A 259154-nucleotide genomic window follows, 5' to 3' on the forward strand; every position below is an offset into this window, starting at 1 on the left:
CGTTGTAAGAGAGGCTTTTATCCGTTTTTGCAAATTAACTCTTCGTATATGATACGTGAGAGGTAATATTTCATTACATTACATTACATTGCATGGCATTTAGCAGACGCTCTTATCCAGAGCGACGTACAACAAAGTGCAAATTAAACAAGTGCAAAGAGGACCTGAGAGGACAGTATAGTTCCGAGTCCTAGTGTAAACATGCAGAAAATCAGAACCCTTTAAGAGTACAATCAACAACAATCAATTTCGATTTATTTTACACAGTGGTATCTGTCGTATATCATTTTCGACTTCTCTCGTCGCCAAATGGAAGGGAGAGAACCCGTATAGCGAGATTCAACAATACGACACTTTAATAAGTATATCAGGGACGACGCACGTCCTTACAGCAGCCATACCCAGCCACAACTCCCGGCAAATCTTTATACCTTTTTACATCCTGTTTTACTTCCCGTTTTCCTGGTCTTACGTCACGAGCATTAAAGGCACAGTTTCTCATTTCTCCAGTTAATGTGCGTACGCATGGGTCAGAGTTTCCGTGGAGAACCGCACATTTTCCCGTCAAGTTCGTTTTTTATAAATGCCAAAGTTTGCTTAGAAAGTGGCGTACGCATTCTTTTGTGCCTACGCAACGTTTATAAATGAGGCCCCTGGTTTGTAGGCTGGGGCTGGTGTGCGGTGGCAATCAGCGAAGCACCGATTACGGTCTGCCGTGTGTAAAAGCGCGGCCTTGGCGTCCCTCCAACTCTTGGCACATCTCGGTTTTCCCATTCAACTAGGGGTAGTAGCCAGATGAGAGGCTAGCCGTGGCACTGAGGGCCAGGCAGAAAGCTTTCCACACTTGTGAAATGAATTGTGGGCCACAGTCGGATACAATGTCTGAGAGGATTCCATGAATGCGGAACACTTCCTTGACTAGTATGTCCGCAGTCTCTTGGGCAGTGGGTAATCCAGGTAGAGGGTTGAAGTGGGCCGCCTTACTGAATGGTGAGGAGGTGGTGTTACCTCCAGAAGGGGGAAGTCTGGTAACAAAGTCCACCCCAATGTGGCTCCAGGGTTGGCTGGGCACAGGCAGAGGTTGGAGCAGACCAGCTGGGGCTTGGTGGGAGGCCTTGCTTCTGGTGCAGGTGGTGCACGCATTGATGAAGTGCCTGGTGTCAGGGATCATGGTGCTCCACCAGAACTTCCGCTTAAGCACTGCCAATGTGCGGGTAAAGCCAGGATGGCAAACGAATGAGCCCATTGAAGAACCTGTGTCCGAGCAGTTGAGGGGTCGTAGAGGCGTGTTCCGGGATTGGACCCGGGATCGGGCTCCTCTCGTAAAGCCCTCTGGATCACCGCCTCAATCTTCCAAGTTACTGAAGCGACGGGGCAGGAACCCGGGAGGATGAGGCATGAATGTGCAGCTCGACCGCCAGGTGCTCGTAGAGAGGGAACCATAAGGCGACCAGAGCTGGCAGACCGGAGTGTTCTAGCTGGGGAGCAGGGAGTGATTAAAGATGGTATGTAAGGTGGGGCAGTCCCCTTAGCAGCCTGAAATGCCAACACTAGGGCCTTGAATCAGATGTGTGCGGCAATAGGAAGCCAGTGGAGGCCAATGAGGAGCGTGGTGACATGAGCCGACCTGGGCTGACTGGTGATCAGACAGGCTGCAGCATTCTGGACCAGCTGGAGGGGCTTGATGGCACAAGCTGGGAGACTGGCTAGGAGGGAGTTGCAGTAATCCAGGCGGGAAATGATGAGTGCCTGGACTAGGAGCTGGGTGACTTTCTCCGTTAGGAGATGACGGATACAGCGAATATTGTAGAGGAAGAACCTGCAGGTTCTGGCAGTGGAGGATACTTGTGGAGACAGGGTGAGGCAGTTATCAAGAGTCACCCCAAGGTTCTTTGCTGTATGGGAGGAGGAAACTACAAAGTCCTCAACAGTCAGTGAGAGGTTGATTGTTGGAGAGGACTTAGCAGGGATGGAGAGAAGCTCAGCTTTGGCAAGGTTAAGCTTCAGGTGGTGGGAAGTCATCCACACAGAGATATCAGCCAAGCAGGCAGAGATCTGTGTGGTGACCTGGATATCGGGGGGGGAAGGAAATAAAGAGTTGGGTGTCATCGGCGTAAGAGTGGTAAGAAAAGCCATTGGAAGAGATAACAGAACCAAGAGACATGGTGTATAGCAAGAAGAGGAGAGGACCAAGAACTGAGCCCTGTGGGACTCCAGTTTGTAGGGGGTGAGGGTCAGAGACTGAGCCCCTCCAAGTCACCTGGTAGGAGCGACCAGAGAGGTAGGAAGAAAACCTAGCAAGTGCAGATCCTATGACACCTATCCCAGACAGCGGGTTGACTGTATCGAAGGCGGCCGACAGGTCAAGGAAGATGAGGACAGAAGAGAGGGATTTGGCTTTAGAGAGGGATTTGGCTTTAGGTTCGCGTCAACTCCGGAATCCACCAACGCATTAACCTGGATCGCTCTCTCGGGAAGTATCGACATGGTAGTAAGTGTGGGGCGATGGTCGTTCCTGGCTGACTCTTCATGTCTGTCGAACAATCTCACCGCAACTGATTTCTTGGACCGGAGGGTGCACTGATCATGGGTGTGTCCCAGCCTTCCACAATAGAAGCAGGAACCGGTACTTCTCCGTCGTGCCTGTTCCTCAGGTGAGATTTTCATACCAGCACGGGAAAGGTCCATGGGTTCGACTCCTTCGGCTTGCTTCTCCTCCGGTCGGGGACTTGACCCTTGCCTGGGGTACGGCTGGCCAGGTGGGGCCTGTCTCTCAGTCTGGCGTTGTTTGGCACGGTTGTCCAAGCGAATAGCGGCACGGACGAGTGGGTCGAACTGAGTGATGGGTTCGAGACACGCCAACTCGTCCAGGAGTGCCTCACTCAGGCTGTCCAGGAACAGGTTTGCCAGAGGCGCATCATTCCAGTCAGTCACCACTGCAAGAGTGTGGAAGTCAATCGAATGGACTAGACTAACATAATACGTGACATGACAATAACGTAACTAAGACAATAACTAAACATAAAACATGACGTGACAAGCATGAAATGTGACAATATGACCTGTTTGACCAGGTTTTATTCATTCAGGTTAAGAAATGTCTGCTGATTAAACCTATTTCAATTTTAACAGTATTTAGTACAGGAAGTTTTCATATTATGCATGCAATAGGAATATGTTTTTTGTCACAATAGAACAAACCACTTGCAGGCTCTAGTGGTAGTTAAAAATGAGTGTGAGGTGAAGTTCTCAAGATATTCGATTAAGTGAACACAGGTTTACAACCATCATTTATAATTTATTTAATTTTATATCTTGTGAACCTCATGTAGGGTAAGACATATTATTATTCCACATTTGGCTCTGTGGTCCAGTCCACTAAAGAATTCTCTTGGGAAAAAGTGGTGGGGCAATCACTGAGATTTCACATCTGTTTTACCCATTAAATGTTTTCTTGTATTTTGCTCAGGTCTGAATAATATTATCAAACATTTTGGAAGAAAGATACAGAATAGCAAGCCAAAACTAGATGCTAAAATTGCAAAGATCTCCACAGCTACAGTGAACTTTCCTGGCGAGCTGACATAAGCTGGTATAAAGGTGATCCAGACTGCACTGAATATGAGCATGCTGAATGTGATGTATTTGGCTTCATTGAAGTTGTCAGGCAGCTTGCGAGCTAGAAAAGCTAAAACAAAACACAATATAGAGAGGAGTCCTATGTAACCCAGTACAGCCCAGAACCCCATTGCTGATCCTACATCACATTCTAGAATGATCTTTTCTTTGTAGTGCTTCATGTTCTTGTAGGGGAAAGGAGGGGATCTTGTTAACCAAAGCACACAAATAAGGACCTGTATGAGAGTGAAAGCAAGCACACTCAGTCTCTGCTGGAGAGGCCCAAACCACTTCATGACATTACTGCCTGGAATTGTAGCCTGGAAGGCCATTAACACCACTACTGTTTTCCCCAGAACACAAGAGATGCAGAGGACAAAGGTGATCCCAAACGCAGTGTGGCGCAGCATACAGGACCACTCAGAGGGCCGGCCAATGAAGGTAAGAGAGCAAAGGAAACACAGTTTCAATGAAAAGAGCAGCAGGAAGCTCAGCTCTGAGTTGTTGGCTTTCACAATGGGAGTGTCTTTCTTCATAAAGAACAGCACGGCCACAAATGCAGTTACACACGCTCCAAATATGGAAAATATAACAAGCACAGTCCCCATAACTTCTTGAAAAGACAGAAATTCAACACTCTTTAAAACACATTGATTCCTTTTAGCATTCGACCAATATTCTTCCAGGCACTGAATACAATCATTAGAATCTGAAAGAAAACAATGAAAACCATTAGCACCCTCTTACAGCTATGGATGTACAGTACAATGAGCAGATGCAATACAATATACACTCACCAAGCACTTTATTAGGTATTTATTACACTTATTTTTTAGACTTCTACTGCTGGAGCCTATCCACTTACAGTTATGATGCGTATGATTACTTTCTGTCGGCTTTGAACAGTCTGGCCAGTCTCCTCTGACGTCGCTGACGTTTTTTGCAACATTCTAGGCAAACTCTAGAGACTAGTGTGCGTGAAAACCCCAGGAGATCGGCAGTTCCTGAGCTACTCAAACCACCCTGTCTGCCACCAACAATCATTCCATGGTCAAAGTCACTTTGATCATATTCTGATCACATTTTTTCCACATTCTTAAGGTTGATGTGAACATTAACTTAAGCTTGTGACCTGTATCTACATGCTTGTATGCATTGCACTGCAGCCACACAAATGAATAAGTTGGTATAATAAAGCAAAAATGTTCCTAATAAAGTGCTTGGTGAGTGTTTATAAAGAGACACTTAGAAATGGTCTCTGTTAATAGATTTCATGTGACGTCATAAGACAGCTGGCAGTCAGCACCAGTGGTCGTATGCCTACTTATAACTTGATATATAATTTAGTTTAGCTTGCTAGTTGGCTCAGGATGTGCTCTCAGTTCTCCATGTGCCATTACTAAGTTGTTCGCTAGGATGGTATTTTTGCTAGTTTTGTTTGGCTATGTAAGCTGTTTGTTCTTCCTATGTACGTGTATATCATTATTTAGCATTGTGCAGTATAAAACATTTTTCCCCATATTAATCAAATAGGCCATGAATTAAACCATTAAATACATAACATTTACTATATTGGACAGCACTCACTTTAAACACCAATGCCTTCTGTTATGAATTGAGGTCTAATGTTAGCTACTAATACTAGCTGACAAAGATTTACAAAGCCATTGCCAACTAAGTCTTAGTAGCATTCTGCTAGCCAGAAATAATATTAATATTTAAGCTAGCCTATGCAGCCTGCATAGCCAGTCAAAAAGAAAGTGCTTAAATTGAATGAAAAGTCAAAAACAAAAATGTCATGCTCAAGCTAGCTTGCTCAGCATAAGCAAATTCAAACAAAAATGCTCCTTTATTTTTCTATATTATTAGCCTGTGTGGAAAAATATGTTTTGATCAGAATGACAAATTATGCATCTTATCTAATTCTCATCCCAATTATGCCACTATTTGCCATGAATAAAATTGTGAATGACATACAATAGGATTGTTATTATTGTGCGCTGGCCTGCTCTACTTTACCCTGGTTGCTTGGACTCTGATCCTTTGCCTGGTACTCTGATTAAAGCCTGCTGTTTACTACATCTCTGAGTCTGCAAGTGCTTCCACACTGAACGCTGAATTTGTGTTTATATCTTTGTGCATAAGCAATAATTAGCTAGCTCACCACCGTCTGCTAACCCCGGTAAGCAGTCATCATTTGGTGATCAATATGGCGATTTGGTCAAGTGATTGAAATCCAGGAATAGACAAGTTAGTGTTGACTTACCTGTAGCATTGCTGATTTCTCCCTCAGCACAGGGCACACAGTCATAGCAGCAGACTGGCCTTCCTCTCTGCACAGCCTTCCGGGTGCCTGGGGGACAGCTCTCACTGCACACTGACCTGGGTTTCTGTGTGCAAGATGGTTCAACTCTTAACTCTCAAAGGACAATATGATTTGTAAATACTTTAGAATTATTCACAATTCTTTTTAATATCATCAAATCAAACACCAGAAGTAGATTGTCACACAGAAGTATGATAATTCAATGCTTCAATACTTCATACATGTGATTTATTTTCTCTGTTTTATTAATCTATGTAAATGGTAAATGGCGGGCATTTATATAGCGCCTTTATCCAAAGCGCTGTACAATTGATGCTTCTCCATTCACCCATTCATACACACACTCACACACCATTGGCTGCCATGTAAGGCCCCGACCAGCTCGTCCGGAGCATTTGGGGGTTAGGTGTCTTGCTCAGGGACACCTCGACACAGCCCGGGCGGGGAATCGAACCGGCAACCCTCCGACTGCCAGACGACTGCTCTTACTGCCTGAGCCATGTCGCCCCCTATGTCACTCATACTGTCTGGTAAATGAAGAAGTGTGAAAAATGTATTTGAAAGGATCGGCTCATATTCAGTTTCTTACATAATTATGAGTCAAATTCTCTATGTTCAGCTATCACTCTCAGCTTCAACCTCTGTTTTCTCAGCACATGGCATGTTGGAAGCCAGTCCAAAAATATGCTTGAAAATGGTGCCATTTGAATGAATCCCATTTTTTGAATCGTTTCCATATTAAAAAACTGCCATGCACAGTGAATCCGCGCAATCTGAGGACCATGCCTACTGGCTAAGTAGGCACACACCTGGACAGCATTAGGATTCAGTCCAGGAGTTAACCCCTTATGATGGCTTTCATTGCTGTCACACTGCGATAACATAAATAAGAGCAGAGATTCCATCCTACGATTACAGTGGCTACGTCAACTGACATCCACACACAGGATTTGAGGATGGTATGGATCAAAAAGCTGTAGACTAATGGTGGAGTTTTTTTGCCTGGAAAAAGTCATCCAAAATATGGTTTCTTTTCTCGCTTTCCTATTGGATATTGGGGTCTCAACTTTGGCTATTCATTTGGGATGTGATATGGTTTGAGAGTGGTCACAAAAGCGATCCCATTTTATTGATTTATTTGTATTTTATTTTAACTGTTCTCTTAATTACCTGAGGCTACTTTATACACATGCAAGTAATATTTTAGGATCAAAGGTGACACTTGAAATAACGTGTTGTATTGTGGTTCAGTTGGAGTATGTATTTCAGTGCTCCAATTGGTTGTTCATTAGACGTCCATTGTCTGTGGTCGTAGCAGCTGTGTGCTTTAAGTAGTGCCCCTTTTCTTGACACAAGCTTGAAAATGTCATACCCAAAACAAAATGGTTGCTATTGTTGCACCGTGAAAAAATGGAATTAATGCACCGTCTTATATTTCAGTCACTTTTTTTCTATCACAGTCTTGTGAGGGTGAAGGCAGCAAAACCTCTCTGTCTCGGTAGGCGTGGTTTCACAAAACCCACACTGACACCAATTTCTGTTTCCGCTTCTCTGCTCTCTGTTCGCTTTGGCTCCCTCGCCCTCTGCTGTCTGGCTCTCTCGGTCACGCAATTCTTCCTTTGAAAATTCTGGTTAAAAACTGTAAGGTTGTATTTCTTCGTCAAAATTGAAATGTTCGTGGGAAACTCTGCGAAGTCAGAGCTGTACACCATATTTCCCAGGCTAGTCAAGTAATGTTACGTGATATTTGTATGCTAACATTACCATATTTTCACATTCCACATTCAACATTTACGAGTGGTCCTAACCTGTCATATGAGTCATGTAAACAAAAGTCTTGCTGTGCATGTCACCACAGGTGCCTGGCACACCAACCTCAGATAAAACTTTACATTTTTCAACTGAATCAAATCTTAACTGACGTGTATGAGTACCGGCTACAGCTGCAGACTGCAAGTGTATCCTAATGACTTTACTCTGCTCAAGTAGGTTGAACCACTGTAATTTATAGAGCTGTCAGCAACTTAAAAACATGGTAATTGGTTGGAACAAAAACCAGTAGTGCAGACCAACCCTCGAGGACTGGAGTTGTGCACCCCTGCAACATACACTACTGTGCAAGCCTTAGGCACCTGTATAACATTCTGTACAGATAAGATTCTTTCAAAAATAATTTAATGAAAGGTCCGAAATAAACATACTATCCATTTTACATTACATTTGAGTAATTTGGCAGAATAGTTAAAAACAATATCAAATCAATATTTTTTGTGACCGCCTTTCGGTGTTAAAACTGCATCACTTCTCTGAAATAGCCAATGCTGTGCTGCAGTTCTATAAGACAATCAGCAGGGAGGTTGTTCCAAGCATGTTGGAGAACTTGCCACAGTTCTTCTCCAGACTTTGGTTGGCTCATTGCTTCTGATCTCAGACAGCCTCGATCAAGTTTTTATGTAAAAAAGTAGTCAATTGCTTACAGTAATATGTTACTTTTTAAAATTAAATCCAAAAATGTCTCTGTAAAATAAAATCTTTTGGAAAATTAATACTTGGAAATCTCAAATGTGTTCTTTTATATGAACAGACACAAAAAAATAAACATATATATATATATATGTATATATATAATAAAGTCAAGGGTGCCTAAGACTTCTGCACAGTACTGTAAATGTCTGCTAATTTCTAGAAATTTATGGAAACTTCTCAGAGGAGTATATTTAGCTACCAGCTAAGTTATAGCTAGGTTCTGCTGACCAACTGCTGAAAATTAGTCTCACAAACTACATGATATAATAATATATTTTATTACTGTGAAAAGCACCTTGCCACAAATATCGCATTTAACTTAACCTTCGAGTGTGTTTGCCTATCCATGATTTCAACATGTCGGCTGCATGTGTGAGTGTAGGGGTAGGCGAGACACAAAGATTCAATAAGAGATCCGGAGCTTATCGAACACAGATTTGCCTTATTGTCAATTGTCAAACCCCAGCACTAGATATCTGTGCTGTGATCATACCATCATTTTCATGTACTGCATAAAAACTTACCTCTTTTTTCCCACCTGCCCAAAGCATACTAACAGGACTCATCACAAACTGCTGACCAGATGGTAAGGAAGCGTCATAATAGCCAACCACTCGGAACTCTACTGCACCATCAGGAGAAAGCTGCCAGTTCACCACCTCATATCTGGCTATTGGGTCCCCATTATTGTCAAAGGAGACATGCTCCCCAGTTCCCAAAGTGAAATTGACCTTTTTCAGAGCCCTAAGTACCTGAAGAGAAGTAAAGATTTCAGCTAAGAGAACAGATTGGTTGGCTTTGTTCATAATGAACTATGTAAGAACGGTTTATTGAGTTACCTGCCAGGGTTGTGGTTTCACACTGTTTGTGCAGCCGTCATGGGGTGTACAGGCCAGCAGGTCATGTAGAGAATGAGCAACAGCGTACACTGCTTTATAAACATTGCTGGAGATTCTCAGTTCTGATACATCAGTGTATTGATTTTCCTGTTCACTCAAGTTCTCAGATCCAGTGCATGGGGCAGTATGAGGCTTGTTGTCTCTATTTCTGAGATAACACTGAAAAGCAGCTTCCCAAAAGTCTGTAACAACAGTATTATTTGGGTACTGGGATGGGTGAAGTTTTAATATAAATTCTTTGAAGCCATTTATTTTGCCTTTGGTGACAGCAAAGCCAAGAGATCCTCCCAGTATTCTGAAACTTGTAGATGTCAGAAAAGTGCTTGTTGTTATCCAGCCTTCACTGCCAACCATTTGAAGGCCAGTAATATTCTGAAAGGTCAGCTGCTCCAATAATTTGATCATCTCAACCTGACCAAGGAATGCTACAATTACTTTTGCAGTACCTCTTTTGATAACATCTACAACCTTCAGTAGTTTCTCTTGTTCTGTTATGTGAAATTTCTCTGAATACTCAAGGCAGATGCCTTCTTGTTGAGCAGTTTCTATAAATGTGGCCATTCCGTTGTTGCCATAGTCATCATCATTTCTCACAGCTCCTATCCAGGTCCAGCCAAAGTGCTTCACCAGCTGAGCCAGTGCTCTGCTCTGGTAATAGTCACTGGGAATGGTTCTGAAGAATGAGGGAAACTCTTCTCTGTTGCTCAGACATGCACATGTTGAAAAGTGACTGATCTGGAAACAACACAATCAAGTAAAATATATAGCAATGAATACAAATACTATGTGTGGCATAGTTATTTTAAATAGAGTGAGGCAAATATACCATGTCTTTGTGTTTGTGTGTGTGTGTGTGTGAGAGAGAGAGAGAGAGAGAGAGGCAATGGAAATATAATGGGAAAAAAATACCTAGCAAAATCATTAGGAGGATTCGGGACATTTCACTAAACCAAAAAGGAAATCTTTCAGAATGATTTTTGTTTGGCATTATCCATTTATCTGAGCAGAGGGGAAAACTGTGTTCATTATAGTGTTCAAATTTTTCATAGTCATTGATCCTTACCATTACATTTTCACAACAGAAAACCATTGCTTAGATTTCAGGAACATATTTCACGAACATATTATCATTTCACTTACCTGTTTGGGAGTATGTACAAATGAATAAAGGGAACTCTTACCACTGGAATCTGAAATAATCCAACAGCTGCTGCAATTGCAATGGCATTAGTCGATGATGATGTCCCAACAATGGCCTGCACTACTGCAGGTGTGGAACATGATGTGTCAGACAGTGTTTCCTCATAACCATTCATCAGAGCCATGGCCGCTCTGAGAGAGAATATTGGAGAGAGACAGGAATCATATATCTTATATCCAAGAGTTACCCCAGGGAGCAGGTCAGTTCTGTTATTTATTTCTTCAGTGGTGAAGATCATTGTCTGGGCCAACCGGAATTCTCTGAAATTGACTCTAGAAATGATAAATAATGTTTGTTTACATTTATGTTAGGTTTACATTACATTACAGACATTTGACAACAAAGTACATAACCATAACCAGGGACAAGTGCGCTGAAAACCCGAGAGGGAAGTACAGTTCCAAGTGCTAGAAGTGGCGATATTGATCAAATTTGAACCTTGTAGATTAATCTGATGAGAAGTCATTTTAAGGGTCATTTTAATACATGCGATACACAAACCTTGAATTAAAAAAGAATAGTGTGACTTAAAAAAAAAAGGTGGCTTTATTTTTTGTCTTTTTTATTTTTTAATATATTAATTTTTAAAAACTTGCTTTAAAAAAGGTGGCTGTATTTGATCTTATATAGGACGACATAAGCCATATTGTTGCATACTCTGAACATTGAATATGAACATAAATCATAACCATACATCTTATCTTCAAATAAAAACCATTACAAACAGATAATAAATACTTGGCCTTCATCTTACCGTACACATTTCATTGGCTCTGGTGTCCTTGTATATTGGATGCTAAGTTTCCTGGTTTCAATGTGCAGTCCAAAGAGCCCACCCATGTTGATGTCTCCATGTCGATAGAAGATGGGCTTGGCTGCCCTTCCCAGTATTCTACATGGTGGTGTCTGCGCTGCAGCCCAGAGGACTGTCAGTGCCAGCAGAATAGTCTGCAGTGCCATCCCACTGCACATCTCAGATCCAGCACTGCTGTGTACCAGGTTTAAATACAACCTTTTTAATTCTCAATCGATTTGTCATTCCCAAAGGCATGACCAAATCCCAGCATAAGCAAGGTGGTGGAAATTATCTTGGCAATGAGGCAATGGAGTATTCAGAGAGGCCACTATTTGTATTTGTATCTGTATTTGTACTCAGACCATGAAAGTGGGCATAGCTTTGCAGGGAAAAAAGGAAAAACTTGGCAGGCAATCCAGATGTTCTTTGTCATTGCTCCTTTTGTTGCATTATTAAAGCATTAAAGTCATTATAAGAAAATCACCTATTATAATAAATATGTAACATGCATGAGTAGATGATGAGTAGCTAACTATTTTACAGCACCCTGGCAAATGATATACAGAACTGTGCAAATGTTTTAGGCTGGTGTGAAATAATGCTGTAAAATAAAAATAGAAATGTTAATCATTTATTTTTTATCAATGAACAAAATGCAAAGTGAGCGAACAGAAGAGAAATCTAAATCAAATTAATATTTGGTATGACCACCCTTTGCCTTCAAACCAGCATCTTCTAGGTACACTTGAACAGGTCAGGGATTTTGTAGGCATATAGTCAGGTGTGTGATTAACCAATTATACCAAACAGGAGCTAATGATCAACCTTTTTGATGTGTAGGTTGAAACACATTCATGAACTGAAACAGAAACAGCTGTGTAGGAGGGTTAAAACTGGGTGAGGAACAGCCAAAATCTGCTTTCAAGGTGAGGTTGCTGAAGACAGTTTAATGTCAAGACTTAGCACAGCAACACGACAGAAGGTAGTTATACTGCATCAGCAAGGTCTCTCCCAGGCAAAAATTTCAAGGCAGACAGGGGTTTCCAGATGTGCTGTCCGAGCTCTGTTGAATAAATACAAAGGAACGGGCCAAGGAAACTTAGTGCAGCAGATGAAAGACACGTCATGCTTACTTCCCTTTCCAGTCGGAAGATGTCCAGCAGTGCCATCAGCTCAGAATTGGCAGAAAACAGTGGGGCCCAGGTATACCCATCTACTGTGCAGAGAAGTCTGGTCAGAAGTCTTCATGGAAGAATTGCGGCCAAAAAGCCATACCTCCGACGTGGAAACAAGGCCAAGCGACTCAACTATGCACAAAAACAGGAACTGGGGTGCAGAAAAATGGCAGCAACATCATCGAGTCTGTCTGGGATTACATGAAGAGACAGAAGCATTTGAGGCTGCCTAAATCCGCAGAAGAACTGTGACTAGTTCTCCAAGATGTTTGGAACAACCAACCTGACTAGTTCCTTCAAAAACTGTGTGCAACTATACTTAGAAGGCAACGAGTGGTCACACCAAATATTTATTTGATATATTTTTCTTCTGTTCATTCACTTCTTCTGTTCATGCATTTTATTAACTGATAAAGAAAATGAACTATTAACATTTCAATTTTTGAAAGGATTCTTATTTTATAGGATTTTTTTCACACCTGCCTAAAACCTTTGCACAGAACTGTACAATTAAAAATAATTTGACTATTCATGTTGCAAAAGTATAGCCAAGTACTGAAAATGAACATGATGGTTAACAAGCACTAACATTTCTCAGTCCATTTGATTGCATCAAAAAGATTTTAAACAAATTGAGGCTGATCTCAAGAAATGGTCCCATCTGCCAAGCTCTCTACAGGCCAGGACATTCTTCAACTTGTACATATTTCCACCACGATGATTCTGCTTCCCCCACCAGACAAATATTGGACCGAAGTTCATACTCTGTTGAATTTTAATTGAGTCATCATGAATTTAACTAGAAACCACACAATGCTAAATTTCATCTGGTGGGCTGTCCCTCCTGAATTTGAAATGATATATTGAGTCTTTTATTTTATATCCCAGTTCCAACTTGGACAGATCCTAATGCCTAGGTCTCCTAATAAAGAAAGGCTGGTAAATCCTTGGGAAGGAAGAACGCATCTTATATTTTAAAATGACAGGATGATTTCCCAGGACTGCTAACAACACTAAATCAAATTACAATTAGCTGCACTACAGTCATTCATAAACAACAAACTGACAATGCAATATTGTGAAAATGCGTAATGTAAACTCAGCATATTCCAAAGTTAGCTCACCCTGTTCAGAGCAGTGAAACTTTCAAAAAATGACTTCCAGATCAGCTTTGGTCTTATTCCTTCCATTTTCATAAAAACTTGGTGGTACATATGTGATCAATAAACCGGGCAGGAGTGTTTTAGTGTCTGAGATAGTCAATAAGCAACCATAATCATAAACAACAATGCTACCATTGTACGGATATTCACTTCTGGTGGAAGAGTCGCTTCCCTGTGTCCTATTTGGAACAAGTCGTTGTATAATCTTTTATTTTCTTAGCATTATCTTGCATATTGCTGAATAAGCTCATCACTGGAGATGCAGGGCCCTGTTCCCATATCCCAATTAATATTTGTCAGATTTATATGCATATATGACCTGTTTGACCAGGTTTTATTCATTCAGTTTAAGAAATGTATGCTGATTAAACCTATTTCAATTTTAACAGTATTTAGTACAGGAAGTTTTCATATTATGCATGCAATAGGAATATGTTTTTTGTCACAATAGAACAAACCACTTGCAGGCCCTAGTCTTAGTTAAAAATGAGTGTGAGGTGAAGTTCTCAAGATATTCCATTAAGCGAACACAGGTTTACAACGATAATTCATTATTTATTTCATTTTATATCTTGTGAACCTTATGTAAGGTAAGACATATTATTATTCCACATCTGGCTCTGTGGTCCAGTCCCCTAAAGAATTTTCTTTAAATGGTTGGGCAATCACTGAGATTTCACATCTGCTTTACCCATTAAATGTTTTCTTGTATTTTGCTCAGGTCTGAATAATATTATTGAACATTTTGGAAGAAAGATACAGAATAGCAAGCCAAAACTAGATGCTAAAATTGCAAAGATCTCCACAGCTACAGTGAACTTTCCTGGCGAGCTGACATAAGCTGGTATAAAGGTGATCCAGACTGCACTGAATATGAGCATGCTGAATGTGATGTATTTGGCTTCGTTGAAGTTGTCAGGCAATTTACGAGCTAGAAAAGCTAAAACAAAACACAATATAGAGAGGAGTCCTATATAACCCAGCACAGCCCAGAACCCCACTGCTGATCCTACATCACATTCTAGAATGATCTTTTCTTTGTAGTGCTTCATGTTCTTGTAGGGGAAAGGAGGGGATCTTGTTAACCAAAGCACACAAATAAGGACCTGTATGAAAGTGAAAGCAAGCACACTCAGTCTCTGCTGGAGAGGCCCAAACCACTTCATGACACTACTGCCTGGAATTGTAGCCTGGAAGGCCATTAACACCACTACTGTTTTCCCCAGAACACAAGAGATGCAGAGGACAAAGGTGATCCCAAACGCAGTGTGGCGCAGCATACATGACCACTCAGAGGGCTGGCCAATGAAGGTAAGAGAGCAAAGGAAACACAGTTTCAATGAAAAGAGCAGCAGGAAGCTCAGCTCTGAATTGTTGGCTTTCACAATGGGAGTGTCTTTCTTTATAAAGAACAGCACGGCCACAAATGCAGTTACACATGCTCCAAATATGGAAAATATAACAAGCACAGTCCCCATAATTTCTTGAAAAGACAGAAATTCAACACTCTTTAAAACACATTGATCCCTTTTAGTATTCGACCAATATTCTTCCAGGCACTGAATACAATCATTAGAATCTGAAAGAAAACAATGAAAACCATGAGCACCCTCTTACAGCTATGCATGTACAGTACAATGAGCAGATGCAAGACAATGTACACTCACCGAGCACTTCAAAGCTATTTGTTAGACTTATAAATGTTCCTAATAAAGTGCTCGGTGAGTGTTTATAAAGAGAAACTTAGGAATGGCCTCTGTTAATAGATATCCTGTGATGTCGTAAGGCAGCTGGCAGTCAGCACCAATAATATGTAATTCATCTTCGCTAGCTAGTTGGCTCAGGCTGCCAAGTTATGAAGTGTTCTTAGTTCTCAAACTTCTTCGCTAGGATGGTATTTTTTCTAGTTTTGTTTGGCTATGTAAGCTGTTTGCTCTTCCTACATACGAGTATATCATTCTTTAGCATTGTGCAGTATAAAAACGTTTTTTGGGATATATATCCCAAAATAATCAAATAGGCCATGAATTAAACCATTAAATACGTAATACTTACTACATTGGACAGCATTCACTTCAGACACCAATGCCTTCTGTTATGAATTGAGGTCTAATGTTAGCTACTACTATTAGCTGACAAAGATCTACAAAGCCATTGCCAACTAAGTCTTAGTAGCGTTCTACTAACTGGAAATAATATTAATATTTAAGCTAGCCTAGGCAGCCTGCATAACCAGCCAGAAAGAAAGTGCTTTAATTGAATGAAAAGTCAAAAACAAAATGAAATGTTCGAGCTAGCTTGCTCAGCATAAGCAAATTCAAACAAAAATGCTCCTTTATTTTTCTATATTATTAGGCTGTGTGGAAAAATATATTTTGATCAGAATGACAAATTATGCATCTTATCTCATTCTCATCCCACTTATGCCACTATTTGTCATGAATAAAATTTTGAACAACATACAATAGGATTGTTATTATTGTGAGTTGGCCTGCTCTACTTTACCCTGGTTACTTGGACTCTGATCCTTTGCCTGAACTCGACTACGAAACTGCTTTAACCTGTTTGCCGTCCTTTGACCTCTATCTGTGGTATCCTGATTTTACTACTACTACTGCCGTTCACTTCATTTCTGAGTCTGCAAGCGTTTCAACACTTAACATTGAATTTGTGTTTATATTTTTGTGCAGAAGTAATTGTGAGGTAGCTCACCACCGTCTGATAACCCCGGTAAGCAGTCATCATTTTGCGATCAATATGGCGATTTGGTCAATGATTGAAATCCAGGAATAGACTAGTTAGTGTTGACTTACCTGTAGCATTGCTGATTTCACCCTCAGCACAGGGCACACAGTCATAGCAGCAGACTGGCCTTCCTCTCTGCACAGCCTTCCGGGTGCCTGGGGGACAGCTCTCACTGCACACTGACCTGGGTTTCTGTGTGCAAGATGTTTCAGCTCGTAACTCTCAAAGCTCTAATGGACAATATGATTTGTAAATATTTTATCATTATTCACAATACTTTATGATATCATCAAATCAAATACCAGAAGTAGGTTGTCACACAGAAGTATGATAATTCAATACTTCCCTCATACATCAGATTTTTTTCTCTGTTTTATTAATCTATGTCACTCATACTGTGTGAAAAGTGTGAAAAATATATTTGAAAGGATCGGCTCATATTCAGTTTCTTATATTATTATGAGTCAAATTCACTATGTTCAGCTATTACTCTCAGCTTCGATCATGGCCAGCACATGGCATGTTGGAAGCCAGTCCATTTTGGGCATGGTAAGCGCAAAGTAAGGCACAAGGTTTAAAATGGCTGGACTTAGAGCTTAATTTATAGGTTTGTGTAGGGTGTAATGATAAAATAATCAAAGTGTCATCTTCCATTCCCTTTAAAGTCAACTGCATTTTTCCCTCTTAGCGGACTGCTAATATAACAGCGGACTGTGAGGAAAAAGACCTGCCTCTGCGTGAGTCGATGAAAATTGTCTGAATTGCATCATGTGTTTAAATTTTTTTAAATTTTGTTTCTTTTTCTTCATGCGACTTAATTAGAATTTTCTTCATAACTGAGCAAAAAACAATTCTAAAGTATGGGTTAAAAATATGCCTGAAAATGGTGCCATTTGAATTAATTTTTTTAATCGTTTCCATATTAAAAAACCGTCATGCACAGTGAATCCCTGTGACCTTCGTCTATTTGGAAAAATATTTTTGGCTATATTTGAGGATGGTGTGGAGCAAAAAGCTTTCGTTTTTTTGCCCGGAAATTTTGTCTGCAACTGCACACTGGCGCTAAAAATCGCAGAGTGTATATCCAGCTTTAAGTATTGCCCCTTTTCTTGACGCAAGCTTGAAAATGTCATACCCAAAATAAAATGGTTGCTATTGTTGCACCGTGAAAAAAAGGAATTAATGCAAATAACCCTCACCGTCTTTTATTTCAGTAAAAATATTTTCTAGGACGATCTTGTAAAGGTGAAGGACAAAGCCTGTAAAACTCAAATAAACGGCAGTGAAAAACAAGGGAGTTTCACCTCATACCCTTGCTCTCAAGGGAGGCGGAGTTAGCTGCACGGAATATATCAAGGACTAGTGTACTGGCTGATTACGCCACCCTCTGGGCAACCATCTGGGAACGGGAGGGACTGAACTTTTGCCACTGGAACTTTTGTTTGTGGCAGTCGGTTGACCCTATGCATACGGTCAGAAACTCATCAAGCCCTGCGGGCGCTGGCTGCAACCAGAATGTCAAACTCGAGCAGTTCCTAATGAGGCTCCCACAAGGGACTCCCGACTCCGACTGGACATCCAGCTAGTGGAGAATCACTAGCTGGATGTCCAGTAGAGGACAAAGGTCAGGAAGAATCACTGCTGATCTCTTCCCCCCTTACCTTGCCACCTTCTCCCTACTTCCACGTTTTAACCCCGCCCCATCCCCAGGCCCAATTGGGTTGGTGACATGCCAAAATGGCTGCTGTTTTATCTACCAAAGGACTGACTCGTCCCTGCCCCAAGAGGAATCCCAGATACCTCCGTCCAATTGCAGATTTCCCTGGGTTTTCAGTGAACCCGGCCCTTCGCAGCCTCTTCAGGACAGCTCACAAATGCTACATATGTCCCTGCCCATTTACCTAAAGGCCATCAGCTGTTGCCCTGAATCCCATTCGCGGCAGCAAAGGCTCTCCGTCTTGGTGGGCATGGTTTCACAATTCCCACACTGACACCAATTTCTGTTCCCACTTCCCTACTCTCTGTTCACTTTGGCTCCCTTGCCCTCAGCTGTCTGTCTCTCTCGCTCACACAATTCTTCCTCTGTAAATTCCGGTTCAAAACTGTAAGGTTGTATTTCTTTGTCAAAATCGAAATGCTCATCCTCTAACTTGGTGAAGTCAGAGCTATCCACCATATTGCTCAAGCTAGTCAAGTTAGGTTACGTCATATTTGTATGTTACGGTTACAGTATTTTTGTGGCAGTGTCATGTGATCGACTAGATGGGTGGCCACCCGTAAACCTCTCTGTGTTCAAGGGTGAAGTTTGAGCGCTCATTACCTTCTGGGAAACACAGGCCGGAGATTCAAGCTAAGTGATGTGACTGGATGTGTTTGCCCTTAGAAGTTTTGCCCCATACTTCGGAAACAGCTACACTCAAGGTGATTTTAAAAAGGCCTACATACAAACTAAGATAAAAAATTTAATTTTTCAACTGAATCAAATCTTAACTGACGTGTATGAGTACCGGCTACAGCTGCAGACTGCAAGTGTATCCTAATGATTTTACTTTGCTCAAGTACAGGCTTGAACCACTGTAATTTATAGAGCTGTCAGCAACTTAAAAGCAAGGCACTTGGTTGGAAAAAAAACCAGTAGTGCAGAACAACCCTTGAGGACTGGAGTTGTGCACCCCTGCTACATATAAATGTCTGCTAATTTCTAGACATTTATGGAAACTTCTCGGATGAGTTTATTGAGCTAGCAGCTGAGTTCTAGCCAGGTTCTGCTGACCAACTGCTGAAAATGAGTCTCACAAACTACAAGATGAAATAATATATTTTATTACTGTTAAAAGCAATATCGCATTTCGCTTTTTTGATTACGGTGAAATGCTCAAACACTTTTGAGTGTGTTTGCCTATCCATGGTTACAACATGTAGGCTGCATGTGTTGAGTGTATGGCGAGATGTAAAGGCGTAGGGTGGCCTGTACCGTTGTGGTTAAGGTACATGACTGGGACACGCAAGGTCGGTGGTTTGATCCCCGGTGTTGCCACAATAAGATCCGCACAGCCGTTGGGCCCTTGAGCAAGGCCCTTAACCCTGCATTGCTCCAGGGAATCAATTAATCAGTCTAATCAACTATCAACTATCACGGTCACTTTTGCTCTGTTTGTTTGTTTCTTCGTTCCAAAAAAATAATAATATTGGCCCTCGTCCTTATCTTTGTTGTACAGGTAGCAGTTGAAATTGTACTTCCCTATAGGGTCTTTCAGCGCACTTATCCCTGGTTATGGGTATGCACTTTGTTGTACGTCGCTCTGGATAAGAGCGTCTGCCAAATGCCAATAATGTAGTGTAATGTAATGTATACGTCGCTCTGGATTAGAGCATCTGCCAAATGCCAATAATGATAATGATTAATGATGAATAATGATTAAAGTAAAGATTGAGTAAGAGATCCGGAGTTTATAGAATCCAGATTTGTCTTATTGGCAAAACAGGCTATCAAACCAAGCCCTAGGTATCTGTGCTGTTATCAGACCATAATTTTCATGTAGTGCATAAAAACTTACCTCTTTTTGCCCACCTGCCCAAACCATACTAACAGGACTCATCACAAACTGCTGACCAGAGGGTAAAGAAGCATCATAATAGCCAACCACTCTGAACTCTACAGCACCATCAGGAGAAAGCTGCCAGTTCACCACCTCATATCTGGCTATTGGGTCCCCATTATCGTCAAAGGACACATGTTCCCCAGTTCCCAAAGTGAAATTGACCTTTTTCAGAGCCATAAGTACCTGAGGAGAAACAAAGATTTCAGACAAGAGAACATATTTGTTGGCTTTGTTCATAATGAAGGTTTTATTGACTTTGTAAGAACGGTTTATATACTTACCTGCCATGGTTCTGGTTTCACACTGTTTGTGCAGCCCTCATGGGGTGTACAGGCCAGCAGGTCATGTAGAGAATGAGCAACAGCGTACACTGCTTTATAAACATTGCTGGAGATTCTCAGCTGTGATACATCAGTGTATTGATTTTCCTGTTCACTCAAGTTCTCAGATCCAGTGCATGGGGCAGTATGACGCTTGTTGTCTCTATTTCTTAGATAACACTGAAAAGCAGCTTCCCAAAAGTCTGTAACAACAGTATTGTTTGGGTACTGGGATGGGTGAAGTTTTAATATAAATTGTTTGAAGCCATTTATTTTGCCTTTGGTGACAGCAAAGCCAAGAGATCCTCCCAGTATTCTGAAACTCGTAGGTGTCACAAAAGTGCTTGCTGTTATCCAGCCTTCACTGCCAACCATTTGAAGGCCAGTAATATTCTGAAAGGTCAGCTGCTCCAATAATTGGATCATCCCAACCTGACCAACGAATGCTACAATTACTTTTGCAGTACCTCTTTTGATAACATCTACCACCTTCAGTAGTTTCTCATGTTCTGTGATGGGAAATTTCTCTGAATACTCAATGCAGATGCCTTCTTGTTGAGCAGCTTCTATAAATGTGGCCATTCCGTAGTTGCCATAGTCTTCATCATTTCTCACAGCTCCAATCCAGGTCCAGCCAAAGTGCTTCACCAGCTGAGCCAGTGCTCTGCTCTGGTAATAGTCACTGGGAATGGTTCTAAAGAATGACGGAAACTCATTTCTGTTGCTCAGACATGCACATGTTGAAAAGTGACTGATCTGGAAACAACACAATCAAGTAAAATATACAGCAAGAAATGCAAAATACTATGTGTGGCATAGTTATTTTCTATAGAGTGAGGCAAATATATCATGTCTTTGTGTTTGTGTGTGTGTGAGAGAGAGAGAGAGAGAGAGAGAGAGAGAGAGAGACAGAGAGGCAATGGAAATATAATGGGAAAAAAACACCTTGCAAAATCATCAGGAGTATTCAGGACATTTCAGTTGTACTAAACCAAAGTGGAAATCTTTCAGAATTATTTTCGGTTGACATTATCAATTTATCTGAGCAAAGGGGAAAATATATTCATTATAGTCTCATTGTAGACATTTTTCAAATTTTCCATAGTCATTGATCCTTGCCATTACATTTTCACAACAGAAAACCATTGCTTAGATTTCAGGAACATATTTCACAAACATATTATCATTTCACTTACCTGTTTGGGAGTGTGTACAAATGAATAAAGGGAACTCTTACCACTGGAATCTGAAATAATCCAACAGTTGCTGCAATTGCAATGGCATTAGTCGACGTGGATGTCCCAACAATGGCTTGCACTACTGCAGGTGTGGAGCATGATGTGTCAGACAGTGTTTCCTCATAACCATTCATCAGAGCCATGGCCGCTCTTACAGAGAATATTGGAGAGAGACAGGAATCATATATCTTATATCCAAGAGTTACCCCAGGGAGCAGATCAGTTCTGTTATTTATTTCTTCAGTGGTGAAGATCATGGTCTGGGCCAACCGGAATTCTCTGAAATTGACTCTAGAAATGATAAATCATGTTGATTGTTTACATTACATTAGAGACATTTGACACCAAAGTACATAACCATAACCATGGACAAGTGCACTGAAAACCCGAGAGGAAAGGAAAGTTCCAAGCGCTAGAAGTGGCCACATAGATAAAATTTGAACCCTGTAGATTAATCTGATTAGAACTCATTTTAAGGGTCATTTTAATACATGAGATACACAAACCTTGAATTAAAAAAGAATAGTGTAGCTTGCTTAAAAAAACTGGCTATATTTGTTTTTAAATAGGAGGACATAACCGATATACTCTGAACAATGAACATGAACATAAATCACGAATATGCATCTTAGCTTGAAATAACAAGCATTACAAACAGATAATAAATTCTCGGCCTTCATCTTACCGTACACATTTCATTGGCTCTGGTGTCCTTGTATATTGGATGCTAAGTTTCCTGGTTTCCATGTACAGTGAGAAGAGCCCACCGATGTTGATGTCTCCATGTTGATAGAAGATGGGTTTGGCTGCCCTTCCCAGTATTCTACATGGTGGTGTCTGTGCTGCAGCCCAGAGGACTGTCAGTGCCAGCAGAATGGTCTGCAGTGCCATCCCACAGCACATCTCAGATCCAGCACTGTTGTGTACCAGGTTTAAATAGAGCCATTTTAATTCTCAATCGATTTGTCATTCCCAAAGGCATGACCGAGTCCCAGCATAAGCAAGGTGGTGGAAATTATCTTGGCAATGAGGCAATGGAGTATTCAGAGAGGCCACTATTTGTATTTGTATCTGTATTTGTACTCAGACCATGAAAGTGAGCATAACTTTGCAGGGAAAAAGGAAAAACTTGGCAGGCAATTCAGATGTCATTTGTCATTGCTCCTTTTGTTGCATTATTAAAGCATTAAAGTTATTATAAGAAAATCACCTTTTATAATAAATATGTAACATGCATGAGTAGATGATGAGTAGCTAACTATTTTACAGCACCCTGGCAAATTATATACAGTACTGTGCAAAGGTTTTATGTTGAGGTGAAAAAATGCTGTAAAATAAGAATGCTTTCAAAAATAGAAATGTTAAGTTTATTTTATCAATGAACAAAATGCAAAGTGAGTGAACAGAAGAAAAATCTAAATCAAATTAATATTTGGTATGGCCACCCTTTGTCTTCAAACCAGCATCTTCTAGGTACACTTGAACAAAGTCAGGGATTTTGTGGGCATATAGTCAGGTGTGTGATTAACCAATTATACCAAACAGGAGCTAATGATCATCATTTTAATGTGTAGGTTGAAACACATTCATTAACTGAAACAGAAACAGCTGTGTAGGAGGGTTAAAACTGGATGAGGAACAGCCAAAATCTGCTTTCAAGGTGAGGTTGCTGAAGACAGTTTAATGTCAGAAGTCATACACCATGGCAAGACTGAGCACAGCAACACGACACAAGGTAGTTATACTGCATCCTCAAGGTCTCTCCCAGGCAGAAATTTCAAGGCAGACAAGGGGTTTCCAAATGTGCTGTCCAAGCTCTGTTGAATAAGCACAAAGAAACGGGCCAAGGAAACTTAGTGCTTTGTGGGACCCAACTATGCACAAAAACAGGAACAGGGGTGCAGAAAAATGGCAGCAACATAATCAAGTCTGTCTGGGATTACCTGAAGAGACAGAAGCATTTGAGGCTGTCTAAATCTACAATAGAAGAACTGCCGCTAGTTCTCCAAGATGTTTGGAACTACCAACCTGCCGAGTTCCTTCAAAAACTGTGTGCAACTATACCTTGGAGAATTGATGTTTTGAAGGCAAAGAGTGGTCACACCAAATATTGATTTAGATTTAGATTTAGACACATTCTTCTGTTCATTCACTTCTTCTGTTTATGAATTTTGTTAATTGATAAAAATAAACGATTAACATTTCTATTTTTGAAAGCATTCTTATTTTACAGCTTTTTTTCACACATGCCTAAAACCTTTGAACAGTACTATACAATTCTAAATAATTTGACTTTTCATGTTTATTTATTTATGCATTTTCAGTATAGCCAAGTACTGAAAATGAACACAGTACAAGCGGGTTAACAATAAAGCACTAACATTTCTCACTCCATTTGATTGCATCAAAAAGATTTTAAACAAATAGGTTGATCTCAATAAATGGTCCCGTCTGCCAAGCTCGATACAGGCCAGGGACTTCATTGTTAAAAATTACATTCTTCAACATATACATATTTTCACCACGATGATTATGATATAATTTTTCTTTTCTTAACATTATCTTGCATATTGCTGAATAATGCAGGGCCCTGTTCCCATATCCCAATTAATATTTGTTTGATTCATATGCATATAAGACCTGTTTGACCAGGTTTTATTCATTCAGTTTAAGAAATGAATGCTGATTAAACCTATTTCAATTTTAACAGTATTTAGGACAGGAAGTTTTCATATTATGCATGCAATATGAATATATTTTTAGTCACAAGAACAAACCACTTGCAGGCCCTAGTAGTAGTTAAAAATGAGTGTGAGGTGAAGTTTTCAAGATATTCCATTAAGCGAACACAGGTTTACAACCATCATTTATAATTTATTTCATTATATATTGTGTGAACCTTATGTAAGGTAAGACATATTATTATTCCACATCTGGCTCTGTGGTCCAGTCCCCTAAAGAATTCTCTTGGGAAAATCACTGAGGGGCAATCACTGAGATTTCACATCTGTTTTACCCATTATATGTTTTCTTGTATTTTGTTCAGGTCTGAATAATATTATTGAACATTTTGGAAGAAAGATACAGAATAGCAAGCCAAAACTAGATGCTAAAATTGCAAAGATCTCCACAGCTACAGTGAACTTTCCTGGCGAGCTGACATAAGCTGGTATAAAGGTGATCCAGACTGCACTGAATATGAGCATGCTGAATGTGATGTATTTGGCTTCATTGAAGTTGTCAGGCAGCTTGCGAGCTAGAAAAGCTAAAACAAAACACAATATAGAGAGGAGTCCTATATAACCCAGCACAGCCCAGAACCCCACTGCTGATCCTACATCACATTCTAGAATGATCTTTTCTTTGTAGTGCTTCATGTTCTTGTAGGGGAAAGGAGGGGATATTGTTAACCAATAAGGACCTGTATGAGAGTGAAAGCAAGCACACTCAGTCTCTGCTGGAGAGGCCCAAACCACTTCATGACATTACTGCCTGGAATTGTAGCCTGGAAGGCCATCAATACCACTATTGTTTTCCCCAGAACACAAGAGATGCAGAGGACAAAGGTGATCCCAAATGCTGTGTGGCGCAGCATACATGACCACTCAGAGGGCTGGCCAATGAAGGTAAGAGAGCAAAGGAAACACAGTTTCAATGAAAAGAGCAGCAGGAAGCTCAGCTCTGAGTTGTTGGCTTTCACAATGGGAGTGTCTTTCTTTATAAAGAACAGCATGGCCACAAATGCAGTTACACACGCTCCAAATATGGAAAATATAGCAAGCACAATCCCCATAATTTCTTGAAAAGACAGAAATTCAACACTCTTTAAAACACATTGATCCCTTTTAACATTCGACCTGTATTCTTCCAGGCACTGAATACAATCATTAGAATCTGAAAGAAAACAATGAAAACCATTAGCATTCTATTAATGGATTTCATGTGACGTCATAAGACAGCTGGCAGTCAGCACCAGTATATAACCAGTATATACCACTTATACCTAGCTAGTTGGCTCAGTCTGCCTTGTTATGAAGTTTGCTCAGTTCTCAATAGTGTGCCGTTACATTTGTACATTTGTAATGTACTTGCTCGCTGTTATGGTATTTCTTCTAGTGAGCTGTTTATTCTTCCTATATACGTGTATATCATTATTTAGCTTTGTGCAGTATGAAAACAGTTTTTGATATATCCATTCTCAGATTAATCAAATTAGCCATGAATTAAACCATTAAATACATAACATTTACTACATTGGACACCAATGCCTTCTGTTATGAATTGAGGTCTAATGTTAGCTAGTACTACTAGCTGACAAAGATCGACAAAGTTATTGCCAGTCTTAGTAGCGTTCTGCTCACCGGAAATATAATATTTAAGCTAGTCTTAGCAGCCTGCATCGCCAGTCAAAAATAAAGTGTTTCAATAGAATGAAAAATCAAAAACAAACGGTCACGCTCTAGCTAGCTTGCTCAACATAAGTAAATTCCTATATTTACTTATGAACATATTCAGGATTGTTATTATTGTGAGTTGGCCTGCTCTACTTTACCCTGGCTACTTGGACTCTAAACCTTTGCCTGGACTCGACTACAAAACTGCTTTACCCTGTTTGTCCTGCTTGGACCTCTATCTGTGGTATCCTGATTTTACTACTACTCCTGCCGTTCACTACATTTCTGAGTCTGCAAGCGTTTCAACACTTAACATTGAATTTGTGTTTATATCTTTGTGCTCACCACCGTCTGATAACCCCGGTAAGCAGTCATCATTTTGCGATCAATATGGCGACTTGGTCAAGTGATTGAAATCCAGGAATAGACTAGTTAGTGTTGACTTACCTGTAGCATTGCTGATTTCTCCCTCAGCACAGGGCACACAGTCATAGCAGCAGACTGGCCTTCCTCTCTGAACAGCCTTCCGGGTGCCTGGAGGACAGCTCTCACTGCACACTGACCTGGGTTTCTGTGCAACATGGTTCAACTCTTAACTCTCAAAGCTCTAATGGACAATATGATTTTTAAATACTTCATAATTATTCACAATACTGTCAGATTGTCACACAGAAGTATGATAATTCAGTACTTCCCTCATACATCTGATTTTTTTTCTGTTTTATTAATCTTAATAATATAATTTATAATTGGTGTAACGATAAACCTGTCAAAGTGTCAGTTGACTTTAAAGGGAATCTTCCATTCAGCAGAATGGAAGATTGGAAGGGAATTTTCCATTCCCTTTTAAGTCAACTGCATTTTTGCCTCTTAGCAGACAGCTAATATAACCAAAAAAAGTTTTAATAGTTTCAAAATTAGAAAATCGTTATGCACAGTAAACCCCCGTGGCCTGTGGCAGCTGTGCTCAGTTTGTGGGAAGGAAACCGCACGATCTGAGGACCATGCCTACACAGGATTTGAGGATGGTGTGGGGCAAAGAGCTGTTGACAAAAAATTGTGGAGTTTTTTTGCCCAGAAAAGATAATCCAAAATACGTTTTCTTTTCTCGCTTTCCTATTGGATATTGTTTCTGCTGGGTGTCTCAACTTTGGCTATTTATTTGGTTTGAGAGTGGTCGCAAAAGCGATCCCATTTTATTTATTTATTTGTCTTTTATTTTCACAGTGCTCTTAATTACCCTAGGCTACTTTATATATGTGCAAGTAATATTTTAGTATCAAAGCAGACACTTGAAATAACAACGTTTTGTATAGGGCTTCAGTTAGATTACATATTGTATTTCGATGCTCCTATTGGTTGTTCATTTGATGTCCATTGTCTGTGGATGTAGCAGCTGTCACATTGAACGATATATCTGACACTGACAATCTGAAATTGGCCGTCTGTGAGTATGTCACACTGAGAGATCCAAGACGGAAGATTTTGGCTCACAACAAAAGATGTATTGTTCATGTTGATTCGGAAAATTTGCCTGCAGACCGGTGCCAAAAATCGCAGAGTTTGTACCCAGCTGTAAGTATTGCCCCTTTTCTTGACACAAGCTTGAAAATGACAATCCCAAAATAAAATGGTTGCTATTGTTGCACCGTGAAAAAAAGGAATGAATGCAAATAACCCTCACTGCCTTTTATTTCAGAAACATTTTTTCTTTCACAATCTTGTGAGGGTGAAGGACGAACCCTGTTTTTTTTTTTGTATTTGCTGGCTCTCTTTGTAAAACTCAAATAAATGGCAGTGAAAAAACAAGGGAGTTGCACCTCCTACCCTTGCTCTCGGGGGAGGCACAGTTAGCTGCACAGGCTATATCATGGACTAGTGCACTGGCTGATTACGCCACCCTCTGGGCTACCATCTAGGAACGGGAGAGACGGAAGCCAGAGGGCCACTGGAACTTTCATTTGTGGCAGTCAGTCGGCCCTTTGCCGATGGTAAGCAACTCATCGACTCTTGCTGGCGCTGGCGCTGACTGCAACCAGAATGTCGAACTCCCGGGCAGGTGGCACTGGAGCAGTTCGTAATGCTGATCACTGCTGATCTCTTCCCCCCTTACCTTGCCACCTTCTCCCTACTTCCCCGTTTTAACCCCGCCCCATCCCCAGGCCCAATTGGGTTGGTGACATGCCAAAATGGCTGCTGTTTTATCTACCAAAGGACTGACTCGTCCCTGCCCCAAGAGGAATCCCAGATACCTCCATCCAATTGCAGATTTCCCTGGGTTTGCAGTGAACCCCGCCCTTTCTCAGCCTCTTCAGGACAGCTCACAAATGCTACATATGTCCCTGCCCATTTACCTTAAGGCCATCAGTTCTTGCCCTTGATCCTATTCACGGCAGTAAAAGCTCTGTCTTGGTAGGCATGGTTTCACAATTCCCGCACTGACACCCATTTCTGTTCCCACTTCTCTGCTCTCTGTTCGCTTTGGCTCCCTCGCCCTCCGCTGTCTGGCGCTCTTGCTCACACAATTCTTCCTCTGTAAATTCCGGTACAAAACTCTAAGGTTGTATCACTTCGTCAAAATCGAAATGCGCGATCTCTACCGAAGTCAGAGCTGTCCACCATAATGCTCAGGCTAGTTAAGTTAGGTTACGTCATATTTGTATGTTAAGGTTACCGTATTTTTGTGGGAGTGTAATGCGATCGACTGGATGGGTGGCCACCTGTAAACCAGTCTCTGTTCAAAGGTGGAGTTTGAGCACCCATTACCTTCTGGGAAACACAGGCCGGAGATTCAAGCCAAGTGACGTCACTGGATGTGTTTTCCCAAAGAAGTTTTGCCCCATATTTAGGAAACGGCTACACTAAGGGTGATTTTAAAAAGGCCTACAAACAGAATGTAAGCATTTAATCCAAATAATCTCAACTAAAACAAGTGTGACAGTGCTGCTTTAATGAAAAAAGTTTTCAAACACCCATGTGAAAAATAAATAGCCCTCTTAAAGTTAATAACTGGTTGCACCACATTTAGCAGCAATAACAAACAAAACCAAGCACTTGCTATAATATGATATCAGTCTCTCCATTATTTTCTGTCATTCAGATTTGATTTTGAATCATTGGTCCTCATGCAAGAACCACTTGTATGGTCAGATTAGTTCTGAAATCGCTGAAATATATTAAAATGACTGATTTAAGAGAACCATTCACCAATTTTCTCTTTATTTAGAGTTCTTCCTTAGGTAGGAACAACATTTACGAGTGGTCCCAACCTGTCTTATTAGTCATGTAAACAAGAGCCTTGCAGCACAGCTGCCTGGCACACCGAACTCAGATAAAACTTTCAAATCTTTTAACTCAATCAAATCTTATCGGACGCGTATGAGTACCGGCTACAGCTGCAGACTGCAAGTGTATTCTAATGATTTTACTTTGCTCAAGTACAGGCTTGAACCACGGTAGTTTATAGAGCTGTCAGCAACTTAAAAACAAGGTAATTGGTTGGAACAAAAACCAGTATGCAGACCAGCCCTCAAGGAGTTAAAAACATTTTTTTTTACCCTTTTTTTTACTTTTTTGCTAGCATCAGAGTTCTAGAAAGGTTCTGCTTACCAACTGCTGAAAAACTCATAAACTACATGATGTAATAATAAATTGTATGAATGTGAAAAGCGATGAGTGAAGCACCTTTTTACACCTTGCCGCAAATATTGCATTTAACTTTTTTGATTTTGGTGAAATGCTCAAACACTATCGAATGTGTTTGCCTATCCATGATTACAAACATGTAGGCTGCAGTGTAGAGGTAGGCGAGACATAAAGATTCAATGAGAGATTCGGAGCTTATAGAACCCAGGTTTGCCTTATTGTCAAAACAGCATATCAAAGCCCAGCCCTCGGTATCTGTTTTGTTATCAGACCATAATTTTCACATAGTGCATAAAAACTTACCTCTTTTTGCCCACCTGCCCAAACCATACTAACAGGACTCATCACAAACTGCTGACCAGATGGTAAAGAAGCATCATAATAGCCAACCACTCTAAACTCTACAGCACCGTCAGGAGAAAGCTGCCAGTTCACCACCTCATATCTGGCTATTGGGTCCCCATTATCGTCAAAGGAGACATGCTCCCCAGTTCCCAAAGTGAAATTGACATTTTTCAGAGCCCTAAGTACCTGAAGAGAAACAAAGATGTCAGCCAAGAGAACATATTTGTTGGCTTTGTTCATAATGAAAGTTTTATGGACTATGTAAGAACGGTTTATTGAGTTACCTGCCAGGGTTTTGGTTTCACACTGTTTGTGCAGCCCTCATGGGGTGTACAGGCCAGCAGGTCATGAAGAGAATGAGCAACAGCGTACACTGCCTTATAAACATTGCTGGGGATTCTTAGCTCTGACACATCAGTGTAATCATTTTCCAGTTCATTCAAGCTCTCAGATCCGGTGCATGGGGCAGTATGAGGCTTGTCGTCTCTATTTCTTAGATAACACTGAAAAGCAGTTTCCCAAAAGTCTGTAACAGCAGTATTGTTTGGATAATGTGATGGGTGAAGTTTGAATATAAATTCTTTGAAGCCATTTTTTTTCCCTCTGGTGACAGCAAAGCCAAGAGATCCTCCCAGCATTCTGAAACTCGTAGGTGTCACAAAAGTGCTTGCTGTTATCCAGCCTTCACTGCCAACCATTTGAAGGCCAGTAATATTCTGAAAGGTCAGCTGCTCCAGTAATTTGCTCATTTCACCTTGACCAAGGAATGCTACAATTACCTTTGCAGTACCTCTTCTGATAACATCAACAACCTTCTGTAATTTCTCTTGTTCAGGCCTGTGAAATTTCTCAGAATACTCAATGCAGATCCCTTCCTTTTGAGCAGTTTCTATAAATGTAGCCATTCCGTTGTTGCCATAGTCACTGTCACTCCTCACGGCTCCAATCCAGGTCCAGCCAAAGTGCTTCACCAGCTGAGCCAGTGCTCTGCTCTGGTAATAGTCACTGGGAATGGTTCTGAAGAATGAGGGGAACTCTTTTCTGTTGCTCAGACATGCACATGTTGAAAAGTGACTGATCTGGAAACAGGAAAGTAAAAGATATAACTATGAATGCAAATACAGTGTCTAGCATCGTCATTTTCCATATCATAAGGCAAATATATCATTTGTGTGTGTGAGAGAGAGGGGGAATGGAAATATAATGGGAAAAAAAACGCAAGCAAAATTATCAGGAGTACATTTTAGGGACATATCAGTTGTACTACACCAAAGTGGAAATCTTTTATAATTCTGTTTTGTGGTTGGCATGATCAATTTATCTGAGCAGGGATTTATCTGAGGGGACAACTATGCAGGAATCATATATCTCATATTCAAGAGTTACCCCAGGGAGCAGGTCAGTTCTGTTGTTTATTTCTTCAATGGCGAAGATCATGGTCTGGGCCACTTGGAATCCTCTGAAATGGACTCTAGAAATGATTCATTATGTTGACTGTTTCCATTAAATTACAGGCATTTGGCAACAAAGTGCATGACCATATCCAGTGCGCCTAAAACCCAAGAGGGAAGTAGTTCCAAGTGCTAGAAGTGGTCATATAGATAAAGACTTTAACCCTGTAGATCAGTGGAGGCTGGTGACTTCCAGAATTGAGGAGGCCATTTTTTTCCGCTTGCTCACTTCACTCGCGATGGAATGTTCCCTGTTCTCTTATCTGTCTTTGTGCTGGCCAAAGGCATACTATTTGGAGTGTAAGCTACAGTCAGAAAGTTCTGGCTGATGAAATTCATTGTGCAGAGCTTAGCCTTGTGCCTTCCTGAAGAAATGACATTGCTGTAAGTCTATGAGCCTGCCTGATAATTAAGCTGAGAAATGACATTTGGATGTAATATAAATGCCAAGTGAACATGTGTAAAAGGCAGGAATTTTAATTATGTAGTTAAAAACAATTTTGTTTAGCTTACATTTTTCATTCTTCTACAGCTTCAACATGTAATCACCAATTTAATCAAGTTTAGCATATACAAAAGATAAGATAACACTTTCTTTATCATATGTAGTTTTATTCAATATATTTAATATAAAATATGTAAAAATATGGTTCCAGTTGGCTTTATCTAACGTTAACGTTATCCACTAGAGGGCAGCACTCTATTCGTATTTAGAGTGAATTTCCTCACAGAGCAACAATTCGGTAATTTGATATGGAAGATTATTAAATTGACTTGTAATAAAACGAAATGGACTACATTAAAAATAAAACTGTTCAATAAATCCCAAATGGTGTCTAACATGACCTATTGAATGTCATTCTCACTCCCTAGTATCTGGAATCTGCATATCTCCAGCCCAAGATCTCAAATTGCGCTAGAATCTCGCCGACTTCCGAGGTAGTTTTAAGCAAAAGTGTTTGGCCAAATGAGCTATAAACTCCAGGGATGATAGCCAGGGGTGTTCTCTAAATTTCCTGAAAAGCACAAGTTGATAGGACACTCGTAGCCACTATGGCGAGTGTTTGTTTGACTGAAGTGACTAGCGAATTCTCAAAATGGCTTCTGTGTTGAATAGGAAAGGAAAGGACAGTTGATTCCAAATGAACCAGTAGCATGTGATTGGACGAACAAAATGTCAATCTTTCAGCCCTGGACACAATGCATGGTGAGGCCAGGCCTCCATTGCCCACCCATTTTCAGTGATCTGGCCAATCACATATTGGCATGAAAAAAAATGCATTACATTGACTTCTATGAAAAGCGAATTTCCTAGGGGAGGCCTGGCCTCCCTTAATACAAACTGATAGGGAAATCTGGCCTGTTGCTTTACAATTGCAATATTGGGTTTTAGCCATGGGAAAATTTAGATTTATGAACAAAACTAAAATAATATGAATATAAAAAATAAAAAATATGTTTTTTGTTAAAATAAATAAATAAAATAAATATATTTATTGTTTTTTTTAAATCTCTCTCTTCTCTCAAATTATTGGGGAGGCCAGGCCTCCTCCACCTCTATGGAGGAGCCTCCACTGCTGTAGATTCATCTGATCATTTTAATCTGATCACACAAAAGTGATTTTAAGCGTCATTTTTATACGTCAGATACAGAAACCTTGAATATAAAAAGAATTGTTTAAATGTTCAAAAATGCGGCTATATATTCTCTAAATTGGACAATATAGGAGGACATAGCCCATATTTTTGAAAATACTGAACATTGAACATGAACATAAATAATAAACATGCATCTTTCCTTCAAATTACAACCATTACAAACATGTATTAAATTATCTGTCTTCAACTTACCTTACACATTTCATTGGCTCTGGTGTCCTTGTATATTGGATGGCCATTTTCCTTGTTTCAGTGTGCAGGGCGATGACTCCACCAATGTTTATGTCTCTATGTTGATAGAAGCTGGGCTTGGTTGCCCTCCCCAGTCTTCTGCATGGTGGTGTCTGTGCTGCAGCCCAGAGGACTGTCAGTGCCAGAAGAATGGTCTGCAGTGCCATCCCACTGCACATCTCAGATCCAGTACTGCAGTGTACCAGGTTTAAATATAACTTCTTTTTTTTTTTACATCGATCTGTGACTCGCAAAGGCATGACCAGGAAAATCACATTGAGGCGGAGCAAATTGTAACAAAAACAAGTGCAGCAGAAAAAGTAATTGTATTTCCAAGTGATCATTTTCAAGTCTTTTCAGCTTAGTTATCTCACATGGAGAGAAGTATATTGTTGTATTTCAACACGACTGTGGTGTGCAAAAATTTGGGCACCCCTGGTCAAAAAGCAGTTTACAATGAATATCTAAGGCTTCTTTCTGGCAACTGTGCCATCTCCGTCTTTTTTGTTTAAAGTATGTCGTATAGTTGTCCTGTGAATTGCTTGACCTGTGTCTGGTACTATTTTTTGCAGCTCTTTTGCAGTAATGTGTGAGTTCTTCTGAGCATTTCCCACCAGGTCTTCTGCCATTCTATCTGAGATTTGTCTTGGTCTTCCCTTGACTTCAACTGTTTCACTTATCATTCATTTTCTAATAATGTTTCGGACAGTGGAAATTGGTAGAGTGTATGTTTGCTTGTTTGTTAGCATGGCTGCTGTCATTAGTTCAGATATACACTATGTACTTGTGGAATTTGGCAGTGATTACTTTCAGGTTTTTTTTTACAGAGCATTAATTAATACAGAGTGAAGACACATAATTGGTACATTTTAAGTACATATAGCAACAAAATACTTAATTGATTTCTAGAAATTAGTCACACTTTAAGTCCTGTGTTCCTCTGAAAATATTCTATTTGGTTGTTGATTCAAAGAGAATATTTGATTGCATCCTCAGCAGCCTGCTCAGTGGTACATGCTATTTGAAGTAGACCAGCATAGTTACAGTACCCGTAGCAGGTATTAATGTATTGTGTGTTGGAATCCTTGTCAGTGCATAGGTCAAGATAATGTTATCGGTGCTTCTGTGAATTTCCTGTCTTTTTCAGCTTTGGCCAACCATTATGACATTATCGCTCACCTTAAACATGGTTTTTGGATTGAATTGTAATGTAATGTGCAAATGTAAAAAAGATTTGTCCTGGTTTTAATTTTCATTCCTCTGATGAAACAGTAATGATAAAATAGCATATCTGAACTGATTACATCTACCAAAATAACATTTAAATATTTAAGATATTAACCAGTGTAATGTATGACATAGAACAAAAACATGAAAGCTCATGAAACCACATCACATTTACATGAACCCTATTGACAAATCATATAGATCAGTATATTATTATATCACTGCAAAATATAGCAAAATAATAACTTTGCACGATAATGTACATTTGTGATGCCATAGCAAAATGTTGTGCCACCATATTTTATGAATGCACAATGAACAATTGAGTAGATAAAATGTTTATTCATTTGGTTGCCAATATGTCTTAATAGTCTTATGAATTTTAAACATCACTACTGATCCTTTTATAAGGCATAGTATCAAAGTGACATATTCGCCTGGTATCTTTTGTGGAAAATGATATTATCCTGCAGTTGAACTTTCCAGAGCGAAATGTGAAGTTAATGCGGAACAACAAGGGTTATTATGTCTTATATTTCGTAGTGTGCTCCAGAATGATTGGCCCCCTTGATGAATATACACAAAGTGCTGTAAACTAAAACATAACATAATGGAACAGGCCATTCAGCCCAACAATGCTCATCTTTTCCTACCAGTAAGTGTACCTACTGCTTAGTTTGCCGAAAAGTATCTGACACCGTACGAAGCCTGGTCTTGAAAACCCTCAGTGTCTCTGCCTCCACTTCTTCTTCTGGCAAGCTATTCCACACAGTGACCACTCGCTGTGTGAAAAAAACTTCCTAATATCGTTGCCTTTGTCCTCATCCTTTGCATTTTTTGCATTCATTCAGTTTGTAACAGCGCAATTTTCAATCACTATGGTGACAGAATACAGAATAAAATACAGTATTTGTAAATGGTTGGCATTTATATAGCACCTTTATCCAAAGCGCTGTACAATTGATGCTTCTCATTCACCCATTCATACACACACTCACACACCAACGGCGACTGGCTGCCATGCAAGGCGGCGACCAACTCGTCAGGGGGTTAGTGTCTTGCTCAGGGACACTTCGACACAGCCCGGGCGGGGGATCGAACCTACAACCCTCCAACTGCCAGACGACTGCTCTTACTGCCTGAGCCATTTGTGTATGTTCAACATTTTGAGTTTATCTCAGAAATCATAGTGCTTTTTTTTTTTTTTTTATTGGCAGTCACGTGTGCCAATAATTGTGGAGCCCATTGTAGAACATTGCCATGTTGTCGTATCATTGCATATTGCTGAATAAACCAAGCACTGGAGATGCAAGGCCCGGTTAACATATCACAATCAATTTGTGTTAGTTATGTAAGGTGAAAATGACTAAATCTGGTATCGTCAATCAGTGCACTGGTCAGCTTGCTGACTTCCTCGGATACAGTGGCAATATGTGGAGCATACATCGTTAGCCCCATCGTTAGGAGAAAACTTCATTGTTCCCAAAACAGCTGTCTTCCTGAACCCCCTGTAAATCACCCCCTCCTCTCACCCTCCTTTCAGGGTTGGAGCACTGAAATAGTGTATATGGCATAAAGATGTTTCATGACAATCCCAGATAAGAATATAGTAATGTTTGGTATTATTCTGATTGTTTCAGTGTTTCATAACCATCCAGGAACCTAGGGAAAACTGTGTGGAAATCTGTCCCAATCACAGTCATTTGCCTGAACCCCCCTGATCAAATCTCGCTGCCTGGGGAGGCCTGGCTCTTAATTCCAAATGGTTATAAATGCCAGATGGTTCATTGTGGACCCATTTTAATGGTCAAGATCAAAGACCTGATTTCAGGGAGGATGCAATCAGACTTCCACGCTCACTGTGCACGTAACTTCTATGTATAGGGTGTCTTTGGTTTCTTTTGAAATACTTTTATTTCTATTTCATTTGTTATTGAATGTGATTAAGTAAGTAACCTACCTGGTAAAATAAATTGTCATACTTGATTTTTGTGGTTTCCCGTACTGACACTCCCTTACTAACCCTATTAACATTCTTTCAGCAATACCAGAAGGACAAGCACGCAGATACCTTCGCTCTCGCTAAAATCTGTTGTTGGGTTAGCGTGGGGCTTATAAAAATATATGTTTTAACTGTATTAATTTTCACTACAAGAACTTTTAATATGGCTGAATATAATAAATGCAATATGAATGTTTTACTTTTTTTGGCCACAATGAACCAGTTATAGTCTGTGATGGTAGTTCACATTGAGTCAGCTATCACATGAACATAACTTCTTTCATTTATGTGTCTAGTGAAAATGATGAAAGGTAAGACATATTACATTCTTATTTCACAGATAGCTCTGTGGTCCAGTACCCATTCTCTTGGTGAGGGCAATCTGATCCTTTGTCACATTCTAGAATGATCTTTTCTTTGAAGTGCTTCATATTCTTATTGGGGAGAGGAGGGGATATTGTTAACCAAAGCACACAAATAAGGACCTGTATGAGAGTGAAAGCAAAAACACTCAGTCTCTGCTGGAGAGGCCCAAACCACTTCATGATATTACTGTGTGGAAGTGTAGCCCTGAAAGCCATTAACACCACTATTGTTTTCCCCAGAAGAGATGCAGAGGACAAAGGTGATACCAAAAGCAGTGTGGCGCAGAATACATGACCACTCAGAGGGCCGGCTGATGAAGGATAGAGAGCAAAGGAAACATAGTTTCAATGAAAAGAGCAGCAGGAAGCTCAGCTCTGACAAATGCGGTAAAACACACTCAAAAATGTTCCCCATAATTTCTTGGAAGGACAGAAATTCCACAGTTTTTAAAAAACATTGATCTCTTTTAGCATTAGACCAGTATTCTTCAGGGCAGTGAATACAGTCATTGGAATCTGCAAAAGAACAATGAATCCCATAATTAGCAAGCTCTCTGGTCTGTGGTGCATGGTGCGGCCAATGGCACAGGGCGTGGGCACACTAGGCATGGCTACTGAATGTTGGTGTTTTGCACAGCAAAAGTGCACAGCTCGAAGTGTGCAGCACAGCGCAGGGGGGCTGGAGCCTATCCCAGCATACATTGGGCAAAAGGCAGGAATACACCCTGGACAGGTCGCCAGTCCATCGCAGGGCACACACACCATTCACTCACACACTTATACCTATGGGCAATTTAGACTCTCCAATCAGCCTATCCTGCATGTCTTTGGACTGTGGCAGGAAACCCACGCAAACACAGGGAGAACATGCAAACTCCTAATGAGGAGGCCCCAGCCGACGGAGATTCAAACCCAGGACCTCCTTGCTGTGAGGCGGCAGTGCTACCCACTACACCATCCATACCGCCGGAATGGATTATGCTGAACATATTATCAATGGGTGTTTTTAAAAGTCATTCATAGCCAATCAAATTACTTTCAATCCCTTTTAGAGCCGTGGGCAGGGTGTACTGTCAATTTCATGGATATGGATATACAGTCACTGAGCACTTTATTAGGAACACCTGTATACCTACTTATTCATGCGATTATGTAATCAGCCAATCATGTGGCAGCAGGGTAATGCATTAAATCATGCAGATGACTGGTCAAGGGCTTCAGTCAATGTTCACATCCATCATCTGAATGGGGAAAAATTCCTGGGATTTTCTGGGATTTTCAAGCATAACAGTCTGTAGAATTTACTCAGAATGGTGCAAAAAAAAACAAGAGAGGCAGTCCTGTGGATGGAAAGGCTTGTTGATGAGAGAGGTCAATGGAGAATGGCCAGACTTGTTCAAGCTGACAGAAAGGCTATGGTAATTCAGATAACCACTCTGTACAATTGTGGTGAGTAGAAAAGCATCTACTCTGCTGAGGCATGAGATGGTAGGGTCAGAATTTGGTGCCATCATGAGCCAGCATGAATCCATGGTCCCAACCCACCTTCTGTTAACAGTCCAGGCTGATGGGAGTGATGTAATGGTGTAGGCAATGTTTTCTTGGCACAAATCGCTTGAATGCCACAGTGTATTTTAGTATTGTTGCAGACCATGTGCATCCCTTTATGGCCAAAATGTACCCATCTTCTCATGGCCAATGGTGCATAATCCAGCATGATAATGCACCATGTCACAAAGCAAAAGTCGTTTCAAACTGGTTTCATGAACATGAACATGCTGTTATCCAGCATTCACTGCCCACCATTTGAAGGCCAGTAATATTCTGAAAGGTCAGCTGCTCCAATAATATGATCATCTCAATCTGACCAAGGAATGCGACAATTACTTTTGCAGTACCTCTTTTGATAACATCTACAACCTTCAGTAGTTTCTTGTGTTCTGTTTTGTGAAATTTCTCTGAATACTCAATGCAGATGCCTTCTTGTTGAGCAGCTTCTATAAATGTGGCCATAGTCCATAGTCACTGTCACTCCTAACGGCTCCTATCCAGGTCCAGCCAAAGTGCTTCACCAGCTGAGCCAGTGCTCTGCTCTGGTAATAGTCACTGGGAATGGTTCTGAAGAATGAGGGAAACTCATGTCTGTTGCTCAGACATGCACATGAGAGAAGTGTTGAGAAGTGACTGATCTGGAAGCAACACAGTCAAGTAAAATATATAGCAATGAATGCAAATACTATGAATCAATGTGTAGCATAGTCATTTTCAAATAATGTCTTTGTGTTTGTGTGTGTGAGAGAGAGAGACAAAGAGGGAATGGAAAGATAATGGGACAAAAATACCTAGCAAAATCATTAGGAGGATTTGGGACATTTCAGTTGTCCTAAACCAAAAAGGAAATCTTTCATAATTATTTTCGTTTGGCATTATCCATTTATCTGAGCAGAGGGGAAAACTTTGTTCATTATAGTGTCATTGTAGACATTTTTCATATCTCCCATAGTCATTGATCCTTACCATTACATTTTCACAACAGAAAACCATTGCTTAGACTTCATGAACATATTTGATTAACATATTATCATTTCACATATTATCATCTCACCTGTTTGGGAGTATGTACAAATGAATAAAGGGAACTCTTACCACGGGAATCTGAAATAATCCAACAGCTGCTGCAATTGCAATGGACTTAGTTGAAGTGGTTGCCCCAATAATGGCCTGCACTACTTCAGGTGTGGAGCATGATGTGTCATGACAGTGTTTCCTCATAACTATTCATCAGAGCCATGGCCGCTCTTAGAGAGTATATTGGAGAAACACAGGAATCATAAGTCCAAGAGTATATCCAAGAGTTAGGGAGCAGGTAGATTATGCTAAATTAGGGGCGGCACGGATGGCGCAGTGGGTAGCACTGCCGCCTCACAGCAACAAGGTCCTAGGTTTGAATCCCCGTTGGCCGGGGCCTCTCTGTGTGGAGTTTGCATGTTCTCCCTGTGTCTGCGTCTGTTTCCTCCGGGTACTCTGGTTTCCTCCCACAGTCCAAAGACATGCAGGATAGGCTGATTAGAGAGTCTAAATTGCCCATAGGTATGGGTATGGGTATGGGTGTGTGAGTGCATGGTGTGTGTGCCCTGCGATGGACTGACGACCTGTCCAGGGTGTATTCCTGCCTTTCGCCCAATGTATGCTGGGATAGGCTCCAGCCCCCCTGCGACCCTGTTCAGGATAAGCGGGTTAGGATAATGATTCATTGAATGAATGAATGAATGAATGATAAATTATGTTGAGTGTTTACATTACATTACAGGCATTTGACAACAAAGTACAAAACCATAACCTGGGACAAGTGTGCTGAAAACCCTAGAGGGAAGTACTGTTCCAAGTGCTAGAAGTGGCCACATAGATCAAATTTGAACCCTATAGATTAATCTGATGAGAACTAATTTTAAGGGTCATTTTAATACATGAGATACACAAACCTTGAATTAAAAAAGAAAAGTGTACCTTGCTTTAAAAAAGGTGGCTATATTTGTTCTTATATAGGAAGATATAACCCATATGTTTGCATACTCTGAACATTGAACATGAACATAAATTATAAACATGCATCTTATCTTCAAATAACAACCAATGTCGTTGCTAGGAAACAGAAGCTCTCAAGGTCCGATCTCCAATCAGTTGTAAAACAATTCCAGGAAGTGAAAAGATCCCACGAAAGCAAAGTCTGCAGAAAATTTGACTTTATTGTAGCACACGTGCACAAAAGCCAGTTCAAATCCTCAGATTTCCAACCTTGAATAATAGACAAAACCTTCTTTTTATGCACAATCCTTATCTCAGTACAACCAATAGCTTTCTTAAAAACCATCATATGACCTGACTACGTTGCAGATGTTTACTTTTCAGTCCTGAAACCACTGTGGCGAGTTTTCCCCTTGATTCTCAAAACAAAGAAAGATCATTTTCCATACATTTTGTGCTATAGGCTGTGTCGTCTAATAAACTTAAGTTTTTAACATGAAAAACATATGAAACACGGTGCTATTCACTATATAGTGTTTTCCAGAACTTTCTACGACCTATAGATCAGTTTTGGTGATTTCCACCTCATATTCATCATTTCACTTAGCTTTGGATTATTACATGTGGGCCACCTATGCATTTCTAATAACAATATTCATCAGTAAAAAGTCATAAAGGAGTACACAGATGTACTGAGCATCAGTCAAATCAAAATCATAGAAATTATATGATAGACATCAACTGAAAATAAAAGTAAGTCATAGAAAGTATAGGTAAACTGAACAGCAGTGACATCATAGAAGATATTCCTTAATCATCAAAGAAATTATGGAATATATATTACTACACATCTACTCACTACTTTATTCTAAGTGACTAAACATAATTCTTTAATCTTGCAGTCTTTGCTCTCCTATCGACAGTGTACACTGTGGTTTCTTGCGTTTTCATAAGCTTGGTTATAAACAGGTTCTAGGTTCATTCAATTGAATAAAAACAGCATACATATGATATATGGATTATATGTTGTGTATACATATATATTGATACACTCTTAGCCTACATTTCCGAAAGCGTTGGAGGAACCAGCTTGTTCATTAGGGCAGAGTCTGATTTTGATTTGTACTTTTTTGGGGGGGGGGGGGGTCTCCTGCTCTGTGAATTTTCCCTACATATCCCCCCTTTCGGGGTCATGATTTATGGCCCCGAACAGCTCCAGGTTCTGCAATCTGTATGACCTTCTCGGTACCCTGGTAAATATCAGGCCATTATGCCGCCTGGGTATGTCCAGGGTTCTGGGCCTATCCGGTGAGCTGACCGCATCTGAGTCAGAATAGGTAGAGGCAGGGGAAGAGCCTGGGGAAGGACGCCGGGGCACTGTGGGTGTGTAATCATTGTCTGACTCAATTGGTTCAGGGGATTGGGGGGAGAAGAGATAGGGGTTTGAGGGAGGATGATTCAGGAGCGCTGCGAGTGAATCAGGGGATTGAGGGGAGAAAGGGTAGGGGTTTGGGGCAGGAGTCTCAGTGGAGTCCGGAGGGTTCCCTGGTGCTTCACTTTCTACCGACAGGGCAGGCAGAGGATGCACCACCTGCATAGGGACTACCGGGCTCTCTTGCCTGCCCTCTGTTGCAGCTGTAGCCTGTCTCTGCACCGGGTCAGGTGGCATCGGGATGCTCTCCATGCTTTCAGCAGGACTCAGACAAATTGGACACTCAGGGCCCAGTGCACAGGGAGGGGGCCTTGGACAGGAGTTATTCAGTTGGCCCAGTGTGTCTAAATACACTTGATATGCCAGGGGGTTACTGGACCAGAGGACTTTACTCCCCTTCCACATTACCAATATTTCTTCTCTGATTGTTGCAAAAAAGCTAGCGTGTGGGGCCAGTGCTTTCTGAATGTCAAGTTCAGCTTCGCAGATGTGCATTCTTGACATTGTGATGTCAATTTGCATTGTCGGTTCATTCTTTACTGTGTACCATGGTATAGTAAGCTTTTTCACATGAACCCAGCTTGGTTGTATATTATTGGGCCCATCATAGTATGACAGTAACCACAAGGTTGGCATCATCCATTGACCTGTTTGACCTGGGAAGGGTAAGGCAGTTGCCACCTTGGCCTTGGCTGCCGTCATTCGCAGTGATAGGCAGCGCCGGGTATGTCCCACCCCATGTATACTAAATTGGGTCCCTGCACATCCCTTGCTACCATAGCAACATCCAAATGCATTTGACTCCTCAATGTAACGCTGCTCCCAAGGCTCCTCCAACGCTTTCTGTCGCAGTGCATCACGCACAATCTTACTGGCCATGGCCATATCAAAAAGCAGCATGTATTACTCTAATTAACCCACTCCTAAAATTATCACAAACTTCTACTAAATCGGTTAACACGTTATTCGTAACAGTAAAAATCGTCGTAGTATCCAGTGGCCTCTGGGGACGTCTGCCACCCGAAGGATGCAATCGGCACACGCTGCGGGTATCCTGGTTTGCAGATCTCGTACAGGTTCAACTGGGGCACTGTTGGTGATGCCGTTCCTCCCTCTGTCAGGTGCACCGGCTTGGTGTTCTCGTACTGGTTTCGCGGGGGCACTTCTGGAGCTGTTGGCACCCTCTCTGCTCCCTCAGTCTCCCTGGCTCGTGCTCGCGGCCTCTGATACCAGGACTCTCCCGTCTGGCGCCAGGTCTCTGCAATACTGCCCCTGTATGACACCAGATGGATACCTATAGCACTGTGGAAAGAAGATCTCAAAAGGGGGAGAACACAAGATAGCACCACCAGCACCACCACCAGTGCTATCCCCACTATCAGACCTATTTTGGCCAGCCAACTTCCCCACTGTCCAATAGCCTGCTCCAGCCAGTCCCCCACAGCATGGCCATATCCAGCATTCTCATTCACCTCATGTCTCAGGGCCTTCAATCTGTCCATTGCATGTGTAAACGTCCCTTCTGGGGAGGTGTTATTGGAGATAAAAGTACAGCAGTCTTTTCCAAACATTACACAGACACCTCCCTTTTCGGCCAGCATCCAGTCCAAGACCCAGCGATTTTGACTAACCATTTTGCTAGTTGCCGCTAGCTGTTCTCCTAGGGCTGACAATGCCACGTCGGTGTGGTTCATAAACCTTTGCTGATTATAATATATGTAGTTTATCCACTCCACATTTTTGTTTACAGTTATCCATGGAATGATAGACTCAAATCCCGCTAATATCTCATTCCTGGCCTTAAATTTATTAGGGATCCCCCTTGGTTGGCCAATTACATCTATAGTTATCTCGGACTCAGTCTCATCACTTCTTCTCTGGCGGTTGGACCTTCTTGGGCTGGGTATCCAATTGCAACTGAATGAGCCAGCATTACGCGAGCACATGTTCCCATCCAACCTATTGGTAAACGACTATATATATCCTCCCCACACATCCAGAACATATCAGCCACCCTTTTATCTGCAGTAATTATATTCTGGCATTTGGGGGTCGTTATCCCTGTGGAGTTTATATTTTGTGTATAATTTATAATGGCATGTTCAGTATCTTGTAGTAACCATGGCAAATTAGTGTAATTTAACTGAGGGCGGCCCTGCTCTTTGGTGCCATTACATGTCCATCTAATCTGACAGTCACCTGGGAAAGTGCCTACCTGTACTCTACCATTGGTGACCTCATAACATTCATAGGACCCGTCTGTTAATTGTAATTTTTTCTTCTCTATACGCGAATCATAACTTTGCACTAAATTGTACTTTCTGCACGCTGTAGTTTCGTCGACCTGTTTTATACTTGATCCCAATTCTTCTATACATTGGATGGGACACTTATAATTTGACATGCTCTTATTTCTTCCCTTTTTGGCCTGTTTGTCATACATACATTTTACATAGCTGTTTGGGTTTGGGCTTAGAGTTAGTACTGGCTCTGCTTCTGCGCAAATCATGCATGATTCAGGGGTGTGTACTCTTGCAGTGTAGTTAGCCCATTTCCACCATCTATTCGACTGCGTACGTACCCACAATGGAGTGTTGGCTGTTTTAATCTTTACCTCGCGTTTAGCTCTATCAGTTATCTCAGAGGGATGATGCTTATGTTTACCAATTTCACCTTTCAGTTTATTTTGAGTACCCATTCCACTTAAAATAAAATAAGTGCCTGCTATCATTAAGGTTACTACTATCAACATTATAAAAAGGGAAATTTCAATTCCCTTCTCTTTTGGTCTTGCAAATTTTATTCCTGCTGCTATTCCTAGGGGTGCTACTACTATAATGGCGCAAACTATCAATATTATCCCCAAAATAACAGCACCATCCATGGTCTTAGACTGAGCGTTTTCCCCTTCTTCTGGGTGTGTGTTTTGGGATGCCATTATATAAATTTCAGTTTCTCTATTATGGTAATCCTTATCCTTCTCCCTTTCCTCTTCAACATGCATTACCCTAATTTCCTCCAACGTTTCCTGTATTAATTTAGTCACCGCCTCATTGTCAGCCCCCAGCCAGCTTGTTTCATTAGTCCCAGTCCAAACATGAGAAATCGACTGTTTCAATGTCGCCGTAGTCCTCACTATATCTCCTCTCAGCGTCTGGTTCCTCTGTACCACCTCCGCCCAATAAGTCATCAGCAATGTCTCCCATTTCTGCCATATCTTGTGCAGGCTCGCCAGATTCAGGCTCCCCAAACTCAAGTCCCCCAAAGTAATCAGTGTCACTCCCCCCAGGTGGTACTGGAGGACTAATATGAAAAGGAGGTACTTGACTAGGTCCCTCTCCCGGGTCATCTTCTTCCTCGAGATTATCCTCCGCTTCTTCTACTCTCCTATCTAGCGCCCTTGTGCAGTGATTCAAATGGTACCAATAAAGGCTACCTGTGACTTGGAGAGCAGTTGGGGAAGTTCGAGTCACTCGATAGGGACCTTCTCGCCGCACGTCGTTCCACTTTCGTCGAAATCGTCGGATGTACACCCAGTCCCCGGGGCGCACTGGCTGGTCCTCTGCTGCTGGTTCTGGATCTCTGGATTGTTCCTGCTCAAATATAATTTGGTGAATGGCAGAGAGTTGATGCATATACTGTCGAAGGCTCAGCTCCATTTCCTCTAACGGAGGGCCTTCTGACTGCCCACTTAATTGGGGTGATGGCATTCTCCTACCCGTGACCATCTCATGAGGGCTAAGGTGGGTAATTCTGCTTTCCTGGCTCCTGTAACACATTAACGCCAGAGGTAGGGCATCTACCCAATTCATGTTAGTATCGTGACATATTTTGCTAATCTTGGCTTTAAGAATCCCATTTACTCTCTCCACCATGCCCTGTGACTGTGGGTGGTATACGCACCCATACCTTTGCTTTATTTTTAAAGTCTGTGCAACTTGTCTCAATACATGTCCTATGAATGCAGGACCATTGTCCGAACTTATGGTCACTGGTATGCCAAACCTTGGAATAACTTCATTCACCAGAAAGTTTACCACAGTTCCTGACCCTTGGTTCTTGGTGGGAATGGCTTCCACCCAGCGGCTAAACCAATCTATGACTACCAACAGGTACCTCTTACCTCTTACCTTGTGTATCATGTCTACATAGTCCATCATTAGGTGTTTAAAGGGCCCTTCTGGTGTTGGCATGTGGCCAATTGGAGCTGTAAATGGCTTCCGTATGTTATTTTGAGCACATATTTCACACAACCTCAACTGATAATCAATTCGATTTTGCAAGTAAGGTGACCACAATCCCTGCTTTTTAATATTCCTCAATACCTGTCCCCGCGCACAATGATCATAGCCATGCGCTTCACTGATTAGTTGGGTTAGTAGTGGTACCGGAACCACAAGCAATCCCTCCACATTTCGCCATAACCCATCCGTGCCTTGCCTAGCCCCTCGCCTGGCCCAGTCTGTCTTTTCCATATGATTCGCCTCCAGTTGGGCTCCCCTTATAGAGGCTAGCGATGGTTGTGGATGCAATATCATTGTCGGTGCAACTAATGAAACTTTACTTCCTGAGGCTTGTCTTGCTACCTCATCAGCATTGTTATTACCCGTTATCACAAAATTATTTCCCTTTTTATGTGCTTGACACTTGACTATTGCCAATTGCTTTGGTTTCAACATTGCCAATATTAACTCCAAAATCTGTTCCTTATGCTGTATGTCAGTGCCATTTATTTTTTGAAAACCTTGGGCTTTCCATACTGCTCCAAAGTAATGACACACCCCATGAGCATATGCAGAATCAGTATATATGTCTGCGTCTTGCCCTGCCATTAATTCGCATGCTCGGGTTAGGGCCTTGAGCTCAGCCAGCTGTGCTGAGCAGGGTTGTTGACATTTTTCAGCTTCTAAGGTCACCCACTTGGCACCTCGCTTTTCAACCACTGCATAACCCGAATGTATTCCTCTGTGATCTAAGTAACTTGAACCGTCCACAAACACGATTCTTTTACCCTCCTGTTGCAGTGGTTCTGTTTTTAGATCTTCGCGTAATTTCATGAATTCTTTGCTCTCCGGGACACACTCATGAGGTATCCCATCACCTGGGAGTGGGACATATTCTGCTGGATTTACTGTATCACACTTGACAAACGTGATGTCTGAAAAAGCTAACAACATTTGATACTTGTGTATTCGGGCAGGTGTCAACACAAATTTCGCCTGGTCTAGCATTTCTACAACTTTGTGATACGTGTATATTCTTACCGGGTACCCCATGGTGACTGAAACTGCTTTTTGGTAGGCTTCCCAGATGCCTGCCAGATCCTGGTAACATGGAGGATAAGCAGAAGCAACACTATCCAACTTCGCGCTGTAATAGGCCACGGCTTGTTTTCTTTTACCCACATGTGTTGTTTGCATTAGTACCGCTGTCATATATCCCCTTTTTGTTGTTACATATAGGTCAAATGGGTTTTTATAATCAGGTGTCGCCAGTGCAGGTGCTTGCATTAATTCTTGCTTAATACAATTAAAGGCAGTCTCTGCCTCTGCATCCCATGTTAATCTGTTTGACAATTTTTCTTGGCCTGCCTCTTTCATTATTTTTCGCAATGTTTGCGTTTTTTCAGAGTATGCTTCCACCCACTCCATGCTAAATCCCGTCATTCCCAAAAATGTCATCATTTGCCCCACTGTCTGAGGCTGAGGAATTCGCATTATTGTTTCCAACTGTTTGTTTGACATTCCTTTACCGGCCGCCGAGATTACTCGTCCCAAATACTCCACCTCCTGGGAGCAGAACTGCAGTTTTTTCCTGGACACTTTGTGCCCCCCCTCGGCCAGTTTCTCCAGCAGCTTCATGCTGTCAGTCGCGCATTTTTCCTTTGTGTCTGCACATAACAACAAGTCATCAACATATTGCAAAACCACACTTTCAATATTCAATCCTTGCAGATCATTTTTCAACACTTGATTAAACACATGTGGTGCATGTTTGTACCCCTGTGGCATTCTGTTGTAGGTATACTGCTGATTCTCAAATGTGAAGGCAAACAGCTCTTGACTTTGTACAGCCAATGGTATGCTGAAAAAGGCAGAACACAGGTCTATCACGGTAAACCATTTTGCGGTGCGAGGAACGTTGGTTAGTAAAGTATGAGGGTTAGGTACCACTGCAGTCATATCCTGCACTACATCATTAACTGCTCTCAGGTCCTGTACCAATCTCCATTTTTCCCCATCTGCTTTTCGCATTGGCAGTATCGGTGTATTGCACGGACTGCGCGTGGTTCTGAGTACCCCGGATTCTAGCAGGCCTGCTATTGTTGTCCTCACTCCCTCCACTGCGTCCTCTTTTAGAGGATATTGTGCTGTAAAAGGACCAATACATCCTGGCTTTAAATGCACTTCGACCGGGTTTGCTGATTTTACTTTACCCACATCAGTATCATGCTGCGACCACAACTGAGCTGGCAATTGGCCCAAAAGCTCCTCTAAATCCAGATCCCCCCCTGATTCTTCCCGTGTTGTACCCTCTTCCCCCGGTACCCTCACCAATTGGGGCTTTCCCCACATTGTGGTACTCACCATAATTTTGATCATTGCACAATCTTCGGTGCACCAAATTAAGGGATTTTCTGTCGGCCTAAAGTCGAGGCATGCAGCTCTCTTAACCATGGGACCTAAGTCCTTAGCCTGGTACCCTGGGTTGACTTTCAATGCTATGTGTGGGGCTGCATTTTGCTCTTGAAACCATTTGTCAATCCATAGGGTCTCGCACACTTTTAACGCAGCTCCTTCCTGCCCTATCAAGAGTGCAGTTGTCACTAAAAATTCTCCCTTCTTTTTTTCTTCATTCCACTCCTTTTCTAGCTCTAAGCTCTGTGTGGGATCGACTCTCATTGTACAATGTAAACCCTCCTCTGGCTCCGTTGCATCTGGGATCTGGGCTTCAACGTATGGTTTCCAAGTGTTCCATATGCGGTCGTTTACCTGTGTTTCAATCTCCCCTATCTCATATACATTTGTCATGGGGTGGTTTTCCATATAGTACATTCCTGTTAAATCCATTCCCCCTCCCTCACAATTTAAGTTTAGTCCTAAAGCAAAAATTGCATCTCGTCCTAGAAGGCTTACGGGGGAATTTTTACATACCACCACCCCTAATTTAGCTTCTTTTGTACCGATTTTTATTGTTACCGGTTGTGTGGTCGGGCTTAACATTATTTTCCCTGAGAACCCTACTGTTTGAATGACTTCCCCCGACAGTGGCAGATGTGAGGCATATTCTTTCTGAATGCAAGTGCATGTTGCACCAGTATCTATCATCATGGGGACAACTTTTCCTCCGATTTGTACATTTATTATAGGCTCTTGCTCTGAACCCGTTGTTATCAGTACATGTTGTCCTACTCTGCCTGGGTTCTCTGGGCACCCCTAGTGGGAACCTCGGTAATTTACAGGCCCTCTGGCCTGATATGGGGTTTGCACCTGAGGAGGCGGAGCCAAGTTGGGATAGCCCTGCAGTTGCTGGGGCTGACTGGGATAGGGGGCTTGCACCTGAGGGGGTGGAGCCAGGTTGGGATAGCCCTGCAGTTGCTGGGGCTGACTGGGGGCCCAGTTCCCCTGATTAGCTGGGCTTGTGTTTTGTGTGTTTGGGCACTGCCTCCTTATGTGGCCCTCCTGACCACATCCATAACATACTATGGGACCTCGCCTCTGCTGGTTAGGGAAACCTGATTGGTTCCAGTTTCTATTCGACATATGGCTGTTCTGATTCTGCTGACCTCTCCACTGATTGAGCTGCCCATCATTCCCTGGCCCTCCCCTCATTTGGTTCCCACCCATTTGCGCCCCCCCCCTTGCATATTACCTTGCATGGCCACCGGATGAGGGTTGCCGGAGAAGTTGTAGACCACCGTCGACGGGGGTGCCATCGGGCTACTCCATGGTTCAGGTGTGAGGGGTGCCTCAATGTCAAAGAAACCATTGTCCATGTTCTGTATTTTCACAGAAGCCACTTTTTTTGCCTCTTTCTCTTTTTCCAGCTCTTTTGCCTCTCTGGTCTTTTTTTCTTTGGCTTTAAGTTCCTCCAGCTGCAACTGCAGCAGTTTTCTTTGGATGTCTTTAGCTTGATCCTCCAGCTTTTTCCCCTCTTTCCGCTGCCTCTCTACAGCGTGCACTACATGCTCCACAAACTCTCTGTGGGTCATGGTGTTCAGTCCCACCACCTCATCGAGGCGGCGCCCCACTTCTGAAGGCATCCCCTCCCGTATGGCTTTACGGAAGAGGGTAGTCATTATGGGGTCCAGCTGTATATTCCGTTCAGTTATCTGCCTCCACCTCCGCAACTGCAGGTGAATGTATGTTGCTGGCAGTTCATCACTTTTTAACGGTGGCCCCGTTAAGGTTGTGATGTCAGGTCGTGCAGGATACAGCGCTCGTAGTGCAGTCCAGACAGTCCCCCGCACGTTATCAAATGGCCCCCCATCCACTGCGGGGGTCTGCACTTGGTCTCTGACAAAGCCGGCCTGCTCGAATATGTCCAGCATTGTTTCCATCCCCACGACCTTCCCCAGGAGTGCCTTCAGGTCCCCCACCGCCAGGATCTGGCCCGTTGTCTCATCCTCCAGCACCCTGATCCAGTGGCTCGCTCCATTCTGCAACTCAGGGAGATTTGTTATTACATTTTGCATGTCCTGAGTGGACCAGGGAATGTATCGGGGTATATTATCTCTAACCAATAATGGCCCCACCATGGTGGGGCTTTCCTCCTCCTCACGATACCGCCTGGGCTTCTGTATTGTTCTTGTTCTACTAGTGTATCGCCCAGCTATATCCCCCTGTATGTGTGCTGATTTTACTTCCTGTTTTGACCCCCCTTCTCCGCAATCTTCCCTCCCAAGGCCTCCCTCTTCTTCCCCTAACTCACCACTACTGTACTCACTGCCACTTCCCTCTGTTTGGATAACCCGCTCATCCTCATTAAATTTCACTTGACCGCGCAATTTTCTATTTACTGCGCCTTTTGTTAGGCTTGTTTTATACTTATCCTGAGATTTTGTGTCTTTGGTATTTTTTGGCTCCGCCCACTCCAATGCCTCCCATGTTTTATATGGGAGCTTCTCCCATTCATAATTTTCCTGCCCCTGCTCAGTTGATTTACGACCTTTGCCTGCTCTCTTTTTTCCCTCAGTGCTCCTTATCTCATTTGCTGTTTTCACTATCTTACTGTGGTAGCTATCGTATTCATTTTTTTTAAATCAATTTGTTCATATTTTCCGCCTCTTCATAATCCTTTTTAAGCTCTTGTACTCTCTCTTCCACCTCCTTTTCCTTACCCTGGAGACGCTCTTTTGTTTCCCTCACCTGCTCTGCATCTTCCTCATGCTCCACCCACCCACTTATTTCAACTTGCCCTTTTACTACTGGACAAATGACCTTCTCTCCTGGCGGCGCGCCAGGCATAATTGGGCCTGCTTGGTGTACACCCCCCTCCTTCTCTCCCCCCTGCCCCTGCGGTTGCAAGGCATACGGGGGAGGGGTCATCATCTCCCCACAATCACCTGATATCCCCATGCCCTGCTCTCTAGCAAAGGATCTGAACCACCCTAAAATCACTTTTTCCTGTTCCCTTTTCAGCTGTCTTTCCTTGGTTTTATCTCCCGGTTTATAATTGGCTATTACCCCCCCATCAGAGAGCATATTTCTCTATCAACCGTACCACCCTTAGGCCATTTTGTCACCAATTTTTTTGTTCGCTTCTCCCACTTTTTGGAAATATTTTCTATCTCTTGTTTATATTTAGGATATATCCCCGCAATTATCTCAACTGCTGTTTTCTTTCCCTTATCCATTATTATATGCGGTTCTTCTAATGATCTATTTTCTTACGCGTATATTCACTTTTATGTTATTTATATATATATTTAATTTAATTTATTATGATTTATTTCGGACTGTATTTATTTACTTTATTCTATTTTTATTACTTTCTACACCTTTGTTTTATGATCGCATATGTAAAAAATTATGTTTTAAAATTTTTGTTCTCTTAGTCTTAATTTAAATTTTATTTTTATTTTTTTTATTTTTTTATTTTTTTTTATTTTTAACTCAGCTATCTGAATACACCGTTATATTTGCTCAAAGTACAGCACCAACAGTCTAGGCCTCAGCATAGCATACCAGTATTTTCTCTTACAAAATCCGCTCAAAGCACAGGCATTCTAGGCATCATACCTTTAGACGACACACTTTTTATCAGAGATTCTTGCAGGAGGCCCTTCGTGGGCTTCTTTCCTTCCAAGTCTCTGACACTCTATGACATTTACCAACTTAACACCGTTAGTAGCAACAAATACAACTTCAATCCACCGTATCGATATAATTTTTTTGACTTTATACAAGTTCTGCTTAAACAAACATTTCTCCAACACACTTTATGAATTCAACCACTGCTCACGATACGCCAATGTCAATGCACCTTCAGACTAAATACAAGTTCTGCTTCAAACATATATCCGACACAATTTTATAACACCATATCACAATGAATTCACTCACAGATCGCTGCGCGCATTTTCTGCAGAGATCGTTTGCCGTTATCTCCCCCTTCAATTTCCGGTATTAGTTGCCAGGTTAGTTATACGAGAAGATTTTTCGCTTCCAGCGCCAGGGAAAAGAGGTCAGAAGGGCATCCCCTAGTTCGGAATATGAATAGTTAAATACTCTTACCTTCTGATTGGTTGTACGGCGTTCAAGGAGCGAGTATCCTCCTCCCCAGTCCTCCAGGCACCGGAAGTTTCAGCAAATCCTCTTTCGTATCCCGGACGAGCCCCCAAATGTCGTTGCTAGGAAACAGAAGCTCTCAAGGTCCGATCTCCAATCAGTTGTAAAACAATTCCAGGAAGTGAAAAGATCCCACGAAAGCAAAGTCTGCAGAAAATTTGACTTTATTGTAGCACACGTGCACAAAAGCCAGTTCAAATCCTCAGATTTCCAACCTTGAATAATAGACAAAACCTTCTTTTTATGCACAATCCTTATCTCAGTACAACCAATAGCTTTCTTAAAAACCATCATATGACCTGACTACGTTGCAGATGTTTACTTTTCAGTCCTGAAACCACTGTGGCGAGTTTTCCCCTTGATTCTCAAAACAAAGAAAGATCATTTTCCTTACATTTTGTGCTATAGGCTGTGTCGTCTAATAAACTTAAGTTTTTAACATGAAAAACATATGAAACACGGTGCTATTCACTATATAGTGTTTTCCAGAACTTTCTACGACCTATAGATCAGTTTTGGTGATTTCCACCTCATATTCATCATTTCACTTAGCTTTGGATTATTACATGTGGGCCACCTATGCATTTCTAATAACAATATTCATCAGTAAAAAGTCATAAAGGAGTACACAGATGTACTGAGCATCAGTCAAATCAAAATCATAGAAATTATATGATAGACATCAACTGAAAATAAAAGTAAGTCATAGAAAGTATAGGTAAACTGAACAGCAGTGACATCATAGAAGATATACCTTAATCATCAAAGAAATTATGGAATATATATTACTACACATCTACTCACTACTTTATTCTAAGTGACTAAACATAATTCTTTAATCTTGCAGTCTTTGCTCTCCTATCGACAGTGTACACTGTGGTTTCTTGCGTTTTCATAAACTTGGTTATAAACAGGTTCTAGGTTCATTCAATTTAATAAAAACAGCATACATATGATATATGGATTATATGTTGTGTATACATATATATTGATACACTCTTAGCCTACATTTTCGAAAGCGTTGGAGGAACCAGCTTGTTCATTAGGGCAGAGTCTGATTTTGATTTGTACTTTTTTTTGGGGGGGGGGGTCTCCTGCTCTGTGAATTTTCCCTACACCATTACAAACAGATAATAAATTCTCGGCCTTCATGTTACCGTACACATTTCATTGGCTCAGGTATCCTTGTATATTGGATACTACATTTCCTGGTTTCAATGTACAGTGAGAAGAGCCCATCCATGTTGATAGAAGATGGGTTTGGCTGCCCTTCCCAGTATTCTACTTGGTGGGGTCTGGGCTGCAGCCCAGAGGACTGTCAGTGCCAGCTGAATGGTTCGCAGTGCCATCCCAGTGCACAGCTCAGTTCCAGCACTGCTGTGTACTAGGTTTAAATAGAGCCATTCGATTTGTCCTTCCCAAAGGCAACAAATAATATTGGCAATGAGGTAATGGAGTATTCAGAGAGGCCACTATTTGTATCTGTATTTGTACTCAGACCATGAAAGTGGGCATAGCTTTGCTGGGAAAAAGGAAAAACTTGGCAGGCAATCCAGATTTTTTTTGTCATTGCTCCTTTTGTTGCATTATTAAAGCATTAAAGTCATTCTAAGAAAATCACTTATTATAATAAATATGTAACATGCATGAGTAGATGATGAGTAGCTAACTATTTTACAGCACTCTGGCAAATGATAGACAATACTATGCAAAAGTTTTGGGCTGCTGTGAAAGAATGCTGTAAAATAAGAATGCTTTCAAAAATAGAAATGTTAATAGTTTATTTTTATCAATTAACTAAATGCAAAGTGAGTGAACAGAAGATGTTTGGAACTACCAACCTGCCTAGTTCCTTCAAAAACTGTGTGCAATTATACCTAGAAGAATTGATGCTGTTTCAAGGCAAAGAGTGGTCACACCAAATATCGATCGATCGATCCATCCATCCATTATCTTAACCTACTTATCCTGAACAGGGTCACAGGGAGGCAGGAATACACCCTGGACAGGTCGCCAGTCCATCGCAGGGCACACACACCGTTCACACCTATGGGCAATTTAGACTCTCCAATCAGCCTAACCTGCATGTCTTTGGACTGTGGGAGGAAACCGGAGTACTTGGAGGAAACCCACGCAGACACGGGGAGAATACGCAAACTCCGCACAGAGATTCGAACCCCGGACCTCCTTGCTGTGAGGCAGCAGTGCTACCCACTGCACCAACCATGCCGCCCTCCAAATATTAATTTGATATTGATTTTTCTTCTGTTCATGAATTTTGTCAATTGATAAAAATAAACTATTAAATTAAACTATTTCTATTTTTGAAAGCATTCTTATCACTTTACAGCATTTTTTTCCACAGTACTGAACAATTAAAAATAATTTGACTATTCATGTTGCAAAAGTATAGCCAAGTACTGAAAATGAACATAGAACAAGATGGTTAACAACAAAGCACTAACATTTCTCACTCCATTTGATTGCATCAAAAAGATTTTAAACAAATTGAGGCTAATCTCAAGAAATGGTCCCGTCTGCCAAGCTCTCTACAGGCCAGAGTCTTCAGAGTTAAAAATGACATTCTTCAACATATACATATTTTCACCACGATGATTATGATATAATTTTTATTTTCTTGACATTATATTGCATATTGCTGAATAATGCACGGCCCTCAGGCAGGTTTTATTCATTCAGTTTAAGAAATGTATGCTGATTAAACCTATTTCAATTTTAACAGTATTTAGTACAGGAAGTTTTCATATTATGCATGCAATAGGAATATGTTTTTTGTCACAATAGAACAAACCACTTGCAGGCTCTAGTGGTAGTTAAAAATGAGTGTGAGGTGAAGTTCTCAAGATATTTCATGAAGTGAACACAGGTTTACAACCATAATTTATAATTTATTTCATTTTATATCTTGGGAACCTTATGTAAGGTAAGACATATTATTATTCCACATCTGGCTCTGTGGTCCAGTCCCCTAAAGAATTCTCTTGGGAAAATCACTGAGATTTCACATCTGTTTTACCCATTATATGTTTTCTTGTATTTTGTTCAGGTCTGAATAATATTATTGAACATTTTGGAAGAAAGATACAGAATAGCAAGCCAAAACTAGATGCTAAAATTGCAAAGATCTCCACAGCTACAGTGAACTTTCCAGGCGAGCTGACATAAGCTGGTATAAAGGTGATCCAGACTGCACTGAATATGAGCATGCTGAATGTGATGTATTTGGCTTCATTGAAGTTGTCAGGCAATTTACGAGCTAGAAAAGCTAAAACAAAACACAATATAGAGAGGAGCCCAATATAACCCAGGACAGCCCAGAACCCCACTGCTGATCCTACATCACATTCTAGAATTATCTTTTCTTTGTAGTGCTTCATGTTCTTGTAGGGGTAGGGAGGGGATATTGTTAACCAAAGCACACAAATAAGGACCTGTATGAGAGTGAAAGCAAGCACACTCAGTCTCTGCTGGAGAGGCCCAAACCACTTCATGACATTACTGCCTGGAATTGTAGCCTGGAAGGCCATTAACACCACTATTGTTTTCCCCAGAACACAAGAGATGCAGAGGACAAAGGTGATCCCAAATGCAGTGTGGCGCAGCATACAGGACCAATCAGAGGGCTGGCCAATGAAGGTAAGAGAGCAAAGGAAACACAGTTTCAATGAAAAGAGCAGCAGGAAGCTCAGCTCTGAGTTGTTAGCTTTCACAATGGGAGTGTCTTTCTTTATAAAGAACAGCACGGCCACAAATGCCGTTACACACGCTCCAAATATGGAAAATATAACAAGCAAAATCCCCATAATTTCTTGAAAAGACAGAAATTCAACACTCTTTAAAACACATTGATCCCTTTTAGCATTCGACCAGTATTCTTCCAGGCACTGAATACAATCATTAGAATCTGAAAGAAAACAATGAAAACCATTAGCACCCTCTTACAGCTATGCATGTACAGTACAATGAGCAGATGCAAGTCAATATACACTCACCGAACACTTTATTAGGTATTTAATACACTTATTTTTGTAGACATCTACTGCTATAGCCTATCCACTTAGAGTTATGATTTGTTGTTATTCAGAGATGCTCTTCTGCTTACCACTGTTGTAATGTGTGGTTATTGCGGTTATTACAGCTTTGACCAGTCTGGCCATTCTTCTCTGATGTCGCTCATTGTCAAGGCGTTTCTGTCTGAAGAACTGCTGCTCACTGGATTTTGTTTGTTTTTTTGCAACATTCTTGGCAAACTCTAGAGACTAGTGTGCATGAAAATCCCAGGACATCCCACCAACAATCATTCCATGGTCAAAGTGACTTAGATCACATTTTTTCCCCATTCGGATGGTTGATGTGAACAGAAATGGTCTCTATTAATAGATTTCATGTGACGTCATAAGACAGACATACGACAGCACCAGTGGTCGTAGGCCTACTTATAACTTGAGATGTAATTTAGCTTAGCTAGCTAGTTGGCTGAGGCTACCTAGTCATAAAGTGTTCTCAGTTCTCAATAGTGTGCCATTACGTTTGTAATAACTTGTTCGCTAGGATGGTATTTTTGCTAGTAAGCTGTTTATTCTTCCTACATACGTGTATTTCATTATTTCGCATTGTGCAGTATTAAACCAGTTTTAGATATATCCATTCTCAGATTCATCAAATAGGCCATGAATTAAACCATACGTAACATTTACTACATTGGACAGCACTCACTTCAGACACCAATGCCTTTTGTTATGAATTGCGGTCTAATGTTTGCTACTACTACTACCTGACAAAGATCTACAAAGTCATTGCCAACTAAGTTTTAGTAGCGTTCTGCTAACCGGAAATAATATTAATAATTAAGCTTGCCTATGCAGCCTGCATAGTCAGTCAAAAAGAAAGTACTTCAATTGAATGAAAAGTCAAAAACAAAATGTTATGCTCTAGCTAGCTTGCTAAACATAAATAAATTAATACAAAAATGCTCCTATATTTTCTATATTATTAGCCCGTGTGGAAAAATATATTTTGATCAGAATGACAAATTATGCACTTTATCTAGTTCTCACCCCTCTTATGCCGCTATTTGTCATGAATAAAATTATGAACGACATACAATAGGATTATTATTATTGTGAGTTGGCCTGCTCTACTTCACCCTGGTTACTTGGACTCTGATCCTTTGCCTGGACTCAACTCCAAAACTGCTTTACCCTGTTTGTCGTGTTTTGACCTGTATCTCTGAGTCTGCGAGTGTTTCAACACTGAACGTTAAATTTGTATTTATATCTTTGTGCAGAAGTAATAGTTAGCTTGCTCACCACCATCTGCTAACCCCGGTAAGCAGTCATCATTTGGTGATCAATATGGCGATTTGGTCAAGTGATTGAAATCCAGGAATAGACTAGTTAGTGTTGACTTACCTGTAGCATTGCTGATTTCACCCTCAGCACAGGGCACACAGTCATAGCAGCAGACTGGCCTTCCTCTCTGCACAGCCTTCCGGGTGCCTGGGGGACAGCTCTCACTGCACACTGACCTGGGTTTCTGTGTGCAAGATGTTTCAGCTCTTAACTCTCAAAGCTCTAATGGACAATATGATTTGTAAATGCTTTAGAATTATTCACAATACTTTATGATATCATCAAATCAAATACCAGAAGCAGATTGTCACACATAAGTATGATAATTCAGTACTTCCCTCATACATCTGATTTTTTTCTCTGTTTTATTAATCTATGTCACTCATACTGTCTGGTAAATGAAGAAGTGTGAAAAATATATTTGAATGGATTGGCTCAAATTCAGTTTCTTATCTATTTATGAGTCAGATTCACTATGTTCAGCTATTACTTTCAGCTTCGGCGGCTACGTCAACTGACATCCACACACAGGATTTGCGGCTGGTGTGGGGCAAAAAGCTTTAGACTAATTGTGACATTTTTTTGGCTTTTTATTTGGGATGTGATATGGTTTGAGAGTGGTTGCAAAAGCGATCCCATTTTATTTATTTGTATTTTATTTTAACGCTGCTCTTAATTACCCCAGGCTACTTTATATACATGAAAGTAATATTACAGAATCGAAGGTGACACTTGAAATAACACAAAGGGAGGAAGAATCATTGCGGAACAGTTACATTCCCCTCTCATTCCCAATCCCCTCCCCCTTACCTTTCCACCTTCTCCCCACTTTCCCATTTTAACTCCGCTTCCCCAGGCCCAACTGTGTTGACGGCATGCCAAAATGGCTGCTGTTTTATCTACCAAAGGATTGACTCAAGAGGAATCACAGATACTGTACCTCCCCCCGTCCAATTGCACATTTCCTTGGGTTTACAGTGAGCCCCGCCCTTTGCAGCCTGTTCAGGAAGGCTCAGAAATGCTACATATGTCCTTGCCCATTTTAAAGGCCTAAAGGCCATCAGCCTTTGCCCTCGATCCCATTCATGGCAGCAAAGACTCTCTGTCTCGGTATGCATGGTTTCACAGTTCCTACACTGACATCAATTTCTGTTCCCACTTCTCTGCTCTCTGTTAGCTTTGGCTCCCTCATCCTACGCTCAGGCTAATCAAGTTAGGTTACCTGATATTTGTAAGCTAACGTTACCATATTTTTGTGGGAGTGTCATGTGATTGCTTGGATGGGGGAGCGCCCATAAACCTGTGTTCAAGGGTGGATTTGAGCGCCCATTACCTTCTGGGAAAAACAGGCTGGAGATTCAAACCAAGAAGTTTTGCCCCATATTTAGGAATGCCTACATACAGAGTGAAAGCATTTCATCCAAATAATGTCAACTGAAACAAGTGTGACAATGCTCATTTAATGAAAAAAGTTTTCAAACACCCATGTGAAAAAGTAATTGCCCTCTTTAAGTTAATACATATTTGCACCACATTTAGCAGCAATAACTGCAACAAAACACTTCCTATAATTTGATCAGTCTTTCCCATTGCTGTGGAGGAATTTTAGCCCACTCATCTTTGCAGAACCGCTTTGACTCAGACAAATTGGTAGGTTTTTCAGCATGGGCTGCTTATTTCTGGTCCAACCACAGCACCTCAACCTTCATGTCAGGGCCACTCCTCACCTTTAATTTTGTTTATTTTCAGCCAGTCAGATTTGGACTTGCTTATGTATTTTGAATCACTTGTATCATCAGATTAGCTCTTAAATCACTTTAATATATTAAAACAACTGATTTAAGAGAACCATTCACCAATTTCCACTTTATTTCAAATTTTCCCTTAGGTAGGAACAACATTTACGAGTGGTCCCTGTCGTATGAGTCATGTAACCACAGCTGCCTGGCACACCGAAATCTTAATCAAATCTTCACTGACATGTATGAGTATTGGCTAGAGCTGCAGACTGCAAGTGAATCCTAATGATTTTACTGCTCAAGTACAGGCTTGAACTGCAGTAGTTTATAGAGCTCTCAACAACAAGGCAATTGGTTGGAACAAAAACCAATATGCAGACCGGCCCTCAAGGACCGGAGTTGTGCATAGAAATATATACTAGAAATTAATTTAAACTTCTCATTTACCTAGCAGCAGAGTTCTTGCCAGGTTCTGCTTTCCAACTGAAAATAAGTCTCACAAACTACATGATGTAATAATATATTTTATTACTGTGAAAAACGATGAGTGAAGCACCTTTTTACACCTTGCCACAACTATTGCATTTAACTTTTTTGATTTTGTTGAAATGCTCAAACACTTTCAAGTGTGTTTGCCAATCCATGATTCCAACATGTAGGCTGCATGTGTGAGTGTAGGGGTAGGCGAGACACAAAGATTCAGTAAGAGATCCGGAGCTTATAGAATCCAGATTTGTCTTATTGGCAAAACAGGCTATCAAACCAAGCCCTAGGTATCTGTACTGTTATCAGACCATCATTTTCATGTAGTACATAAAAACTTACCTCTTTTTGCCCACCTGCCCAAAGCATACTAACAGGACTCATCACAAACTGCTGACCAGATGGTAAAGAAGCATCATAATAGCCAACCACTCTGAACTCTACAGCACCATCAGGAGAAAGCTGCCAGTTCACCACTTCATATCTGGCTACTGGGTCTCCATTACTGTCAAAGGAGACATGCTCCCCAGTTCCCAAAGTGAAATTGACCTTTTTCAGAGCCCTATGTACCTGAAGAGAAACAAAGATTTCAGACAAGAGAACATATTTGTCGGCTTTGTTCATAATGAAGGTTTTATTGACGATGTAAGAATGGTTTATTGAGTTACCTGCCAGGGTTCTGGTTTCACACTGTTTGTGCAGCCCTCATGGGGTGTACAGGCCAGCAGGTCATGTAGAGAATGAGCAACAGCGTACACTGCCTTATAAACATTGCTGGAGATTCTCAGCTCTGACACATCAGTGTAATCATTTTCCTTTTCACTCAAGTTCTCAGATCCAGTGCATGGGGAATTATGAGGCTTACTGTCTCTGTTTCTTAGATTGCACTGAAAAGCAGCTTCCCAAAAGTCTGTAACAACAGTATTATTTGGGTACTGGGATGGGTGAAGTTTTAATATAAATTCTTTGAAGCCATTTATTTTGCCTTTGGTGACAGCAAAGCCAAGAGATCCTCCCAGTATTCTGAAACTCGTAGGTGTCACAAAAGTGCTTGCTGTTATCCAGCCTTCGCTGCCAACCATTTGAAGGCCTGTAATATTATGAAAGGTCAGCTGCTCCAATAATTTGATCATTTCACCCTGAGCAAGGAATGCTACAATTACCTTTGCAGTACCTCTTCTGATAACATCAACAACCTTCTGTAATTTATCTGGTTCTGTCCTGTGAAATTTCTCAGAATACTCAATGCAGATCCCTTCCTGTTGAGCAGTTTCTATAAATGTAGCCATTCCGTTGTTGCCATAGTCACTATCACTCCTCACAGCTCCTATCCAGGTCCAGCCAAAGTGCTTCACCAGCTGAGCCAGTGCTCTGCTCTGGTAATAGTCACTGGGAATGGTTCTGAAGAATGAGGGAAACTCTTTTCTGTTGCTCAGACATGCACATGTTGAAAAGTGACTGATCTGAAAACAACACAATCAAGTAAAATATACAGCAATGAATGCAAATACTATGATTCAATGTGTAGCATAGCTTATATATAATGAGGCAAATATATCATGTCTTTGAGTTTGTGTGAGAGAGAGAGACAGAGAGGGAAATATAATGGAAAAAAAACACTTCATCATTGAATCATCAGGACTACATTTTAGGGTAATTTCAGTTATACTAAACCAAAGAGGATCTTTCATAATTCATTTTGGTTGGCATGATCAATTTATCTGTGCAAAAGGGAAAACTATGTTTATTATAGTGTCATTCTGGACTCTAAATATTTTCCATAATCATTGTTCCTTACCATTACATTTTCACAACAGAAAACCATTGCTTAGACTTCATGAACATATTTTACTAACATATTATCATTTCACTGACCTGTTTGGGAGTATGTACAATTGAATAAAGGGAACTCTTACCACTGGAATCTGAAATAATCCAACAGTTGCTGCAATTGCAATGGCATTAGTCGACATGGATGTCCCAACAATGGCCTGCACTACTGCTGGTGTGGAACATGATGTGTCAGACAGTGTTTCCTGATAACCATTCATCAGAGCCATGGCAGCTCTTAGAGAGAATATTGGAGAGACACAGGAATCATATATCTTATATCCAAGAGTTACCCCAGGGAGCAGGTCAGTTCTGTTATTTATTTCTTCAGTGGTGAAGATCATGGTCTGGGCCAACCGGAATTCTCTGAAATTGACTCTAGAAATGATAAATCATGTTGATTGTTTACATTACATTTCAGACATTTGACAACAAAGTACATAACCATAACCAGGGTCAAGAGCGCTGAAATTCCAAGAGGGAATTACAGTTCCAAGTGCTAGAAGTGGCCACATAGATAAAATTTGAACCCTGTAGATTCATCTGATGAGAAGTCATTTTAAGGGTAATTTTAATCCATGATATACACAAACCTTGAATTAAAAAAGAACAGTTCAACTTGCTTTCAAAAAGGCGGCTATATTTCTTCTCATATAGAAGGACATAACCCATATTTCTTTGCATACTCTGAACATTGAACATGAACAGAAATTATAAACATGCATCTTACCTTCAAATAAAAGCCATTACAAACATTTATTAAATGCTCAGTCTTCATCTTACCGTACACATTTCATTGGCTCTGGTGTCCTTGTATATTGGATGCTAAGTTTCCTGGTTTCAATGTGCAGTGCGAAGAGGCCACCAATGTTGATGTCTCCATATTGATAGAAGATGGGTTTGGCTGCCCTTCCCAGTATTCTACATGGTGGTGTCTGTGCTGCAGCCCAGAGGACTGTCAGTGCCAGCAGAATGGTCTGCAGTGCCATCCCACAGCACATCTCAGATCCAGCACTGCTGTGTACCAGGTTTAAATACAGCAATTTTAATTCTCAATCGATTTGTCATTCCCAAAGGCATGACCGAGTCCCAGCATAAGCAAGGTGGTGGAAATTATCTTGGCAATGAGGCAATGGAGTATTCAGAGAGGCCACTATTTGTATTTGTATCTGTATTTGTACTTAAAACATGAAAGTGGGCATAGCTTTTCAGAGAAAAAAGGAAAAGTTTGGCAGACAATCCAGACTTTCTTTGTCATTGCTCATTTTGTTGCATTATTAAAGCATTAAAGTCATTATTATGCAATCACCTATTATAATAAAAATAAGAACAGACATGATATGTAACATGCAAAAGTAAATTACGAGTAGCTAACTATTTTACAGCACCCTGGCAAATGAGTACTGAAAGTAGTACTGAAAATTAACACAGTACAAGACAATAAAGCACTAACATCTCTCACTCCATTTGATTGCATCAAAAAGATTTTAAACAAATAGAGGCTGATCTCAAGAAATGGTCCTGTCTGCCAAGCTCTCTACAGGCCAGGGTCTTCATTGTTAAAATGGACATTCTTCAACATATACATATTTTCACCACAATGACTCCCCTTCCCCCACCAGATAAATATTGGACCGAAGTTCATGTCGAATGTCGAATTTGAATTGGAAAAGCAAAAGTCATCAAAAATTTTACTAATAAGCATACAACGCTAAATGTCATCTGGAGGGCTGTCCCTACCGAATTTTACATGATATATTTTGTCTTTTGTTTTACATCCCAGTTCCAACTTGGACAGCTCCTAATGCCTAGGTCTCCTTGGCATTTCCCACCCTGATGTCTGGTAAATCCCCACAGACATCAGGATGTAATCCACTCAAATATTCCCCTGCGACAAGCTAAATTGCTTTTCGAGCCAATCACAATTTGGGGAAAAGTAGAGACATACAAAGACCATTCGCAAATGGCATTTAACCACTCCCCTTTTTCATAACTATAGAATATTAACAGATTCCCATCCTTTCGCATTTCCTCAATGGAGAACACAGGGAATTAATACCTTTGTTTCGTGAAAATCACAATACAACCTACCTGGTACAGCCTCACTTTTTCTTAGGTTTGTATCTGGCAAAGAAAACGTACAGGGTCCCCTGCGGAACAGAGCTTTCTACACATGCAATACACGCCACGCTGGATAACAAAATAAGGGGTTTAATCTCAGCCCTTTATACATTTCTCCTTCGAGCCTCTTACAAAACCCCCTTGCAATTCAATCAATTTGGGATAAGGATGTAACCATGAGATATGATGAAATTGCCTTTTGGAGAAATTTGGAGCAATCTTGCATGTGTATCTTAAATTCCTGACCTTCAGCTCATACACTACAAGTTTTTTAATAAAAACGGAAAGAAGGAAACTTGTGAATTAATAGGCTAACTAGGTAGAACGCGTCTTATTTAAAAATTAAGGGATGATTTCACAGGACTGCTAACAGCACAAAATTATTATTAGCTGCTGTACAGTCATTCATGGACAACAAACTGACAATGCAATATTGCTAAAATGCGTAATGTAAACTCAGCGTCTTCCAAATAGCAAGTCAGCTCACAATGTTCTGAACAGTGAAACTTTCAAAAAATGACTTCCAGATCAGATTTGCTCTTATTCCTTCTGTTAAAAACTTGGTACATATGTGATCAATAAACCAGGCAGGTTTATACGGCTCAGCCTGCATAACAGAGTGAATAGGTGTTCTGACCACCATGAGCTTACACGGTCTTCCGAACATGGGCGTTGTGTAGTTTGTAGTCTTTTTCTCGATAAATAACGGTGCAATTCACATGAATCAGAGTGTTGTAGTGTCTGAGATAGTCAATAAGCAACCATAATCATAAACCACATTCCTCAGGATGAAAACTGCCATTGTACAGATGTTTACTTCTGGTGGAAGCGGCCGCTTCCCTGTGTCCTGTTCGGAACAAGTCGTCGTATAATTTTCATTTTCTCAGCATTATCTTGCATATTGCTGAATAAGCTCATCACTGGAGATGCAGGGCCCTGTTCACATATCCCAATTAATATTTTGCAGATTTATAAGCATATATGACCTGTTTGACTAGGTTTTATTCATTCAGTTTAAGAAACCTATGCTGATTAAACCTATTTTAATTTTAACAGTATTTATACAGCAACTTTTCATATTATGCATGCAGTATGAATGTTTTCACAGTCAAAGAAACCACTTGCAGGCCCTAGTGGTAGTTAAGAATGAGTGCTTGGTCAAGTTCTCAAGATATTCCATTCAGTGAACACAGGTTTACAACCATAATTATTTAATTATATATCTTGTGAACCTTATGTAAGGTAAGACAAAGGGCAATCACTGAGATTTCACATCTGTTTTACCCATTATATGTTTTCTTGTATTTTGCTCAGGTCTGAATAATATTATCGAACATTTTGGAAGAAAGATACAGAATAACAAGCCAAAACTTGATGCTAAAATTGCAAAGATCTCCACAGCTACAGTGAACTTTCCAGGCGAGCTGACATAAGCTGGTATAAAAGTGATCCAGACTGCACAAAATATGAGCATGCTGAATGTGATGTATTTGGCTTCATTGAAGTTGTCAGGCAGCTTACGAGCCATAAAAGCTAAAACAAAGCACAATATAGACAGGAGCCCAATATAACCCAGTACAGCCCAGAACCCCACAGCTGATCCTACATCACATTCTAGAATGATCTTTTCTTTGTAGTGCTTCATGTTCTTGTCGGGGAATGGAGGGGATATTGTTAACCAAAGCACACAAATAAGGACCTGTATGAGAGTGAAAGCAAAAACACTCAGCCTCTGCTGGAGAGGCCCAAACCACTTCATGACATTACTGCCTGGAAGTGTAGCCCTGAAGGCCATTAACACCACTATTGTTTTCCCCAGAACACAAGAGATGCAGAGGACAAATGTGATCCCAAACGCTGTGTGGCGCAGCATACATGACCATTCAGAGGGCTGGCCAATGAAGGTAAGAGAGCAAAGGAAACACAGTTTCAATGAAAAGAGCAGCAGGAAGCTCAGCTCTGAGTTGTTGGCTTTCACAATGGGAGTGTCTTTCTTTATAAAGAATAGCCCGGCCACAAATGCAGTTACACACGCTCCAAATATGGAAAATATAACAAGCACAATCCCCATAATTTCTTGAAAAGACAGAAATTCAACAGTCTTTAAAACACATTGATCCCTGTTAGCATTAGACCAGTATTCTTCCAGGCACTGAATACAATCATTAGAATCTGAAAGAAAACAATGAAAACCATTAGGACCCTATTAAAGCTTTGCATGTACAATATAATTAGCAGATGCAATACAATAGAGGATACCGGGGGAACATCCACAAAACTTCAATGTTTTCGCCTAATTAAAAAATATATATACACATTCTTGCAAATATTATTTATCCAGAAGATTTATTCAGAAGACACATGTCTTTGCTATGACTATAGACCATTGGTAAACATTGACATATCGTGAATTAAATTGAGTATGAATTCATTACACCTGTCTTAAGTCAAAAATATGGGTCAATATGTAACAAATTGGCATTTTATTCTCTTAAAAATGTGAAAGTAGGGCGCGGCATATTCCTATAGTGCTGGATTGTCTCCCCCAAGCCCTGCGTGAGCATGCTCTGTTCTGTGCTTCTGTCACTTTGAAGAGGACTGTTTTGTCACCTGTGGGCTTTTTAGGTGATGTAGGTAATGATTTATTGAAAAAAGGAATGTTAGATTTGATAATTTTACACAGTGTAGTGACTTATTTTAATTTACTTCTCAGAAACCACAAATTAAAAGGTGACTGCACAACATGAACACACAATACAAGCTGGTTGTCAAGCAAATTACTTTACGATGACCACTCAAGAATGAACAAATGTCCAGTTATCCACAAAAAAAAAGTTTATTTCAGTTTCACTCCATTTCAGACCCGAAGTTGCCCGACAGGGTAATTTAGCTGCATTCATTTAAATACAGACTGGTAAAATTTAAGTTTTAGTGTTATTAGATCTTAGCGCTGCATTTGACACTGTAGATAATAAAATTGTGAAAATTAAACTCAGAAAGAAAATGGTGTAGCGAACAGCATCTATCGATATTGTCCAATATTTAACATACAATTTAACATTTGCAAAACTAGCTAATGCCACAGTTAGCAATAATGTGTGAATTTTGACAATGGCAAGCTAGCTAGCAAGCAAAAAAGTGACAGCAATCGAATCTAACATTTAACCCATTAAAACTATATAATGATCTAATCAGCTAGCAGTTATGTTGCTTATCGGAATGCCAGTGATGTTCGTGTTGCGAGTGTTGTGGCCCATGGGGTCGCACTGTGACTGACAAATGCTTGTTCAGTAAACATAGGAGGTCAAACTACTGTATGGCCATTTACTTTGTAGGCTATTTATCAATTTTACGCATTCCAACACTCAGTGTCATATATTCAGTCACATTTTGACCGACCAAGAGTTGACTCGTGACTAATAAAACACCGGCTATATATGTTCGGTCTCAAATCAAATCAAATCATCAAGTAAAATCACGCATTGATTCTTATTCTTCTTTGTATTTTGGGTATAACTGGGTTGGAAATGTGACTATAACTCCCTTTAGTTTGGTAGAAAAGGGCAGGAATTTTTTCATTATAGCCTATGGGGAAATTGACAGTTACAGTGGACTGGCCGGCATATTGGTTTCTGCAACTTCAGGCTGTGCCTGTCTCTCCAGGTTTCTATATCTCTATGGTCTAGCTCCTAGCTCCTTCCCTGTTCCTTTCCGCATTGGACTGACTCCCTGGTTTCAAGCCTTGCTCGCCCTGGACCTCATTCTCGGCCCAGCCCCCCTGCCTGCCTTATCCGTCTCTGTCCAAACCCCGCTCCAGCCCTTGTGGTTAATGTATTTAGCTATAAAGCTATTTTTATCAAATCTGTGGCTATGTAAGACAGCTAGTTTTCTATTCTGTCACTATTATTTCAAGTGGAAGCCGTTGAATTACAGTCATCGTTGAGTGAGAAGTACCTGGGCCCTCCGGCCTCCCTGCTGTATTGCCCTGTTCGCCGTGCTTTGACTGAGTGGTTCCGATCGTTTCCATGTGACACTGAATGTATTTATGTTTATATCTTTGTGCAGAGTTAATAGTTAGCTAGCTCACCGCCGTCTGCTGTCAACCCAGGTAAGAAGTCATCATTTGGTAATCAATATGGTGACCACAAACGTTTGGTCACGTGATTGAAATCCAGGAATAGAGTAGTTAGTGTTGAGTTACCTGTAGCATTGCTGATTTCACCCTCAGCACAGGGCACACAATCATAGCAACAGACTGGCCTTCCTCTCTGCACAGCCTTCCGGGTGCCTGGGGGACAGCTCTCACTGCACACTGACCTGGGTTTCTGTGCAACATGGTTCAAATCTTAAGTCAAAGCTCTACTAATGGACAAGGTGATTTGCAAATACTCTTTGATAATTATTCACAATAATTTTATATATCATCAAATCAAGAAGCACATTATTGACACACAGATGATAATTCAATACTTGCCACAACATAGTCTTCCCTTATACATTTAGGATTTCGTTCTGTTTCATTTATGTATGCCATTCGTATTGTCTGGTAAATGAAGCAGTGTGAAAAACATATTTTGAGGGACAGGCTCATATTCAGTTTCTTATATATTTGTGAGTTAGATTCACTACATTCAGATATTACTCTCAGCTTCGTCCTCTGTTTTCTGGCCAGCACATGGCATGTTGCAAGCCAGTTCATTTAGGGCATGGTAAGCGTAAGGTAAGGCACAAGGTTTAAAATGGCTGGACCTATGGCTTAATTAATTAATAGGTTTGTCTTGGGTGAAGTGATAAACCAACCAAAGTGTCATCTCCCTTTAAAGTCAACTTCGTTTTTGCCCCTGCTAATATCTGAATTGCATAATGTGATACACATTTGTTTTAGTTTCAGATTTTTTTTAAAGTTTATTTTTCATCATTGGAGTTCTCTTATTAACTGAACAAAAAAGTGCCATTTCAATTAATCCCATTTTAAAAATTGTTTTAAAAACAGTCATGTACAGTGTATCCCCATGACCTTTGGCTATTTGAAAAAAACATGGCAATGTATTTGTGGCAGCTGGGCTTGGTATGTGGGAATGAAGCAGGTCAATCTCAGGACCATGCCTACTGGTTAAGTAGGCACACACCTGGACGGCATTAGGAATCAGTCCATCCGTCTTTTACGATTGTTACATGCCCAAATGCCCCAATGCCCCACTGTGCGAGGTTACAGAGGCTACGTCATTGGTCATCCACATACAAATTTGAGGATGGTGTTAAGCAAAACGTTGTAGATCAATCGTGGCAGTTTTTTTCCCTGGAAAAAGTCATTCTAAACATGCTTTCTTTTCTTGCTTTCGTTTTGGATATTTGTGACATTGTTACTGATAGGTGTCATAACTTCAACTATTTATTTGGGATGTGACACAGTTTGAGAGAGGTAGCAAAAGCAATCCCATTTTGAAAGTGCACTTCATTAGCCTAGGCTACTTTATCCACATGCAAGTAATATTTCAGTATCGATGGTGACATTTGAAATAACAATGTTGTATTGTGGGTAGAATGCTACGTTACAGTACATTATGCATGATATTTTGATGCTCCTATTAGTTGTTCATTAGACATCCATTGTCTGTGGTCATAGCAGCTGTCACATTGCACAATTTATTTTGTCTGTGATTATGTCAAACTGAGAGATCTAAGACGGAAGATGTTGGCTCACAACAATAGATTTATTGTTCCTGTTGATTTAGAAATTTTGTCTGCAACTGCAGAATCATGGCAGAAATTGCAGTGTATACCCAGCTTTAAGTATCGCCCCTTTTCTTGACAATCTTGAAAATGAGATACCCAAAATAAAATGGTTCTATTGTTGAACGATTTTGACTACAAGTATAATCCTGGTCTCCTCTGAAAGTTAAACCTGTAGAATTACTCAGAATATTAGTGAAAATGTTATAGAAGATGAAGCACAGTGAAAGTATGAAAGTGTTTTTCTCGTTGAGAAGATTTTCTGTGTTTGAGTGGATACAGATTATTGTGGCTTTGGCTAGCATGCTTAGAAGTACACTGGAGCCACAACCACAACACTGAACAAATTTGATGACAATATCACCAAGAATGAGCACTGTGCATTGTTCATTCATTCATTCATTCATTATCCTAACCCGCTTATCCTGAACAGGGTAGCAGGGGGGCTGGAGCCTATCCCAGCATACATTTGGCGAATGGCAGGAATACACCCTGGAGAGGTCGCCAGTCCATCGCAGGGCACACATACCATTCACTCACACACTCATACCTATGGGCAATTTAGACTCTCCAATCAACCTAACCTGCAGGTCTTTGGAATGTGGGAGGAAACCGGAGTACCCGGAGAAAACCCACGCAGACACGGGAAGAACATGCAAACTCCGCACAGAGAGGCCCCAGCCGAAGGGGATTTGAACCCAGGACCTCCTTGCTGTGAGGCGACAGTGCTACCCACTGCACCATCCGTGCCGCCAGAGACAAATCTCATACCTGTAATTATGAAAGGAGATACAATCCAGGTGTTGTTGGACTTGCTCCTGTACCCTTGTGCACCAACGCCTGGTTCCACTAGAGGCTATAGATTGGCTCACGGAGGTGGGGATTCGGTGTGTGCATGGGGATGTACATTATCATCAAACTGCAGGAGCCTGAGGACCCTCCTATCCTCTCTCGATTGACTGACTCTCGGGATGAGAAGCTAAGTCGAGTCAACAAAATAAGAAAATTTGTGCTTCCGTGATGCTGATTAAACGGTGACACAAACATTATACTGAGTCGGAAAGACATCATTTGGCTAACAAAACAGTTTAACCAAGTTGCGTTAACAAAGCAACAGTGAACAGCGGTAGGATCAGCTCCAGTGCTGGTAAACTGATTGACCTTTCCAAATGACTTTTCAAATGTCTGCTGAAATTTGATGTGGTTGCTCCTGCATGCTTTATTTTAATGCTGCAATGTTGCAATAATTTTGTTTGACTCGATGAGCCTTAATTCCTTAAACCCAAAGGCCACAACATGCGGAACTGTAACATTACTTATGCTGCAAGAAATATAGTGTAAGGCGTTGCTATGTTTTAAACTGAAAGGTGCGTGTTGTGGCACATAAAACAACATTGGGTGTGTTTTTACCACGGATTATATTTCATATAAATAATGCAAAAATAATACATTGTTCACTTTGTCATTTTCACAATGCCATTTGGCAAAATTATTGTTCACGAGTCCTTATTGAGTTGAGTTGAGTCTGTAGTTTGTGTATGTGCGACTAAAGTGATTTGAGTCCCCATCTCTGTTTGTAGTATTAGCAAATGGAAATGTGATACTAGCTGACAGCAGTTCATGATATATCTAGCTACCTGTAGCTTTCATATCAGAGCCGGATGGTAGCTAAAGTTAGCTACTTAGCTACCATTTGGCTGTGATACCTGAATGCTAGGTATGAAAAACTCTTTGCTAGAGTTGTCATGTAGCTTTATAACATCTATGGAAATGTCTGTCAATGGTTAGAAACTAATTTAAACTTCTCAGAGGAGTTTATTTAGCTAGCCACTAAATTTGACTGTTCTGCTGACCAACTGCTGAGAATGGTGTTTCCCTGTCTCGCAAACTACATAATGTAAGTGAATATCGTTTATCGCAAGTTTTAACACCTTGCCACATATCGCATTTCACTTTTTTGATTGCATGTGTGAGTATAGGGGATTAAATAAGATTCAATAAGATTCAGCCCTATGTGTCTGTGCTGTCATCAGACCATAATTTTCATGTAGTTCATAAAAACTTACCTCTTTTTGCCCACCTGCCCAAAGCATACTAACAGGACTCATCACAAACTGCTGACCAGATGGGAAAGAAGCATCATAATAGCCAACCACTCTGAACTCTACAGCACCGTCAGGAGAAAGCTGCCAGTTCACCACCTCATATCTGGCTATTGGGTCCCCATTATTGTCAAAGGAGACATGCTCCCCAGTTCCCAAAGTGAAATTGACCTTTTTCAGAGCCCTAAGTACCTGAAGAGAAACAAAGATTTCAGCCAAGAGAACATATTTGTTGGCTTTGTTCATAATTAAAGTTTTATTGACTACGTGAAAACGGTTTATTGAGTTACCTGCCAGGGTTCTGGTTTCACACTGTTTGTGCAGCCTTGATGGGCTGTACATGCCAGCAACTCATGAAGAGAATGAGCAACAGCGTACACTGCTTTATAAACATTGCTGGAGATTCTCAGCTCTGACACATCAGTGTAATCATTTTCCAGTTCATTCAAGCTCTCAGATCCAGTGCATGGGGCATTATGAGGCTTGTCGTATCTATTTCTTAGATAACACTGAAAAGCAGCTTCCCAAAAGTCTGTAACAACAGTATTGTTTGGGTACTGGGATGGGTGAAGTTTGAATATAAATTCTTTGAAGCCATTTATTTCCCCTCTGGTGACAGCAAAGCCAAGAGATCCTCCCAGTATTCTGAAACTCGTAGGTGTCACAAGATTGCTTGCAGTTATCCAGCCTTCACTGCCAACCATTTGAAGGCCAGTAATATTCTGAAAGGTCAGCTGCTCCAATAATTTGCTCATTTCTCCTTGACCAAGGAATGCTATAATTACCTTTGCAGTACCTCTTCTGATAACATCTACAACCTTCTGTAATTTCTCTTGTTCAGTCCTGTGAAATTTCTCAGAATACTCAATGCAGATCCCTTCCTGTTGAGCAGTTTCTATAAATGTAGCCATTCCGTTGTTGCCATAGTCACTGTCACTCCTCACGGCTCCTATCCAGGTCCAGCCAAAGTGCTTCACCAGCTGAGCCAGTGCTCTGCTCTGGTAATAGTCACTGGGAATGGTTCTGAAGAATGAGGGAAACTCTTTTCTGTTGCTCAGACATGCACATGTTGAAAAGTGACTGATCTGGAAACAACAGTAAAGTAAAAGATATAAATATGAATGCAAATACTGTGATTCAGTGTCTAGCATCGTCGTTTTCCATATCATGAGGCAAATATATAATGTCTTTGCATTTGTGTGTGTGAGAGAGAGAAGGGGAATGGAAATATAATGGGGGAAAAAACGCAAGCAAAATTATCAAGAGTACATTTTAGGGACATATCAGTAGTACTACACCAAAGTGGAAATCTTTTATAATTATGTTTTGTGGTTGGCATGATCAATTTATCTGAGCAGAGGGGACAACTATGTTTATTCTAGGCTTTGGACTTATATAGATAGTCATTGACTTATTTCGTAGTCATTGGTCCTTACCATTGTGCAGCCTTGTGAATTAAATTTTCACAACAGAAAATCCATCCATCCATCCATTATCTTAACCCGCTTATCCTGAACAGGGTCGCAGGGGGGCTGGAGCCTATCCCAGCATACATTGGGCGAAAGGCAGGAATACACCCTGGACAGGTCGCCAGTCCATCACAGGGCACACACACCATTCACTCACACACTCATACCTATGGGCAATTTAGACTCTCCAATCAGCCTAACCTGCATGTCTTTAGACTGTGTGAGGAAACCGGAGTACCCAGAGGAAACCCACACAAACACGGGGAGAACATGCAAACTCCACACAGAGAGGCCCCGGCCGACGGGGATTCGAACCCAGGACCTCCTTGCTGTGAGGCAGCAGTGCTACCCACTGCACCATCCGTGCCACCACAACAGAAAATCCTTGTTTACAATTCCTGAACATATTTTATGAACATATTATCATTCCTGTTTGGGAGTATGTACAAATGAATAAAGGGAACTCTTACCACTGGAATCTGAAATAATCCAACCGTTGCTGCAATTGCAATGGCATTAGTCGACATGGATGTCCCAACAATGGCCTGCACTACTGCAGGTGTGGAGCATGATGTGTCAGACAGTGTTTCCTCATAACCGTTCATCAGAGCCATGGCCGCTCTTAGAGAGAATATTGGAGAGACACAGGAATCATAAATCTTATATCCAAGAGATACCCCAGGGAGCAGGTCAGTTCTGTTATTTATTTCTTCAGTGGTGAAGATCATGGTCTGGGCCAACCGGAATTCTCTGAAATAAACTCTTCATAAATAAAGACATTACAGAATATATTATTGCTTGACAGGCTAACCAGCAGATTAGAGTTTTAGATATTAATAGGATATTATTGTTGTATACTATGAAATATTGTTCCTCAAAGAAATGTTATTGATATTACCCTTTGTTTAATTTGAATCCCATCACAATTTTTCTTGTCAACGAACCACTAATCCGAGGAGCAGATGAATGTTAATAATGAATCTCACCGTGAACACTTCAGGCGCTCAGGTTTGGTGTAAAATTTGCTGGTTATTTCCCTGGGAATTTTGTGCAGGGAGAAGACCCCACCGATGTTTATGTCTCCATGTTGATAGAAGCTGGGCTTGGTTGCCCTCCCCAGTCTTCTGCATGGTTGTGTCTGTGCTGTAGCCCTGAGGACTGTCAGTGCCAGAAGAATGGTCTGCAGTGCCATCCCACTGCACATCTCAGATCCAGCACTGCAGTGTACCAGGTTTAAATATAACTTTTTTTTTTTTTTTTTTACATCAATCTGTGACTCGCAAAGGCATGACCAGGAAACATTGAACATGTGAAACATCACATTGAGGCGGAGCAAATTGTAACAGAAACAAGTGCAGCAGAAAAAGTATTTGTATATTTCCAAGAGACACTGTGATCATTTTCAAGTCTTTTCAGCTTAGTTATCTCACATGGAGAGAAGTATATTGTTGTATTTCAACACTACCGTGGTGTACAAAAATTTGGGCACCCCTGGTCAAAAAGCAGTTTACAATGAATATCTAAGGCTTCTTTCTGGCAACTGTGCCATCTACGTCTTTTTTGTTTAAAGTATGTTGTATAGTTGTCCTGTGAATTGCTTGACCTGTGTCTGCTACTATTTTCTGCAGCTCTTTTGTCGTAATGTGTGGGTTCTTCTGAGCATTTCTCACCAGGTCTTCGGCCATTCTATCTGAGATTTTTCTTGGTCTTCCCTTGACTTCAACTGTTTCACTTGTCTTTCATTTTCTAATAATGTTTCTGACAGTGGAAATTGGTAGTTTGTGTGTTTGCTTGTTTGATAGCATGGCTGCTATCATTAGTTCAGATATACACTATGTACTTGTGTAATTTGGCAGTGATTACCTCTTTTCGTTTTTTTTACAGAGGATTAATTAATACAGAGTGAAGACATAATTGGTACATTCTAAGTACATATAGCAACAAAATACTTAATTGATTTCTAGAAATTAGTCACACTTTAAGTCCTGTGTTCCTCTGAAAATATTCTATTTGGTTGTTGATTCAAAGAGAATATTTGATTGAATCCTCAGCAGCCTGCTCAGTGGTACATGTTATTGGAAGTAGACCAGCATAGTTACAGTACCCGTAGCAGGTATTAATGTATTGTGTGTTGGAAGCCTTGTCAGTGCATAAGTCAAGATAATATTATCGGTGCTTCTGTGAATTTCCTGTCTTTTTCGGCTTTTGCCAACAATTATGACATTATCTCTCACCTTAAACATAGTTTTTGGGTTGAATTATATTAAGCAAATGTAAAAAAGAATTGTCCGAGTATTAATTTTCATTCCTCTGACGAAACAGTAATGATAAAATAGCAAATCTGAACAGATTACATCGACCAAAATAACATTTAAATATTTATGATATTAATCAGTGTAATGTATGACATAGAACAAAAACATGAAAGCTAATGAAACCTTTTTATGACATATTCACCTGGTATCTTTTTTGGAAAATGTTATTATCCTGCAGTTGAACTTTCCAGAGCGAAATCCGAAGTTAATGTGGAACAGCAAGGGTTATTATGTCTTATATTTCGGAGTTGCCTCCAGAATGATTGAAGATACACAAAAAGTGCTGTAAACATAACATAACATCATGGAAAAAACTGGCCATTCAGCCCAACAATGCTCATCTTTTCCTCCCAGTAAGTGTACCTACTGCTTAGTTTGCCTAAAAGTATCTAACACCGTACGAAGCCTGGTCTTGAAAACCCTCAGTGTCTCTGCCTCCACTTCTTCTTCTGGCAAGCTATTCCACACAGTGACCTCTCGCTGTGTGAAAAAATACTTCCTAATATCGTTGGCTTTGTCCTTACCCTTTGGATTTTTTGCATTCATTCAGTTTTTAACAGCACAATTTCCAATCACTATGGTGATAAAATACAGTATTTGTGTATGTTCAACATTTTGAGTTTATCTCAGAAATTATATAGGTTTTTTTTTTTTTCATTGGCAGTCAGGTGTGCCAATAATTTTGGAGCCCACTGTACAACATTGCCATGTTGTCGTATCATTACATATTGCTGAATAAACCAAGTACTGGAGATGTAAGGCCCGGTTAACATATCACAATCAATTTGTATTAGTTATGTAAGGTGGAAATTATTAAATCTTGTGTCATCAATCAGTGCACTGGTCAGCTTGCTGACTTCCTCTGATACGGTGGCAATATGTGGAGCATACATTGTTAGCACCCAACTCCTCGGCACCCACACAGGTGGGAGCCTGTGGGAGAAAACTTCATTGTTCCCAAAACTGCTGTCTTCCTGAACCCCCTGTAAATCACCCCTTCCTCTCATCTTCCTTTCAGGGTTGGAGCACTGAAATAGTGTATATGGCATAAAGATGTTTCATGACAATCCCAGGTCAGAACTTAGTAATGTTTGGTATTATTCGGATTGTTTCAGTGCGTTTCATAACCATCCAGGAACCTAGGGAAAACTGTGTGGAAATCTGTCCCAATCACAGTCATTTGCCTCAACCCCCTGATCAAATCGCTGCCTGGGGAGGCCTGGCTCTTAATTCCTAATGGTTATAAATGCCAGATGGTTCATTGTGGACCCATTTTAATGGTCAAGATCAAAGGCCTGATTTTGGATTTAAGGAGACCAAACCAAGCAATCAGGGAGGATGCAATCAGACTCCCAGGCTCACCGTGCGAGACATTTATGTAACGGCCGATGTGACATGTGGTGGAACCAGCAGAGGATTGTTCAGAGAGTACATCTCAGTACAGAATTCCTGCAGCAATCAAGTCTAAATTATAAATAAGACATCTACCAAAGGATAATTAATCTAAATTATTATTCAAATGGAGTCAGATATAACAAAGGTAGATTTATTGGCCCTATTGTGGAGATACTTGGTCAGCCAGGACCAGTAGAAAGCGGAAGGCAGAGTGGTACTACTGTCTTTGTAACTTTGTTCATTTATTGGCTGATCTAGTCTCTCTGCATAGTAGTCATTAACATTTAACCCTATTAACATTCTTTCAGCAACACCAGAAGGACAAGCACGCAGATACCTTCACCCTCGCTAAATTCCGTTGTTGGGTTAGGGTGGGGCTTAAGTTACAGTTACACAGTTAAAAATATATGTTTTAACTGTATTAATATTAACTTCAAGAACTTTTCATATGACTGAATATAATAAATGCAATATGATTGTTTTATTTTTTTGGCCACAATGAACCAGTTGTAGTCTGTGATGGTAGTTCAAATTGAGTCAGCTATCACGTGAACATAATTTCTTTCATTTATGTATCTTGTGAAAATTATGAAAGGTAAGACATATTACATTCTTATTTCACAGATAGCTCTGTGGTCCAGTACCCATTCCCTTGGTGAGGGTAATCATTGAGATTTCATGTCCGTTTTACCCATCATATGTTTTCTTGTATTCTGCTCAGGTTTGAATAATATTATATAACATTTTGGAAGGAAGATACAGAACAGCAAACCGAAGCTAGATGCCAAAATTGCAAAGATCTCCACAGCTACAGTGAACTTTCCAGGTGAGCTGACATAAGCTGGTATAAAGGTGATCCAGACTGCACTGAATATGAGCATGCTGAATGTGATGTATTTGGCTTCATTGAAGTTGTCAGGCAATTTACGAGCTAGAAAAGCTAAAACAAAACACAATATAGAGAGGAGCCCAATATAACCCAGTACAGCCCAGAACCCCACTGCTGATCCTACATCACATTCTAGAATTATCTTTTCTTTGTAGTGCTTCATGTTCTTGTAGGGGAAGGGAGGGGATCTTGTTAACCAAAGCACACAAATAATGACCTGTACGAGAGTGAAAGCAAGAACACTCAGTCTCTGCTGCAGAGGCCCAAACCACTTCATGACATTACTGCCAGGAAGTGTAGCCCTGAAGGCCATTAACACCACTATTGTTTTCCCCAGAACACAAGAGATGCAGAGGACAAAGGTGATCCCAAACGCAGTGTGGCGCAGCATACATGACCATTCAGAAGGCTGGCCAATGAAGGTAAGAGAGCAAAGGAAACACAGTTTCAATGAAAAGAGCAGCAGGAAGCTCAGCTCTGAGTTGTTGGCTTTCACAATGGGAGTGTCTTTCTTTATAAAGAATAGCCCGGCCACAAATGCAGTTACACACGCTCCAAATATGGAAAATATAACAAGCACAATCCCCATAATTTCTTGAAAAGACAGAAATTCAACAGTCTTTAAAACACATTGATCCCTGTTAGCATTAGACCAGTATTCTTCCAGGCACTGAATACAATCAATAGAATCTGAAAGAAAACAATGAAAACCATTAGGACCCTATTACAGCTATCCATGTACAATATAATGAGCAGATGCAATACAATAGGGGATACCGGGGAACTATTGGTAAAGTTTTACGACATCGTTCTACAAGATATTGTATACGACATTGAGTCAATAGTATGAATTGATTACACCCGTCTTAAGTAAAAAATAGGGGTCAATATGTAAGAAATTGGCATCTTTTTCTCTTAAAAATGTGAAAGTAGGGGGCGGCATATTCCTATTTTGCCCAGAGTGCTGGATTGTCTCCCCCCGGCCCTGCATGAGCATGCTCTGTTCTGTGCTTCTGTCACTTTGAAGAGCACTGTTTTGTCACCTGTGGGCTTTTTAGGTGGTGTACATAATGATATATAAAAAAAAAAGAATATCAGATTCAATCATTTTACACAGTGTAGTGACATAGGTCATTTCCTTCTCAGAAACCACAAATTAAAAGGTGACTGCCCAACACGAACACACAATACAAGCTGGTAGTCAAGCGAATTACTTTACGATGACAGCTGAAGGATGAACAAATTACCAGCTATCCACAAAAAAAATGTTTATTTCAGTTTCACTCCATTTGAGTGAAACTCAAGTCGCATGACAGGGTAATTTATCTGCATTCATTTAAATACAGACTGGTAAAGATTAAGTATTCGTGTTATTAGATCTTACTGCTGCATTTGACACTGTAGATTGTGAAATTGTGAAATTTAAACAAAAATGGTGTAGCTAACGGCATCTATGGATATTGTCCAATATTTAACATACAATTTAACATTTGCAAAACTAGCTAATGCCACAGTTAGCAATAATGTGTGAATCCTGACAGTGGCAAGCAATCAAATCTAACATTTAACCCAGTTATGTTCCTTAGCAGAATGCCAGTGATGTTCGTGTTGCGAGTGTTGTGGTCCTTGTGGTTAATGTATTTAGCTATAAAGCTATTTTTATCAAATCTGTGGCTACGTAAGACAGCTAGTTTTCTATTCTGTCGCTATTATTTCAAGTGGAAGCCGCTGAATTACAGTCATCGTTGAGTGAGAAGTACCTGGGCCCTCCGGCCTCCCTGCTGTATTGCCCTGTTCGCCGTGCATTGACTGAGTGGTTCCGATCGTTTCCATGTGACACTGAATGTATTTATGTTTATATCTTTGTGCAGAGTTAATAGTTAGCTAGCTCACCACCGTCTGCTGTCAACCCAGGTAAGAAGTCATCATTTGGTAATCAATATGGTGACCACAAAAGTTTGGTCACGTGATTGAAATCTAGGAATAGTGTAGTTAGTGTTGACTTACCTGTAGCATTGCTGATTTCACCCTCAGCACAGGGCACACAGTCATAGCAACAGACTGGCCTTCCTCTCTGCACAGCCTTCCGGGTGCCTGGGGGACAGCTCTCACTGCACACTGACCTGGGTTTCTGTGCAACATGGTTCAAATCTTAAGTCAAAGCTCTACTAATGGACAATGTAATTTTCGAATACTCTATAATAATTATTCACAATGTTGAGCAAAAAGTTGTAGCGACATTGGATATTAGCGACATTGTTATTGATAGGTGTCATAACTTCAACTATTTACTTGGGATGTGACACGGTTTCAGAGAGGTAGCAAAAGCAATCCCATTTTGACAAGTGCACTTCATTAGCCTAGGCTACTTTATCCACATGCAAGTAATATTTCAGTATCGATGGTGACACTTGAAATAACAATGTGTCAGTACATTATGTATGATATTTAGATGCTCCGATTGGTTGTTCATTAGACGTCCGTTGTCTGTGGTCGTAGCAGCTGTCACATTGCACTATTTATTTGTTTTTAGTCTTTAGGCGTCAATTCAGTAAATCAGCCGTCTGTGAGTATGTCAAACTGAGAGATCTAAGACGGAAGATTTTGGCTCACAACAAAAGATTTATTGTTCCTGTTGATTTAGAAATTTTGTCTGCAACTGCAGAATCATGGCAGAAATTGCAGTGTATACCCAGCTTTAAGTATCGCCCCTTTTCTTGACAATCTTGAAAATGAGATACCCAAAATAAAATGGTTCTACTGTTGAACGCTTTTGACAACAAGTATAATCCTGGTCTCCTCTGAAAGTTAAACCTGTAGAATTACTCAGAATATTAGTGAAAAAGTTACAGAAGATGAAACACAGTGAAAGTATGAAAATGGTTTTCTCATTGAGAAGATTTTCTGTGTTTGAGTGGATACAGATTATTGTGGCTTTGACTGGTGTGCTTAGAAATACAATAGAGCCACAATCACAACACTGGACAAATTTGATGACAATGTCACCAAGAATGAGCACTGTGCATTGTATTTGGGATATTATAGGTCTCATAAGGTGTAATGCTGCATTTTACTTACTAAATTATACAACACACTTTATCCTTCCCCCACCTGTCACCCTCCCCTCAACCTCCCTCTCCTTGCGCTCTCCTGAGCTCATCTGATGTGACTCCAATCATTATTTGACATGGTATCAGCTCACCAACTGAACTTAGGGAAAGTAAGTGTCATTACTTTGGACAGGCTGTGCATCAGGGAGAGCTTGCGTTTGCGGCAGTTGGTTGGCCTGTCGTCTACAGCCAGCAGCTCCTTGAGTCCTGCAGGTACTACCTACAGCCTAAGAGCCGCAACCCTGAGGAAATCGTGAAGCAGGTGGTGCTGGAGCAGTTTGTGATGGGGCTCCTGAAAAGGACCTCCGAGTGGCTGCGGTGCCACCAGCCAACCGCCCTGGGGGTGGCCATTGAAACGAGCGGAGAATCACCTCTCTCTCTCAGAAAAGACACAAGGAGGAAGAATCCACAGAGGGGACCCACAAAGCCCACCTCCCTTTTCTGAGCCCCACCTCCCTGCCCTGTCCCCGGCATTCTGGTTAGCGAGGGCATATCAGAAAGGATTGCCCTGTGATGGAGGTAAACATCAGGAGCCATCAGCCGCATGCCAAGCAGTCTTACCCCCACTCCAGCAGAGACAAATCCATTCATTAATTCATTATCCTAACCCGCTTATCCTGAACAGGGTCGCAGGGGGGCTGGAGCCTATCCCAGCATACATTTGGCGAAAGGCAGGAATACACCCTGGACAGGTCGCCAGTCCATCGCAGGGGACACATACCATTCACTCACACACTCATACCTATGGGCAATTTAGACTCTCCAATCAACCTAACCTGCATGTCTTTGGACTGTGGGAGGAAACCGGAGTACCTGGAGGAAACCCACGCAGACACGGGAAGAACATGCAAACTCAGCACAGAGAGGCCACAGCCAACGGGGATTCGAACCGAGGACCTCCTTGCTGTGAGGTGGCAGTGCTACCCACTGCACCATCCGTGCTGCCAGAGACAAATCTCATACCTGTAATTATGAAAGGAGATACAATCCAGGTGTTGTTGGACTTGCTCCTGTACCCGTGTGCACCAAGGCTATAGATTGGCTCACGGAGGTAGGGATTCGGTGTGTGCATGGGGATGAACATTATCATCAAACTGCAGGAGCCCGAGGACCCTCCTATCCTCTCTCGATTGACTGACTTCACGCTCAAACAGTTCGGGATGAGACGCTAAGTCGAGTCAACAAAATAAGAAAATTTGCGCTTCCATGATGCTGATTAAACAGTGACACGAACATTATACTGAGTTGGAAATACATAATTTGGCTAACACAACAGTTTAACGAAGTTGCGTTAACAAAGCAACAGTGAACAGTGGTGGGATCAGCTCCAGTGCTGGTAAACTGATTGACCTTTCCAAATGACTTTTCAAATGTCTGCTGAAATTTGATGTGGTTGCTCCTGCATGTTTTATTTTAATGCTGCACATTTTGCTTGTTGCAATAATTTTGTTTGACTCGATGAGCCTTAATTCTTTAAACCCAAAGGCCACAACATGCAGAACTGTAATGTTAGCTATGCTGCAAGAAATATAGTGTAAGGTGTTGCTATGTTTGAAACTGAAAGGTGTGTGTTGTGGCGCATAAAACAACATTGGGTGTGTTTTAACCACGTATTATATTTCTTGTAAATAATGCAAAAATAATAATTTGTTGTGACATTGTTCACTTCGTCATTTTCACAATGGCATTTGGCAAAATTATTGTTCACGAGTGAAAAGTCCGAGTTGAGTCTGTAGTTTGTGTATGTGCGACTGGAGTCCGAGTCGCTGATTCGAGTCCCCAACTGTTTGTAGTATTAGCAAATGGAAATGGAAATGGATACTAGCTGACAGCAGTTCATGATATATCTAGCTACCATTTGGCTGTGATACCTGAATGCTAGATATGAAAAACTATTTGCTAGAGTTGTCATGTAGCTTTAAAACATCTATGGAAATGTCTGCTAATTGCTAGAAACTAATTTAAACTTCTCAGATGAGTTTATTTAGCTAGCCACTAAATTTGACTGTTCTGCTGAGAATGGTGGTTCCCTGTCTCGCAAACTACATAATGTATGTGAATATTGTTTATCGCAAGTTTTAACACCTTGCCACATATCGCATTTTACTTTTTTGATTTTGATGAAATGCTCCCACACTTTCAAGTGTGTTTGCCTATCCATGATTACAACATGTAGGCTGCATGTGTGAGTATAGGGGATTCAATAAGATTAAATAACATTCAGCCCTATATATCTGTGCTGTCATCAGACCATAATTTTCATGTAGTTCATAAAAACTTACCTCTTTTTGCCCACCTGCCCAAAGCATACTAACAGGACTCATAACAAACTGCTGACCAGATGGTAAGGAAGCATCATAATAGCCAACCACTCTGAACTCTACAGCACCACCAGGAGAAAGCTGCCAGTTCACCACCTCATATCTGGCTATTGGGTCCCCATTATCGTCAAAGGAGACATGCTCCCCAGTTTCCAAAGTGAAATTGACCTTTTTCAGAGCCCTAAGTACCTGAAGAGAAACAAAGATTTCAGCCAAGAGAACATATTTGTTGGCTTTGTTCATAATTATAGTTTTATTGACTATGTAAGAACGGTTTATTGAGTTACCTGCCAGGGTTCTGGTGTCACACTGTTTGTGCAGCCTTGGTGGGCTGTACATGCCAGCACCTCATGAAGAGAATGAGCAACAGTGTACACTGCTTTATAAACATTGCTGGAGATTCTCAGCTCTGACACATCAGTGTAATCATTTTCCAGTTCATTCAAGCTCTCAGATCCAGTGCATGGGGCATTATGAGGCTTGTCGTATCTATTTCTTAGATAACACTGAAAAGCAGCTTCCCAAAAGTCTGTAACAGCAGTATTATTTGGGTACTGGGATGGGTGAAGTTTTAATATAAATTCTTTGAAGCCATTTATTTTGCCTTTGGTGACAGCAAAGCCAAGAGATCCTCCCAATATTCTGAAACTTGTAGGTGTCACAAGATTGCTTGAAGTTATCCAGCCTTCACTGCCAACCATTTGAAGGCCAGTAATATTCTGAAAGGTCAGCTGCTCCAATAATTTGATCATCCCAACCTGACCAAGGAATGCTACAATTACCTTTGCAGTACCTCTTCTGATGACATCAACAACCTTCTGTAATTTCTCTTGTTCAGTCCTGTGAAATTTCTCAGAATACTCAATGCAGATCCCTTCCTGTTGAGCAGTTTCTATAAATGTAGCCATTCCGTTGTTGCCATAGTCACTATCACTCCTCACAGCTCCTATCCAGGTCCAGCCAAAGTGCTTCACCAGCTGAGCCAGTGCTCTGCTCTGGTAATAGTCACTGGGAATGGTTCTGAAGAATGAGGGAAACTCTTTTCTGTTGCTCAGACATGCACATGTTGAAAAGTGACTGATCTGGAAACAACAGTAAAGTAAAAGATATAACTATGAATGCAAATACTGTGTTTCAGTGTCTAGCATCATCATTTTCCATATCATGAAGCAAATATATTATGTCTGTGCATTTGTGTGTGTGTGTGTGTGTGTGTGTGAGAGAGAGACAGGGGGAATGGAAATATAATGGTACATTTTAGGGACATATCAGTTGTACTACACCAAAGTGGAAATCTTATAATTATGTTTTGTGGTTGGCATGATCAATTTATCTGAGCAGAGGGGACAACTATGTTTATTCTAGGCTTTGGACTTATATAGATAGTCATTGACTTATTTCAAAGGCATTGGTCCTTACCATTGTGCAGCCTTGTGAATAAAATTTTCACAACAGAAAATCCTTGTTTACAATTCCTGAACAAATTTAATGAACATATTAGTATTGCAGTTACCTGTTTGGGAGTGTGTATGAACGAATAAAATAAACTCTTACCACTGGAATCTGAAATAATCCAACAGCTGTTGCAATTGCAATGGCATTAGTCGACGTGGATGTCCCAACAATGGCCTGCACTACTGCAGGTGTGGAGCATGATGTGTCAGACAGTGTTTCCTCATAACCATTCATCAGAGCCATGGCCGCTCTTAGAGAGTATATTGGAGAGAGACAGGAATCATGAATCTTATATCCAAGAGTTACCCCAGGGAGCAGGTCAGTTCTGTTATTTATTTCTTCAGTGGTGAAGATCATGGTCTGGGCCAACCGGAATTCTCTGAAATAAACTCTTTATAAATAAAGACATTACAGAATGTATTATTGCTTGACAAGCTAACCAGCAGATTAGAGTTTTACACATTAATTTGATATTCCTGTTGTATACTATGAAATATTGTTCCTCAAATAAATGTTATTGATATTACCCTTTGTTTAATTTGAATCCCATCACAATTTTTCTTGTCAACGAAAATCTCACCGTGAACACTTCAGGCGCTCAGGTTTGGTGTAAAATTTGCTGCTTATTTCCCGGGGAATTTTGTGCAGGGAGAAGACCCCACCGATGTTTATGTCTCCATGTTGATAGAAGCTGGGCTTGGTTGCCCTCCCCAGTCTCCTGCATGGTGGTGTCTGTGCTGCAGCCCAGAGGACTGTCAGTGCCAGAAGAATGGTCTGCAGTGCCATCCGACAACACATCTCAGATCCAGCACTGCAGTGTACCAGGTTTAAATATAACTTTTTTTTTTTTTTACATCGATCTGTGACTCACAAAGGCATGACCAGGAAAATCACATTGAGGCGGAGCAAATTGTAACAGAAACAAGCGCAGCAGAAAAAGTAATTATATTTCCAAGAGACACTGTGATAATTTTCAAGTCTTTTTAGCTGAGTTATCTCACATGGAGAGAAGTATATTGTTGTATTTCAACACTACCGTGGTGTGCAAAAATGTGGGCACCCCTGGTCAAAAAGCAGTTTACAATGAATATCTAAGGCTTCTTTCTAGCAACTGTGCCATCTAGGTTTTTTTGTTTAAAGTATGTTGTATAGTTGTCCTGTGAATTGCTTGACCTGTGTCTGCTACTATTTTCTGCAGCTCTTTTGTAGTAATGTGTGGGTTCTTCTGAGCATTTCCCACCAGGTCTTCAGCCATTCTATCTGAGATTTTTCTTGGTCTTCCCTTGACTTCAACTGTTTTACTTGTCTTTCAGTTTCTAATAATGTTTCTGACTGTGGAAATTGGTAGTTTGTGTGTTTGTTTGATAGCATGGCTTAGTATGACATAGAACAAAAACATGAAAGCTAATGTTAACCACAGACTTTATTTTATGCAAAAAAAATATCTGCTGAGGGACAAAACTTCTGTTTTGGCCTGTAAAAAGATGTCATCAAACAATTGAGGAATTACATGTGAGGGATTCTATTCAAAGGCGGTTCACCCAGGGGAAAAAATGGGTAGAAGGCACAATTTGAGGAACCTTGTGGAAGCTTGTATGGGTTTGCCCATTTATTTGTTTTGCACTTTATGTTTGCTCAAAGTTATACTTATAATATGGCACATTATGCCATCAAAGCCTTTTTATGTACTTTATATGAACCCCATTGACAAATCATAAAGATCAGTATATTATTATATCACTGCAAAATATAGCAAAATAATAACTTTGCACGATAATGTAAATTTGTGATGCCATAGAAAAATGTTGTACCACCAAATTTAGTGAACACACAATGAAAAATTGAGTGTATAAAATGTTTATTCATTTGGTTGCCGATTTGTCTTAATAGTTTTATGAATTTTCAACATCAGTACTGATCCTTTTTCAAGGCACAGAATCAAAGTGACATATTCGCCTGGTATCTTATTTGGAAAATGTTATTATCCTGCAGTTGAACTTTCCAGAGCGAAATCTGAAGTTAATGTGGAACAGCAAGGGTTATTATGTCTTATATTTCGGAGTTGGCTCCAGAATGATTGGCCCCCTTGATGAATATACACAAAAAGTGCTGTAAACTAAAACATAACATAATGGTAAGAACAGGCCATTCAGCCCAACAGTGCTCATCTTTTCCTCCCAGTAAGTGTACCTACTGCTTAGCTTGCCTAAAAGTATCTAACACCGTACGAAGCCTGGTCTTGAAAACCCTCAGTGTCTCTGCCTCCACTTCTTCTTCTGGCAAGCTATTCCACACAGTGACCACTCGCTGTGTGAAAAAATACTTCCTAATATCATTGCCTTTGTCCTCATCCTTTGTCCTCATCCATGATTTTTTTGCATTCATTCAGTTTTTAACAGTGCAATTTCCAATCACTATGGTGACAGAATACAGAATAAAATACAGTATTTGTGTATGTTCAACATTTTGAGTTAATCTCAGAAATCATATTACTTTTTTTTTTCATTGGCAGTCAGGTGTGCCAATAATTGTGGAGCCCACTGTAGAACATTGCCATGTTGTCGTATCATTGCACAGGAGATGCAAGACCCAGTTAACATATCACAATCAATTTGTGTTAGTTATTTAAGGTGGAAATGATTAAATCTGGTATCATCAATCAGTGCACTGGTCAGCTTGCTGACTTCCTCTCAAAATGGCCTCAACCCACCAGATCAAATCTTGCTGCCTGGGGAGGCCTGGCTCTTAATTCCAAATAGTTATAAACGCCAGATGGTTCATTGTGGACCCATTTTAATGGTCAAGATCAAAGGCCTGATTTTGGATTTAAGGAGACCAAACCAAGCAATCAGAGAGGATGCAATCAGACTCCCACGCTCACTGTGTACATAACTTCTATGTATAGGGTGTCTTTGGTTTCTTTTGTTACACTTTTATTTCTATTTAATTTCTTATTGAATGTGATTAAGTAAGTAACCTGCCTGGTAAAATAAATTGTTATACTTGATTTGTGTGGTTTCCCTTACAGACACTCAATGTTACACAGGGAATGTGTGGTTACCCCCTCGAGTTGGCCTAGGGAGGATGTAAATGTATGCTTAATGTATCACGGTGTATTGCATCCGTAGACCTCTGGCAGTAAATCACTCGCCTCCAGGTGGTAGTTCATTCATGTCAAGAACAGTCATAGCTAATGTGGGTCTTCCTGAGCTGCAATCAGCCACACCCAAAAGTAGCTATTCCTGCAACCTCTGAAATTATTGCAGATATCTAGCCAGCTCGTGAGACATTCACATAATGGCCAATGTGACATGCGCTAGAACCAGCAGAGGATTGTTCAGAGAGTACATCTCAGTACAGGATTCCTGTAGCAATCAAGTCTAAATTATAAATAAGACATCTACCAAAGGTTATTGTGAAGATACTTGGTCAGCCAGAACCAGTAAAAAGCGGAAGGCAGAGTGGAACTACTGTCTTTGTAACTTTGTAACTTGGTTTATTTATTGGCAGATCTAGTCTCTCCGCATAGTAGTCATTAACATTTAACCCTATTAACATTATTTCAGCAACACCAGAAGGACAAGCACGCAGATACCTTCGCCCTCGCTAAATTCCGTTGTTGGGTTAGCGTGGGGCTAAAGTTATACACAGTTAAAAATATATGTTTTAACTGTATTAATATTCACTTCAAGAACTTTTAATATGGCTGAATAGAATAAATGCAATATGATTGTTTTATTTTTTTGGCCACTTATGAACCAGTTGTAGTCTGTGGTGGTAGTTCAAACTGAGTCAGCTATCACATGAACATAACTTCTTTCATTTATGTATCTTGTGAAAATGATGAAAGGTAAGACATATGACATCCTTTTCACAGATAGCTCTGTGGTCCAGTACCCATTCTCTTGGTGAGGGCAATCACTGAGATTTCATGTCCGTTTTACCCATCATATGTTTTCTTGTATTCTGCTCAGGTTTGAATAATATAATATAACATTTTGGAAGGAAGATACAGAACAACAAGCCAAAGCTAGATGCCAAAATTGTAAATATTTCCACTGCTACAGTGAACTTTCCAGGTGAGCTGACATAAGCTGGGATAAAGGTGATCCAGACAGCACAGAATATAAGCGAATGTGATGACTTTGGCTTCATTGAAGTTGTCAGGCAGCTTACAAGCCAGAAAAGCCAAAACAAAACACAATATAGACAGGAGCCCATTATAACCCAGTACAGCCCAGAACCCCACTGCTGATCCTTTGTCACATTCTAGAATGATCTTTTCTTTGAAGTGCTTCATATTCTTATTGAGGAGAGGAGGGGGGGGGGGGGGGGGGGTATTGTTAACCAAAGCACACAAATAAGAACCTGTATGAGAGTGAAAGCAAAAACAACACTCAGTCTCTGCTGGGGAGGCCCAAACCACTTCATGATATTAATGCCTGGAAGTGTAGCCCTGAAAGCCATTAACATTAGTCATTTTCCCCAGAACACAAGAGATGCAGAGGACAAAGGTGATACCAAACACAGTGTGGCGCAGCATACATGACCACTCAGAGGGCCGGCCGATGAAGGTAAGAGAGCAAAGGAAACACAGTTTCAATGAAAAGAGCAGCAGGAAGCTCAGCTCTGAGTTGTTGGCTTTCACAATGGGTGTGTCCTTCTTTATAAAGAACAGCACAGCTACAAATGTGGTAAAACACACTCCAAAAATTGAAATAATAACATTTTCCCCATAATTTCTTGGAAGGACAGAAATTCATTGATCTCTTTTAGCATTAGACCAGTATTCTTCAGGGCAGTGAATACAGTCATTGGAATCTGCAAAAGAACAATGAATGCCATAATTAGAAAACTCTCTGGTCTGTGGTGCATGTTGCGGCCAACGGCACAGGGTGTGAGCACACTAGGAATGGCTACTGAATGTTGGTATTTTTGGGAGAAGTGCACAGCTCAGATGGCAATTATGCTGAACATATTATCAATGGGTGTTTTGAAAAGTAATTCATAGCCAATCAAATTACTTTCAATCCCTTTTAGAGATGTGGGCAGGGTGTACTGTCAATTTCCAGAGTCTATTGCTGCAATAGAAGACAAGGATATGGATATACAGTCACTGAGCACTTTATTAGGAACACCTACCTACTTATTCATGTGCTTATGTAATCAGCCAATCATGTGGCAGCAGTGTAATGCATAAAATCATGCAGATACTGGTCAAGGGCTTCAGTTAATGTTCACATCCATCATCTGAATGGGGAAAAATGTGGTCTCAGTGATTTTGACTGTGGCATGATTGTTGGTGCCGGATGGGCAGGTTTGAGTATTTCTGTAACTGCTGATTTCCTGGGATTTTCAATCATAACAGTCTCTAGAATTTACTCAACGGAGGTCAACGGAGAATGGCCAGACTGGTTCAAGCTGACAGAAAGGCTAATTCAGATAAGGTAATTCAGATAACCACTCTGTACAATTGTGGTGAGTAGAAAAGCATCTACTCTGCTGAGGCATGAGATGGTAGGGTCAGAATTTGGTGCCAACAGCATGAATCCATGGTCCCAACCCGCCTTCTGTTAACAGTCCAGGCTGATGGGAGTGATGTAATGGTGTAGGCAATATTTTCTTGGCACAAATTGCTTGGATGCCACAGTGTATTTTAGTATTGTTGCAGACCATGTGCATCCCTTTATGGCCAAAATGTACCCATCTTCTCTTGGCCAATGGTGCATAATCCAGCATGATAATGCACCATGTCACAAAGCAAAAGTTGTTTCAAACTGGTTTCATGAACATGACAGTGAGTTCAATGTTCTTCAGTGGCCTTCTTGGTCACCGGATCTGAATCCAATAGTACCCCTTTGGACCCTTTTAGAACCCCCTTTCCGGCTACCTAATGACATAGCCAGCCCTTCAGACAAAAAAAAATTGTAACATAGCTTGTTGTTTGGTCTCTTTGATATTGAGCACAACCGCATGATATTAAATGATCTAGGGATGAGATAACTAATGCATGTAGCTGTGCAGTTTAGTTCTCTTAAAAGTAAGATAGGCTGTATAAGACTTCTCAATGATGTTGTAATGGTAGGTGTAGCCAAATGATTATTTCTTGTTTCACATAACCAGTAATTTTTTTTTTCATGTTGATATTACATTTATTACCTATTGCCAAGAGATACATTTCATAAATGCAGTCTCTCCATAATTTGTGCCAGTACTTTAGTTATCATTTTAGCTACAGTAATGCCTTATACATTTTTTGAAAAAAATGTATTCCCTTGATTCTCATTACAGGTGGGTGTAAGAAAGGTTTAAAAATAATGAAATACAGTACCCCAAGGATCAGAGTGTAGCATGAGAACAGCCAAAAAATATTAAAACAAATAAATACAAATAAAAAAATTGTCAAAAATAAATGCATTTTCTCTGCTTGTGGGATTTGTATTAAAGATAACCGCATACAATCCACAAAAACTGTTCATTGGCTTTTCATATGTGCATTGCATGGGGAAGCCCAGAAATGCAATTTGCCATAGACTAGGGTGCTTTAGACCAGAGTGTTTTGTGGAAGGGTAAATGGAAGACCTTTCTGATCAGAAGATTGCAATAAGCTGCAAGAAAATAGCAATGGCCTCACACTTTGGTGCATGGTGAGTCCCAAAATTACCAGAGGAAATAACCTAAATCCATGATGAAAATATGAAGTCACCAGTATGCCAGGCAAAATAGAGCCCATAGTGATAATGTGTTCATGCTCAGAGCGAACAGCTTCGACTGAATATTGAACATAATATAAAGAACACAACAGACTGGTTTGGGTTACCTGTGGTATTGCTGATTTCACCCTCAGCGCAGGGCACAGTCATAGCAGCAGACTGGCCTGAAAACCTGTCACGTTTCATGTTTGTCCTGTCATGTTTTATGTTTAGTCATTGTCTTAGTTACGTTATTGTCATGTCACATATTATGTTAGTCTAGCCTCCTGACGGGAAAAAAAGTCCTGACGGGACTTTACGACACTACGGTTTCTGAGTCGTGCATTTTGGGTCCAAACCCCCCACGCACCCATCTCAAAACCATTGCTTAGACTTCATGAACATATTTGATTAACATATTATCATTTCACTAACCTGTTTGGGAGTATGTACAAATGAATAAAGGGAACTCTTACATTTATATTTACATTTTTGTCATTTGGCAGACGCTTTTAATCCAAAGCGACTTACAAGTGCATAGGTTCTACCATAAGTCAAAGCATCACATCCAGAAACTAGCAAAATACACATGAAATGCTGTTCTAAACATAGTTGTCATCATAAGTGCTTTTTTTTTTTTTTGGGGGGGGGTTAGACAAGGATAGGGATATCAGAAAGGAGGGGCAGGGGAAATCAGGAGGGAGGACTAAGGTAGAGTTTGAAAAGGTGGGTTTTGAGTCTGCGTCGAAATAGGGGGAGGGATTCTGCTGTTCTGACAGTGGTAGGCAAGTCATTCCACCACTGAGGAACCAGAACTGAAAACAGGCGTGAACGTGCAGCTCGACCGCCAGGTGCACGTAGAGAGGGAACCGTAAGGCGACCAGAGCTGGCAGACCGGAGTGGTCTAGCTGGGGAGTAGGGAGTGATCAGGGATTGTATGTAAGGTGGGGCAGTCCCCTTAGCAGCCTGAAATGCCAACACTAGGGCCTTGAAACGGATGCGTGCGGCAATAGGAAGCCAGTGGAGGCCAATGAGAAGCGGGGTGACATGAGCCGACCTGGGCTGACTGGTGATCAGGCGGGCTGCAGCATTCTGGACCAGCTGGAGGGGCTTGATGGCACACGCTGGGAGACCGGCACTTACCACTGGAATCTGAAATAATCCGACAGCTGCTGCAATTGCAATGGACTTGTTGAAGTGGTTGCCCCAATAATGGCCTGCACTACTGCAGGTGTGGAGCATGATGTGTCAGACAGTGTTTCCTCATAACCAGAGAGACAGGAATCATAAATCGAAGAGTATATCCAAGAGTTACCCGAGGGAGCAGGTAGATTATGATAAATTAGGGGCGGCACGGATGGTGCAGTGGGTAGCACTGCCGCCTCACAGCAAGGAGGTCCTGGGTTCGAATCCCCGTCGGCCGGGGCCTCTCTATGTGGAGTTTGCATGTTCTCCCTGTGTCTGCGTGGGTTTCCTCCCACAGTCCAAAGACATGCAGGACATGCAGGACATGCAGGACATGCAGGACATGCAGGACATGCAGGATAGGCTGATTAGAGAGTCTAAATTGTAGGGATGGGTGTGTGAGTGCATGGTGTGTGTGCCCTGTGATGGACTGACGACCTGTCCAGGGTGTATTCCTGCCTTTCGCCCAATGTATGCTGGGATAGGCTCCAGCCCCCCTGCGACCCTGTTCAGGATAAGTGGGTTAGGAGAATGATTGAATGATTGAATGATTGAATGAATGAATGATAAATTATGTTGAGTGTTTACATTACATTATAGGCATTTGACAACAAAGTACATAACCATAACCTGGGACAAGTGCGCTGAAAACCCTAGAGGGAAGTACTGTTCCAAGTGCTAGAAGTGGCCACATAGATCAAATTTGAACTCTATAGATGAATCTGATGAGAACTAATTTTAAGGGTCATTTTAATACATGAGATACACAAACCTTGAATTAAAAAAGAAAAGTGTAACTTGAAAAACATTAAAAAAGGTGGCTATATTTGTTCTTATATAGGAAAACATAACCCATATTTTTGCAAACTCTGAACATTGAACATGAACATAAATTATAAACATGCATCTTATCTTCAAATAACAACCATTACAAACATAATAAAAAAAAAAATAATAATAATAAATTCTTGGCCTTCATCTTACCGTACACATTTCATTGGCTCAGGTGTCCTTGTATATTGGATACTACGTTTCCTGGTTTCAATGTACAGTGAGAAGAGCCCACCCATCTTGATAGAACATGGGCTTGGCTGCCCTTCCTAGTATTCTACTTGGTGGGGTTTTTTTGTCATTACTCCTTTTGTTGCATTATTAAAGCATTAAAGTCATTTTCAGAAAATCACCTATTATAATAAATATGTAACATGCATGAGTAGATGATGAGTAGCTAACTATTTTACAGCACCCTGGCAAATGATATACAACACTATGCAAAAGTTTTGGGCTGGTGTGAAAGAATGCTGTAAAATAAGAATGCTTTCAAAAATAGAAATGTTAGGAGCCGCCGTGGCGCAACAGGCTAAGACGCAGCAGACTTGCGGTTGCAGTTTGCTGCAGTTGCACACCGGGGACCGGGGTTCAATTCTCGGTCCTGCCAAAAGCCAAGTTTGGCCGGCTTACGTGGGGCAGCAATAATTGGCTCGCTGCTCCAGAGGGAGGGACTTGGCAGGGTTATTAGATCGCTGCACAATACGCACCTCGGGTGCCTCGGAATCACGGCAACGGGCATGAGACGAGACGGCTTGAAGAAGGTGTGTCGCTCTCATTTGGGCCGCCGAGGGACGGGGTACGGGCGGTACATCTAATATGACTACCTCCAACTGAATCAGACGAGTATAATTGGCTACCAAAAAGGGAAAAATCTGGAAAAAAATAGAAATGTTACGTTTTTTTTTATCAATGAACAAAATGCAAAGTGAGTGAACAGAAGAAAAATCTAAATCAAATGAATATTTGGTATGACCACCTTTGCCTTCAAACCAGCATCTTCTTCTAGGTACACTTGAACAAAGTCAGGAATTTTGTAGGCATATAGTCAGGTGTGTGATTAACCAATTATACCAACCAGTAGCTAATGTTCATCATTTTAATGTATAGGTTGAAACACATTCATTAACTGAAACAGAAACAGCTGTGTAGGAGGGTTAAAACTGGGTGAGGAACAGCCAAAATCTGCTTTCAAGGTGAGGTTGCTGAAGACAGTTTAATGTCAGAAGTCATACACCATGGCAAGACTTAGCACAGCAACACGACACAAGGTAGTTATACTGCATCAGCAAGGTCTCTCCCAGGCAGAAATTTCAAGGCAGACAGGGGTTTCCAGATGTGCTGTCCAAGCTCTGTTGAATAAGCACAAAGAAACAGGCCAAGGAAACTTAGTGTAGCAGATGAAAGACACATCATGCTTACTTCCCTTTGCAGTCGGAAGATGTCCAGCAGTGCCATCAGCTCAGAATTGGCAGAAAACAGTGGGGCCCAGGTATACCCATCTACTGTGCAGAGAAGTCTGGTCAGAAGTGGTCTTCATGGAAGAATTGTGGCCAAAAAGCCATACCTCCGACATGGAAACAAGGCCAAGTGAATCAACTATGCACAAAAACAGGAACTGGGGTACAGAAAAATGGCAGCAACATCATCAAGTCTGTCTGCGATTACATGAAGAGACAGAAGCATTTGAGGCTGCCTAAATCTACAGAAGAACTGTGGCTAGTTCTCCAAGATGTTTGGAACTACCAACCTGCCTAGTTCCTTCAAAAACTGTGTGCAATTATACCTAGAAGAATTGATGCTGTTTCAAGGCAAAGAGTGGTCACACCAAATATCAATCCATCCATCCATCCATCCATCCATTATCTTAACCCACTTATCCTGAAGGGTCACAGGGAGGCAGGAATACACCCTGGACAGGTCGCCAGTCCATCGCAGGGCACAGACACCGTTCACACCTATGGGCAATTTAGACTCTCCAATCAGCCTAACCTGCATGTCTTTGGACTGTGGGAGGAAACCGGAGTACTTGGAGGAAACCCACGCAGACACGGGGAGAATATGCAAACTCCGCACAGAGAGGCCCCGGCCAACAGGGATTCGAACCCCGGACCTCCTTGCTGTGAGGCGGCAGTGCTACCCACTGCACCAACCATGCCGCCCTCCAAATATTAATTTGATATTGATTTTTCTTCTGTTCATTCACTTCTTCTGTTCATGAATTTTGTCAATTGATAAAAATAAACTATTAAATTAAACAATTTCTATTTTTGAAAGCATTCTTATCACTTTACAGCATTTTTTTCCACACCTGCCTAAAACCTTTGCACAGTACTGAACAATTAAAAATAATTTGACTATTCATGTTGCAAAAGTATAGCCAAGTACTGAAAATGAACATAGAACAAGACGGTTAACAACAAAGCACTAACATCTCTCACTCCATTTGATTGCATCAAAAAGATTTTAAACAAATTGAGGCTAATCTCAAGAAATGGTCCCATCTGCCAAGCTCTCTACAGGCCAGAGTCTTCAGAGTTAAAAATGACATTCTTCAACATATACATATTTTCACCACGATGATTATGATATAATTTTTATTTTCTTAACATTATCTTGCATATTGCTGAATAATGCACGGCCCTCAGGTTTTATTCATTCAGTTTAAGAAATGTATGCTGATTAAACCCATTTCAATTTTAACAGTATTTAGTACAGGAAGTTTTCATATTATGCATGCAATAGGAATATGTTTTTTGTCACAATAGAACAAACCACTTGCAGGCTCTAGTGGTAGTTAAAAATGAGTGTGAGGTGAAGTTCTCAAGATATTTCATGAAGTGCACACAGGTTTACAACCATAATTTATAATTTATTTAATTTTGTATCTTGGGAACCTTATGTAAGGTAAGACATATTATTATTCCACATCTGGCTCTGTGGTCCAGTCCCCTAAAGAATTCTCTTGGGAAAATCACTGAGATTTCACATCTGTTTTACCCATTATATGTTTTCTTGTATTTTGTTCAGGTCTGAATAATATTATTGAACATTTTGGAAGAAAGATACAGAATAGCAAGCCAAAACTAGATGCTAAAATTGCAAAGATCTCCACAGCTACAGTGAACTTTCCAGGCGAGCTGACATAAGCTGGTATAAAGGTGATCCAGACTGCACTGAATATGAGCATGCTGAATGTGATGTATTTGGCTTCATTGAAGTTGTCAGGCAATTTACGAGCTAGAAAAGCTAAAACAAAACACAATATAGAGAGGAGCCCAATATAACCCAGGACAGCCCAGAACCCCACTGCTGATCCTACATCACATTCTAGAATTATCTTTTCTTTGTAGTGCTTCATGTTCTTGTAGGGGTAGGGAGGGGATATTGTTAACCAAAGCACACAAATAAGGACCTGTATGAGAGTGAAAGCAAGCACACTCAGTCTCTGCTGGAGAGGCCCAAACCACTTCATGACATTACTGCCTGGAATTGTAGCCTGGAAGGCCATTAACACCACTATTGTTTTCCCCAGAACACAAGAGATGCAGAGGACAAAGGTGATCCCAAATGCAGTGTGGCGCAGCATACAGGACCAATCAGAGGGCTGGCCAATGAAGGTAAGAGAGCAAAGGAAACACAGTTTCAATGAAAAGAGCAGCAGGAAGCTCAGCTCTGAGTTGTTAGCTTTCACAATGGGAGTGTCTTTCTTTATAAAGAACAGCACGGCCACAAATGCCGTTACACACGCTCCAAATATGGAAAATATAACAAGCAAAATCCCCATAATTTCTTGAAAAGACAGAAATTCAACACTCTTTAAAACACATTGATCCCTTTTAGCATTCGACCAGTATTCTTCCAGGCACTGAATACAATCATTAGAATCTGAAAGAAAACAATGAAAACCATTAGCACCCTCTTACAGCTATGCATGTACAGTACAATGAGCAGATGCAAGTCAATATACACTCACCGAGCACTATTAGGTATTTAATACACTTATTTTTGTAGACATCTACTGCTATAGCCTATCCACTTAGAGTTATGATTTGTTGTTATTCAGAGATGCTCTTCTGCTTACCACTGTTGTAATGTGTGGTTATTGCGGTTATTACAGCTTTGACCAGTCTGGCCATTCTTCTCTGATGTCGCTCATTGTCAAGGCGTTTCTGTCTGAACAACTGCTGTTCACTGGATTTTGTTTGTTTTTTTGCAACATTATTGGCAAACTAGAGACTAGGGTGCAAAATGTAAAAAAATCCCAGAACATCCCACCAACAATCATTCCATGGTCAAAGTGACTTAGATCACATTTTTTCTCCATTCGGATGGTTGATGTGAAGAGAAATGGTCTCTATTAATAGATTTCATGTGACGTCATAAGACAGACATACGACAGCACCAGTGGTCGTAGGCCTACTTATAACTTGATATGTAATTTAGCTTAGCTAGCTAGTTGGCTGAGGCTGCCTAGTCATAAAGTGTTCTCAGTTCTCAATAGTGTGCCATTACGTTTGTAATAACTTGTTCGCTAGGATGGTATTTTTGCTAGTAAGCTGTTTATTCTTCCTACATACATGTATTTCATTATTTCGCATTGTGCAGTATAAAACCAGTTTTAGATATATCCATTCTCAGATTCATCAAATAGGCCATGAATTAAACCATACGTAACATTTACTACATTGGACAGCACTCACTTCAGACACCAGTGCCTTTTGTTATGAATTGCTGTCTAATGTTTGCTACTACTACTACCTGACAAAGATCTACAAAGTCATTGCCAACTAAGTCTTAGTAGCGTTCTGCTAACCGGAAATAATATTAATATTTAAGCTCGCCTATGCAACCTGCATAGTCAGTCAAAAAGAAAGTACTTCAATTGAATGAAAAGTCAAAAACAAAATGTTATGCTCTAGCTAGCTTGCTAAACATAAATAAATTAATACAAAAATGCTCCTATATTTTCTATATTATTAGCCCGTGTGGAAAAATATATTTTGATCAGAATGACAAATTATGCACTTTATCTAGTTCTCACCCCTCTTATGCCGCTATTTGTCATGAATAAAATTATGAACAACCTACAATAGGATTATTATTATTGTGAGTTGGCCTGCTCTACTTTACCCTGGTTACTTGGACTCTGATCCTTTGCCTGGACTCAACTCCAAAACTGCTTTACCCTGTTTGTCGTGTTTTGACCTGTATCTCTGAGTCTGCGAGTGTTTCAACACTGAACGTTGAATTTGTATTTATATCTTTGTGCAGAAGTAATAGTTAGCTTGCTCACCACCATCTGCTAACCCCGGTAAGCAGTCATCATTTGGTGATCAATATGGCGATTTGGTCAAGTGATTGAAATCCAGGAATAGACTAGTTAGTGTTGACTTACCTGTAGCATTGCTGATTTCACCCTCAGCACAGGGCACACAGTCATAGCAGCAGACTGGCCTTCCTCTCTGCACAGCCTTCCGGGTGCCTGGGGGACAGCTCTCACTGCACACTGACCTGGGTTTCTGTGTGCAAGGTGGTTCAAATTTTAAGAAGCTTTAGAATTATTCACAATACTTTATGATATCATCAAATCAAATACCAGAAGCAGATTGTCACACAGAAGTATGATAATTCAGTACTTCCCTCACACATTATTTCTCTGTTTTATTAATCTATGTCACTCATACTGTCTGGTAAATGAAGAAGTGTGAAAAATATATTTGAAGGGATTGGCTCATATTCAGTTTCTTTTCTATTTATGAGTCAGATTCACTATGTTCAGCTATTACTCTCAGCTTTGGCCTCTGTTATCTGGCCAGCACATGACATGTTGGAAGCCAGTCCATTTTGGGCACAGTAAGCGCAAAATAAGGCACAAGGATTAAAATGCCGGGATTTATAGCTTAATTTATAGGTTTGCCTAGGGTGTAATGATAAATGATAAACGACTGCTAATAAAGGAAAAAGACCTGCCCCTGCATGTCCGAGTTGTATAATGTGTTTTAGTATTTTTTTGTTTCAGTTCTATTTATACCTGAACAAAAAACAATTTTGGCTTTTTATTTGGGATGTGATATGGTTTGAGAGTGGTTGCAAAAGCAATCCCATTTCATTTATTTGTATTTTATTTTAACGCTGCTCTTAATTACCCCAGGCTACTTTATATACATGAAAGTAATATTTCAGTATCGAAGGTGACACTTGAAATAACACAAAGGGAGGAAGAATCATTGCGGAACAGTTACATTCCTCTCTCATTCCCGATCCCTTCCGCCCTTACCTTTCCACCTTCTCCCCACTTTCCCATTTTAACTCCGCTTCCCCAGGCCCAATTGTGTTGGGGGCATGCCAAAATGGCTGCTCTTTTATCTACCAAAGGATTGACTCAAGAGGAATCGCAGATACTGTACCTCCCCCCGTCCAATTGCACATTTCCTTGGGTTTACAGTGAGCCCCGCCCTTTGCAGCCTGTTCAGGATGGCTCAGAAATGCTACATATGTCCTTGCCCATTTTAAAGGCCTAAAGGCCACCAGCCTTTGCCCTCGATCCCATTCATGGCAGCAAAGACTCTCTGTCTCGGTAGGCATGGTTTCACAGTTCCTACACTGACATCAATTTCTGTTCCCACTTCTCTGCTCTCTGTTAGCTTTGGCTCCCTCATCCTACGCTCAGGCTACTCAAGTTAGGTTACCTGATATTTGTATGCTAACGTTACCATATTTTTGTGGGAGTGTCATGTGATTGCTTGGATGGGGGAGCGCCCATAAACCTGTGTTCAAGGGTGGATTTGAGCGCCCATTACCTTCTGGGAAAAACAGGCTGGAGATTCAAGCCAAGAAGTTTTGCCCCATATTTAGGAATGCCTACATACAGAGTAAAGCATTTCATCCAAATAATGTCAACTGAAACAAGTGTGACAGTGCTCATTTAATGAAAAAAGTTTTCAAACACCCATGTGAAAAAGTAATTGCCCTCTTTAAGTTAATAAATGTTTGTACAACATTTAGCAGCAATAACTGCAACAAAACACTTCCTATAATTTGATATCAGTCTTTCCCATTGCTGTGGAGGAATTTTAGCCCACTCATCTTTGCAGAACCGCTTTGACTCAGACAAATTGGTAGGTTTTTCAGCATGGGCTGCTTATTTCTGGTCCAACCACAGCACCTCAACCTTCATGTCAGGGCCACTCCTCACCTTTTGTTTATTTTCAGCCAGTCAGATTTGGACTTGCTTATGTATTTTGAATCACTTGTATCATCAGATTAGCTCTTAAATCACTTTAATATATTAAAACAACTGATTTAAGAGAACAATTCACCAATTTCCTCTTTATTTCGAATTTTCCCTTAGGTAGGAACAACATTTACGAGTGGTGCCTGTCGTATGAGTCATGTAACCACAGCTGCCTGGCACACCGAAATCTTAATCAAATCTTAACTGACATGTAAGAGTTTTGGCTAGAGCTGCAGACTGCAAGTGAATCCTAATGATTTTAATGCTCAAGTACAGGCTTGAACTGCAGTAATTTATAGAGCTCTCAACAACAAGGCAATTGTGAAGTGAAGTGCATTTTTTCCACTAGCTGTGTGTAGTTGAAACCTCCAGGGAACTTAAGTATTGTTTCTGTGTTTTTTGCATGTGAGCAGTAGGTAAAAAGGAAACCTTGTTAGTCTATCAGCTGTTGTAGACTTGTCAAATTGCTGGGTTAGTTAGACCAGGTGTGTTGCCTTTTTGTTATTAGTTATCGAATCTAGTGTGATTTTCACCAGCCGCCAGCTGTTTCGCTCGGTTCTGTTATTCTGATTAGGTGATCAGAATCAGTTAGATACTTTGGACGCCGCAATTGTAAGGATAATTATTAGATCGCTAGTTTGCATTTGTAATTAGCAGTTTATATAGGCGTGCTCAGAGCGACGCTCACTCCCATTTTGGAATGGTATGGTGTGCCAGCATTCCATTACAGTCTGCTCTCTCCCCTTCAGAACGCGCTTCCAGCGACGTGGCCCTCCACGGCGACGGAACCCTACCAACCTCTGCTACCCCTCACTGACCCGCTGTGACAACTTCACAGTTGCAGGGGGGCTATGGAACTGCCAGTCTGCCACACGGAAGGCTGACTTGATTACTGGTTATGCCTCCCTCCTGTCCCTACAGTTCCTTGCCCTCACTGAGACCTGGATTACACCAGAGAACACCGCCACCCCTGCCGCCCTCTCATCCTCCTTCTCCTTCTCACACACCCCCCGGCCCTCTGGCCGTGGAGGTGGCACTGGCTTGCTGATCTCCCCTTCCTGGAAATTCTGTGCGTATTCCCTCACTGACCTATCCCTATCCACCTTTGAATGCCATGCTGTCTCAATTACTCACCCTGTTAAACTTTATATTGTCGTCGTTTATTGTCCTCCAGGTGCCCTGGGAAGTTTCCTTGATGAGCTTGACACTCTACATTACATTACATTATTGGCATTTGGCAGACGCTCTTATCCAGAGCGACGTACAGTTGATTAGACTAAGCAGGAGACAATCCTCCCCCGGAGCAATGCAGGGTTAAGGGCCTTGCTCAAGGGCCCAACGGCTGTGCGGATCTTATAATGGCTACACCGGGATTAGAACCACCAACCTTGCGTGTCCCAGTCATTTACCTTAACCACTACGCTACAGGCCACCCCAATCTACTCAGCTCATTCCCTGAGGATGGCACCCCACTTATCCTCCAGGGAGATTTCAACATCCACCTGGAAGCCTCCTAGTCTGCTGCGTTCTTACCACTACTTCACTCCTTTGACCTCTCTCTGCAGCACTCTCCCCCAACTCACAAGGCCGGAAACCTTCTCGACCTGATCTTTCTGAGGAACTGCTCCTCTTCTAACCCCACTGTTACCCCTTTACACAAGTCCGATCACCACTTCATTTCCTTCTCCATCCCCCTAGCCCCTCTGCCTCCCTCCCCTTCTCTCACCCCCACTGTTTCTGTCCGATGTAACCTCCGCTCTCTATCACCCTCCTCCCTTGCCCCCAGAGTCACCGCTTCCCTCCCTCCTCTTGAATCCTTCTCCAAACTACCCACTGATTCTGCATCTTCCGCACTGCTTTCTTCTCTCTCCTCAGCCCTTGACTCTCTCTGTCCTCTTGTCTCCCGGCCTGCTCAATCCTCCCCTCCCAGCCCAGGGGTTTCTGACCTTCTACGTTCCTCCAGGCCCAGCCTACGTGCAGCTGAGAGGAAGTGGAGGAAATCAAAAGACCCATCGGACCTGTCTTCCTACCAGTCTCTCCTGGCGGAATTCTCCTCCGCTATCACCACTGCCAAAAGAAATTACTTCCAAACAAAAATCCAGAATTCCACTTCTAACCCTCGTCAACTGTTCTCCATTTTCTCCTCTCTCCTCAGCACACCTCCCCCACCATCTCAGTCTTCGCTCACTGCTGATGACTTTGCGGTATTTTTTGACGGGAAGGTTGCAGATATCCGCAGCACCTTCGCGACCACCACTTCTATGCCTGCCTCCCTTTCTGTGTCTGCCCCCTGTTTCTCCTCTTTCTGTCCCCTTACAGATGCTGATGTGTCTCACCTCCTGCTCTCCCACCGCCCTACTACTTTTGCCCTGGACCCCATCCCCTCAAACCTCTTTCAGGCAATCACGTCTGACATCCTCCCATTTGTCACCTCCCTTGTTAACTCTGTCCTCTGGCTGCTTTCCCTCATCATTCAAGAGGGCCTACATCACCCCGCTCCTAAAGAAACCCACTCTAGACCCCTCCTGCATTCAAAACTACCGTCCGGTATCTCTCCTTCCTTTTCTATCCAAATCCATTGAACGAGCCGCCTCCAACCAACTCTCTTCCTTCCTCTCACAGAATAACCTGCTGGACCCCCACCAGTCCGGCTTCAGACCTGGCCACTTGACGGAGACTGCCCTCCTTTCTGTCAATGAGTCCCTTCAGGCTGCACGAGCAACCTCTCTCTCCTCTGTCCTGATCCTTCTTGATCTCTCTGCGGCGTTCAACACGGTCAACCACTCCATCCTCTTGGCCTCCCTGGCATCTACAGGGATCTGTGGCACAGCCTTACAGTGGATCAAATCTTGTCTCTCTGGCCAGTCCTCCCAGGTGTCCTGAGCTGGAGGGGTGTCAACCAGGGCTCAGTCCTCGGACCCCTCCTCTTCTCCATCTACACAAGATCCCTTGGCCCTGTTATCTCTGCCCATGGCATCTCCTATCATTGTTATGCCGATGACACCCAATTCTTTCTCTTATTCCACCCATCAGACACACAGGTCTCTACCCGTATCTCCGCCTGCCTGAGAGACATCCAGAGCTGGATGGGCAACCACCATCTAAAGCTCAACCCAGGTAAAACGGAGGTGATCTTCATCCCTGCTTTAACCTCTCCCTTCTCTGATTTCTCCATCTCACTAGGGGATACCACAGTGACCTCATCCCCTAGTGCAATAAACCTTGGAGTGGTGATGGACAACAGACCCCTACAACTGATCCAGAATGCTGCAGCCCGTCTGGTATTCAATGTTCAACTATACTGTCCTCTCAGGTCCTCTTTGCACTTGTTCTTGTGTTTAATTTGCACTTTGTTGTACGTCGCTCTGGATAAGAGCGTCTGCGAAATGCCATGTAATGTAATGTAATGTAATGGTTGGAACAAAAACCAGTATGCAGACCGGCCCTCAAGGACCGGAGTTGTGCAGAGAAATATATACTAGAAATTAATTTTACTTTTCATTTACCTAGCAGCAGAGTTCTAGCCAGGTTCTGCTTTCCAACTGAAAATAAGTCTCACAAACGACATGATGTAATAATATATTTTATTACTGTGAAAAGCGATGAGTGAAGCACCTTTTTACACCTTGCCACAAATATCGCATTTAACTTTTTTGATTTTGATGAAAATCACTTTCAAGTGTGTTTGCCTGTCCATGATTCCAACATGTAGGCTGCATGTGTATGGGTAGGTGAGACGCAAAGATTCTGTGAGATCCGGATCCAGATTTGTCTTATTGGCAAAACAGGCTATCAAACCAAGCCCTAGGTATCTGTACTGTTATCAGACCATCATTTTCATGGAGTACATGTAGTACAACTTACCCGTTTTTGCCCACCTGCCCAAAGCATACTAACAGGACTCATCACAAACTGCTGACCAGATGGTAAAGAAGCATCATAATAGCCAACCACTCTGAACTCAACAGCACCATCAGGAGAAAGCTGCCAGTTCACCACTTCATATCTGGCTACTGGGTCTCCATTACTGTCAAAGGAGACATGCTCCCCAGTTCCAAAAGTGAAATTTACATTTTTCAGAGCCGTAAGTACCTGAAGAGAAACAAATATTTCAGACAAGAGAACATATTTGTTGGCGTTGTTCATAATGAAGGTTTTATTGACGATGTAAGAATGGTTTATTGAGTTACCTGCCAGGGTTCTGGTTTCACACTGTTTGTGCAGCCCTCATGGGGTGTACAGGCCAGCAGGTCATGTAGAGAATGAGCAACAGCGTACACTGCCTTATAAACATTGCTGGAGATTCTCAGCTCTGACACATCAGTGTAATCATTTTCCTTTTCACTCAAGTTCTCAGATCCAGTGCATGGGGCATTATGAGGCTTGTTGTCTCTATTTCTTAGATAGCACTGAAAAGCAGCTTCCCAAAAGTCTGTAACAACGGTATTATTTGGGTACTGGGATGGGTGAAGTTTTAATATAAATTCTTTGAAGCCATTTATTTTGCCTTTGGTGACAGCAAAGCCAAGAGATCCTCCCAGTATTCTGAAACTCGTAGGTGTCACAAAAGTGCTTGCTGTTATCCAGCCTTCGCTGCCAACCATTTGAAGGCCTGTAATATTATGAAAGGTCAGCTGCTCCAATAATTTGATCATTTCAACCTGAGCAAGGAATGCTACAATTACCTTTGCAGTACCTCTTCTGATAACATCAACAACCTTCTGTAATTTATCTGGTTCTGTCCTGTGAAATTTCTCAGAATACTCAATGCAGATCCCTTCCTGTTGAGCAGTTTCTATAAATGTAGCCATTCCGTTGTTGCCATAGTCACTATCACTCCTCACGGCTCCTATCCAGGTCCAGCCAAAGTGCTTCACCAGCTGAGCCAGTGCTCTGCTCTGGTAATAGTCACTGGGAATGGTTCTGAAGAATGAAGGAAACTCTTTTCTGTTGCTCAGACATGCGCATGTTGCAAAGTGACTGATCTGAAAACAACACAATCAAGTAAAATATACAGCAATGAATGCAAATACTATGATTCAATGTGCAGCATAGTCATTTTATATATAATGAGGCAAATATATCCTGTCTTTGAGTTTGTGTGAGAGAGAGAGAGACAGAGAGGGAATGGAAATATAATTGGAAAAAAACAATTCATCATTGAATCATCAGGACTACATTTTAGGGTAATTTCAGTTGTACTAAACCAAAGAGGATCTTTCATAATTCATTTTGGTTGGCATGATCAATTTTTCTGGGCAAAAGGGAAAACTATGTTTATTATAGTGTCATTCTGGACTCTAAATATTTTCCATAATCATTGTTCCTTACCATTACAGAAAACCATTGCTTAGACTTCATGAACATATTTTACTAACATATTATCATTTCACTGACCTGTTTGGGAGTATGTACAATTGAATAAAGGGAACTCTTACCACTGGAATCTGAAATAATCCAACAGCTGCTGCAATTGCAATGGCATTAGTCGACGTGGATGTCCCAACAATGGCCTGCACTACTGCTGGTGTGGAACATGATGTGTCAGACAGTGTTTCCTCATAACCATTCATCAGAGCCATGGCCGCTCTTAGAGAGAATATCGGAGAGACACAGGAATCATATATCTTATATCCAAGAATTACCCCAGGGAGCAGGTCAGTTCTGTTATTTATTTCTTCAGTGGTGAAGATCATGGTCTGGGCCAACCGGAATTCTCTGAAATTGACTCTAGAAATGATAAATCATGTTGATTGTTTACATTACATTTCAGACATATGACAACAAAGTACATAACCATAACCAGGGGCAAGAGCGCTGAAATCCCTAGAGGGAAGTACAGTTCAGAAGTACAGAAGTGCTAGAAGTGGCCACATAGATAAAATTTGAACCCTGTAGATTCATCTGATGAGAAGTCATTTTAAGGGTAATTTTAATACATGATATACACAAACCTTGAATTAAAAAAGAACAGTTTAACTTGCTTTCAAAAAGGCGGCTATATTTCTTCTCATATAGAAGGACATAACTCATATTTTTGCACACTCTGAACATTGAACAAGAACAGAAATTATAAACATGCATCTTACCTTCAAATAAAAGCCATTACAAACAGGTATTAAATGCTCAGTCTTCATCTTACCGTACACATTTCATTGGCTCTGGTGTCCTTGTATATTGGATGCTAAGTTTCCTGGTTTCAATGTGCAGTGCGAAGAGGCCACCGATGTTGATGTCACCATATTGATAGAAGATGGGTTTGGCTGCCCTTCCCAGTATTCTACATGGTGGTGTCTGTGCTGCAGCCCAGAGGACTGTCAGTGCCAGCAGAATGGTCTGCAGTGCCATCCCACAGCACATCTCAGATCCAGCACTGCTGTGTACCAGGTTTAAATACAGCAATTTTAATTCTCAATCGATTTGTCATTCCCAAAGGCATGACCGAGTCCCAGCATAAGTAAGGTGGTGGAAATTATCTTGGCAATGAGGCAATGGAGTATTCAGAGAGGCCACTATTTGTATTTGTATCTGTATTTGTACTTAGAACATCAAAGTGGGCATAGCTTTTCAGGGAAAAAAGGAAAAGTTTGGCAGACAATCCAGACTTTCTTTGTCATTGCTCATTTTGTTGCATTATAAAAGCATTAAAGTCATTATTATACATCACCTATTATAATAAATATAAGAACAGACATGATATGATATGTATTACATGATTATTACTGTATTATATTATATGTATTATATTACATGATATGTAACATGCAAAAGTAAATTATGAGTAGCTAACTATTTTACAGCACCCTCGCAAATGAGTACTGAAAGTAGTACTGAAAATTAACACAGTACAAGACGGTTAACAATTAAGCACTAACATCTCTCACTCCATTTGATTGCATCAAAAAGATTTTAAACAATTAGAGGCTGATCTCAAGAAATGGTCCTGTCTGCCAAGCTCTCTACAGGCCAGGGTCTTCATTGTTAAAATGGACATTCTTCAACATATACATATTTTCACCACCCTTCCCCCACCAGATAAATATTGGACCGAAGTTCATGACGAATGTCGAATTTGAATTGGAAAAGCAAAAGTCATCAAAAATTTTACTAATAACCATACAACGCTAAATGTCATCTGGAGGGCTGTCCCTACCGAATTTTAAATGATATATTTTGTCTTTTATTTTACATCCCAGTTCCAACTTGGACAGCTCCTAATGCCTAGGTCTCCTTGGCATTACCCACCCTGATGTCTGGTAAATCCCCACAGACATCAGGATGTAATCCACTCAAATATTCCCCTGCGACAAGCTAAATTGCTTTTCGAGCCAATAACAATTTGGGGAAAAGTAGAGAGACATACAAAGACCATTCACAAATGGCATTTAAGCACTCCCTTTTTTCATAACTATAGAATATTAACAGATTCCCATCCTTTCGCATTTCCTCAATGGAGAACACAGGGAATTAATACCTTTGTTTAGTGAAAATCACAATACAACCTACCTGGTACATCCTCACTTTTTCTTAGGTTTGTATCTGGCAAAGAAAACTTACAGGGTCCTCTGCGGAACAGAGCTTTCTACACATGCAATACACGCCACGCTGGATAACAAAATAAGGGGTTTAATCTCAGCCCTTTATACATTTCTCCTTCGAGCCTCTTACAAAAACCCCTTGCAATTCAATCAATTTGGGATAAGGACGTATCCATGAGCAATGATGAAATTGCCTTAAATTCTTAAATTGATATCTTAAATTCCTGACCTTCAGCTCATACACTACAAGTTTTTTAATAAAAACGGAAGGAAGGAAACTTGTGAATTAATAGGCTAACTAGGTAGAACGCGTCTTATTTAAAAATTAAGGGATGATTTCACAGGACTGCTAACAACACTAAATTATTATTAGCTGCAGTACAGTCATTCATGGACAACAAACTGACAATGCAATATTGCTAAAATGCGTAATGTAAACTCAGCGTCTTCCAAATAGCAAGTCAGCTCACAATGTTCTGAACAGTGAAACTTTCAAAAAATGACTTCCAGATCAGATTTGCTCTTATTCCTTCTGTTAAAAACTTGGTACATATGTGATCAATAAACCAGGCAGGTTTATACGGCTCAGCCTGCATAACAGAGTGAATAGGTGTTCAGACCACCGTGAGCTTACACGGTCTTCCGAACATGGGCGTTGTGTAGTTTGTAGTCTTTTTCTCTATAAATAATGGTGCAATTCACATGAATCAGAGTGTTGTAGTGTCTGAGATAGTCAATAAGCAACCATAATCATAAACCACAATCCTCAGGGTAAAAACTGCCATTGTACGGATGTTTACTTCTGGTGGAAGCGGTCGCTTCTCTGTGTCCTGTTTGGAACAAGTCGTCGTATAATTTTCTTTTTCTAAGCATTATCTTGCATATTGCTGAATAAGCTCATCACTGGAGATGCAGGGCCCTGTTCACATATCCCAATTAATATTTGGCAGATATATGACCTGTTTGACTAGGTTTTATTCATTCAGTTTAAGAAACCTATGCTGATTAAACCTATTTTAATTTTGACAGTATTTATAAAGGAACTTTTCATATTATGCATGCAGTATGAATGTTTTCACAGTCAAACAAACCACTTGCAGGCCCTAGTGGTAGTTAAGAATGAGTGCTTGGTCAGGTTCTCAAGATATTCCATTCAGTGAACACAGGTTTACAACCATAATTATTTAATTATATATCTTGTGAACCTTATGTAAGGTAAGATGAAGGGCAATCACTGAGATTTCACATCTGTTTTACCCATTATATGTTTTCTTGTATTTTGCTCAGGTCTGAATAATATTATCGAACATTTTGGAAGAAAGATACAGAATAGCAAGCCAAAACTTGATGCTAAAATTGCAAAGATCTCCACAGCTACAGTGAACTTTCCAGGTGAGCTGACATAAGCTGGTATAAAAGTGATCCAGACTGCACAAAATATGAGCATGCTGAATGTGATGTATTTGGCTTCATTGAAGTTGTCAGGCAGCTTACGGGCCATAAAAGCTAAAACAAAGCACAATATAGACAGGAGCCCAATATAACCCAGTACAGCCCAGAACCCCACAGCTGATCCTACATCACATTCTAGAATGATCTTTTCTTTGTAGTGCTTCATGTTCTTGTCGGGGAATGGAGGGGATATTGTTAACCAAAGCACACAAATAAGGCCCTGTATGAGAGTGAAAGCAAAAACACTCAGTCTCTGCTGTGCAGGCCCAAACCACTTCATGACATCACTTCCAGGAATTGTAGCCCTGAAGGCCATTAACACCACTATTGTTTTCCCCAGAACACAAGAGATGCAGAGGACAAAGGTGATCCCAAATGCAGTGTGGCGCAGCATACAGGACCACTCAGAGGGCTGGCCAATGAAGGTAAGAGAGCAAAGGAAACACAGTTTCAATGAAAAGAGCAGCAGGAAGCTCAGCTCTGAGTTGTTGGCTTTCACAATGGGAGTGTCTTTCTTTATAAAGAATAGCCCGGCCACAAATGCAGTTACACACGCTCCAAATATGGAAAATATAACAAGCACAATCCCCATAATTTCTTGAAAAGACAGAAATTCAACAGTCTTTAAAACACATTGATCCCTGTTGGCATTAGACCAGTATTCTTCCAGGCACTGAATACAATCATTAGAATCTGAAAGAAAACAATGAAAACCATTAGGACCCTATTACAGCTTTGCACGTACAATATAATGAGCTGATGCAATACAATAGAGGATACCGGGGAACATCCAAACACTTCGATGTTTTCGCCTAATTAAAAAATATATCCACATTCTTGCAAATATTATTTATCCAGAAGATTTATTCAGAAGATACATGTCTTTGCTATGACTATAGACCATTGGTAAAGTTCTACGACATTGACATATCGTAAATTAAATTGAGTATGAATTCATTACACCTGTCTTAAGTCAAAAATAGGGGTCAATATGTAACACATTGGCATCTTTTTCTCTCAAAAATGTGAAAGTAGGGGGCGGCATATTCCTATAGTGCCGGATTGTCTCCCCCCAGCCCTTCGTAAGCATGCTTTGTTCTGTGCTTCTGTCATTTTGAAACCACAAATTAAAAGGTGACTGCACAACATGAACACACAATACAAGCTGGTTGTCAAGCGAATTACTTTACGATGACCACTCAAGGATGAACAAATGACCAGTTATCCACAAAAAAAATGTTTATTTCAGTTTCACTCCATTCGAGTCCCGAAGTCGCCCGACAGGGTAATTTAGTTGCATTCATTTAAATACAGACTGGTAAAATTTAAGTATTAGTGTTCTTAGATCTTAGCGCTGCATTTGACACTGCAGATAATAAAATTGTGAAAATTAAACTCAGAAAGAAAATATTGTCCAATATTTAACATACAATACAACATTTGCAAAACTAGCTAATGCCACAGTTAGCAATAATGTGTGAATTCTGACAGTGGCAGGCTAGCTAGCAAGCAAAGAAGTGACAGCAATCGAATCTAACATTTAACCCATTAAAACTATATAATGAGCTAATCAGCTAACAGTTATGTTGCTTAGCGGAATGCCAGTGATGTTAGTGTTGCGAGTGTTGTGGCCCATGGGGTTAATGTATTTAGCTATAAAGCTATTTTTATCAAATCCGTGGCTATGTAAGACAGCAAGTTTTCTATTCTGTCGCTATTAGTTCAAGTGGAAGCCACTGAATTACAGGCATCGTTGAGTGAGAAGTACCTTGGCTTATCATAGTTCCTCTGTACTCGCACTGTGACTGACAAATGCTTGTTCAGTAACCATAGAAGGTCAAACTACTGTATGGCCATTTACTTTGTAGCCTATTTATCAATTTTACGCATTCCACTACTCAGTGTCATATATTCAGTCACAGCGGCTATATATGTTCAGTGTTATGTACGGTCCAGGGAACCCAGACGCAGACCACAGGATAATCCTAAAGAGTAGTTTTAATGTCAGTAGTCACAAGCCAAGAGATCCAAAACACAGCCAAAAACGAAAAGCAAAAGAATAGTCGAAAAAACAAGCGAGAGGTCAAAATCCAGAAAATCACAGGGCGAAGGTACAGCAGGGCAAAAGCAAAGTCGAAGTCAAGGCAAAGGGGTGTCTTTCAAGACTCTCTATAACAAGGCTTACAAACAATCGGCACTTATCAAGATCAACGTTCTGACAACGAAGCATACTGAGACTGAGGTTTAAATACAAGAGGGAAGGTGACAATCTAGGCGGGGCAGAGGAAAAGGTGGGCTAAACAAATGGACAACAGGTGGGGAAACACAATAGGGTAATGACATAATAACGGGAGGGAGACGAAAACGCGGACTGGATGCACGAAACAAAACATGCAAAACATACGGCTCCGGATTAGGGAGTAGACATTTGCATAGTTAGAAGACGTAGTGATAGTTAGAGACAGGTGCGAACACTTCGCTGAAACTAAACGAGTAATCAGGGATGGCATAGGGAGGCGGAGTTATAGAACAGTGCAGAAATACTAAGAGATAGTGTTAGTGAGTTAGTTTCGTGAATATTTCTAAACTACCCAATAAAAGTGATTGTTAGTTAGTTAGTTAGACAGACAGTAAGTGTATTAATCGGATTAGTACTTTACAAAACCTAGATTAGTAGTAGTTAGTAAGAATCGTGCTTTACAACATTTAACTATCAAGAAAAAGCAGGAAGTAAGAATCGCGAGTTTTAGAAAAAATGTTGAACCCCGAAAAACTACCGTAACCACCCGAATAGTGGGGCACGCAGACAGGGGAGTGACTAGACTGATAAACATTCAGACGTAGACATAACAGGGGAGGACAATAGAGAACTGTAATGGGAAAACATAAACCAGGTACTATGGGAAATGAATCATAAACAAGAATAAACATGAAAACATACAGAACAAATACAGAAACATTACATTCGGTCTCAAATAAAATCATCAAGTAAAATCACGCATTGATTCTTATTCATCTTTGTACTTTGGGTATAACTGGGTTGGAAATGTGACTGTAACTTTAGTTTGGTAGAAAAGGGCAGGAATTTTTTCATTATAGCCTATGGGGAAATTGACAGTTACAGTGGACTGGCCAGCATATTGGTTTCTGCAACTTCAGGCTGTGCCCGTCTCTCCACGTTTCTATATTTCTATGGTCTAGCTCCTAGCTCCTTCCCTGTTCCTATCCCCATTGGACTGACCCCCTGGTTTCAAGCCTCGCTCGCCCTGGACCTCATTCTCTGCCCAGCCCCCCTGCCTGCCTTATCCGTCTCTGTCCAAACCCCGCTCCAGCCCTCCGGCCTCCCTGCTGTATTGCCCTGTTCACCGTGCTTTGACTGAGTGGTTCCGATCATTTCCATGTGACACTGAATGTCGAATTTATGTTTATATCTTTGTGCAGAGTTAATAGTTAGCTAGCTCACCACTGTCTGCTGTTAACCCAGGTAAGAAGTCATCATTTGGTAATCAATATGGTGACCACAAGGTCACGTGATTGAAATCCAGGAATAGAGTAGTTAGTGTTGAGTTACCTGTAGCATTGCTGATTTCACCCTCAGCACAGGGCACACAGTCATAGCAGCAGACTGGCCTTCCTCTCTGCACAGCCTTCCGAGTGCCTGGGGGACAGCTCTCACTGCACACTGACCTGGGTTTCTGTGCAAGATGGTTCAAATCTTAAGTCAAAGCTCTACTAATGGACAAAGTGATTTGCAAATACTCTTTGATAATTATTCACAATACTTTTATATATCATCAAATCAAGAAGCACATTATTGACACACAGATGATAATTCAATACTTGCCACAACATAGTCTTCCCTGATACATTTAGGATTTTGTTCTGTTTTATTTATGTATGCCACTCGTATTGTCTGGTAAATTAAGCAGTGTGAAAAACATATTTTAAGGGACAGGCTCATATTCAGTTTCTTATATATTTGTGAGTTAGATTCACTACATTCAGATTTTACTCTCAGCTTCGTCCTCTGTTTTCTGGCCAGCACATGGCATGTTGCAAGCCAGTTCATTTAGGGCATGGTAAGCGTAAGGTAAGGCACAAGGTTTAAAATGGCTGGACCTATGGCTTAATTAATTAATAGGTTTGTCTTGGGTGAAGTGATAAACCAACCAAAGTGTCATCTCCCTTTAAAGTCAACTGCGTGATGACAATATCACCAAGAATGAGCACTGTGCATTGTTCATTCATTCATTCATTCATTCATTCATTATCCTAACCCGCTTATCCTGAATAGGGTCGCAGGGGGGCTGGAGCCTATCCCAGCATACATTTGGCGAAAGGCAGGAATACACCCTGGACAGGTCGCCCGTCCATCGCAGGGCACACACTCCATTCACTCACACACTCATACCTATGGGCAATTTAGACTCTCCAATCAACCTAACCTGCATGTCTTTGGACTGTGGGAGGAAACCGGAGTACCCGGAGAAAACCCATGTAGACACGGGAAGAACATGCAAACTCTGCACAGAGAGGCCCCGGCCGACAGGGATTCGAACCCAGGACCTCCTTGCCGTGAGGCGACAGTGCTACCCACTGCACCATCCATGACGCCAGAGACAAATCTCATACCTGTAATTATGAAAGGAGATATAATCCAGGTGTTGTTGGACTTGTACCCTTGTGCACCAACGCCTGGTTCCACCAGAGGCTATAGATTGGCTCACGGAGGTGGGGATTCGGTGTGTGCATGGGGATGTACATTATCATCAAACTGCAGGAGCCTGAGGACCCTCCTATCCTCTCTCGATTGACTGACTTCACGCTCGAACAGTCTCGGGATGAGACGCTAACAAAACGCCAAGAAAATTTGTGCTTCCCTGATGCTGATTAAATGGTGACACGAACATTATACTGAGTCGGAAATACATCATTTGGCCAACACAACAGCTTAACCAAGTTGCGTTAATAAAGCAACAGTGAACTGCGGTGGGATCAGCTCCAGTGCTGGTAAACTGACCTTTCCAAACTACTTTTCAAATGTCTGCTGAAATTTGATGTGGTTGCTCCTACATTTTTTATTTTAATGCTGCACATTTTGCTTGTTGCAATAATGATGTTTGACTGGATGAGCCTTAATTCTTTAAACCCAAAGGCCACAACATGCGGAACTGTAACGTTAGCTATGCTGCTAGAAACATAGTGTAAAGTGTTGCTATGTTTGAAACTGAAAGGTATGTGTTGTGGCACATAAAACTACATTGGGTGTGTTTTAACCACGGATTATATTTCATATAAATAATGCAAAAATAATAATTAGTTGTAACATTGTTCACTTCGTCATTTTCACAATGGCATTTGGCAAAATTATTGTTCACGAGTCCTTATTGACAAGTCCGAGTTGAGTCTGTAGTTTGTGTATGTGCGACTAAAGTGCGACTGGAGTCCGAGTCGCTGATTCGAGTCCCCATCTCTGTTTGTAGTATTAGCAAATGGAAATGTGATACTAGCTGACAGCAGTTCATGATATATCTAGCTACCTGTAGCTTTCCTATCAGAGCCGGATGGTAGCTAAAGTTAGCTACTTAGCTACCATTTGGCTGTGATACCTGAATGCTAGGTATGAAAAAGTATTTGCTAGAGTTGTCATGTAGCTTTATAACATCTATGGAAATGTCTGCTAATTGCTAGAAACTAATTTAAACTTCTCAGGTGAGTTTATTTAGCTAGCCACTAAATTTGACTGTTCTGCTGACCAACTGATGAGAATGGTGTTTCCCTGTCTCGCAAACTACATAATGTATGTGAATATTGTTTATTGCAAGTTTTAACACCTTGCCACATATCGCATTTAACTTTTTTGATTTTGGTGAAATGCTCCCACACTTTCAAGTGTGTTTGCCTATCCATGATTACAACATGTAGGCTGCATGTGTGAGTATATTGGATTCAATAAGATTCAGCCATATGTGTCTGTGCTGTCATCAGACCATAATTTTCATGTCATAAAAACTTACCTCTTTTTGCCCACCTGCCCAAAGCATACTAACAGGACTCATCACAAACTGCTGACCAGATGGTAAGGAAGCATCATAATAGCCAACCACTCTGAACTCTACAGCACCGTCAGGAGAAAGCTGCCAGTTCACCACCTCATATCTGGCTATTGGGTCCCCATTATCATCAAAGGAGACATGCTCCCCAGTTCCCAAAGTGAAATTGACCTTTTTCAGAGCCCTAAGTACCTGAAGAGAAACAAAGATTTCAACATATTTGTTGGCTTTGTTCATAATTTAAGTTTTATTGACTATGTAAGAACGGTTTATTTGGTTACCTGCCAGGGTTCTGGTTTCACACTGTTTGTGCAGCCTTGATGGGCTGTACATGCCAGCAGGTCATGTAGAGAATGAGCAACAGCGTACACTGCTTTGTAAACATTGCTGGAGATTCTCAGCTCTGACACATCAGTGTAATCATTTTCCAGTTCATTCAAGCTCTCAGATCCAGTGCATGGGGCATTATGAGGCTTGTTGTATCTATTTCTTAGATAACACTGAAAAGCAGCTTCCCAAAAGTCTGTAACAACAGTATTATTTGGGTAATAGGATGGGTGAAGTCTGAATATAAATTCTTTGAAGCCATTTATTTCCCCTCTGGTGACGGCAAAGCCAAGAGATCCTCCCAGTATTCTGAAACTCATAGGCGTCACAAGATTGCTTGCAGTTATCCAGCCTTCACTGCCAACCATTTGAAGGCCAGTAATATTCTGAAAGGTCAGCTGCTCCAATAATTTGCTCATTTCACCTAGACCAAGGAATGCTACAATTACCTTTGCAGTACCTCTTCTGATAACATCAACAACCTTCTGTAATTTCTCTTGTTCAGTCCTGTAAAATTTCTCAGAATACTCAATGCAGATCCCTTCCTGTTGAGCAGTTTCTATAAATGTGGCCATTCCATTGTTGCCATAGTCACTGTCACTCCTCACGGCTCCTATCCAGGTCCAGCCAAAGTGCTTCACCAGCTGAGCCAGAGCTCTGCTCTGGTAATAGTCACTGGGAATGGTTCTGAAGAATGAGGGAAACTCTTTTCTGTTGCTCAGACATGCACATGTTGAAAAGTGACTGATCTGTAAACAACGGTAAAGTAAAAGATAAAACTATGAATGCAAATTCTGTGATGCAGTGTCTAGCATCATCATTTTCCATATCATGAAGCAAATATATCATGTCTGTGCATTTGTGTGTGTGTGCGTGTGTGTGAGAGAGAGAGAGAGGGGGAATGGAAATATAATGGGGAAAAAAAACACTGGCAAAATTATCAGGAGTACATTTAAGGGACATATCAGTTGTGCTACACCAAAGTGGAAATCTTTTATAATTCTGTTTTGTGGTTGGCATGATCAATGTATCTGAGCAGAGGGGACAACTATGTTTATTCTAGGCTTTGGACTAATATAGATAGTCATTGATTTATTTCATAGTCATTGGTCCTTACCATTGTGCAGCCTTGTGAATAAAATGTTCACAACAGAAAATCCTTGTTTACAGTTCCTGAACATATTTTATGAACATATTATTATTGCAGTTACCTGTTTGGGACTATGTATGAAGGAATAAAATAAACTCTTACCACTGGAATCTGAAATAATCCAACAGCTGTTGCAATTGCAATGGCATTAGTCGACGTGGATGTCCCAACAATGGCCTGCACTACTGCAGGTGTGGAGCATGATGTGTCAGACAGTGTTTCCTCATAACCATTCATCAGAGCCATGGCCGCTCTTACAGAGAATATTGGAGAGAGACAGGAATCATGAATCTTATATCCAAGAGTTACCCCAGGGAGCAGGTCAGTTCTGTTATTTATTTCTTCAGTGGTGAAGATCATGGTCTGGGCCAACCGGAATTCTCTGAAATAAACTCTTCATAAATAAAGACATTACAGAATGTATTATTGCTTGACAGGCTAACCAGCAGATTCGAGTTTTAGACAGTAATTGCATATTCTTGTTGTATACTATGAAATATTTTTCCTCAAAGAAATGTTATTGATATTACCCTTTGTTTAATTTGAATCCCATCACAATTGTTCTTTTCAACGAACCACTAAACCAGAGAGCAGATGAATGTTAATAATTAATCTCACCGTGAACACTTCAGGCGCTCAGGTTTGGTGTAAAATTTGCTGGTTATTTCCCTGGGAATTTTGTGCAGGGAGAAGACCCCACCGATGTTTATGTCTCCATGTTGATAGAAGCTGGGCTTGGTTGCCCTCCCCAGTCTTCTGCATGGTGGTGTCTGTGCTGCAGCCCAGAGGACTGTCAGTGCCAGAAGAATGGTCTGCAGTGCCATCCCACTGCACATCTCAGATCTAGCACTGCAGTGTACCAGTTTTAAATAGAACTTTTTTTTTACATCGATCTGTGACTCGCAAAGGCATGACCAGGAAAATCACATTGAGGCGGAGCAAATTGTAACAGAAACAAGTGCAGCAGAAAAAGTAATTACAGACACTGTGATCATTTTCAAGTCTTTTTAGCTGAGTTATCTCATATGGAGAGAAGTATATTGTTTTCTCTCAACACTACCGTGGTGTGCAAAAATTTGGGCACCCCTGGTCAAAAAGCCGTTTACAATGAATATATAAGGCTTCTTTCTGGCAACTGTGCCATCTAGGTCTTTTTTGTTTAAAGTATGTTGTATAGCTGTCCTGTGAATTGCTTGACCTGTGTCTGCTACTATTTTCTACAGCTCTTTTGCAGTAATGTGTGGGTTCTTCTGAGCATTTCCCACCAGGTCTTCAGCCATTCAATCTGAGATTTTTCTTGATCTTCCCTTGACTTCAGCTGTTTCAATTGTCTTTCGGTTTCTAATAATGTTTCTGACTGTGGAAATTGGTAGTTTGAGTGTTTGTTTGATAGCATGGCTTAGTATGACAGAACAAAAACATGAAAGCTAATGTTAACCACAGACTTTAGTTTATGCTAAAACAATATCTGCTGAGGGACAAAACTTCTGGTTTGGCCTGTAAAAAGATGTCATCAAACACTTGAGAAATTACATGTGAGGGATTCTATTCGAAGTTGGTTTAACCAGGGGAAAAAATGGGTAGAAGGCACAATTGAGGAACCTTGTGGAAGCTTGTATGGAAGTACTGTTTGCCCATTGATTTGTTATGCACTTTATGTCTGCTCAAAGTTATACTTATAAAATGGCACATTACGCCATCATAGCCTTTTTATGTACTTTATATGAACCCTATTGACAAATCATGAAGATCAGTATATTATTATATCACTGCAAAATAACGATAATGTAAATTTGTGATGCCATAGCAAAATGTTGTGCCACCAAATTTTGTGAATGCACAATGAAAAATTTAGTACACAAAATGATTATTCATTTGGTTGCCGAGTTGTCTTAATAGTCTTATGAATTTTCATCATCAGTACTGATCCCTTTTTAAGTCACAGTATCAAAGTGACATATTCGCCTGGTATCTTTTGTGGAAAATGTTATCCTGCAGTTGAACTTTCCAGAGCGAAATCTGAAGTTAATGTGGAACAGCAAGGGTTATTATGTCTTATATTCACAAAAAGTGCTGTAAACTAAAACATAACATAATGGCAAAAACAGGCCGTTCAGCCCAACAATGCTCATATTTTCCGACCAGTAAATGTACCTACTGCTTGGTTTGCCTGAAAGTATCTATCACCGTACGAAGCCTGGTCTTGAAAACCCTCAGTGTCTCTGCCTCCACTTCTTCTTCTGGCAAGCTATTCCACACAGTGACCACTCACTGTGTGAAAAAATACTTTCTAATATCGTTGACTTTGTCCTTATCCTTTGGATTTTTTGCATTCATTCAGTTTTTAACTGCGCAATTTTCAATCACTATGGTGACAGAATACAGAACAAAATACAGTATTTGTGTATGTTCAACATTTTGAGTTTATCTCAGAAATCATATTGCTTTTTTTTTTTCATTGGCAGTCAGGTGTGCCAATAATTGTGGAGCCCACTGTAGAACATTCCCATGTTGTCGTATCATTGCATATTGCTGAATAAACTGTAGATGCAAGGCCCAGTTAACATATCAGAATCAATTTGTGTTAGTTATGTAAGGTGGAAATTATTAAATCTGGTACCATCAGCTTGCTGACTTCCTCAGGTACAGTGGCAATATGTGGAGCATACATCGTTAGCCCCCACCTCCTCAGCACCCACACAGGTGGGAGCCTGTGGGAGAAAACTTAATTGTTCCCAAAACAGCTGTCTTCCTGAACCCTCTGTAAATCACCCCCTCCTCTCACCTTCCTTTCAGGGTTGGAGCACTGAAATAGTGTATATGGCATAAAGATGTTTCATGACAATCCCAGATCAGAATATAGTAATGTTTGGTATTATTCTGATTGTTTCAGTGTTTCATAACCATCCAGGAACCTAGGGAAAACTATGTGGAAATCTGTCCCAATCACAGTCATTTGCCTCAACCCACCTGATCAAATCTTGTTGCCTGGGGAGGCCTGGCTCTTAATTACAAATGGTTATAAACGCCAGATGGTTCATTGTGGACCCATTTTAATGGTCAAGATCAAAGGCCTGATTTCGGATTTAAGGAGACCAAACCAAGCAATCAGAGAGGATGCAATCAGACTCCCACGCTCACTGTGCACGTAACTTCTATGTACAGGGTGTCTTTGGTTTCTTTTGTTACACTTTTATTTCTAATTAATTTCTTATTGAATGTGATTAAGTAAGTAACCTGCCTGGTAAAATAAATTGTTATACTTGATTTGTGTGGTTTCCCTTACTGACACTCAATGTTACACAGAGAATGTGTGGTTACCCCCTCGAGTTGGCCTAGGGAGGATGTAAATTTACGCTTAATGTATCACGGTGTATTGCATCCGTAGACCTCTGACAGTAAATCACTCGCCTCCATGTGGTAGTTCATTCATGTCAAGAACAGTCATAGCTAATGTTGGTCTTCTTGAGCTGCAATCAGACATACCCAAAAGTAGCTATTCCTGCGACCTCTGAAATGATTGCAGATATCTAGCCAGCTCGTGAGACATTCACATAACGGCCGATGTGACATGCGGTGGTACCAGCAGAGGATTGTTCAGAGAGTACATCTCAGTACAGGATTCCTGTAGCAATCAAGTCTAAATTATAAATAAGATCTACCAAAGGTAGTTAACTAATCTACATGATTATTCAAATAGTCAGATATAACAAAGGTAGATTTATTGGCCCTATTGTGGAGATACTTGGTCAGCCAGGTCCAGTAGAAAGCGGAAGGCAGAGTGGTACTACTGTCTTTGTAACTTGGTTCATTTATTGGCTGATCTAGTCTCTCTGCATAGTAGTCATTAACCCTATGAACATTCTTTCAGCAACACCAGAAGGACAAGCATGCAGATAACTTCACCTTCGCTAAATTCCGTTGTTGGGTTAGCGTGGGGCTTAAGTTATACACTGTTAAAAATATATGTTTTAACTGTATTAATATTCACTTCAAGAACTTTTAAGATGGCTGAATATAATAAATGCAATATGATTGTTTTATTTTTTTGGCCACAATGAACCAGTTGTAGTCTGTGATGGTAGTTTAAATTGAGTCAGCTATCACATGAACATAACTTCTTTCATTTATGTATCTTGTGAAAATGATGAAAGGTAAGACATATTACATTCTTATTTCACAGATAGCTCTGCAGTCCAGTACCCATTCTCTTGGTGAGGGCAATCACTGAGATTTCATGTCCGTTTTACCCATCATATGTTTTCTTGTATTCTGCTCAGGTTTGAATAATATTATATAACATTTTGGAAGGAAGATACAGAACAGCAAGCCAAAGCTAGATGCCAAAATTGCAAATATTTCCACGGCTACAGTGAACTTTCCAGGTGAGCTGACATAAGCTGGTATAAAGGTGATCCAGACAGCACAGAATATAAGCATGCTGAATGTGATGAATTTGGCTTCATTGAAATTGTCAGGCAGCTTACGAGCCAGAAAAGCCAAAACAAAACACAATATAGACAGGAGCCCAATATAACCCAGTACAGCCCAGAACCCCACTGCTGATCCTTTGTCACATTCTAGAATGATCTTTTCTTTGAAGTGCTTCATATTCTTATTGGGGAGAGGAGGGGATATTGTTAACCAAAGCACACAAATAAGGACCTGTATGAGAGTGAAAGCAAAAACACTCAGTCTCTGCTGGGGAGGCCCAAACCACTTCATGATATTACTGCCTGGAAGTGTAGCCCTGAAAGCCATTAACACCACTATTGTTTTCCCCAGAACACAAGAGATGCAGAGGACAAAGGTAATTCCAAATGCTGTGTGGCGCAGCATACAGGACCACTCAGAGGGCCGGCCGATGAAGGTAAGAGAGCAAAGGAAACATAGTTTCAATGAAAAGAGCAGCAGGAAGCTCAGCTCTGAGTTGTTGGCTTTCACAATGGGTGTGTCCTTCTTTATAAAGAACAGCACAGCCACAAATGCGGTAAAACACACTCCAAAAATGGAAATAATAACAAACATTTTCCCCATAATTTCTTGGAAGGACAGAAATTCCACAGTTTTTAAAAAACATTGATCTCTTTTAGCATTAGACCAGTATTCTTCAGGGCAGTGAATACAGTCATTGGAATCTGCAAAAGAACAATAAATGCCATAATTAGAAAGCTCTCTGGTCTGTGGTGCATGGTGCGGCCAATGGCACAGGGCGTGGGCACACTAGGCATGGCTACTGAATGTTGGCAATGTGCACAGCTCGAAGTGTGCAGCACAGATGGCAAATGGATGGATTATGCTGAACATATTATCAATGGGTGTTTTGAAAAGTCATTCATAGCCTATCAAATTACTTTCAATCCATTTTAGAGCCGTGGGCAGGGTGTACTGTCAATTTCCAGAGCCTATTGCTGCAATAGAAGACAAGGATATGGATAAACAGTCACTGACCACTTTATTTGGAACACCTGTATACCTAATTATTCATGCCATTATGTAATCAGCCAATCATGTGGCAGCAGTGTAATGCATAAAATCATGCAGATACTGGTCAAGTGCTTCAGTTAATGTTCACATCCATCATCTGAACGGGGAAAAATGTGATCGCAGTGATTTTGACTGTGGCATGATTGTTGGTGCGGGATGGGCTGGTTTGAGTATTTCCGTAACTACTGACTTCCTGGGATTTTCAAGCATAACAGTCTCTAGACTTTACTCAGAATGGTGCAAAAAAAACGAGAGGCAGTCTTGTGGATGGAAAGGCCTTGTTGATGAGAGAGGTCAACGGAGAATGGCCAGACTGGTTCAAGCTGACAGAAAGGCTATGGTAATTCAAATAACCACTCTGTACAATTGTGGTGAGTAGAAAAGCATCTACTCTGCTGAGGCATGAGATGGTAGGGTCAGAATTTGGTGCCAACAGCATGAATCCATGGTCCCAACCCGCCTTCTGTTAACAGTCCAGGCTGATGGGAGTGATGTAATGGTGTAGGCAATGTTTTCTAGGCACAAATCGCTTGAATGCCACAGTGTATTTTAGTATTGTGTATGTGCATCCCTTTATGGCCAAAATGTACCCATCTTCTCATGGCCAATGGTGCATAATCCAGCATGATAATGCACCATGTCACAAAGCAAAAGTCGTTTCAAACTGGTTTCATGAACATGACAGTGAGTTCAATGTTCTTCAGTGGCCTTCTTAGTCACCGGATCTGAATCCAATAGAACCCTTTTGGGATGTGGTAGAATGGAAGATTTGCAGTATGAATGTTCAGCTGATTAATCTGTAGAAATTGGAATCATGCAACAGAATCTCAAAAGAATGTTTTCAACATGTTGTGTCATCCATGCCATGAAGAATTGAGGCTGTTTTGAGAGCAAAGGGAGGACTTACCCAGTATTAGTATAGTGTTCCTTATAAAGTGCTCAGTGAGTGTAGCTATTAACCAGATGTTTCTTTCAAGGTGTTCTTTTGGGAGATGTAGAGTTGGTGCTTCACTTATAAAAAATGTTAGTTATCTCATAAATAGGAGAAATCCATTTGAATTTGTAGCGTACATATTTTCTTCTGTCAAAATTTCAATAAAATGGTAAATGGTAAATGGTAAATGGTTGGATCACATATAGCGCCTTTATCCAAAGTGCTGTACAATTGATGCTTCTCAGTCACCCATTCATACACCAATGGCGATTGGCAGCCATGCAAGGCACCAACCAGCTCGTCAGGAGCATTGGGGGGTTCAGTGTCTTGCTCAGGGACACTTCGACACAGCCCGGGCGGGGGATCAAACCGGCAACCCTCCAACTGCCAGACGACTGCTCTTACTGCCTGAGCCATGTCGCCCCCCCAAACACAACATTGCCTTTTGTTTATTACGTTTCCAATAAATAGTATGAACAATAGTTTAAACAATACTATTTCTTACTATTCTATAAGTAATCAATACTGACAACAGTTTCTTGAAGCTTTACTAAACAAAATAAAACAAGGGAAGACAGCATAATCCCATTTACAGCAGTAAAATGACTTGGCACAAACTGTTGCTCAATCAAAAGAAAACATATATTACATATATTTCAATAATTAATTCACAAGAAAAGCGAGGCTTACTATACTGAGAAGAGCTATTTCCTTTAGGGTGGTAAAAAATGGGCAGTTTGCACTTGTTGCTTGTGAATTTCTCCTTGATTATTTGGCATTATTTTTCGGCTACCTAATGACATAGCTTGCCCTTCAGACAAAAAAAAAAATTGTAACATAGCTTGTTGTTTGGTCTCTTTGATATTGAGCACAACCGCATGATATTAAATGATCTAGGGATGAGATAACTAATGCAGATAATGCATGTAGCTGTGTAGTTTAGTTCTCTTAAAAGTAAGATAGGCTGTATAAGACTGCTCAATGATGTTGGGAAGAAGCTATACATAATGGTAGGTGTAGCCTCATGATTATTTCTTGTTTCGCATAACCAGTAATTATATTTTAATATTAATATTTTTTCATGTTGATATAACATTTATTACATATTGCCAAGAGATACATTTTATAAATGCAGTCTCTCCATGATTTGTGCCAGTAATTTAGTTTTCATTTTATCTACAGTCATGTAATTAAAATTAAGATAATTATAATTGCATTTATTCTTGTGATTCTCATTACAGATGGGTGTAAGAAAGGTTTAAAAATAATGAAATACAGTACCCCAAGGATCAGAGTGTAGCATGAGAACACCCAAACAATAATAAAACAAATAAATACAAATTAAAATAGAAGAAAAAAATCGTCAATCATAAATGCATTTTCTCTGCTTGTGGGATTTGTATTAAAGACAACCTGAACTGCATACAATCCACAAAAACTGTTAATTGGCTTTTCACATGTGCATTGCATGTGAAAGCCCAAAAATGCCAATTTGCCATAGACTGGGCTTTAGACCAGAGTGTTTTGTGGAAGGGTAAATGGCAGACCTTTCTGATCGGAAGATTGCAATAAGCTGCAAGAAAATAGCAATCGCCTCCCGCTTTGGTGCACGCTGAGTCCCAAAATAGAGGAAATAATCTAAATCCATGATGAAAATATGAAGTCACCAGTATGCCAGATCAAAATATGCCAGGCTCCGGCCAGAAAATAGAGCCCATAGTGATAATGTGTTCATGTTCAGAGTGAACAGCTTCGACTGAATATTGAACATAATATAAAGAACAGACTGGTTTGGGTTACCTGTAGCATTGCTGATTTCACCCTCAGCACAGGGCACACAGTCATAGCAGCAGACTGGCCTTCCTCTCTGCACAGCCTTCCGGGTGCCTGGGGGACAGCTCTCACTGCACACTGACCTGGGTTTCTGTGCAACATATTTCAAACACAAAACACTGTTGGACAATGTGACATGCAAATGTGATGTGTAAATGCAATATAATAATTATATGCAATATTTTATACTATAAAATAACAAATACTCTTCTGGAAACAGATTATTATACTTGTTATACTTAACATTAACGTGTTATACTTCAGGACTTTCCACAGTATAGTAATCCCTCAGACATAGGATTTTTTTCAAATCTAGTTTTATTTTTATTTGCAGCTAACATGTTACAGTCTGGTAAATGAGTACTTTCCAAATATATTTTGATGGGCCAGGTCCATATGGACTCGTTTATTTTGTTTATCTCAATCAGTACTAGAATCTGCATCCAGGAATACAGCTGTATATAATGTATGATTATCAGTCCAGTGAATAAACATTTACCTGTGTTTGTCCTCCTGCCCAAACCATACTAACTGGACTCATCACAAACTGCTGACCAGATGGTAAAGAAGCATCATAGTAGCCAACCACTCTGAACTCTACAGCACCATCAGGAGCAAGCTGCCAGTTCACCACCTCATATCTGGCAGTTGGGTCTCCATTTCTGTCAAAAGAGACTTTCTCTCCAGTTCCCAAAGTGAAATTGACTTTTTTGAGAGCCATAAGTACCTGTTGAGAAACACACATTTCAGCAAAGAGAAATGCTTGGTTGCGTTTGTTCATAATAAGGATTTCATTAGCTATTTAAGAAGGGTATGAGTTACCTGCCAGGGTTCTGTTTTCACACTGTTTGTGCAGCCTTGATGAGGTGTACATGCCAGCAGATCATGCAGAGAATGAGCAACAGCGTACACTGCTTTGTAAACATTGTTGGGGATTCTCAGCTCTGATACATCAGTGTATTGGTTTTCCAGTTCACTCAAGCTCTCAGATCCATTGCAGGGGTTAACGTTAGGTAGATTGGTTTCATTTATAAGGGAACACTGAAACATATTTTCCCAAAAATCTATAACAGCAAGATTTCCTGGATGCTGTGAGGGGTGAAGTTTTAATACAAACTCTTTTAAGCCATTTATTTTGCCTTTGGTGATAGCAACACCAATAGACCCTCCCAGTATTCTATAGTTTGTCAGTGTTGCTAGATTATAATTTGTTATCCAGGCCTCACTGCCAACCATTTGTAAACCAGTAATGTTTTGCAGGGTCAGCTGCTCTAATAAACTCTTCATCTCAACCTGAGAAAAAAATGCTACAATTACTTTTGCAGTGCCTCTTTTGATAACATCTACCACCTTCAGTAGTTTCTCGTGTTCTGTTATGTGAAATTTCTCTGAATATTCAATGCAGATGCTTTCTTGTTGAGCAGCTTCTATAAATGTTGCCATTCCGTTGTTGCCGTAGTCATCATCATTTCTCACAGCTCCTATCCAGGTCCAGCCAAAGTGCTTCACCATTTGAGCCAGAGCTCTGCTCTGGTAATAGTCACTGGGAATGGTTCTGAAGAATGAGGGGAACTCTTTTCTGTTGCTCAGACATGCACATGTTGCAAAGTGACTGATCTGAAAACAAAATGGACAAGGCCACATATAGCTGAACTCAAACATGTTGGGAAACTTATTAAGTTCAAGTAATTAAAGTAGCCACTGATAAGGTTTCATTTACCAGGAAATTCTGATGGGTATATGGAATATGCAACCGGCATTTTTGTGAAAGCATATCTGTGAAGGCATAAGTTTGGCCAAAGTAACGAACTATATGGAATGCACGGGTCTGGATATCTTATTTTAAGGTTGTCCTCCAAGCAACACCAAAAGTCTATGCATTTGAATGGATCTTTATGGGAATTCAGCTGTAAATTATGCTGATACAGTCTGGAACAAATTCTTTGGCAAAATGGCATCAAGGGTCAACTTGTAGGACAACTTGAAAATAATGATGATGTTGATAGGTCACAGACATCAGGAAGTCATGGCATTCAAAGGGTATGCAACCAAATACAAAACATGGCTCTTTTATTTGACATTATGTTAATTAATCTCAAACAGTGAAATGGGGGACTACATATAAAAAGTGCTGTAATTACTACATGGTGAATATATATAAAATGTATAAAAAATACACTTTAATAAAAGCTCTGAGTCTGCACTTTGACTACATGTGAAGTCTTTGATTACAAACAGAGAATGTAAAATATGAAATCAGAAAAAGACAAGGTGATTTAAAACTTTTGATGTCAGCTTTGACCAGTCTGGCCATTCTCCTCTGATGTCTCTCATTAACAAGGTGAACTGCTGCTCACTGTTTGTCTTTTGTTCTTTGTTGCACCATTCTTTGCAAACTGTAGAGACTAGTGTGTGTGAAAATCCCAGGAGATCAGCAGTTTCTGAGATACTCAAACCACCCTGTCTGCCACCAACATGCATTCCAAGGTCAAAGTCACTTCTATCAAGTTTTTTCCCCATTCTAATGGTTAATGTGAACATTAACTGAAGCCCCTGACCCCCTTGCCACACAATTGGCTGATTAGATAATCGCATGTATAAGTAGGTGTAATAAAGTCTAAATGTTCCTAATAGTGCTCGGTGAGTGTATATTTTAGTATATACAGCATATTATTGCAATGCAGTGCATTATTCATGTCTTGTGTCTTTGCTAATTGTTTCATTGTTAATTGCTTTGGCAAGTTGTTTATATACGGTCATACCAATAAAGCATAATTGAATTGAGAGAGAGAGAGAGAGAGAGAGAGAGAAAGAGAGAGTGATATATATATAACATAATTAACACAATGTATTATTTACGAGAAAACACCTTGTGAGGTCATTAGGATTACATTATATGGACGAATTAAATGTTTGTGTTTGACATGATCAATTCTTAAAAGCAGATGAGACAACCGTTTGATAATAGTATTATTGTAGTATTTAATTGCACCATATTTCCTTTTTTATCTATTACATTTTCACAATAGAAAACCCTGGTTAGGAAATCAAAACCCAATTGACATAAATATACATATTTTGGTTACATCTTAGTGAGTTACTGCTTGGTAATGTGTATAAAGGAGAAAGGAACTCTTACCACTGGAATTTGAAATAATCCAACAGCTGCTGCAATTGCAATGGAGTTAGTTGATGTGGTTGCCCCGATAATGGACTGCACGACTGGTGGTGTGGAGCATGATGTGTCAGACAGTGTTTCCTCATAACCATTCATCAGAGCCATGGCTGCTCTTAGCGAGAATATTGTAGAGACGCAGGAATCATATATCTTATATCCAAGAGTTACCCCAGGGAGCAGGTCAGTTCTGTTGTTTATTTCTTCAATGGCGAAAATCATGGTCTGGGCCACTCGGAATCCTCTGAAATTGACTCTAGAAATGATTCATTATGTTGATTGTTTACATTACATTACAGGCATTTGGCAACAAAGTGCATAACCATATCCAGTGCGCTGAAAACCCTAGAGGGAAGTAGTTCCAAGTGCTAGAAGTGGTCATATAGATAAAAACTTTAACCCTGTAGATTAATCTGATCATTTTAATCTGATCACACAAAAGTGATTTTAAGGGTCATTTTTATACGTCAGATACACAAACCTTGAATATAAAAAGAACAGTTTAACAGTCAAAAAATGTGGCTATATATTTTCTAAATTGGACAATATAGGAGGACATAGCCCATATTTTTTGCATATACTGAACATTGAACATGAACATGAATAATAAACATGCATCTTTCCTTCAAATAACAACCATTACAAACAGATATTAAATGATCTGTCTTCAACTTACCGTACACATTTCATTGGCTCTGGTGTCCTTGTATATTGGATGGCCATTTTCCTTGTTTCAGTGTGCAGGGCGAAGACTCCACCAATGTTGATGTCTCCATATTGATAGAAGCTGGGCTTGGCTGCCCTCCCCAGTCTTCTGCATGGTGGTGTCTGTGCTGCAGCCCAGAGGACTGTCAGTGCCAGCAGAATGGTCTGCAGTGCCATCCCACTGCACATCTCAGATCCAGCACTGCTGTGTACCAGGTTTAAATAGAGCCATTTTAATTCTCAATCGATTTGTCATTCCCAAAGGCATGGCCGAGTCCCAGTATAAGCAAGGTGGTGGAAATTATATTGCCAATGAAGGCATACCAAATGTAAACACTGGGCGGAAACTTGGCAGACAATCCAGATTTTATTTGTCATTGCCCCTTTTGTTGCAATATTAAAGTATTAAAGTCATTGTTGTGAAATTACCTACTATAATAAATATAAGAAAATAATTAAATGATATGTACCAGGCATAAATAGATGGCTGATAGAGCTAAATATTTTACGGCATCCTGGCAAATGAAAAACAAGTCAAAATAATTGTAAAAATAAATAAATTGATTTGCTCTGTAAGTTTATATATTGGCTGAATTTAAAATGTTTTATATCTCATATCTGAAAGAAAAAACTCCTGCTCTAATGTATTGGAACATAGGGACCTTTGCTTTTTATAGTGTCCTGTCAGAATGATAATATAATCAAAGAGTGGAATTTTTGAGGAATTATTTTGTTTTAAAGTTCCACTCATGTTAGGATGGGATTGTATGTCCAATGGAATGCCCCCAAGGAAAAATGTATATTGCCCTCTTTACTGTTTGGGACAAAGTCCCACCATTTACATATTTGCCACAATTTTTAATGAAAAGTTTTTTTGTTAGTGCTTACCTTTGAAATTTTGGTTCCGTCAGTCCAAAGCACATTGTACTCAGGCTTCTCAATGTTTTATTTTGCATACTTGAGATGCTTAATTCTGTAGGGGTCCTCGCACGGGACTCCAAATTATGTAGGGTCCTCGCACGGGCCGCCAAATAACGCAGGGATTTTACTCTCTACGAAACCGGGGCGCCAGTTAAACGTTGTGTAGCAGTATAACTGCAAGAAGTAATCAGTCTCATAAAATTACTATTATCAGGAATATCTAACCACAAATTTAGTATTTTAATTAATAATTAAAATAACCAATACTAATGATTAAACATACCGATAACCTGAAGGTTGGAAGTTCTTCGAAAGACTGCTTTAACTCGGCTCTCATGTCTATGCGATTCCAAAACGGACACCGGGGTTTAATAAAATATATTTATTAAACAAACATACAAACACATAACAGATAAACTAACGGGAAGTTAGTAAGGAAATTTAGTTTGGTATGTGTGTGTGCGTGTGTGTGGCGCGCGCAAGCGCGCGTGTCGCTAGAGTTCTGGGTGTGGTAATGAGTTAGAGTTAGCTGTGAGAAGGGACTACTTGCGTAGTTTTACTCTATATATGCGCAAAAGACGGCGAATCAATTCACGTACATATATATGTAGCTAACGAAACACATTACAATGGTTGGATGGTAAATATTGAAACACAGATTCACAAAAACAGTTAAGACTAAACTAAACACTGGCTATGCCTGAATGTTTGTTTTCTTACTGAGTCCATACGCATTGCTGGATCCAAAAGACATGCTGTCCTTGTAGAAGCGGCGATGGTGCTGTGAATGGTGTCCGAGCGCGTTGTCGTCTGATCCGCTGGTCCTTTTCCAGGTGTAAAAGTTCGTTGCTGTTTCGTTGTTGTGAGCTTTGCAGGAGTAAACTGATGTAGCGTTCCGCGTACACCAGTTTCCACTCGCTATAGGCCACGAAGTTACCGCGAGGTAACGGGGTGTGTCCGTAGGCCTGGTAGTGCGCTGTGCAGCATTCAGCCTCTGTCCGAGTCTCGGAGCAGATGAGCTGAAGCGAATGGCCAAAAAGGGTGCGTCGAAGAGAAGAAGCAGAAGAGGCAGAAAAAGCAGAAGAGAGATCCCAAGAACGTGTCTTGCTCTTATACGGGACCGTTTATTGCTCCCGCCATTACGGGATTGGCTGAACCAAGTTAGACGTCATTCGTGGTGGACGTCGCAGAATTCTCCTGTGGGAATGTGGAAGTTGTAGTCCCTACAATTCTTTGTTGAGGTCGTAGGAAAGGCTTCCTTCTGGCATGTAGGTCTTTCTTGTTTAAACTAAACTTGTATTGCAGTCATGTGAAGAGCCATGTCTGCTACTCTATTTTTGCAGCTCTTTTGCAGTAAAATCTTTCATGTTTCTCACAGTGAAAATAGGCACTCTGAAATGTGGAGAGAGTTTTTTGTAGCCGTCTCCTTCTTGGTGGAAATGAGCTTCATTCTGACATCCTTGGACAAGCCATGGTTGTTAACACCAGAAGAGAAGAAGTCATGGAATTACTTCAGAAAAATTCCATTTCATTGAAGCCCTAACAAGTAAATCACCTGGGTCTGGGCCTGAGTAATCATCTTTTCATTTTTAAAAAAAGAAAATGAAAAGCAATCTTGCTTTAAAATTTGCAAAAAGAACTCATGTTTACTTCTGTAACATGTACAGTTCAGGGCTGTGTTTTCCGAAGCCTTCTTAACACTATGTCATTCATAAGTCATACTTTAAAGTGTACCTTAACATTTCAGTGCGTTTCCCGAAATGCTTATTTTGTTTTTGTGTTGGTGCGTTTTGCTTGTTGTTGCACTTTTATTGAAAACGTTAGCTAATCAGAGAAAATAGTGAATTACACCAGTAATGTGATGGTGCTTCTGGCAAATCAACCCTGATTGCAAAGTCATTTAAGGCACCATGAAAAAGATATTAAAATAATGTAATGTAAATAAAGCATGACATGCTAAATAAATTTGTTACGACCGGCATTCAAGCAGTCAACAAGAAAACATGGACACCAGACAAGGAAAATGGTTTTAAAGAATTTATTTGAAATAATCTGTTTCTGTCTGAATGCGTGGCAGAGTGAATCAGTTTAGGGGTGTTGGAGTGTAAGCGCAAGTGGAGTGTGGAAGTCCAAAACAACAAAAGGAAGACCAAGTAAAATATCAAAAAAACAACAGCCAACAGCCAACAGCCACCTTCAAAGGCCCAGTACACAGTGAGAAATCTGGGTGAAGCCACTTATCAAGGGTTTTTCCCGGGTGTTAGCACCCGGGAAAATTGGTGACTAATCAACTAATTATCCACCGAGAGATCAACAATTAGACAATTCCAGGGAGGGACGCACCACTGCCACCTGCTGGACGACAGCTAGAACCACAGCTGAGGAAGACCGGGCATGGTCGTCACAAGGTGTATTGCTAGGTGGCGTAGTGGGACGAGATGTGATACCAGAATCTGATCTCACAAACCGTATATATAATTGGCTGAAAATGATATATATGGTGGATAATTTTGTTTCTAAGTTTTTAATTCTATTAATAAGTTTGTGATACATGCAATATTTTAAAGTATTCTGGCAGTGTTTTATTCATAAAGAACACTACTTTCTCTCACAATGCAGTCAAGCAGTTGCTGCATGGAGTGAATAATCGATCTTAGAGCCATTGATGGGGCCTAGTAACATCACACGTAGAAGCTATCCCAACCGCCTAAGGGATATTTCGGGAAACACGCCTAGAAAAGTAAACAATTTTAGTAATGTATACCTTTCCAGTCTTCATAATACGCTAAGAGACACCGTTATCGGGGAAACATGGCCCAGGTTTGCTTTCCCTCACATATAGATGAATTGTAACAGACATTTAAACCAGGGGTGCCCAAATTTTTGCATACCACAGCATAGGTCCATATTTATATATTCTATAACAACCATTGGAATATACAATGACTACAGGGATTTAACTACAGATTTCTGCAACTGTGAGGTTACACTGGACAATGTCAATGTACATGTAATATTTTACTATTATCTGACTTACAATTTGACATTTAACTATTGAGATGGCCCAAAATAAAGTTTGAAAATGCAATTCAATTTCTCAGTCATCCAGTAAAATTTCTTATTTTTAAATAAATAGATACGACCCCTAGTGGTCATAAGCAGTATCAGTTAATCGGTTAACTGTTTAAAAAATAGAATGGTAACTGGTAACAAAAACAAAAACAAGTTTGTCACATCCCTACTCTTATTACTATTCTATCTATATTTCTACTATTGCTACCTATTTCTATTTCACTATTTCATTGTAACGAATGCAGACATGCCAATGAAATTGAATTGATAGCGTCAGTGACCTTAGTTAATGTTACTTTCTCTTATTTAATTGTAACGTGCCACAATGTTTAAAACCATAATGGATATGTACATGTGTACAGTAGTGATCTAGCTAGGCAATTTTGTGTGAATAATAATTATGAATTTATGTTAATTTATTTTGTAAGTCTAAAGCTAATTAGCTACAAAATGGGGGGGCTATGTATAAAAGGGCTGTAATTCCAACACGGTTCACCCAATATGGATGTAAAAACCCTCAAAATAAAGCTGAAAGTCTATAATTTAAGGACATGATTGTTTTATTTAAACTGTTAGTTTGCTGGAGTGCAGAGCAAAAACGGCCTTACTGCCCAGGCACATGGGCTACATGCCCTAAAAAATTGGCTCCACCAAAGGTCAAGTAGCCTTCCCTGTAAAAAGATGAAATTCCAGGCCTGGATATAGTGACAGTGATTATTTTATTTAAAATATTTGTTAGAGCAAAAACAAGAAAATGTGTCACCGCTCAAATACTTACAGACTGCACTGGAACCATTGTTTTACAAGCAATATCCCAACAGTAATAAACTGTGTTTGTTATATTGGGATTCATGTCACTTTTGTTGGTCCCACCACAAAGTTGTGCAAAATTGTGTGGATTAGAGATTGTGTAAATTAGAGCCGCTTTTAGACATCACATAGAACATTGCCATGTTGTGAAATTATTGCATAATGAAATCCAGCACTGGAGATCCAGGGTCCTGTTCACATATCACAATACATTTCTGTTAGATTTATGGCTTGTTTTCACTAGGTTTATAAATCCAGTTTAAGGAATTAATACAAATACAGTCAAACATATTTGAATTGCACCTGTATTCAACAGTACAATAACAATAACCATTCATGCCACTGCATATATTTTTAAAATGTTTTCACCACAATAGAATTAACAAGTGTTTGCCCCGAATGGTAGTTCAAAATGAGTCAGCGAAGTCCGAGTGCTTGAGGAAGTTCTTAAGGGTTGCCATCAAGTGGACATGGATTAATGAACATAATTTCTTACATTTTTATTTTCACAGATTGCTCTGTAGATCAGTGCCCAAAAATATATATATATTTGTGGTAAAATGGTGGGGGAAATCACTGAGATTTTACATCAGTTTTACCCATTATATGTTTTCTTGTATTTTGCTCAGGTCTGAATAATATTATGTAACATTTTGGAAAAAATATACAGAACAGTAAGCCAAAACTAGATGCTAAAATGGCAAAGATCTCCACAGCTACTGTGAACTTTCCAGGTGTGCTGACATAAGCTGGTATAAAGGTGATCCAGACTGCACAGAATATGAGCATGCTGAATGTGATGTATTTGGCTTCATTGAAGTTATCAGGCAATTTACGAGCTAGAAAAGCTAAAACAAAACACAATATAGACAGGAGCCCAATATAGCCCAGTACAGCCCAGAACCCCACTGCTGATCCTACATCACATTCTAGAATTATCTTTTCTTTGTAGTATTTCATGTTCTTGTTGGGGAACGGAGGGGATATTGTTAACCAAAGCACACAAATAAGGACCTGTATCAGAGTGAAAGCAAAAACACTCAATCTCTGTTGGAGTGGCCCAAACCACTTCATGATATTACTACCAGGAAGTGTAGCCCTGAAAGCCATTAACACTACTATTGTTTTTCCCAGAACACAAGAGATGCAGAGGACAAAGGTGATCCCAAACGCAGTGTGGCGCAGCATACAGGACCACTCAGAGGGCCGGCCGATGAAAGTAAGTGAGCAAAGGAAACACAGTTTCAATGAAAAGAGCAGCAGGAAGCTCAGCTCTGAGTTGTTGGCTTTCACAATGGGAGTGTCCTTCTTTATAAAGAACAGCAGAGCCACAAAGGCAGTAAAACAGGCTCCAAAAATGGAAATTATAACAAACATTTGTCCCATAACTTCTTGAAAAGACAGAAATTCAACAGTCTTTAAAAAACATTGATCTCGTTTAGAATTAGACCAGTATTCTTCTGGGCACTGAATACAGTCATTAGAATCTGCAAAAGAACAAAGATTACCTTGATTAGAAAACTCATAGTGATAATGTGTCCATATACAGAGCAAACATGTGTGACAGCATATTTAGCGTAATATAAAAAGCACATCAGGCTGGTCTGGGTTACCTGTAGCATTACTGATTTCTCCCTCAGCACAGGGCACACAATCATAGCAGCAGACAGGCCTTCCTCTCTGCACAGCCTTCCGGGTGCCTGGAGGACAGCTCTCACTGCACACTGACCTGGGTTTCTGTGCAACATGTTTCAGCTTTTAACTCAAAAGTACCCATCAACAATGTGACTTGTAAATACTTCATAATAATCATTGGCAGTATTCCGTCATGCTATAGTACATCAAATAGCCTACTGGAAACTGATTGTTGTCACAGAGAAATATGATATTTCTGGACAGTCTTCCCTTAGACATTTGATGTTTTTTGTTGGATTAACATTTGTAGGATTTTATAGTCTGGTACATGAGGACATACAGGCCCACATTGACTTGCTTCAATTTTGTCAAATTAATTAAGTTAATGATTTATCTCAATCAGTGAAATCTGCATATAGGAATACAGATTGTGTAATCCTGTGCTGTTATCAGTCCGCCTTTTCATAAAGTGCATAAACATTTACCTGTGTTTGCCCTCCTGCCCAAACCATACTAAGAGGACTCATCACAAACTGATGACCAGCTGGCAAAGAAGCATCATAGTAGCCAACCACTCTGAACTCAACTGCACCATCAGGACCAAGCTGCCAGTTCACCACCTCATATCTGGCTATTGGGTCTCCAATACTGTCAAAAGAGACTTTCTCGCCAGTTCCCAAAGTGAAATTGACTTTTTTGAGAGCCATAAGTACCTGTTGAGAAGCACACATTTCAGTAAAGAGAAATGCTTGGTTGCCTTTGTTCATAATTGTAATGCTATATGAGAAGGGCTTTTTGAGTTACCTGCCAGGGTTCTGGTTTCACACTGTTTGTGCAGCCTTGATGAGGTGTACATGCCAGCATGTCATGTAGAGAATGAGCTACAGCGTATACTGCTTTGTAAACATTGTTGGGGATTCTCAGCTCTGATACATCAGTGTATTGGTTTTCCAGTTTACTCAAGCTCTCAGATCCAGTGCATGGGGCAATGCGAGTTAGATTGTTTTCATTTTTAAGGGAACACTGAAACATATTTTCCCAAAAGTCGATAACAACAAGGTTTCCTGGATGTTGTGAGGGGTGAAGTTTTAGCAGAAATTCTTTGAGGCCATTTATTTTGCCTTTGGTGATAGCAACACCAACAGACCCTCCCAGTAGTCTATAGTTTATTTGTGTTGCGAGACTATAATCTGTTATCCAGGCCTCACTGCCTACCATTTGTAAACCTGTAATGTTCTGCAGGGTCAGCTGCTCTAGTAAACTCTTCATCTCAACCTGAGAAAAAAAAGCTACAATTACTTTTGCAGTACCTCTTTTGATAACTTCTACAACCTTCAGTAATTTCTCTGGCTCTGTTAGGTGAAATTTTTCAGAATACTCAATGCAGATGCCTTCTTGTTGAGCAGCTTCTATAAATGTGGCCATTCCGTTGTTGCCGTAGTCATCATCATTTCTCACGGCTCCTATCCAGGTCCAGCCAAAGTGCTTCACCATCTGAGCCAGTGCTCTGCTCTGATAATAGTCACTGGGAATGGTTCTAAAGAATGAGGGAAACTCTTTTCTGTTGCTCAGACATGCACATGTTGCAAAGTGACTGATCTGAAAACAAACCAGACAAGGCCACATGTAGCTGAACTTAAACATGTGACAAGTTGCAACTCAATCACCAGTACAAGGTTTCTTTTAGGGGGCAGGTCATGGTGACTTATGCTGAGACTTAAACTGTTCTGAAGCATTTTTGTTTGAGTCGTATTCAACCCCATACAAAGAAACCACCCCCTGAATAATCAGCTCGCTGGAAAAATGTCATGTGCTGTATTGCTAGAGTTTCGCATTTATGGAAGCACGAATGACACGGTAACAATTTAAATTAAAATGGAAATCATTTAACGGAAATTGCATTTAGCTTTCATTGATGTGAAAAAATTATGACAATTGAAATTCAGTAGCTCAGTTTCGGTTTTCATTTCAAGTTAATGCAGACCTACGCGCTTTATCTGACAATTAAACATTTAAATTTAATGTCCATTTGACTGTAATGTCCATGTGCCTCCCACTTTTTAAGGGACCAAAAGTAATGGGACAATTGGCTGCTCAGCTGTTCCATGGCCAGGTGTGTGTTATTCCCTCATTATCTCATTTACAAGGAGCAGATAAAAGGTCTAGAGTTAATTTCAAGTGTGCTATTTGCATTTGGAATCTGTTGCTGTCAACTCTCAATATGAGATCCAAAGAGCTGTCACTATCAGTGAAGCAAGCCATCATTAGGCTGAAAAATCAAAACAAACCCATCAGAGAGATAGCAAAAACATTAGGTGTGGCCAAATCAACAGTTTGAAACATTCTTAAAAAGAAAGAACGCACCGGTGAGCTCAGCAACACCAAAAGACCCGGAAGACCACGGAAAACAACTGTGGTGGATGACAGAAGAATTATTTCCCTGGTGAAGAAAAACCCCTTCACAACAGTTGGCCAGATCAAAAACACTCTCCAGGAGGTAGGTGTATGTGTGTCAAAGTCAACAATCAAGAGGAAACTTCACCAGAGTGAATCCAGAGGGTTCACCACAAGATGTAAACCATTGGTGAGCCTCAAAAACAGGACAACCAGATTAGAGTCTGCCAAACAACATCTAAAAAAGCCTTTACAGTTCTGGAACAACATCCTATGGACAGATGAGACAAAGATCAACTTGTACCAGAATGATGGGAAGAGAAGAGTATGGAGAAGGAAAGGAACTGCTCATGATCCAAAACAAACCACCTCATCAGTGAAGCATGGTGGTGGTAGTGTCATGGTGTGGGCATGTATGGCTGCCAATGGAACTGGTTCCCTTGTATTTATTGATGATGTGACTGCTGACAAAAGCAGCAGGATGAATTCTGAAGTGTTTCGGGCAATATTATCTGCTCATATTCAGCCAAATGCTTCAGAACTCATTGGACGGCACTTCACAGTGCAGATGGACAATGACCCGAAGCATACTGCTAAAGCAGCCAAAGAGTTTTTTAAGGCAAAGAAGTGGAATGTTATGCAATGGCCAAGTCAATCACCTGACCTGAATCCGATTGAACATGCATTTCACTTGCTGAAGACAAAACTGAAGGGAAAATGCCCCAAGAACAAGCAGGAACTGAAGACAGTTGCAGTAGAGGCCTGGCAGAGCATCACCAGGGATGAAACCCAGCGTCTGGTGATGTCTATGCGTTCCAGACTTCAGGCTGTAATTGACTGCAAAGGATTTGCAACCAAGTATTAAAAAGTGAAAGTTTGATTTATGATTGTTAGTTTGTCCCATTACTTTTGGTCCTGTAAAAAGTGGGAGGCACATATACAAACTGTTGTAATTCCTACACCGTTCACCTGATTTGGATGTAAATACCCTCAAATTAAAGCTGAAAGTCTGCAGTTAAAGCACATCTTGTTTGTTTCATTTCAAATCCATTGTGGCGGTGTATAGAGCCAAAAAGATGAGAATTGTGTCGATGTCCCAATATTCATGGCCCTGACTGTATGTTTTTTTTTTTTTTAACCATTACATTTTCATAATAGACATCCTGCTTAGGAAACCAAAACATGGCATACAGTATATACCTGTACATATTTCAGTTACATCTCAGTGAATTATTGTTTGGTAGTAGGGGAGAGCATAGGTAAGTTGTCACACTGTTAATTTCCCCAAAACAAGTCACTCCCTCAAAAATGTAATAACCATGATCTGAGGTGAGGACAGTTTTCCTATTTTTCACCTTCAAACTTAAAAAATGGCACTTCATAATATATGTAATAAAAAATTTTTTGGGATGAATGTTCAAATTTATACTTTTTTACTGAGTAGAGGAGAGAATTTATTTTGATTCTTTAGCTGCAGTCCTATGTTAAACTGACCTTATAGAGCTATAGCTAAAATTAGCAGGCATGTCATTGTCTTAATGATTTTCACTACAAGTTCTCACATGCAACAACTTTGCCCCACTATAAATTGACACATATAACTTGCTCTAAAATCTTTGTGATATTGCGTAATCATTAACAATATGCCCCGGTCTCCCCTATGTATAAAGGCGATAAAGGAACTCTTACCACTGGAATTTGAAATAATCCAACAGCTGCTGCAATTGCAATGGAGTTAGTTGAAGTGGTTGCCCCGATAATGGCCTGCACTACTGCAGGTGAGGAGCATGATGTCTCAGACAGTGTTTCCTCATAACCATTCATCAGAGCCATGGCCGCGCTTAGAGAAAATATAGTAGAGACGCAGGAATCATATATCTTATATCCAAGAGATACACCTGGGAGGAGGTCAGTTCTGTTGTTTATTTCTTCAATGGCGAAGATCATGGTTTGGGCCACTCGGAATCCTCCAGAAATAACTCTATAAATTATACATTATGTTGATTATTTAAGTGCCATTTTAATACATCCGAAGATACACAAACCCTTAAGAAAGTACTCTTATTTAAAAAGCACTCACTTTAAAAATGCTGCTCTAATTTATTTGCTTAAGCGGAAAATAAGGACAACAGAGCCTTCAAATAACAACCATTACAAACAGGTGTTAAATGCTCAGTCTTAATTCTACTTACCCCACACATTGCATTGGCTCTGGTGTTCTTGTGTATTGTATGGTCATTTTCATGATTTCAGTGTACAGGGCGAAGAGCCCACCGATGTTGACATCTCCGTGTTGATAGAAGCTGGGCTTGGCTGCCCTCCCCAGTCTTCTGCATGGTGGGGTCTGTGCTGCAGCCCGGAGGACTGTCAGTGCCAGCAGAATGGTCTGCAGAGCCATCCCACTGCACAACTGAGATCCAGCACTGCAGTGTACCAGGTTTAAATACAGCTGTTTTAATTCTCAATCGTATTTGTGATTCTCAAAGGCATGACTGAGTCCCAGGATATTGAAGGAGGGGGAAACTGTATTGGCAGTGAAAGCATTCTGGAGGTAAACAATTCCAAGAATAAATTGAACAATTGCCAGTTAAAGTTTAGATCATATGGTCCTGTCACAAAAATAGCAAGAATGACAATTTTGTATAAGTTTGACAGAAATATTGCCTTCACTTATCCACTTTTCTGTCAGATCAGAACATCAATGACCAAGATCATAGACATTCAGATTTTTCGTAATTTGATCGTAATTTTCTGCAGTTGTTCTACAATATAACCTCAATATAACCTCAATAACCTCAATATAAACCACAATTGCAAAAAAAGTTGGGAGTTATTTTCCCTAGTCCCAGGCATCATATTTACAAAGAAGTTGAGTTAAAACACTAAATATGAATTTCAATTGAATACAGGTCAAAAAGGATTTGCAAACCATTGCTTTCTGTTTTTTATTATATTTTACATTTAACTGTTTTTGGAGTTTTGGTTAGCACTTATCCAAACAAGTTACGAGTGCTTCACAAAGATGGACATTTAAGGTGAACACATAATTATTGGATAACGTTGCTAAATATAAGCTCTGAGTCCATGTAATCTGCCTCTTTGACACTGAGCTAAAAGCCTTTGGACACCTTTTGAGAACACTGTAGATCTTTTAAACTACTTAGGTTTTAGTTATGTACGGGTCATTTTGCTGCTCAATCCCTCTCCTTCTCCTTCACTATTGTATACTCTCCACTTAAGCAACACTTTTAACACTGTCATAAGTTCCTATTTTCTGAGTATATCAGTCAGAAGCAGCTCATTGCCATTTTAGTGTAGCTTAATTAGTGTAGCAATTTTCCCGCATTTCACAGGTCCGCATTTCACCCTTTCGTCACCCGCCTGCTGAACCCAGGTATAAGGAGTGAGATGCAGCCCAGTCTATGGTATATTGCTTATTTTGGGGCTTTCACATGTAATTGTGTGCATGATCAGCCTACTCAAAAGCAGTTTTTGTGTATCTTATGCTGTTTGGTTTGTTTTAGACATGAATCCCATAAGCAGGAAAAATGCATTAGCTACATTGCATGAATTATTGACTGTTTTTTTTTTCTTCTTTATCATTTTAATTCCTGTATTTATTTCAGTTTTTACTTGTTTATGGCTGTTCTTTTACTAGACTGCGATCCCTGGGGTCAAGTATTTTGTTCTTTTTCTCCCTCCCATCTGTAATGAGAAGAATGGCATAACGCAACTTGAACAATCTTTTCATTTTTATTACGTGACAGTAGTTAAAATGGTAAATACAGTAGGCCTACTGGCACAAATTATGGATAGACTGCATTTGTCAACTCTATTTGCCGATTAATGCAATATTTTGCAACAATTCTCTTAGCTAATAAATGTAATATCAAAATAATACGAAGACATAATTGCCGTTTGTGTAAAAAAAAAAAGCATTGATCATTACATCGACCATTATGTATTGGTTCATACCAACATAATTGAGTAGTCTTATGTACCTTACTGTTAAGAGAACTAAACTGCAATATTTCCAGTTGTCATGTGCGGAAGCTACTAGCATACAGTGGTGTGAAAAAGTGTTTGCCCCCTTCCTGATTTCTTTTTTTTTTTGCACGTTTGTCACACTTAAATGTTTCAGATCATCAAACAAATTTAAATATTATTCAAAGACAACACAAGTAAACACAAAATGCAGTTTTTAAATTAAGGTTTTTATTATTAAGGGAGAAAAAAAATCCAAACCTACATGGCCCTGTGTGAAAAAGTGATTGCCCCCCCCCCCCCTGTTAAAACATAACTTAACTGTGGTTCATCAAACCTGACTTCAATTTCTCTAGCCACACCCAGGCCTGATTACTACCATACCTGTTCTCAATCAAGAAATCACTTAAATAGGACCTGCCTGACAAAGTGAAGTAGACCAAATGATCCTCAAAAGCTAGACATCATGCCGAGATCTAAAGAAATTCAGGAACAAATGAGAAAGAAAGTAATTGAGATCTATCAGTCTGGAAAAGGTTATAAAGCCATTTCTAAAGCTTTGCTACTCCAGCGAACCACAGTGAGAGCCATTATCCACAAATGGAGAAAACACGGAACAGTGGTGAACCTTCCCAGGAGTGGCTGGCCGACCAAAATTACCCCAAGAGCGCAGCGACGACTCATCCAAGAGGTCACAAAAGACCCCACAACAACATCCAAAGAACTGCAGGCCTCACTTGCCTCAGTTAAGGTCAGTGTTCATGACTCCACCATAAGAAAGAGACTTGGCAAAAATGGCCTGCATGGCAGAGTTCCAAGATGAAAACCACTGCTGAGCAAAAAGAACATTAAGGCTCGTCTCAATTTTGCCAGAAAACATTTTGATGATCCCGAAGACTTTTGGGAAAATACTCTGTGGTCTGACGAGACAAAAGTTGAACTTTTTGGAAGGTGTATGTCCCATTACATCTGGCGTAAAAGTAACACCGCATTTCAGAAAAAGAACATCATACCAACAGTAAAATATGGTGGTGGTAGTGTAATGGTCTGGGCCTGTTTTGCTACTTCAAGACCTGGAAGACTTGCTGTGATAAATGGAACCATGAATTCTGCTGTCTACCAAAAAATCCTGAAGGAGAATGTCCGGCCATCTGTTCGTGACCTCAAGCTGAAACGAACTTGGGTTCTGCAGCAGGACAATGATCCAAAACACACCAGCAAGTCCACCTCTGAAAGGCTGAAGAAAAACAAAATGAAGACGTTGGAGTGACCTAGTCAAAGTCCTGACCTGAATCCCATTGAGATGCTGTGGCATGACCTTAAAAAGGTGGTTCATGCTCAAAAACCCTCCAATGTGGCTGAATTACAACAATTCTGCAAAGATGAGTGGGCAAAAATTCCTCCACGGCGCTGTAAGAGACTCATTGCAAGTTATCGCAAACGCTTGATTGCAGTTGTTGCTGCTAAGGGTGGCCCAACCAGTTATTAGGTTTAGGGGGCAATCACTTTTTCACAAAGGGCCATGTAGGTTTGGATTTTTTTTTCTCCCTTAATAATAAAAACCTTCATTTAAAAACTGCATTTTTTGTTTACTTGTGTTGTCTTTGACTAATATTTAAATTTGTTTGATCTGAAACATTTAAGTGTGACAAAAAAAAAAAAAAAAAGAAATCAGGAAGGGGGCAAACACTTTTTCACACCACTGTATCTTCCTCACTAATTACATTACATTACTGGCATTTGGCTGACGGTCTTATCCAGAGCGACGTGCAGTTGATTAGAATAAGCAGGAGACAATCCTCCCCTGGAGCAATGCAGGGTTAAGGGCCTTGCTCAAGGGTCCAATGGCTGTGCGGATCTTATTGTGGCTACACCGGGATTAGAACCACCAACCATGGGTGTCCCAGTCAAGTACCTTAACCACTGCGCTACAGGCTGCCAGTAATATAACATCATTTAGTTCTGCTCAATATCAAAGAGACCGATAAACATGGTTATTATTATTTTTATCTGGAGGGCAGGCTACGTCGATAAGTAGCATAAAATCAAGTTCAAAAAAGGTCTTGCCACAAAGAAACAGGGCAGAATCTTCAGCTGGAATACCACGTTCGGGAGGAGAGAGATGCCTAAGCCTTCACCTCCTATCCGAAAACATGGGGGCGACATGGCTCAGGCAGTAAGAGCAGTCGTCTGGCAGTCGGAGGGTTGCTGGTTCGATCCCCCGCCCGGGTTGTGTCGAAGTGTCCCTGAGCAAGACACCTAACCCCCAAATGCTCCTGACGAGCTGGTCGGCTCCTTGCATGGCAGCCAAATGTGTATGAATGGGTGAATGAGAAGCATCAATTGTACAGCGCTTTGGATAAAGGCGCCATATAAATTCCAACCATTTACCATGTACAGAGCATGTAGCTCACTCACACACCTTGCTGAGAGCTCCTCTTTTAGCAAGAGGAGCTCTAGCTAGGGGCTTAAAATGGGGGCTCTGTAAGAGTGTTCAAGACTTTCCTCAGGTCCCATGAGGAGACCATACGAATGTTTGGCGGGCACAGCCTCCATGCCCCTCTCAGAAGCCAGGTGACAAGGGACAGAGAGCCCACCATCAGGCTATCGACAACTTTTCTCCCTGTTCAAGGTCAAGCCCAGCTTGCAGAGCCAGCTCAGCCTCTGTATCACCCCTGGCCCACTGTTGTGTTGGGCGTGGAGTGAATGCCACATTCATAAGGGGAACAGGGAGCCAGGGACAGGCCAAAATGGAGAACCTTGTGCACATAGGCATTGCCTTAACAATAAAAATGGAGGTACTTCCTGTGCTCCTTGTGAATAGGAATATGGAAATAAGCATCACAGAGCATCACAGTCCCCATATCTTACAGACAAAAAGAGGCATGGCTGGGTAAGCATCTGAAAAGGCAGACGCTTCAGACGACGTTTGACCCTTTCAGATTGAAGATGGGCTGGGCTCTTTGTATAAGGAAATAGGTTGAATAAAACCCCTGTCCTATCGCCTCTAAGGGAAGGACTATTATTGCTCCTTTTCCAAACAATACTGAGAAGTCCACTGAAAGAGAGAGGTGCTCTGCTGTTGGGACAATCCCCCAAAAATGGGGAGGCTTGGTTTTGGAGCGAGTACCCTGATTTCAGCGTGTTGAGTGCCCAAGGATACCAGGTACCCAGTCACCAATGAAACAGGTATTGTGGCGAAGAACCAGAAGAAACTGTCAAGGATGACCTTTGCCTTTGGAAGGCTGCACTGTGGCCGAGACATTATACCACATCATATTTGGGTATTTAAAAAAACATAAATACAGAAACACATTTTTTTTTTCAATGTCACTGTTAGGTGGGCCAACAACTAAATAAGTTATTTAAGTTACAGTTGTAACTTGTCATACTGTATAACAATGATGATTTTTATTAAAAGATTTGGCTGAGATTCTACCTGAATGCCCAAATCATGAATTAGGTACAAACATGCCCTTTCTACTAGCTTGGGAGAATGAAGGCAATCCACGTTTCTCCTCTAAAACACACACCTGCCAGCCAACTGATTTTCACATTGCACCCATATGCACATGCAGAGCAGGTTCATATGCATGCACACATATCCATGGTCCAATTATGCACTGCCCCAGTGGGGCTGCTGGCCATTATCGGCACTGGTACAGGCCAAATTCAATCCAAGGCGGTGGTGCACACTCACTAGCAGCAGCGCTTTTACCAACCAGTTACCCAGCAGCCCCTGATCACTAGAACTAATTAGGAGTCACATTCCAAACCCAAGCCTAAAAACGCTTTAACCATTTCAATCCAAAGACAGCAATTAAGAAAATAAGATGGGGTTGAAATTATGGCAACATGGTTTCCTGCCTTACCATACTCTCACTCCCCTGGTATCTCCTTAATGCAAGGATTGAGAGACACCAAATTAACAGAGGTGACATATTCTGAATTGTAATCTAAAACTTTGAAAGCATTTGATTGAGGTGACTGGTAAGAACAAATAGTAGAATTATGGCAGCGTGGCCTTGCCATTTTGTGTCTTGGCATAATTTAATTCCCCCATGTTCACATTAAAATCAAAACGGTGCACTTTTGCCAGCAAGTTTCCAGAGGAACTTGTCCAGAACAACATCTTATTCACGCATGAACCGTAATGAAAAACATTCTAGAACATTTGCCAGATGCTGATGTGAATGAAAGGAGCTCATAAGAACTGACAGACTGGCATGATTTATTCATTAAACATTTGAATTGTACAGCAACTTTTCATACCACTGCAAATTATGAATGCACATAAAGTTTGACATTAAGTGAACATAGATTTCTACATTATTTATTTAACTTATACACTCAGTGAGCACTTTATTAGGTATGTATTACTTATTTTTTTGACTTTTTATAGACTGTAGCCTATCCACTTTGATGCATTGTGTGTTCAGAGATGCTCTTCTGCATACCACTTTTGTAATGTGTGGATATCACTGTCACCCTCCTGCCAGTCTTGACCAGTCTGGCCATTGTCTTCTGACCTCTCTCATTAACAAGCCGTTTCTGCTCGCAGAACTGCTGCTCCCTGGATGTTTTTTGTTTTTCGCACCATACTCTGCTAAATCTAGAGACTGCTGTGCATGATCTCAGAAGATCAGCAGTTTCTGAGATATTCATCAACTGAACATGAACTGAAGCTTCTGACCCGTATCTGCATGATTTTATGCATTATACTGCATACATCAGTAGGTGTCCAGGTGTTCCTAATAAAGTGCTCATTGAATGTATATCTTGTGGGCCTTCTATACGGTAAGGCACATTGTCTTATTTAAATGGTGGGGCCAGTCACTGAGATTTCACATCTGTTTTACCCATGATATGTTTTCTTGTATTTTGCTCAGGTTTGAATAATATTACATAACATTTTGGAATAAAAATACAGAACAGCAAGCCAAAGCTAGATGCTAAAATTGCAAAGATCTCCACAGCTACAGTAAACTTTCCCGGAGAGCTGACATAAGCTGGTATGAAGGTGATCCAGACTGCACAGAATATGAGCATGCTGAAAGTGATGAATTTAGCTTCATTGAAGTTGTCAGGTAGCTTACGTGCCAGAAAAGCTAAAACAAAGCACAATATAGAGAGGAGCCCAATATAGCCAAGTACAGCCCAGAACCCAACTGCTGATCCGACATCACATTCTAGAATGATCTTTTCTTTGTAGTGCTCCACGTTCTTTTTGGGGAAAGGAGGGGATATTGTTAACCAAAGCACACAAATAAGGACCTGTATGAGAGTGAAAGCAAAAACACTCAGTCTCTGCTGGGGAGGCCCAAACCACTTCATGACATTACTGCCTGGAAGTGTAGCCCTGAAGGCCATTAATACCACTAATGTTTTCCCTAGAACACAAGAGATGCAGAGGACAAAGGTGATCCCAAACGCAGTGTGGCGCAGCATACAGGACCACTTAGAGGGCTGGCCAATGAAGGTAAGAGAGCAAAGGAAACACAGTTTCAATGAAAGGAGCAGCAGGAAGCTCAGCTCTGAGTTGTTGGCTTTCACAATTGGTGTATCCTTATTTAAAAAGAACAGCACTGCTACAAATACAGTTACACATGCTCCAGATATAGAAAACATTACAAGCACTATTCCCATAATTTCTTGAAAGGACAGAAACTCAACAGTCTTTAAAACACAATGATCTCTTTTAACATTTGACCACTGTTCTTCCAGGCACTGAATACAGTCAGTAGAATCTGAAAGAAAACAATAACATTATTATAACCCTATTCGAGCTATGCATTTACAGTACAATGAGAGTATGCAACACAATACATAAAGATAAATGTAGAAATGCTCTCTCTAGAATTGAGTGTTGAATTACCTGTAGCATTGCTGATTTCTCCCTCAGCACAGGGCACACAGTCATAGCAGCAGACTGGCCTTCCTCTCTGCACAGCCTTCCGGGTGCCTGGGGGACAGCTCTCACTGCACACTGACCTGGGTTTCTGTTCAACATTTTACAAATCTTAGCTCAAAATACCAATGGATAGGGTTGTTAACTTCTGGGATATTTCCCTTTTTGAGGAATTTATACTCTTAACAACATTTTTCATAAATGGTAAGTATGTCTCACGTTTGCTTATGTATTGGACCTAATTGAAAACTCATTGAAAATACTACACAAATTGTTATGGAGAAAACCAGGGGTTTTATGAATTGTGAAAACCTTGGTTTAAAACAATGTGAGCGCATTTATTTCTGTTTTCTTTCAAATGCAGTTAAATCACAGAGACTCCATAATTAAAGTTTGAGAGATTTAATAACGAAATGTGTTATACAATAGAAAAGTTTTGCAGATGACTCTTTAAATGACCCCTCCATCAAGGAGGGGATGCCTGTGGAGTAAGCAGTGGCAATGAGCCATCCACCAAAATAAATGGTGACCTTAGAAGCAGAGGCACCATCATCGATGGTTATACTAACCTGGAATAAAACACAAACATGTATTAAAATTGAAATGATGTGAAATAGCATTGATGCAAGAAGAACGAGCCCCCCGAAAGATTATGGCTTATAGTTTGTGCTGGTCTGCTAGCTTGGCAAATGTGCTCCTGTAACCATGATGCTAGCTTAGCACCACAGCAGGCAGTGGTGATTAGCCATCCCCCAAAAGAAATGGTGACCTTAGAATCAGAGGTACCATACTCGATGGTTGTACTAACCTACTTTCGAAGCATCTGTGAAGGCTTGCCAGCTTGGCAAAGGTGCTCTCGTAACCGTGACGAGGCCGTTTTGCCGAAAATATTAGAGAGCTACTGCTAGTGGACATGAGGCAAATACTTTTGAAGCATCTGTGAATGGTTGCCAGCCGGGCAAAGGTGCTCTCGTAACCATGACACTAGCTTAGCCCCGTGAGGCCGTTTTGCCAAAAACGGGAGTGAGCCACTGCTAGTGGATATGAGGCAGATACTTTCGAAGAATAGGCTTGCCAGCAAATGTACTCCTATAACCATGACGCGTACCATTCTGAACACTTGCAAGGTAGAAGGAAAGCAACTACAATCAAATATATTGCAAATATACCACCAACTTATATGTGCAAGAGAACGAATATCATCTGAGCTAAAGCCTTGGAATGTTGAGTATTGATTATCATTGACACGTGGGGAGGAATGTGCTCTGCTTTAGCTATGAAATTATTAATGACAGAAAGCCAGGTAAATGGTAGAGAACCACTGCTAGTGGACATGAGGCAGACACTTTCGAAGCATCTGTGAAGGCTTGCCAGCTTGGGCAAGTATGCTCCCAAAACCATGACACCAGGATGTGAACCTATTGGATTTGATAGAAAGATAGAAAAGGGAGAAGAAGGGGCTGATCAAATAGCCTTTATTTCTTTTTGGATTTAACTATGTCAGGTTCGTATGTCCGTAATATTCTTTGGAGGCCAGACTCGATGTTGATGGAGAGGGCACACTGTTTTCAGGTGAGGATCCTTGCATGTCCTGGAAACATGGGAAAAGTTAGGCCATTTACAAGCACCTTCATTGAAATTGTTTCAAAGCTGAGAGTGATTAAAATAATTTGCCTTCTGCCTGAGTATGTTTGTCTCGTAATGCTGTGAGTTAGAATATGAACCCACTTCATTGGTACCAGGACAAGAAACTTTGTGCTTCATACGGTGCAGGTGAGAGCTTTCGATGGAAACAAAAAGGTAACCAGGTTAACGCCTGTAACATCTGTTAAGCACGGTGGAGAAAGTGTCATGGCTTGGGCTTGCATGGCTGCTTCTGGAGTGGGCTCACAAATCTTTATTGATGATGTAACTCATGATGGTAGCATCAGGATGAATTTAAAAGTCTAGAAAAACATTCTGTCTGCAAACTTATGGAGAAATGCATCCAAGCTAATTGGGAGAAACATCATGCAGCAAGAAAATGACACACTGCCAACAAGGACTTCATAAGGCATAAACAGTGGAAGGTTTTAGACTGGTCAAGTCAACCACCAGAACTTAACTGGATTGAGCATGCAGAGCCTGAAGAGGAGATTAAAGGGTGTGGTCTGATACCAAATGTGCTAGGTTTAAGTAGTTTAAATATCTGGGTGTAAATACCAGGAAATAAAACCTGAAATTCTCAACTTTTGTCTCATGTTCATCTTTTTATCTCAAGCCCAAATGTATTTAGTGTATCGCAAAAATAAAGGAACTGGCTGTTCCAATACTTTTGGAGGGGACAGTGCATATTTTGACAGAACAGGGCCATACTTAATTGTTTAATTTTTGTGATGTGAACTAATCTCAATAAGTTCTAAATGCTGCATACATGCATCAGAACACAAAGCGCATGAACACTTACCTGTGTTTGCCCACCTGCCCAAACCACACTAACAGGTCTCATCACAAACTGCTGACCAGATGGTGAAGAGGCATCATAGTAGCCAACCACTCTGAACTCTACTGCACCATCAGGACCAAGCTGCCAGTTCACCACCTCGTATCTGGCTATTGGATCTCCATTACTGTCAAAGGAGATGTTCTCTCCAGTTCCCAAAGTGAAATTGACTTTTTTCAGTGCCCTAAGTACCTGAAGAAAAACAAAGATTTTAGTTGAGATAAATGGTTCATTAATTTTGTTCCTAATTTTATTTTTATTAGCCATGTAAGAAGGGGTTATTGAGTTACCTGCCAGGGTTCTGTTTTCACACTGTTTGTGCATCCTCGATGGGCTGTACATGCCAGCAGGTCATCGAGAGAATGAGCAACAGCATACACTGCTTTGTAAACATTGTAGGGAATTCTCAGCTCTGATACATCAGTGTATTGGTTTTCCAATTCACTCAAGCTCTCAGATCCAGTGCAGGGGATTATGGAAGGTAGACTGTTCTCATTTATTAGGGAACACTGAAACATATCTTCCCAAAAGTCTATGACAGCAAGGTTTCCTGGCTTTTGGGAGGGGTGTAGTTTTAATAGAAATTCTTTGAAGCCATTTATGTCGCCTTTGTTGACAGCAAAGCCAATAGATCCTCCCAGTACTCTGAAACTTGTTCGTGTCACTAGATTACTTGCTGTTATCCAGCCTTCGCTGCCAACCATTTGGAGACCAGTAATATTCTGAAGGGTCAGTTGTTCCAATAACTTGCTCATTTCAACTGGACCAAGAAATGCTAGAATTGCCTTTGCAGTACTTCTCTTGATAACATCTACAACCTTCAGTAATTTCTCTGGTTCTGTTACGTGAAATTTCTCAGAATACTCAATGCAGATCCCTTCTTGTTGAGCAGCTTCTATAAATGTGGCCATTCCATTGTTGCCATAGTCAGTGTCCCCCCTCACTGTTCCTATCCAGGTCCAGCCAAAGTGCTTCACCAGCTGAGCCAGTGCTCTGCTCTGGTAATAGTCACTGGGAATGGTTCTAAAGAATGAGGGAAACGCTCTTCTGTTGCTCAGACATGCACATGTTGAAAAGTGACTGATCTAAAAACAAAACGGACAAGCGCTTACACATGAAGAAGCATCTAACTGAGCTTGGGAGCTCAGTGGCACTTCATACGTAGACTACAATCGCTATATGCTTACCAAAATTTTGGTATAGCTATGTTAAGCCTCTGTTGTGGAGACCTCCTCGCAGGGAAATAAAATTTAAGTAAAATATGTTTCATTCCTGAAACCAGCCTTTTTAACAGTTAACACCCTTGTTCATTGCCTTTGTGTAAACACCCTAGTGGCCATGGTGCCGGCATAATGAGATTGTTTGACTCTTGGGCCAGATCAGTCGCAGCACATATATATTCACTTTATTCCGTCTCTTTCGCGGTCGTAGATACTGAGACATTAACGACCAATCAACAAAGATTGTTTCTATTAATGCAGTCAAATAAAATAAATGGCGTTTTTCACAATTTTGTGGCAGGAAACACCCATTAAACTTCAAAAACATGGTATGCTTACACATCCACATTACAAGGTATTGAGAAATGAAGCTACCACAAGAAAAAGAAAACTTACATTTACAAATCAGGAAAATAGGTAGCCTAACTGGGTATAGCAAGTGCTTTGCACCATATTACAGCATAGGAATACAACCCCATTAAAGAGGGAAAACTTTGTGTGACGTCACATACAAAATTCCTGCTTCTAGGTCAGCCTAATATAAAATGAACCATGTACTAGAGGATGTAAAGAAAAGATAGCACGATGTTAGGCAGCATACAAAAGAAAAACTTGTGGGGATGTGGAAGGAATAGACACAAAATAACTTGTGATTGGAGGCTACAGTGTGTATGACAGTAAAACTGCATTCGCGAAGCATTTACCCTAATAAGCGCATATGCTGGACGGTTGTTTAAATTCAGGACTGCGTTTTTTACAATAACTGCTAGCTAACTTCAATAGAAGTGTTGTGTCCTTACAAAGATAATTTCACATTATATCTGAAAATGAATTAGAAGAGATTAGTAGAAACAAGTGTGAAACAAAATTTTAATCATTTCCGTGGTGTTAGTTCAGCATAAGTGCATTCGTTCAGCCCTACCCAATGCTGCTATGGGTGTGCACACACCTGGCAATGCTAATATTTTATCAGCCAAACATCTGGCAGCAACTAAATACCAAAAAATACAAAAAAAAATACCAAATTAATTTTTTTATTTTACAACACAACAGCTTGTTAGAATTATGGGATCTCAATTGTGGTTGGAACAAAAAGCACAGAACTTACACAGAACTTGAGAACCACTGCTGTAGACTATTAAATTTGAATTAGACCTCAAATTTTGACATTTTAACAATTAATTGTCCTTAAACTTAAATTCCAGCATGCTACAAATGGCCAGTAATACTTGTAAAGTATTCTTCATTCAACAATATGAATATGAAATATTGTATATATTATTTAGATTTCATTTGCAAATTCCCCAACTACCACATCTACAACTCAACTTTGCATAATGTAATAATGAGAAAAATTGCTCTTACCACTGGAATCTTAAATAATCCAACATTTGCTGCAATTGCAATGGAGTTAGTCGACATGGATGCCCCAACAATGGCCTGCACAACTGCTGGTGTGGAACATGATGTGTCGGTCAGTGTTTCCTCATAACCGTTCATCAGAGCCATGGCTGATCTTATTGAGAACATTGGAGAGAGACAGGTGTCGTATATCTTATATCCAAGAGATACACCTGGGAGGAGGTCTGTTCTGTTGTTAATTTCTTCAATGGCGAAGATCATGGTCTGGGCTACCCGGAATTCTCTGAAATTAACTCTAGAAATGAATTTTTTTTAATTTAGCCCTTGTGTTCAGTTTTGCTCAAATTACAAATCATAATGTTTTAGTAAGATAGGAATAAAAAAATTAAAATAATTAACATTTTTTTGTCATTTGTTGTCCATCATCTATAAAAGTCTTTCTGACTATATGGTTTCATTGAATATAATAAGATGATGAAAAATAACTGAGCATCTAAATCCAAAACAATAAATGAATTGCAAAATTAATATAAATAGGAGTAAATGGCAAAATAATATGCTATACATTTGGTATTTTTGGGGGAGCATAACTTACATGTTTCCATACTCTTAATCTGCATATTGAACATAGACATACATAAGGAACAAGCACCATACCTTCAAATAACAACCATTACCAACGTGTGTTAAATGCTCAGTCTTAATTCACCTTACCTTACACATTTCATTGGCTCTGGTGTCCTTGTGAATTGCATACTCATTTTCCTGGTTTCACTGTGAAGGTCAAAGACCCCACCGATGTTGATGTTTCCATGTTGATAGAAGCTGGGCTTGGCTGCCCTCCCCAGTCTTCTGCATGGTGGGGTCTGTGCTGCAGCCCAGACGACTGTGAGTGTGAGAAGAATGGTCTGCAGCGCCATCCCACTGCACATCTCAGATCTAGCACTGCAGAGTATTGCGTTTAAATACAGCCGTTTTCATTCTCAATCGATCTGTGATCCTCAAAGGTATGACTTAATCCCATGATAAGGAATGTGGGGCATTGGCAGAGAAAGCATACCGAAGGTAAACACAATTTCAAGGATGGCCGATATATGCACATGTTGCTATTTTCAATGCTGCTAATACATTTTAGGGGAATGACAATGTTGTCTTTTATGTCTTCAAGGACCTATTAATAATTGTCCCATAATATGTCAGCAGACATATTAGATTTTTTCAGCAGATTATTTTGTCACAATTAATGTGACAAATTATACAAAGGTTCAAAAGTACTGTGATTAAATTTGAACACCATTCATTGTTAAAATAAATCCATGATGGGTGTGACATCACCTTCTAGGAATTCAGCTCAACATATTTATTCACATTCTCATTAAAAAAGTATTGTTAAAATATTTATTTATTAAGATATTAATTATGATGATATCCAAAAAGATTATATTCTTTTGAATTTCAAGTGAACCAATTCCATGTTTTTCTTAAAAAAGAAATAGTCAAATAATACAGATACATGATTTGTTATTTGTCGACACAGACATTGAGATTTCACATGCATTTTGCCCATTATACAGTTTTCTTGTACTTTGCTCTGGCTTTAATAAAAAAATATAACATTTATGGGACAAAATACAGAGCAGCAATCCAAACTGGAGGCTAAAATAGGAAATATTTCCACAGTTACAGTGAACTCCAGCTGAGCTGACATAAACTGGTATAAAGGTGATCCAGACTGCACAGAATATGAGCATGCTGAATGTGATAAATTTGGCTTCATTGAAGTTGTCAGGCAGTTTAAGAGCCAGAAAAGCGAAAACAAAGTTGACCCACCATGGTTTTGCGTTCTTATCGCTCATTGATTTTCTTATCTCTGAAGCACTGTAGTTCAATGAAGAGATTAGTATTTAATTGCTCAACCTGATAGACATAATCCATAATTCCTCTTTTAAAATGCACTCAAAGTAATGCAAATAGTTTGTGCAATCTGTACTGTAGTACATGGCGCTTCATGCTGGCAATTTTCTGTCAGTGGGACCACCCCCACAACCCATAGCCCTGGCAGTATGGCAGGGAACCTCTTCTGCATATTTAATCGAGGATTTTCTATTTTGGCCTGTTGGGCCCGATCATCTCAGCCCCGCATCTGGTAATGCCCTCATAAAGGTTAAGTGCAGGGCACAGAAATCATGGCTATGTGTCAATTGGCTAGCTATCTGTAGATATTCTTACCGTAGTGGTCTCATTATTACTTGTAGACTTTCAAAGTAGCTATCTTAGATAGATAATCTATCACAGCTAATGAAAATATCAAGAATGAAGTTGAGCAGGAAAGGATAAACCGCAATTTAATTCTGGAGTGGTTCCAGAGATCTCATGCAGTGATGTGGTAAGCTAGACTAATTTGGCCAAATCCTTTGAAACAACCCATTTCTAAATTTGAGCTACATGAGCAAAATACAATGATTTTGGAAATTTCACTGCAGAAAGTAAAAAACTAACAAATTAATATTGCTTGCACTGCTAGACTTTTTTCATTGAATAATTCTGTGATATAGCTTGTTGTATTAATAGACAAGTTGTTTGCGGTGATATTGCGGTGGATTTTCTAGATTGCTGTAATTTTAATGTAGCTAGCTAGCTAGTGAGCTTGCTTGTTATGTCCTACTGATTTTTCTGGTCAGATTTCCTGTTATCTGAAGTTGTCTGAACACACTTTAATGTGTGAGGACATCTGAAAATCCTTAATGTCTAGCCATTCTTCACCTACATTTAACTACTCAATGCCTCCGTTTCTGGTTCTTCATGTTAGTTAATCTAACAGTTGGTCTACTATAATGTTAAACGCTTATCTTGGTGGACCCTATTAGCGTATTGCTGTTGTTGCTACATGCATGTATAGCACATAATTCCATTTTAGCTCCAGTATCTGCTGTAGCTAGCTAGCAATCTGAACTGGTTGACAAAGCAGGATTACTGCACTGAATAAACCCATAACACCCCAAACATTTCAAAGCATGAATGGAGGCACTTGTAAAAGAATGAAATCGTATTTGTAAGTACAGTGTTTTAATGATTATGTGAACTAATACATTTTTAGATCCTGAACTGAAATAAGCCTGTGAATTGTAAGTTTCTTTGTTGCATTTGCTTTCATTATTTCCACTCATCCCTATACTGATGTTCAATCAGTCCATAAATTTTTTAGGCACACAGACAAAGATTGTGATGTTTTTATTTCCCAAAAAATGCTCTGCTGTAAAATGCTCTGCCGCCCTCGTTTGGTAATTTTCCAAGCGTTTTTCATTGGTTCATCTGCCAAAGCACCTAATTTACCCTGAGCTTTCTTTGTTGTGTATGTGACTAGGCACGTGACCAAGGACACAAATGAGCATGGGCAGTGAGCGAAACCGCTGCCCTTTGTGATGCGTTTTTCACACAATGGTTTCTATTGGTTTCAGACTCAGATGTGAATTCTCTCTTCTGTAACTATCTAGACAGAAGCTACTGTTAAGCACACTACTCCTAACACTTTTTCTCAATTTTTCACAAGTGTAACAGCATTTCTTCTGCAATTTAAGTCTTTATCTTGTGTCACCACTAGGAAGTCTATTGGTGGTGATGAAGTCCTGCTGGCTGTACTTCATTCTCAAAAGCAGGACACTCCTTATATTTACTTCCTTCCTGTCATTTCTGCCATGTCTCTCACCTGTTTCTTGTTGTCTGTCAATTAGTAGTGTATTTAAAGCTGTCGTTTTCAGTTTCTTGTTGCTAGTTCGTCCTTCTGTTATTCTGTTCTCTACCCTACTGTGCCCTGTTATTTTCTGTCTAGTTCTGTTTTTGGATATTCTGGTTTTGATCTCTGCCTGGTTTTTGTACTTGTACCTTCACTTGTTTGGACTTCCTGGTTTCTGAACTTTGAACTTTGCCAATTACATACTGTCTACCCCCATATGTACCTGTCTGCTTGGATCAAGACCATTGCCTGTTTTTAGATTAAGTTTTGGAACTGCCCTCAGTCATTAAAGCCTGACTTAATCAAGGGGTAGGTTGTGCCAACAGTCCAAATATATACATACATACTGGAGTCTGGAGACTGAGATGGCCATTGCAGAACATGGATATTGTGTAAACCATTTCTGTGTGGATTTTGATGTCTGTTTGCAGTCATTGTTGTTGGATTCAATGGCACAATTAATTTTGAATTAATTGTGCCATTGAAGTACTACCCCTGCAGCATTGGAAGCAAAACATCAATTTTGTACTCATGTGACCATAGCATGCTCTTTCCAGTCATAATTCCAATGATGTTTGGCTGACTCCAGATGTTTGGTTTTGTTTATTGTGCTCAGTAAGGGCTTTGTGCCAAATTTCCAAAGAGTTTATTGGTATAGAGGTGCCATTTGCTTCTTTTTAAAACTTGGTGACCCCAAGATGCCCATTTTACCTGTCTGTGTTGTATTACCTGTCATTTGTTCATTCCTCTGCCTGCTCTGATTGCCTTTCTGTGCACAAACATTTGCCTGTGACCTCTCTGGATTATCCCTGCTTTGTCCAGTAGCCCTGTGTACAAACGTTTGCCTGATCCTTTGACTACAAATGTATTAATCTCTGAAATTCCTATCTGCCAATGTATGACAATTGCTTGTCTGACCTGCCCTCTGATTAATAAAGACCCTTGTTCAGTCTACTTCCTGGTTGCTCTTGGTTCCTTTGTTCTGAAGCCTGACAATCTGTCTCTTCTGAATTGAGTTATTTGACTTTTCCCATGCTGAAGGATGAGAAAGGGATTTTGCATGCCTGTTACCTCATTTTTATACTCTAGTGAAATACTCAGGAAGTGATGAAATGAAATAGTTCCTTTATTAACTGAATAAAATAAAATTGTATTGCCAATTTCACTTTTGGCACGATTGATTTTATGTACAATAATTGTTAGGAGTGCCAATAATTTGGACACGTATGGTTTGCAGAAAAAAATTCTGATTACTTTACAAAAAATCTGAGTAAATGTATTGAAATAAAGGCTTTTCCCTTAAATGCAGCATTTTCTTCATTTTTATTAAGAATGGCAATAATTCTGCAGCCCAATTTATCTTGTAAACCTTATGTAAGCTAAGATTCTTATTCTTATTCCATAGATGGCTCTGTGGTCCATTACCGAACAAAATAATATTGGGTATAACATGGCGCGTGCAATCATTGAGATTTCACGTCTGTTTTACCCATTATATTTTTTCTCGTATTTTGTTCAGGTCTGAATAGCATTATATAGCATTTTGGAAGAAAGATACAGAACAGCAAGCCAAAACTAGATGCCAATATTGCAAATATCTCCACAGCTACAGTGAACTTTCCAGGTGAGCTCACATAAGCTGGTATAAAGGTGATCCAGACTGCACAGAATATGAGCATGCTGAATGTGATGAATTTGGCTTCATTGAACTTGTCAGGCAGCTTACGGGCAAGAAAAGCCAAAACAAAGCATAATATAGAGAGGAGTCCAATATAGCCCAGTACAGCCCAGAACCCCACTGCTGATCCTACGTCACATTCGAGAATTATCTTTTCTTTGTAGTGCTTCATGTTTTTGTTGGGGAGAGGAGGGGATATTGTTAACCAAAGCACACAAATAAGGACCTGTATGAAAGTTAAAGCAAGTACACTCAGTCTCTGCTGGGGAGGCCCAAACCACTTCATGGCATTACTGCCTGGAATTGTAGCCCGAAAGGCCATTAGCACCACTACTGTTTTCCCCAGAACACAAGAGATGCAGAGGACAAAGGTGATCCCAAACGCAGTGTGGCGCAGCATACAGGACCACTCAGAGGGCCGGCCGATGAAGGTAAGAGAGCAAAGGAAACACAGTTTCAATGAAAAGAGCAGCAGGAAGCTCAGCTCTGAATTGTTGGCTTTTACAATGGGTGTGTCCTTCTTTATGAAGAACAGCAGAGCCACAACAGCAGTAAAACATGCGCCAAATATGGAAATAATAACAAACATTATTCCCATAATTTCTTGAAAGGACAGAAATTCAACAGTCTTTAAAACACATTGATCTCTTTTACTATTAGACCAGTATTCTTCTGGGCACTGAATACAGTCATTAGAATCTGTAAAAGAACAATGAATACCATGAATAGAAAACTCATAGTCATAGGGGTTCATCTCATATGTTCAGGTTCAGAATGAACATGTGTGACTGAATATTAAGAAAAATGTAAAGATCACAACAGACTGGTTTGGGTTACCTGTAGCATTGCTGATTTCACCGTCAGCACAGGGCGCACAGTCATAGCAACAGACAGGCCTTCCTCTCTGCACAGCCTTCCGGGTGCCTGGGGGACAGCTCTCACTGCACACTGATCTGGGTTTCTGTGCAACATGTTTCAGCTCTTAACTCAAAACACTCATGGACAATGTAGCATGTAAATACTTAGTTAGAATAATTAGTTGCAAATGTTTTATCATATTATACAACATGAAATAGCCTATTGGAAAGTCACAGAAGTATAATAATTCAAGACTTTCCACAGTATATGGAAATAACGTGATATTCTCCTTTTTATTTTACAGCTAGCATTTTACAGTCTGGTAACTGAGGACTTCTGAAATATGCTTCGATGGGCCTGACTCATATTAATTTTTTTTGTGAAAGTAACTATTTTATTTATTTATCTCAATAAGAGATATACATGTGTACAGCAGTATACGATCATTTCCAGCATTTACCTGTGTTTGCCCTCCTGCCCAAACCATACTAACAGGACTCATCACAAACTGCTGGCCAGTTGGAAAAGAGGCATCATAGTAGCCAACCACTCTGAACTCTACTGCACCATCAGGAGCAAGCTGCCAGTTCACCACCTCATATCTGGCTGTTGGGTCACCATTACTGTCAAAAGAGACTTTCTCACCGGTTCCCAAAGTGAAATTAACTTTTTTCAGAGTCCTAAGTACCTGTAGAAAAACAATGACTTCAGCCAAGAAAATTGATTGATTGGATTTGTTCATAATGAGGATTTTATTGGCTAAGCAATACGTGTTTATTGAGTTACCTGCCAGGGCTCGGTTTTCACACTGTTCGTGCAGCCTTGATGAGGTGTACATGCCAGCAGGTCATGCAGAGAATGAGCAACAGCGTACACTGCTTTGTAAACATTGTTGGGGATTCTCAGTTCTGATACATCAGTGTATTGGTTTTCCAGTTCACTCAAGCTCTCTGATCCAGTGCAGGGGGCAATATGAGAAAGACTGCTTTCATTTTTAAGGGAACACTGAAACATATTTTCCCAAAAGTCTATAACAGCAAGGTTTCCTGGCTGTTGTGAGGGGTGAAGTTTTAATAGAAATTCTTTTAGACCATTTATTTTGCCTTTGGTGACCGCAAAGCCAATCGATCCTCCCAGTATTCTGAAACTGGTAGGTGTCACTAGATTGCTTGCTGTTATCCAGCCTTCACTGCCAACCATTTGGAGGCCAGTAATATTCTGAAGGGTCAACTGCTCTAGTAAATGCTTCATCTCTACCTGAGAAAGAAATGCTACAATTACCTTTGCAGTACCTCTTTTGATAACATCTACAACCTTCAGTAGTTTCTCTATTTCTGTTATGTGAAATTTCTCAGAATACTCAAGGCAGATCCGTTCTTGTTGAGCAGCTTCTATAAATGTGGCCATCCCATTGTTGCCATAGTCATCATCGCTCCTCACTGCTCCTATCCAGGTCCAGCCAAAGTGCTTCACCATCTGAGCCAGTGCTCTGCTCTGGTAATAATCACTGGGAATGGTTCTGAAGAATGTGGGGAATTCTTTTCTGTTGCTCAGGCATGCACATGTTGCAAAGTGACTGATCTGAAAACAAACCAGACATGGTCACATCTCATATAACTTATATATGTGAGGAAACCTACATAAGTTCTGGTCATAATCATAGCCACTCAAGTACAAGGTTTCTTTTACAAGGAAGGTCTGTTCGGTATATGGAACATGTCATTTCTGTAAAGGCAAACATTTGTCATTTATAGCAGAGTTTGTGGAATTCCATCACATTGTATCAAAATTGTTGTTCAGTCAATGAACCAGTTATGAACCACTTCTTATCTCCATCAGTATAGTTGTACAACTCATACCAAATGGTTGACAGTTTTGTATCATATTATTTTTCCTGTTGTTTTCCATCATCGTCATCATTATTATTGTATTAATTATTATTTCTCAAGTTCTTTGCCATTGCTGAGCTCACCAGTGCATTATTACTTCTTAACAATCTACCCAGGGCTCTTGGAAATCCTACATACAGTTCAGTGCAAAAAGTAGGACACCCCTGGTCAAAAAGCCTTTTACATTAATATCTCAGTGAACAGAAGCAAACCTGACCTCTAAATGGCACAACATTAAAGCTGGGGTAGACAGGCAAAAGAAAGATCTCAAATGTATACTGTGGCAGAAAAAACAACGCCCTCCTCCTCGTCACCCACATTGCTGTGGCCAGTCAGCCTCTTGGGGATACAATTGGATGTTAGCTACAGGGAGTAGAAAAACAGAAGTCCCTGAAAATCTGCCCTGGGAGAGTCACAGATATCACACTTTTACCCCAGGGCAGTTGGCTTATTGATAGCTGTTGGAATGTGAGGAGAATTTCACCAAATAATCACAAAATTACCTAGCCCAGCTTTAACCATGATACATTTCTTCAAATTTTAAAGCAAGATTACTTTTTATTTACATGTTTTACAGTTTCAAAATAATTACAAAAAGGAAAAAGGCCCTGTGCAAATGTTTGGTGACCCTGTCAGTTAATACTTTCTAACTCCTCTTCAGGAAGCTTGTAAACGCTTCCCGTAGCCAGGTAAGAGCCAGCTAACCATCATCCGTCTGTCCTGGAGGTACTTCATGGTTGATTTTGAGGTATGCTTTGGATCATTGTCTTGCTGGAATACCCAAGCTCTCTTTAACTTCAATGTTGGACTGACTGACTGAACATTATCTTTTAGAATTTTTTGATATTTGGTGGAATCAATTCTTCCACTCGCACAATATTTCCTGTGCCCCCAGCTGCCACACAACCCCAAAGCATGGATATTGTCTGAAATGTTATATCTTCTAACTTGTCTAGGTTGACCACCTGTCATTTCTTTTCTTTTTTTAAGTCAGTTTGACTTAATATGGAATATACAAAATGGCAATGTCAGTTGTCATGAAGTGCTATGTTGTTCTGATGTTTAAAGTGTCAAATCAGTATGACAGTATATGTCACTGGGGCAAGTTGCACCAACTGGATGTATGCCTGGTCTTGGCATTATGTTCAGAGAATGTGCACCAACTTGGTGTAGCACTACACAGTAAAAAATGACAGCCCGATGACAGTAAGTTAACAGATCAATCAATATGATGTGTTATATCAATTCAGTCAATTGTAGTATACATTATATACATATAAAAATGACGCGTCTTGTTTATAGATTGCACAATCAGTGCAATCAGACATATAAATATGTGATGCTGCGTGGTAAAGGGGGTAACATCGCACAGTTCTCAGTTTTAGAGAATACTTAAAAAACTGTGTCAGATTCTTCAAATACTCGTCTATCATTCGGCTATAAATCCATTACAAGCCACAATGAGAAAATATGAAAAAAATATGAGACAAATATAATATTGAGTCTGGTTGCATTTCCTGTTGGTCCTCTTGATGATGATCTGATACCATTTCTTCAAGCTGACAGCCTTACATTATGTTGTTGAACTCCTCATTTGGGCGTCCAGTCACAAAATGCTTTGAAAATGAGAACATACATTTCAATCATGAATATAAATAACAACTTGGAAGAAATACAAAGTAAACCAAGTAACACTATGGTACAACTACCTATAGCTAACGTTAGCCGCTTAACATTTTTGGTTGTGAAAAGTCTGGCGAAATCCCGGCAAACATTTGATTGCTAGCTATTTCCTTGCTATATAATATTTTTTATCTTTTTTAAGTTTTCACTTTAGCTAACCAACTATATTGTCTTTTGGCTATGTCACTAGCTTGCAATATAACTAAGATATGATATAAGCCTACCAGAAACGATGCAACTGTAACTTACAGTTTGATAGAAATAAAGGTTTAGTGAAACATGCATGATTGAACACGTAGAGATAAAAGGAACGTGTAGCTGCCTAAATTGCGCTCCAGACAAGCGATCACTGAAACTCTGTATAGTATTGCTTATCCAGTTAGAAAACATTACCAATTCGCTATAACAACAAGCAAATGAGCTATTACTAATTTGCTTCTTGAATTTAAAATTGCCTATATTTTAAGTTGATATTTGTAAATTCGTCAAGCTAACTACAACTCATTTTCTTGTTGCTACCAATAACAAACTGGTATGGTTTTATAATTAGATATGTAGTCTTTGCTTGGATAATAAGCAATAGTATTCAGAATTTAAGGACTGTAAACACAGGCAGAGGGTGAGTCAACATGTCATTAAGCATTTTTCAATGATAGGAAGGGATTTACAATGGTCTTGTAACAATGTTTTAACACAACAATTTTATCTATTGTACCTTTAACTTAGCTAGACTAATGTTGACTCACTGTGTCCCGAACTGAACATGGGGAAGCGGCTGCTTACACCAGAAGTTAAAGTCCATTCAATAGCAGTTTTTCTCCTGAGGAATGTAATCTATGATTATAATTGCTTATTGGCAATCCCAGACACAAAACATTTGGATAAATGTGAATTATTCAGAAGTAACACTTGTTCAGAACCGTGAAGCACAGCTACTACAGTTTTGCACTCTGTTGTGCAGGCAAATCTCTATTAAATCTTTATCTGGTTAATCTTAATATGAGTTTAAAAACTGATACCGATAATTTTATAAGGAACACTTTTGGCTGAGCTGTATTAGCCTGCCCGGTTTGTTGTTTCTTGTTGCCAACAGCTTCCCCACCACACAGTGACAGTAACAAGTTAATACGACGATGCAATGCATTGGACAACGCTCACTTCAGACATCAACACCTTCTGTTTTAAGTTTAGGTCTAATGTTAGCTACTACTACCTAAGTCTTAGTACCATTAAATGCTCAATTAACTGTAAAGTTGGCTGATTGGTCCCTAGTCTACAGTAACTGTGACATATTGGTAACTGCCACAAAATAAAAAGTAAAACATTAACAGCATTTATTTAGAAAATGTAAGTTTGGAGACACAGTCAATTGAGCAATTGCTTTGGTGAGTGTGCATCGCCAAGAAGAGAAACTCCTAAATATACTCAAAATATAATGTACCAGTTAGGTGTTTTAAATAGATAAGACATCTTATTTGAACATGTTTTTGCAAATTTTTCAACCGCGACTAGACTTTAGCCCAATTTGGCATGGAAACCGCGGACATGGCAACACTGGAGGCACCCCCAGTGCCTAGCCACAAAACTTGGGGGACGTTACAATGTTATCACGTTTCAAACTGAGTTAATTTTGTCAGAACATCTATGATGCCAATGGGTGACAGTAACAACACAGGGGCTAAAACGTAGCTAATAATTCTCATAGATAAGCTACAGAACCAACCGTGTCCATGTGAATTAATAGGCTAGCTAGGTAGAACACGTCTTTTACTTTAAAATTTCAAATTTTACAGTATTGCTGGCAACACTCAATCAAACTACGATTAGCTGCTGTACATTGATTCATGGACAACAAGCTGACAATGCAGTATTGATAAAATGGGTATGCTTATATAAATAACCACAGCACCCCCGCAAATTCCATTTCTGTCCCTTAAAACTTTAGAAATGAGAACATAACATACGATTTCATAATCTACAGTGGTGTCATGTTCCAGTTTATTCTTCTTCGCTTGTTGCTGGGGTCTGCACGCACCTTTGCCGGTCTCTCTCAAAGATGTTCCAAATAAAACAATTTGCTACACATCAATATAGCTACTAAAAATCATTGTTTATTTCAATAAACATGCTAACATTTTTCTCCTGAGGAATGGGGTTTATGCCAAAGACACTTAAAGACATAGAGAAAACGACAAATAAACTTCCCCATATGTGACTCGTAAGTTTTTATGAAAACGGAAGGAAGGAAATGTGTTCCGAACACCAAGTTAGCTGACTATGTTCCGAACAGTGAAACTTTCATGATTCATTCATTAAAAATTACTTCCAGGTCAGCTCCTTCCTTCCATTTTCATAAAAACCTGCTACGAGTCACCTACGCGATCCATTGTGGTTGGGAAGCTGTTGCTAACAAGAGACTACTAACTGGGCACGTTTATAAGGCTCAGCCTGCATAACAGAATTAAAGGGTGTTCAGACCACCGTGACCTTACACGGTCTTCTGAATACAGAGACGTTTTGTAGCCTAGTTATTAGTCGTTTTCACTTTTAATATAGGCCCAATTCACATCAATCAGTGTTTTAGTGTTTGGGATAGTCAATGAGCTATGAACCGCATTCCTCAGGAGAAAACCTATCATTGTACGGATGTTAACTTATGGTGGAAGCGGTCACTTCCCTGTGTTCTGTTTGGAACACGGTGAGTTAATGTTATGCTTATACAGATAACCTGCAGCTCCCCCGCAAATTCTGCCTCCCACCTAAGCCTCATGCATACATTATGCAGCTTGTTGACAGCCCCCAGATATATGTCCTGCCCTCAATCTTTTCAGGCCCTCCAAAGCAGTGGCTGATGACCCAGTTTCACAAACTACCCCATAAATGACGACTGGAAAATGTAAAGCTTTGTATTGCAAACCCGCGTCCACTATTTGTCTCTCATACAGCAGTGAACATAGGGGAAGTGCTGAAATTGGCTGTTTAAGAATGTTCGCTGGAAAACCTGTCATACCACTGCTGTTACAGACAATGCAAGGAATATGGACATAGCTACGAGTGAAAACGGGCTTGGACCACATATCAAGAGATTAAAATTAAATTCAGATTCAGACAATGTAGAATTACACAAAATGACTTGTTTAATCCAGTGGCAGAAAATGTACTAGGAGGACAATGTTTACACAAAGTATGGCTGAACAAGACTGAAAGTTTCTTAATCATCCCATCATGGGAGGTAAATTTTTACAAATTACAAATAATCTTATTCAAGTACAAATAATCTTATTCAATTATACATTGTCTAAATCTGAACTACATTTTTTATATCGTGACCATATTGTATCGTGAAACCAATATTGTGTATCTTATTGTGTCATGAATTGAGTGTATCGTCCCACCCCTAATGCATACCCTCTTCGTAAAAAGTGTTACCAGTCAACATAACAGCACGGTTGTCTGTTGAAAGACAAGATTATCAACAATTTCAATACCTTTGGTCAAAAAATTCAATAGGTGATATTTGTCATTAAACCTTCATTAGCAGAAATATACAAAAATATACGATTTGCTAACAAATAACAATTTGCAAAATTTTTAATAGTTTATACTTTTTCATATTACTTCAGTTTCCCCCTTTGCTTATCATTACATAACTGAAAACAGAAAAGTAAAATGAAAATACAAAATAAGGAATCCCAAGTCAGCAAAAATGTGTCTTGTGCAAAGCCATGTGAAGGTATGAAGATCTTTACTTTTTATTTTGAAGCCACTGGTCAACATGTTTTCATCAGAAAAATTTAAAAAAGAGTAAGAATTGGCTAAGGAATGAGGTCCTGTAAGAAAAGGACTGGTGGTTGGAGATTTTACAGAGAATTACAGTTAGTCACCCTGCATGTAGCACAGTCTCACCACTTGTGTCTTCGTCCTTGTGTTTGCTATTGGATGATAGTGAGGGAAACTCTCAGCATGTTTCAATGTCTGACCAACAACACCACTGCGGTCCATCTCTTTCAGAGGCATCTCATACGGTTCCTTGCAAGAAAACTAGGAAAATTCCTAGGGAATCTACTTCTCCGATGGTTGTGCAGTGCAGTACCGAATCTGCAAAGCCAATATGCTTCCAATTGGAGTGGATCTTCTTTGCAACTGCTCATGGCAAAGGACTTCCTGGTGGCATTGCGGGAATGTTTAAATGTCTGCCAACTAGAGCTAATTTACAATGCCCATTCCAGGACTAAATACAGACTCCATATCAGTTGTTCATCTTTGTTCATGCCCCCGCTGTTGAAGTGGAATACTTCACTGAGAACGAATCAGTCAAGACTGAAAGGACACAGTTCAGTATGGCATAGACTAGTGGCTTGGCATGTCGGTGTCTGTTGATCTGAAGCAGCATCAGGGAGAAATGAACTTCTTGGACACAAAGGGGCCTTTCAGATCATTTTATTTTTGTGGTCGATTTGGGTGATGTGCTCAGTGGAACCATCCACAGCAACAGACAGAACATACTATCCAAATTAGATAAGCAAAGCATCATCAGCCCTTGACCAGTGGCCTCAAAATAAGAAAAAAGAAAATCATAGGCAGCATTAAGGATTCATGTGTTAGACTGACCTACCCACTATATGCTCAGACGTCTGCAGTCGCATGTTTAGCACCAAAAGTATTTAAATTGTGGATAACCTCATTTGAAAGCTTTTCATTAATAAAATAATTTTATTTTTGAAGATGATATGTACGCATGTCTAAGTTGGGTGGGGGGGGGGGTCCAATGTGGGTCAGCTTTGCGAGGGCCCATCTGCTGAAAGGTTGGTCATTCTGGTTAATCAAGCCACAGATTCCAAATCCTAATTGCAAATTCCACACATAAAATCAAATCTAGATAATTTGTTAGCTTCTTATGCATGAACTAATGATTCAACAGCAGACAAGCTGGCCAACAATCACCTGAGTAACCACGTGTATGAAAATGGTTGCAATTCCTACATTGGTCATGCATTATAGTTGATAAATACCCTTATGTTAAATACCCTTAAATTACCACTGACAGTCTGCACTTCAACCTCATATACATTGTTGCATGATGTGCAGAGCCAAAATATGAAGATTTGTGTCACTGTCCAAATACTTATGAACTGAGAGAATAATAGACACAACGTAAAACACCTGCCACCTGTAAGGGTAGCATTTTATGGACTTGTGTGTTTGTTGTAACTAAAAGTTGAAATGTATTATAATTATTCTGTGGTTGACATGCAAAAGCAGATACAACCATATTCGTAATTGTATCATCGTGCACTTTAAACCCAAACACACATGACATCCATACTTATATACTTTCAGTGAGTTATTGTTTGGTAGTATGTACAAAGGAGAAAGGAACTCTTACCACTGGAATTTGAAATAGTCCAACAGCTGCTGCAATTGCAATGGAGTTAGTTGAAGTGGTTGCCCCGATAATGGCCTGCACGGCTGCTGGAGTGGAGCATGATGTGTCAGACAGTGTTTCCTCATAACCATTCATCAGAGCCATGGCTGATCGTAAAGAGAATATTGTAGAGATACAGGAATCATAAATCTTATATCCAAGAGATACACCTGGGAGGAGGTCAGTTCTGTTGTTTATTTCTTCAATGGCGAAGATCATGGTTTGGGCCACTCGGAATCCTCTGGAATTAACTCTACAAAATGATACATGATGATTATTTAAGTGTAATTTTACATCAGAAAATAAACAAACTCTTAATTTACAGTTTAACTCACCCTAAAATTAAGCTACTGTAATTTACTTAACCAGACAATATAGGGGGGCATAGCCTTCGTATATTTTTCCTATATTACTCTGAAATTGAACATGAACATAAGTAGTGAACATGCACCTTCACATGCATCTTACAACATTACATTCAAATAGCAACCATTTCAAACAGGTGTTAAGTGCTTCTTAATTCATCTTACCGTACACATTTCATTGGCTCTGGTTTTGTTGTGTATTGAATGCTCATTTGCATGGTTTCACTGTGCAGGGAAAAGACCCCACCGATGTTGATGTCTCCGTGTTCATAGAAGCTGGTATTGACTGCCCTCCCCAGTATTCTGCATGGTGGTGTCTGTGCTGCAGCCCAGAGGACTGTCAGTGCCAGCAGAATGGTCTGCAGTGCCATCCCACTGCACATCTCAGATCCAGCACTGGAGTGTACCAGGTTTAAATACAACAATTTTAAACCTCAATCGAATTGTGATTCTCAAAGGCATGACTGAGGAGGTGGGGAAAATCGTATTGGCAGTGAAGGCATACAATTCTAAGGGTATTTGTGATCTTTTCAATTTAACCGCCAGCCCCCAAGTGATCACTAGCGGATATCCACAAATCAATTAAATTAATTATATACTTTATGCACATTTGTTTACAGTGGTGGAAAACATGTTTGAGATTATCGGGGACCCATAATTTCCCCACTGCCTGATGCAGATTGGGAGGAATAAATAGTAGCACAAGTGGTATATTAATAGGCACTTAGTTTTTTATGTTTATGTAAATCCAGTCATCATCCTAGTGTCTGGTGTTGCCATAGTTTTAAGGCTTGATTTAAGAGCAGTGCAAATGGGAAATAGAATACCCTTTACAATGGACTTAAAGGGTCACTATTGCCAGTTAAAAATAGTGACTATATGGTCCTTTGAAAAGATTCCAGTTTGGAAGAATGAGAAAATATGGATACATTCTGGCAAAATGATTGGCACCCCTAATAATTATTGTAAATAAAACAATACTAAGTGATATTGGCAATTACATTTTACTTTATTCAGTCTAGAGGAACTATATTGTACCATTCCATCACCTCCTCTTGCATTAGAGTATACAAATTAGATAACAAGGATGCAAAATCCCCTTGTCATTCATTAGCAAAAGAAATGCCAAAAAAAAACTGTCAATTCCACAAGTCCAGTAAATGAGTAGAAAATAAATACACAAGCGATTAAACATACCACTGTATGTTCATAAATTTAAAAAATTATGGTTGCAAACTTGCCAGAAAGAGGACACAAGTGCACGTTGTGGATGGTGAGGAAGCTGTGTGGGAGGCCATAAGTAACCCAAGGACCAAGAAGAGTTTAAGAATTGCAAAGACAATGGGGAGCCAATACAATCTGTCACAGATTACAAGTACCTTGGCATTGTTCTCGACCACAACCTTAAATGGGATCTGTGGACTGACCTTATGAACGCTAAGACACAACAAAATATGTACTTTTTAAAGAAATTCTTATGTTTTAATGTTCACAACCAAATGCTCCAAATGTTTTACTGTGCTTGTATCGGAAGTGTTTTAACTTTCTGCATTATCTGCTGGTTTGGCAATGCTAAGTCACAGAAAAAGACTGTTAGAACAACTGTAACAATGGCCAGTAAACTATTAGGGATTACGTTACCAAGTATGGAATGCATCTACACAGACAGAACAGTGAATAAAGCAAACAACTTTGTCCAAGTGTGTCCAGCTGCTCTGGGCAGGAGTTGCCCCTGTCCAAACTATTGTTCTTTCCTTTACACCTATTTTACACCTATTTTACTGCAAAATATATGTATGAGTATGTCTATTTTTGATTTTATATGATAATATGATTAAATATCTTGTGATTATAGGTACAAATAAAAAAGTCTTCATCTATCTAATTGACAGGGTTCCCAAACATTTGCACAGGACCTTCTTCCTTTTTTAAAAAAAACTGTAAAATATTAAAATAAAAAGGAATCTTGCTTTAAAATGTGAAGAAATGTGTCATGTTTATTGTTGTACCATTTAAATGTCAGGTTTGCTTCTGTTCACTCAGATATTACATGTAAAAGGCTTTTTGACCACGGGTGCCCACATTTTTGCACACTACTGCATTTGCATTAACAAGCTGGTGTACAGGTCTACCTAAGAAAGTGATCACTAAGTGTATTATGGCTCTGTGGTCCAGTACCCTAAAAATGTATTCCCATTGGGAATAAAATGGGGGTAATCACTGAGATTTCACATCGGTTTTACCCATTATATGTTTCCGTGTATTTTGGTCAGGTCTGAATAATATTATATAACATTTTGGAAGAAAGATACAGAATAGCAAGCCAAAGCTAGATGCTAAAATTGCAAAGATCTCTACAGCTACTGTGAACTTTCCCGGTGAGCTGACATAAGCTGGTATAAAGGTGATCCAGACAGCACAGAATATGAGCATGCTGAATGTGATGAATTTGGCTTCATTGAAGTTGTCAGGCAGCTTACGAGCCAGAAAAGCCAAAACAAAGCACAATATAGAGAGGAGTCCAATATAACCCAGCACAGCCCAGAACCCCACTGCTGATCCTACATCACATTCTAGAATTATCTTTTCTTTGTAGTGCTCCATGTTCTTGTTGGGGAAAGGAGGGGATATTGTTAACCAAAGCACACAAATAAGGACCTGTATGAGAGTGAAAGCAAAAACACTCAGTCTCTGCTGGGGAGGCCCAAACCACTTCATGGCATTACTGCCTGGAAGTGTAGCCCTGAAGGCCATTAACACCACTACTGTTTTTCCCAGAACACAAGAGATGCAGAGGACAAAGGTGATCCCAAACGCAGTGTGGCGCAGCATACAGGACCACTCAGAGGGCCGGCCGATGAAGGTAAGAGAGCAAAGGAAACACAGTTTCAATGAAACGAGCAGCAGGAAGCTCAGCTCTGAGTTGTTGGCTTTCACAATGGGTGTGTCCTTCTTTGTAAAGAACAACAAAGCCACAAATGCAGTTACACACGCTCCAAATATGGAAAATATAACAAGCACAATCCCCATAATTTCTTGAAAGGACAGAAATTCAACAATCTTTAAAACACATTGATCTCTTTTAGCATTCGACCAGTATTCTTCCAAACACTGAATACAGTCATTAGAATCTGTAAGAAAACAATGAATATTATTAGAAACCTCTTACAGTACAGATGCTACACAATACAAAATGCACAGCTTAGAAATATTCTGTCTAGAAGGGCTATGGAGTTGACTGAATGACCACAACAAACTGGGTAGTGTTACCTGTAGCATTGCTGATTTCTCCCTCAGCACAGGGCACACAGTCATAGCAGCAGACTGGCCTTCCTCTCTGCACAGCCTTCCGGGTGCCTGGGGGACAGCTCTCACTGCACACCGACCTGGGTTTCTGTTCAATATGTATTTAACTCATGTTTTAAGCACCAATGGATAATGTGATGTGTTAATAATAATTCATATTTATAATATTTGTATAATAATAATTTTCAATATTTTATCAAATCAGACATAAAATACCAGAGGTAGATTATTGCACCCTGAAGAATGATAATTCAAGTCTTACTTTCTGATTTTTTGCTTTATTTATGTATGCCGCTTACATTTTACACTCTTGTAAATTCAGAATTGTGAAAATATATTTTGAAGGGATAGGCCCATGTTCAGTTTCTATCTTGTGAGTTGGACTCCAGGATGTATTCTTGATCCTCTCCTTTTATAGAGGATGCATCAGATGCATTCTTGCCCAATGAGAACTATAGTTGTGTTCAAATAAATAGCAGTGCGTTACAAAAAGTGAATAAAGTGCAACTATTTTTTTGTAGCTTTTAGTTCCATATTTCAAATGTAATGGAAACATTACACATTTAATTCCAACTCAAAGCAATAACACATTTTTATTAAGTCTGCGTTATTCTTTTACAGGAAGCAAAGAAAAGGAATATTAATCAGTTAAAAAAAATGGCAGTGTCAACATTTTTCAACTCAAACATTACTGTATAAACTGAAGAAATTTTTCAAGATTGAACTTCACTTTAAATTACTGAACTAATATTTAGTTGCATAACCATTGCTTTTGATAACTGCTGCGCATCTGTGTTGCATCAAGTTAACCAACTTCTGGCACCTAGGAACAGGTATTTCAGCCCAGGATGAACAAACTACATTCCACAGTTCCTTTGAATTTTTGGGGTTTTCTTCAGAAACTGCATTTTTAATGTCACCCCACAAGTTTTCAATGGGGTTGAGGTCAGGGAATTGAGCTGGCCACTCTATTACCTCAACCAAGATGTTCCTCGCTTACTTGTGTGATTGGGGTTGTTGTCTTGTTTAAACAGCCAGTTCAGGGACATTTCCTCTTTGGCATAGGGCAACATAATCTCTTCAATTATTTTTGATATATTCAAACTGATCCATGATCGCTGGTATACGAACCCAACACCGTAGTATGAAAAACATTTTTGCACCACCATGTTTCACTGTCTTCACAGTGTACTGTAGCTTGAATTCAGTACCCGGGGGTCGTCTGACATACTGTCGATGACCACTAGACCCAAAAAGAACAATTTTACTCTCATCAGTCCACAGAATGTTACGCTATTTCTCTTTGGGCCAATCGATGTGCACATTTGAACTGATTCTGCATTTGCCATTTGTTCGACAATGGTGCTATACGGAGGCTTCTTTCTGATAGCTTAGCTTCGATCAAACGTCTTCTGACTGTTACAGCACAGGTAATTGTAGACCATCTTTGATCTTTCTGGAGCTGATGAATGGCTGAATCTTTACCATTCTGACTATTCTTTGATCCATGTTAACAGTAGTTGCTTGTTTTCTTCCGAGTGTTCCAGGTTTTTGTCGCCATTTTGAAGCATTTGAGTTCATTTTAGCTGAGCATCCTATAATTTGCTACACTTCTTTATATGTTTTCTCTTCACCAATCAAGTTCTTAATCAAATGAACAATGTTTGGCATGGCCCATTTTAATTTTACTTCAGAAGGAAATATATTTTGTAACAATGTGTAAAACATTTGCTTCCCTTCTTCTTTAATAAAGGACAATTAATGACACCAGTTTTTTCTCAGAATTAATTAAAATTAATTCTGAATTAAACTCCACACTGCCATTATTTGAACACACCCCTTTCAATGAATGAGTCAATTACTCCGAACAAGCAGTGTGCATGTCATGACAGTTGGGTCTGTTGTTTTTCTATTACACTACTACATCTACAAGTAGATGATTTGCCATGCAGAAATATCACTACTACTAGTAACAGTGGTTCATCAGGTTACTGATGTTGTCCTTTTTTAACATGACTGTAATATCCCACCATTCATTGTGAGATGGCAGATGAGTAATCAGATTAGACATTTTTAGTTTCACAATTTCTGCAATTAATGTTGCTAAAAACTTAAGTATGAAAATGAGGAGAGAAATACGTATTATAATCAACAAATCCTATCTTTCTTTAAGCATAGAAGGTAGCCCATAGCTAAAAACATGTATGCGACTCAGCTATTACTTATTGCTTTAACTCAATCAAGTCAAGAAAATGAAAGTAGGTATCTGTGCTGTTATCAGGCCACCTTGTTCATGTCATTCATCAACTCTTACCTCTTTTTGCCCACCTGCCCAAACCATACTAACAGGACTCATAACAAACTGCTGACCAGATGGTAAAGAAGCATCATAGTAGCCAACTTCTCTGAACTCCACTGCACCATCAGGAGCAAGCTGCCAGTTCACAACCTCATATCTGGCTATTGGGTCCCCGTTACTGTCAAAAGAGACTTTCTCTCCAGTTCCTGAAGTGAAATTGACTTTTTTGAGAGCCCTAAGTACCTGTAGAGAAACAAAGATTTCACCCGAGAAAAATGCTTGGTTGGCTTTGCAAATAAAGGCAATTGTATTAGCTGTGCAAGAACTGTTTATTGAGTTACCTGCCAGGGTTGTGTTTTCACACTGTTTGTGCAGCTTTGATGGGGTGTACATGCCAGCAGGTCATGCAGAGAATGAGCAACAGCGTATACTGCTTTGTAAACATTGTTGGAGATTCTAAGTTCTGCTACATCAGTGTATTGGTTTTCCAGTTCACTCAAGCTCTCAGAACCAGTGCAGGGGGCAAGGTGAGGCTTGTTGTCTCTATTTCTTAAATAGCACTGAAAAGCAGCTTCCCAAAAGTCTGTAACAACAGTATTATTTGGGTACTGGGATGGGTGAAGTTTTAATATAAATTCTTTGAAGCCATTTATTTTGCCTTTGGTGACAGCAAAGCCAAGAGATCCTCCCAGTATTCTGAAACTCATACGTGTGGCGAGATTGTTTGCTGTTATCCAGCCTTCACTGCCAACCATTTGGTAACCCGTTATATTCTGAATGGTCAGCTGCTCCAATAACTTTCTCATTTCACCTTGACCAAGGAATGCTACAATTACCTTTGTAGTCCCTCTTTTGATAACATCTACAACCGACAGTAATTTATCTGGTTCTGTTAAGTGAAATTTTTCAGAATACTCAATGCAGATCCCTTCTTGTTGAGCAGCTTTTATAAATCTGGCCATCCCGTTGTTGCCATAGTCATTATCAGTTCTCACTGCTCCTATCCAGGTCCAGCCAAAGTGCTTCACCATCTGAGCCAGGGCTCTGCTCTGGTAATAGTCACTGGGAATTGTTCTGAAGAACGAGGGAAACCTTTTTCTGTTGCTCAGACATGCACATGTTGCAAAGTGACTGATCTGAAAAAAAATGTGAAAAATGCAAAGGATAAAATTTACTCAGTGGCCACTTTATTAGGTAGACCTGTATGCCAGCTTGTTAATATTATTTAATCAGCCAATTATGTGGCAGCAACTAAATGCATAAAAGCATGCAGAAGTGGTCAAGAGATTCAGTTGTTTTTCAGACCAAATATCAGAATGGGGAAGAAATGTGATCTAAGTGACTTTGATGATGGAATGATTATTGGTGCCAGACAGAGTGTAGTAGTTTGAGTATCTCAGAAACTGTTGATCTCCTGGGATTTTCATGTACAACGGTCTCCAGTTTGCAGAGAATGGGGTGAAAAACAAAAAATGTCCAGTGAGGAGCAGTTCTGTGGGCAAAAATGCATTGTTAATGAGAGAGGTCAGAGGAGAATGGCCAGACTTGTCAAAGCTGACAGGACGGTGGCAGTAACATAAATAACCACACATTACGACAGTGGTATTCAGAAGAGCATGGGTTGCCAGGTTCTTTAATAACAAAATTTATATTTCTCTATTCAACACATTCAAACACGTTTTCTACCCAGCCCAAAAAATCGCATCCCACAAATGTGAATTTTTCAACTGCAGCTGGACTTATAGGCGTGAAAACCATGGAACTGGCAATGTATCTAGGCTATTATGCCTATAGGTGACACAGTAACATTTGTTGTCATGGATAAGCTGCAGAACTAACCGTGTCTGTGTGAATTAATAGGCTAGCTAGGTAGAGGACGTCTTTTACAATTACACCTTTGCACAAGCCTCAAGATCTGGCAGTGTTCTACTTCAGACTTTACAACTCCAGATATGAGCATCACTTGACTTGAAAACAGCTTAAATGTAGTAAGCAAGCAATGAAGCAAACCATTTTCAATACAAACTGATTTTAAAATAAAATTTGTTCTCCTTTATTTTTCAATGAAATACTAAGAATCACAAACAGGTAGGAGGTAAACCTATACATTTTCTGAATAAACTATACTACACTGCTGGGAATTACTATATTTTCAACAGCATACATTACATTACATAGGGTCTTAAAATTTAAAATATCTAGGGGTCCAGAAGCTTACCAAAAACCTCCCCAAACAAGACAAAAATGTTTTTTTGTCATTTTTACACCAGAGCCCCGTTAGCAGAGTTACTCATCACAATATGTATTTACAAAAAAGAATGCCACTGTAATATTATAATATCAACCTGTAAGAAGACAATGTGCTGTTACCACCTCCTACAGAATGGACAGTGGGTTGACTTTGGTAGGCATAAAATTAACAGTGAAAGGTGAAAAGAAAAATGGCCAGCAACCAATGCAAAACATTCAAGCTGAACTATAGTAGGTCAGGTCAGCAAGATGAATCCTCCAAACAAATACTGTCAGTTACATGTATGTAAGTGGTAAGGCAAAGCAGAAACATAGCTAACTTGGCTAGCTAGCTAGCTATATAATTAAAATAGTGTAAACAATAGCGTTAACTAATAACTAGTTACTACTTACAGTCTGTATCATGTAAAAATCCAGTGCTTCTCTTCTCGCTTCTCTCTTCTGATTCACTGTCCAAATTTATATTAGCTGGGAGAGAATATGCCTTAGCCATGCGGAGATGTTCTCAGAAATCAATACTGTGTTGCTATAGAAGACGAGAAACGACAATTACGAGCACCTGTTTCCACTTAAATACAAAAAAAATTTCTGTGAGAAAAAAAAGCTTCCCCTGTGTTTGAGCATCTGTAATTTAGTTTTTGTAATATTTAGAGTAATTCCAGCTTTTCGGCAAACAGTCCCCCAAAGAGGTACCTTTAAGAAGAGACCAGGATTGTGCCTGTAGTCAAAAAGTTGCAAGGTTTATGTTTTTGAAAGCTGATAGTGATCGACAACTCTGTTGAATCCAAATTCCAGTCACACAGAGGAACTATATTTAGTGAAATATATATTTATTTTATTTTATTCCCTTGCATTTTAGTTGTAGCCATGGTATAGGAGGTGTAAACCACTCTATGCCTGTGAATATACAAGAATATATAACACTTTAGGGTGTTTAACAGACCTTGTCATATATTCTTGTATATGCACCACATGTCGTGGTTTATAGGGGAGATCGGGGTCTGTTGCAACACGGTTTGCCTTTTACCCAATTACTAAGAGACAGCTTGCATAACAATGACAGTATTACGTACTGAATATCTTCAATCTATCAACTATTGATGTTTATTAAAATCGATGTTCGTTATAATGGGTGAGGTCAGTTGTTAGAGTTTTTTTTAAACTGTTTGGGAAACTAATGAATATATTTTACGATTAATTCTATGTATTCAAGTTCATGTTTCTTCATTGTATTTCTTAAAGATGGGATTAATATGAGATCCAACCAGATTTCTTTTTTTTATTTTTTTTTTAAATTACTGTGCCTTGTACTTGAGTTCATGGGAGCACTGGTTTTTCATCCAGTCCAGTTCATCTCCATCAGCACTGAGGAAAATAAAAATAAAAATAGGAAATACCACAACCTAATGTGCTTGTAAAGTGGCTTAAGAATAAAAAAATATTTTACCTTCTTAAATATGACGTTGATATTGACATTAAACTGGTCCATTGAGGTGAAAGAGGGTGTGCATAGGGATGTGCAATGTGATTTACAGCACTCAAGCCTCTTTCTGATTGGGCAAAAATATTTCATAACAATTGTCCCCATGTCACAACAGACCCGATCTTACATACACTGAGTAAGCACTTTATTAGGTATTTATTAGACCTCTTTTTTAGACTTATTGTTCTTCTGCTCCTGTAGCCTATCCACTTAGAGGTTTCACATGTTGTGTGTTCAGAGATGCTCTTCTGCATACCACTGTTGTACATTACATTAATGGCATTTGGCAGACGCTCTTATCCAGAGCAACGTACAACAAAGTAATGCGTTACTGATATCTTCCTGTCAGCTTTGACCAGTCTGGCCCTTCCCCTCTGACCTCTCTCATTAACAAGGCGTTTCTGCCCACAGAACTGCTGCTCACCGGATGTTTTTTGTTTTTCGCACCATTCTCTGCAACCTCTAGAGACTGTTGTGTGTGAAAATCACAGGAGATCAGCAGTTTCTGAGATAATCAAAGCACCCTGTCTGGCACCAAAGTCACTTAGATCACATTTCTTCCCCATTCTGACATTTGGTCTGAACAACAGCTGAACCTCTTGACCATGTCTGCATGCTCTTATGCATTTAGTTGCTGCCTCATGATTGGCTCATTAAATATTTGCATTAACAAGCTGGTGTACAGGTCCACCTAATAAATTGCTCACTAAGTGTATATACACTTGTCAGGTGTACTGATCAAAAGTTGAAATCTATTCTAATTCCGTAATCCAGAGTTGCCAACTTTCAGGTCTGTTTAGCGTGAGTTTAAATGCTCCCCTCCAAAATAAATTGCATTTTTAGCATGAGATGGATTGTCAATAGAAAAATAAGGGATGCTCCCGCCTGCCACAGCCCCGACCCAAACTAGAACATTTAAAAAAGGTTGCCAGTTTTAAGATATTTTTCATGCTTCCATGGATTTACAGTGGTATTATTTCTATAACCATAAAGGACGACAATTTGACAAAATTCATGCCTAGACATATTTATTCCAAGATAAAATAACAAAAGCATACATTATTAGTGAAACAGTTATTGAAGAACATGTTATTTTGTAATAATGATTTGATTTGCAACTGATTTGTATTTGTAATACTGACTTGCTGACCCTGTTTGTTTTTCTTTTTAATACACTGTATCATATTTATGAATTATAATATAGAATAGACTGAGTGGGCTATTTATTAATCATTTTAAATTGTTAATTGTCATTTATAGGATGTATTATAATCATATTTACTGTACTATACCTATAAACTAGGAACTATAAGTTAAAAGTATCTAATGGCTTCATTTTACCAGTCCAAAACATTTAAGCATAGATGGGATAGCTACCAGAATGATAATTTGCACAGAATTAATTAAGCCTATATCGCCTAAATATTATTTTCACTAACATAAAATGAGCCTAAACAACATACCATAGGCCTATCCATCTCAGGGGAAATCTGAGGTAAAAGGACTTGAGCTTACATTGCTCTTTTGCTGCTCTGATATGGTGATCACCTTCCACATGCTGTCTCATGTCAGAAAGTCCACTGTGGGCGACAGAAAAAGCTCTACGGCAAACTGTCAAATTTGCATTATTTTAGTTGCCACTGAAAGGCCTGATCCACTGGTATTCTATCTCTCATTCAGACTTGTACCTGGACTTGTGTTTCATGGGTGGACTTGCAGACATGACATTGCCTGTCATTTTCTTCTGCATATCACTGGTTTGGAGCTTCTCCACTCTGTCTCGTGAAATCATTTTGTTTTTTATGAACTATTATGTTATTCTCACCACTGTGAAGACAAAGTATATGTATGTATATGTGTGAAAAATCATTTTTCACTCCGGGACGATCCCGTATTTTAAGGGACGGGCGGCAGAGCCTGGCAGAGCCTGGCAGAGCCTGAAAGCGTGATCTGAACACCAAAAGCATGAAAATTGGCAACTCTGCATAATAACCTTTCTTTACCATTACATTTTCCCAATAGAAAACCCCTGCTTTGGATTGGAGTCCCAAACATATTTGACATACATATTCTCATTTCACTTACATGAAACAAATTACTCCCTGTTTGGGAGGACGTACAAAGGAGTAAATTAACTCTTACCAGTGGAATCTGAAATAATCCAATAGTTGCTGCAATTGCAATGGCATTAGTTGAAATTGACGCCCCAACAATGGCCTGCACTACTGCAGGTGTGGAGCATGATGTGTCGGACAGTGTTTCCTCATAACCATTCATCAAGGCCATGGCCGCTCTTAGAGAGTATATTGGAGAGACACAGGAATCATAAATCTTATATCCAAGAGAGACACCTGGGAGGAGGTCAGTTCTGTTGTTTATTTCTTCAGTGGCAAAGATCATAGTCTGGGCCAACCGGAATTCTCTGAAATGAACCCTAGAAATTACATGATTTATTATTGCTTGACAGGCTAACCATCTGGTGGGTAATTTACTATTCAGTAGATTACTTTTACAGATTAATTTAATATTATTGTATACTAAGAAATATTATTGATATTACCCTTTAATTTGAATCACAACAGAAATGTTTTTGTTGAATTACTACAAATACCAAAGAGCAGCTAAATATGAATTAATACTTAATCTCACCGTGAACAATTCGGGTGCTCAGGTTTGGTGTCAAATTTGATGGTTATTTCCCTGGGAACTTTGTGCAGTGAGAAGACCCCACCAAGGTTGATGTCTCCATGTTGATAGAAGCTGGGCTTGACTGCCCTCCCCAGTCTTCTGCATGGTGGGGTCTTTGCTGCAGCCCAGAGGACTGTCAGTGCCAGCAGAACGGTCTGCAGTGCCATCCCACTGCACATCTCAGATCCAGCAATGCAGTGTACCAGTTTTAAATACAGCAGTTTTTTTCCCTCCTTCAATCTGTGATTCTCAAAGGCATTAACAGGAAAAGTGGGTTGAGCAAAAGCAACAGAGGCAACAGTCATTACATTTCCAGGAAACACTGATCATTATGAACTCTTTTCAGTTTTGTTAACTAATATGGAGGGACATATAGTGCCAAACAATGGTTTTGAGGTTTAACCTTTTCAGTTCTGAGCCCAATATGAAGTGGCTCCACTCAAATCCCAAAGGGTTTTGGCTTTGGTTGAGAAAATTGAGAGAATGATTAGGGTTTTAATAGGGACTCAAAACAATACTATAGCAGTCATTTTGATTGGTTGAAAAGGTATATAAGGTATAAATGGCACTCTTGCGATTTTACAGTAGTTACACTTGAGTGCATTATGGCACTCTTGGGACTGAAAGGGTTATTTGCCATTGCAAATTTTACATTTTTTAAATGTTTAGGTCTGCCCTGAGCCTAGAATTCAGTTTCTCAGTGGGCCTTTTCTGTTTTTAAAGTATTTAGGCCAGGGGTACTCAACTCCAGTCCTCCAGGGCCGGTCTGTCTACTGGTTTTTGTTCCAACCATTTGCCATGTTTTTAATTTCCTGACAGCTCTATAAATTACCCTGGTTCAAGCCTGTACTTGAGATCCTGAAATGGATCAGCCCTTTCTTGTGCACCCCTGATTTAAGCCTATACGTTTATATATTTTACATATATGTTCTTTCAAATCAACATTGTAACCCTGCAATAAAATTACCTGCCATAATTACATGCCATATTTAATCGCTGAGCACTGAGGTATTTCTAGTTGGATATACTGCACTGGCACAAATTATGGAAACACTGTATTCATAAATCGATTTCTATGATTAATGCAATATTTTACAGCAATTTCTCTTTTTGGATCGTCATAGCCGTGACCTTTATTTACAGGGAAATCCTAATGAGAACAATTCTCTTTTACAGGGGTGCTCTGTTCAAGATAAAATACAATAAAAACAAAAATTAACACACTCCACAAAATTCAAGATGTTTTGAATAAATCACTGTAATTAGAATAACCAAACAGACAAGTTTGAAACAATAACATTTCCACAATGTTAAATTATATTATTACATGAAACACCTGGACGATCCCCAAGGCTACATACTTTATATATTATCATTTTGACTCAGCACTGAAATTATATAAATAAATAATTTGCAACGGCTGACTAATTAGCTAGCTCCACAGTTGTTTCTGTTGTAAGCTGCAATGTTTACTTCTTGGTTTCATTCTAAGACCAATAAATTATTTTTTGGTCATAGGTTTCATTCTAGATAACTTACTGGTCTATCTAATTTGCCAGTTACAATTCAAAAGTCAGTCATCTCATCACTTAAACTGACTGAAGCTGAACAGCGTTGTTCTAGAGGTTTAGCTAACTTTTCTGTGGTATAAAACAGCACATTTTAGTTTTATTATGTGGGGATATTGGGACTACAAATAAATACAGAGGTGGAAGAGACAGACTATGGGGTCAGTTTTAAAATACAAACAACAAACAAGAATAAATACAGTAATCCATTTTGGTGGTCAGAAAAAATCAACTGAAAATTGGCCGCTGAACCTAACTGCCAAGTGACATTTGCAAAGCTATGATTGCACACTAAACCAACTCGGAGAAGGGGTTTGATGATGATGAGGGGACTTTGAGTTTTTAATGTTTTATTTTAAAAATTACAAAAAAGAAGGCCGATATTACATGTTTTTGGGCACACAAATAAGTTATTTTTGTATACAAATAATACAATTATTTATTTTCTAAGTATTTCCTTTTTAGATCAAAGTAATAATCAATTCTGAGCTGTGGATATTGCAAATTTCCTTGAAATAGTCTACAAGACACAACTTAGTCGATGCCAACATTTTTCATCATTATTGAGTTCAAATTCAGAACGTGGTAAAACAATTGCAAAGTGAGTAGTTTTCTCCTAAATATTTATCATTGGATATTCAGTATTTTGAGTGGGTTAACGTAAAATGAATGTCAATGTACATTGTATTGTGTTTATTTTCCTTGTTAAATGTACAGCCCATTGCCATATTTTGTAGGGTACTTTATTAGCCTTCCAGCTAAGTCAGGATTTGCTACATTTTGTAAGTTGCTGAATAGATTTATTTGCTCAATTCAAGTGTATATTCTTGTGTATCTTTAGCACATGTATTAGTGAACATATATTGTCAGATGTATTTTGTTTTAAAACTTTAAAGATACTTAGTACAGATTTATCTGCATCAGAATTAGCACATTGGTACAGCGTTCCAAACCCCAGAACCCCAAACAATTAAAGTAATTGTGTCCTGTGTGGAACCCAATTCTATAGGCTACACATAGGGACAAATGTGTCCTGGCATATTAGGCTACATTTTTTCTGGGAAAATGGCTAATATATGCAAAACAACAGAAAAAACTAAACTGAGAACATAGTTAAAGAAACCGGAAGTGCATTATTGCAACTTCTTCACTCACAACAAATCTGGCTAGGCAGCACAGTGCACTTTTACACACGTCTGAATCTCCAGTTCCACAAAGAACACACAGCTTTGACTATTGGTGTGAGCAGAGATACTCTCAAATCACTCACATTTCATGCATTTGGAATGTAGTCTATTCTGTTTGCTGTCTTTCTGAGCAGCTTTTACCTTGTGATGTTGAATTTCACTTTTTCACCGAGGAAAAAACATAACAGTAATATAGTTAATATAGCCAAGTTATTTTGTTCTTGTCTTAATTGCCATAAATAAAGGCAGATGAGTTGGCTAGATATTGTTTATTGGCGAGATATTGTTATTGTTTTAATGTAACTTCTTTACTACTTTCTATAGCAGTTAGTATTACTTTATATATAGTCAGTACAATATTAATGAATGATCAAGCTGTAAGCCATTGGTTAGTTACTGGTAGCTAAAGCAACCTGTTCATATATAAAAATCGGTTGGATTCATATTAGGTTTATATTAGGATACTCCATATAATGAATGCAATGAGAATTGTATTTTTTTGCCCATAATAGAAGGAACCCAAAGGCTGGTGGTCATCCTACTAATCCACAGAGTGCTCGTTTCTTGAGATTTTATTTATTTTATTTATTTATCTTGTATATTTAGTTTTATGTAACTTACCTAATTTAAGAGATAGGACATTCTTATTTCGTAGGTGGCTCTGTGGTCCAATACCATACAAAATGATTGTACGTATACCTTTATGCATTTAATCACTGAGATTTCATGTCTGTTTTACCCATTACATGTTGTCTTGTATTTTGTTCAGGTCTGAATAACATTACGTAACATTTTGGAAGAAAGATACAGAACAGCAAACCAAAACTAGATGCTAAAATTGCAAAGATCTCCACAGCTACAGTGAACTTTCCAGGCGAGCTGACATAAGCTGGTATAAAGGTGATCCAGACTGCACAGAATATGAGCATGCTGAATGTGATGAATTTGGCTTCATTGAACTTGTCAGGCAGCTTACGGGCAAGAAAAGCTAAAACAAAACATAATATAGAGAGGAGTCCAATATAACCCAGCACAGCCCAGAACCCCACAGCTGATCCTACATCACATTCTAGAATGATCTTTTCTTTGTAGTGCTTCATGTTCTTGTTGGGGAGAGGAGGGGATATTGTTAACCAAAGCACACAAATCAGGACCTGAATGAGAGTGAAAAAAAGAACACTCAGTCTTTGCTGGGGAGGCCCAAACCACTTCATGACATTACTGCCTGGAATTGTAGCCCTGAAGGCCATTAACACCACTACTGTTTTCCCCAGAACACAAGAGATGCAGAGGACAAAGGTCACCCCAAATGCAGTGTGGCGCAGCATACAGGACCACTCAGAGGGCCGGCCGATGAAGGTAAGAGAGCAAAGGAAGCACAGCTTCAATGAAAAGAGCAGCAAGAAACTTAGCTCTGAGTTGTTGGCTTTCACAATGGGTGTGTCCTTCTTTATAAAGAACAGCACAGCTACAAATGCAGTAAAACACACTCCAAATATGGAAAAAACAACAAAAATGATTCCCATAATTTCTTGAAAGGACAAAAATTCGACAGTCTTGAAAACACATTGATCTCTTTTAGCATTAGACCAGTATTCTTCCAGGCACTGAATGCAGTCATTCGAATCTGCAAAAGAACAATAAATACCATGAAAACCCATTGTAATAATGTGTTCAGAGTAAACAGCTAGGCTAAGCTATCCAGCAACTGAATATCCGACGAATTGAATCTAATTGCGTGAATATAGTGCTGTTGAAAGTAAGTGCCCATATGGCCTATTATACAGCCGAAAGGTCTGGTCCATTGTCTCTATTGGTCAGTTTGCATAATGAGTTATTTCGATAACTGAATATAATCTGGCAGTGTCCAGATAAATGACTTGTGCATCAGTGTCATAAGGTGTAATGTAAACTACCAAGCTAGCTAGCTAACAACTGCAGTGGGCGTACATTTTTGTAATAGCATTGCTTAGCTAACAGTAATGGAGTGGGGATACATTATTGCTAGTAGCTAATGTTTGTACCGTTGTTTAGCTAGTGGAGTGGGGATACATTATTGCTAGCTAACGTTGCTTAGCCTAGCCACCCCGCTAGCTGTCCCGATATCCATAATATACCAAAGATTCTTGTTCCATAACATTTAATCAGTCATTCAAAATGTATTAATTGCAATGGGCCAAGTGATGAAGAGGTTGAAGACTGCTTGCATTAATTATTGTGGATAAAGCTAATTTGGTGTCTGTGGATGGAGACTAATACAAAATCAAACAACTAATTTTTATTCGGTGTCGTTTCAGTTTCTCCTCCCTCGCTTGTACCTAGTGTCGCATAACATAGGCTCCTAGTATATGCATAATTTATCTGCCTAACCTATCTATCTAACTTAAAGGTAAAAACAACCAACCCGGTTTAAAACTGATTATGGAGCATTACATCAAGTGTGTGAGCATTATTCTTTCCAGTTTTCTGCTGCAACTATTGTGTCAGTGTGCTTGTGTCTCTTTAGACATTTAAAGCTATACACAACAAAGGCAGTTGTTTTTTACAGCAGTGGCAAGATTAGAGACTCTCTCTTCACCTAGCCAAACAACGTGGCTGAATAAAAGGAACGTTACTATGTGATCACAAGTTTTATACCGAGTTAATTTTGTCAGAATGTTTTATTAATTAGATAAATTAATAAAACATTATATATATAATTAACTGCTGATAGCAGCAGCAGAATGAGTTCTGAAGTCTACAGAAGCATCTCATCTCCTCAAGTTCAATCAAATGGCTCCAAACTCATTGGACGGTGCAATATCCCACAGCAAGGCAATAATCCCAAACATATATCAGTGCTGTCTTTCTTCTTAATGATGTTATTTTGGAAACTCTCTGTCCCATAATGGCTTCCATGACTGTCATTGGCACAACTCTAGGCCTCATGTTGACAAATGCTAATTACAGACTCCAAAGGCAATCCAAAGCCTAGAATGGATACTGACAGCTTTCTTATACCTTTACTAATGAAGCGATTGAATGGTGACTATTCAGAAGCAGCTCACAAGCCATCAAATTCATTTTGGTCCTCTAAAATGGGTTGGGTGGTAATTACTTATACAATCTCAGCCTAAATACACCTTTTAAAATGTAACATGACAGGGTTCCCAGAACTACAATGGATTGTCATGTATGTCGGCCTTGTACCGTGGAAGCAGGCTACAGATTCAATGTTTTCCACTTACATTTTAATTATGACAGGGTTGTGACAGGAATGGACATTCCATTTAAATTTTCAAATTGTCAGATAAAGTGCGTAGGTCTGCATTAACTTGAAAATGAAAACACAAACTGAGCTTTTGAATTACAATTTTCATGATTTCTGTCATATCAAATTACCACAAAATGCTAATTCCTATTCTCATTTTAATTTAAATTGTTATGGGATCTTTCATTTTCCAACAACCTTAATTGAAACTGAAATTGCTTCAGTTCTGTCCTTTATGTTAAGACAATACTTTTGTGAATACATGTTTCATAATCTTCATAAAGGTTGATATGTGTGCTGAAATCAATGCTATAATGCAGGACAAGCCTGATGCCATGGTTCTACTGTAGGTAGTAAAAAAGCCGTAGCCTTTCTAGTGCCAAAGAACACAACAAACTGGGTAGTGTTACCTGTAGCATTGCTGATTTCTCCCTCAGCGCAGGGCACACAGTCATAGCAACAGACAGGCCTTCCTCTCTGCACAGCCTTCCGAGTGCCTGGGGGACAGCTCTCACTGCACACTGACCTGGGTTTCTGTGTGCAAGATGTTTCAGCTCATAATTCAAAACAGTCATGGATAATGTAACATGTAAATACTTTATAATAATTGTTAAACAGTTATTGTCACAGAGAAGTATGATAATTCAGGACTTTCCAGAGTATAGTCTTTTACGTGATGTTTTTTTTGTCTTTTTCTAGTATTATTTATATTTGCAGTTAACATTTTACAGTCTGGTAATACTTTATTAGGTATTTAGTAGACTTATTAAGTCATCTGCTGCTGTAACCTATCTACTTAGAGGTTTGTCGTTTTGTGTGTTCAGAGATGCTCTTCTGTATACCACTGTTGTAATGCATGGTTATTTGCATTACTGTCACCTTCCTGACAGCTTTGACCTGTCTGGCCCTTCTCCTCTAACCACTCTCATTAACAATGCGTTTCGGCCCGTAGAACTGCTGCTCACTGAATGTTAAAGCTTAAAATTATATATATATATTTTTTTTTTAAATAATTTTTTCCAGATTTTTCCCTTTTTCTCCCAATTTGGTAGCCAATTGTACCTCGTCTGATTCAATTGAAGGTAGTAGTATTAGATGCACCGCCCGTACCCCATCCCTCGGCGGCCCGAAGGAGAACGACACGCCTTCTTCAAGCCGTCTCGTCTCATGCCCGTTGCCGTGATTCCGAGGCGCCCGAGGTGCTTATTGTGCGGCAATCTACTAACCCTGCCAAGTCCCTCCCTCTTTTTTTTTTACTCTGAATTGGCATAAAGACTTGCAGATTATGAAAGCCAAGATATTGTTCAATAAAATTAAGATATAAGCCTTAAACAGCCAAAAATAAAAAAATTTACATAAATATTGATTCATGTGAAAATGGCCGTCGCGACTTGCGACTTTGGACAGTGACAAATTTGTTGTTGTTTTCACTCTGTCCTCCAGAAAACAAAACAAATATGTGGTTAAAGTGCAGACTTTAATTTGAGGCTTTTTACATCCATATTGGGTGAACCATGTAGTGGCATGTAGCGTAGTGGTTAAGGTAAATGACTGGGACACGCAAGGTCGGTGGTTCTAATCCCGGTGTAGCCACAATAAGATCCGCACAGCCATTGGGCCCTTGAGCAAGGCCCTTAATCCTGCATTGCTCCAGGGGAGCATTGTCTCCTGCTTAGTCTAAACAACTGTATGTCGCTCTGGATATGAGCGTCTGCCAAATGCCAGTAATATCTGTAGGAATTACTTATTTTTGTACAGTCCCCCCAATTTTTGGGGACCAAAAGTTTATATTAATTTCTAATTATGTATTACTTATAAAAGTAAACTATGTGCTGTTATCAGACCACCTTTTCACACACGGCATAAAAATTTACCTGGGATTGACCTCCAGCCCAAACCATACTAACAGGACTGATCACAAACTGCTGGCCAAATGGAAAAGAAGCATCATAGTAGCCAACCGCTCTGAACTCTACTGCACCATCAGGAGCAATCTGCCAGTTCACCACCTCATATCTGGCTGTCGGGTCTCCATTTTTGTCAAAAGAGACTTTCTCTCCAGTTCCCAAAGTGAAATTGACTTTTTTCAAAGCCCTAAGTACCTGTAGGGAAACATGTGTTTCAACCAAAATAAATTCATGGTTGGCTTTGTTCATAATGAGCATTTTATATAAGAAGGGGTTCTTGAGCTACCTGCCAGGGTTCTGTTTTCACAGTGTTTGTACAGCTTTGATGGGGTGTACATGCCAGCAGGTCATGCAGAGAATGAGCAACAGCGTACACCGCTTTATAAACATTGTTGGGGATTCTCAGCTCTGACACATCAGTGTATTGGTTTTCCAGTTCCCTCAAGCTCTCTGATCCAGTGCATGGGGCAATGCGAGTTGGATTGTTTTCATTTTTAAGGGAACACTGAAACATATTTTCCCAAAAGTCTATTACAGCAACATTTCCAGGCTGTTGTGAGGGGTGAAGTTTTATTAGAAATTCTTTGAGGCCATTTATTTTGCCTTTGGTGACTGCAAAGCCAAGAGATCCTCCCAGTATTCTGAAACCTGGGGCTGTCACTAGATTGCTTGCTGTTATCCAGCCTTCACTGCCAACCAATTGGAGGCCAGTAATATTCTGAAGGGCCAGCTGCTCTAGTAAACCCTTCATCTCAACCTGAGAAAAAAATGCTACAATTACCTTTGCAGTACCTCTTTTGATAATATCTACCACCTTCAGTAGTTTCTCGTGTTCTGTTATGTGAAATTTCTCTGAATACTCAATGCAGATGCCTTCTTGTTGAGCAGCTTCTATAAATGTGGCCATTCCATTGTTGCCATAGTCATCATCACTTCTCACAGCTCCTATCCAGGTCCAGCCAAAGTGCTTCACCATCTGAGCCAGTGCTCTGCTCTGGTAAGAGTCACTGGGAATGGTTCTGAAGAATGAGGGAAACTCTTTTCTGTTGCTCAGACATGCACATGTTGCAAAGTGACTGATCTGAAAACAAAATAGACAAGGCCACATATAGCAGAACTTGAACATATATGGAAACATACACTAGTTCTGGGGCCTCATTTATAAAACTGTGCTTAGGATTCACGTCAAAAGGTTGCGTAAGCATGAAACCTAGGATGTGCGTACGCAAAACAATATTCTGATTTATAAAACAGTGCATACGCACGTCCCACGCCAGTTTTCCTTTATAAATCACAATCAACTCTAAATGTGACTTTGCCAGCTTCATGTCCCGCCCACAGTTGCCTATAAATAGGCAGTGAAACACCCCTAATGAATATGCATTTCACGAAGACGACAATGGCAAACGCTGAAAAGAAGGCCAAGAAAAGGGATTTCAGCCATTTGATTGCCTCTGAAAAGCTACAGGTGTGGGAATTATCCTGATTGATTGTAAATGACGAACAGTTCTGCACAACGACTGTGATGATGACGATGATAATAATAATAATAATAGTAATACACGTTATTTGTCTAGCACCATTGAAAACACAGTTACAAAATTAAGAGATAAAACGAAAAAAAATCCATAACAATAAACACATTATAAAACATCCATCCATCCATCCATCATCTGAACCCGCTTATCCTGATCAGGGTCGCAGGGGGGCTGGAGCCTATCCCAGCATACATTGGGCGAAAGGCAGGAATACACCCTGGACAGGTCGCCAGTCCATCACAGGGCACACACACCATTCACTCACACACTCATACCTACGGGCAATTTAGACTCTCCAATCAGCCTAACGTGCATGTCTTTGGACTGTGGGAGGAAACCGGAGTACCCGGAGGAAACCCACGCAGACACGGGGAGAACATGCAAACTCCACACAGAGAGGCCCCGGCCGACAGGGATTCGAACCCAGAACCTCCTTGCTGTGAGGCGGCAGTGCTACCCACTGCACCATCCGTGCCGCCTCATTATAAAACATAATATATGAATATGATAACAATATATGAAACTATGCACTCGTATCTGCCCGACTGACGCATTGTAAACGGCATCAGTGCAGCGCAATTTGTCCGACTGTTCTCCATATTATTTATGAGAATACATTTAATAACATGAAGTATTGTTTAACAATTCGTCTACATATTTGAGGGATTATTTTACAACAACATCTCCGTTTATATTTATCATCCTAAATCATATTTTTTGGGCACTCCAGGGAGCATCAATCAAACAGCTGTTTGTTTATTCGTTGTAAGAGAGGCTTTTATCCGTTTTTGCAAATTAACTCTTCATATATGATACGTGAGAGGTAATATTTCATTACATTACATTACATTACATTACATGGCATTTAGCAGACGCTCTTATCCAGAGCGACGTACAACAAAGTGCAAATTAAACACAAGAACAAGTGCAGAGGGCCTGAGAGGACAGTATAGTTCCGAGTCCTAGTGTAAACATGCAGAAAATCAGAACCCTTTAAGAGTACAATCAACAACAATCAATTTTGATTTATTTTACACAGTGGTATCTGTTGTGTATCATTTTCGACTTCTCTCGTCGCCAAATGTTGTGTTGCACTTAGGAAGGGAGAGAACCCGTATAGCAAGATTCAACAATACAACACTTTAATAAGTATAACAGGGACGAAGCACATCCTTACAGCAGCCATACCCAGCCACAACTCCCGGCAAATCTTTATACCTTTTCACATCCTGTTTCACTTCCCGTTTTCCTGGGCTTACGTCACGAGCATTAAAGGCACAGTTTCTCATTTCTCCAGTTAATGTGCGTACGCATGGGTCAGAGTTTCCGTGGAGAACCGCACATTTTCCCGTCAAGTTCGTTTTTTATAAATGCCAAAGTTTGCTTAGAAAGTGGCGTACGCATTCTTTTGTGCCTACGCAACGTTTATAAATGAGGCCCCTGGTCATTAAAGTAGCCTCTCAATGACCCGAACAAGGTCTCTTTTACCAAAAAAGTCTGATGTGGAAAGTGCAGCTGAAGGCATATTTCTAAAGGCATGTGTTTCACACTATCACTCTTAACATTGCATATATTTGCATCTGTCAGTATTTACAGTGTTATGCTGAATCTGCAAATATCTGAACAAAACCTGCAGTGCATTTCCTGGAAGTAAAAATTAAGTACCTTTTATCAAGGCCTATTCAGTTGTGTTTGTAAAATATAAAATGGTAAAATAGTTCAAATCTAGATTCGTATCTACCTCTTATTTGCAAAGCAGGACAATAAAACAGCAAGTTGCCCCATGCCATATGAATGGCTTTCAACGTGGACCGAGTCAGAGACTGAGACAATAAAAGGCTAATTCTAACAATTCTTGAAACAATTTCAAAATCATGTTCCAATATGAGAACAAAAATTCAGAAGTTGCATGAATAAACACATAATACATACAAGTTGAAGTTTAATTCGTAATCTGTTAACCCATTTTCGAGAAAACTGTGTTTTTGCCGGGACTATACCTAAGCAAATTCCATCTTATGGAAAGGGTTAAGTGAAATGTTTGCATTTGCTGAAAGCCTCAAAAGGCCGGTAATTGATCAGCCCTAACAATAACATCAGCCTGCCCTCCATCAAGGTGCATGAGCACAGATCCCCAATAACTTCGACAGTATTTGTAGAATTTTTCTCTGCATAAAAGTATCCGCTAAGAAGTGGATATATATAGTATGTACATACTATATGGGCCTATATATACATACCTATCCATATTTTCAGACATAGTCACTCAATGATAGAGTGACCCACAAATACTTTGATTGACAACGTGTGGAATAGTTGTTGTTTGTGTAATATAATGCACTGGTCCAAATGATCTTGTAACTGATGGAATTGTTTTGCTTTTTTCATACAGAACATTGTATAATGTATCTTTTTTTGTATCTGATGGATTTCTCAAAATAATAATATGCAGCCATGTATATGGGTATAAATGCAATTAAATTATTGCTCTGCAAACACTGAATATAAACTATACATTTCTGTAGCATGTTGCAAAAGATCTGTGATGATGCACCTTGATGGAGCGCAGGCAGATTGTTAGGGATAATCAAGTAAATCTTCTGTCTGGCTTTCCAGCAACAGCAAGACATGCATTCAAAGAAATACAGTCAATCCATTTATTCATGATATGTTAACGTTATTAGCTACCCTTGACTAGTTTTACATTTGGGGGAAAACATTGATACAGCATAATATTGCTTTTTTCTGTGATACAGTATTGATATAGTGGCAGCAAGTATCAATATTTTAAAATACACCTTGATTTTAATGATGATTTTAATGCAGGGCGTAAGGTGACAAGCCACCCTCCCCTCCGTAGAGTTAATTAAAATAACATAACCGTACTTCTCCTCATTATCCTGTTTATAGGCTACCGTAGTTGTGAATCCTTAAATTTGTGAAACAATTAGTTTGTTCCCTTAGATGTTTTTCATATAAAAGTAAAGAAAGGCTTCAGGGGTCAGACTCATTGCTGTGGGAAAGGTTATTTTCACTATGCAGAAAAAGAGATTGTTGTCATTGTCATCTGAAAATGTCAATAAGCTAGTTTCTCAACAACTGGTTAAGTGAAACAGTTCTTGAAGCGGAGAAAAAATAAGTGCTGGTACTGGCATTAGCTAATGTTGAAAAGACAGGTTTCATTCACAGAAATATTGAGTTAGGTCAAGAAAGATGTTGTTTAACAGGAGATATGCCTAATTACAGTTTTACGAACAGTTTGGGAGTCATCGGCTGTTGCCAGAATTCTAATCTCAAACACGGCAATAAGAATTTAACTTTCTCTTAGTAGTAACCCTTTGTAAATCCAAACGGTCAGCCTAAAACTGAAATTGTCTTATTGTAGGAGCTAAATAACTATTGCTAGCATACTTGCATCCACTAACAAGTGTCGGTATTGAAAAGTAGTAACGGTGGCCAACATGTGTAAAAATCAAAAGTAGTATTGCATCGTGAATGACTCTGTGATTCCCGCCCCTAGTTACATTATTATCTTATTTTATTATTATCTTATATTATTGTGCTGGCTAGCAAAATGACTTGGGTGTTTTTATGCAGTGCAGGATGGGAAAACTCAGGCCCCCTGCCTGGCTTACTAATGGTAGCCCGCCATCGTAGTCAAATTAACAAAATAGGCCTGCTATTCTGCTGCTGTACATTGACCAAGCTTGTCTCTTTACTGGCAGCAACACCTTCAATTCAGTGCTTGCCACTTTGGACAGTGTGCCTGGCTCTCTGCTACTACTACTGTCAGTGTCAGTGGAATATCTGCTGCCTGGCTGGCAGTGCCTGCCTTTGATGGACATAATAGTGTCTTTTTATTCTCATGTTTGATTAGAATTTAGAACAGTACAAACTTGAAGAAGCTAGCCTGAATTTTGAATTGGCATTGTCATCTCCCCATGTTAAGTGGATGGACACTTCATCGTCAGAAATTCTAATTTTGATGTAAGATGTAATACACTCTACAACCATGAAATTATAAAAAGCGTGCATGTCTAAAAATCATGCGCAGAATAAAGGGTCTTGTGTCAGGATCCATTGTATTGAAATGTAGTTATTTTTGCACAAAAGTCTTAATTTTCTCATTATATTTTTTTGGGAGTAGGCTATCCTCAACATAGCAATTGCATAACATAGCTATACCAAAATCAGCAATTGGTGAGCCCGTGGCCATTGTGGTAGAGATTTTGAAATGGGTGAGATACTGAGGTTTAAATTGTGCAGTTTTACATGGGAGAACTGAGCGATGCAAACATACACTGAGACCTTTTGTTATTGTTTTGTGCACAGGTAATTATAATATACATATAATATGAAGTTACATAAAATTGGCAAAATGGAAAACACCTGCTTTATTTACCAGAAAACACCTAGTAAATCATTTCAGTTATATTTGTTGTCACTAAAAGTTGAAATGTGGTTAACATGATTAATGTAGAAATATACTTCATATACATATGCTTATTTCAGTTCATAGCTTATTGAGTTATTGTTCGCTCATATGTATAAAGGAGAAATGGAACTCATACCTCTGGAATTTGAAATAATCCAACAGTTGCTGCAATTGCAATGGAATTAGTTGAAAAGGATGCCCCAATAATGGCCTGCACTACTGCTGGTGTGGAACATGATGTGTCAGACAATGTTTCCTCATGACCATTCATCAGAGCCATGGCTGCTCTTAGAGAGAATATTGTAGAAACGCAGGAATCATAGATCTTATATCCAAGAGATACACCTGGGAGGAGGTCAGTTCTGTTGTTTATTTCTTCAGTGGCAAAGATCATGGTCTGGGCCACTCGGAATCCTCTGAAATTAACTCTAGAAATCATATATTATGTTGATTATTTACTAATTAATACACCCAAAGATACACAAAAGAACAGTTCAACTCACTTGGATAAGAAAATGGATATTGTATTTTATTTTCTCGACAATATAAGGGGCCATAGCTTAGTATATTTTTACATTTACACGTACAACCATTACTAACAGGTGTTAAATTCCTTAATTCTAAAGTCTTAATTCTTCTTACCGTTCACATTTCATTGGCTCTGGTTTCCTTGTGTATTGCATGGTCATTTTCCTCATTTCAGTGTGCAGGGCGAAGACCCCACCAATGTTGATGTCTCCATGTCGATAGAAGCTGGGCATGGCTGTCCTCCCCAATATTCTGCATGGTGGGGTCTGTGCTGCAGCCCAGAGGACTGTCAGCGCCAGCAGAATGGTCTGCAGTGCCATCCCACTGCACATCTCAGATCCAGAATTGCATTGTACCCAGTTTAAATACAGCAGTATTAATTCTCAATAGATCTGTGTGTCTCAGGAGAAGAAGAGGGGGGCAAAAGATAAACATCATTCTAAGGCTTCTCTCCTACTTTCTGAAAGAGACTTATTTGGTGTTGGGGCTAAGAAGCAGGACATTGTGCTAAACGTGAGATATTCCGGGGTAGTATCACATATGATAGAGAAATAGATTGACTGGAATCTTTCCCAGAGAATGTGTTAAGAACATGCTGTCCACAAAGTGCAATTAATTCATTGCCTACTCTTTGAATATCACATCGAAATTAGATTTCCTAACTCAGTAATATTTTATAAACCTATGTGTATACACGTATGTATGTGTGGGGCCAGTGAGGGTTTTTTTGCATTCATTCCTTTCTTCGTGGTGCAATTTTCAATCACTACGGTAACAGGATGTACCGTTTGAAAGCGTTAAGACTCATAGTTCAATCAGTATAACTAACCTATTTTAAGATGCCATTGCTTTATCGATGACAGTTCCTTATTTTGTAATGTGGGTGGCAAAGCAAGTATGGGGGCCCTCGCCTTCTCTGCATTTTGGAGATCCACATACTACAAGAAATAAGGTAATGTCAGTGGCAATTAAGTCTAAGTCGCTGGCTGGTAAATAGCAACGGTGTGCAGTAAGAATAAACTTTTTTCCCTCTGAGGGAGTCAGGGACTGACTGAGATGGAGGGCTGAAGACAGGACATGATACGGAACAACAAACAGAAGAGCAGGTAACAGGATACAGGAACACAGGGTAGGTAGGTCAGACAAAAGAATCAGGAAAGCATGAAGCGGGAGCAGGTAACTGTATAAAACTGCCGGAGAGTATGGTAAGCAGGGCAGATAACAATCTGGCAAAGCACATGACGAAATAGACAGACTATATACATGCAAAGGGATTCAGGTGAGTGTGATTACACATAAATTAGCAGGCCAACCTAAATCACTTGTGGAACAGAGGTTGACTGACGTCACAGCAGCAAGTGCCAAAACAGTTAGTGTAATTCCTAGTCGTAACAATAGGCTCTCTGGAACACAAAGAGCCCGCATAGGAGATTCTCTGACCAGTATCAATAATGTAGTTGCAGAGAAAATGCATAATCCATGTGTAAGAAAATACAGTATAACTTCTGCATAGCAAAGAACCGACTACAGGCATGTTATTGAAGTGACAAATTGAAGTGAAGCATTTTAGCTAATAGCATTAAGTTTCCAAAGATGTACAGTTTGTTTGGCTAGCATAAAGCACGCACATGGCATTTTTTTTAACGAAACCTGTCAGGGCTCAGAACAAAGAAACCAATCGCAAACCAAGATGTCTCTGATAGGATGTCTTTATTCTTTACATCAGGTCAGGCTGGCAATGGTCAGATCCAAGCAGACAGGAATATTACAGGTAACAAAGTTTGTGGTGATTAATACATGCAAGAGTTCAGAACTGGGGCTACCAGACACAGCAGAGATGATCCAAGACAGAGTGGGAGTCACAGGCAAGAGATCGTAAATGGATAGGCTATCAGATCTGGCAGAGTGAAATCCAAAAGGCAACAAATTAAAGTCCAATCCAATTCCAAAAACAGCGGTTCCAATATAGACAGGAGGGTACAGAGAAAATGCTGGAATGAATGGCAGAAGCACATTACAATCTGGCAATGAACAGAAGACAGAAGTAGGTTTTAATAGACAGATAACAAGGTGTAATGCCTAACAGGTGGGTGACACAGAATCAGGAAACAATGAACAGGAAATAATGGCAGAAAACAGAGCTACGGAAAGCAAAGAGCGATACAAAAGGTGAGAACGCAGGGGACTTGCATACATAAAAATACTGAGACAGAAAAACATAGATCATGACAGAAACCCTAGCATTTTATATGCACGCTGAGACTGTTGCACTTAGGCAAATACAGTTCTTAAGATTTCGTGCCAAAAAAGGTTGACAGATTACAACCACAAAAAATATTTTGTGATGTCTATAACTAAGTAGAGGACTTCCAAGGAATCTCTCCTCTGAGTGAATATTTCTATATGAAAACACTGTTGACAATAGAGGGCATTTTTGGTGACATGAACTGATATAAAATCTACATACATTCTCAAGACATGTTATTATTATTCAGGATGCATAAGGGGAAGTTTCTTCAGGAAAATGCAGTATTTTACACCTCATGAGACCCATAATATTACTGATATTTCCACGTGTCCTTTTGGAGTCTCCAAATGTCCTTTTTGGAAAACTGCCTATACATAGATTTTTTTTAAATGACACAGAATGCACATTTTTGGTGATACTGTCCTCAAATTCGAAAGGACATTTGTCCAGTGTTTTGACCTGGCTCCATTGTGTGCACCAGCCACAGCTACAACAATCTGTATCCAGTCAAAAACATTAAATCTTTTCAGTGAAAAATCTTTCACTGTGCTTGAGCTAATGTAACATTGTTTCAGTAATATTCAAGGTAATTCTGTCCTGCAAAACAAACCGAAAAGGGTTACCTTGCAGAAGAGACCAGGATTATGTCTGATGTCAAAAGGATTGAAGAATAGTAACCATTTTACTGAAGGGGTTAAAATAAATACATCTGTGGATGTTTTAATAGAAGCATTCAGCAGCATTTGACTGTAACATTACAGGGAATGCTAATGTTAGCTGTAAGCTAAGCTATAAAGCAATGTGTGTATGTATGTGAACAATTTTACCAGGAACACTTTTGGCTGAGCCATATAAGCCTGCCCGGTTCGTAGTCTCTTGTTAGCAACAGATTCCCCACCACACTGTCACATACTGTCACTGTATTCTGAATTGGATCATGTACGTGACTCTTACCAAGTTTTTTATGAAAAGAGAAGGAATTAGACTTTACATACACACAAAAAACAAAAGCTGATCTGGAAGTACTAATTTCTTATTTATTCATCATGACATTTATATTAACACAACTGATAGATTGCATGGATGGTGTGTTTGTCTGCTGGATTCAGTAAGAAACGATAATTTATTGTTTGATTACTTTAACTGGCTACATGCAAACTACGTTAGCTGTTTAATTACATGCTGGCTAGCTCCTATGACAAAACCATGCACACCTAAAACTCTATATAGGCTAGCCGTTACAAAACCAAGAATAATGATTTCCACGTTGAGATATTTTTACATTCTATTCTCTAATCTCCGCCTATGCTTGGTGCAAATACTTGGAGCCGAACGAAATTCACCGTACAAATAATGTGGGGTTTATCAAAGTTTTCGGATGTCCGTTTATTCATAGGAGCCAAACGAATGGTCTCAGTAGGCATAGCCTACTTCAAAAAGAGCACATCTTCAAAGACCAAGCCGATTTATTTGGTGAGGCTCAAAAAAGAAACAACAAATAATAATGAGTTCAAGTTCAAACCTTATGGAAGTGGTATGGAAGTGGCATGACATGTGGCTAATGCCATTTACGAGTTTTGTTTTCTGCCTCAACCTCAATGAGGTTGGCGTGAACTATTTTTCCCTGTAGGAAGGTTGTAATTTGGTAATTCCGAATGAACGCAGCATTAGACTCAATTTACATAACATTTACATGTATTTCTTTAATAGAAGATTAAAGCATGGCTTACTTAATATTCATATTCAAAGACCGATCCAATTTCTTGAGTCGGTTCCGACTGCCCAGACACCTTCTTCTCAGTTTGTGCAACACACTGGAGCCAGAGTGCTTTCCTTCCTCAGCTTCTTGCGGACTTGCACAGGACAGTGAAAATATATCGCTCCTTGATAAAGCCAGTCAGTAAGCATTTATTTTACCTGTTCCACAGTATGTGGAACTCAAGACAGAGATTACAAAAACAGCAATATCTCTGATGTGGAGGAAATTGCAGCAGGTTGGATGCCGCTCCACATTTTACATTCCAGTCCTATGTGTCGCATATGTAGTTTATGTAGCCTATATAGACAAAAGTAGACTAATTACCAATGTTTCAATAGATAATTTGGATGAAAATAAGGAAGCCTGCACACTGATATGCTCCGTACACAACTTTATTGTAGACAACGATCCCAGTGGATCTTCGTCAGGTTTGGCACATCGCTTTATGTTTCTCCACCAGGACACTCTGCTAAATTTCCTTGTCCAACTTTGAAAAGAATAACCAAGGAACAATAACGGCGAGTTCCAGACAAGTTCAAGTTTATTATAAGAAAACATCATGGCATAGAAGATACTCCTAAACTCCTAAATAATATATATTTTCATGTTCGCAAAGGCGTGTTACAAAGTAGCTGTAGCACAGGCAGTCATATTGGCTGATTATGAAAAAAATCAGATCGTGTGTAGGCCAGACAGAATTTTAAAACAAAAATGTTTCATCTTTTCTTGGCCATCTCTTTGAATTTCCTGAAAATTATTTCTGTGGTCCTTTTTTAAGTATCACACATACATTTGCACATGGATTTCCAAAAATATTTATAAATGAGGCCCATTGTTTCTCCCAGCATTTGGCAATAGGCTATGCTTATAATGGTCACAAATTATGTAATGCTAGCTATGTAATGGAGAAATCCATAGTTATCAGTAACTTATTTTGTCCAGTAGGTGGCGTTGTCTGAAAAGGGTTGTATTTGCGCTTATCTAAATATGCATTTGTAAATAATATCAATGAATATGACCATATCTCGAGTGGATGGTTTGTTATTCAATAGATTTTCAATGGAAGCTAGGAATCGAACATGTGTACAAGTTAAATGGCTTTCCAGTGTTACAAGCTAGTTTAAGTAGCTAGCTGAACATGCATTATATTTCAATGCATTTACTTTCACGATGGTAGATTTCCGAATGTTCATATTTTATTTATGATAGTTAAGTGCATTCAAATTGAAGTTCAAATTCAGAATGTGGTAAAAAGATTGCAAAGTGAATAGCTTTCTACTGAATATTTATCATTGGATATTTCGTATTTTGAGTGGGTTAACATAATATGAAATTCAATGTACATTCTACTGTTTTTTTTCCTTGTTAAATGTACAGTTGCCCATTGCCATATTTTGTAGGATACTTTGTCTGTATTATTAACCTTTTCCGCTTATTTATGTGCTGTCAGGATTTAGCTACATTTTGTGAGTTGCTGAATAGATTCATTTGCTCAATTCTAGTGTATATTCTTGCATATCTTTAGCACATGTATTAGTGAACATATATTGTCAGATGTATTTTGTTTTATAATTTTACAGATACTCAGTGCAGATTTATTTGCATCAGAATTGATACATTGGTGCAGCGTCCAAACCCCAGAACCCCAAAAAAGAAAAGTAATTATGTCCTGTGTGGAACCCAATTCTAATGATAAATGTGTCATGGTATATTAGGCAACAGCGTTTCTGGGGAAAAAATTTACAGACACACTGTCTGAATGAGCAGAGACACTCTCAAATCAGTCACATTTCATGCATTTGGCATGTAGTCTATTCTGTTTACTGTCTTTCTGAGCAGTTTCTTCCTTGTGATTTTGAATTTCACCTTTTAACCGAGAAGAAACATAGGGGTAGCGGTGGGTAGCACTGCCGCCTCACAGCAAGGAGGTCCTGGGTTCGAATCCCGGTTGGCCGGGGCCTCTCTGTGTGGAGTTTACATGTTCTCCCCTTGTTCATGTGGGTTTCCTCCGTGTACTCCAGTTTCCTCCCACAGTCCAAAGACATGCAGGTTAGGCCGATTGGAGTGGGTATGAGTGTGTGAGTGAATGGTGTGTGTGCCCTGCGATGGCCTGGCAACCTGTGCCTTTCGCCCAATGTATGCTGGGATAGGCTCCAGCCCCCCTGCGACCCTGTTCAGGAAAAGCGGGTTAAGATAATGGATGGATGGATGGATAGCCTAGTTATTTTGTTCTTGTCTTAATTGCCATAAATAAAGGTAGTAAATGAGTTGACTAGATGGATACCGTTATTGTTTTAATGTTACTTCTTTACTACTTTATATAGCTGTTAATATTACTTTATATATTGTCAGTACAATATTAATGAATGCCTAATAACGTAAGGTGTAGGTTAGTTACTGGTAACTAAAGCAACCTGTTCACATATAAGAATCAATTTCTGTTAGATTTATATTAGGTTCATACTAGTATTATACAAGTTGAAGAAATTAAAACTCATATAGTTAAACTTTTTTGATCAGTATTCTTTACAAAAATGTTTCATATCACTGCATATAATGAATGCAATGAGAATTTTATTTTTCTGCCTACGATAGAAGGAACCAGAAGGCTGGTGGAAGTTCAAAATGAGTCATCCTACTAATCCACAGAGTGCTTGTTTCTTTATATTTTATTGATTTAATTTATTTATCTTGTAAAACTTAACATAATTTAAGAGATACCATACAATACCATAGAAAATTATTGTAGGTATACATTTGTGCATTCAATCACCGAGATTTCATGTCTGTTTTACCCATTACATGTTGTCTTGTATTTTGTTCAGGTCTGAATAACATTACATAACATTTTGGAAGAAAGATACAGAACAGCAAACCAAAACTAGATGCTAAAATTGCAAAGATCTCCACAGCTACAGTGAACTTTCCAGGAGAGCTGACATAAGCTGGTATAAAGGTGATCCAGACAGCACAGAATATGAGCATGCTGAATGTGATGAATTTGGCTTCATTGAAGTTGTCAGGCAGCTTACGGGCAAGAAAAGCTAAAACAAAACACAATATAGAGAGGAGTCCAATATAACCCAGTACAGCCCAGAACCCCACTGCTGATCCAACGTCACATTCTAGAATGATCTTTTCTTTGTAGTGCTTGATGTTCTTGTTGGGGAACGGGGGCGATATTGTTAACCAAAGCACACAAATAAGGACCTGAATGAGAGTGAAAGCAAGAACACTTAGCCTCTGCTGCAGAGGCCCAAACCACTTCATGACATTACTGCCTGGAAGTGTAGCCCTGAAGGCCATTAACACCACTACTGTTTTCCCCAGAACACAAGAGATGCAGAGGACAAAGGTCACCCCAAATGCAGTGTGGCGCAGCATACAGGACCACTCAGAGGGCCGGCCGATGAAGGTAAGAGAGCAAAGGAAACACAGTTTCAATGAAAAGAGCAGCAGGAAGCTCAGCTCTGAGTTGTTGGCTTTCACAATGGGGGTGTCCTTCTTTATAAAGAACAGCACAGCCACAAATGCAGTGAAACACACTCCAACTATTGAAAAGATAACAAAAATTATTCCCATAATTTCTTGAAAGGACAAAAATTCGACAGTCTTGAAAACACATTGATCTCTTTTAGCATTAGACCAGTATTCTTCCAGGCACTGAATGCAGTCATTAGAATCTGCAAAAGAACAATAAATACCATGAAAATCCAAAGTAATAATGTGTTCATGTTCAGAACAAACAGCTTTACGAAATGTTGACCATAATTTAACACTACAAAGGCTATAAATGATGCCATCAGGAATTTGGGCTTTAAATAATACAATACCCATCCATGACTTTTCCTAAATATTTGAGTTAAAACTAACTGTGTTTCTGAAATTCAAAATAATCAGGCATTTCAGCCTGTAACAAGTGGAGCAGGCATTTTTATAAAGATTACCCATAATCAATGGTGGTTTAGGGTTTGTTTTACGCACAACCACCATGTGGCATGTGAGCACTCTATTCTTCAGCTGTTGTGAGCCAACCCTTGCCTTCCTGATGGACTTAATTTTCCCCACAGTAACAGATAAGAACAAGAGACTTTTGTACTGCATGTTATTGATCCTGCTCTGGTAGGCCTAAATCGCTGTAATTAATAGGCAAGTAACATACAGGTTCTGCACAATCATTTAAAAGGGGATGTATCCATTCAAATGTGTTTTATTCACTATAAGTACACAACTCTTATCTAACTACCATGTTTGCTTTCAGTATAACCAGCAATAATAAAATGTGCTTCAAGATTCTTTAATCTTTAATATTTATATTTATATAATTGCAGATATTTGCCATGAATAGCCTATTCTCTGAGTGTGAGTGCATTAAGAGGTCCACATACATTTGCAAATAATGTTGATGAAATGTAGGCTGCACAATTTAGCAAATCAAAAGACATTTATTACACCTAGACTACTCACAGAACTGCTTAAATGGCTTTGTGTATTTTGATCATCAAGGAAGATTGGGGGAAGTGGTAGGCTAAGCTATCCGGCAACTGAATGGCTGACCAATTGAATCTAATTGTGCAATATTAGTGCTGTTGAAAGTAATTGCACATATGGCCTATTATACAATCTATTATACTGTAGATAGGTCCGGTCCATTGTCTCTATTGTTCAGTTTGCATAACGAGTTATTTCAATTTCTGCACATTATCTGGCAGTGTCCAGATAAATGTCTACAACAAAGACAAATTACTTGTGTGTCAGTGTCGTCAGGTGTAATGTAAACTACCAAGCTAGCTAGCTAACTAGTGCAGTGGGGATACATTCTTGCTAGTAGCTAGCTTCAATACCGTTGTTTAGCTAGTGGAGTGGGGATACCGTTGCTTAGCAAGCAATTAACTACTGTTCAGCAATAAATTTATAAATTGTTTAAGTATTTGAATTAATAAAAAATTTAAAAAACTTTTTTTTATGTATACTTTCGCTAAGACTGGAATGTTCCCAGGAGCAACTGGGGCAACACAGGAGAGGACAAGGGTCATTGGGAGGAATAGCTTGGAGGTGCCGCAGGGACGGTGGTGGTTCGGAATGGCTGGAGAACTGGGGTTTCAGGTGGCCATAGTGTCTCACCCGACCGTAGGGCTTGAGGCAAATGTGGAGCTTCAGACGGCCGCGGGGCTTCAGGCTCAGGGGAGCGCGAGCCCTCCTGGGTGTACGGGCCTTCAGGGGAGCGGAACAGGAGCCAGTAACAGGTTTGGAGACAGAGCCCTGGGCAGAGCCGATGCAGTGGCCAGAGACGGGTCCTGAGGCTGAAAAGGCGCTGGTGCTGAAGACAGGACCTGGGACAGAGCCTGAACAGGAGCCTGGAACGGATCTGGGGACGGTACCTGGGAGGGATCCAGAGACGGAGCCCCAGACGGGGCCAGATGAGGCATCAGGAACAGAGCTTTGGATGACGCTGAAGCAGGAGCCTGGGGTGGATCCGCAGACGGGGCCTTGAATGGCATTGGGGTCAGAGCCTTGGACAGAGCCTGGGGTAGAGGCTGGGTTGCCGCCGGAGCAGGGGCCTGGAACAGATCCGGGGACCGAAGCCAGAACGTAGCCTGGGAAGAGGCCGGTGCCGAGGACAGATCTCGGGATGTATGGACGGGAACTGAGATGGTGTCAAGACGGACGCACAACCAAGGATGGCACATAGAGTATACTGGAAACAGGTCCTGAGCAAGAGTCTGGGGCGAAACGGAAGACTGGGCCCAGGGAAGCACTGAAGATTGGACTACGGGTCTGGAGAGGTGCAGGAGACAACCTGGTGCAGTGCAGGAAACTGTGTCTAGGACGATCCTGGAAACTTGACCAGGAGAGGTGCTGCAGGCTGAACCAGAGGTTGTGTTGGATACTGGAACAGGAGCTGGACTGGGGACCAGGTCTGGGGTGTCGGGGAAAATTCCCTTTGAATTAGGAGAGACTTCTTGCAAGCAACCTTTCCCGTTTAAAAGAACCCAGTTCTTTCACAGCAAGGAGAGTTTCATTAATACAAGCTTTATTAACCCTATAACAAAGCACGGAGAATGCCTCACACCAAAGTGAGAAAACACTCTAGATTTTAACAGACAGGGTGTCTATTCTTATACCATTACACATCCTAAGTTATCACATGAATACATTACGGTGAAAGCCAATCATCTTCAGACAGTGTCTCAGTATTTTTCCCACGCGTTGTACTCCTAGGCCCACATCTGCTCCTTAAGTCATATAACATTTGTGTTGCAATTAGCCCACTGCTACAGTATCTTCAAGGTTATATTTATCATCCGTGGTTCCTCCTTAGTCTGGGTAAGGAGGAACGACCTTGGGTGCGATTCCTCCTCATTATTTTTTATCATAACAAGCACATGAGCGCACCCAACAATGGAAGCGTGTTCTGCTTTATCCCCTGCACGTATGCCTATATGACGTAAGCTGTGGCAGAGCACTCACCCCTCCCTTACATTTTTGCTGGTTATCTGTCACAAGCACAATTTATTCTTTTAAGCAGTTTTCTAAATATATGCATTGTACATATCTGAATACATATATCCTAGGTTACATTGTACTACATTATATTTTTCTCCCACAGGGGTAAAGTAGGAAACTAGATCTAGGACAGAACTGGAGGCTGGGCCTAGTGCAGAACTGGGAGCTGGGTCCAGGGCGATGCAGGAGGCTGGGGTAAAGTAGGAAACTAGATCTAGGACAGAACTTGAAATGCCCTAGTGCAGCACTGGGAGCTGGGTATGGAGTGAAGCAGCAGACTGGGCCTTGGCCGGAACTGGAAGTTGGGTCTGGTGCAACAATGGGATCTGGGTCTGGGGCAAAGCAGGAGACGGGATCTGGGACGGAGCACGGTACAGAGACTGGTCTGAAGGGGCGCAGATCACGTAGAAATAGTCTATTGGTTTGCTGAACTTGCGATAACTCCTTCTAGAATCTGAGGGGGTTCCACAAATAAAAGTTAGTCTCTAATGGGATCAGTAAGTCCGCACAGAAACATGCCTCTGAAGCTGACGAGCTGCGGAGAGTGACTGACCACTGGATTTCCTCATATCAGTGGGACAGAAGTAACAAAATCTCATATGAGGAACCCTTGAGTCTGCCGGTCCTAATCATTTTGTCAAAAGTGCGGGACAGTGGAACCAAGAACAGACTCAAGGATAACGTGAATATAGCAGGCTTTAATAATAGAAGGCAGATCCAGGCAGGCAGGCAGGCAGAGGTCAGAAACGGTTATGTCAAGGGATATCAAGAGCTTAAAGGTAAAACAGCCAGAGTTTGGTAACGGGCAGGCAATCCACACAGGCAAAAGTACAAAAACAATAATCCAGAAGCAGAATACAAATAATCCAAGCAGAGTTTGTAAACGGGAAATCCAAAACAATAAACAGAACAGAATACCACACAGGTAAAGGAAACGGAGAAATGGAGGCTTGAACCGGGGACAGGAAAATAATGGGTCAAGAGTCAGGTACAGGATGAGACCAACTAGCAACAGGAACAGAAAAGGACAGGCTTCAATACAAAACTAACGAGCACACAATGAGTAACAGGTGAAACATATTTCCTTCCTGTCTCTTGTCTCTTAAGGAGTGGAAGGTATGAACAGGCAGAACAGAATGGACTATGGTAAGAGAAACAAAATGCAACATGGAATGGAATGCTTTATTGTCATTGCACAGTACAGAGCAACGAAATTACAGTTGCATCCATCTATTACATCCATCCATCCATTATCTTAACTCGCTTATCCTGAACAGGGTCGCAGGGGGGCTGGAACCCATCCCAGCACACACCGGGCAAAAGGCAGGAACACACCCTGGACAGGTCGCCAGCCCACCACAAGGCACACACACCACCACAAAATGCAACATGAGACACAAAATGCTAAGGAAATATCAAAATGTTAGGAAGGGGAGTGAATACACAGAAAACACAATGGCAAAAGGGCACAGACACAGGTAAAGCCCCCTGAAATTACCCTTTCAGTCGGGGTGAGCCGAGTGCTCGTCTTAGATGAGTACCCATAACGATTATTGACTTTTTCCCGAGCATGAGTGCTGAGTAATTGGATTATTATCCGCTAATATATATATATTAAGGCTATAACTACTTACTAGTATTTTATCATAGTGTGACCAGGTAGGCACTTATTCACTGGGTGTTCCTGACTGAACCGTGCATGAACAGGTGTATGTTCCAGGTTGCTACCGATATGTTATCTTCACACCCCAAACATTTCAAAGCATGAATAGCATTTTGTATGGAGTGAGATTCTGACCTGGGTCAGACTTACTGCATTCTCTGGTCAGGGTTATTAAATAAATCAATCGTACTTGTAAGCACAGTGTTTGAATGATCATGTCAATTAATACATGTTTACCTCCGAAAGTGGTGAAGTAGCTGAATAGAAATAAGCCTGTTTATTGTAACCTTCGTGGTTGGTAGCCTAGCCGGCTACTTTAGGCTGACTGTACTGTAGTGTGGGTGATGGATAGACGTCACCCGATAGCAAGGTATGGGGCATTGTGTTTCCCGACGTTACTTATTTTGAAACATACGGATAATCCACGCAAGCCCAGTGTATTAAATGATGTGTATTGCCTCCATCGCCTCTGTCACAGATTGCCATGAGAGTTAGTGGTCCGGGGATCTGGATGGGAGTGTGATCACTGGTCACACAAGTGTTTGTGATTACGGTATGTTTTTGAGTGATTTTTATCTACATTATTTCACTATGTAACAAACTGTGATGCATGTGTTGCTTAAGAATATAGTGCTTTAGGAAAACGTGGGCGTTTGGTGAGTGTGACGGCAACACAGAAAGTGGTTCTGATACAAATGAGCAGTAAAATTGTTCACACACGTACTGTAATGTACTGCAAATTGTAATATAGTACGGGGGACTGTTTAAACGACACCACTTCCAGGTTACATCACACCCACTTCCGAGTACGAGTAAGAAATAACAGATAATTTAATTGGTTTAATGGATACAGAAACTGATACAAGTAATGCACTCCTCGCTCACCCCTATTGGACAGTTTATGTTGTCTTGGCTCTGTCGTCTAATACATTAGTTTGAAATGAAAAATAAATGTGGGTATTAATTTGAGGGTATTTACATCCATATTGCTAATGTGTGTAGGAATCAGATCCCTTTTAATACATAGTCCCCCCCCATAGGGGACCAAACATTATTGAACATTTGGAAGACTTCACAAAATCATTTACAGAGGTTACACAACAAACTAATTTGCAAAAACAGGATGGCCAGATTACAGCGTGCTAAGAAGTATATAAGAAGAAACCGGCAGAGTTCTGGAAAAAGGTCTTGTTGGCAGATGACCAATATTGACTTCTATCAGAGCAAAGAGCAAAGAATGAATTCCGAAGTCTACAGAAGCATCTTATCTGCTCAAGTTCTATCAAATGCCTCCAATCTCATTGGACGGTGCAATATTCCACAGCAAGACAATAATCGCAAACATACACCAGTGCTCTCTTTCTTCTTAATTATGTTATTTTGGAAAGCCTATTGTTTAGCCGATGTCTCTGACAGTTTTTTCCTTATTTCTTGGTGCCATAATGGCTTCCATGACTGTCATTGGCACAGCTCTAGGCCTCATGTTGACAAATGTAAATTACAGACTCCAAAGGCAATCAAAGCCTATAAAGCCTTTCTTATACCTTTACTAAGGAAGCGATTGAATTCAGAAGCAGCTGACAAGCCAACTTTCCAATTAATTTAGGTCCTCTAAAATGTGTGGGGTGGTAGTTACTTTTACGATCTCAGCCTAAATACACCTTTTAAAATGTAACATGACAGGGTTCCCAGAACTACAATCGATTGTCATGTATGTTGGCCTTGTACCGTGGAAACAGGCTACAGATTTGATGTTTTCCACTTACATTTTAATTATGACAGGGTTGTGACAGGAATGGACATTCCATTTAAATTTTCAAATTGTCAGATAAAGTGCGTAGGTCTGCATTAACTTGAAAATGAAAACACAAACTGAGCTTTTGAATGAGAATTTTCATGATTTCCGTCATATCAAATTACCACAAAATGCTAATTCCTATTCGCATTTTTATTTAAATTATTACGGGATCATTCATGTTTCCAAAAACCTTAATTGAAACTGAAATTGCTTCAGTTGTGTCCTTTATGTTAAGAAAATACTTTTGTGAATGCATGTTTTCATAATCATTATGAAGGTTGATATGTGTGCTGAAATCAATGCTATTATGCAGGACAAGCCTGATGCCATGGTTCTACAGTAGGTAGTAAAAAGCTGTAGCCTTTCTAGTGCCAAAGAACACAACAAACTGGGGAATGTTACCTGTAGCATTGCTGATTTCTCCCTCAGCGCATGGCACACAGTCATAGCAACAGACAGGCCTTCCTCTCTGCACAGCCTTCCGAGTGCCTGGGGGACAGCTCTCACTGCACACTGACCTGGGTTTCTGTTCAACATGTTACAGCTCTTAACTGAAAACGCTCATGGACAATGTAACATCTAAATAATGTATAGTAATTGTTAAACAGATTATTGTCACAGAGAAGTATGATAATTCAGGACTTTCCAGAGTATAGTCTTCCATGAGACACATGATGTTTTTTATGTTTGCAGTTAACATTTTACAATCTGAATACTCCAAAAAACAAAACAAATATGTGATTATAGTGCAGACTTTAATTTGAGGCTTTTTACATCTATATTGGGTGAACCACTAAGGAATTACAATCCTTTTCATACATAGTCCCCCAATTTCTGGGAGACCAAAGGTTTATAATCATGTATTACTTACAAAAGTAAACTATGTGCTGTTATCACACCACCTTTTCACAAACTGCATAAACATTTACCTGGGTTTGGCCTCCTGCCCAAACCATACTAACGGGACTGATCACAAACTGCTGGTCAGATGGAAAAGAAGCATCATAGTAGCCAACCACTCTGAACTCTACTGCACCATCAGGAGCAAGCTGCCAGTTCACCACCTCATATCTGGCAGTTGGGTCTCCATTTCTGTCAAAAGAGACTTTCTCTCCAGTTCCCAAAGTGAAATTGACTTTTTTCAAAGCCCTAAGTACCTGTAGAGAAACAAATATTTCAACCAAGAGAAATGCTTGGTTGGCTTTGTTCATAATGAGCATTTCATATAAGAAGGGGTTCTTGAGCTACCTGCCAGGGTTCTGTTTTCACAGTGTTTGTACAGCCTTGATGGGGTGTACATGCCAGCAGGTCATGCAGAGAATGAGCAACAGCGTACACTGCTTTGTAAACATTGTTGGGGATTCTCAGCTCTGACACATCAGTGTATTGGTTTTCCAGTTCACTCAAGCTCTCTGATCCAGTGCAGGGGGCAGTGCGAGTTGGATTGTTTTCATTTTTAAGGGAACACTGAAACATATTTTCCCAAAAGTCTGTAACAGCAACATTTCCAGGCTGTTGTGAGGGGTGAAGTTTTAATAGAAATTCTTTGAGGCCATTTATTTTGCCTTTGGTGACTGCAAAGCCAAGAGATCCTCCAAGTATTCTGAAATTCGTTGGTGTCACAAGATTGCTTGCTGTTATCCAGCCTTCACTGCCAACCATTTGAAGGCCAGTAATATTCTGAAAGGTCAGCTGCTCCAATAATTTGCTCATTTCACCATGACCAAGGAATGCTACAATTACCTTTGCAGTACCTCTGCTGATAACATCAACAACCTTCTGTAATTTATCTTGTTCAGTCTTGTGAAATTTCTCAGAATACTCAATGCAGATGCCTTCTTGTTGAGCAGCTTCTATAAATGTGGCCATCCCGTTGTTGCCATAGTCACTGTCACCCCTCACTGTTCCTATCCAGGTCCAGCCAAAGTGCTTCACCAGCTGAGCCAGTGCTCTGCTCTGGTAATAGTCACTGGGAATGGTTCTGAAGAATGAGGGAAACGCTCTTCTGTTGCTCAGACATGCACATGTTGAAAAGTGACTGATCTGAAAACAAAATAGACAATATATATGGAAACATACACTAGTTCCGGTCATTAAAATAGCCTCTCAATCACCTGTACAAGGTTTCTTTTACCAAAAACGTCTGGGTATGTGGAAAGTGCAGCTGAAGGCATATGTTTCACACTATCACTCTTAACATTGCATATATTTCATGTGTCAATTTTTACAGTGTAATGCTGAATCAGCAAATATCTGAACAAAACCTACATTGTATTTCCTGAAATTGTCTACCTTTTCTCATGGCCTATTTAGTTGTGTTTGTAAAATATAAAATGGTAAAATAGTTAAAATCATTTATGTTTGCTAAAACATTTCAAAATAAAGTGGACTGTTTTGTCAAATAGTTCACATATTCCTTCGTATCATATTATTGTTCTTGTATTTCCGGTTGTTGGTGTTTATTTATAATGATAATAAGAATAATAATAACAACAATAATAATAACAATAAACACCATTATCACAAAAAACTGCTTCTTAACCCGATCTGCGCTGTTCAGACATCCAAAATTAGTGTCGTGTACATATTTATAAGACAATAAAAACTGGGATGTGATAAAACCGCAAGACAGCAATGCCTGATTGTTAAACAGACTCTCCACTTGCGAGAACAGCACTTTAGATTCATATCTACCTCTTATTTGCAAAGCAGGGCAATAAAACAGCCGGTTGCCCCATGCCATATGAATGGCTTACAATGTCGACCGAGTCAGAGATTGAGACAATAAAAGGGATATTCTAAGGGATATTTCTCAAATCATATCCCAGTATAAGAACGAAAATGTACAATTCAGAAGTTGCATGAATAAACACATTGTTTTTCTTTCTCACTTTTATTCCACAACATGTTTCCAGTTTGGTAGAAATACAAGTTGAAGTTTAATCTGTAATCCGTTCAGCCATTTTTGAGAGAACTATATTTTTGCCGGGACTATACCTAACCAAATGCCGTCTTGAAGTACTTTGCGTAATTGTATTGCTCGATCATTTCAATCCTGAACTCATGTTAAACATAGCATGCTTCTGGTAGGGAGTTTCCTACCCTTTCCAACATGGTATAACGTGTCATATTCATATAGTGTTTGGGGATATCACAGCATTATATAGCAGAATGAATATACAGATGTGCGCAATTACAGGATTTGGACTTTCTATAGATATAATCCTTTTCAGAAAGCTTTTTGAACACTTTGGAGAGCTTTATAAAAACATAAATGAAACACACATGAAGGTTCATTTTCTATACATTTTGTATAGAAAAATAAGCTTTTCTGATCCTTCATGTTCAGATGTTTTGTATACGTAGCTATTCATATTTACAGACAGTCAGTCAATGATAGTCACCCACAAATACTTTGATTCACAATGTGTATTTGATGGAATAGTTTAGTTTTTTGCTTTTTTCATACAGAATATTTATTTTACTTACATTGTTTTTGTATCTGATGGATTTCTCAAAATAATAATGTGCAGCCATGTATATGGGTATAGATGCAAATAAATTCTTGCTCTGCAAAAACTGAATATAAACTATGAATTGCTGTGGCATGTTGTCAAAGATCTGTGATGATGCACCTTGATGGAGAGCAGGCAGATTTGTAGGGATAATCAATTCAGTTTTCTGTCTTTTGAGGCTTTCAGCAAATGCAAACATTTCAGTTTAATAATTGTAATTAATTAAGCCTCCTCCATAGGGGAGTTGTTCAGTTTGTTTCTACATTGATTTCCTGCAGGAAATATATACGTCATCAGACTCCATGTCCACCCACAAGTTCAAAACCACTCACACGCTTCTTTTTTTTTTGGCTGGGCAGCGGAATCTCAGAAACCACGAGGCCATGGAACTAGTCCTTGCAGTATCATTAATATAGGTTACAGCTTGTGAAGACTGGGACTGAGTCGCATTATAGCACAAGTTGAAGTTGAAAATAAAAAAGTAACCCAGCTAGCTACAATCACAAAATTCAAGCAACAGCAAGAAATTCATGATATGTTAACGTTATTAGCTACTCTTGACTAGTTTTACATTTGGGGAAAAACATTGATACAGCATAACATTGCTTTTTTCTGCGATACAACATTAATACAGCAGCAGCAAGTATCAATATTAAAAAATACACCTCATTTTTTAAAATAAAGTAACCGTACATCTCCTCATTATCTTGTTTATAGGCCACCATAGTTCTGAATCCTTAAACTTGTGAAATAATTAGAACAGTTTGTTTCCTTAGATGTTTTGCATATAAAAGTAAAGGTTATTAGCGAGAAAGGCCTCAGGGGTCAGACTAAATCTGGAAAACAACCATCCCGTAATGAACATCAGTTTACCGGATGGCTGTCAACGTTAAAGCATTAATGCAAACGATGAATAAAAAAATTATTAATGTGATAAAAAAATGCCTTGTCCTTTGTCTCCCATAATCTCATTGCTGTGTGAACAAGCTAGTCAACTGGTTAAGTAAAACAATTCTTGAAGTGGAGAAAAAATAAGTGCTGGTACTGGTATGAGCTAACATTAAAAAGACAGGTTTCATTCACAGAAATATTGAGTTAGGTCAAGAAAGACGTTTAACAGGAGGTATGAGTAATTACAGTTTTATAAACAGTTTGGGTGTTGTCAGAAAACGGAATTCTCAAACGGTCAGACTAAAATTGAAATGGTCTTATTGTGGTAGCTAAATAACTATAACTTGCATACTTGCATCCACTAACAAGTTTTGGTATGCAATAAGTAGTAACGGTGGCCAACATGTGTAAAAATCAAGAGTAGCATTATATTGCGAGTGACTCTGTGATTCCCACCCCTAGTTACATTACTAACGTAGCCACATTGACAAAATTAAAGACTGCAGCTCAGAATAGGCCATCTCTGCTGCTGTACATTGACCTAGCTTGTCTCTTTACTGGCACCAACGCCTTATCACCAATTCAGTGCTTGCCACTTTGAACAGTGTGCCTGGCTCTCTGCTACTACTACTGTCAGTGTCAGTGGAATATCTGGCTGGCAGTGCCTGCCTGTGATGGACACAATAGTCTCTTTTTATTCTCATGTTTGATTAGAATTTAGAACAGTACAAACTTGAAGAAGCTAGCCTGAATTTTGAATTAGCATTGTCATCTCCCCATTTTAAGTGGATGGACACTTCATTGTCTTGTGTCAGGATCCATTGCTTTTAAATGTAGTTATTTTTGCACAAAAGTCTTAATTTTCTCATGACATATTTGGGGGGGAAGCTGTCCACAACATAGTAATTGTGTAACATAGCTATACCCAAATCAGCATTTGATGAGCCTATTGCCATTGTAGAGCAGCAAATTAGCATTGTGATTTTTTGAGGTTTTGAAATGGGTGAGATACCGAGGTTTAAATTGTGCAGTTTTACATGGGAGAACTATGTGACGCAAACATAGACTTTTTGTTATTGTTTTGTGCACGGGTAATTATAATATACATATTATATGAAGTTACATAAAATTGGCACAATGGAAAACACCTGAAAACACCAAGTAAATTGTTGTGTTTTTTGTCACTACAAGTTGAAAAGTGGTTAACATGATAAATGTATAAAAGTATTGTTGACTTGTAGACTCATTGTAGACTTAAATGTCATCATAATAGTTTTTTTTTATTTTCGCATGGAATTTTCATTATAGAAAACACCTGCTTAGGAAGCCCAAATATACTTCATATACATATACTTCTTATCCTATTGAGTTATTGTTTGCTCATATGTATAAAGGAGAAAGTCATACCTCTGGAATTTGAAATAATCCAACAGTTGCTGCAATTGCAATGGAGTTAGTTGAAAAGGATGCCCCAACAATGGCCTGCACTACTGCAGGTGTGGAACATGATGTGTCAGACAGTGTTTCCTCATGACCATTCATCAGAGCCATGGCTGCTCTTAGAGAGAATATTGTAGAAACGCAGGAATCATAAATCTTATATCCAAGAGATACACCTGGGAGGAGGTCAGTTCTGTTGTTTATTTCTTCAGTGGCAAAGATCATGGTCTGTGCCACTCGGAATCCTCTGAAATTAACTCTAGAAATCATATATTATGTTGATTATTATTAAGTGTCTGTTTAATACACCCAAAGATACACAAAAGAACAGTTCACTTGGATAAGAAAAGTGGATATTTTAATTTATTTTCTTTACAATTTAGGGGCCATAGCTTAGTATATTTTTACATGCTCTGAACATTGACCATTAATATGCACCTTACCATCAAGTTCAACCATTACTAACAGGTGTTAAGTTCCTTAATTCTAAAGTCTTAATTCTTCTTACCGTTCACATGTCATTGGCTCTGGTTTCTTTGTGTATTGTATGCTCATTTTCCTCGTTTCAGTGTGCAGGGCGAAGACCCCACCGATGTTGATGTCTCCATGTTGATAGAAGGTGGGTTTGGCTGTCCTCCCCAATATTCTGCATGGTGGGGACTGTGCTGCAGCCCATAGGACTGTCAGTGCCAGCAGAATGATCTGCACTGCCATCCCACTGCACATCTCAAATCCAGCACTGCATTGTACCCAGTTTAAATACAGCAGTATTAATTCTCAATTGATCTGTGTGTCTCAGGAGAAGAAGAGAAGAGGGGGGCAAAAGGTAAACATCATTCTAAGGCTTCTCTCCCACTTGCTGAAAGAGACTTATTCGGTGTTTGGGGCTAAGAAGCATGACATTGTGCTAAATGTGAGATATATCCAGGGTAGCATCATATCGGGTTTTTACGCTCTAAGAATTAGTGGGCAGGACTATTTGAAACATTTATGTCTCAGTCCTCGCATTGGCACCAATTATGTAGGGGAAGCAGTGTATACTGCAATTAGTAATCAGTCTCATAAAATTACTATTGTCTGAAATATCGAACCCCAAATTTTGTATTTTAATGAAAAAATAAAATAACCAATAGTTGCGATTTATTAAACAAAACTACAAACACAGAGTACACACGGACTAATCTAATAACTCTTGTCTCTGGACAAAGAGAGGGGAGGATACATTGCTGTGTTTGTATAGTGTGCGTTAGTGGCTATTAGTGGAGTTTCGAAGAGTTAGTTGTGGTTAGGAGTGAAACACGTGCATTTAACTCTAGAGGTTACATACACGATAACGGCAAACCGATTCACATAAACTACACCGCTAACAAAGCATACTCACTTAATAACGTGAACTAACGTTGCAAACAGAAAACACATTCGCAGCAGTCAAAGCACAATTATGACTTAACTAAACAGTAGCTAATACCTAGGGTGTTTGGTCAGTCCATTTACGTGTTGCTGTCTCCAGTCGTGGATGTCCTGGAGAGACATGATGATGGATGATGAAGCTGTGAATGAGGAATTTCCTTGGGGAGCTGCGTTCCAGTTGATGTCCTGGGCTTTAGCCTAGGTAACGCGATGCGTGGTCCGGTTGTATGAAAGATGGGCGCTGGTCGCAGGCCGCAAAAGTTTGTTTAGCTGTTGGTGATACACTGGTGTAATTCACATTAAAAATAGTGAATTACACCAGTAATGTGATGGTGCTTCTGCCAAATCAACCTTGATTGCAAAGTCATTTAAGGCTGTATGACAAAGATATTAAAATAAATAAAACATGACATGCCAAAGAAGGCGTATTGCTAGATGGCGTAGCCACAAACCGTATGAAGTGTAGTGTAATGATGATGTGTAGTGATGAAGTTTTTGAGAGGCTGATCAAAAACCTCATCACATCCTCCCTGCCTGCCACCATAGACCCCTTGCAATTTGCATACCGCCCCAAAAGATCGACAGACGACGCCATAGCATATATACTCCACACAGTCTTAGCCCACCTAGACACCAAGGGGGGTAATTATGTTAGAATGTTGTTTGTCGATTACAGTTCGGCTTTTAACACAATAATCCCCTCCAGATTGGCTACCAAGCTGAGAGACCTAGGTCTGCACCCCTCTCTGTGCAACTGGGTCTTTAACTTCCTGACCAGCAGACCACAGGTAGTACGAGTAGGCCACCATGTCTCATCCCCTCTCACCCTCAACACCAGAGCCCCCCAAGGTTGTGTGCTGAGTCTGCACGGCCACTTCAGACTCTAACATCATTGTGAAATTTGCTGACGATACAGCTGTGGTGGGCCTGATCTCAAACAATGATGAGAAGGCCTACCTGATGGAGATCAACCACCTCGAGAACTGGTGCCAGGGGAACAATCTCCTGCTGAACGTCAGTAAAACCAAGGAAGCAGCAGAGGAGCTACCACACACTCAGCATCAGCGGGGCTCAGGTGGAGAGGGTGGACAGCTTTAAATACCTTGGAGTAAACATCATGCAGGATCTATCATGGTCCTGCCACATCAACTCCCTGGTGAAGAAAGCCCGACAGCGTCTCTACCACCTCAGACGTCTGAAGGACTCCAAGCTCCCCCTCAGGGTGCTCAAGAACTTCTACACCTGCACCATAGAGAGCATCCTGTCGGGGAGCATCACCACCTGGATGGGCAGCAGCACCAAGAAGGACTACTTGGCCCTCAGGAGGGTGGTCCGCTCAGCCAAGCGAACCATTAGAACCACTCTCCCCAACCTGCAGGACACCTATACCCAACGGTGCAGGTCCAAGGCCAACAAAATCCTCAGGGAGCCCAACCACCCCAGCAACAGACTCTTCTCTCTGTTGCCCTCAGGGAGGCGTTATCGCTGCCTGAGGGTAAAAACAGAGAGGATGAGGAAGAGCTTCTTCCCTCAGGCCATCCGCCTGCTGAATGAGAACTGTGCTTAGCACATACACATACACACCTACATATCAGCAAAAATGGACTGCCACTGCACTTTGCACTTGCACTTTGCACTTTGCACTTTTTATCCTGCACTCACACCTGAGTAATTCATCTTTAATTGCTTGTTGTCTGTGTCTTTTAATTTTTGTCTTTTAAACACCGGACGGGTGCACTATGCATTTCACTGCACATTGTACCTGTATATTGTGTATGTGACAAAAAAAATTTGAATTTGAATTTATCACTAACAGTATATATAATTTGGTGAAAATTATATATATGGTTGGATAATGTAGTTTGTAAGTTTTTAATTCTATTAATACGTTCCCAACAGTTGTGATGAATGCTATATTTTTAAGTATTCCTGCAGTGTTTCATTCAGAAATAACACTACTTTCTCTCATAACGCAGTCAAACAGTCGCTACATGGAGTGCATAATTCATCTTAGAGCGAGTCGATGGGCCTAGTAACGTCGCACGTAGAAGCTATCCCTCAAGCAACCTCCAAAGTGATAGTTCGGGGAACACACGTAGAAAAGTAAACAACTTTAGTTAGGTTTGATAGTCTTTGTAAAGCGCTAAAAGACACCGTTATCGGGAAACACTCCCCAGTATTATGCCTGTTGTCAAAAGGGTTAAAGAATAGTAACCATTTTACTGAAGGGGTTAAATTAATAAATACATCTGTGGATGTTTTAATAGAAGCATTACAACATCCACATCCAGGCTGCTAAGGGGACTGCCCCACCTTACATACAATCCTTAATCACTCCCTACTCCCCAGCTAGACCACTCCGGTCTGCCAGCTCTGGTCGCCTTATGGTTCCCTCACTACGAGCACCAGGCGGTCGAGCTACACGTTCACACCTGTTTTCCGTTCTGGTTCGTCAGTGGTGGAATGACTTGCTTACCACTGTCAGGACAGCAGAATCCTTCCCCCTATTTCGACACAGACTAAAAACACACCTTTTCAAACTGTACCTTAGTCCTACCTCCTGATTTCCCCCGCCCCCCTTTCTGTTATCCCTATCCTTCTTGTCTCACCCCCCAAATAATGTAAATTTGTAAACTTGTGGAAGAACCAATGCACTTGTAAATCGCTTTGGATTAAAAGTGTCTGCCAAATGACAAAAATGTAAATGTAAAAATGCAAGCATTCAGCAGCATTTGACTGTAACATTACAGGATATGCTAATGTTAGCTGTAAGCCAACTATAAAGCAATGTCTGTATGTATGTATGTGAACTATTTTCCAGGAACACTTTTGGCTGAGCTGTATAAGCCTGCCTGGTTAGTAGTCTCTCGTTAGCAACAGATAGTTAGACTTTATTATTTGATTACTTTAACTGGCTACATACTAACTACGTTAGCTGTTTAATTACATGCTGGCTAGCTCCTATGACAAAACCATGCACACCTAAAACTCAGTATAGACTAGCCATTACAAAACTGAGAATACTGATTTCCACATTGAAATATTTTTATATTCTACTCTCTGATCTCCACCTTTGCTTGGGGCAAATACTTGCGGGTAGGCTAAAATGTATCGCTAGAAGCTTGTGGCTTTAATTGCACACAGTGGGCCTCATTTATCAATATTTTCGGCAATCCGTGTGCAAATGTATGTGTGATCTGAAACAAACTAACAACGTTCCCCAGATTCATGAAAGACGTGTTCTTTCATATCCACATGTGTATGTTGATAAATACCAAGTAATCATAAATCAAAGGCACGTGCATGAAATTTGTGATTAGCATAAATTGATGCCCCTAAAACACCATATATGGAATTTCGGCTTTTTAAAGAGGTAGTCGAAAAAAGAAAAAAGCTTCTCTGAAGCAGAGATTGACGTTCTGTTAATGGAAGTACAACAAGCCAAAAACATATACCGATCAGCTAAAACATTAAAACCACCTGCTTGAACAATTTTTTTTTTTTCATGATTAAAAATGCTGTAAACTCTATAAACACTTAATACTGCGTTTTTTTGTTATTTAAATATCTTGGTACATACCGGTGTTCATGATCACGTCTATCGCGGCTATATAATTTTTCATATAAAAAAAGAGCTTGCAAGACTTTTATTTTCATTTAAAAATTAAACTTTTGAATACAGTTCACTTATAATAATCTGCTTATATAAATACACATATTATATAATGAAATATTAAGTGTTTATAGACAAGTGTATACAGTTTAAAGCATTTTTATTCATTAAAAACTGGTTTAAGCAGGTGGTTGGTTATTTACTTCGGGTAAACAAGCAGGTGGTTACTTATTTCCGTAGTGAAAGCAGTGAATTGTCAGAGCTCTGGAAAACTAAAGGCGGGCAATATAGCATAGATGTTGTAAACTCTTTCACAAGTAACACACACTATGCAACAGTTAAAAAGAAAATGGTTTAACATTAGGCACATTCCTTTCCACAGTGAAGCCTGCAAGGCAGTAGTTTCATATGTGTACATATTATTACATCACTGGCAACTTTTATTTAATGTATTTTTATTAAATGTATCTGTATTTATGTTACTGAGCTAGCTAGCTTGCTAAAACCAGTTTACTATTTCGACAAGCTGCTGCCTTCCACGCTTCACTGACAGAGTATACATTGGGCTGGTGGAACGCATTGGCAAATCATAAGAGATCTGGAATCCCACCAGAGGGTGACAGCAGTAGCCTATAGCTATATTTTCCCTGTCCTTGAAGGAGCCAGAAGGAGGTGTCACAAGCCTCAAACAAATTGATTACTTGGCCATGGTTCAAATCTTCCAATAAAGCTGTAAAAGCCATAGCAAGAAGCCTAATGCTGCGTTTACGTCATATTAGAATGAACAAATTAGCATCTTCGACTGGGAAAAACAGTTCATGTCAACCTCTGACATTAAATGCAAGGCAAACTCGTGAACAATCCAATTGGCATATTAAAACAATTTTGCCACTCTAAATGAAATACATATATATATAAATATATATTATATATTAATAAAATATTAATTAATGGAAAAATAAAATAACAAAACACGCTTTACAATTGTGCTCTTTCATTTCCGCTCTTTCATTGTTCGGCTCCTACTAAAAAACTGACATCCGAAAACTTTGATAAATCCCACGTTATTGGTGGAAATGGATTTCCGCTGGATTTACGGTGAATTTAGTTTGGCTCACATTTGATAAATGAGGCCCATTGTTTCTCTCAGCATTTGCCAATAGGCTATGCTTAAAATGCCCACAAATTAGTAGGCATACAGTAGGCCAGACCAATCCCACTGTGGCTACATTTAATATTGACAGTTTACCTTCCAAAACTGTGAGAATTTGGGAAATCGTGCATTTCCATATTCAGTAAGCCCATAGTACTCAGAAGAGTCCGTATTCAGTATTATAGATGCAGGGCCCTGTTGATAGATTACTTTTAATAACAGTTTGATTCATATCATGTTTTTCCAGGTTTACATTAACTTGTGTGAGTTGTATCAGTATTAAGTACAAGAACGTTTCATATCATGATATAGTATGAATACAAAAGAAGCAATTGTAAGAGTTGTTCAAAATGAGTCAGCCATCTAAGCCACAGGGTGTTTGTTGAAGTTATTGAGAGTTGAAGTGAACATGGGTTAATTGAACTAATTTATTTCATTTATACAGTAGCTTCAGAAAGTATTCAGACCCCTTTACTTTTTGCAGATTTTATTGGGTTGTAGATTTGGTTTTAAATTTATTAAAATTGCCATTTTTTCCCATCAGTCTACATTCAATGACCCATAACGGCGTAAGTGAAAACGTTTTTAGAAAATGCAAGACTCACAGCCAATAAGATAAAAACGGCTTGCTGACAGGCTTATTCTACATAAATAAATCACAGCAACCCGCCTGCTCAATTCAGTTGAAGGTTAACGTAACTAATTAGTGAATTATTTTTCTATAGACACTTGTTTCTTTACTGTGTAATGTGTTCAATATATTTCCGTTTTGTTGATTTTTTTTAAACGGCAGGGTTGTGTGGAATCTTCATTCGTATCATCACCACAGTGCTGTCTATTTTGAAATGGTAAAGTTAGCTACTTAATAGCCTACAGGCCAGTTTTAAAATCAACACAAACAAGGCAGCTGTATGTGTAGTTCTGTCTGCATTGTCAGCAAACTTCAGGGTAATACCCAATTTAATCCATAGTATTCTGCTGCAGAAGGTGAGTCTTTGTTGTGAGGCGTTCCATTTTTCATTGCACCATAATAAAATGTAAAAAACAGCTCTATCTTGCTGCCTGCTTTTCTGTGAAACCATATTATTAAAACACTGAAAACAAACTCCAGAGTAGCCACAAACCAATCAGAACACTCAAAAGAAAAAATACAACACCCATGATTCCCACTGTTAAAGTTGCACCTGTGCCAATATTTCAATCATCATGGATATTGATCCAATTGCCTCGTGCTCTTAAAAAGCTAAGTAATCGTACTGGATACTTGGCTCACCCCTTTGAGTGTTCCCAGGAGCACAGTGGCCTCAATAATTGTGAAATGGAACAAGTTTGGAACCACCATGAAGCATGGTGGTGGCAGCATCATGCTATGGGGGTGCTTCTCAGCGGCAGTAACAGGGAGACTGGTCAGAATTGAGGGAAGGATGAATGTAGTCAAATGTAGAGATGTCCTTGAAGAAAACCTGCTCCGGAGTGCACGTGACCTCAGACTGGGGTGACAGTTCACCTTTCAGCATGGCAATGACCCAAAGCATATAGCCAACACAACGCTGGAGTGGCTTCGGGACAACTCTCGACTGTACTTGAGTGGCCCAGCCAAAGCCCAGACTTAAACCCCATAGAACATCTGTGGAGAGATCTGAAGTTCACAGACACTTCCCATCCAATCTGATGGTGCTTTAGATGATCTGCCTGGAAGGATGGGATAAACTGCTCAAATACAGCTGTGGAAAGCTTGTAGAGACTTACCCAAGAAAATTTGAAGTTGTGATTGCTGTAATTAAGGGTCTGAATACATATATAGAGTAAATGACTGATTTCAGTTTTTGATAAATCTGCAGCATTTTTTATAAATCTGCAAAAGTTCTAAAAACATGTTTTCACTTGTATGGGTTATTGATTGAAATCTAAATCTAAAATGAAATCTACAACACAAGGTTTTCAGAAAGTGAAGCAGTCTGAATACTTTCTGAAGCCACTGTACATCTTGTGAACCGAATGTAATGTATACATGTTACATTCATATTTATCAGATGGTTCTGTGGTCCGGTACCCAACACAGTTCTCTTGGGTTAAACATGGTGCATGCAATCACTGAGATTTCACACCTTTCTTACCCATTATATGTTTTCTTGTATTTTTATGAGGTCTAAATAATATTATATAACATTTTGGAAGAAAGATACAGAACAACAAGCCAAAACTAGATGCTAAAATTGCAAATATTTCTACAGCTACAGTGAACTTTCCAGGTGAGCTTACATAAGCTGGTATAAAGGTGAGCCAGACTGCACAGAATATGAGCATGCTGAATGTGATGAATTTGGCTTCATTGAAGTTGTCAGGCAGCTTACGAGCCAGAAAAGCCAAAACAAAACACAATATAGAGAGGAGTGCTATATAACCCAGTACAGCCCAGAACCCCACTGCTGATCCTACATCACATTCTAGAATGATTCTATCTGTGAAGTGAGTGTTATTTGTATGTGGAACTGGAGGAGCAAGAGCTATCCACAGAGTGCATATTACCACCTGTGGGAGTGTGGAGCCAAACACACTGAACCTCTGTAAGGGCACAGTGCACTGGAAAACTCTGCTTCCTGGAACTGTAGCTTTAAAGGCCATTAACACCACTATAGTCTTTGCTAGGATGCAAGAAATACATAATGCAAAGGTGATCCCAAACGCTGTGTGGCGCAGCATACAGGACCATTCAGAGGGCTGGCCAATGAAGGTAAGAGAGCAAAGGAAACACAGTTTCAATGAAAAGAGTAGCAGGAAGCTCAGCTCTGAGTTGTTGGCTTTCACAATAGGGGTTTTTTTGGAAAGAAAGAAAATTAGAGCAATGGCTGACGTTAAACATGCACCCATCAAAGAGAGCACAGTTAGCAAAATTCCCATGGTCTCTTCAAATGAAAGGAACTCTATTTGCTTCAGGACACACTGGCTGTTGTCTGCATTTGACCAGAATTCTAGAGGACACTTTGTACAATCAGCAGCATCTGTTGGAAAATAATGAGAATATCAGTGTTCATTTATATGACCATTGTTTTGTATGTATGTATATTTTAACAATTCCAGTATTCTTTTCAGAAATCCCTCACCAGTGGTGTTGCTGATCTCCCCTGCAGCACACAGGACACAGGAGAAGCAGCAAATTGGTTTCCCTCTGATCACAGCCTGCCGAGTGCCAGGGGGACAACTCTCACTGCACACTGACACCGGCCTCTGAAATATAGAGTTGCACCCTCTGGCTTGCTCATTACACGTTGTGTGCTTTTCAATAACTGTACTTACATACTCGGGGGATGAATGCTATTAGTTATGTTGGTGGGTCATTTTATGTTTGGAAAGGTTGCAGAGGGTAAGTTTTAGGGGACAGGACAGTTCAGGTCGGGCCGAATTGTAAACAGAAGCTTGTGGGTGAAGAGCTAGTTTTGTGACGAGGCATTCTCAACTTTGGCTTCGCTGTGAGCCATGTTTTGATGGGAATAATACCGGGCCAGTTGGCTAGCAAAGCAAGCACTGTGTTTTCAGTCCCTTATTTGGCCATTAGCTGCTGCCACTCACCACAAATCATGAGAAAAAACAACACCAGTAAATGGTAAACCCATCTCACCACATACAGTACAAAAGCGATTTGTGAAATGGCAACGGTCTACATTTTGGGACTTTTGTCGTCACTGTTCGTAGCTACATTCAACAGAGGATTCAATTATTATAGAGATAGGCCTATGATAATTACCTACATCTGGCAACAATGTCCATTTCAGACTGACAATGTGTTCATCTGTTCATCATTTGCATGTAGAAAACACAACTTAATTTAAAATATATTTTTACTATAATTTCAGAGTCACTTTCATGGCTCTGTACACCCCTTCTCATCTTTAAGACTCATATCATGTCATAGCACACTGGGCCTGTTTCAGATTACACCGTCTTCTCGGTGTGTCACGCATAACTTGTTTATTTAGTATTTAAACCATTTTCTGTTCTCTTCCCTAGGGCTTGGACACTTGTCTGTAAAAATGATAATACAAATAAAATCCAATTGAATATGAAATGTCTTAGTACGTTTAATTTGAGGGAACAAAACTAAGTACTTACTGTGAAGGGATCACCAGCCCACACAATGTTGGTGGGATTCATGGAAAACTGCTGCCCAATTGGAAGCGATGCATCATAGTAACCTACGGTCACAAACTCTGTCTCTCCAACATCATTATGCTGCCAGTTGACCAGTTCATATTGTGCAATTGGATCTCCATTATAGTTGAAGAACACATCCTCACCAGTACCAGTTGTGAAATGTACACCTTTCAGATAATTTACCATCTGCATCAGTAGTAAGGCAAAAATTATGTTAAGTTAAGATACAATAAGGTATGAAAGTCTTGTATATTGTAGGATAAGGTATTTAAGTCTTGCAAAAGGACAGTGTTTAGAACCTTCACTGGAAGAGTCCCTCACCTGACCTGATTTGATCTCCTTCTTGGCACATGTCCGATTCACAGGGGTTCCACATGCCAGTAGGTTGTGAAGGGAATGGGCCACAGCGTATACAGCCTTATACACATTGTTAGAAATCCTCAGTTCTGAAACATCTGTGTACTGGTTGCTCAGCTCAGTCAGTTTCTCTGAGCCTGAGCATGTCTTCATATTAGACATCTGAGGGGCAAACCTGCATTCAAATGCTGTCTCCCAGAATTCTCTCAGGAGAGTATTGCTTGGGCTTACAGAGGGGTGAACATTTGTCAAGAAGTTTCGGAGGCCTGGTATATTCGACTTTTTGATGGTGAAACCAATCGCACTGCTTATGACTGTAGACACTCTCTGTGAAGCTAGGTGTCTAGCTGTGATCCAGGACTCACTTCCTACCCACTGCAGGCCAGTCACATTTTGAGTTAAAGCTTCTTCTAGTAACACCTCCATCTCACCCTGGGCCAGGAAGGCCACCAGAACTTTTGATGTGGACTTTTTAATAATTTCAACAATCCTTGCAATCTTCTCTCTTGGATTTGTTCTGGAAATAGCCTCAGAATACTCAATACACACACCCTCATATTGGGCAGCCTCCACAAATGTGGCCATCCCATTGTTGCCATAGTCATTGTCACTCCTCACTGCTCCAACCCAGGTCCAGCCAAAGTGCTTCACTAACTGAGCCAGTGCTCTGCTCTGGTAATAGTCACTGGGAATGGTTCTGAAGAACGAGGGGAATTCCTTTCTGTTGCTCAAGCATGCACATGTAGCAAAGTGGCTTATCTGCAAAAAAGGCACATTTTCAGTATTCTACAATTTTATTGCAGGTCTCACATACTTTTATTTGATGTGAGAGGAGATATGTTACCACTGGAATATGGAAAGGGCCAGCAATCCTCGCCATGGCTATTGTTGAGGAGGACTCAGATTCTCCTATAATGGCATGTACCGCAGCACTGCCTGAGCACAGCTTCCCCTCTGGCCCCTCTTCTCCATTCATCAGAGCCATAGCTGTCTTCACGGAGGACAGAGTGAATCCACAGGTGTCGTAGATCTTATATCCGATGGACATGTTTGGTAGTAAACTGCTGCTGTTGTTAATCTCTTCAATAGCAAATATCATGGTCTGAGCAAAGCGGAATTCTCTGAGGTTTAGACTAGACAAGAAAAAACTGCCTGGTTATAACAACTTTAGAAAATGTCACACATACACAGATGCGCACACACATATATTTACAGAAAGTTCCATAATGTTTGGGACAATTACATATTATTATTTGCAATTAAACAATTCCCAAGTGGTTAAATTGCACATTCTGAGCATTTAGTCATGTTTAGTATTTATCAATTGCATGCAATGACTGCTTGAAGTCTGTGACCCATAGACATCATACCTTGTGATGCTCTGTCAGGCCTATACTGCAGCCCTCATTAGCTCTTGTGTCTTTTAGGGGCTTTAGCATATGAAAGGCATTGTCAATTGTTCAGATTTGAGGCATTAGCTGAACTTCAGCAGATAAGGTGCTTATGTATATTTCAGAATTATCTTTGCTGCTGTTATCAGCAGATACCTCATCAATGAAGACAAGTGAGACAAGTGCTCTGGCAGCCATACATGCTCAAACCATCACACCCCACACCACAAGGTTTAACAGATGAAGAATGGTGCTTTGGATATTGGGTTGCCCCTTCTGGCCTCCACAATTTGCTCTTGCCTTTCCTGTGATACAAGTGAATCTTGGTCTCATCTGCCCTCGAGACCTTTTTGCCAGAACTCTGTAGGCTCTATAAGGTACTGTAACCTGGCCATCCTTGTTTTTGACGTGGTTTGCATCTTGCAGCATATATTCTGTAGTTTTGAAGTGTTCTGGGAACAGTAGTCACTGACACATGCATGGTGAGAATTATTTGGTCATCACCTGTCTTCCTTAGCCTACCAGGCGCTTTATGATTACTGAGCTCACCCGTGTCTTCTTCTCACTGATGTTCCAAATAGGTGATTTTGTTAAAACTAAGGTTTGGTCTCTGACTGTTTATATTTATTTATTTATTTATTTATTTTAGCCTTATAATGCCTAAACTCTGGCACATCTCTGGTCCTCATGTTTACAAATGCTAATAATGCTCGAAAGCCTAGAATCAAGACTATCTTTTACCCGCAATAAGGACAGACTAATCACCAACACTTGTCAAGGCATTTGTCCCAAACATTATTCTACCTTGAAATGGGGGAGACTATGCTGTAATTTGTATATGGTGAAACAAAAATGTGTAAAAATACCCTTTAATACAAGCTTAGAAATATGCACTTTAACCACATGAATTTTATTGCTTTGCATGTTTTATTATAAATCTAAAATTGTCAAAATGTTAAATTGAGTACAGAGCCAGATCAAGAAAAATGTTGAAACTTCATGTAGCTCACTGTATATGCATACAGACCTATACACAAGCACATTGACCTACATGCACACTTATAGGTGTAGTATGTGTTTCTATCTACGGGATATATATACAGCCTATACACATCATGAAATCACATTATGACTTTCGTTTTATATAGCAATGAAAGCATTGTACTGTTTATAGTTAACTTTATATGCATCAACTATACTATTTTCTGAATATTATGTAAAATATTGCACATTGTCCATTTGCAATCAAAAGTAAAATTTCATTATTTTGCATTTTAAAATTTCTATCATGTTTGAGATATAGTTGTGTCACAGTTGTACCCTCTTGGCACTACAGTATCATACATACTCAAGACCTTTTTTTTCATTGGTTGTATATAAGTGCAATATTAATTTTGTTTAATTAATTAAATGTATTGTACTTTCTTCTATCAAGAAAAAATCTGATGTCGTTTATTTGTTAGTACAAAATTAATGACATATCTTTATGTTAATGTACAATATATTTCAGATGCTTGTAAGAAGGGCAAAAGGATCATACCTGGTGCAAGTTGGACGTTCAGGGTCAGTTTTGAAGGAAGCTGTGGACACTGAGATTTGGCTGTGTATGGAAAATGCTCCTCCAATAGTAAAATCACCCCCCTTGAAAAGTAGGGGGTATTGAGGGCTCCCCAGCATCTTACAAAGATCCTTCTGTCTACTTAAACCAATATTCAAAATGAGCCATGCAGCACAGAGCAGCATTGCAGAAACCTTAAGGGGTGGTCAACAATCTTTGTGACTGTCATTGGAAATGGTGAGCTTTTTATATAAGGACATGCAGGGTGTGATGTTCTAAGTTCTGCAAATCCCCAAAAGATTGACCTTAGAGGACTCATTGCTGCTGAACTCAACACATTATAAAGTCACCCATTACTTTCAATTACAATAATATAACACAGCCACAATAGCTTTAATTATTTTGCACAATATGACTGTATGACAGCGTATGACCTTACACTGATAACTTTTGTTAAAACCTTCATGAAATTACACATTACATAAATGCAGGCAATAGATAGTGATACATACTCTCATACACTCAAACTCAGTATATTTAAAGATTTGGGCACCCTTAGTTTAAATATCTATTACAATGAATCTGTATATGATTGAAAGCAAACCTGAACTCTAAATGGTTGCAAGTTAAGCAAATTTTAAAGCAAGATTGCTTTTTACTTTTATTATTTTATTTGTAACCTCAACACAAAATTAAGCATCTGAAGTATGCAAAAGAAAACATTGAGAACAAAAAAGCCATTTGGAACAATGTTTTGGACTGACAAAGACAAAATAAATTTGGCCACCACCACAGACAGTATGCTTGGAGAAAAAAGGGTGAAGCCTTTGTAGCGAAGAATACCTTGCCAACTGTGAAGCATGGAGGTGGATCCATTATGCTTTGGGGTTGTGTGGCAACTGGGGGCACAGGAAATATTGTGCCAGTGGAAGGAAGAATGAATTCCACCAAATTATCAAGATGTTCAAAGGTCAGTCCAGACATTGAAGTTGAGGAGAGGTTGGGTATTCCAGCAGACAATGATCCAAGGCATATCTTGAAATCAACCACAAAGTACCTCCAGGAAAGACGGATAAAGGTTTTAGAATGGCCACACAGGTATTCTTCTGGGAATAAGCATTTACAAACTGTTAAAAGTTATTATTTGGAAACTGTAATAAATTAAAATAAAAAGCTTGCTTGGTTGAAAATAATCTTGCTTGAAAATTTGAAGAAATGTGTCAGGTTTAACGTTGTACCATTTAGAGGTCACGTTCACTTCTGTTCACAGATATTAATTGGAAAAGGCTTTTTGACTAGGGGTGCCAAAATTTTTGCACACTACTGTATGTTGATTCCAACAAATATATGCCTATTAGCCTATATTTATTAAAAACAACTTTAATTCCATGTGCTTGGGCTAATCTTATTGAGGTTGTGTAACTGTTAGCTCATCAGATGATAGGGTAAGAGGATTGTGGAGAGTGATCAAAGCTTTGCTGCCTTATAACCCACAAAACAGTAATTGAAATGACGTAGCCTATATTTGCAGTCTGCGGCGTTCACACATCATCAGTTAATCATAAAATACTTTGGTGATAAACATTACTTTCATGGTGCTTAAGCACAGATTTGTTAACTGATAGTTAAGTTTTCTAATCTTTAAAATGCTTAAATTGCAATAACAATCATTGTAATGATTTGCCTTTGTAATGGGTTCCTTGATCTTCATTGACATAACTCTGGTCCTAACGTGGACAAACACAGTGCCGAGGATGCGGACACAGCTCTCACTTTGGTTATACAGGGACCGGATGGCTCGTAACAACGGCCCCGGTACCCCATACTCCCGCAGTACTCCCCACAGGGTTCCCCGGGGGACACGGTCGAAAGCCTTCTCCAAGTCCACAAAGCACATGTGGACTGGATGGGCAAACGCCCATGACCCTGCCAGCAACCCCGCCAAGGTAAAGAGCTGGTCCACTGTTCCACGACCAGGACGGAAGCCACATTGCTCTTCCTGAATCCAAGGTTCGACCGTCGGTCGGAGCCTCCTTTCCAGCACCCTAGAGTAAGCTTTCCCGGGGAGGCTGAGGAGTGTGATACCCCGATAATTGGAGCACACCCTCCGGTCCCCCTTCTTGAAAATGGGGACCACCACCCCGGTCTGCCACTCTGCAGGTACTGTCCCCGATCTGTCCACCAGCAGGTTCTTGGGTTGCCGCCCCGACAGGCACCAATGACCTTCTGGCCACAGCTCCTGCTTGCCACCTCTGCAATGGAGGCTTTGAACATAGCCCATTCGGACTCCATGTCCCCAGCCTGAGGATGCGTGAGAAGTTCCTCCGGAGGTGCGAGTTGAAGACCTCACAGACAGGGGCCTCCAACAGATGTTCCCAGTTCACCTTCACTACACGTTTGGGTTTACCAGGTCTGTCCGGCAGCCTCCCCGGCCACTTGATCCAACTCACCACCAGGTGGTGATCAGTTGACAGCTCTGCTCCTCTCTTCACCCGAGTGTCCAAGACATACGAACGCAGGTCTGATGATACGACCACAAAGTCGATTATCAATCTTTGGCCTAAGGTGCTCTGGTACCAAGTACACTTATGAGCTACCCTATGCTTGAACATGGTGTTTGTCATCGACAATCCATGACTAGCACAGAAGTCCAATAACAAGACACCGCTCGGGTTAAGATCAGGTAGGCCATTCCTCCCAATCACCCCCTTCCAGGTTACTCCGTCATTGCCCACGTGAGCGTTGAAGTCACCCAGCAGAACTATGGAGTCTCCGGGTAGCACCTTTTCCAGGATGCCGCTCAGTGACTCCAAGAAGGCTGGATACGCTGAACTGCCGTTTGGTGCATAAGCACAAACGACAGTCAGAGCTTTCCCCCCAGCGACACAGAGAGGCGACCCTCTCGTTCCCCGGGTGGAACTCCAACACAGTGGTGCTCAGCCGGTGGCTTGTGAGTATCCCCACACCCACCCGGCGCCTCTCACCCTGAGCAACTCCAGAAAAGAACAGAGTCCAGCCCCTCTCCAGGAGTTTGGTTCTGGAACCAGTGCTGTGCGTGGAGGTGAGCCTAACTATATCTAGTTGGTACCGCTCCGCCTCCCACACTAGCTCCGGTTCCTTCCCCACCAGAGAGGTGACGCTCCACGTCCCCAGAACCAGTCTGCGACGCCGAGGATCAGCACACCCGGATCCCCGCTTTTGCCTACTGCCCGTTTAGCAAAGCACCCGACTCAGATGCCGACCCCTGCAGGTGGTGAGCCCACAGGGCGGTGACCCCATGACCAATTCGGGCTGTGCCCGGCCGGGCCCCATGGGATAAGGCCCGGCCACCAGACGCTCGCCGACGAGCTCCCCTCCCGGGTCTGGCTCCAGAAAGGGGCCCCTGTTTCCCTTTTCCGGGCGAGGTATCTCTGTCCTTGTTAGGCCATATCATGGAGTCTTTGAATTGCTCTTAGTCTGGCCCCTCCCCCGGGACCAATTTGCCTTGGGAGACCCTACTGGGGGCTAGCTAGTGCCCCCGACAGCATAGCTCCCAGGATCACTGGGACAGACAAACCCCTCCACCACGTTAAGGTGGCGATTCCTTGGAAAGGCATTTCTACATTTTATACATTGCAACCAAATGTATAAAATATTATTTAATGAAAGCATGGTTACCACAATAGTTGGATTGAAAATCTAAAATTGTGGAGCTAAATCAATAAAAAATGACTTTGCCCCAAACATTTTGGAGCTAATTGTTAATACATAAAAACACTAATTAAGGGTATATGAAATAGAGTAGCGGTAGATTAATTTAAATACAATTTTAATTAATGTAATACTTGCATTTCTTACTTTCCTTCCTCCATCTGAGTCTGACATACTGCAGCCATTTCTTTGTGTGCAAGTACATACAATGCAGTCCACAAGTATTTCGACGGTTATAAGCTTTTTGTTTTGTATGGAGCAAATTTAGTAACCTTATTTACACGTTTCACACATCGCAAGTGTATTTTGTGAACACGTGTTTAACACATCGCAAACGATATACAAGTCAGAAAACCTTCATCATTTTGGCACTAATTTTCTGTATACGATAGGAAAATCCATGATACAATAGTGTGTGAAAATCAAAATGAAGGTATCTACAGCCAATCAGGGGTAGCTCATAACCAATTGTGAAGCAGATCACAGCCATAGAGCCAGATTCAGTGTTCCTTCAGCTCATACCTAATGGAGACAAGTTTGTGACCGTGGTGCTTTGTCGGAGTATCCCACGTGTGGTGTGGCCCAAGAAATGCTCCTTGGACCCATCCTCTTTCTCACCTTGATTGATGAGGCAGCCCCATGAAACAGAGGCCCCCCGATATTGTCTGGAAGTTTGTAGATGACATGAGCTTTCTAATGTCCAGATTGTGGCAGCAGTCCTCATCTATGCAGAAGCGGCTAAATGAGTTACATACCTGGTCTACAGATAGCATGCTCCTCAACCAAAATAAATGTCCAGCTATCGATAAAGTATGCACATATCTTTCAGTAAAATGCCACCACCTACACCCCCTTTCTCCATGAATAACATTCCCCTCTATGTGCTGCCTAATAAAATCTAACTAGTTACCATCCAGGTGGAGCGATCAGGTAAACAACATGGTCCATGAGAGCCTGAAGGATGCTATACCTCCTCAAGCACATCAAACGCTTCTCTGTTGGCTACATTAGACCTTTACTGGAGTACACAGCCCCTGCCTGGCACCCTCGGCTTACCCAAATCTTGTCTACTCAACTGGAGCGTGTGCAAAAGAGGGTCTGTCGTATTATTCTCAGCGCAATTTAAATGAGTGTATTAACTGATTTAATAGTTTTTGTACATTTATTATTTGAGATAGCTCATCTGCATGATGTTATGATACAATGATGATGTAATGGTATATGATTTCAATCTGTTACAGTGACGCACTAACTCCTACTACTACTACTACTACTATGTACCAAGTTAAGTAGTTCTATGATCATAAAATGGTGGATATTGACTAATTAATATTTGTAAAAGCAGCTATCACTGATTATTTACCAGTTTCAATTTAATTTTGCCAGTATAGCAGACCATCATTATCTGGACAAATCAGAATAAATTGGTCAGAGTTGTTAAGAGACAAGAATGCACTGGTGAGCTCAGCATTAGCAAATAACCAAATCAAAGAATACCTTCAACTGTGAAGAAAATACCCTTTTGAACTGTTAAACAGGAATGTACAGGCATATCTGCTCCGATCAGCCAAATGCCTGAAAACTCATTTGATGTCACTTCACCTTAGAGCAGGACAATGACCCCAAACAGACTGCTAACATAACCAAAGAGTTTTTCTTGGCAAAAAAGTGCTATATTCATGACTGGCCAAGACAATCACACTGAATCCAATTGAACACGCATTTAATTTGCTGAAGATAAGACTGAGGCCCACAAAACAATCTGGAAGTTGGCAACAGGTTTGGAGAGCATCACCAAGGACCATTGTCTGGTGATCACAGACTTCACGCTATCATTGAATGCATGCAATTAATTTATTTAAGATTGTTAATTTGTCCAATTACATTTGGTCCCCTAACATGGATCATTGGATATGGCTGTAAATGCTATGAAATTAAAACTGACAGTCTGCACTTTTCCCTCATTTTATACACATATATATACATACACACACAAACACACACACAATATACTCAACAAGCACTTTATTAGGAACATTTTTACTTTATTCCACCTACTTATTCATGTGATTATCTAATCAGTCAATTGTGTGGCAGCAGTGCAATGCATACAATCATGTAGATATGGGTCAGGAGGGGAATGGGAATGTTAGAATCAAACAAAAATAAACAAAAAGAACAGCGATTGATGGAAATGCTCCAACAGGTAAATCAGCCGCTGTTTAGCACAACCATCTACAAGTCTTATCTTCTCTTGCTGCTACTTACGTAGCATATCAACGCAACAACTAAACGTCAGCACCAGGACCCCAGGACAGTCTTGTAATTTGCCTGTTACCATTCCATTTTATACCCTTGGGGGACCAATGAAGTAGTTGCTTTAATTCGCCAGCCACCCCCATCTGGGCAACTACACCAAGAGCATAAGTATGTTCTCACGTTCTTGCAATTGAGACATACCAAAATCCACCCCAACCAATGTGCAACACATGAACATTACAAGTTGGAACACTAGGAAATCCTCCCATTGTTCCACTTTCTCCCATGTGATGTGAACTTTATCTAATCATGCACTGTAAAAATAGCCCATCAGAAAATAGTGAAAAGCACAAAGTAGTGAAAAAGCACAAAGTCACAACACTGTCAAAGTCAGTGAAAGAAGAAGAAAAAGCTGTAAAATCCTATACATTTGTATAAACATTTCACCATAAAAATACAGTTGTGTGTGACAAGGGTTTGGAAAATCCTGTGGATATGGGAATCCATCTGCCATACTTTACATCATGAAAGAATAATTAGACTGTGATTGGATACTCTTATTTCTGAATGAGCGAGAATATCTTAATGGACATGATCATTTTTCAAGGCAATCTATCATTTATCATGGTTAATGTTTAACCATCTGATCTTGACGGACACATACAGTGTTTAAGCATGTGTTCAAATCAACAACTGGTTTTACAGTGTGGCAGAATAATATTTGTATTAGCCAACATTTAACACCTATCATTAATTCCAGTGAAGCATTTCATGCAACTCCTAACTCTAATTTTCTATGTTATAGTTATGTAAAGATAACTTGCAGTGCCAGCAACCTCATAACAAATGTGGTCTGTCCACAGCTTGTGGATTTTCTGGGAGTTCACCTTGTTTCATTGATATGCCACATTTCATAGAATCATAGATTTAATTTTTTTATATATATACTCAGTGATCACTTTATTGTGTAGATCTGAAAACCAGCTTGTTAATGCAAATATTTAATCAGCCAATCATGTAGCAGCAGTTAAATGCATAAAAGCATGCAGACGTGGTCGAGAGGTTCAGTTGTTTTTCAGACCAAATGTCAGAATGGGGAAAAAATGTGATCTAAGTGACTTTGACCATGGTATGATTATTGTTGCCAGAAAGGTTGGTTTGAGTATCTCAGAAGCTGCTGATTACCTGATTTCATGCACAACAGTCTCTAGAGTTTACAGAGAATGGTACGAAAAACATGCGGAAACGCATTGTTAATGACAGTGGTCAGACTGATCAAAGCTGACAGGAAGGTGACAGTAACGCAAATGACCACACATTACAACAGTGGTATACAGAAGAGCATCTCTGAACACACAATGTGTCAAACCTCTAAGTGGATAGGCTACCGCAGCAGAAGACTTAATAAGTATAAAACATAAGTATAATAAATACCTAATAAAGTACTCACTGAGTATATACCATGATGATAATATAGCAGTTTGACAGCCTCCTTTTTGACTGTCTCTGTCTGACCTTTCTAATGATGCCCTACCCCCATCCTCTGCATTTCTCACAATAACAGTAAAAAACATTTACATTTGCATTAACAATGAAGAAATATAGCCTATGTCCGATCAGTCATGCTCACTTTGAAATAGGCTTTACTAATGATGCTATTTTCCAAATTTCCATATCAGTCATTTACTTGAATTTCTCTTTCTATGTGTGATTGGAAATATCTTTTAATGTTTGCCATGGATGGGCTTGAACCTATCCCAGCTGGATCAATCTTTATCATCTGATTTGGAGCCCACTGTTGCAGAACCAAGAAATTTGGAAAAGCTGCATCTAGATCGACCAGGTTTCAAGTTTATATTTAAGATTTCTTTATCCTGCTTTCTGGAGTCCAAAAAAAAAAAATGTCTTAACTTCCTAAGACCTGGCGTACACTCCACACTCCACATGCGTGGACTCCACATTTTGGGCTGTACAACCATAATACTTAATTCTTAAGACCGAGAGTCCACATATGTGGACATCATTTTTCTCAAAAACTACATCATGTCAAAAGATGATGCTTAGTTTTTATACTTATCAGGTCCCAATAAGCCCAAATAGCACAGAGAAATTAAAAATGCATACAAAAAAAGAGTGCGGGTCTTAGGAGGTTAATTCCAAAACTATGAAAGGTCAGTATATTTTCACACTAGTGACATAGGACGATTCAAAGGGCAGCCACACTGAACAGAACCATGAGTTGAGAAGGAGGACTTGAGTAGTTGCTTTTTTCACTGTGTTCATCCCACACAGGCAGGCCATGCATATTATATAATCTGTAAAAAAAAAAAATGCAACTGTATTTATCTGGAAGAATAAAAAAATAAATAAATTGTAATGCTATCTATATTCAGACATTTTAGTTTTTGTTTGTTTCTTTGAATGTTTCTGTGTATGTATTACCCCTTCAGTTGATATTTTTAGATTTTTTTTTAAAGAAGTGTTGCTGCAAATAGTAAAATGTTACTTTTTCCAAGATGACAAATTGGCTTCTGTTCAAAATGATTTTCAACACTTTACTGAAAATATAAGTATGAGGAGTGTGCATAGATAGGTATGTTGATGTAGTATATAGGTGACCCTGGGCCTCAGTCCTTAATAAGGTAATAACTTGCCTGTTTGAACACCAGTTTAGCCATCTGTGTGTGGTAGAGAATCAGTGTGATGAGTAGACTTTCTGCAATGTGGCCATGTTCAGCAGCCACAGGGTTGACACTCTGGTTTGTAGGGGCACAGGTCAAATGGTACAGAGTGGCATTGATGACCGGGCACATGAGAACCCATGGAGAACATCTAGCATCCAACCTGCAAACCATCAAAATATAAGAGTCAAATGCTGTCCAGTGCAGTGAAACAGAAGCACTGAAGATCTCAATTGCAGCATGATTGAGAAATGTTATTTATCCTCTGAAGGCCCTGCAATTCATTCATGAGTTTCTTGTCTTAATCTCAAGAACCATATATTCTACTTTGCTGGAACCTACATCTCAAGGAACTAAATATATAGTATTTCTGACAACGTACACTCAGTTAGCACTTTATTAGGTATTTATAACTTTTTTTGACGTCTTCTGCTGCTGTAGCCTATCCACTTGAGCGGTTTGACCCGTTGTGTATTCAGAGATGCTGTCTGGCCCTTGCATTGACAACACGTTTTTTGCCCACAGAACTGCTGCTCACTGGATGTGTTTGTTCTCTGCAAACTCTAGAGACTGTTATGCAGAAAATCCCAGGTGATCAGCAATTTCTGAGACATTCAAACCACCCTGTCTTCCACTAATAATCATTCCACAGTCAAAGTCACTTAGATCACATTTTTTCGACATTCTGACATTTGGTCTGAAAAACAGCAGAATCTCTTGACCATGCCTGCATGATTTTATGCATTTAGTTGCTGCCATATGTTTGGCTGATTAAATATTTGCATTAACAAGCTGTTGTACAGGTACCTAATAAAGTGCTCACTCAGTTTATACATACTGTATATTTAGTCATCTATGACACTTGTATCACATAAACAATAACAATGCCTGTATACCTGCCACTTCCCTTCACCACAGATCCAGATCTCGACATGCTCTCCCTGATTAGGCAGAGGCCCTAATTAACGAGCTAACTAATTAGAAGCCAGCGTCCTTTGTGAGTCGTGGTGGAAGGGGGTGAAAAACCTGCTCTGTAATGAGCCTTCTGCTTCCTCAGTGCTCAAACTGCTTGCTAGTCTGGAAAACTGACACTGGCTCCAGCCGGTGAGCTAGGAATGCTTGGAGCAGGTTTTCCAAAGAAACCTATCCTTTCAGATAAAGAAAAGGGGCCCTCCCTTGATGGGAAAAGAAAGTTTTCGATTCAATGCCTTGTCCAGTACAATATAAAGAACGAGAGGTAGTCTATTTGATTGACAAAGGCTGAACAGATGCAGTTGACTTCAAAAGGAGATATTTTTAAGAAGCCCACCCGTGCTGCTGTGACAGCCCCACAAACAATCCCACCACAGCTGTGTTCGATTGCCCAACTCACCCCCGACAATCAGCAGCAGCCTTTTTAGGATTGCTGGTTTTATCCGACAGCTCCACTCTGTAGTGCAGGGCTAGAGTCCTTCCGACGATGAAGCCTCCCTCATCCTGGTCAAAGTGGCCCTGCAGGGAAGAGGCAGGATGGGGAGGGCTAGGAGATATGGACCAGGACAGAGCTAGCAGCACAAGCAGAGCCATGTGGCAACCGAAATCTGAGCTACACTGACCCAACGACCCACCCTGTATGCATGTACATTATAAGTCAAACTGGAGTGTTTTCTGCCCCTGGCCACAATAGGGTTGTGCGTGGAGACAGTCTCTACCTTAGACTCAGTAGGAACCACACACCTATTCATATCAGAGGAAACACAGCATTTGTGGAGGTATATCCACACTGAGAAAATTAGTGACCTCCATTTCCCTCTTTTCTTTGTGTATAATGACTTGAGATTTTTTACATTTGACATTACGTTTGGTCAGTCTCCGCATAGTGACATGACTCAGTTGAAGCATTTCATTCAGTTTTTTTGTATTTTAATACAATAATCATAATCACTGAGGGTTATGCAAGCCTGTGAACATTGGGAGATCATACTTTAAACTTTAAATACTTTAAATACTTTAAACTGTGAATGAAAATGAGCAATTAAGTCATTGTACTTGAACTTAAAACAAACTGAATTCTGAGTTTCTTTTTTTGTTATAGCTGTTATTGTTTTTGAGAGCTTAGGAGCACTTGAGGTGTTTCATATCCCTGAATAACCTGAAATTAGCCTGGGCTTTTCAAAATTAATTAAAGGGCTGTTTGTGTATTTGTGTTGTGACTGGGAGTTGCAGGGCTGTCAATCAGACTCTGTTCCAGGCGAGTGCTTTGTCATGTTGCCCAGGAGCATTTTTTATAAAAACAGAAATATACTGAAACTGGCTTTCCCAGCAGATTCAGACAGTCTCAGAGCATATCCCCCCTCCCCTAAGTCCCCCCGACCCTTTCTTGCCTCCATCCCCAAATCCCTCTCCCAGTATAGCATTCACCAGAGATAATATCCCTTACTCCCCTTCAACCCCCTCGTCTCCAACTCTCAGCCCCGCCCTTTCACTATTTTCTTGATTTCTTTGTGATTTGCCTGGTCTGTTTACACCATATGATAAACATCATGATTAAATGCATTGAGTGCATACTTTTATAGAGAAGTAAGCCACCTAACCTATATTTATCAGTCTAAATGGCTTGCATGTTATGGCATTGCATATAAAACATAAACAATACATTTAAGGAAAGGACCACTGGATCAATAATCATACATTTATTGTAGGTTGGAAAGTGTGTATACATAGACATGATATTAAGGGATTATGGCTGAAGGGAACTTACTCTGTGTCGGTCAGACAGCCAGAAAGACAAGCGATGCTATCTGTCAAAAGGGGACGCTCAAATGCCTGACTCTTGGACTACAGTTCCCTCTAGTGGCTGCTTCTAGCAATTGCTCTTGCTCAGGAGATCCAGGCCTTTCATTTTGCATATCAAAGTTGCATAGTAAACTAAAATTAATAAGAAGTTATGGTTTCAGGCTGCAATCAAAAAATGTTGCCTCTTTTAATAATAATCGTATTTTTTTTTCTGAAGCAAATGTGCCCATAAGTGGTATGGCAAATGGCCATACCTGTTAATCAAATATCACATTATTAATATTCACCACTACATATTATTTTAAGATATCACGAGTCATGACACCTATGATCCAATCAAAACTATAATGGACCATCTTGGTTTAAGTTCATGTTTAGCAGCTAAAGGCATATTCATTGGCTGTTTACGAACAATGTCTAAAACCCCTGTGTAATTAACATCAATTTTTCATCAATATTTGATTCTTTTAATTCTTATTTGTATTATTATTTTTGAGGTACGCACCATAATAGTGGCACCTTGATAGTGGTATATGCTCACCATGTGAAATGCATTTTTGCAAGTTACTTTGGCTAAAAGTATCTGCCAAAGGACAAAATTGAAAACTGTAAAGCCCTCCAAAAACTGAAAATGCATTGAAGGGCATGTTTTTGTGAGGACATCCTGCTTCGAATACTGCACCCTGAATGGCTGTGGTTTCATTCAGTTTTTTTGCTCTATTGCAAATATATAATATAGATAATCAAATAAGTGCTTTAGGTTGAGATCATCTTCTCTCCCTTAGTACTAACAGTTACACAAACATTTATCTAATTTATCAGAGAAATCAGAGTGAACATAAGTTCATAGGAGTGGATCTTACATGTAAAATAAATGAATGTTTGACTTTGGGTTGAGATTTCAATCATGATGGATGTTGCTTTCATATCATTTAGATATAGTTTTAAATGGAAAAGAAAGTTAAGAGGCAGAGGTGCTACACCAAATCCCCCCCAACCCACCCAAAGTAGTAGATTAATTATGATGCACAGCTGAGGTTCTGTCTCCTGTGTGCCCATTGCACAGAAGTCATTACTTCAGAGAACCACTTACCTGTCTCCACATGCCAAACAGTCTCTACTACACCTGAGCCCACTCCCCCCAGGTCACAAGTAAATTAGGATTTCTGGGGCAGGACTCCCACTTCACCACTCCTCCCTCCCACAAGGTTTGCAGGTCACTGTTAATTAAAATAACACTTCAGGCGAATTCAAACTAACATAGGTTCCCCCTGGTGGCGTAGCTGATGTTACATTCATAAACAGGACACCTTGGGGATCCTGGGCCAGTTATTTTTTAGCCTGAATTGTGAGTAGTGTTTACCACCCTCTGAGATGATGTCACCAGAAAAAACGTATTTTCTGTTCTCTTCAGATCAGTTGCCATTCTAAATGAGAGAAGCCGAAATATTACATTTGGTTATGGGTGTCAAAACCAGGTTCTGGAGGGCCAGAGTACCTGCATGACCAAGGCATGTACATTTTTCAGCAATTGCTGACTTAAAGGTACAATAGGCAATTTTAGACTCGGTCGGTGGTTCTAATCCCCGGTGTAGCCACAGTAAGATCCGCACAGCCGTTGGGCCCTTGAGCAAGGCCCTTAACCCTGCATTGCTCCAGGGGAGGATTGTCTCCTGCTTAGTCTAATCAACTGTACGTCGCTCTGGATAAGAGCGTCTGCCAAATGCCAATAATGTAATGTAATGTAGACTCCTAACGATGGTCAAGAGAGGAATTGCAGCAGCAAACACCCTCAAACCACAACACTTCCCTATCCCTTCTCCGTGAAGGTGCTGACGTTTGTCTCTGGTCTCAATTAAATTTTTTGTCCTATTTTCTCACAGTTGTCTTCTTTGTCACTTCTGTCAAATTATTTTGAAAATGAAAAGTCATTTCCCAACATTTTCCTCCCAGGGAAGGATGTATACAGTATGCAAGCCTGTCATCTGCATAAACAAAAATGAAACAGTTTAATCTGTGACCTAAGGCACATATTCATTCTGATTTAAATATATTTCATTTAATTATTCAGGGTGAATGAATTGTGCTGAACCTGTACATGGTTCCAATGGAAGGCATTTCTATTCCAAATTTCCTGATTAATGTTGGAGCCCTAGGCGAGATCTGATTTGCGCTCCCCCCACCACAATAATTCAAGAAAAAAAAATTAAATAGGTAGACTTCCATTTCAAATGGTAATATATGTCGGAGTCCACTGTGATACTGTTGGGCCATGGTAGACCTCATTTATGTCTTAAGCCCAGTTTCAACCAAACAGCTGAGATGAAACTCGACTAGACGGTTTTAGAACGTCTTTAGAAGAAAGTTTTATCGGTGTGAACGGTCCAGTTTTAGAACGTCAGCTCTCAGTGGCTGGCATTTTGAAAACAGTGCATGTTAAGTCTTAAGCCCAGAGTTTTAGAACAATTGATGATTTAAAGTTACAGTTAACTTGAGTCGTCATGGAAACGGTCATTTATTTGTTTACTCAGCATTTTGGTGTGGACTGCCTAGTCTATAGATTAAATCAGAATGTTTGTCAACAAAGGCCGCTAAGATACTTGTGCCACTCAGTTGCAGAACGATGTAACATTACTTCAAAATCGACTGAACCAGAGCTGTGTAGAAACAGTTAGCTAGATAACTATGTTTTAGACTGTAATGACAAATCTGTAATCAAGCCAGGCACACAGTGGATAACCCAGATCCTACAGTCCATTACAGAGCAGTCTTGGTTTTGGCAGGAGCTTGGCACAATCAATGACAGCTGACACAGAGACGGCCAACATAAGATTCAAAAACTTGTATTGCTCATGTCCTTCACAAACATTGTTGGCAGCTAATGTTAGCTGATAAACACCAGATGCTCACTGGCGGCCATACTGACAAACACTGGGATGATAACTTCACAAACATGAAATGTTAAATCCGACCTTGCCTTTTGTAAAACTAGTTAGCTAGCAAACTAATTTTGGTGGTAACGTTACAGTAATTTGGTTTCCAATAACGCTAGCTAGCCAGTTTGCACAATATTTCAACATTGACTTGGTTAAACTAAACGGAAAACACTGCCTCCTATTCATATTCCTCAATGGCAGTAGGTAGCAGAGCCAGAGTCGTTATCCACCCGGAAGTAAGTTCTTTGCTGCTGTGACATCACGCCGATTTAATCTATATTTAATCTATATCTATATCTATTTTGAGATTCAAACACAGAAGTTCTGAGATTTCTTGTCTTGTCTTGTCTGTTTGGTGGAGTCTGGGCTTTGATCATGCACACACAAGCAGAAAAAAATAATTAAAGAAAAGACACTGGCTACAACCTGAAATCAAAGACTGCTGTACTGACAGCTAGCTAAATTGGTAAAATCTTACAGTGCATGCAACAAAGGCAGCTGTTAGAAAAAAGTAATCATGGAAAAAGTATTTTTTTAATGGCATAAAATGCAACGCTCAATTGGCTACATGAACCGTGCACAAGATAGCTAGTTGCAAGCTGGCTGACTGGAAGAACAAAGGGTATATTTATATAGCTAGCTCAAGGTACAGTACAATCACGTCATCAAACACGGTATAACCATATTGTGATCATTAAAAAAAAAAACTATGTAAGCAGTCAGCTTACATGGAATTAAACTGGCTGGCTACTACCATACGCAAATTCTATCAATCAGCTGCTAGCAGGTGTTCTATCTGCCGGCTAACTAACTAGCTGGCTAGCTGCTAGTTAGTCTTTTTTGAAGAAATAACTAAAAATTTATGATGCACACAATCATGGTGATTATTACCTTTATATTGTTCTTACTTCTGCTCCTCTTTGCAGAATATGCTTACATTTACAGTCTTGGAGGATAGTGTGTAGGCTGATATCACATGACAGCACGCAGTGTTCATTCCATCATGTTGTCAACTTGTGACTGGCCATTCAGGGGGTGCAGTATGTTTATTATTCTAATTATTATTGTATTATTGTAATTAAAAGGCTGTTTTTGTTGATAATGTTGTTACTGAATCCATGATCAATAGAATTATGGTATTAGCATATTACGCTCGCTGCACCAGAAAAGAAAAGCGACACTGCTCTGTTATCGCCAAGAGAGGGCGCACTTCTGGGAAGAAAATTGTTCTCTTGCGTCGCCCAACTGGCATTTTACGCTGTAGGTAACCGCCTATATTGCCTATGCCACGGTCCGCCCCTGCATTGCCACATTGTTTGCGTTTGGTATTGGCTAGAACGCTTGGAGGTCGGAAGGGGAGACATTCAGGAAGAAAAGCCAGCTTGGTTTAAATTTGAGTTTGAACAAAAATATATTGTGAGGCTGAACTGCAATCAGCGGCTGCTGAATTACTTTGTGACACTGCAGATCTTGCAAAAGCTGTTGTCTGTGGGTATTACTCTGTGTAAATTCTGATTCTTTAAGGGGAAAAGAACATCCAGTCTTCATGTCTTCTGGTCACTCATTGTCGAGCTATTCCATTGAACATTCAACCCAATGTTGTTGTCTTCATCACTGTGTGGCTCTCAGGTCATGAATTCCTCTTTAAGCTCTCCCTATTAATCAGCTTATCTTGGACCTACTTTTCTTAGCTCAAATTGGGAGACAATTTTACATTACCTTGATATTGAGAAGTGGTCAAATTTATGAAGGTGGTATATGTTTCTGGAAGACTGCTAAGGAGATTACAGAGTATATAAATTGACATGAAATGTCCTTTAACTGCTCTCTGAGAGTATGGAGGCACAAATGACCACTGGCACTCCACACATGCAGCTCCCCTGTCCATGAAGGCCCATGGCAGGTGTGGAACTTTTTTATCATGGCAGTACAGACTGGGATGCTTGGTTCACAATGGGTATTTCAGGAATGCTCAGTGGAGCGATTGTTTTCAGGGCCTACAAGGCCGATGGTCAATACCCAATACTTCTGTCTGGAGCCGTCAGAGTTGTATATCTGATATCTGATAAAAGCCTACTGAGAAGTCTAAGTTATAGAGGTACGGTGTTGTCTTGATGGTGTAATATCCTGTATTCTGTCTTTTCGTTTATTCTGTGTTTTGGTAACTTTATTATTTTTCATACATTCATTAGTCACGGCACTCATCTTCCCCTGTGATGCTTGTGTCTTTACATAGTTCTGAGCCCGAGTCACTACCTTATCTGTGTGATTCACTATTCTGAATTTTCCGGTTTTCCACGATTCCTTCTCCGTCTCACTTTACTTGCTACCCGCTTTCTCTCCATTCATGTTTGTAGATAGCACTAATCTACTAATCCCAACTAACATATAATTTGTACAGTACTAATTATATCAACACAACTAACATTCACTAGTTTTGGGTATTTATAGTTTAATCACGTAACTAACATATTAACATTCTCCCTATTTCTGCAAATCCAGTCCCGCATCTTTGTTCCTCCTTCATTATTGAATGATTGCCCTTTCATTTGTCTCATCTGATGTCTATTTGTTAGACCGCCCTCATGCCCCAGCTAAGTTGTCTCATTCCTCTGTGTATATAAGCCCCAGTCCGAGTCTTCACGTTTGTCAGAAAGTTGATAAAAATTCCAGAGCTGATTTGTGTAAGCCTGCAATTTTTCAAGATTCTCGAGACACCGTTTTGCCTGACTCCGAGTTTCGCCTATTCCCTTTTGTTTTGTCTGCCAGTGATTTTTGGTTTGTAATTCTTTGCTTACGACTCTCCCTGTACCTACTCCTCAGCCATTCTCCTGGATTTTGACCTGTGGACTGTTTTTGTGATTTCCCTTTTGCTTCTCGATTTGGCAATGTCTCTCCGATGACCTGGCTTGTACCTTTGGACTGAATAAAGATGTTTTTTGGAATACTGCGGTCTGCGATTGGGTTTCCGGGCCCGAGTGTACATCTAGTTCCTATATTTATGTGTGGGGTGTAATCGCAATGCTGCTGAGCAATGTTTGCACTCTATTCTGTGATGGTACAATGACAAGGAAGATAAATGATTTGAGTACAGAAATGGGTTTTATTTGTTTAGTTTATAGTTTATTGCATGACTTATTATTGAATACTTGAGTATTGAATTAATATTTTACACTTTACATTTGGTACATGATTTACTATGTTTTGGACATAAAACTGTCAGGAAGGACCAGAACAAGGAGGACTTTTTAAACTGTATTATGAATCATGTTAATTAATTTTATGCATTGGTCCAGTGACATTTTTCATGCACAATAAATGTAATCAATTTAACATTTATTTATTTGGCCATTATCATCTTCTTTGTATTTTTATCGGGTCTTAGTAGGATTATATAACACTTGGGGCAAAGATGCAAAGGAGGAGTGCATAGCTGGAGGCCAGAATTGCAAATATCTCCACGGCAACAGTATATTTTCCTGGGGAGCTGACGTAGGCAGGGACAAAGGTGATCCAGACCACGCAGAAGATGAGCATGCTGAAGGTGATGAACTTGGCCTCATTGAAGTTGTCTGGGAGCTTCCTGGCTAAAAAGGCCAGCAGGAAGCAGATGGCTGCCAGCAGGCCGATGTAGCCCAGGACACAAGCAAAGCCAGCCACTGAGCCCACATCACACTCAAGGATGATCCTGGCACTCTGCCCTTGTATCTCAGATGGGTCTGGATCACCTTTGTCTTCCTACCAGTCTCTCCGGGCGAAATTCTCCTCCGCTATCACCACTGCCAAAAGAAATTACTACCAAACAAAAATCCAGAACTCCACTTCTAACCCTCGTCAACTGTTCTCCATTTTCTCCTCTCTCCTCAGCACACCTCCCCCACCATCTCAGTCCTCGCTCTCTGCTGATGACTTTGCGGTATTTTTTGACGAGAAGGTTGCAGATATCCGCAGCACCTTCGCGACCACCAGCACTTCTATGCCTGCCTCCATTTCTGTGTCTGCCCCCTGTTTCTCCTCTTTCTGTCCCCTTACAGATGCTGATGTGTCTCACCTCCTGCTCTCCCACCGCCCTACTACTTGTGCCCGGGACCCCATCCCCTCAAACCTCTTTCAGGCAATCACGCCTGACATCCTCCCGTTTGTCACCTCCCTTGTTAACTCCTCTCTGTCATCTGGCTGCTTTCCCTCATCATTCAAGAGGGCCTACATCACCCCGCTCCTAAAGAAACCCACTCTTGACCCCTCCTGCATTCAAAACTACCGTCCGGTATCTCTCCTTCCTTTTCTATCCAAATCCATTGAACGAGCCGCCTCCAACCAACTCTCTTCCTTCCTCTCTCAGAATAACCTGCTGGACCCCCACCAGTCCGGCTTCAGACCTGGCCACTCGACGGAGACTGCACTCCTCTCTGTCAACGAGTCCCTTCAGGCTGCACGAGCAACCTCTCTCTCCTCTGTCCTGATCCTTCTTGACCTCTCTGCGGCGTTCGACACGGTAAACCACTCCATCCTCTTAGCCTCCCTGGCATCTACAGGGATCTGTGGCACAGCCTTAGAGTGGATCCAATCTTATCTCTCTGGCCGGTCCTCCCAGGTGTCCTGGGCTGGAGGAGTGTCAACCCCTCGCCCCCTTGTTACAGGAGTCCCCCAGGGCTCAGTCCTCGGACCCCTCCTCTTCTCCATCTACACAAGATCCCTTGGCCCCGTTATCTCTGCTCATGGCATCTCCTATCATTGTTATGCCGATGACACCCAACTCTTTCTCTCTTTCCCCCCATCAGACACACAGGTCACTACCTGTATCTCCGCCTGCCTGAGAGACATCCAGAGCTGGATGGGCAACCACTATCTAAAGCTCAACCCAGATAAGACGGAGGTCATCTTCATCCCTGCTTTAACCTCTCCGATCGAGCATCCAACGAAACTGAAAGCTCAGTTAGTAGACCAACATTTCAATCTACCACTACACCACAATCAGAATTTAACTGAAACACTACATTTCCCTGATATAACCTAAGATTTTGTTATGATGTTTGTGTTTCAGTGCCAAAACCTACTCAAATTATAAGAAGTGGACAACAGCCAAATATTTCATCGCCTGTCATCCATCTGGAGGCATCACCTTCCTTTCAAAAGGCTGGGGGGGTCGGGCATCTGATGTCCATATAGTTAGGCAGTCTGGCTTTTTATCTTCTAGCTACCACCAACCAGGAGACCAGGTATGTACCAGTTTGTACAGATGTAGCTGGGGACATTACTTGAATGTGAAAATATCTGACCATTTTTAATCAATTGTATTCTCTATTACAGATACTGGCTGACAGGGGTTTTACTCTTGGGGAAGATTTTGCTGTTCTCGGCGCCCATTTGATAATGCCAGCTTTCACTCTGGGCCGGAAACAGTTGCCTGGGAAAGATGTTACGGGTGAAATCGAACATCAGAATTCACATAGGCAAGAACTTTGTTTGAATGTATTACTGACAATTTTATTGACAAGGCTTATTTCATACATAACAAACAAAACAGGTGAAAGGTTTGTCAATATTTTGTTGTGAAAATTCATGACGAGATCAGTCTTTGTAATTTCTTTTTCAAAACAGAAAGAGTGATTGGTGTCCTCAAGGGACGGTTCCACATCCTGGATGGGCCGATTTAGATGCGGCTGGTGAAGAGCCTAATGGATGAAAGGCAACACAGACAAGAGGCAACAATTGTCTAAATTGTTCATGTTGGTGCAGCTTTAGTCAACATGTCCAGCACTGTGGTAAGTTAAATAAGGAACATTGCATGCTAAGGTTCTTGGGGTGATGATACAAGGGGCTACAGTTTGGGACAATATAGATGGCCAATTTTATTTTGACAATTATGTCCCAACAAATTTTTGTCACTTATAACCGACTATGTTGTCACATAGATAGGGTCCCAGATGACAATCCCTATACCTGCTGAGGGCAATATAAACTATTGCACATGTATCATGGAATGCCTTGCTTTACAGGTCTAACTGTCCCATTGGGATCCATGAAGTACCGTCACTCTGCTCCCCTGCTCTGCTGGTCCCTGCCACAATGCCTGCTCCTCTGCTGGACCCTGCCACGATGCCTGCTCCTCTGCTGGTCCCTGCCATGATGCCTTCACTGCCAGCGCTTCCTGTTCTACTATCATGTCTCCTGCCCTTGACTGCACTCTTGCTGTTGGCTCCGCTGCTCCCTGCCTCAGTGCCTGCAATACTGGCACTACTTCAACTGCCAGGGTTGTGCTCCAGTCCCTAATCACACATCATTCGGTTAGTAAACCTCAATGCTAAGGGTTTTCCCTGGCTATCTATGTCTTCCAGAACCCGTGTAGCTTCCATGATCAGATTTGTTTAGTCATTTATTTTCCAAATTAAACAAGCTACACCATGTACCTGACTGTACAGTGTCATTCTTGGTAGAATGTGGCAGGTCCAGAAGCCTGTGATGGTTCCCACAGCAGCGCAGATGAAGTCTTCACTTCTGGGTACCCGGAAGATGACACACAACTGTGGAGTCCATGTTATGAAGTCACAGTAGTGACTCTTTGTCACAAACATCTCCATCTGCGCCTGCAAAACAATTACACATACTGTACCAACCATGCTGTAATGAACTTGACCTTTCCCACCTCTCTTCAATACCTTTCAACATTGGTGGAAAAAATGTGTATGGCATTTGCAATCAAATAAAATGGAGCTATTAATTTTTGTAATGCATTTTATACCTGGGTAAAGTAGGGGTGATGGTTCTTCAAACCAGTTGCACTCTGCAGGTGTCCACTGGGGTCTTGAAGCCACTGGTCTAGACTGCCGCCCATGTCTTGGCCCCAGTTGTAGGGACACTTGGCCTCAACAACTCCCGCCCCACAGCAGTCACACATTACATAGCCATCACAAGATGCTCCAATGAATGGTTTGTCCAGTGAGACTCTGAATCCAGCCCTCTTCACCTGCAAGTTGACATGCGATGTTCCCACTTGATCATGCAGATAAATCTGGGAGGAGGTTCCTTGCTTTGGTTGGCCAATCCCCTAGTGCTAACTTATATGTTTCAAGGGCGTCACTCTCATGATTTCTCCCCCAGAGGATACATGCTGTCTTGATTGCTCTATTTTTCAGTTGACATATTGTACTAATGAGTGACGGAGCAGGAGTGGTGGGAGAGGTATGGAGAACTCGGTGTGCAATTGACCCTGTGACCCTCCCAACTCTATGTCTGTGCCATAAGGCATTGCTCGCCTGGTTCACAGTTTCTCTGTCGATGCTCACTACATCATCTTCTGATATACCAGCAATATTGAGGAACCACGGTTTTGCTGATTGTGTAAATGCTTTGTGTGTTTTCAGGGCCACTACACTGGTTCCTGTGGAGGACAACATCTCCAATAGTTGCATTTGCTGGTCTTCTGTTGCTGGTGGTACAGGGCCTTTAGATCTGCATCTCTTGGCAAGTGGCTTGGCCTTGGCTGAGTCACTATAAAATTCTATATCTTTGATTAAGGCTGGCTCTACTTTTTTAGTGCACACCTTATTCCACTCGCATGCGAGACCAGTGCATGCCACTTTGTTATAGCCAAGACGGACAGATGCCTCTAGTTTGAAAAGTACAGCCCCCACATGAGAACATGTCTCTCCAAGCCTAAAAGGGAAATAAAACAAATTCAATAAATTGATATAGGTCATAAAACAAGCTAAAACAAGTCACGTGTAAAGTTCTACTTTGTCAGTATCTGCTTTTAACTTACCCTGCCATACAGTCACAATGGGCTGCCACAACTGTCCCATTACTCCTCACAGCAACCCATGTGTGATGTGATGCATCAGTGACCCTCCAGGATGGCTTCACATCAGCCTTGAAGACTGTGTATTCAGAGTTGGCTGGTTTATGGTGGTACACAACTTGCACCCATCCACTAACAAAAAAGTTGTGGGCATCTAGAGAACGGTAGTTTCTCATTGTTGTATGAGTGTAGATTCCTTACAAAAGGTAAGACATACAAGCAATCAGCTATCACTGGATACTCTTCTCATGCCAAGCTTTTATTAGATGCTTTATCAAATTGGGGAAGTATCTTTCATAAAGCTGAGGCAGGCTATGGGCCTTGATTATTATGAAATAAGTTATAGTTGCTAATTTGGCCAGGCAAACTGTAGGCCTAAAGCTTGACTAGAATAGAATAGAAAGCCTGTATTGTCATTATACAATACAATGTACAACGGGATTAAAATTAAGCTAACTAACCTATGCAAGGCCTGGTTTTGATCTTAGTTAGCTGCTAGAGCTATCTAGGTTAAATTATGGTCTTACCTGGTGATTCGATCAAATAGTTGTAAATATCAAAGTATTTAACTTCTGGCCATTCAGTGGGATCATTTCTCCAAGATGAGCAAGGTAAGGAGAAAGGACACTGAGATAGCCTGACAATATTGAGTTTGTCAATATACCTTTTCCTCTCTGGTAGACATAGGGTGTTAAAATAATTATTTTCCATTCTTAAATCTGATGGTTTTAGCTTAGTTAGCTAACGTTAGCTAGCTACCGGCACTTTGTTAGCATCTCAGGTCGCCTTGGTTACAGGTGGGCGTGGTTTCCAGCGAGCTGTGCCTGTCTCTGGCCTGTATCGACTTTTGTCTTCTTAAAAAAGCTCAGTTTTTCGGTTCGGCAGCTTATGAAAACTTAGTTGTGGGTTCTTTACCCTGTTGTTAGTGCATCCCACCACACAGAAGCTTTTAGGCATTTTTATTTCATTTGATATCAGACGGAAAAGACAAGAAGGCACCTTCGCGCAATGCAAAGTCAATGGGGACCGGAAGTGAAGTTTCCCCCAAGGTGTGGGCGGGACTTAAATGCGCTCTGTCTCTATTGGACCGACCGTTGGACCCGACGGGAGTCCAGCAGCCGGTGGACAGTGTATACCGGTTGACCATCAACCATACGGTTTGGAGGAGGGGGCTTGGGAGCTGGGGCAAAAGGGGAGGTGAGAACGGGTCTTAACCGGGAAACGTGAAACGTGGGGTGGATTGGGGCAATGCAAGTCTGTAGGTCACCGGATTGACCCGATGGGTCACCTTGAAAGGGCCGATGTAGCGTGGAGCTAGTTTATGGGATTCCACCCGCAAAGGTAGGTCCCTGGAAGATAGCCAGACCCTCTGTCCCGGGCGGGAGCGAGGAGCTGGCCCTCGGTGGCGGTTGGCCTGTTCCTGGTTCCATCTGGCCGTGCGAAGCAGTGCCTGAAGGACCCTCATCCAGGTCCGTCTGCACCACCTCACAAAGTGTAGCGCTGATGGCACGGCTGCTTCGTTTTCTTGTTCGGGGAATAAGGGTGGCTGGAACCCAAACTTGCACTGGAATGGAGAAAGGCCAGTGGAGGAGGACTGGAGGGTGTTGTGAGCATATTCTGCCCACGGCAGCTTGGAGCTCCACGCGGAAGGGTTCTCCGCAACCAAGCTCCGAAGGGTGGCCTCCATCTCCTGGTTCACCCTTTCTGTCTGGCTATTGGACTGGGGGTGAAAGCCAGAGGACAGGCTGGCAGTGGCCCCGATGAGCCGGCAGATGGCTCGCCAGACACCAGAGGAAAACTGGGGACCTCTGTCGGAGACAATGTCCTGCAGCAGACCAAAAACTCGAAACACATGATTAAACACGAGTCTAGCAGTCTCGAGCGCAGAGGGTAATTTAGCTAACGGTATTAATTTCCAGGCTTTGGAGAACCGGTCAACAATAACCAAAATAACCGTGTTACCTTCTGAGATGGGTAGGCCTGTAACAAAGTCCATGGACAAATGCGACCAGGGCCGACTGGGAGTAGGGAGTGAGTGAAGCAACCCTTGAGGCCGTTGACGCGGGTCTTTGCTTCGGACACAGGTGGTGCAGGCTGCCACGAAGTCCTTTACCTCTCTGTCCATTTCAGGCCACCAAAAGCGTTGCCTTAGGAATTCCAGAGTCATTTGGGCACCAGGGTGAGCAGTGAGGTGTGAGGAGTGGCCCCACTGGAGGACTTCAGACCTAGCCCTTCTGGGAACTAACAGTTTCCCAGCCGGGGCAAGGCCAGGAGCAGGTTCCTGCTGAGGATCCTGTTGGATTACCGTCTCTATTCCCCATCGGACGGTAGGGGAAATGACCGGTCCTATGTCTTCTGCACTGTTTTCGGACACAAACTGCCTGGAGAGGGCATCGGGTTTCCCGTTATTGGAACCCGGTCGATAGGACAACGTGAAGTCAAATTGGCCGAAGAATAACGCCCACCGAGCCTGCCGAGGGTTCAGGCGTTTGGCCTGCTGAAGGTACTCCAGGTTCCGGTGGTCCGTCCAGACCAGGAAAGGATGTTGGGCTCCCTCCAGCCAGTGGCGCCACTCTTCCAGCGCCATCTTCACTGCCGGTAGCTCTCAGTCCCACACATCATACCTCGTCTCAGTGGGGGTAAGGCGGTGTGAGAGGAAGGCACACGGGTGTACTTTGCCGTCAGTCAAGCGGTGTGACAGAACCACACCCACACCCACACTGGAGGCATCCACCTCTACAATAAACGGCAGAGAGGGATTAGGCAGAGTCAATATAGGCGCTGAAGAGAAGCGCTCCTTGAGGCTTCGGAAAGCCTGGTCTGCCTCAGGAGTCCATGCAAACGGGTACCTGTCCTTTTTAGTAAGAGCAGAAATAGGGGCAGCCACAGAACTAAAACCTCTTATGAAACGTCTGTAAAAATGAGCAAACCCAAGGAATTGTTGGACCTCCTTCACATTCCTGGGACTGGACCAGTCTCGCACAGCCTTGGTTTTCTTAGGGTCCATCTGCACCTGACCCTGTTTGAGAATAAAACCAAGAAATGACACAGTGTTGACATGGAACTCACACTTTTCAGGCTTAACAAACAGGTGATTCTTAAGGAGTCTCTGGAGAACCTGGCACACATGCTGGAAGTGCCAGGTTCGTGACATGACCTGGAAAAAATCAAAATATCATCTAGATAAACAAATACAAAACGATTTATCATGTCACGCAGCACATCGTTGATCAGGGCCTGAAAAACAGCTGGGGCATTGGTGAGTCCAAACGGCATTACTAGATATTCATCATGTCCTGAAGGGGTATTAAATGCTGGTTAAATTAACTAAGGTCCAACTTAGTACATATAGTGGCCCCTTGTAACAGATCAAAAGCAGTGGATATCAAGGGAAGTGGATAGCGGTTGCGTATGGTGTTCAGAGCATGTTGCGTATTGTTCAGAGCCCTGTAGTCAATGCATGGGCGCAATCCACCATCTTTCTTCCCCACAAAGAAAAACCCTGCACCAGCAGGAGATGTGGAGGGATGTATAAATCCGGTGGAGAGGGCATCCTGGATGTAATCGTCCATGGTTTTCCTTTCAGGTAAGGAGAGAGAGAAGATCCGACCGCGTGGGGGACTGGATCCTGGCAAGAGTTCTATTGAGCAATCGTACGATCTATGGGGTGGAAGTGTGCAGGCCCTTTGTTTGCTAAGGCCCTTTGTTTCCTTAAGGTCGAGATACTCACTGGGAATGTGACTTAGCTCGGAGGGATCTGGAGACTTGGACACAGGAAATGGTCTTGAAAAAAGGCAGGTGGCATGGCAAGTAGGACCCCACTCTAAGATGGACCCCGTCGACCAGTCAATGTGCGGGTTGTGACGATTCAACCATGGAAAACCCAGGACCACGGGAAATTCTGGTGAGTCAATCAAGTGTAAGGTAATGGTTTCGTTATGGTTCCCAACAATAAGGCGGAGTGGAGTGGTGGTCGACATAACCTTCCCATCACTGAGAGGTTGGCCGTCTAATGCCGACACAGAGCGGAGTTTGTAAGGCGGCTTGGGGAATCTTCAGTCTTTGGGCCAGGGTGGTGTCAATGAAATTCCCAGCAGCACCAGAGTCCACTAAAGCCTGGCAGGAGTGTCTTCGCTCTCCCCAGGCCAAGGTTACTGAGAGGTAGACTCCGGTTCCGGGAAGTTCGGGAGAACAAGTGACCCCGGCTGAACGGGGGTGACCATTTCCCTGGAGTTCGGAGCAAGAACGTCTGAAATGGCCCGATTTACCACAATAAATGCACAGCCTCTCCCTCCGTCTCCGATCCCTCTCCTCCTGCGAGAGCCGTGTTCGTCCGATCTGCATGGGTTCGGTGGCCTCAGGAGGAAGCAGGAGAGTCCCAGGTAAGTACGGGAGGTGTGGACCGGCTCTGGACGCTGGTTGGCGGCTGGACACAGGTCTGGTCCCTTCGACGCTCCTGGAGACGATTATCTAGACGTATAGACTGAGAGATGAGAGACTCAAGATCATTAGGGCACTCGGTTACGGCTAAACAGTCTTTCAGTGAGTCCGACAGGCCATTTAAAAAGGTGGAAACCAGGGCCGTCTCATTCCAGCCACTTTCTGCGGCCAAAGTTCAGAAAGAAATGGCGTAGTCAGATGCTCGGTCTTCCTCTTGGCGTAGAAGCAAGAGTCTCTTAGCCGCCTCTTTGCCAGCAGCAGACTGGTCAAAAACCTGCAGCATCTGATTGGTAAACAGAGAGAAGTCAGAGCATTCAGGAGCCTGTTTCTGCCAGATTGCCGTGGCCCAGGCTAATGCCTTGTCCGTCAATAGGGTGATCACATAAGCTATTTTGGACCTAGCGGAAGGGAACGTGGTGGGCTGCAGCTCAAAGGTCAGTTGGCATTGCGTTATGAACCCACGACAACCACCAGAGTTACAGTTGTATCTTTGGGGTGCAGGTAGACGTGGTTCCGCGCCAGGGTGTAGAGGTGCCGGTTGTGGTGGGGCCGGAGGAAGGCTGTCCACCTGGTGGATCGGGTCCTGGGTTCCGCTGTCACTTATGTTGTTATTATTTTCAAAAAACAATTCTACACTCAGCGAGAAATTTATAAGGAAGACCCAGCTTGTTAATGCAAATATTTAATCAGAAAACCATGTGGTAGCAACTAATTGCATAAAAGCATGTAGACATGGTCAAGAGGTTCAGCTGTTGTTCAGAGCAAATATGGAAGAAATGTGATCTTTGACCGTGGAATGCTTGTTGGTGCCAGACAGGGTGGTTTGAGTATCTCAGAATAATAAAAAGAGTTATTATTCTGCACCTGAGATGAAAGCGAGTGATTTATCCAGGTTCAAAGAGTTCATAAAATGATTTACCAGTTTCAGTAGAAATATGAAGATCAGAGCAGAGGAAGTCAAAACACCTGAGTGAATGGCAAAGTGAATCATTATTTGAGTGAGAGGGGAAATTAATACACGGCCAAAACATGTTTTTACGAATCTCTACGATTCATAAGTCATTGATTTGAGTCTGAAAATACAAATCACATCCCTGTATACTACAAATTCTGCTAGAATCATTCCATAACACCAGATCTAAAATTTCTTTCCCTCTTGTGGACTGAGATACTGATATACTGTGTCAAATGTCAATTATAACATCCAAAAATTCCTCCTCACTTTTTCCTTGTCCTGTCACCAATGAGCCTAATCCAAATATGCTCACTCGGCATGACCTGGTCAATTTCTGGAACTTGCACATTAAGATTTTTTTTTACATAAAGAGCCACACCACCACCTCTTTTATTGAATCTATTCTGTGTCATACTTATTGCAGATGATACTGGGCAGGGTGTGCTTGTTAACTGGCTGAACTATCCGACAATGGAGGCATGTAAAATCCCCACATTTTATTTACTATTTGTGCTTTGCTTACTAATGAAACTGAAACAAATAGTTAAATTGTTCTCTCTCATAGTTTGGTTGGAGGAGCACTGAATATCGCTGTTTGGCAGTCTCATGGTGCTGGGCCTATGGCCAATAGAGGGCTTGCGTGAATGGCCTAAAGCTTCTCAGTATCTTCTTTGCATTGTGCCGGTCTTGCTCATCACTATGTTTAAAGAAAGAATGGTTCATCGTACCAGTATTGTTGCTGATCTCTCCTGCTGCACATGGTAAGCAGTCAAAGCAGCAGATGGGCTTTCCTTTCTGCACAGCCTTCCGAGTGCCTGGGGGACAGGGCATGCTGCAGACGGACACAGGCACCTGTATGCATCCAGCAGAACAGACTCACTCAACCTCCATGCTGTCTACTCAGAAACATCTTAGACCCTAAACATCACAACATGGTTCATCATGCGCATTTATTCCCACATACTGAAAATTACTTCAACATGCTCAGTATTATACTTCAGTGTACCATTTACTTAAACCATCATATGTGTGTACCATCATTTCTGAGTTCATTTCACATCTCGCCAATGCTGTGAAAATTGTCTGAAATTGTATTATTTGTAATGTTACACAACATTTTTTCTGCAATGTTGGTGCTAACAATTAGTACTGGCTGCTAGTTGAGTGATCATATAACCAGGGAAATGTATGAGTGATTTTTTTGGTCTTTATTTTGTTTTTGCAAAATGCAAAACTGATTGCTCCCCATAAACACCAGTATAATGAATGAGCTGGCCTTTATGTTGAAACAGCAGCTCAAGGGCTTCACTCTGAAATTATTCAGAGAGTGCGGTCTTCATGGGTGCCATCACACATTACATTACAATACAATAATGGCATTTGGCAGACGCCCTTATCCAGAGCGACGTACAGTTGATTAGACTAAGCAGGAGACAATCCTCCCCTGGAGCAATGCAGGGTTAAGGGCCCAACGGCTGTGCAGATCTTATTGTGGCTACACTGGGATGAAAACCACCGACCTTGTGTATCCCGGTCATTTACCTTAACCACTACACTATAGGCCACACCTGTGAGCGCTAGACTGCAACATATAGTAGCTCTGTTGGCTTTAATGCTTTACCTCATTCTGGCCACCGCCCCAGACGACTCTTTTCACATCAATGTTAAAATCGCTGTGAGATCCATCCGCAGTGTCAAACTGTCCCACCTTGACAAACACCAATGTCGCCTGTGCTCCTATTTGCCAGTTAATGATGTCATAAGCTGCCGGTGGATCACCATTCTCATCAAAGTATGTAGCTTCTCCCACAGGAGTGGTGAAGTTGACAGTGTAAAGGTAGTGGAGAATCTTCCAGGACAGCGAAGATCGAGATTTTCACCAATGTTTAACAAAATTTGGCAAAGCGTGTTGAAAAATGAAAATTGAATACGCTGTAATACTGAACACTCAAATCTGTGGAGAAAGCTGAACACTAATGTGAATGTTCAAGAGATAAATGCTGAGCAATACCTTTGAAATGATAATAAAATATATGAAATATCATATTTCCTGTGGAAATAATTACAAAACTTGTAATTATAATAATAATGATGTCTATTAGTGGAAAACCAATAATAGACACGTTAATAGCTCAGACTGTTTTTCATTAACGTTGAATAAGAGCATTAAACTATCAGTTTAGGTCATTTTAAACTTTTAAATAAACAAAACATAAGCTTGGAGTGTAAGTGCAGCAATTGTGTAAACCCAGGTGGAGCCCAGTTAATGGTTGGGGCCTCGACCCAAAGGGAAAGAACGTAACCACATTGTTTTTATTTATTTATCTGGAGGTAATTATTTCAGAAGACCCTGGAGTCCAGTACACACACACACACACACACACACACACACACACACTCTTGCTCTTTTACAGAAATTGTTTGAGACACAGACAGGATGGTGCAGTCCAGTTGCTGGAATAGTGATGCGATAAAAACACAGGAAATTAAGTCTTGCAGACACATCAACTATTCAGTTGAGTTTAATTTAAATGGCATAAATAACATGCAATAATAGGCACTGTAAATTCCAAATTAAGTATAGCTGAAAGCACAACGTGTGTTTGTGTGTGTGGCTCAATGTCTCCTTAAGAATGTAGACAATATATTTACCGCTCATTTATGCAATTTGACCTCTCACCTACACAAGCCTTGTTCTCATA

The 259154-nt window shown here is 40.4% G+C and overlaps 17 protein-coding genes across 17 annotated transcripts; all 17 read right to left on the reverse strand.

Annotated features, from left to right (window-relative positions):
- Positions 1-3413: 3413 nt before the first annotated feature.
- LOC133108154 (extracellular calcium-sensing receptor-like) lies at positions 3414-11542 on the reverse strand. The gene is made up of 6 exons (XM_061217590.1): positions 11325-11542; positions 10551-10842; positions 9310-10104; positions 8995-9222; positions 5885-6008; positions 3414-4327 (listed from the first exon to the last, which is right to left on the reverse strand). Exons 1-6 carry the CDS (start codon positions 11540-11542, stop codon positions 3414-3416), a joined length of 2571 nt encoding a protein of 856 aa, XP_061073574.1.
- Positions 11543-14369: 2827 nt separating this feature from the next.
- LOC133108155 (extracellular calcium-sensing receptor-like) lies at positions 14370-22512 on the reverse strand. Its single transcript, XM_061217591.1, has 6 exons — positions 22295-22512; positions 21609-21900; positions 20333-21127; positions 20007-20234; positions 16518-16641; positions 14370-15283 (listed from the first exon to the last, which is right to left on the reverse strand). Exons 1-6 carry the CDS (start codon positions 22510-22512, stop codon positions 14370-14372), a joined length of 2571 nt encoding a protein of 856 aa, XP_061073575.1.
- Positions 22513-24599: 2087 nt separating this feature from the next.
- LOC133108156 (vomeronasal type-2 receptor 26-like) lies at positions 24600-37108 on the reverse strand. Its single transcript, XM_061217592.1, has 2 exons — positions 37039-37108; positions 24600-25030 (listed from the first exon to the last, which is right to left on the reverse strand). Exons 1-2 carry the CDS (start codon positions 37106-37108, stop codon positions 24600-24602), a joined length of 501 nt encoding a protein of 166 aa, XP_061073576.1.
- Positions 25215-31430, reverse strand: LOC133108157 (extracellular calcium-sensing receptor-like). Its single transcript, XM_061217593.1, has 5 exons — positions 31380-31430; positions 30278-31072; positions 29952-30179; positions 26451-26574; positions 25215-25222 (listed from the first exon to the last, which is right to left on the reverse strand). The coding sequence occupies exons 1-5, from the start codon at positions 31428-31430 to the stop codon at positions 25215-25217; spliced, it is 1206 nt and encodes a 401-aa protein (XP_061073577.1).
- Positions 37109-55686: 18578 nt separating the features above from the next.
- LOC133108158 (extracellular calcium-sensing receptor-like) lies at positions 55687-63100 on the reverse strand. Its single transcript, XM_061217595.1, has 6 exons — positions 62883-63100; positions 62186-62477; positions 60938-61732; positions 60612-60839; positions 58108-58231; positions 55687-56600 (listed from the first exon to the last, which is right to left on the reverse strand). The coding sequence occupies exons 1-6, from the start codon at positions 63098-63100 to the stop codon at positions 55687-55689; spliced, it is 2571 nt and encodes an 856-aa protein (XP_061073579.1).
- A 2378-nt stretch (positions 63101-65478) lies between these two features.
- Positions 65479-74608, reverse strand: LOC133107850 (extracellular calcium-sensing receptor-like). Its single transcript, XM_061217099.1, has 6 exons — positions 74511-74608; positions 73995-74286; positions 72346-73140; positions 72020-72247; positions 68422-68545; positions 65479-66392 (listed from the first exon to the last, which is right to left on the reverse strand). Exons 2-6 carry the CDS (start codon positions 74250-74252, stop codon positions 65479-65481), a joined length of 2319 nt encoding a protein of 772 aa, XP_061073083.1. The 5' UTR covers positions 74253-74286; positions 74511-74608.
- Positions 74609-77899: 3291 nt separating this feature from the next.
- Positions 77900-85687, reverse strand: LOC133107878 (extracellular calcium-sensing receptor-like). The gene is made up of 6 exons (XM_061217154.1): positions 85590-85687; positions 85109-85400; positions 83842-84636; positions 83516-83743; positions 80131-80254; positions 77900-78813 (listed from the first exon to the last, which is right to left on the reverse strand). Exons 2-6 carry the CDS (start codon positions 85364-85366, stop codon positions 77900-77902), a joined length of 2319 nt encoding a protein of 772 aa, XP_061073138.1. The 5' UTR covers positions 85367-85400; positions 85590-85687.
- An 11001-nt stretch (positions 85688-96688) lies between these two features.
- LOC133108160 (extracellular calcium-sensing receptor-like) lies at positions 96689-107311 on the reverse strand. Its single transcript, XM_061217597.1, has 6 exons — positions 107094-107311; positions 106390-106681; positions 105142-105936; positions 104816-105043; positions 99113-99236; positions 96689-97602 (listed from the first exon to the last, which is right to left on the reverse strand). The coding sequence occupies exons 1-6, from the start codon at positions 107309-107311 to the stop codon at positions 96689-96691; spliced, it is 2571 nt and encodes an 856-aa protein (XP_061073581.1).
- Positions 107312-109720: 2409 nt separating this feature from the next.
- LOC133108066 (extracellular calcium-sensing receptor-like) lies at positions 109721-118187 on the reverse strand. The gene is made up of 6 exons (XM_061217482.1): positions 118090-118187; positions 117574-117865; positions 116276-117070; positions 115959-116186; positions 113513-113636; positions 109721-110634 (listed from the first exon to the last, which is right to left on the reverse strand). Exons 2-6 carry the CDS (start codon positions 117829-117831, stop codon positions 109721-109723), a joined length of 2319 nt encoding a protein of 772 aa, XP_061073466.1. The 5' UTR covers positions 117832-117865; positions 118090-118187.
- Positions 118188-121695: 3508 nt separating this feature from the next.
- Positions 121696-129794, reverse strand: LOC133108161 (extracellular calcium-sensing receptor-like). The gene is made up of 6 exons (XM_061217598.1): positions 129577-129794; positions 128865-129156; positions 126548-127342; positions 126225-126452; positions 125693-125816; positions 121696-122609 (listed from the first exon to the last, which is right to left on the reverse strand). Exons 1-6 carry the CDS (start codon positions 129792-129794, stop codon positions 121696-121698), a joined length of 2571 nt encoding a protein of 856 aa, XP_061073582.1.
- Positions 129795-134981: 5187 nt separating this feature from the next.
- Positions 134982-140835, reverse strand: LOC133108162 (extracellular calcium-sensing receptor-like). The gene is made up of 6 exons (XM_061217599.1): positions 140630-140835; positions 140127-140418; positions 136848-137642; positions 136529-136756; positions 136022-136145; positions 134982-135895 (listed from the first exon to the last, which is right to left on the reverse strand). The coding sequence occupies exons 1-6, from the start codon at positions 140833-140835 to the stop codon at positions 134982-134984; spliced, it is 2559 nt and encodes an 852-aa protein (XP_061073583.1).
- Positions 140836-147254: 6419 nt separating this feature from the next.
- LOC133108163 (extracellular calcium-sensing receptor-like) lies at positions 147255-154313 on the reverse strand. Its single transcript, XM_061217600.1, has 6 exons — positions 154108-154313; positions 153397-153688; positions 151102-151896; positions 150776-151003; positions 148297-148420; positions 147255-148168 (listed from the first exon to the last, which is right to left on the reverse strand). Exons 1-6 carry the CDS (start codon positions 154311-154313, stop codon positions 147255-147257), a joined length of 2559 nt encoding a protein of 852 aa, XP_061073584.1.
- A 4276-nt stretch (positions 154314-158589) lies between these two features.
- Positions 158590-169407, reverse strand: LOC133108164 (extracellular calcium-sensing receptor-like). Its single transcript, XM_061217601.1, has 6 exons — positions 169190-169407; positions 168621-168912; positions 160449-161243; positions 160123-160350; positions 159642-159765; positions 158590-159503 (listed from the first exon to the last, which is right to left on the reverse strand). The coding sequence occupies exons 1-6, from the start codon at positions 169405-169407 to the stop codon at positions 158590-158592; spliced, it is 2571 nt and encodes an 856-aa protein (XP_061073585.1).
- A 1834-nt stretch (positions 169408-171241) lies between these two features.
- LOC133108166 (extracellular calcium-sensing receptor-like) lies at positions 171242-181229 on the reverse strand. Its single transcript, XM_061217602.1, has 6 exons — positions 181012-181229; positions 180505-180796; positions 174971-175765; positions 174645-174872; positions 172295-172418; positions 171242-172155 (listed from the first exon to the last, which is right to left on the reverse strand). The coding sequence occupies exons 1-6, from the start codon at positions 181227-181229 to the stop codon at positions 171242-171244; spliced, it is 2571 nt and encodes an 856-aa protein (XP_061073586.1).
- Positions 181230-184518: 3289 nt separating this feature from the next.
- LOC133107927 (extracellular calcium-sensing receptor-like) lies at positions 184519-195714 on the reverse strand. Its single transcript, XM_061217234.1, has 6 exons — positions 195578-195714; positions 195072-195363; positions 189249-190043; positions 188930-189157; positions 187466-187589; positions 184519-185432 (listed from the first exon to the last, which is right to left on the reverse strand). Exons 1-6 carry the CDS (start codon positions 195694-195696, stop codon positions 184519-184521), a joined length of 2472 nt encoding a protein of 823 aa, XP_061073218.1. The 5' UTR covers positions 195697-195714.
- A 6525-nt stretch (positions 195715-202239) lies between these two features.
- LOC133108167 (extracellular calcium-sensing receptor-like) lies at positions 202240-215998 on the reverse strand. The gene is made up of 6 exons (XM_061217603.1): positions 215793-215998; positions 215252-215543; positions 210687-211481; positions 210368-210595; positions 209841-209964; positions 202240-203153 (listed from the first exon to the last, which is right to left on the reverse strand). Exons 1-6 carry the CDS (start codon positions 215996-215998, stop codon positions 202240-202242), a joined length of 2559 nt encoding a protein of 852 aa, XP_061073587.1.
- Positions 215999-223551: 7553 nt separating this feature from the next.
- Positions 223552-248174, reverse strand: LOC133108168 (extracellular calcium-sensing receptor-like). Its single transcript, XM_061217604.1, has 10 exons — positions 248159-248174; positions 246752-246918; positions 238921-239039; positions 237522-237711; positions 228901-229037; positions 226814-227102; positions 225934-226728; positions 225571-225798; positions 224565-224688; positions 223552-224462 (listed from the first exon to the last, which is right to left on the reverse strand). Exons 1-10 carry the CDS (start codon positions 248172-248174, stop codon positions 223552-223554), a joined length of 2976 nt encoding a protein of 991 aa, XP_061073588.1.
- Positions 248175-259154: the final 10980 nt, after the last annotated feature.

The sequence above is a fragment of the Conger conger genome, chromosome 13, assembly GCF_963514075.1.
Source record: "Conger conger chromosome 13, fConCon1.1, whole genome shotgun sequence".
In the NCBI taxonomy this organism is placed as follows: Eukaryota; Metazoa; Chordata; class Actinopteri; order Anguilliformes; family Congridae; genus Conger; species Conger conger.

Excerpts from the sequence above, each read along its gene's own strand:
- LOC133108154 (XM_061217590.1), bottom strand. The coding sequence starts at position 11,542 with ATGTGCAGTGGGATGGCACTGCAGACTATTCTGCTGGCACTGACAGTC. Across the intron at positions 10,105-10,550 it reads GATTATTTCAGATTCCAGTG|ATCAGTCACTTTTCAACATG; the intron begins GTAAGAGTTCCC and ends TGTTGTTTCCAG. Across the intron at positions 9,223-9,309 it reads TGAAACCACAACCCTGGCAG|GTACTTAGGGCTCTGAAAAA; the intron begins GTAACTCAATAA and ends ACTTCTCTTCAG.
- LOC133108155 (XM_061217591.1), bottom strand. The coding sequence starts at position 22,512 with ATGTGCTGTGGGATGGCACTGCAGACCATTCTGCTGGCACTGACAGTC. Across the intron at positions 21,901-22,294 it reads GAGCCAATGAAATGTGTACG|AGTCAATTTCAGAGAATTCC; the intron begins GTAAGATGAAGG and ends TATCATTTCTAG. Across the intron at positions 15,284-16,517 it reads TGAAATCAGCAATGCTACAG|ATTCTAATGATTGTATTCAG; the intron begins GTAAGTCAACAC and ends GTTTTCTTTCAG.
- LOC133108157 (XM_061217593.1), bottom strand. The coding sequence starts at position 31,430 with ATGATCTTCGCCATTGAAGAAATAAACAACAGAACTGACCTGCTCCCT. Across the intron at positions 30,180-30,277 it reads TGAAACCAAAACCCTGGCAG|GTACTTAGGGCTCTGAAAAA; the intron begins GTAACTCAATAA and ends GTTTCTCTTCAG. Across the intron at positions 26,575-29,951 it reads GGGCAGGTGGGCAAAAAGAG|AAACCCAGGTCAGTGTGCAG; the intron begins GTAAGTTTTTAT and ends CATGTTGCACAG.
- LOC133108156 (XM_061217592.1), bottom strand. The coding sequence starts at position 37,108 with ATGAAGTGGTTTGGGCCTCTCCAGCAGAGACTGAGTGTTTTTGCTTTC. Across the intron at positions 25,031-37,038 it reads TCTCATACAGGTCCTTATTT|GTCCTTATTGGTTAACAATA; the intron begins GTGTGCTTTGGT and ends ACTCTCATACAG.
- LOC133108158 (XM_061217595.1), bottom strand. The coding sequence starts at position 63,100 with ATGTGCTGTGGGATGGCACTGCAGACCATTCTGCTGGCACTGACAGTC. Across the intron at positions 62,478-62,882 it reads GAGCCAATGAAATGTGTACG|AGTCAATTTCAGAGAATTCC; the intron begins GTAAGATGAAGA and ends TATCATTTCTAG. Across the intron at positions 61,733-62,185 it reads GATTATTTCAGATTCCAGTG|ATCAGTCACTTTTCAACATG; the intron begins GTAAGAGTTCCC and ends TGTTGTTTTCAG.
- LOC133107850 (XM_061217099.1), bottom strand. The coding sequence starts at position 74,252 with ATGATCTTCACCACTGAAGAAATAAATAACAGAACTGACCTGCTCCCT. Across the intron at positions 73,141-73,994 it reads GATTATTTCAGATTCCAGTG|ATCAGTCACTTTTCAACATG; the intron begins GTAAGAGTTCCC and ends TGTTGTTTCCAG. Across the intron at positions 66,393-68,421 it reads TGAAATCAGCAATGCTACAG|ATTCTAATGATTGTATTCAG; the intron begins GTAACTCAACAC and ends GTTTTCTTTCAG.
- LOC133107878 (XM_061217154.1), bottom strand. The coding sequence starts at position 85,366 with ATGATCTTCACCACTGAAGAAATAAATAACAGAACTGACCTGCTCCCT. Across the intron at positions 80,255-83,515 it reads GGGCAGGTGGGCAAAAAGAG|AAACCCAGGTCAGTGTGCAG; the intron begins GTAAGTTTTTAT and ends CATGTTGCACAG. Across the intron at positions 78,814-80,130 it reads TGAAATCAGCAATGCTACAG|ATTCTATTGATTGTATTCAG; the intron begins GTAAGTCAACAC and ends GTTTTCTTTCAG.
- LOC133108160 (XM_061217597.1), bottom strand. The coding sequence starts at position 107,311 with ATGTGCTGTGGGATGGCACTGCAGACCATTCTGCTGGCACTGACAGTC. Across the intron at positions 106,682-107,093 it reads GAGCCAATGAAATGTGTACG|AGTCAATTTCAGAGAATTCC; the intron begins GTAAGATGAAGA and ends TATCATTTCTAG. Across the intron at positions 105,937-106,389 it reads GATTATTTCAGATTCCAGTG|ATCAGTCACTTTGCAACATG; the intron begins GTAAGAGTTCCC and ends TGTTGTTTTCAG.
- LOC133108066 (XM_061217482.1), bottom strand. The coding sequence starts at position 117,831 with ATGATCTTCACCACTGAAGAAATAAATAACAGAACTGACCTGCTCCCT. Across the intron at positions 116,187-116,275 it reads TGAAACCAGAACCCTGGCAG|GTACTTAGGGCTCTGAAAAA; the intron begins GTAACCAAATAA and ends GTTTCTCTTCAG. Across the intron at positions 113,637-115,958 it reads GGGCAGGTGGGCAAAAAGAG|AAACCCAGGTCAGTGTGCAG; the intron begins GTAAGTTTTTAT and ends CATCTTGCACAG.
- LOC133108161 (XM_061217598.1), bottom strand. The coding sequence starts at position 129,794 with ATGTGCAGTGGGATGGCACTGCAGACCATTCTGCTGGCACTGACAGTC. Across the intron at positions 127,343-128,864 it reads GATTATTTCAAATTCCAGTG|ATCAGTCACTTTGCAACATG; the intron begins GTAAGAGTTCCT and ends TTTTGTTTTCAG. Across the intron at positions 122,610-125,692 it reads TGAAATCAGCAATGCTACAG|ATTCCAATGACTGTATTCAC; the intron begins GTAACCCAAACC and ends GTTCTTTTGCAG.
- LOC133108162 (XM_061217599.1), bottom strand. The coding sequence starts at position 140,835 with ATGGCTCTGCAGACCATTCTGCTGGCACTGACAGTCCTCCGGGCTGCA. Across the intron at positions 140,419-140,629 it reads GAGCCAATGCAATGTGTGGG|AGTTATTTCTGGAGGATTCC; the intron begins GTAAGTAGAATT and ends TATAATTTATAG. Across the intron at positions 135,896-136,021 it reads AGAAATCAGTAATGCTACAG|ATTCTAATGACTGTATTCAG; the intron begins GTAACCCAGACC and ends GTTCTTTTGCAG.
- LOC133108163 (XM_061217600.1), bottom strand. The coding sequence starts at position 154,313 with ATGGCGCTGCAGACCATTCTTCTCACACTCACAGTCGTCTGGGCTGCA. Across the intron at positions 151,897-153,396 it reads GATTATTTAAGATTCCAGTG|ATCAGTCACTTTTCAACATG; the intron begins GTAAGAGCAATT and ends TTTTGTTTTTAG. Across the intron at positions 151,004-151,101 it reads TGAAAACAGAACCCTGGCAG|GTACTTAGGGCACTGAAAAA; the intron begins GTAACTCAATAA and ends GTTTTTCTTCAG.
- LOC133108164 (XM_061217601.1), bottom strand. The coding sequence starts at position 169,407 with ATGTGCAGTGGGATGGCACTGCAGACCATTCTGCTGGCACTGACAGTC. Across the intron at positions 161,244-168,620 it reads GACTATTTCAAATTCCAGTG|ATCAGTCACTTTGCAACATG; the intron begins GTAAGAGTTCCT and ends GTTTGTTTTCAG. Across the intron at positions 159,766-160,122 it reads GGGCAGGAGGGCAAACACAG|AAACCCAGATCAGTGTGCAG; the intron begins GTAAATGCTGGA and ends CATGTTGCACAG.
- LOC133108166 (XM_061217602.1), bottom strand. The coding sequence starts at position 181,229 with ATGTGCAGTGGGATGGCACTGCAGACCGTTCTGCTGGCACTGACAGTC. Across the intron at positions 175,766-180,504 it reads GATTATTTCAGATTCCACTG|ATCAGTCACTTTGCAACATG; the intron begins GTAAGAGTTAAT and ends ATTTTTTTTCAG. Across the intron at positions 174,873-174,970 it reads TGAAAACACAACCCTGGCAG|GTACTTAGGGCTCTCAAAAA; the intron begins GTAACTCAATAA and ends GTTTCTCTACAG.
- LOC133107927 (XM_061217234.1), bottom strand. The coding sequence starts at position 195,696 with ATGCCCAGCTTCTATCGACATGGAGACATCAACATTGGTGGGGTCTTC. Across the intron at positions 190,044-195,071 it reads GATTATTTCAAATTCCAGAG|ATCAGTCACTTTGCAACATG; the intron begins GTATGAGTTCCA and ends TTTTGTTTTCAG. Across the intron at positions 187,590-188,929 it reads GGGCTGGAGGTCAATCCCAG|AAACCCAGGTCAGTGTGCAG; the intron begins GTAAATTTTTAT and ends TCTTGCACACAG.
- LOC133108167 (XM_061217603.1), bottom strand. The coding sequence starts at position 215,998 with ATGGCAGTGCAGATCATTCTGCTGGCACTGACAGTCCTATGGGCTGCA. Across the intron at positions 215,544-215,792 it reads GAGCCAATGACATGTGAACG|AGTTAATTTCAGAGGATTCC; the intron begins GTAAGAAGAATT and ends TATGATTTCTAG. Across the intron at positions 210,596-210,686 it reads TGAAAACAGAACCCTGGCAG|GTACTTAGGGCTTTGAAAAA; the intron begins GTAGCTCAAGAA and ends GTTTCTCTACAG.
- LOC133108168 (XM_061217604.1), bottom strand. Across the intron at positions 239,040-246,751 it reads TCACCTTTGTCCCTGCCTAC|GGCCACTTTGACCAGGATGA; the intron begins GTCAGCTCCCCA and ends TCTTCCCTGCAG. Across the intron at positions 226,729-226,813 it reads GCCCTTTCCATATTCCAGTG|ATAAGCCACTTTGCTACATG; the intron begins GTAACATATCTC and ends CCTTTTTTGCAG.